Source organism: Accipiter gentilis, chromosome 14 (genome assembly GCF_929443795.1).
Source record: "Accipiter gentilis chromosome 14, bAccGen1.1, whole genome shotgun sequence".
In the NCBI taxonomy this organism is placed as follows: Eukaryota; Metazoa; Chordata; class Aves; order Accipitriformes; family Accipitridae; genus Astur; species Astur gentilis.
This window is the reverse complement of record NC_064893.1, coordinates 12,577,673-12,866,030: the sequence shown is the minus strand read 5'-3', so window position 1 is coordinate 12,866,030 and position 288,358 is coordinate 12,577,673. Positions and strand designations below refer to the sequence as shown.

The 288,358-nt window shown below is 41.1% G+C and overlaps 1 protein-coding gene across 12 annotated transcripts; it reads right to left on the bottom strand.

The window, feature by feature from the left end:
- Positions 1–62,996: 62,996 nt before the first annotated feature.
- Positions 62,997–209,194, bottom strand: ARPP21 (cAMP regulated phosphoprotein 21). 12 transcript variants are annotated; one of them, XM_049817070.1, is made up of 22 exons: positions 208,550–209,194; positions 172,023–172,191; positions 170,125–170,330; positions 169,676–169,717; positions 169,228–169,269; positions 168,219–168,308; positions 163,817–163,961; positions 162,477–162,555; positions 161,091–161,150; positions 160,052–160,192; positions 143,458–143,566; positions 141,520–141,621; positions 134,997–135,034; positions 132,817–132,876; positions 130,096–130,328; positions 118,633–118,863; positions 113,932–114,101; positions 112,245–112,349; positions 109,551–109,817; positions 102,195–102,321; positions 64,901–65,052; positions 62,997–63,735 (listed from the first exon to the last, which is right to left on the bottom strand). In XM_049817070.1, the coding sequence occupies exons 3-22, from the start codon at positions 170,290–170,292 to the stop codon at positions 63,478–63,480; spliced, it is 2,619 nt and encodes an 872-aa protein (XP_049673027.1). In that variant the 5' UTR covers positions 170,293–170,330; positions 172,023–172,191; positions 208,550–209,194; the 3' UTR covers positions 62,997–63,477. The 12 variants fall into 12 exon arrangements, 11 of the variants coding, with proteins under 11 accessions (XP_049673027.1, XP_049673029.1, XP_049673026.1 ...); XM_049817072.1 differs by lacking the exon at positions 208,550–209,194 and adding an exon at positions 208,014–208,116; XM_049817069.1 differs by lacking the exon at positions 208,550–209,194 and adding an exon at positions 207,826–208,115.
- Between the last annotated feature and the right edge of the window lie 79,164 nt (positions 209,195–288,358).

The window sequence follows — 288,358 nt, the reverse complement described above, 5'->3', positions numbered from 1 at the left end:
ACCGCAAGTATTTGGGCTACACAAATGTCACAGCTATACCAATGATCCCTGGTAGAGTAGCCCTGTTGGGAGGGGTGTAGGGGAGAAGTCAAACCTCTGAACAATAAAACTGCAACTCTGGAACTCTTTTTTTGCTAACTATCATGCTTTGCTTAAGATGATGGTGGACAGAGATCATTATTCCGCATGTGAATGCTAGGATTCTTATCCACGTGGCACTTGCACACACTCAAGAAATTCCACTACACAAACTGTCTCTGCTTATCACCTGAAATATTGGGCGGGGGGGGGGGGGGGGGGAGGGGGGGAGGTGTGTGTGTGCATTATTTTTGTGTGAAATGCATAGTCACAGTCGGACCCTCACCCTTATGCATCCCTGACCAGGATCTGGAGTATGCTGCTTCCCAGAGCACCATTAGCTTTCAGGCAGTCCAGGGGTCAGGTTTGTTTCATGAACAGCTCTGAGAGAAAACATTAGCTGTCTCTCCACCAGGATTACCTCTCAGATGTAAACATGTTCTCTATAGCTGTAAGAAGCTGACCAAAGAAATAGATTTTCTCTCATACTGTTAGCAAAGGCATATCAGGAATCACAAAAAGGAAAGGAGATGCTGTTCAACCCCCAATATATCATCTGCTACATGGTGCCCACATGATGCAGCTGTGTCATTATCATTGCCTACTTCAAATATGAGACTGACAGCAATGCAAGGAATACTCCGGGAGCTTACTTTCAAACCTTTACTAATTGGCACTCTCAGTGTAACCTAATTAAGGATCTTTTTATGGCAAAAGCATTAAAATTTTAATTCAAGCCTTAAGAACATGGGAAAACAGAGAAAGCAACACTAATATGTCCTTTTAACATAAATACGTACTAATTAGCAACTTAATGAGACAGCCAATCTGCCATTAGGATAACTCCAGTTAGAATGATCGTGACAGAGAGATGTCTGATGACAGTGCAAGTTCTTTAAGACATAACGTGATACAGTTGTGTTCGTTACCAAAGCAGTTAAGGTTTGTTTCTTCGCACGTAATTAGAGATAGGCTGGGTCTTTATTAGCAATAGCTCAAACATGAGGAAACAACAATTTACAACCTGAAAGTGTTACAAACTTGCTTTTCTGCAGGACAAATCCTATAGTATTTCCCTTTGCTCTGTGTCAGCAAGAAGAACATGAAGTCAACTACATGTCTGGCGCTTTATGGGAGAACTGGACAGAGACCAATGCGTAGTAGAAAAAAAACTAGCCAGCTGACTATAGCCCATTTGCTTTCTGGAGGCACATTTCTGAAGAAATCTTTCAAATATCAGATGGGTTCATCTTTTGCTCCTTGAAAGACTGCCTCCTGACTCAGCTACCTCCAAATTAGACACCAAATAAGCCCTCACATTGTGAAAAACCTCTCCTTCTCATTTCTCAACATATGCTAAGACAAAGGATGCACATAGCCTTTTCTGCATCCTCCCAGAGCCTTTTTTGTGGACTTTGAACTTCCTTTAAGTCACAGAGCCACAAAGCCTCTCCCCGCAAAAGCCACTCATTAAATCATAGCACCAGGCAGTAAATCATCCTACAGTGAAAAGCCCTCTCAGGCTAGACACAAGAATAAAATTCAGGCTTGAGAACATTAGATAGTGTTTGGTTTTTTAACAGTACTAGATTTAGATGAGGAAATTATAGTGCTGAATTATATGAGAAGGCAGTGCGGATTTCCTGCAGCGCTTATTTGCTGTGTGACTGACAGTTCCTATGTAATTGGGGGGGGGGGGGGGGGGGGAAGGCGGGGGGGACGTAACCACTAACAAATGAAATATTTGTGGCTGTGACAGATAGCAGGAAAAGCCATAAAGATAACTATCAGCTGGAATAGTGCTACCTATACCAACCACCTATTTCACTACCAAATGAGACAGTAATTGTAAAACAAGCATTATGAAAAATTTGGGGGATAGAAACCCAGACATGATAATATGCATAAAAGACAGTTCATCTGAAAAGGGAGGATGTTTAATTAATAACAAGAGGAAGCACAGCCTAATTTAGTTTGTGAGTAGGTGGAAGTAGTACAGAAATCTGCTAAGGAAGTAGTTTGATTCAAGTGACAGAGACCTGGAAGATGTATGCCATATTTGAATACAGAGTTATTAACTGGAAACAAACAGTAGCCTCTTCCGTCGCTGGGACACTTCAGGAAAAAATAGTCTGAAATGTTGTATCAGAAGACATGAAAATAGATATTAGCTCAAGCTTATACACTGCTTGACAGAACTAACTACTACTCTACTAGTGCGTCTAGCAAATACAATGAAATAGCAAAAATTGCTATAATAAACTATGAATCTGTTTAAAACATGCAGTAAAAACCTCTGTTGATCTCTCTCTGAGGAAAGAAACATCAACTCAAAGTACATGTTTTTGAAATAGGGATTAAGCAACACAACATTTCTTTTAAGAATCAGAATCCACAGATTGTTGTTCCTCCTTCTTTGCTGCATCTTTGCACTGACCTCTTTTTGAGGAACACATTCATCCAGTGAGTTTCGTTTTCATATAGCTTGTTTTTTAAACAGAACATTTATTCCAAATAGCATGTCTCAAATATACAAACTGAAATCCAATACCATATTCTGATATCTTATTTTATCTCACACTGTCATAAAAGGAAGTGGGTTGGCTTCTGTACACAGCACTAGATTAGTTTGGTTTGGTGTCCACACTGGAGAAGACCGTAGAAATGTGACAGAGATAAAAAGACGACTGCAGAAGTGCTACTTCATTGATTAAGAACCTTAATCTATTCAGTTTATCAAAGTGAAGACTGAGAAGTAATTTGATCACTGTGTGCCAGTGCTTTCATGTGGTGAAAATGTTTAGTGGCAGGGGACTTGCTGACCTTGTTGATGAGAAGGTAAGAAAATTAAATTTGCTGTACGCTAGAGCTAGGTACATTGAAGCTTGAAAGACCATGCAGTCCCCCAGCAGCCAAGGCAATTGAACATTTCAGTCAGGGAGGCAATCTCATGCATTGAGTTCAGTTACAGCACAGCTGTGAAGTTTTAATATTTTGGTCCCATTTGAGTTCAAAACTTGAAATATCAGTTTGATTTCAGAAATTACTCAAACCAATTTTCATTCTGGGCTGTGGTCAGGTCACTGATTAGAGGCTACATGTTTGGCATGGTGGCAGATTTAACCATCACACTGGAAGACAAGTTAATTCTGCTTTAAGAAATCAAGAAAACACCCAGAACCAAGCTTTTGTGGGAAACTAGGCTCAGAGCATGAGGCAAGGGAATCTGCATCATCTCACTCATACTCTTGTGTCCACATTAAGACCATAACTCTAATAAAACAAACTCCTGTGCTTCAGCCAAACTTCTCTAAGATTCAGGGGAAAAAATTACCTCAGGGAAGACAGGCAGCCTCAGAGCAATGATCTCTCTTATTTTAGGCAGAGCCTATTACTTCCTTAGCACAAGTAGACCTCTGTCTATCATCAATCACTGTGTCATACAGTTCAGCTGTCTTGAGAAATACAGTATTTGCCCAAACAAAAATCTCTGACCAAAGAGAGGAGCCAGCTAAGAAAAAACTGTATTAAGACAGAATAGCCCAAGTTTGACAGTTTCCACATCTGCCAGCTTTCAGGACTTCCTTCCACAGATACAATAACCCTGGCAGCATTTTCTGTCCTCTGCCTCCAGAACACATGAACATCTGCCCCCTCCTTCTTTCCTGTACCCATCGTAGGAGTTCAGAATGTTTCTAATCTATATCTGCTCTTGCGCAGTATGGTAGCAGCAGGAAAGAGCTCTGTTCTTAAGACATTTTCTTACATTCACAGAACAGGCAGGAAATTTGGAGACCCGCACTCCTAGTAACATAGATGATCAACAAAGTCTTAGCTATTCTAACTAGCTAAGATATTCTTTCCCCCTAACAATCTGGAAATAGGAACAGGTGACCTCAAAATATCCTGAAAGTATATACTCTATCTCTTACTGTATGATATCACTTGTGAAGATTTCATGTGTCAGAGTATGTCAAAATACCTGGTGACTATTTCCCCAAAAAAGTGCATTTGTCAGCATCTTTACTGGTGGAAGCAAGGACTGAAAATATTTCTCTGGGAGAAAAGTACAGTTTGTATTCTCTTTGCTGTTTGCTCTTATTATGTAATATCCACTGAGTTTGCAAGAAAACATGTATTCATCATCTCTTTGAAAATTCTTCACAGTTAACTGAACTAACTCTAATGAATAATGCTGAAACTGTGCATGCTCTGCTACTCCAATAGATTTCGGGTGGCTTTTTTTTTTTTAAGTGACCCACACTTTGAGGACTGCTTCCCAAGTTAATGCCTCATTAACTCAAGGCATAAAACCCTTAATAAAAAAACCACCCCCCAACAACTTGGTAAACACAAGATCCATAGCTGCACAGATTTCATATGCTACATTTAGCTGATCTGTGAGAAAATACAGCCTTAAAAGTGCCTTGAATCTGGAGCTAGTAGTGATCTCAGGCAGTAAGCCTGCACCATACTCATCAGCTCAGATGAGCCCTGTCACAGCCAGGCCAGCTGGGGCTCAGTGCAAGCTCAGCACCAGGAGCAGTCTTTTCCAGGCAAAAATGGGTTGAGAGCCCAGGCTGATGGTGACAGAGGCAGGGCAATATCCCCACATTTGCATCAAAAGTGAGCATGGAAGGAAGGAGCTAATTCAGGTCCAGCCACACTGCCTTGCATTGCAGTAACATGTAAGGGTGGGTCAGCAACCTTCACACTCCCTGTTTGAACAGCAAATTCCTGTAAGCAAGCACAACTCCATAATAATTCACCTGAAACGTGGTAGCACTTACAGCTTTGAAACAGGACAGCAAGTAAGGCCAGCTCCTTTATAAAACAGACAATTTAGACACAGTCCCTCCACAAGAAAATTCGCCATATAAATATACAATATCAGCAAGAGCGGAAATCAGTGAAAAGACCTCCCAAAATCTGATGGTGATGTGGACTACAACCCAAACCAAGATTTCTTCCAGCCCAGCAATGTTTTTCCTGGACTATCCTTTCCCTCTAGCTCTTCTCCATGCATATGGTGCATTTTTGGTTAAATTCATTTAGACTAGATATGAACCAGACATTTGAAAAGGTAGTTATTTGGGCTCAGGATAAACAAACATTGGTCTAGTTATATTATATCAGTATTTTAGAAAAAGCCTGCATAGTGCCAAACTCCATACAAAAATATCCCATTTGTCCCCGCCACAAATTGAATAAGAAAGCATCTAGTAATATTTGTAGACTGGTCTTTAATTTAATGACACTGAAGTTTATAGGATATGAAAAGACTGCTTCTTATTACACTAGATGAGATGTGAACTACTTTTGCTGCATTTGTCAAATGTTTGGAGTATTGCAGCCAGGATCAGTTAATTGCAGAAAGTAGATTAGATAATGGTGCTGAACAGACACAATGGTGGGTCAGGCAGCCTGTGTGAAATATCAAGGGCTGGGACATGGCTCTGTGTTAGTAAGCAAGGAGGAAAGATGCATCCAAAGAAACACAACAATTGCTAACCTCACAGATGAGCTGACCACATAAAAAGAGCAAAAAAGAGCAACCAAATGGTATATTTCACAAGGGGAAAAAAAATTAATTACATTGAACTGCCTAGCATTTTCTGCTTTCTCTTCTACCACACACCCATATGAAGTACACCAATAATTCCTTTCTTCTCTCCTAGCTCAGCTCTCCAGGGAGGGGAGGGGAAGGGAAGCAGGATTCTTCCTTGCCTAACAAGGCTGATCTTTCCTAGCGGATGGAGAAATCTGCCTACCTGGAGCACTTCTTTTGGCCGTATCTCAGAGTCCACAAGCCTACAGGTCTTTGCATTACTGAGCAAAAGCATGCTTGGGGCAGGCATCAGTATCACGCTACTTGTGGCATAACTTGGGATAGCAGTTACAATGACAGTGGTGATGCCAAGAGACACCTCCATGTCTGAAAAGAAGAATGTGTACCCTGCAGTACAGCATGACAATACTGAAAAAAGGAAAATAAACCTGTGCTAGACATCGCTGTTCTTTTGTTCACAGATCAGGTCACCCACAGGTGCTTTGGAAGAAGGGAGAGACAGAACCTGCAAAATCATTTCAGGGTTTGTACACCTGTTCCCAGGCATTACAGAGATGAGATAGGATAGCTATACGTTGACAGATGCTCTTACCTCTTCGGTATTCCTGCTTCTAGGCAGTCTGGAAATGACATTTTTTTCCTTTATCCTATTCTGTTTCTAATTCCTGCCAGAATCAGGAAGTAGAAGGCATGATTTCTTTCCTTGGCACATCTTCCAAGCAAACAAACAAAAAAAACCCACCCAAACTAACCAGTGATTACGTTTCAGCTTTTCCTCCCTGAACAGCATTACAACTCTTAGCATAAAAATAAAACATATTTACTTCACTATTTTTTTAACACCCCTTGAGTGAAAACAAACAAACAAGAAGCATTCCAGGAGCAGCAAAACTAATGAAGTCAGTATTCCAAATGATGTGTATTTTTAAGTGGATTTTCTCATGTTCTGTAACAGATGAACGCTGACAGCTTCCCCCCCTATAAGAGTGTTAACATGGTTTTTCTCCATAACTCAGATGTCAATTTCTGTGCCATTTGCAGGAATGTAATTGTTTTTAAAACCTCTGCCCCTCTGCCAAATGTCACTGGAATTGACCAGTGGTTCAGAAGTTAATTGCAATAGCCTGACAGGCACACAAACACACACAGAACATGACTCCAAAAGCCTCATTTCTTTCGGAAACTAAACAAAGAAATAGTTACATTTAATTTAGATACCTGAGAATAAATACATGACCTCATAGAAGAGGAGACTAGAAACAAAACAGAAAAGGATTGCAAGAGTAATTCATGTTTTGCCTGGTGGCTGAAATAGCCACACAACTGTGAGCCTTACAAATAACCTTTCTTTCAGCTCAAAACAAGCAGCTGTCACCTCTGAGAGCTGCTTACCCCAGCGACATAAGCAAGGGATTGCTGCTTATTGATTCCATTAATCACAAACCCAGATTGTGAATAAAATGTCATCCTGATGTGCTGACAACCACTATTGAGCTAAAAAAAAGAGGCTATTTTCAGGGGTAGAGAGGGATTAGAGGGGGACTGCAATCATGGTAACATAAGAACGGAATCAAAGACAGCAAGCAACTATTGCTAGTGCATAACTAAATTGCAAAATATGTTTCATGCTAGGAAATAGCTCCATCTCCTGTTCTGCACAGAGAAGTTCTCAAAATCCTCATCTAAAAAAATAAAGAAGAAACCTAGTCCACAGCTGCTGTTTTAGAGTCTCTGCAAAGAGAAAATAAAATTCAAGCTTATGTCTACAAAATTAAATCCTTTTATGTACACATTTAAATACCCTTTTTATATTGCTGGGATGAAGCATTAGGAAAAAAATTCAAGTAGGTGCTAAAAGAAAGATGTTCCTATTTGCCAAACCATCATCTGAAATGATGGTGCAGGATGTTCTCAGCTCCCCCTGAAAACCTCTCATATGGTTGGAACATAAATCTGTCCTCTGTCCTGTGGTGCATGGCTTTGCTCACCATTTTAGACAGTGCTTTAAAGCTGCTTTTGCTCCATAAACTGGCCAAGCTTGGGTGCTTTTCCAGTCTCTCTGGTGACAGAGTTATCCCACTGAATACTTAGATGAAGTCAATAGAAGTTTGGCCATGAATTTTATGACAAATTTTCCCTTGCAGTCAAGCAAAAAGAGTTAGGAAACTAGGGTGCAATACTCCTACTCTTCCCAACAAAAAGACATATTCTCATTCCATCTTCTGCTGAGCTGCATGCCCAAAAACAAACTGAAAAAAACTGAATGGGACATGTCTTCGAAAGGATGTACCTTCTGCAGAGAGACACAACAACTTCATGTGAATCATTACTTGGAAGACTGCAACCACCTGGGAGACTACCAAGGGGCAAAACCAGGGTAAAATCAGCTATGACATCTGATTCAACCAGATTGCAGGACAAGTCCTTTCAAAGTAGCAAGTAGGGGCAGCTCTGTTGCCCATCAAGGAGCCTGTATTGTATCACTTAGTAATAAAACAGATAAAGCAGCCATGCAGGACAGCATCATTTCATTCTTCTACCAATTCACCTGCATGGGAGGACTTGTCCTATCAGGTAGAAGAGTGGAAACGTCCTCCTCCTGCCCGTTCAGGATGGCAGAAAGGAGCCTTTATGCACAGCTCTGGCAAGGAAGATAAAGTAAGCATTTGCAAGCAAGGCTATTGGACAGTCTATGTCCGTGAACGGGAAGGTGAGAGCTAAACCACATGCAGGATTCAAGACACTGATCAGAAAGTGAGGTTGTGCTAAAGGAACAAAGAGATTCAAGTGTGTATTACAGAATGGCACATCAACTGAGCAATAAAAGAAGGATTCAGGTAATCCCTTTCAAACCTGTCAAGAAATTTTAAAGCTGCACCCTTCCACCTGATCAGGGCAGTTTGTTGGTCTGTAAGGCTGTGATAGAAATGCAAAGAGATAGAAATTCCAGCTTCCCCATGTTCCCACCCATGCTGTAAAGCCATCAGATTCCTCATGCTTTGTAATGCAGGGGCTTGCATGGAATTGTGACTCCCGTTCCCATTCAGTATGACCTTTGCACTCCCCTGTTGCCTGTGAATCGTCTGTACTTCCAGAGCATTAGTAACAAGCAAGACCTATGTTTCAAACATTGACAGCAGTAAATTTACACAAATAGGATTTCATTAAAGTCTATTCATAAGAAATAGCTATTTTGTGTCTGCACCTCACCACTTTTTTGTCTGGTTATTGAACAAATGTAAGAGTAAATACAACTTCCTCTAATTGTGTGAGACCAAGCCTAGCGCTTCCTCCAGTTCACACCTACCCTCACAGGAGCACAAACCCCAACAGATATTTGACTTGCAGGATCACAGTGAAAGGTTTCATAGCCATTGAGTAGCTCCCTTTGCTACATAATGTACCAACTACCTTTACCATTTGCCTTTTACAGCCTCTCTGGATGCCTTTATATTGGCATTTAACCCATGCCAAAATAGCATCTGTCACATAGCATTCAAATAGAAGGTATCTGACTTATGAATGGGAGAAGTTTGAGTACTATAGAGGTTGGTAGAAAGAAAAAGGCTCCTAAAGGCTTAATTTATTTGTCCATAAATTGCAATGGAGATGGACGTATGCCAGTCATTGTGTAATACTTGTTCAGCCTGCTGGCAAAGGCAAGATAACTTATGCTGAGCATGTTAAATCTTTCAAGAGGAGCAAGTGGTTTACTACTTGCACTTGCATGCTGGAAACAAAGTACTACCCTGCTGCAAGATCATACCCTCTTGAGGAAGTGTATCTGCTTGCTGGACAAGAGCCAGACTTTCCAACTGCTCCTGGGAGTAAAGTGGGCTGAAATCCTCTTCATATCCTTACAGCACTCATAGTGAAGTTCTGTATGTAGCATGGGCTCATGTATATATTGGATGCAACGTGAACCTGCTTGTTACAACAACTGGAGTTCAGTGTGGTTGCCAGGTGATTATTTCACATGGAGGAGTTAGCATGATAAAAATTAATCTCTGCAAAGCTGGGGGGTTTGTAATTATTATTTGTCACATAGCGCATTCAGACTTTGACACTGAAAATAGTTATGCTATTTATTACATAGCCTGGGAAGGTAAAGAACACCATCATCTACTTCTAAATGCCCAGCAGAGAGCATGAGGCTGGTGGATCTCTAGGGAGCATTTGTCAAGTAGGTGCCCTCTGAAAAAGTATGAAAACCCAGCAGTTTTGACCACCCACCTGTACAACTGCAGTATTGGTTGATCGTATTCCACTGCAGAAAGTAACATCACTTCTCTCTTTCTTTTTAAGTATCAGTCTTCTCAGCTAAGAGCTCCTCAGCAAGGAAATAAAGCAGTACAACAGCAATTTATGAGCAATTACCGCTTCATAGAGGCCTGTGAAGTAAGATCTTGATATGTGTTGCCTACCTTCTCCTGGCCATTTCAGATGCTACAGGGCTAGCAGGATGGCTTCACAATGGGATCCAGTCTTAATCCAAATATCACTGCCCAAGGTCTTTGGGAACAAATCAGCTTCAAGGGCTGGCTTTAGAGTGGATTAAAAGAGAAGGAAAATTTTTTTGCAGCCCCTGACAGCTTCCTCTAAGAGTAAGTGCTACAATAAAACAAACAGCTGTATGAGAATTCCCTTAAAGCAAAAATTACTGCAGCACATAAAGCAAAAGAAGATATAAAATTAATCCTGTTTACAACAGAAGTATGGTCCGTCTGGACACCTTTCTGTCGAGGCATTGGGTTTTCACAGAATTTTCGTGTACCTCTTTGAAGACAGCAAGGCCGTACAAAGGCCAGCCAGGCATAAATCTAGGGAGATGGAAAAGAAAGGGGCTGCAGTTGCACTGCTTATTAGCGTTTCCCAGAGCAGCAGACAGAGCTGCATTGTCAACCTATGTCATGCAGGAGAAGGGGTCTGTGTCCTGTGCAGTACAGCCTATGACAAGGCAGAATAGGCAGATGCCAAGCTGAGCGCCTCACTCTGACATCACTGTGCTTGAGGTCAAACTAGCTTTTCTCTAGCATCTCCAGAGCGTGCTGGACTCCAGGTCTGGTCCGAGGGACTCATACCACATCTCCTATGTTGACCCTACTGCAATGTATTTTGCTGTTTCCAGAGGAAAGATGAGGGTTTGCCCAAGACACTGACCTAAGATTCAACAGCTTGAGCTATAATTCCTAGCTCACACGCTCCCTGTGAGATTTTTGGGAAAATCACTTTGTGGATTTGGTTTAATCCTCTATTGTGATTATTAGCACTTTCTTTCTCTACCCAAAAGCTGGTCAAGCAGCATGCAGACCTGATCTCTGTGACTATTGCTGCCTTGGAGCATGCACAGCACCAAACTGACAGTCCACAGACAAAAGTGACAGTGTGCTCCTTAGATCAATCCTGTAACAAACTCATATAATACCCTTGTTGATTATCTGTGCTTCTTCCTGGGTAGAAGATAGATCATTCGATTCCACCAGCTGAATCTACAATATCTAAAGGTTATTCTTCTGCAGGTGAGATTTTGAAAGAGCTGCTATTAAGAGAAGGTGTATGCAACGCAGCAAGAGAGCATCACTTTGAATGACAGACTGGAATACACAGGGGTATAGCCCTCTCCTGTAAGTGTGGTGAAAATGTTCTCACCTACAGGAATAACAATTCTTGCAGCTTCAGGTTTTTAAATATTAAAAAAAAAATTAAAAAAATCTTAGAAATAGAGTTGGTTAAGTAGTTCAAATAGCTAAACTCTCCAGTGTACAAGGCTATCATTTTAGATAATGAGACGTTTCTCCATTTTCTAAAAGGTTAAAGACAGACTCTATAAATTCTGCATCTAGCAGCCCAGGGAGGCTTCTCCTAATAGCCCCAACAGCCATCATTTCATTGTCTGGGATGCTACAGGATCGGTTAATGCTGATGAAGTGCAAGGCTTTGTGTTCAGAATAAAAGCAGGAACAGGTGAGGCTTCTTGACTCGAAGCTGCAAAAGACCTCTCTGCAAATAAGCTGCAGGAAGGGAAAAGAAAAAGAAATTAACTGCCACCAACTACAGTGAAACCAGTAAATAACTACTACAAAACATTTGCTGAGAGAGAAATGTACAAGGTCGTTATCATACTATACATTGCATAAAGGGTAATCTCTGCAGACCAGACTTCATGGGCCAACCTGTGTTTCACAGAGCAGGTGGCAATGCTGCCCTTTAGGTACTGGCAAGCCAAAGGACATGTGCCTCAGCCATCTGGAACTCCGTCAGCACACACTCACGCTGGAAATAAAATGCACAAAGATTTGCATGGCTGATTTTCTGCTTCATGCTTTGGCGAGGACAGCAGAGACGAGAAGCCTTGCCCTGCTGACCACTTGTGACAAGAATTTACTTGGCAACAGAGCCCCTCAGGTGGCCAGATGAAACCAGCCATCTGTTAGTTGTGAGGCTGCCACTGCATGAAAAGGTAAAAATTAAAACGGGGGGGGGGGGGGGGGGGGGCGGTGTATAAAAATCAAAGAAAGGACCAAGAAAGAACACTATTGCTGTGCTGCAATTTTTTTTTTTCCTTCCTAACAACAGAGGGCGTCAATCCTCCATTCTGTACCCAGCCCTGGCTCCCTGCAAGCCAGCGTGACATTCTGGAGGTTCTCAGCTCTTCCCTCAGCAAGAAGCAGCAATTTTATTTCTAGGGAGCAACACATTTTATGTCTACTACTTTACCAGAAGCAAAAGAGGCAAGAGGACTAATGGTGGCTTCAGGCAGTTAAATAGACACTACTTCCTTTGTTAAAGGATGAAGATTTTTTTCAGGTTGAAATGCAGAACTGCTTTTATAATAGGCATGCATTCACAGAAGAGCCATTTAAAAAAAGTATACCAGCCCTCTAAGCAGACTTTGAGCTCTTCCAGAGTAGCAATCTTCCATCGTGGGACACAGAGACTCTTTCTTCTCCCCACCCTCTAGGCTTTGAGCCCTCTAAGATAGCTCTGCATGCTACGTGGCCTGAAGTAAGACAACCGCTCAGCGCACCAGGCAGATTGTCATCTGTGGACTATGGTAAACATCCATTGCTCTAGCTGATCACCTCTATCTTGAATCCAGTTGGGCCCCCTATGGGGAACACAAGCATTGGGCTCCAAATTTCATCAGGATGGAATCAGGGAAAAGACACTCTGCATCCTGAAAGTCTTTAGGGCTTATGAAGAAAGGAGGAGATAGGACTTGGCCATTCATGCCATAGTTTTTGACACATAGCCCACCTGGAAGAAAGCCTCTCAAGCATTCAGTGTCCTGGTCCGGAGACAACAGCAGCATCAGGTCATGTGCTAAAGGTTGTGTCTGGTGTTGATGCAAAAACCCCCCCCAAAAACAAAAAACAAACAAACAAAAAACAACAGAGGAAGGGTGATAAAGCCAGGCAGGTCTCTGGCAGCCCCTCTGTTTTGAGGCACTCTGACACCAGTGTCACTACCTGCTGCACTGCAGATCAGGCTACCACCTGTAAGATGCACCTGGGACCAGAGAGCAGGAAAGCACAACCCTATGAATGCAGAAGGGGAACGTGTACTCCCACATCCACCATGGAAAGGTAAACCAGAGTCAACCTAACAGTTCAGTGCATGAAAATGGGAGTATTGGACAGGCCCTATTTGAGACGGGAGTCTTTATCTTGATTACATAAATGATCCCTCAGCTATGGAGATGACATGCCTTGTCCAAGGCCACAAAGTCAGCCCAGGACCACACTAGAAACAAAACCTGCATCTCCAGAGCCTCCGGCACCAATGCCATAATGCCACATCCCCAGGGACTCCATCCAAGATCTTCATCTCTGAGTCCTGACAGGGTAATCAAACATTTCCTCCTCAAAGCATAGGCTGTATTTCAGAGAATTTGTGTGGCCCAAGTCTCCACGTGGCAATTTCTGACCCAAAGCGACTGAATCTGAGCAGCAGATCTTTCCAAAAATCTTTCATATTAGTTCATGTTAGCCCCCCAGCACTGATGTTCGGGAAAACCTTAAGTGACACAGTCTGGGTCTCAGTTTCAGTAACATTAACATTTTTCCTGTGAGTTCCAGAAAGTAGTCACAAACGCAGTCAAGCCCTGTCACTGTCAGGTGCTCAATTTCTAGCTCAAGGGAAGCAGGTAAACCACATACTTCTTGGCAAAGAAGAAATTTTGAGTCAAAGTGGCAGAGCGACGGAGGCTCACAGTGAGCTCGGAGCAGGAAAACACAATTCATGATCCCATGTTGCATAAAGAGATCAGTAGCTGCTACATATATAATTTATGCTGCTGAGTCAGACATGTCCCACATTTGCAGTGTTAACTATTAATGCAAATTAAAAAAAAATGCATGAAAACAAAACACCCATCTCTAGAAACAACACCAGTCACTGAGTAAACAGATCATTTGGGTAAAGCTTTGAAGTGGTCAAAATTATTAGGTCCTATTTTTCTACTGACAAGAATTGTATTTGAAATCAGCCAAAGCTTTGTTGAACTAACTAGCATAGCTGTTTTCATTTTTCAGTTGGCATGCTAGTTATGAATAAATAATGAAGGTGCCATTTATTTAAAAACATATTCAACATCTCTCCCTTGAAAGCCCCACAGGGTGAATACACAGCTCTACTTGTCTGTTTGCCTCACACTAAAAAAACTTGTATCAAAGTACAAAGATTTGAGCAGGTGACCGAAGTACATCTATTCCCTCCCTGCCCCATTTTCCCCCACCAAAGAATTACCACACCAATAGAAATTGTCATTTATTTGTTTTCTTCAGAAGATTAATTGTGCTGAAAACTTTCAATGTCAAAACCAAGCATCTACATAGAAAGCATGATTCTGCCCCCCAGTCAAGTCTACACTTTCAGATTTTGTAGAATCTAGGTTTTCAATAAAAGCCCAATATATGCTTTTGTAAGGAAAGAGTATGTATTTTCTATGGAATTTTATTTTTATTGAACAAGTGTCTGACAAGAAAAATTCTGACTATCTCTTCCAGACCAAGGGTACTCACTCGCCCAGCACAGTGTGTTCACAGTTGAAGCCAGACAGGTCAGTTGCGTAGAATGGCAGCCATGCCCAAACTGCTTGCTTTCTTGCTATTTCAAGACATTAAAAGAAACCCATCATTATGGTTTTTTATAAGCAGTGGTTGATCTGAGCACTGTGTACTCAGTATATAGTGGGAGGGAAACAGACAGGAGCCGGAGAGTACCAGCTGTTTTACTGTAACCCATACAAGGGCCTATGCAAGTAGTCTACACATCTGCAGAATCAGATATAGGATTTTTTTTTCCATTTCCTGTATCAGCTGGTGCTAAACCTTAATTTGACCATTGTATCAATACAGAAATGCAAAATCTAGAGTTTTCATGTTCAACTTCACTTTCTACCATGAGTTACCATTCAGTGTGGATGAGAACAGAAAACTACTACTTCCAAGAATTGTGCCCACATTTAAAATAGAAAAATATTTTTTTAAGGGAATATGTTCTCATCTAGAGGACATTAACAACCTGACAATTAAGGTTGAGATTTCCCCCTATAATCAGAGTTTAAAACCAGCTATTGGAAGATGTTCCACTGTTTAGTTCTGGAGACCAGTGTCTGGCCCTCCTACTGCAAAGTCCAGAGCAGTTTTTCAAGCTGGCTGGCTGCTTCCATGCACTACACAAGCCAGAGTAGTTAGGACCACAGCATTCACTTTCCACAAACCACAGGGTCTGCAAGAGCTTTTTGTGGGAGTCTGGTGACACTAAATAGCACCTGGGAATATATTCTGATGAGAAGGTAAACTGAGACTGACTGAACACAACATTCAAATACAGGCCCAGCTCTTTGTGTCAAGGGAAGATACTCCCATACTACAAAAGCAATAGCAGGTGCCATGAAAGGCCACCTAGTGAAGTCACCGGACAGAAGGACTCAAAGCTTAACTAAAGGAAGTGCTATTATTATTATCATCACAATACCAAATTAATTTGTGGCCTTGCCACATACTATGGAGAGTGCAAAAACAGGCTGGGGCACAAAATAAATCCATAAGGAACAGGCCCATCCATGGCTTCTAAAATACAACCAATAGAAGTGAATGAGGAAAAACCCTCAGTGCATTAGTGGCAGGATATCTCCAACAGCAGAAGGATCACTAGAGTTGCCCTGTGTACAATGCACAGGGGTTGCTGTCAGAACAAGGCGGGCAGGTAGGATGCGTCCTGACCCCAAACAGCAGCACTAAGAGCTTTGTGCTCCACGTTATCATATGCAGGAGCTGCTCAGGCTGTGGCTGAGGTCTTTGCACTGGATGCCATCCCTCACCTTTTCACAACCATCATTCCTGAAGCACTTGTCCGCTGAGGATCAACAGTGGAGGAGGAGATGGCTGTTAGCCAGGGACACAGCAAAGCCATGCCCTGCCCATGTGCCTGTTACTGCAGGAACAGGGAGAGATGACCAAAAGCCTTGACCCATCCTAGTTACGAGAAATGTTCATTCTTCTAACCAAACAATGTGAAGAAGATAGATGAAAGTCTCTTTTTAAGAGGGAAAGGATGAGCCATATTTCATTTCCAGGATACAATACCAAATGTATCTTTACAGACGGACATCTTTGCTTCCACAGGATTTTTCTAATGGCTTTTCACTTATTTATTTTAAATTTGAGACAGATTTTGTTTCTTAAGGTCAAAAGCACTCAGTTTACCCAGCTATTTTTAGCCATGCTGGATAGATCCACTGAATTATTCCATGAATTATTCATAGCACCAAGAAACAGCCTGGGCATTCCTATATTTGAAGGCAATGACAGCTTCTCACATTTTTGCCATGCAACTGCAAATCCAGGCTCTAGCAAGAGTCTCATAGGCTTGTCAAGGGAGGCCAGAAATGAGCATGTCTGTTTTCCTCTGGACAACTATCTGTGCTCAAGTGCTGGAAACATAGTGAAAATCAGTAAGGCCTATTACAGTGAAGACAGAATATCCTGTTGCAGGGGTGTTTTAATTTTAGTATTATTTATTGTGTCACTCTTATATGACATAAGTTTTTGTATTTGTGTTTTCCAAGCTTAAAAGCCACACCTACAAAAGCAGACAAAAGGTCCTCAAGAGCAGAGAAAGGAACAGCAGGGAGGAAATTGCTGCTGATTGTTCTGGAAATATCCTTCACCCAACTTACTAATTACACACTCCGTTGATCACCTATAATTATGATCTGAAAGGAAATTCTACACCCTAGCAATTTAGCTAGTGTTTCTTTTTTAAAGTCAACCATTTCCACTCTAATGAACCTCAGTATGAAGCAGCAAAACCTTGGAGGGAAAGGCTACAGACACAAAAATGAATGCTTGCTGTCTCATTAACATTTTACTTGCTTGGCTAGGAGTCCTTTTGTTACAGGAAGCTAAGTGTTTTTATGGCCAACTCTCCTGAATCTGTAATAATATCCAATATGAATGTAAGTGATTTCTGCTTTTAAGCTACTGAGCCTCTAAGTAATCTCCACTAAAGCTAATGTATCCACAGTCAGTGTGCAGCACTAGCTAAAATACAGGTAATTGCTGCCTTGGCCAGCTCCACAGCACAACTCTAAACCTGACTTTTGGCAGCTGTTAATATTTATAGCTGGATGGATCCAACCTGTCAGATATGGACTTACTGAAAGCAAGAGTATGTCTGGAGCTAAAGTTTTCTTTGAGTTGGTAAAAAGTTAATGCCAGGCTGAGATGCCCCAACACAGTGCTGAGCCCACAGCAACCATGGAAGAGAGTTTCCCTGCACAGGTAGAGTTAAACATACCCATGACACATAGGATTCCTGGTCTTTTCTCGGAGAAATCTACAGCCTAGATTTAACACAACCTTTAAAAGAAGAATCTTAGGGAACCACAAGGAATACAAAGCAGTAAAACTTACACTTCAGATATTTCTGCGAAATTAACATAGCAGGTATTTAAGTGAAATTTAACAGTAAATAAAACACTGTTAAGAGTCCTATTGTAGTGGGATCCTTCATGAATGTAACCAGCTGAAACAGCTGCATCACGGCTCCAGAAAAAAAACCATTATCTAAAACCAGGTCAAATATGAAAATAAGAAAGCTACCTCTCAGTGAATTAATTTGGGTGACAAATGTGCTTCTCCTGAGGCCTGCTCTCACCTTCTTAGTGGGCAATTGGTTCTAAACAAGAACCAATCAGATGAGGGTGAAGAGGGTCAAAGAGAAGATGGGGCTGCCAGTTCTCTTTCACAGGCAGGAATGTGTAGCAAAAACAGTCCAGACATGCTCCTTCCAGCCACCTTCCCACTGCAGTGATGAAGGCTGTAAAGAAGGTGGATGAAGAAAAGAGATCAGCAGCGACCTCAAAAGGGAGAGGACTAGGAGGCAAAAACAAGCACAGAGGCTGAAACTATACAAGCTGGTAATTAATATTTCTAAATAGGACTGTTACCCGTTCTCTCCATCCTTCCGCAGAAACCAAGGCCATTTTGGTTTTTAAAAGCTGTCTCAGACATGCATTATTTGAATTCAGAGACAAAAGCAACATGTGACACAGGCCATGTGATTCAAGAAGCCAGTAGCCTAACACAGGTGAGGCATCAGTGCTCTTCAAACACCTAAGGACCAAGAAGACAACTCTCCTCTACCCAAGAGAGATTACTCTCTGCCCAGAAAGCTGCTCTCAGGGAAATGTGCCTCCTGCTCAGGACTTTATTTAACCCATCTCTACAATGGATGCCTTTGGGCCACCTCCTCAGGGGACAGGGCCAACCATGCCCAGAGCTCCTAATGCGGTCAGTGCAAGAACCTCTTAAAAACTTTCCTACCACCTTCAATGATATTGGAAGTCAACTTTTCCTTAGAGGATTTCATTTCTGCAAGCTGACTTTAAGACACGAGAGAAACACAGTGGAGATTATTTTCTGCTCACACTAGCGTACATTAATTTATCTAATTTTCACCATTTCTTATATTGCAATACTGCTTTGAGATCTTATCTCTTCAGCTGTGTTTATACTTTGTGGTTTCAAGGCTCTTCTGTTTGAGAGTGTGAAGTTTTGTGGAGAAACAGCAGAAGACTGCCTGTCATCATGGATACTTAACATCTCAACTGAAACTCATCTTATGAGCTTTGGGTTGAAGTGAATATTGATAGGCTACTAGCATGAAAATATTGTCACTGTGAAAACTTGTCTTAAAAAAATCATTATTCAAAGAACAGAGACTAGGTGCCAGCTTGGTCCCATGTACCTTTCGTATCAATCACACAGGCTGGGCATTTGAAACATTGAGTGACCTCGTGTGTGTTAGTTCAAACAACAGCTAGGAAAATAAATAATCTCACAGAGACCAAAGAAAAGTCTAACTAGTAGCCTAGGATTGTTTCCAGCAGTGGCAAGTAGCAGAAGCTGGGAGAAAAGGTAAAAGGCTGGCATGCTTCTTTCTCAGATTGGTTCTGTTTCATCAATCTGTGGTAGGATTTTGTGAGCATAGGATGCTCAGAAGGGTTGAAAGATTTGGTATGGAAAGCAAATTTAATTTTTACTGTTTGAAAATTGTGTGTCAGAGTGTAAGTTTCATTAATTATCAAATTTGCACTTTACCTTGTTTTATAAAAACAGAAAATTAATGAAAAACATTTTTTCAAAAATCCTTGACATAACAAGCAGCACCACGTGAATAGGACCTTATACAACACTGCATGAGAATACAATTCTGATTCATCCTTTGTCTATTGAGGGCGAGGAACCTCAATTTCAAAAGCCTGACAGCATAAAATTGTGCAGAAACCAATAAACACATCCATAGCAGTTTTGATATGAGGTTTTACCAGAGGCCAAGAACTTGTCACCCACAGCATATAATTTCAGATAGATAGATCATCTAGGAAGACTCCCAATGCTTAATTTAAAGACCTTCCATCACACACATCCCACTACAGCATCACAAATTGTTCCAGCAGTTATGTTCTTATAGAAACCATTGTGCCATTATTTGCTACTGATAATTGACTAACTTCAGGTTTCAGTCTTTGGCCTATCTTTCAAAAAACTCTTCCTTATTTAATCTGTTGTGGGTCAAACCACAAAAAGGTTGCAAAACTTGATCCTTCCCAGAGTGAAATCCATAACTGGGAGTAAGATCCATTAGCCTCCCTACCCAATAGCTAGGGGTAGACTCTTGTCCCAAAACAATACGAACTGTTGGTATGCAGTAGAAAGCTAGCCAGGAGGAAATATCTAGGCCAGAGGCACATCTGCATCTCTGATAGCTGGGAACTAGTCACCTCTGGCTTTTGAGGATCCATCACCCCATATGTACCAGGCCAGAATCATTCCCCCAAAGGTAAAAGTCAGTGTCTCTTCTATGGAAGAGCTATGGAGGATTCAGCCTTCTTTCAAAATGTATGCAAGAGTGGTGGTGACTGCCTTTGAAATCCGCTCATTGACAGAGCACTCACATGGGAATCTGAAAACTCAAGTTTAAATCCATCCTCAGAGCAGAGAACAGAGGAAGTTCACATTCACATCACCATTTTCTTTTTCAAAAAATGTGCCCAACACTGGTATATATGAGGACCTGTATTCCATTTTAGTTTGGCACTCCCTGGCCCTTCAGTTCTTGAATGGTTGCCTGCTGAGTGGCACAATTTCAAGAACTGGGTAAAGACTGCTACCCACAACCAGAAACCTCTCGCTATAGCCTTGTAATTATGGCACTGTCCTAGGAAATGAGATCACAGTGAACTTCAGCCCTGTACTTCCCAGGCAGGTGCACAACCTAGTTGCCCATTCCACTAACACAAATCTCCCTGCATTTAACATGGAGCCCAACGCCAGGTACATTCATCAGTCATTGTTATGGCTCTTGTCGATGACATCCCTAGGGCACAGATACAGAGGAGATCAGATGTTGAGGATGTTAGTCAAGTCAAGACACAGGCTAGGCACCATTCTCTTGCCAAGAGAGACAATTCTAGTCTGCAGCCCTGTGGAGAGCTTCAAAGCCAAACAGGGAAAGTACCTGTGAAATACAGGCATCTCCAGGAACTATAGCACCTAAGAGGAGGTTTTATAAGAGTGCAGGTTTAGATGTAGAGATCTGAATTCCACATGTCCTGTATCAGGCATTTTAGTAGCTGGAGACTTTATAGGCTCCGTGATCAAGTAATTCTTTAACTTTCCTCCTGGACTACATAAACAGGCTGATTTCAGGTTTAGTCTTCTTTCCTATGCCCCATTCTTGAAGCTGTCTTTGAAAATTTAAAATATATGGATTTACTGGGAAAAGAGAGACACACTACTGCCCCTGTAAAATACATAGCAACAAAATCCTTAGTGGACACAGTAACATCCCCTAGTGCCTTTTTTTTTTTTTTTTTTTTTAATTAAGAGATTAGAAATGCTTCTTATGATAGGATTTTCAGGAGGCTAGAAGGGGAGATTGCATGTATTTTTTGGTGACTTTTCCCTCCCTCCACAGATGCCCTTTTTTTTTTTTTTGTCAGAAACAAAGAAACTATGAAGGAATAGATATCACTTCCTCTAGAAGTGTGTGAAAGGACATATCTGGAGTTTTACAGCTAAAAACCAAATGGGAGCTCTTAAATACATCTAGTGGCAAGAAATTCATTAAGTGCATTATGTCCTCTGAAGTATTTTAGCATTAACTTCAGTAGGCTTTGCTATTTCTACCTTTTTTGTGGCGTATGCAAATAAAATGTGATGATCCACAAGAGAAGCCAAGCCTACTTTTCTGCTAAGACAATCAACCTAATGAATAATTAGTGTAAGAATATTAGTAACATTAATGCTTAATGAGTTGAATCTTCTTTGCATCATATCCTCTAGTTTCCCCAGCTTGCTAAATAAGTTTATTTATTGTCTTAAATTAAAGGACATTTCTGAAATGAGATATAATAAAATTGCAAAGAAGGAAAAGCTAATCAAGATAATTAAAATGAAAAATTGTTAGAATAATTCACTTTCACCTGCAGTTGCAGTATAGTTGAACTAAGAGTTTCTAATTAAACAAGAAAGTACGTGAAGTGCAGTTCAGCTGATTTGCATTTATGGAACTGGAAGAAAATATTACCTTATTAAAGTGAGTTTCAGAGGAAATGTCACAGCACAGAGGTTGGCCTGACATGACTTTCTAGTAGATTATGCAGTCATTTATAAATTTGACTGCTTCACAGAGCCAGCTCCTCTGTGGCTCTAAATCAGCATGGTCTCACTGAAGTTAATGAAGCCACATCAATTTATACCAGGTAAGCATCTGCCTGCTAACCCTTTCAATGTATATATTGCTGCACAGAGCAAAATTCAGCTACATCTGCCACTGTGTACACCTGAGAAAGATGCCAGTGAAAAGACAGCTTAATGCTGCTGTGCCCAGATAATCAATTTAACCAAATTCTGCTGCTTGAACAAGGGCTGTAGCACACTGTCTGCCTCCAGTGATTTATTCCTGCAGCTATATACACGAAAATGTGCTAGGTGATATTTGCTGGCCATGTTCTTGGTGAAGTCCAGCCCATTAATACCACTGCTCTCAGTGCTGTACGCTTGTTAAAACTTCCACATTTACCCCAATCCATGACAGCCCTGAATTTGAACTGACCTCACACGTTCACAGCTGGGAAGGAGGAGAGGGAGCTTTGGTTAGCACTGCCTGGTGTGATGCACAATCCCCTTCGTGGTTGGGTCTCTATGCTTTCCTACCTGCACTCTCAGCAGTGAGGTTAAACACAACAACATGGTTGCAGTAAAAACAAGGAAACCAAGCCCTCTCTCACTGAGAGGAAGCGGCCTGTTACTACTTTATGGACATGGAGTAGCTGATGGCTAATCCTGCATTGCCCTACTGCCTGGGTACACATTCTTGATACAATATAATTGTGAGGGTATTCAAGGTATTTCATTCTGATTAGGTTAATCTAAGACAATTCTTGGATTTTAAACTCCTGCAGCAGGCAGAAACGATCTTCTGAGATTCAAGTAACATACTCCATCTCACAGATGGAGTCAAGCAGAACTCTAACTATGGGCATCTGCGGTAACATCACAACTACATCTAGATTATAAAAATGTAATACTTGATATTGGCAGAGTATTTACTGTGTCTCTTAAAAAAAACCAGGATTCTATGCAGCTATTTTATACTTATATGTTGTACAAAAGAAAATGACCTTTTCTATTATGCCTTTGCTAGAAAAGCCACAGCTGGTTTGAGGAGGCATTCTGTGGTCAAGGATTCAGCTGTCAAAGTTGTGTTACATTAGAGACAACAACGACCTGCTGGCAGAGATAATAAAACAACCCAACAGAAGAGAAGCTTCAGAAAGAGAAGGCTCATTTCCAGCACTGCTTCATTCATTGCAGCTACAGGCCTAAATTAACCTTGCAAAACTGTCAGGAAAACTTATCAGGCCAAGCATAAAATTTACTCTACAACTCTCTATCATAACAGTGATGACAAAAAATATTAATGACATTCAGTTCACCTGTCAAGATGATTGCTCAGCCCAGATAAAGAGCAACAGTTTTGTGGAGCTGTTTCAGCTGACAAGCCCCAATCACAGCCATGTCATAGCCCAATATCCAGCAATGTAGTCACACTAATTAAGGGGCTGTTCAGCCTGGTCTTTTCCTCAGCTGCCAGGGGCAAGCAGATAGCTAAATGGCCCAGACCAGCCTTGCTGTTAAACACAGCTGTGTCACTAGGTCAAATGACTTTTTGGCCCCATTTGATTTAAAGTGCATTAGGCTGGCTTCTTTTTATTTATGTTTTAAATCCTTTCAGTTTAACGTTAACTATGGAATTATATATGCGCTTGGAAAATCCATTTCACAAAAACTAAGTTGCCTTAATACTGAGTATGCAAGAACCTATATTTATATTGATTTTCTATGCCACAGGAGCTCTTCTACATGCTTCGAGCAACCTTTGTTAAGATTAAAAATAATATTCAGTGCTACCAAACAGACAAATTACAAATAAGCTACAGCTACTAACACAACAATGTTTTATCAAAGTGAGGAAGGCAAAGAAACTCATGAGGCAAGTCACTTAGAAGCCATACCCCCGCCCAAAAAAAGGAGGTGGTGGTGCAGGTCCTCCTCCTTTTACTTTTTTCTGGCCAGTTGTGTCACTGCCATTCAGCAACACTGCCAGGGCATGGAGAGGAGAAGAGGTAGAGAAACAAAAACAAGGGAGAAAAGGAGGACAAGGAAGAGACAGAGCAGGCTTCTCACCTGGGCTGGGAACACGCCTTTTGCTATTTTCTTTACTCTCTTGTGGTATCATACAGGTTGCAGCTGACACGGGCCAGTGTACCAGCACAAAGAAACTGTTAGAAGAGAAGATCAGTGCAGGACATTTTTGGACTCCTGTATTGGATGTCGGTGGTGAGGTGCTGGCGGTGAGGGCTGCGGGGGCCTCTGTGAGGAGAGGCCAGGGCCGCCCTGTGCTGGACACGGCTGGTTCCAGCCGGCTGCAGTGGCCCCCTCCGCAAGGGCACCCCTCGGCCACGATGGTGGTGCCTCTGAGAAAGGGTCTTTTAAAAAGGGGCAAAACCCTCCCTGGCAGAATGGGGCGGGGGGGGGGGGGAAGTGAGAGAAACAGCCCTGTGAGCCTGGAGGAGGTGCTCCAGGCCTGGAGCTTGCTGATGACTTGTCAGCCATCCAACACAGCTTGAATATACTGGGGATGCCAGAGGCGCTCCACAGAAGTCTCCAGACACTGCAGTGGGTGCCTGAAGATAAAGGTCACACAAAAGACTTGTGGTCTGGTCTGAGAAGTTTTTAATCAAGGGCCAGATTTTTTAAGTGTGTAGGTTTTCACAGGTGGCCATTAAATCTGTGATGCCAGTAGTTTGACAGCCTCTTTACATTCATCTGCAGTATCTATCAAAGCCACATGGAATGACTGATACTATCATCTCGGGGAAAAACAAACCACCACCACACCCACACCCCCCCAAAAAAACCCCAAAACCAAACACCACACCACCAAAAAACCCAAACTTCCCAAAGCTCCCAGTACCTGAGGTACTCAAACTTCTTGGTACTCTTGAAAAACAGACACCATCTCAAAACCATTTGAAACCTAGAAAGCACACTGGAAGTTGCTATTACTGTAAATGCATACGTGTACACTGAAATGAAATTGGACCAACAGGAAGATGTTGAAGGAAGAGGTTGCCTACAGGGGAAAAGAAGAGGAAAAATAAGGAAATCCGGTATACAGAGAAAGAAGTACAGCTAGCAAAAGGATATTATGCTTTCCCCGAGATTGAGGCCACCCATTTAAAAAACAATGCATCGTCCTTCTCTAGTCTCAAATGAGATGTTAGAAGAAAAGACCTCTTGAGGCCCTTTCCAGCATTGTTCTCTATGAAGCAAAGAGCTATTCTCTAAAAATCCACATTATTTGGGATCCATGTTCAGTCTGCAGAGCTGTTAGGAGGGTTAGTAGGCTTGCTTTGGACACAAGATGATTGTGTGTCACCTTGAAAAGTAGGAAGGCATACAGAGAAAAGTTGCCTAACTTCAGCCTGTACTGTTTCAGTGTACAACCTGCCAGAGTTAACCTCCCTCCACCCTTTTCTTTTAATTCGCATGTTATCGCCAGACTTGCAAGTTTGTCCCATACCTTCCCTTTATTATTTTTGGATATACAGGAGGAACCACGCATTGCTTCAAGAAGTTTTAGCATCTTTCTAGATCTGTAAGCCTGCGAACTCTGCAGTGGAAGGAAACTTCCATGAGCTAGACCACCAAAGGGTACAAGACCTCCTCTTGATGACAGCAACAATGTTAGTGCTGAAGCCACCGTTAACACATGTATTAAGTGACAAATTCACAGAACCTTTAATTCAATAACCTTTTCTTTTTTTTTTGTCTGGATGACACACACACTTCCAATTTGAAGATATTCAAAGTTATTTAACAAGTTGTTTATATGAGCATATTCCAACCTGCTAGGCATTTCTGCTACTGCATTTGCAGCAAGATTTTCATGGTGAGCAAGAGGTCACGTACTGATTCAATTTCCTGATCACAGCACTCAAGCCAACACAATCAGTATATTATGGCTGCTTCAGTATAATCCCACTTTTGCCTGGACAGTTATGATACTTTATCCATGGACATACCTAAGGATGAAATTCACCAGGAAGAAGGAGATACCAAGTCCATGGAGACGGAAGTTTTAAACAGTGCTTTTCCCACCAGTAAGTGGTCACAAATATTAGACTTGGCAGAATTTCCTAGAAGTGTTGATAGATTTGATATATAGCAAGAATGCCTTTCCTAAAATAGTTGGATATGAAAACCTTAAAGCCACAAGTCAGAACTTCACAGATGACCACATCAAATGAAGAGGATTTAGCAGTATGAGTGGGATTTAATGCTGAGACTTGGAGCAGAACAAAGAACAGATAGTCTCAAAGAGCTAATCAGAACAGAAAGAGGGATTCAGAATATCCTCCGCAAATCTAGCCTTTGGTAACAGAGGCACCAGTTAAGAGGAAAAAAGGACACTAGTAGTACATGTACTAGTGCATGAATATAATGTATAACTTACTCCAACCACTTCCAGAATCCCTTTCGTAATTTGATTTTGCTGTTCCATTTCAGCTCTGACCAGCATTCTTGTAGGTCCACGGACATTCTTTTATCCATTCATCTCCTTACACCCACTCACTGTGGTCTTCTCAAATTCCTTTTTAAAAAAATTCTTTCAGGTTATCTTCCTAGCTTTGTCATCTGTTATGGGTTTGTGTGGCACGTTTTTTTGGTAGCAGAGGAGGGGGCCACAGGGGTGGCTCCTGTGAGAAGCTGCTGGAAGCTTCCCCGGCTCCAAGTCAGACCCGCCGCTGGCCCAGGCTGAGCCCATCAGGGACGGTGGTAGCGCCTCTGGGAGAACAGACTTAGGAAGGGGAACCGGCAGTGAGTGGGGGGATTGGAATGTGAGAGGAACACCGATGCAGGTACCGAGGTCAGTGAAGAAGGAGAGGGAGGACGGAGCAGGCTGATGCCCCCGCAGCCCGTGGTGAGACGGCAGGCTGTGCCCCCCCAGCCCATGGAGGGGAGCGGGGGAGCAGAAGCCCACCTGCAGCCCGGGGAGAGAGGAGCCCACGCCGGAGCAGGGGGATGCCCCCCAAGATGGCCGGGACGCCATGGGAAAGCCCGCGCTGGAGCAGTCTGTGACTGAAGGTCGGCTCGCGGAAAGGACCCACGCCAGGGAAGTTTGTGAGGAACTGCAAGGACTCACGTCGGAGATGTTTGTGAAGGTCTGTCTCCTGCGGGAGGGACCCCACGGTGGAGCAGGGGACGGGTGAGGAGTCCTCCCCCTGAGGAGGAAGGAGCGGCAGAGACAAGGTGTGTCGAGCTGACCCCGACCCCCGTCCCCTGTTCCCCTGGGCCACCAGGGGAGGAGGTGGAGAGAACCGGGAGTGGGGTTGAGGCGGGAAGGAGGGAGGGCTGGGGGGAAGGTGTTCTAAGGTTGGGGTTCACTTCCGAATATCCTTGGTTTGTTTTGACTTGTAGTAAATTAAACTGATTTTGTTTTCTTCACCAAGCTGAGCCTGCCTTTTGCCCGCGACCATAAGTGGGGAGTGATCCCTCCCAGTCCTTGTCTCAACCCACGAGCATTTCTTTATATTTTCTCCTCATCCCACTGGGGCCAGGGGGGAGGAGTGAGCGAGCGGCTGCGTGGTGCTTTGTTACCGGCTGGGCTGAAGCCATGACACTACCTCGCCATTGCAATTTTTTGCCCTGCAGTTGCGTCTATCACTGCTGTAGCAACTGGACAGCCAAACTGATGCAGGCAAGATGTAGTTTTTCTTTCTTCCCTCTCCAGGAATAGTTTAGTTTCCTCACCTGATTCACAGTGCTATCAGCAGAGCTGAGTGGGCAGGGAACTGCCATGCAAAGGTTTGGACTTTGCAATTGCCAACATTACATTGCACCCTGAGTTTTGCTCTCTCTCCCCCACCCTTATCTTCCAGGGTCAGCCACCCTTACCCACATGCAAGACATCACTGCAGGTTCTCCTGTTTCTTTTAGTTAATACTAGAGTACAAAACCTTTTATATAAAGGCAGAAAATGCCTAACCCTCTAGCTACCTCCACGATCCATCTGGCCAAATCAGTGCAGCATTACTCCAGGCAAGGCTTTTAAAACCAGATTTTGATAATGTGTTTGTATCTAGACATCCCATTATCATGATATTTTTTTAACCACCTCCCTATTTTATATGCACATCTCTTTCTGACAGGAAGCTATTTCTGATACACACCCTGGAAGTTCTCTTAATAGCATTTCCCTTGTGTATGCAATTAATTCACCCTCCTTGCTTTCTCATCCCTTGTATTTGTAGATTTAAAAAAAAAAAAAAAAAAAAAAAATAAAAATCACATCTGTCTCTTTGTCCTGCTGAAACTGAACCTGAACAGACAATGCTCAAAAAAGAGCAGAAATACCACCCTGTCAACAAAACTTTTCCCTGACAGGTACATATAAGAGTTTGTTCAAAGGAGTCATACTAAAACTTCAGATGCTGCAAGGAGAGTGAGGTATTTCCTATTTGAATTCAAACTTTACCTTCACTGCTGTTGTGCTTAGAAGACAGGACAGAAAAAGAAAAAAAAGTCAAGAGGACACATAATGCTGAACAACTGAAAAGGCATAGGAATGAGAATGAACATCTGATGTCCCTGGAAAAAGGAAATTCAGTGTACTCCATGCACATTTGGATACATTTCCTGAGAAACCAAAGCAGAGTCTGGCTGGGAGAAGAAAAAAACAAGAGCACAACTAAGTGCAGTTACTTAAGTGCTGCAGTGTTCTATTGATTTATGTAGTCCTGACACCAAGTAATTCACTGCAGATTTCCTTAATCTTGCATTTAGGATTAAATTACGTAGTAATAATTTCCAGTACAAATTTAGAAGTTCACTAAATCTGTTCTAGTATACAGTTTGCTTGATGTTTTCAGAGAATTTAAAAAAAACAACATGAGCTCAAAGCTGTGAATATAACCCCTGTTTTAACATGATGGTATTTCAGTAGTAAAACTGGTTTAGAGATTGCTGTAATATGTTGTGATAATTGTATATCATAGATGCACACAAAAGTCCAAGAGGCTATGTTTGTAACTCCTCCCTCTTCCACCTTCTCAATTTCACAGCAGGCTACACAGGAACGCAATGTAAGTTTTAAAGATTCATGCTGCTGTGTGAAGCAATGAATTTTTCTCCTGAAAACCAGTAGAAGTGCAGCTAGAAGGATAAGCAGATATGATCAAATGATTGGAGCAGTACGCCTTGTCAGGTGATGACAGATGTTTTCATCTTGCACTGACATAGAGCTTAGGCATAGAGCACCAGGTTTCTGTTGCACTAGAACAAATAACTTCTTAAAACTGTTCATTTCACTTTGCACCTCCTTCAGCCTTTCAAGGGTTTCTTGGAAAGGAGAGCAATTCTCACTGAACACTAGGTGATGGGAAGATACAGCACAAAGGGAGTAACACATTCAAAGCCAAACATCTACGTTCAAAGACAAACATCTACGCACTACAGCATGTATTCCAGATGCATCAGCTCATTTCCTGAGGCCATTATAATTCTGCTGAAAATCTTCACCAATCATTTAAATCATACAATCACTTAAAAAAATTCCTGTAACATATCCAGAAACAAACCAACAGGCACCAGGGCAAAGAAACAAGAAAATTGTACTACTGGGAAAAGGAGAGAGAGTCATTATAATCAGTTCATAAAATCAATAAAACTATAGTCTGTTCTATAAAACTATATGGTCTCTTTTGTCAGGTGGCTGGACATAGGATGAGAGGAAATTGCCTTAATATTAGGAAAAATTTCTTTACTGAGAGGGTTGTCAGACATTGGAACAGGCTGCCCAGGGAAGTGGTTGAGTCACCATCCCTGGAGGTATTCAAAAAGTGCATAGACAAGGCACTTTAGAACATGGTTTAGTGGGCATAGTTGATGGTTGGACTTGATGATTTTGAAGGTCTTTTACAACCTAAATGATTCTGTGATTCTATAGGTTGTTGGTTGAAAGCACCAGGAAGTGAATAAGTAAACAAATAAGTAAACAAAGGGAAGAGAAAGTGAGCTATCTTGAAGAAGTATAGAGTTCAGAAGGTTTCTGCGCTGATTAGCCAGGGGTGCTAGATATTCAGTTAGTTTAGGGTTGGCTTCTGGGAAGTGTCAGACAGATAGTGGCTAAAAAGTAAGGGAAGTCTTACTTAACAGGTTAATTATTTCTTCAGAATCCCAAGTGAGAAAGTTAGGATGCTGTCACAGCTGAGAATCACTACTGTTAACTATTGTCATAGAACATTGAGATGTCATAGAATATTTAGAATTTTTGTGTCTGCCTTTTTTTTTTTATAAATTTCTTTCATAACTTTGTTTCCAGCTCTGTACTCAGGAGTACGCTAGCTTTAATAAAAAGAACTTGCAGTGTTCTCAAGAACTACAAGAATTTAGGTGAAGCTGACCGATACTTTCTCAGAGATAAGGAGTCTAGTAGAAATAGCATGTGGGTGCACTACTCCTGCAAGTTCAGGTGAGTTTGAAAGTGTCAGGAATGAGGACATGCATCTTGATAAGCTGCAAATGTGCAGGGAAGTTTGATACTGCAAATGCCAAGTTCTGAGGAAAAGGCCCTTGCAGACCCCAAGTAGGAGGGAACAGGCAGCTAAGATGCAGTTCACAACTTATCTCCCAGATCTCTGCCCCAGTTGCTTTGGTTGTGGAAAGAAACCTACCACTTTGAATTATACTACAAGCATCTAGAATAAAAGATCACTTGTCCTAAAATCAAACCTTACTACTAGTACACAGTCTAGGATCACAGGTAGGGATGCACTTATGGAAGCTTGACAGCTAAGGTAGTGATTTACCTGGTTCACCTTTTTAATTAAAAATGTTGTCAAATTGAGCAAGAGCATTTACATTCATCTAAGGAAACCCCTTCTACATTGGCCGACACTCCATGTGACAGCAGACCTTACCCAAAATTAATACAAGCCCTACATGACCTCATGACCTAGTAAATTCTGTTGACTTCATCTCCCTTGCCCAAATTACCTTAATAATTCTGAAGTCTAATACCTACTGAGGTGGTGTTGTCAACTGAAATTGCAAGGAAACATAATTAGCCAGGCTTTTCATGGCAGTGTTTTATTGCCTTTGCAGATAGTGTTTCATTCTATTTATGACTACTAACACAACAAATCTTATGGGACTGCCCTATTTTGGTAATTGTGTGAGAACATTGATTTCCTACTAGCAATATTGCTCAAATTATATAGTTCTGAAGGACACTAAACAACAACGAAACAAATCAAGACAGTTATTACGGCAGCAGTGTAATTTATTTACTATTCTCCCCAACCCCCAGTAAAAATAGCACATTCTTTTTGTTACAGACCAGTATGACTGCAGATGTTAACTGATTTTCTATACCCATGGATTAATTCTATTTCTTCATACCAATGTAAATTCAGAATAAAGGTGTTTTGTTATAAATACAGACCATGAACAGAATGTGGTTCACAGTATTAAGATGGGTCATACATGATAAAAGGTGCCAGATAACTGATATTTAACTTAAGTTCCAGTTTCCTGAACAAGCAAAAAGCTGTTGGCGTATTCCACGATAAACAGCAAGTGAAAGTACAGGACATCTAAATTGAAAAATAAGGTCACACTTGAGGTGAAAGAACTTGGTTAATTCTGTTTTTTAAATATCTAGATGATTCCCTAAGATCTTTCAATTGGATAATAAGTTGGCTTCATGATGCCTAAAACACACACCCTTGCACACCAGCTCTAGTATAAGTCTCCAAATATATCTAGTGAATGATTTCAAAAACCATTTCCGAGAATGAGTGCATTTCTTCATCACTGAGTTGATGGAAATACATTGGGGGAGTCTGGACAGCATCTTAAATGTTTCATAATCTGTATTTTTTCCCAAAGAAAAAGTTCCTAGGCAGTCACTCAGGGACTTAAAAATGTACCAGCAGATGAGCCATATAAATCAAGGAAAGTTTAAGATCTAAAACCATAGGAATAAAATACAGTTCAACTCATAAGAAGTGGCAGGACATCTTTCAAGTACCATACATTGTGTCTCAATTGTACTGAAGGATGATAACACATAATGGTGCAGAAATAACATAATTCATTAGCAGCAATAGACAGTAGTAAGTAATAAAATTATTCAGAGCTGCAGTGTCATTAATCTATGCCAAGTGACATAAATGAAACCTAACGTCTGAAGACAACATTGCAGGAAAAAATCTAAATGGAGAATGTGTCAAAGAATCTGAGCTGCATGCAAAGCACATTGTTGTTAGTCTTTTCAACCAAGTAGAACTGTCATTTTAATCATGGCATAACATGGGTTTGTAGAGTCAATCTTATGCAAGACAGGCTATAATCCCACTGTAGCTGCAGCTTAACCTCCTTCCACTTGAATTCCCCAAGAGGCAGGAAGGCACAAGCATGGCCAGATGAGCAGAAGGCCACATTTCTCAGATACACTGATGCAATATTTGGAGCTGCAGTTGGTCCTGGGCAAAATGTGCTTAGGGCATGTCTGCTGGTGATCAGCATGGGACAAGAGCTGGGACATGGCATAGATTTTGCCATAGAAAAGTAGGACCCTACAGAAATAGGGGCAGGTGTAAACAAGGAAACAAACTGGGAGGCGGCAAGCTGAGGTGGATCCATAGCAATTTGCCATGTGAAAGAGAGCAGGGGAGCAAAGGTGACAGAAAAAGCAGCACAGAAAGCAAAAAACATGGTAAGATTCAGCTTAAGGTACCCAGAGAGGGAAAAGAGCAACCAGAACCTATGTTCTAATTGTATAGTGTTGGGACCTGAAAGGGTGAAAGAGCTTTTATTTCAACATATTGAAAACTAATCTCCTGGCAGCAGAAGAGATTAGCAACACAAAAGATAAATGTTAGACTGTCATTAGACTTTCAGAACTCATTGCACACATTCCTGCTGTCATATTTCAGCATCCCATTAGAAATCACTGGTATTAAAGGCCATTTCAAAGCGGGACCTTCCTGAAAGTGTTTTAAAGCAGTACTGATCTTTCATGATGACAGGGGAAAAACCTCAGTTCACTCATGAGACTGCTCCTGCTTCAGCTTCTAAATTAATCTGGGACCAAATGCCCAGACAGACACACAGTGCTAATGACAGAAGCCTTTTGCTTGTAAGAAACAGCATCTTTTTCTAATTAAAAAAAGAAACCCAGCACATGATATAAGGGAGAGGCTGATTACCTAAGAGACTCGTTCAACAGCTGGAGTTGTTGTAGCAGCCATGGGATTCCCAGAAATGATGCTGCAAAGAACACCAGTTCAGCATTGATTACTGTATACAGAAACACTGGATCCTACCATCCATCCCAGAAATAGGAGCCTGGTTTCTTAGTCGAGATAAAGATGATCATCATTCCTATTTTTAGTAAAAGGTGAAATGCTGAACCATGGCTGGCTATCTTTAAAGAGAGGGTTTTGCTTTAGTAGGAGAGAAAAGGTGATTAAAGACTTCCTGCTTCTTGACTATCTATGAACTCAAAAGCGATGGTACAAAATCTGGGTGTTACAGGCTTTTCTTCAGTGTTTTAAAAATATCATACGCCACCATCGCTATGAAAATTAGAAGAAAGCTTTGCTCTGACACAGAGTATGATCCAGTGGGTTGAAGAGTCAGACTGGTTTGGTCTTCTGCGCCTGACCATCCAAAGGTCCTGACCCTTAAGTGACTGTAGATCTGCCTTTTGAGGGTGTTTAGCCCATAGCAAATGCAACATAAGGAGGCATAGTAAAGAAGCCTCTATGCCTATGAAGAGTGCATAAAGTCACATCTGAACCTCAGTGTGCTTCCACAGAGATGCAGAAATCCAGCAAGCATGGAGCCTGCCAGAGAAGAAACATTAGTTTGATTCCATAGCTGTGTCCAGACATTAAAAGCATTTTTTTTTCTTTTCTTTAAAGTGTGCTCCAAGTAGCAATATCCTTCAAAGTTTTTATTGTGATGGGGTAATCCCAGTTTCACCTTCCTGTAAGCCTTCCCAGTGTGGAGCAGGGGCAGGGGGGGAAATCACTGTTCTGGCCACCTAGTCTCCCTAGATTCCCACTATCATGAGTGGAGACTGAGAGACTTCTCCAAGTGTTGATTCAGAGCTGGACCCTAATTTAGCTAAACCATGTGACTGACTTTGTTAGTTTTGTTGGATGTTATCCCACTAAACCTTTTATTTTATTTTATTTTCAAGAATGTTGTCATTGCTCACTCCCACACGTTTTATATGCCTCTTTGGGCACTGCTCTTGGTAGGAATTTTGCATTGTTCCTTAAATTCCAGCCTGTGCACAGAGCCAGCACCCAGCCCATGCACAGCACAAGTTTTACTTTATAGGCAACCCAGGAGACTTGCTTGCAGGAAGCCCTCTGTACCTCCCAAGTTGAACTGTTCTCTTCTTCCTCTTTGGCAGCATGAGGCTATTTTTTTTTTATTTTTTTTATTTTTTTTTTTACATTTACTTTAACCTTTTAAATCCATTCATTGAGGTACTAGCACACTTTCTGTGAAAGCACACTGGCCTCGGTCCTACATGGAATGCTTTACTGAAGTATTTAACTACATAATCAGTCTTGCTTAATAAAAACTGACATATTAAATACTGTTTCTGCTGAAGTACACTACGTTGATTCTCCTTGTGATTATTTGATTGTAATGTCAATAAATCAGTCACCAGGTTAAAAAAGCAAAACAAAAAACAGTTAATGTAGTCAAGTGCAGGAATCCTAACATGGGGAGGAAAGAGGCACATCAAAAGCTCTGGAAGGGAAGGTGTTGGGCCTTGTTTAGTAATGATGGCATTCTTACCCTCATTTGCTCAGCAGTAACAAAGCAAGCCAACCTCTCCCACTGCCAATCAAGACAAATACGTGGGAACAAGGATTTCTTCCCTGGGAATAACTGCAAGACAAAAAATGCCAAAGAGTTTCAGCCAGTGTAAAATTGGAAGTGGCAGACGATTATAGCCAAGAAAGAGGCAGCCCTCTTTCCCCCTGTGTTAGTAACTTGCTGAGCTGCACTTACTATCTCTATGTATCACGGTGAAGATAGATGAGACCCAGTCTTTGAAAAGCAAACAGAAAGTGTATGAAGGATGTTGCCCCTTTAAACAGAAAACAGTTAACTATCTATCATTTCACAGCAGAACAATGAAGTAACCAGACAACTCCAGACTTTCTTCATTGCGGTCAGTATTGAGAGGAAGAACTTGGCTTTCCCAAGCTTGCAGCAGACTGCTCATTTTTTCTGGAGTGCAGTGGGAAATCCTAATGTTGTAATCATAGTCAATGCAAAACAAAGATGTTGATAATAAGAATTATAGATCAGATCTCTGATCTTGCATCTTCCTAATGAGAAAAAGAAGGAAACAGATATGGGTAATCTACCCCATCCACATGCTTCTTTGTGGCTTGAAGAAAAAAAAAAAAATCTCAAAAAAATCCAAGAAAAGGAAAAGGCTTTCACAGAACTTACCTCTTATTCAGTTTCTTTTCAAATGGAAAGTTGCAGCTTTCAGTTTAGGAAAGATTCATTATACTTTTGATAAGCTGCAAGAAAAGGCTTTTCATGAAGAACCACTTAAAAAAAATTACTTGGCACCCCAGCAGAGTCTGATTCCCACCCACCAAGGTTGCAGCACAGCACCTAAAGTGCATGAGCAAACATCTGGACTACAGTGGGCCACACGTCTCCATAAGGCCAAGCTGGGCACTCAACGATGGCAGTGAAAGACTGCAGAAAGCCTCCTCTATCACCTGCGAGTGGTTTTTCTGTGGTGGGCTACAGACATCAACCGTGCTCACCAAGCACTGCCAGTCATACTAAATCCCCTGCAAAGAAGGGAGCTGCCTCAGCTATATTTCCTCTGGTCTAGCACTTCACATCCTCCCTGGTGTTTCCAGGTGGAAATGCCACCATAGTGCTTCTCCACTCTGAGCTTGAAGCCCAACTGGCACCACCTTGCAGCATCTCACCCTGCCTCTTCATTGATGGCATGATCTAATTCTTATACTAAGGCTTAATGACACTAAGTCAAGAGGACAGCCATTCTAGGGGACTTTCCCACAGCAGCCACCTTGTTACCCTGAGCCAAGTGGGACAATTGTCTGAGGCCCTACAGCACCATTTCCCAAAATATTTGCTATTTTCAAGTTTGTACTTGTCCGTCAAGAAAGGTTGCTTTGCGCTACCAGGGCTTAACAGCGATTTTCTTAGCACCCTTAAGGCTTCCTCTAGGAACAGTCCTGGAGCAGATGCCAGAGTCCAGCTCACTCCTTTCTTTAATGCTGTACTTCCAGTTCCCCTTTTCTGACAAATTCCGTTTGTGTAGTTTCTCCTCTCAAACATATACAACCAAGTGTATCCACTGTGTCACTCCCCTATCAACTGACCTTTCTCAGCTAGAGGAATTTCTTCAAGAAGCATTGTCTTACTAAACACTTTATCTAATGAACTCCTGCAGAAATATTGCCTTGACTTCCAGTTGACACCTCATAAAAAGTGGTTCCTGCATTACCTCTACAATACCTTATCCACCCATTTCCTTTGCAGTAGACAACAAGATGATGTTTCTGACAAAGTAAAAAAAAAGAGTCCCCTCTCCTATATGTCCATTTAAACATGGAGTACTTAACAGCATATGGAGTAGTCACTTAATGGTACTTCAGGACACCTTTTATATACCTACAGAAATGGCAATTACCACACTTTGCAATGAGATTTGCAATCAGTTGGCCCCTTTTCCTATGTCATTATGATTAACATTCACCAGTACTATATGTCAATAGCTTTAATCCTGCTGGGTACCTCACTGAAACGTGGGACTCATTGCGACATCCATTACACTTACAGCACAGACCTAAGGTTCTGCTGCCTTGGCTCTGAGCCCCTCCTGCAATAACTCACTGCTGACCATTCAGAGCTTGTTTCCAAGGACATATTTCAAGAACTACACGAGCCTAATATACAGAGACCACAAGTAAACCCACAGCTTGAGAAGGTTTTGCTTCATCAGTACTCCTTATGCAGTCATCCTAAAGGAAAACAGAGCCATTTTAGCAAGGTATGGCGACACACAACGACTAAGTGTTACGCCAAATTTATGGGGAAGTAACTTCTGGTACAACCCCAATTTGCAGCACTAATATTTCTTCAGATTTAACTTTTGTCCAGCAATTTGTTCCTCTGATGGAGATTTGGAACTGCCTTTACAGATAGGTCTGTAACATGCCACAAAAGCTCTCCAGGCTGGCTCTCACAAGCCTGACCGCTGCTTTGCATGCAGTCATATGCATCTCAGAAGCACAGCAGACTATTTCTGTGCTGTAGACAATTAAGTGCCTGTTAGGGGTGTATTTACCCCAGTTTTGGTTTCAGATCCATCCCTTTTAGTACAAGGGCAAGAATCTCTAAACTGTTTTCCACTGCATAAGCAGGCCCTGAAGAGATTTTTCTTCAGGACTTTTTCCAGTTACAGACAGGAGTTTAATGACAAAGCCTTAATAATTGGCAAGACGGGAGCTAGAAACGCAGATAGGCCAACACTTTTTCTGAAGAAGTTTAAAGAGGAGATTGAGACTAATGAAGCATCAGGTTGGTTATAACCAAGTAATAGCTGTCTTCACACTGTCGGTCCAGTTGCTTGCCCACATGACAAAAATGAGCTGGCAGTTCATATGACTAGTCTACAATAGCATGCCCATTGCTCCAGAGCTGGGCCCCTTTCTGTGCAAGGCTCAGTGAGAGAGACAGCAGCACATACAGAGAGCCTCATTTGACATGGCAATAACATGCAGCAAAAGACTTGCCTGCCCAAAACTCCTTGTGGAGGAAAAGCCTAAGAGCATCTGTCAGACCTGGTAAGCCTGTTCTTTTACCCCAGGGGGAGTTTGTATCATTATTTAACTACCTGTAAAACCACAATCAGATAACAAGGTGCTCTAAGACCTGTGAGGAGGACAAGAAAATCTCAAGACACATTTTTTATGTTTTGCATTAAAAAGGGCCTGGATAATTCTTCAGTGAAAAAAAAGTTTCTTACCAAGATCTGATAAGCTACTTTAGCCCTATTAGCCCACAAGAGAAGCAAGGTAATACAGCTCAACTATATACTTTCCTAGCCCTATTAGCCCACAAGAGAAGCAAGGTAATACAGCTCAACTATATACTTTCCCTTTGCAAGTTAGGCAACCGTAAACTAACTCATATTTCCTGGTGACCAGGAGTGCATATACAGAAAGTTGCAGCCCAGTTATAACTCATTCTGTACTCATGGAATGTTTAGTCAGAGCCCAGATGTCATCTGGTATCTTGAGGTGTTACAGACAGTGTGATGTGCCCGTGAGCAGGGCCAGTCCCACATCACACAGGGCAGCTCCTCCATTCCTTAGAACTTGCTCCATCTCCACGCAGTTAGGTTGAAAAAATAGCTTTCTGTCTTCAGGAACAGATTTTGTGGCTTGCTCACCATTATAAGCCTTACCTAAATCCTTTGCAAGCAGAAAATAAAATTCTCAAGCCAGTTATGCTGATGCTATCAGTAATATTGGCCAATAAGTACATCATCACAAGCTAGCTTAAACTATAGCGCTGACATTTGGAAACATAAGCAGGTAGATGCATTACCAAGTACTTTTAACATTTAGATTTTGCATGGAAGAGAATGTTAATATATTTCTAAATCTGGGAGGAAAAAAGAAACAGTGTCATGTTTTTTCAGTGGTTTTAAGGAAAAAAAAAAATAAATCCTTTCTTCAACATTTTTCCTTACTTTGAGTCCTCTAAGTTTTTGTCTAGGAATTAGATTTGGTTCTAAACTACCTCTAGTCTTATTTACCTAAGAGTGGAATAAGTGAGTATTTCTATCTTGTGAACACTCAAGATAAACATATTATATCAATTCATCATATTGTAGCAAGTGTTCCATAAACTCCAGGAAATACCATCATCTTAAATGCATGTTTCATTCAGGATCCCAGCTCATTTCCAACATCACAAAAAAAAATCGTAAGAACTAATAATCAAAGACACTTTTATGAGTCTCAGCGCTCCTGACTCTCCAAGTTCTGTAACAACAACAGAAACTCAGTTAGAGAACAATGACGTTCTCAATACTTTTCTGCTGTTGCTGCCATTTACACGGTCCTAAGGGTGCTGTCTGGGAAAATAACAAGAGCTACTACAGAACAGCTTGTTGTCAGCATTGAACATCAGCCTAAGTGAAACAGAGATCAACATGAAGTGCACTTTACAAAGCCTATCTTCAGACCTCAGGTATATGCTTGATGGCAGGAATTCTTCAAACAGCTGGAGACATTGCATCCTTCCCGCTCCCAGCTGCTCCTCCCTGCTCCCACACCACCCCCTGCTCTCTGCAAATTGAATTGTGGCAGCAACCTTTTAAGCAGGTGCTGCATGTGAACAGTTAACAGTTTCTCTACCTCTTTCTTTGTGCAATATGGAAGGACCAGAAGTAATTTTAGGGATACCAGAGCTAGAATAAGTGGGTAGCATACCTATTGTCTACCAACAGGCTTCCCAAGTGAATGGCAGATGATCAATGCTATCTTACAATAGATGAGTCAGACAACTTCAAGTTGAATGAAATATCTACTGCATAGAAAGTTCTTTTGTTGAGCATGTCACGAAACATCCACCATGTGGCACATGCCATTAGTGGCATTGGCTTGCTACGCCTCTTAAGAGAAATCAGTTAAGTTTATGCAGATAGTAAAATTGCACCACTGTAAAACTGATATAGCTGGGAAAAGAAAGACTCATATGCTGTCATTGACCTGTTAACCACATATAGTTAACAGCTATTATTTCACATGTGGTGTGCTTTTTTCTTCCATGTTCACCGAATGATGTATTTCCCTGTAAAGAGTATCACTCCTCAGGTTTCAGATCTATGGCTCTTTGGAGAATAGGTGAGAGAAGCTGCTTACCACCACCAGGTGTATATTTTGGAGCACAAGCTATTCTGTTATTCAGGAAGTACTGGAAAAACAAAGTTGTCATTCCACTGAACCCCACCCCACAGCCATCTCTGCAAGGAGGCAATTAAGTTGTTGCACATGCCCTAGTCACTCTGATACTGCTTGCCCTCCTTCATTACTCTGGCACTTTCAGAAACTCTACATTAACCTTCAGGGGTCAGTTCACTTAATGAGTTGGATAAACTGTTTCATCAATTTGCTTTCAATTGATGAAATTACAGAAATAATCTTTGTGAGTTCATGAGTCCTTCTGTGCTCCTCCTTATATAAGCTGTAAAATAGATAATTTATGCTGCACTGAAAGTTACATAATTGTTTAGGTGTTGGGTTGCTGAAACCCTAAGGGAGGTAGATAAGCATAGGGGAGTGGAGGTGAGTTTATGGACATAAAAGATGCAGCATCTCCCAGGTCATCTTTCACTATCTGTTAAGAGACTGCAATAAGTACTAGCATTTTTTTCATTTGCAGCTCCACATAGAAAAACAATCATTCCAAAGCTATGCACACCAACAATTGGCTACTGACCTCAAAACCCTTTAATTTGAAGACAGGATCACTTCTAGTCAGCATGAACTTCCAGGCTTCACCATACACCACACCCCTCACTGACATGCCTCTTGCAAAAGACTGAGTTGCTCTCCTTGCCTCTTCGCTCCATGAGATGGATTCCTTCCCTGCACAGCTGTGTGTTAAACTCTGATGCAGCCATCTTGTGCCACATAGCACTTACATAGTTAGAATACAAGTAGCATGAGACTTAAAAGGTCTGGCTGGAATTTAGGCAGCACATAATTCCTGGTGAATAGTCTTGTTAAAAGGGTCACAGTTGGACACGTGAATTTCAGATAGTGCGTTTTCCTCATAAAGATCAAGAGAGACTAAAAAAACATCGTCTCTGAAGGGCAATACAGCTAACTCCTACTGATTTGTCTCCAAGGAAACCAATATCTCTATTGACTGCAATATTTCCTCCTAAAATTTGAGATTTCACTTTTCATCATCCAAGTGTTAGACGTTTCCTCAGAGTTGTAAACAATTTTGTTTGCATCTCATCTCTTCAATTCTGTCTTAAACTGTTGTTCTTTCCTGTTTAATAGCACATGGCTTTAAAGTGTTCTGCTTGTGTGCCAAATGTACCCACCGGCATCAGATAAACTAAAAACTTGAATATACCTAATAAAAAAAATAATCAACTTCTCTGTCATTTCCACTTGGCCAGAGCTAGTCCACATAGCCTTTCCTTCAGTACTCAATTATGACAAAATTAAGAAGTTTCCAGACAATTCTTCTGCTTCACCATTAGCAGTACAGTGTAAATTCAGATAAAACTGTTTATCTTTCCTCCAAGTCTGTTGTGCTTAACTGTCTCAAGTAGACTGAATAAATTGCAGTTGAGTACTCCCAGTATGCGCATCTCATGCTTTTCTCAAAAAATTGGAATGAAAAATGCATTTTAAAAATACTACCCTGGACATCGCTTAAAGTATATGTGAATAGGATCTTAAGAAGAGAGTAGCATTTTAAAAATATACAACAAAGTGAACAGAATATGATCTTGGTCAACACTGGCTTAAAATTATTGGTTCTAATGGCCCTTCAAATATCCAAGACTCAAGAGTTTTCACTAGTGCTGTGGTTTTTCTGTATGGCCTGGATTATTTGATATCCAGACAGGTCTGCCTCCAAAATTTCAGAACTGCCGTGTCTCTGAAAATCATCCCCCTAGAGGATTTTCCCATGCAGAACTTGTCACCTCCAAGCTGTTGGACCACCATCATATGTGTCGTCTCATTGAGAGGAACACAGAGCATGCAGTGGTATAATTTATTTATCTGTATAAAATAGTGTTTACTGTGAAGTTACTGCCCAGCCAGTCATAAGGCTGCATTAACGCTCAGTAAAAGAGTTTTATTTATTGCCTGACCAGAAGATGGCCCTCTACAGCCACATCCAGAGGAATATAGCATTTTTCTTCTTTCAAAATTAAGCAGCGACAATAAGAACACCTGGGGACAAAAAGTGCAAGAAACAAGAAGTTCCCTCACTTACCTCCTCCCGATGCCTTAATTAAATAGTCTTTATGAATTACAAACTCTGAAAGCTGAAGGCCTCTCCAAGGAGAAAACAGCAGAGACTTCTCCCCAAACCTGGTTGATGAAAACAATATCCAAAACAATATCTGAAGTTTTGTAAGAGACATGGATCCCAGCCACAGAGGTTTTTAGATAGGTGAAACTAAAGATAACTTGCAGAATATGTTGCTATAAAGCCTGCTTTTGTCTTGCTTGTTTCTGCCTGTAGACCTAAGTTTTGTCAATTTTGCCTTACAATAAATTACATATATTCTTCTCTAGAACCATGATGTTGATCTGTTAAAATGATGTTTCAAATGGGCTAGTACTAACCACAGGATCCAGAGGTCCTTGTTCCCTAGAAGGGCAGTCCATAGAGAGACAGAAGTCGCCGTTCACAGGTGTTTCAGAGGCATCAAGGGCACCCCATGGCTCATTCACCCATCAGTTGCTGACCACTAAGCATTAATTTGTGCACTGAGATGTCTAGAAACTGGTATGGGAGGATGCTATCAGCCGGGCCATTATTGGTAGCAGCAGGTTATCACTAGAGTCCTTTAAGAAACTCCATTGAATTTAGCACACTTTGAAAATCAGCTTCAGAAGTGGACTCTGCAAAGTCAGGAACCTCCAAGAGAAGCACATCTGCAATAAGATCTGGCTATTTTTTTTTTCACCGAAAGCATGTCCCTTACCATTACACACACACACAAAGTATTTGGGTGGAGCAAACCTCAAAACTGGGGCACAGGTGCTACACACCACCTAGATGGACAAACTCACTGATTCAGTATAACCTTGAGGCAGTTCTTCCTTTTTGCTTTCTTATGCCACGATGTCCCAAACACAAACTTTCTTCTCCCCACCGCATTGCTTTTTCAGGTTGATGCATTATGTGTATGGCCTCATTTCTGACATGCTTCCTGGGAGAAGTGAATGGTAAGAAGTATTGCACTCTCATGGGTCTCAGACAGAAAGACAACCTGCATATTTCACCCTGTGCAGAACATGGGGTGTGTAAATCATTTAATTAACATGATCACTTTTTGGAAAAACACAAAACAGGTAAAGCATTGCCAGCAGCCTTTGGGCCAAGTGTCTTTAGCATCCCTGTCCAAATTCCTTTACGGACAGCAGTTTCTTAGTTCTTCCCAGATGTGGAGGAAAGCTAGGAAAGTGGACTGTGATCCAATTTCCAATGCATACAGTTTAATCCATCTCCATTAGGTAAGGCACTGTCATGGTTTAACCCCAGCCAGCAACTAAGCCCCACCCAGCTGCTCCTTCACCTCCCTCACAGTGGGATGGGGCAGAGAATCAGAAGGGTGAAAGTGAGAAAACTCATGGGCTGAGATAAAGACAGTTTAAGAGGTAAAGTAAAAGCCACACATGCAAACAAAGCAAAACAAGGAATTCATTCACTCCTTGCTATGGGCAGGCAGGCGTTCAGCCATCTCCAGGAAAGCAGGGCTCCATCACACAAAACAGTTACTTGGGAAGACAAACACCATCACTCTGAACATCCCACCTTCCTCCTCCTTCCCCCAGCTTTATATGCTGAGCATGATGTCATATGGTCTGGGATATCCGTTGTGTCAGCTGGGGTCAGCTGTCCCAGCTGCATCCCCTCCCAACTTCTTGTGCTTCCCCAGCCTCCTCGCTGGTGGGGTGGGGCGAGAAGCAGAAAAGGCCTTGGCTCTGTGCAAGCACTGCTCGGCAGTAATGAAAACATCCCTGTGTTACCAACACTGTTTCCAGTACAAATCCAAAACATCGCCCCATACTAGCTACTGTGAAGAAAATTAACTCTATCCCAGCCAAAAGCAGCACAGGCACACAAGACCAGATGAAGTAACATTGGTTTCCCAGGGTAAGCCCTAGAGCTTTGTTAAATCAAAACCTAAATACCAGTTGCTGCAAAGAAAACTAATTCACATTGGGGAGGTTATGATCAGCACTCCCTTTACTCATGAGCTTTGCTGCCAAGGAGAGTGAGCATGTAACAGAGCAGAGACTGGCAGACAGTTCTTGAAGCACAAGGAGGAGCCGAGCAAGCACCAGAAGGCCCTCAGTCAAAGCACATTAGCGCATCTGAATCCTTTCACCAATTCCCTAAGAGTACTAAGTTGAAATTCACTTGACAGAAAATGTGGAAGATTTGGGGAAACGCAGGTTTAAACACAAATCTATTGCCATGCCCAATTTTGCTGTATTCCCTTCTGTCAGAGTGGCTTAACATTAAGGTAGTCACTAGCACTTTAAGGGGGGAGGGGAAAAAAAAAAAAAAAAAAAAAAAAGGACTTATATTGAGGAAAGAGTCATGCCTGTGTTTTTAATAACAAAATACTGATGAAACTACAGTCACCAATGGGTTCCTAAAATTTACATTTGCTAAACACACATGAACACACCATGTCTAGAGGGATTCTATTTCCATCATTTTCCCATACTTTGCAAACTGCTAGAAAAAGTACTTTTCAAATTTAAAGGCAACATTGCTTATAACAACCAGAAAGAGATAGGAGGCAGGAGAGCTCACATATATTTCTTAAAAGACTGTAACAAGGGGAATAAAAAAAAAAAATCCTTCGGCTACATTAAATACATAGCATATAAAAAATTAGCCAAGTTGGAAATATCTGCCAATTACATGGCCAAATTAAATACACAGATAATTGGTACAAGATAATTGGTACTAAGTCAAACTCCCATCTAAAGGGTTGTGAAATCACAGATGGGAGAAGTGAAATGAGGAGGAGGTGTAAAGCTAGCCCTGATTATGTCTTGTTTGACTTGACCATTTGAACAGCTAATCCTTTGCCAACATATCTGTTTTCAGAGATACCTCATTTTTATAAGGCTGAATCAGTTTTTGCCTAATCTTATATGCAGGATGGTTTTGATCTGATCTCAGGTTTGGGGGCGGTGGCAGGTTGTTTTACTCTGCTTCAGATTAATGAATCTTTAATCACATTGATGGGGAAAGTTAATAGAAAAATTAATGAAAACACAACATCAGTGGCTGTGATATGTATTGAATAATAATAAGGAGAACAACAGATGCAGTCTGTTTGATGGCCCAATTTAAAATACTTCATGCCCAATTACAGACACACTCATTTTCTATAAAGCAGACAGTTGGATAAGAAATAGATTATAATTTTCTGCTTTATGACTACTATATAGAACACCTAAGGTCATAACATGGATGATTTACAGAAAACAATAGTTCTCATAGGACAGATGTATGACAAGGAGCCCCAGTTCTCACCTGGCATGCAAAGGTACAAGCAGGAGGACCCCAGCTAGCCTTGTGAAGGAAAAACACCAAAGGCGAATCTTGTTTTACAAAAAAAAAAAAAAAAAAAAAAAAAAGAAAGAAAAAAAAAAAATCACCACAACCAGAAGAGTTTGTCCTTGAATTGCATCACCCAGATGCGGATTTCCTCGTTAAGAAAGGAGGTTGGGGTACCATTGTGTCCTGCATAGCTACATACTCCCCCTTCTCCATAATTTCTTCCTTCCCACAGGGACTATGTTTGTGCCTACTTCACCTTCACTGCTTCTCTTGCACAAGGGAAACTTCCCTCTAGAGGAGAGCCAGCAGAAGGCCCTTCATTTTGGTGACATCCTCTTTTGGATGTCCTAGACAGCTATCCCTCTTACCCGGGCAGAAATACAGTTCTACTTTACACAAGAAACTCCAGGATCTCCATATTGTCTGTGCTCCACAAACCCTGTCTGATTTAAATTATAAAAAAAGAAAAAAGCCCAACACAAGTAGCAAAACCAAAAAGCCATAAAAGGAAGAATGACCCCAAACCCAACACCACCCCCCCCCCCCCAAAAGGCCCAGACCAAGTGATTCAGTTCAAAATAGCAAAGTACAACATTGCAATTTCAACTTCCTCTATTATAACCAACAATTTGAAAATTCTAGGCCTAATGTCTCTGAAGACAAAATGCAAAGTGTGTTCTTTACTACCCTGTTTTCACAGGGCTCTGTTCAGGTGAGGGGGTGGGTGCATGTGTTTATTTTGGCAGGTTTATTGGTTCTGGTTTCTTCAAACTAGAACTTAGTTCAACCGCTGTGAATTGGCACTTTTGAATGAGACACCATTCTATTGGGAAATCTCTGACTGGATATACTTCAGGCCCTCACACAGCAGAAGTTCAATATTAGTTTAAATAACCTGATATAAACCACTTTGAGTGCTTTAAAACAAGTCTGCAAAATGACAAAATTCCTGCATATTAGTTTCATCCAGTACAAATTCATATAAAGGTGACTCCTCAGATTGCTACTGTTATCTGTCAGAAAAGTCTTTGAACCCAATGCTAACTGCATCTGCCTGTTGTCTGCACAGGGGAAAAACACCTCAGCAAAACAATTGTTTGACTTATTAAACTCACCTGAATAGCACTGAAGTGTAAGGTCACTGTTTTAACAGGATCTTGTTTAGAGACTCTCCCTCTTATTGATTTGGGTAGAACATAAGAGCTAGGAGTGAAGTTGAGAAAAAGCAATATGATTTAAACTAAATTACTTTTGCTTGCTACCCAGGGCAAAAATACAATGAGGTCTGAAATAGGTCAAGTCCTGTTTTATCAGCTGCCACCTTAATCAGTCTGGATGTGTGAAGCTATTAACCATCCATATGGTTGTTTTGTCTAAACAAGATATTCTGTATTATTGGGACAATCATTTTCAGATTCATGAACTTGTAAATAATAATTTTTGAAAGGGCCTAGTCAGAAATAGGTATCCATATCATTTTTCACTAGGCATCCTACAGGCACAGAAGATTACATTAATAAAGTCTTAAAAACTATACATTAGTAAAAAGGGGAACATACCAAGATTCATATCACGTTATCTCACCTAGAACACAGATCTTACTGCTAGTTAAACAATAACCTGGTACCTGCAGAGACCAAAGGAGAAAACAGGCTGTATTGAATCAGAGCAAAGTCAATCTAGCACTTAGTTCTGTCTCTGACTAAGCCCAACAGAAAACACTTTAGGAGAGTGTAAGACTGGGAAAACAAATCCTTCCCCATGATACTCTTCCCATCTCTCAGGACCTAAGGCTCAAGGGACTTTTCAGACCAGAGACAATGCCTTTGTCTAAATATTATCAAATTTTTCTTCCAGAATTTTGTCTATAAATTGTGGTCATCAACAGCAGTGTGTGGCAAAGAATCCCACAGTCTCACTTCATATAATTTTAAAAAATTCTTCTGGACTAAACCAGAAATAAACAAGGAAAGAACCTCCAAAAATTATTCCTAGACAGGAAACTGCATACTATCAACCTCCCACCGGAGCTACAGAATTTTCTGCTGTGTAAAGACATTACTAGCTGCAACATTAGAAAGCAAAGACAATATTAACTGAAACATTGCCAGAATACCTCCTATTTATTGTTTCTTGATAGTTCAGGTTGCCTGCAAGTTACAGTGAAACGTGCAGGACTTGCATAAAGCATAAATACATGGCAGCAGAACGTACAAACCTATGCCACAACAGTACACATGCAAGAAATAAGTGAATGTAGATTTTCAGTCTCAATTCTGTAATCATTCGTGCAACCTAATGCACACAGGAAGCTGCCAGTTTTCTCGAGCAACACCACTTCTGCTGTTTCTGGGTGAGTTGTCATCTTTGACATTAGCTTTGTGCTGCTTCAGTACAGAAGTTTTTACCCATCAGAAAAAGCTGAGGTTCTCCAACAGCAAAGGCACAAGAGATAGCAAGGCATAGGTGACAGGATGGTACTTAGTACACCAAAGAGCGTAATTACTGTGAAGTCTTTATCAGTGACAGAGGATGGGGCTGATGAAGATGGTCCTACTCTCTAGTGGAAGCAAAGTGTTTGGTCATGGACAACACTGAAGATAGAAAACCAGCCTACAAGGATTACTTGACCCTGACAATCTTTCCAATGTTCTCCTATCAGACTGTCACATGCGGGTTGTACTTGCATACAGCCACTGTGGCACTCACAAAGCATCACAAGCACCAGCACCTTCCCAGCCATCTCTAGCAACAGAGCAAAAGCACCACAGAAATACTTTCCTACACCTCAAGGAAAGTATTGCTTCTTTCCCATGCTGCTCTTAAGGGAAGCAATGCAACTTCTCAGAAATCTTACACCCACTTTGTCCTTTCTAGAAAACAAGCAAGCTGTAATATTGCCACCTTCCACCTTAGCCTCCAACACCTGTCGATTAGCTCTAGTTCTCCTAAACTATGGGACTTACTACTCTTTTTTGATGGGATAATTGGGCACCCTCTAGTACTTGTATGATATGGGAATAGGATACCGCACCTTCCTAAATCCAAAAAAAAAGAAGCAAGTTTGGAAAATACTGCCTGAGACTGATAACCGGGAGGATGGTTCTGCTACTAGGTGGTGGCATTTTTGAGCCCCTTTTGTTTTCAGTACAGTCTGACACATCCTAATGAAGAACTAAAATCATGCAGCTTTGACAGACCGTAGTCATATCTACTGTTATGGGGTTTTAACAAAAAAGCCATATTTAAAGTTCTTTTTGTATTCTTTGCTAATCTCTCTGGTAGCAGGAAGTGAAAAAAGAAATAAAATCACAGGAAGAGTCAAAACTATATGTGCTTAAAGGTGAAAGCTCTGCTTCTGCTTTGGTCATTCCTATAGTGAAAAGCTTAAGGTACCAAGCATTCAGAAGGCGAAAATCAAAAAATAATAAAAAAGAGAGACACACAAACAAACAAGAATCCCTGGTAGCTATGTGGGGAGCCAGCAAGCAGGGAGGAACTTCAGAGCATTACTAGGAAGCAGTAAATATTGGTCACAAAAGAGATCGTACCAGTTTTTTTACTGGTCACTATTGCAAGAACATTTCTAGAAATGGCAACGTGCACGTTCACGTTAAGCATGTATATTGCTGATATAGTCGTGGGTTCTATTTAGCACCCATCCTGCAGAAATACCTGCACAGACACTTTTCTGTGGCCAAGCCACTGGTCCATCACAGCTGCAGCATATTTACCATCTATGCAGACATCACCAACCCTTCAGCCACTGGACTGAGGCAAAATAAATGGGAGCAAGCAGGTAGGGTGTGTGTGAGGCAGGAACTTCAGTGTGTAATAGCTCAAGGACTAAGGAAATGGAGTTGACTTGAGAGTCAGGCTAGGATTAGAGCCATACTCTGTGTTGAGGTCTCGTAAGAGCTGTAGTAGGAGGACCAGGGATCTAGGAGAAAAAGGCAGGGACCCAGCTTTGGGAAGTGTAGGGAAGAGCTTTGGAACATGCAGGAACTTTGTACCACTGCTCACAGTTTGAAGTCCCCAGCGCAGACATTATCCCCTTCAAAGCATTTCACAATATTAACCAATCGATTGATGTAGTATGCCTGTTCACTACAGCAGGAAAAAATTATCTCTAGTGTACCAACATGGAAACTGATCCAAACCAACCACAACTTCTCAGATACCAGAATTACAGGGTACAATAGCAACTAGAATTAGTACTCACCAGAACTGACACCCAGCACCTCACTCAGGCCACCATTCCCGTGGAAGAAACATAGGCCCTGAGGAAGATCAATTATACACAGCTGCCCCATCACCACCACCAATGGCTGTAAGCAATCCGCAACTGCTGCCTAACAAACCCAACACTTAATCAGAGAGTAGCAAGCCCAACTCCCCTTGAAATAATAGTAAAACTCTTAAGGATGTTTGTGGAATAGAGACTTTGTGCTTCTTAGAGTTCATCTGTGAGGTATATCTGATCAAAGTTTTAGTTCATGAGCAAAAGCATGACAATAGAATAAGATGTTTGTCCATGTCTTTCTGATTTTGGAGCATTCCTGTAAGACTGGAGTGGCAGTGTGTAGGGACACTGGGACATTTGCTGCTCGTTAAATCTTTGTTCCCTTCCTCAGCCCCTGTAGAAATGTTTGTGGAGCAGGAACCACCCATGAAACAACAGGGTGCTGCATACAGGTTGACCCTCAGTTTGGGAAAGTGGTTGTGGACAAAAAAAAAAAAAAAAGCATTAAATGGGTACAGGCTCCTGACATAGCTTTTCAAGCCTCAAACTGCCCAGCTCAGTTACTTAGAATGGTATCTTCAAGGTAGCTGAACACCAGCTATGAAACACAGTCAGGAAAACAGAGATTTGGATCAACCCCTGTTGCTAGAGGACCCACTACCCGTGTTTAATACCAACTCAAATCTCTCTATGCTACAGTAACCTCGAAAAATCTTGCCAGATGTTTGGAGATCAGGAGGTCTCAAGGTAATGGATGGGCATGGCTCCAAACCATGCACACAGGGGCAGGGGAACAAAATATCTACATGGTTTTATAGTCATCCATGGATGAAAGCAACAGGGTGACACAGGGCTTTGGACAGGTTTCCTTGACACATAAAGTCCCTTTCAGGCTATATATCCTCTGTTTTCATGCTTAGGTTAGTATTTACCAAAAAATACACTGACCTTCATGATGCTTTTATTTCTGCTTATTCCGCATGCTTCAAATGTACCCATGAGGACACTGACTTTGGTCACAATCCCCACAGAGACCCCTGATCTACATGTCCATGTGGGAGCATCATAGAAAGGTAAGATGAATGAACTATCAAAGATTGACATTAGTGTACAGGAAATCCCAATGAGCCCACTCTCATGCTGTTAAACTACAGCAAACTGAGGACACAATTTTCAAATACAGCCTCCCCAGGAGACTTCATGTGCTTTATGTTCTTCAAACCTTGCCTTGTTGGGGAAATTTAATTTCACAGTAGGCCTGCCAAGACGGGGGTGGGGAGGGAACCTGACATTTTTCAGCCCTTCTTCAGGAATGTACATTCATGTCACATCTTTATTGGTCCTTCTTTACAGAGAACCTAGGAGTGCAGTACATTTGGGCTCACAAGACACAGCCTTATTTTGCTCTGTCTTGCAAGAACCCAGCCAAAACTCCGCCAGCCCTTCTCCTCCTGTTCCCCAGCAGCCATACAAGGGGCAGCAAGCCCAGCTTTGGAAATCTGTCTTACCCCTTTACCTTCTCTTGTCCACACTCAACCTTTTCCTTTAGCAAGCAAACTCTGGATCTGACCTCGCTTCCATCCTACATCTTGACTTACACTGTGAGGGAGCTTGCAGCGGAGCCTGAGCAAAGTTTAGCATTTGGGTAGATGGGACAGCTGCACTGGCTTTAAATGGAGCTGCATGCTCACCTAGACCAGATTAGCTCCTCTGCTAGCATGAGTACCTCTCACCTCATTGCCGAGGATATCGCCTGTGCTCTAACCATACCTCTCCGAAATGCCCAGTCCTGCCACTCAAAAAATTATCACCAGCTGACATGTAATACAGTTACATTTCCCTCCAGGGACATATCTTTCTCTGGCTCTCTTCTGTCCTATGTGAAGGAAAAGGAGAAGGAAAAGAGCCCACAACATGTACCGTGCTGCATTTAAGCAGAAACATAAGCACAAACCCTCAGGAGGAGAGTCCCTTTCCAATTAAAGGCACTTCCATTCTGCTTTCTACGTGCTGTATTTTAATTTGCCTGTAAAGCCATGTGCACCTCAAAGATATTTCAGAATTGGGCATGATTTCATGGGAGTCAGGAGACCTGAAATCTGTTCCCATCCCTGCCACTGAACTGTGGCCTTAGTTGGGTCATTTCCCTTCTCTTTCATCTCCTCTTCCCACTTTTTTGAGATTAAAATTCTTTCAGGGGATAATTTCACAAACCAGCTCTGCTGCTGAATGGAGCCGTCATTCCCGCTGCCTTACCCATGAAGTCTGCATAGCCGCGAGCAAGCCATGGCATTGACCTGGTTAAAACAACGTGGGTTTTTCTTCTGTTTTGGGGACTGCTAAGGGCTTGTGCTGGTGAAAGGACAAGAAGGCAAAGGTGGAAAGCTTGTCCTGCCCCTTGTCTGGCAGCAGCTTGTGAAAAGACTGCTCGCACACATGGTCTGCAGCAAGAAGCAGCCTCCTAATCTGCCTGCTCTGAGCTGCTCTTAAACCGGAGCTCACAGCCAACAGGCCTGGACTCTGCCTGGTTCTGAGTTTTCTGCTTTATACTATGCATCCATGATGCACTCTTGGAAAAAATAAGGGGTTCAGGTTCATATAACCACATTCAGGCACCGTGAAAACGTAGTCAGATCCAATACTTTCTGGTGCCTTACAGAAGGCTCACAAGCTGTTGAGGTGCAGAACCCCCTCCCCATCCTCTCTGTTCACTGAAGCACTGTTGAAGAGGGAAGAAAAGGAACAAGCACAGGGGAAACATGCTTGAAATTGGACAAACCCAAGATGTACTTCAGAAGCTTCACCGTACCAGAGAGAAACAGTAGAGTTCAGATGTATTTAACATCATGTTAATAATCAGCCTCATACCCTAATGAGCAGCAGTGTGACATTATTTATTCATTCTAAAATAATTTACTTCTGTGATGGTGAGACTGAACTATGGCTCCAGCAGAATCTTATTTTTCTTACCAGCTGTAATGAAGTTGGTTTCACAGAAGCGCTCTCCCCGTTGTAATGAGCTGCCTGTCTCCTGCCACTACAATCCAGTGAGAGAAATAAGACCAGCTGAGAAATACTTTATACTTTGATCTGTCTCAACAAATCAGTTCAAGAGCTCTAAAACAGAAACCCCAGGGAGAGGGAAGGGGAAGAGGAGAAGTTCAAGCAGGGAAGTTTTAAAGCTGTATTTGATTTGTTTCACTAGAACTGTGGTAGCTAAGGAAAAAAAAAAAAAATCAATCACATCTGTCCAACTTTTTTGAGATTTCTCAGCTCTCTCAGGCCCTACTACACTCCAAACTTTGGACAACTGTATTTCAGTGATAACCAAAAGAACAAGTATATATGTTTATCTCTCTCTCTCTCAAAAAAACTGACATCAGAAAAGTCAGGTTCTATAAGCTGGCTGAGTTGGATTTCTCCCATTTTTTGCCAATATATCAACAACCCTGTTATCCACCTCTTAGGAGAAAAAATGAATCAATCAAGACAGTACAATAAGAGAAGGCAGGGGTGGAACCAGACAGGTTTTGCTCTTTGCCTTTGAAGTTAAGCTGCTCTGAATGAGCAAGGCATGAATCCTACTTCTGGGATTGATCCTGCACCTTCCTTTGAAACACTGAGGACGAGGAATTGATTACAGCCTTGAGCATTACCATGCTGTTGTCTCTTAGTTTTAACATCAGCTACATGGAGGAACTTTGTATTTCTCTTGCACTCTTGCACTCTTGTTTTCTGGGGTTTTTTTTGTTGCCTGCTAACTTGCTGCACGATCTTGGTCAAAACGTGTCACCCAAGTGGCTCCATCTGCTAAGAAATGATGAGGCTAGCCTCCTTACACAGGGAGTATACAATGAAACATCTAGGAAACTTTATTATCAAGAGTTTAGTGCTATTGGAGAAGGTTACCTATATGATCAGCAGTACCCCTGAAAGAGGGTAGAAATTTTAAGCCTTTTAGTAAAAGAGAACAGGAATTAGCAGGAAAAAAAGCATATTTCAGTCATGAAGCTCCACATTATCAACATCCAAAATGATCCTCATTTTCCTGCTGCTATTTCTAGATACCAGCACACACTAGGAGTTGATTCTGTGCATGAAGATAGCCATAGATGTGCAAACCAGTGATGCCTTAATGCAAGCTCATGACTCTACCTGATGCTACTATTACATTGTATAAAACAAGGAATTGTAAGGACTTTGTAAATCTAGTCCCTGAGATGGCGGTTTTCCTGCCCATCTATCTTTTGTAATGGACAGCTCTACTGCACACATTCAACCAGCATGCTCTTTCAAAGAGACATGCCAATTAAATTCACATTTGGTATCTCGTGTATTTTAGCCAAAAGCATATTAGCTAGCCTGAGTGCCAACAGCATGTAAGATAAATTATGTGGGGGAAAATGTATTTTCCAGTGTATTGGCTGTTTTTATAATTTTAATACCACATTCGGTTTCCAAGAGCATTTTGTGGCTATGAAGATTGTTTTAAAGAAAAGAAAAACCCCCACTTTTTTAAGTTTAGGAAATTGTGAATTTAAAATCTACAAAATTCAGCAGGAAATTCAGAGATGGTGGCAGTGCTTGAAAAATAACTCTTCCCTTATCTTCTAATTGTTGTTCAATGGTCAATGGCATTTTAAGAAAAATGCACAGCTGAGAAAGCACACATAAGAAGGAGGAAAAAAACCATGAGTGAATAAATAAAAAGTGTTCAAGTACAACACTAAATTAGCTAATTTTTTACACTTGTCCTTGATGGTTTTGGTGTTTGCCACTGTCTTAGTGCACTGATAGCAGAGACGTAACAAAACTGAAACACAACAGAATTTTAATTAGCTACGTTTTCAGAAGGACTTAATATCAGTGTAAAACAACTTCCAGACGTATTCTACCTCTTTCCGTAGAATCATGATGGAAATGACAAGGGTCAAAAAAATGCTGCTACCTTATTAGCAGCCAATGCATTAAATTCAAGTGTGTCCCTGTGCCGCTTTCACCTCCCTAGCGTGCAGTCCAACATTTCTGAGGGGAGCTAGAGTTAGTGCTTTCCAAACGGTGGAGTGAGCTTACGTTTAAAAGCAAAGAGAGGCATGGCTGGAGCCCAGCAGCATGCCTGTCAAGGAGCCTCTCAAGCCTGCCTTGCCACCAACAGGAGACCACACTGGTTTGCAGGAGAGCACACATCTTTGGGGAGAACCTGTCTACTCTGACTGAGGCTGGAAAAATAATGCTGGCAAAGTTGTTCTGTCCATTCCCTAGAGGGCTCTGCTTCTTCTAAAAGCTGAGTGCATGCAATTATTTATACTGGTCATATCAGCTTACTTCAGCGCTGGACTTTGCCCAGCAGTTATCAGTGCTGGCTGGGGGGAGGCAATGCCGCCCGCTGAAGCGCAGCTCCAGATTCCAGTGCCACAGGCACGATGGGCTCTTAATGCCCACTTCGACTGCTGTAAGTAAGCAAGAAACAAATGCAGGATTAAGTGTCGCAGCAGATTACTGAGCGGGACGCCTGCTTTATCGTGACTCTGAGCTTCACAGATGCCAGGATGGCTCGGTCCACAGAAGTGACCAGAAGGTCACATAGCTGCGTGTCTAGGGCCATCGGCATTAGGCACTATTTGCAAGCTAAGTGTGGATGTGAACCAAAGCTGACTGACAGGAATGTGCATCTGTTGAGGCAGTTGGGCCCACAGATGACACTTGTTGCTATCTGAAAGCCACCAGCAACATGGGTCTCTGCTGTTGGGGTCTTAGCTCCTGCATAGGCTGGCTTGGGACCCAGATTCTCTTACAAGCCGCCAGCCACCATTTCACTCTGAAATGGACCAGCGGAGAAGCCAGACACAGATAAATGACTGTTGAGAAGAAATACAGTGGGTAATAGGCTGAAAACCAGAACAGTTGTGACCCTTGGTTTTCTGGGATTCGTAGACACAGTGCACTGAATTGAAAGCCCTTGCTCTCTTATCTGTCAGTGGCAAAGATCACATCCCAGCACTTCCCCTTGGTCTTCCCACAGCTCAGAATAACTGAGGATAATAGCTCCTTCTTCTAATGAAAGCAGCAGCAGCAAAGGGAAATATTCTTTGTCGGTAGCACAGGTTGAGAATCTCTAATGGTGCCTTTTCCACCTGTGTTTCTGCGTGAGCTCAGAAGATCGGTCCTCTTCCACAACACCCCTCCCACAGTGTGGTTGTTAGCATCTGTTTCATCTCCCTCCTGAATCTCAAGGGTGCCAGGGCGTTAGGCATCCTTTTTCTACTGATCATATACATATTGCTGATATTAGAAATGCCCTCCCTGGCAACTTGTGTATGGCCACAGCTGGCTTCTTCATGCTTCTGCTGTACAGAGCAGTACAACACCATCCATAATAGGCACAGAGAACAGGCAGCCAGGGTATGACTTCATTTGCGAGCCACGCTGGCATCAGGTCACACATGTCTCTCACGCTGGTGCTGGCACGCCTTCACAAACAAGCACGAGTGCAGGCTCCTCGCTTTAGCCAGCAGCTTCAGAGACTTTGCCATGCTAATCTCCAGGGGCTCAGCACACATGCCTGAAGCATACAGCAGCATTTTAGCTGCTCTGAACCTCCTCACGTGCTCCCCAAAACTAGCTGCCACCACACCTCTCTCCATGAATCTGCAAGCCATTAGTTTTCTGTGTATGACGTTTCAGAACCCCTTTAACCCCGGCTCCCAGCAGTACAGGCTTTTTTACTTGGAACAAAACTGGGCAGCACAAAGAGGAAGGGAAAAGGGGAAAAAAAAGAAATGCAGTAAAATTTCTGGTTTAGCCACTTGTACCTGTCTAGCAGCATCCACAGACCTCATCCCAGCAGAGCTGAGCAAAAAGCCCTTGCCGCTGCAGCTTGCTCTCAGGTATTTCTGCTGCTTTTGAATGCAGAGGAAATTTTCAGTTCTCACAAAAAAGGGCATATTTCTTTGCACGAAAATGTTTTAAAAGAGCCACTGGTACCTTTGTAGTTAAACCTCACTCCCTGTTTTTAAAAAAACCCCATGCTCTACTGATGAGAAGAATGGTCATAACCTACAGTTATACCAGAAGGGTCCTGTGTTGTTTTTCAAACCTGTGTTGGTTTGAAAAAACGCAGCTTCCCTTTACATACTTTTACTTGGACAATGTTAGTTACTCTCACTAACAGACATTTTTGCTAAACAGATCCATACATCTGTTTAGACAATTAGCCTTTCCCTTAAAAAAAAAAAAAAAAAAATTATCTCAAACCCAATTATTTCTTAGGCAAGGAGGGGCAATACTTCTAGTTCTGTACCACAGAACATCTGCTGAGGAGCAAAGCAGCTTTCTAAAAAATACAGCCCCAGTCCAGGGGACCATAGAAGCACATGAATAAATAATAGAACAACTCTCAGAAAAAAAATTTTTCCTATGCTGTATGAATGCTTCCTGTCCAGAGCTCATTCCCCTGCTGTGTGACAGCTCCAACGTCTGCAACATCTTTATTCACACATCAGCAGTAACTCCTTCTACTGCATGCCAACTACATATAATCTTCAAGTCCCAGTGGACTGGGAAGATAAAATCTGTTCAAGAAATACTTAAACCAGACCTTTTTCTCCCCCTCTCTCTATCCCCAGGACCGCAGGAAGGATCCAGATTTATCCAAGCATCCAGATTCACCCAAGTGTCATCCATATAATGTGGACCCCTTTGTAGTTTCTGAAACACTCCCTGATAATTTCAGTCTAGTGGAAGATGGCAGTGAGCCCCACAACATGTGGTTTTCTGGTCTCTGTGCCAATAAAAGAAGTATCACGCTGTGCGCAGCCCACAGCCATGGGAATATGTTGCCCAACAGGCTTATGCACCCAGTAGGAAGCAGGACAGTGGATGCCTGGAGCAGTTCTGAATTACAGCATGCTGTATGTCTCAACGTTTCATCTGTACGGATGAAACAAAATGAAAGAGTGGCCATTAACGCACACAGGAGCTTGGTTCAAGTGCCACGTGTCAGCTTCACGTACATGCATTCCTGCTTGCTCTGCATCAGAGAAACCTCACCTCAAGCTTAAGTGTAGTCAAGACTTGAACCTCACTGAAAATTTGGGAGATTCTGAATGCTAGCTGGCCTCCATTTTGCTTACTGCTAATGTGATTAACTGAGAGTGTATGCGTGAATTGCTCTACACTGTTATTTATAGGAAGCCTACAAATATCCAGCACTTTGCTTTAAGGTCTGATCTCCTGGCCTTTACAATGGGTGGCACAGTCTGAGGCATTGGAGGTAATTTCTTTTTTTTTTCCTGCTGTGGAAATATCCTCTAATGTATTTCTAACGATCCTTTTATCTCAAAGGCAGAATTTGTCCTGATTTACCATTTAAGTTTTGATCTCAATGTCAATTTTTTCCCTCCTTGGTTCTTAGATAAGATAATCTGTTGTGCAAATAACTGCCTGGAATTTTGCACATCAAAGGATTGTACTGTGACCACCCACCTCCTGACATCATGTCCCATGACTAAATCGTGCCCTCAATGAATCAGCAACACTTGGCTTAGAAAACAGGAGTATGGGCCACAAGAAATTTTGTAAAACTTTTGTTTTTAATTGAAAGGCTTTAGAAAAAACCCAAACAATCCTTTTTTCTCCATCACGAAAATTTTAACTCGCATACACACGCTTTTCCCCAACAAGCTCCACCCGGCATAAGATTTGATACTAGTGAGATCAAAGTTAATGGGAGGTAAGTAGAAAATGTCCAGTCTTGTCTAGTATCGATTTACTTGGTCTTCCTATCACACTCAGTGGCCCAGTGGCTACTACCTACCAAAAAAAAAAAAAATTACCAAAGGATTTCATGTGCATCTGTTTTCCATGCAGATAAAAGCAGTTTTTCATGCTGGTGGAGATGATCTAGCATAGATTTGCAAGCAAAACCTGGGTATGGCAAGTGCCTTGATTCACACCCATGTGATGCACCCTTAGGGTTAAAAAAACCCCATGTAACCTTGGGAACTGTGAATTCTGCTTTTTATCTTAAGGTACACAGCACTCTGTGAGGGGACTCTTTTAAAACATTCCTCTAGGGATATATTTAGCAGAGTTCAATGGACGTAACTTCTGTAGTGGGGAGCATATATCTTTGCTATAACATTATCTTCTACTTACATTTTCTTTCTACAACTGTCTTTTGTAAAACTGCACCCGCAACATAAAAGGTAAAGATATTTTGACAGATTTTCCTAAGTCTGCAGCCTCCAAAATTATTCCTTAAAAACACAAGGATGAACTGAGATGCAATGCTTCATTGAGCATGGGCAGGTTTGCAGCGTATCTCTCGAAATGAAAACCAGGAAAGAATTCAATACTGCTTTTCAACAAGCCACCCGTAAGTTTACCCAGAACACCTGTTAGTCTTCAGCTTGAAAGCTAATCTCAGGTGCTCTCTTACAGTTTATTCCTCTAATTCCTACATCAATTAACCTCTGTTAGGTCACTGACAAAACACTGTAAAAACCACTCTTAGTAGCAATTACATCTGATGCTCAGAAAAGCCAGGACTTTGGACATGAAATAATGGATTATATACAAAATGCCACCTGAAAAAAAGGCTTTTTCCCTGCCAAAACACTCAAGGCATTTCTATTGCCTGCCACACAGCTTTGAGTAGCGCTTGCGGCTCACAGGAAGCACTAGTCAGAGCTTGGCTCAATGTTTGCCCTAAGCTGGCCACTGCCCAAGACTAGATGGTGATGCCCTACACCAGAAATGTGGGTTTAGACAACATGAGCCGAGCAGATGTTGAAGCTGTGCGCCTTTCTAAAGCATAGTCTCTGGGCTAAGAATGAGTGGCATATTCCAGAAGACTAAAGGAACTCGTCTACCTCTTCCTTGCCAGTCAAGGGAGAGAGCCAGCAAACCGAAGCTCGCAGCCCTAAGCAGGTATCGCCCTCCACCAGAGCCTCTCCACGGAGCGGGAAGGGAGGAAACCGGTTTCTCTGCGGCTAGCCCAAAGGGGCAACGCGTGCCGCAGCTCAACAGCCTTGTGAACGGGAGGGCTGAAGGATGCCGACCAGCGCACGTTTTGCATGGCTTTTGGGAACGCCAGTGAAACAACCGCGTTGAAGAGCTCAGTGGCCGTGCCGGGGCGGGTCGCGACGCTACAGAGCAGCTAACGGGGCAGAGAGCGAGGTGCTCTGGGCGTGCTACAGCCTCCCTGCGCATTTCCATCCCTTGCTGCTGGGATAATTTATGCAGCCTTCCTTCAGTACAGGAAGCTGCTCACACAGAGTTAAACAGAAACATAAGGGAATCCAGTTTTAGAAGGAAATCATTGGCTTCTGGGGCAGCACAAAGGGCAAAACAATAGCAAATGGCATCTGGCTTCTGTTAGGATGCATGGCCTCTGCGAATTACAGGCCAAACGAATTAGACCCATCCAAAAGGCTGATCAGTGTCATCTGATGCAGTCAGCTTAATTCAGGATATGCCTCTTTGGTTTCTCAGTGCAATATAAATTAAAGAAGCAGCGGCAAATTAAATATGTAGAGGGCCTTGGGAGAACTTTCCATCAGCTTCAGAATATAAAAAAGGAAGAAAGCAATATGCAGCCAGCAAGCAAGGTAAAGGGAACGAAGGGTCCCCAGCACCACAGCAGGACTGCCACAGAGTAGCTGCCTGAGCCTGCCAAATTCCAAGAAAAACAAGCCGACTGTGACAGAGCAACCCCGCAGCAGAGGAGCATGTCCTGTAAATCATTTCACTACTACGAGATGGACTCTGAATTCAAAGTGACAAATTGCTGAGTTGCCTGAAATAAGTTTGGCCAGGTGAGTCTAACAGCACTCCTCTTATGGGGAGTGCCTACAAAATTATTTCAAAGGACTGAGAAAAACACACTGAGCTTCACCCACCCATTTTTGTTACGTGTATTTACAGGTCGCTTCTTTTTTCCTCCTCCTCCTCACCTTCTGACAAAGCTGAAACATCTCTGGTTTAATAGCAGAAGGCTGCTAAGCAATCCAGCTCAAAATATTTTTATTAGGAACAAAAAGTTTAGGAGAAAGACTTTAAAATATTGTATGCTTAAAAAAAAAAAATAATTAGATAATAATTTTTGTGCTTCACTTGATATAGAAACAGAATTACTGAATTGTCCTCAAATATAAATTCTTCCAGCATAAAGCAAATATGTGCACCACCACGTGAGATGTCTCCCCCATGTATATGGTACCTTAATAATTAGCACATTCTCCACAGCTGAGGGAGATCAAATTCAGTTTCCTCATATGCCTAAGGAGATTCAAACTCTTGGGAGAGTGAGACAATCAGAGGATGTAGGCCATTTTGGGGTGGATGGCTGTGACCTCCTCCTGAAACTGCTCAATTTTACATAGAAAGTTAAAAGTCTCATTTCATTAACGTGCAGGTGGGTGCTACTGCCACAAGGCTGAGAGAAGTCAGTCATTGGGAACCCTGCTCCCACAGCTACGGACGTGTTTTACACAAGCTGGTTATTGAACGGGCAGAGACAGGTAAACCATGGGAACTCCTGGTCAGTCTCGGTCATGGGATGTGCTGTTTGCCAAGAGGACATCACCAAGAGTAGCGTAAGCACGTGAGGAGAGATTTTCTCTTTACAGAAGCAAGATTCCTAGGCTTTGCTTTTTGACTCCCTTCCCCATTGCAACTGAGAGCACCCCCAGCCCAGCTTGCCATTGATCTCTGACGCCGAGAGCAGATGGTTTTTTTTTGTTTTTTTACCAGGCAATTCGTTCATCGTTCTCTGACAAGAAGGAAGATCAATAAGGTAACAGTAGTGCCTCGGGGAAGAGAAGAAACAGGACTTAAATATAGTGATTACCAAAGGATCTCTTCACTCCAGACACAGCATGCACAGAGATTCACCCTCCCTCCCCTCTTGTTCAGCCTGGCTACATGCAATGTGTCCCACTCAAGGTCACCTGTGGGTCCTTCCTGCTGGACTGTGGAGCCCTGACAAAGAAGGACAGCCATTCATTCAGCCGTCAGTCATTCAACAGCAGCAAACCCAATTATGTGTAATTATCGTAATGCTAGGAGAAAAACCTCCATAGTATATGAAACATTAAAAGGAAATAAGCCATAGAATGCAGGGCATCTGAAATGAGAGCTCAGAGTCACAGACAAAATTCAAATGCAGTATCTTGACTTAAAAAAAGAAAAAAAGAATAAAAAATCAATCAGTACGGTTTCCCAAGGCATTTCACCTCTAATTGAAGAGTGAATTGTGTTTACTTACCTGCTCATGTTCTTGACTGTCTCTCAGCAAATGAATCGTGATTACACTACATAAAATTCAGTGTTTGGTCCCATAGGACTGGATTCAGTAGAAATGCCACACTTTAAGACACATATGTAAAAAAAGAAGACTGAACCCTGAAAGATATCTATATTGTATAGAAAAGAAAAATATTTGTTTTAAATATAGGTTGTAGCCCTTCCAGTTCCTGCTTCCACAGCTGAAGTCTGCAAAGGAAATGGTACCCATCTTGAAAGGAAAATAAAAGCTGTTTCACATTCAGATTAACAATAGTCAAGGGCATTGTAGGCTACTGTCATCCTGAGCATACCTAAATCATACTATGACACGTGTAGATTTTACGCACAGAAGGATCTCAGGCGTTTTCATGATGCATATGCGTAACACTGGGGGGCTCAACTCCTACCTATTTTAACGGTGTTCAAAACTGATCAAAAATGCAGCTTAAGTGTTGTCATCACTGAAGCAGAATGAGGAAGTCCATGCAGCATTTATGAATGAAGAATAATTTATCAGAACAAGCTGGGAATTTAAGTGAACATGAACGTAATAGCGATAAACACCACAGGAATTCAAAAAAAGGTTTTAAAAATTTCTGGCAAACCACTGTGCTGCCTGTTTTAAGAACCAAAAACCCAAAGATATTGTTCATCCCCTCTACTTGAACACGATGGACAAGATTCTTGGGTTGTCATCTTTTTGTTGCAAAATAGCTTTATAGCTGAAGTAGCAATAATTGGGTAGAGTATCTCTACAGAGGAGAATAATTGCTGGGTACTGTGGCTGCTACCTCAGTGGCAATTGATCTTCCAGCCAGTAGATGGGATATCACCGGACATCTATGTCTTCTTACATTCAGCTGTTGGTTGGCCTCTTGAAGAGACATAAGTTGGTAAGTAGATGGAGGCTTGTAGCTGTGGCAAATTGTGTTTGTGACATTACTGGTCCTAGGGATTGGAAAAGCACAAACTTAGTTTAAGATGATCTGGTACATCATTCATTGAACACTGTCTGGGTGTCTATGCTACAATTTCTAAGTGGTCTTAGCTGTTCTGGAACTGCATGCTAAGACACAGGTACACTGCCTTGTCACCAAACTCCTATAAGCCCATTAAGCATCATTAGCTTCACCTTAGCTTCACCTTAGCTTCACCTAAATAAGAAAATGCACGAAGGGGAGTTCAATCACTCAGAAACAGAGAGGAGACCAAGCAGGTGGTAAAAACATGACCTTTCTCCATGAGGTCAAATAGCTTTATTGTGATTAAGCACTACAATACAGTATATATCCATAAAAAAACTCTATAGTGTATATAAATTATTCCTTCCATTCAGTAACTCTTTTTTCATTTTTGTTTTTTTCATTTCCATTACAGCTTTGGTACAATGTGATTTTATTATATTTTTAAATACTTTTAGCTTCACAAACTCAACACAAAGTACAAAACTAATCCGAATCGGGGATATTACAATCTACACAGTGGTGTTCAGTGGTAGGAAAAAATCTTACCTCAATGAATTCATGTCACTAGCTAAGCTATAAAGGCATACCTAGCAGACATGACAAAAATATGCACCATTAACCAGCAAACATTTTTTTTTCAAAATTTATTTTATTTTTTTACAGATTTTTCCAGCAGCAAATCACTTGAGCATAGTCAGTACTTATGTCCTCAACTGATTATCCTGTTGTGTTCCTCTTCATTTGAAGGCCATGAGTTATTTTGTCAAATAATGCACCGCTATCCTCGTATATCCACACTAAGCCACAGTGTCAGTACTTGACCTGCCACCCTGCATTGTTAATGCTCGCACAGTTTGTCCTGCAGCTGGCGGAAATAACTGGAACGTTATTGGAGGGGCAGTGTGGGGCAATCAACCGTAGGTTGTTCTGTGGGGCAGGAGGTATGACATTACAGTAGACAGGCATTCCAGTGGCTGTAAGTGTTCCTTGACCTGATTGATTAGGTAGCATGATTGGTTGTTGATATGATTGTTGTGGCAATCCTTGAGAACCCTGGGTCATTGGCACCTAGGTAGGAATATGGAGAGACATAGGGAAAAAAAAAACGGTAATTACTAAACAAATTAAAGTACGTCCTGAGTATCCCCATCTTTCTTCTAGCTGAATTTGAGTATATTACACGTTCTGCCAAAATGTGTTGTTTTGTGCTGCTCAGAACTGTTCTCGTCCCTGAGGATTTTCTTTGTTAGAGAAGGCTTAAAGAGAAAGCTCTCTGCTCCTGAGTCTAGTAAGTGGCTCTGTCATGATCGAGCTGTATATGAATTTCTGGGATCAGTGCAAACAGAAGACTCGGCCCTGGTGTATCTAGGCCATCTAAAAGGTCTAAACCTTTAACTCATTCATTAACCTTTAAAAAGCATTTTCAATACAGCAATTCTGAAGATGTAAGGGGAAAATTTTACCCACAAGCAATTCCCACATTTCCATCTGGGTTGCTGTAGTGTTTTCAGAGAAGCCAAGGGAAAAGGTGAATGGCTGCTCAATCAGTGCAATCTATTAAAACGAATTAGATGTCATTTAGTTCCTTAACTTTCCAGAGGGACCAGCAGGAAACAAGCACAGGCCACCTCTCACAGGCTCTTGGCATATCTCCCAGAAACCAGGTATAAAGTTGGGGAAATAAGTCTGGGTAACTTACAGACTTGGTAAAAATCAAGCCACTGCCTTCCCTCTCCCCAAAATCCAATAAACAAAAATCTGTCTAGCTACAGCTTGTTACAGAAGACATGGTGAGATCCTTGGCAGGAGTCTCCACAGATGAGTAATTTTTAACTGGATCAGGCAAAGCTCTCAACTTCATTACAGGAAACAATACTGCACTGGTGAAGAAAACCCCAAAACAACCCCAGTGTTTTGTCTTTTATCTTTAAAAATTCATTTTCTTCACAGGAAGAAGTATAATTCCTTCATCCTTTGTGACATTTTACCCACACTGCAGGCTGTAATAAATAGTTCATCTGAAGCCTTCCCAATTCAGAATGAAAATGAAGAGTACTAAGAATACGTAAACAGGAAGCAAAGAAACCAATCTGACGCAGAAGCATGTTTATCAGGCGGCCTCCTGCCACACAGTGTCCTGACAAAGTTAATAAAGACCATTCTGTGATACGAAAACTTAGTTCAATTATGCAGTCTCTGACAAAAGCAGTCTTTCTTTACGGCTCCCAAGTACCTGATAAGACGACATGGCTGGATACTGCACCATCATGCCTTGCACCTGATTTCCCTGTTGATTATTCATCAGGTTCTGGCTTTGAGGCGGCTGCTGCATTCCCATGAGACCCTGGAACCCCTGCTGCTGGTTCGGCAGGACAGGCTGGTAACCTGAAAGAAGAAAGACGTCTTCAAATACCCTGTCGCTTGTAGGGGCAAAATTAAAACTGTTCTAAGGAACAGCAAATGATCCCATCATTTCCCCCCACACTTGTCAAAAGTTGCTCTATTTCTACAGAAGCATTACTGGAAGTGAAAACTGAAGGGGAACAAACAAATGCTGTGAATTGACAGCACACACACATTGAGCGGGCAGCACATCTTCCTCACGCTCTTCAGCCCTGCGGCAGAGACCACCTCGAGGGATGCCTGACTGCAGCGTGGAACAGTAAAGCCCTGAACAGACACAGGGTGCTACTAGCTTCTGGCTACTTCCTCAGAGGCAAAGCTGCCACTGGCTTCAAGGACAGCGGTATCTGGCCTTCAAAGTCTAATCTGGTAGTTTTCTTTCAGGTCACGTTTCTTATCTTACCCTCTTACCTTTCCTGTAATGCAGCTCCCTAGCACGATGTAAACAGAGAAGCTTTATTTAATCAAGAAGAACATCTGCATACACACGTGCTCCTACTTGCAGGGCTTTTTATACGATTAGAGCATATTAAGGGTCATATTCTACCCTACTAGTTTCATGTTTGGCAAAAGAGGAAAACCATAAATTAGGGAGTGCCTGGTCCTCCTGGTTGCTCGGTGGGAGCACGGCTGGCACACGAATGACTGCACAGGGATGAGAAGTTGATGCTTCTGTTTCCACCTGCGATTGGCTCTGTCTTCAAAGTCACCATGACGTTGCAGGTTTTCTGCTGGGACCACTCCTCTAGGACTAACTGAGAAATGGGCAAAGTCTGGATGCTGCGGAGGGCAAAGCTGCTAATGAGGCAGAAGCGCTGATGGGAAGTGAAGCGCGAGCCCTGCGCTGCTTGGCAAGCAACATGATCCAGCCTGAGAATGAGCCTACCTGGATGGAAGTGGGCTGGCTGGGGGATGCTGCCATTTAGAGATGAAGGATTTGGCAGAAAAAGTGGGAAAGGAAAGGAAGATGCAGAAAGATCCCGTCCTTGCATAATGCTGCCAGCCACAGTCATTATAAACCTATGAATAATTTCTCCTTAAGACATTCTGTGTCCTTTAGCACTCGTATTTTTTAACATGCGGTTGTGCAGTGCACTATTAACTCCGTAGTGATGCTCTCAGAATAAGCATATTTCAGGCAAAGAAGAATTATCAGAAGGAGCAACGCTGCGTTATTTTTATATGAAAAATGCATGTCACGTCAGCTCAATTTATATTCATGAATACAGTACACGGTTCAATATACTTCACGAATTGGAAATCATCACCTGGGTATTTCTTCATTATGTAAGAAAAATAAAGCAACGAATGTCTCTGTTTCTGCCGGTGTATTGTCAACTGATAGCTTTCCTTCAAAATCTTTTCTGACGCCAGAGAAATGCCAAGTATCTCTGATCAATTTTTTGCCATTAAAGATGCTTTTCCACAGATATAAGATTAATGTCTCCAGTCAACCGAGCAAAATAAAAAAAATTAATTCCATGAGTGGTTAACTTGGCTGGGATATAGCATCAAATATCTCCCAAATGCACCAGATTATTATACATTCAAATTTGCTCTTTTCCTATGCACAAACACAGTGTCAGCGTATTTTTTAGTCACAAAAATTACCAACATCAGAAGTGCGTAACTGAGTTTACAGAAGGCTTATACAGCAATAATAAAATTGCAAGTCCTCTTCTGCTCCCTTATGCCAATTATGCGGGGGAAGGGAAGAAAGGACAGAAATAAAAAAATTTAGCGCTACTATTCTGATATTTGCAAGACTGGAAGTTTAAGCAGAGAGGAGTCAACTGACAGCAGAAGCAGCAACAGATAATTCATCTTGCATCACTTGCAGTTGTCAAAGTAAGTCCCAAATGTTGTCATGAATGGAAGATTGATGGTGGACCAGGGATCAAGTGACCCTATGTTGGGGAATGCAATCAAACATTGGATTTGGGCTTACAGAGTTGCGCCGTGATGCACTGGCACAGGATGGTGGGCTGGTGCTCTGCAGAGACAGACGGACACCACTGGAGTCAAGTACAGAGAAGCCCTTTTATTCTCTCTAGTAAGTATAATTGCATTACCATTACTTTAGTCAGACTACTGCTGATACTCTGCTGTATGTTGGAACATACAGCTGTCTCTTCGCCTTAGCTTTGTGTTCCATATTCTCCAAATACAACAGATTTTTTACCCTATACAGATGTGACTATCAAACTGAAACAAAGGGTTACAGAAATAACTAAGTGTCTACACTTATGCTGAACATGTAGGCATCATCTCATGGAGGTATTACAATAACACGTACCTCTGCCCTGAAAATCTCCTCTGTTAGCAAACACTGCTTAGTACGTGGCACAACCACTCCACATTTTAGGTGCAGGAATACAAAAAGGGGACGGGTTAAGAGCTGAGGTCCACTAGGCTGTGGACTACTATTTTAACAATCTTATTACTCTTCAGGGACTCCAGCAATTTCTCCTGCCCATAGGGCATGTGCACCCCTCACCTCTGCCCTAACATGCAGAGTCCTGCTTACACCCCTGAGAGTCAGAAGACCTCTTTCCTACTCCCTCTGCAAGCCCTTTACAACACTCTGACCACACAGAGGGGCCTCAATCCAAGCAGAATAATACTTCACATGCACTCTGACACACTTCCAATGTGATTAGATGGGAGCAAAGAGGTATTAACGTAAGAATCTGATCACATTGTCTCCTGAACCTTCTTTGCCATTAAGGGAAATGGCCCAGAAGGAGGTACTGTAGTCTCTTGACCATTTGCTCCCTTAACTTGTGGGTGGAAACAGGGATGTTTAAGAAGGTTACTGGTCTGCTTGTATCCTTGCAAGATGCTGGCTGTCATCTCTTCATCACTTAATATTCATGGACTTCTTTTTTATGACCAGTACCTTTTGGAATATGCAACAAAGTTATGGATGTCAGACCTTGCCGCAGAACCCCAGTACAGCATTTGGTCAAAATCCAGCATCCTCTTCAAGGCTCTGCAACTCAAGTGAATCCACTTCATTTTACCTGATAGCAAAGTCTGACCCTTCACTAGTTAAATATATGAAGAAAGATGCAAGTTCATCCATTCCATTGAACAGAAAAACCTGACAAGGTACAAAAATGTACTCCAACAGTGCAGAGGGGGTAGAGAGTATTAAAAGGTGAATTAATTTCCTTATCTACAACAAGCTTTATAAGCAAGAGGAAAATGCTGTGAAAAAACAAAGCAGCCCAAGTCCATTCTGCTAGATGGCTTCTGTTTCAGCACAAATGCAAGGGGAAGGAATTGGCACTCTACGTGGCAATCCATTTGAACAGAAGTTGTTAATATCAGAAACCAGCTGCTCTGAATTTCCTACCTCCACAGCCCAAATGCTGCAACTCTGACTCTGCATACTTCGTAACATTTGAAACAGATCCTTCAGTGTTTACTGTGTGTTGATGTCTTCATATGTTTTTGCGCGCTGGCCAGGAAAAGAATGGAGATGGGAGAATTGAGGCTCTGCATAACTGATAGTCTTAATATATCAGCCTTTCAGCAATGTTCATCAAACTATATCATTCTAGCAAATCTTTCGTTTTTCTTTTATTTTGAGGGCACAGCCTATCAGAGATTGCTATTCCCCCAAAATTCTTTATTTTGTACACACAAAGCAGTTTCGATCCTCAGTTTGGCTCTGCCATGCTTCTGACATGCTCGTTATTTTTCAGTGAAATGAAAATAATACAATGTTCTCAAAAGTCTTGGGAACCAACTGCAGTGTATGAGAAGCCATGCATTGCTGGGCAGAGGTGGATGTTTTGGAGCCACACAGGTGTCAGGAAACCAGTGAGAAAAGGAAGCGGCATCATGCTTTCTGTAGCAATAAGTTTTCTTCATACTTGCTCTTTTGCTCATTAGCTTTCATACTACATAAAGTGTAATCCTTAAAAGCCTCTTTACTGTCCCCTGAGAACATACATGCGTGGGTTATTTTCTAATGGCAGTACACATCAGATGAACCATCCTATTACTGCAAGCTCCAGGGCCTCTTTACTGCAATTATATCATCCTGCTCTATGTTATCTCGGCTACAAAGGAGGATTTTTTAAATCAGGGCAAACATGAGAGACATTGTTAAACAACCAGAGGAACAAATCGTGCACAGAATTTCAATGAATGCCTCAGAGGAAAAAATGAGCCTTGGATTGCAGTCAAAATGGAAGAGGCCATCATACCATCAAGGTAATTCTCTGAACCTTTACAGCCTGCATCACCATGCTGACAGTCAGCTACCTTAAACATCCCAGAGGGGAGAAAGACTGCATGAAAGACCCACAGATGTTTTAATTTCTTAATGAGGCTACACAGCTCAAAAGACAAAACGCAGTGGTCTTACACGTCTGCCAGTAACATCATCCAGAGCTGCAATTAAAGCATGCTTGGTGCTTTGCTGGTCCAGCATACAATCCTTCATGATCAGCACATCCATGCTTGGAGGGACTGTTTCATTGCTTATTTTAGATTTGAAGCATATATTAGCAAGATACCTTTGTAATGTGTGCATCAGCACTCTGGGTAAAGAGTAATCAGCGCTTCAGCTGATGAGCACAGTGGTCTGGCACGAGTCCCTGAACTGCAAATCTTATTGTACTCTTGCCACTTCAACAGAGTCCTTGCATCTAAGCCCACCCAATGCAAATGCATAAATTCACAGTGGTTTTGAAAAGAAGTGATTTAAAAGCTCATCTGCTCCCTTCTCATTTCACTCGGTGTAGCACTGGGAGAAGCCGAGACGCTGCCACCAGCAAACCGAAAATGCATGTACCTTGGCAACACACTGCAGCAGCCTAGGCAAGCAAAGCCCAAAAGAAATTCAAAAGGGAAAACTCAGCAGGGCTAATTGGGCTAGGTGCAATGCTACACCCATCTGGTCATGCTCCTGCCCACTCTGCAACTACAGCAGTGCCTTTCTGGTGCCCTATGCGCCCCCCCCCGGTACAGACCAGCTCAGCCTCTGCTGCAACTGCCACCAGAAGCACTGCGAAGAGATTGAATATAAGCTCCCATGGAAAAGTCAAGGGGAGCAAGCACCACCTCTGGATGCAGACACAAGGGAATACTCTGTGATGTATTAAAGACAGTGTTACAGCAGATTCTGCACCCAGTCCCAAGTGCTGTGCTCGCTGCACATTTGCAGAAGACTCCCCGAAACTGGTAAGGGCTGAGAAGAGAGCTACAAAAATGATCTGAGGTCAGAAAGTGTACCTCTTCCTCGGAGACCTAGTGAGCTCACTCTGCTCAACTTATTCAAAAGATGAAGAGGTATCTGCTGGTAGATAGCTCTCGAACAGAATAGAAAACGGTATAATAAAATTACATGGTTGGAAGACAAACCTAGAACTGTTCAGATTAGAAATAAAATTCAAAGTTTCAACAGACCCTTTAATTAACAAGGGGACAATTTACCCAGAGAGGAAGCACATTTGCTATCACCTCTAAAATGAGGATGGACAGCTTGCTAGAAGATATTCATCAGCTTAATAAGAAGTTCTGCGAACAAAAATATGATTAGAGTGTGCTCTGTGCCCAGTATTATTCAGAGCATTAAATTACATGTTCCAGACTTGAAATATTTAGGAAAAATGTTAGCCAGTTAGCTGTTAACACTTCTCCTATCTTCCAAGGAAAAGGACTAATCTTTTGCAAGCGAGACAGGTTCCTCTTCCCAGTCTCTTCTCCCTGTGATCACATACTGGCAATGCCACCCAATTCACTCCACAAGCAGGCAGTTCACTTGTGTACGGTGGATATTCTAAGGGCTGTTTCTGGCCTATTTGAGTTTACTTTTCCCTGGCTGGAGTAGTGCTCAGTAGGTTTTGTAGGCTGAAGAGTATGATTGGTCTCTATTCACACAGTTTTGCTAGGCTACCTTTTCCTTTACTTTTTAAAATAAGATGTAGGTAAAGTATTAAAGTGGCTGGATGTATCTTTTATTCCATAATCACAGAAACTTACAATGCCTATGATAAGTTACTAATCATAGAAGAAAAAATGTCATTGTAAAACTACAATTAAGTCACACACACATCAATAAGTTTGGTAAAGGTTTTGGCAACTCACTTATTTGCCAAAAGCTCTGAAATGATCCATCCCAAAGCACTTGCAGAACTGGAAGGAATAAAAAAGTGAAGCAAGCAGTTTGGCAAGATCAAACACTGTATCTTGACACAAAGAACCTTTTGGTTCTCAAACAGATCCTAAACATTATCTATAAAATACGAGGAAAGGAAGCCAGGTTGGGGAACCTTGCGTTTAGGACACTCGGCCAAGCTGTGGGAGGTGCATGCCGAAATCCCTTCCCAGCATGACTGAGAGCAGGAATTTGAGGCAAGGGGTTTCTACCAGCCAGAAAAAAGCCCTCCCTGCTACAGGGGTCTGTCAGTCCCTCCTGCCAACGATCCTCTCCTCGCGTGAGATACTCAAGTACTGGACTGCAACCAGATATGTCACCTCCTACATGAACATTGTAATTACCAGCTACAAAATCTCCCATATACTGCTCACTCTAGAGGAGCACTGCTCCAAGGCATTGTGCTCAGGCTGGCTTCTCATGTCCAGGTGTTAAGATTTCAGTGGCTGCTGGGGAAGTTTTGGGCTTTTTTTTCATTATGCAGCTAGTCATTACCTGGCCAGTTGCGCCACAAATGACGGACTAAAAGTCTCATGGAAAACATAAAATTAAGCTATAAATTTAAGCTGATTTTGATTTTAGCCTCACCCCAAAGTGCCTGCAGTTTGGAAGACTTCCACAGAAGACACACTAATTAACGTCTCCCTGCTGGTGCGTCATTTTCTGTGCGAGTCTGAAGATTTAAACTGCATCTTGTGCAGCTGGAATCCAAAACACTTCGTAAAGAATTTTGTAGTTTAAGCTTGGATCTAAAATCCAAGGCATGCTGCAAACCAAATCTGCTGCAGTTGATCAGTCCAATCCTACTGTGTCTACTTTCTCTTTGCAATACACATAAAAATGTCTTGACCTAGTAAGATATTCGGCCTTCATGTTCCACAGATAATCACAGATAATTTATGGGTGTGAACTGGATGCTACGTGAGCTAGAAGGACAAAGACGTAATAGCTTAATGCTAAAAAATCCATCCCTTTCCCCTCAAAACATAAGACCATGCCATTATTTTATTTAGTTTTCACACACATACAAAAGAAAAAACAATAATACCTGTGCCTGAAATAAAGGAGTCTTAAGAAGCAACAGGTAACTTGGAGGTATGAGGTGGCTTAGAACACACTCAAAACAGTATGTGCCAAAAACCACAGCAGCACATGGACTCCTTTCCCCATGGCACTCCGCAGGCTCAGACCCTCAAAACCAAGAGAAGCCTTTTCACCTTGTGACTTAGAGTTTGGCATCTTTCATTTCAGGTAAAAGCACTTCCCATTCCAGCAGTACAGCAGTACAGCTTGCAGGGGAAAGCATGGGGTATTACGCTAGTTTTGTTTTCAAAATTTAATGACATCAAGTCTTTCAAGTTGTGGGAGATCAAAACCATTTTTAGCTAATGACATTCCAGTTACATTCACTGAAAGCACATAACACAGTAAATATATTCCTAAACTGATTACAATGACAGTGACTCAAATAATTCTCTGCAGAGCTGGGCTTATAAAACTGCAGGATTTTGAACTTAAGAGTCTTGACAAATAATTGCTGCCAGAATCGTAGCTCCCCGGTCCCTAAATTGGCCATAGCTTTGCTAAGAGCACATTCATGCTCCCCAAACCTGGTGACAGATCAACAGCCACATTTTTTGGCAGACCCACAGAGAAAGAGCCATATTCAGCTGCAAGGTGTATATGTATCAAAGATAGGAGCCAGTAAGATTTATGGTCCGAAGAGAAAGAAGAAAAACTCTAGTTAGAAGACAGCTTGTCTGTCTTCCCCACCCCTCTTTCTCTCTCTGGTTTATGAAGCTACAAATCCCACAAAATCAGTAGTGCAAAAATATCTTCACCCAGCTGCAGAAGAAGAAGAAATCAAATTTGGAAATTCGCTGCAATTTTGCATTATTTCAGAGCGACCTATTTGCTGGATTTGGTAAGAACTGCTGATTAAAATACTCTGATACACGAGAAATTTTTTTTGTGGGTAACAGCTCTGAAATCCCCCACCTGGCTAGTTCTGTCCAACTGCCAGAGCAGGAACTGTCTTATCCAGCTGAAGTGCCCCTCCTTGTCTTCTCTTCATTTATCCTTCCTCACAAAGCTACGTAAAAGCCTGTTTTTACTTGTTTTGCAACCCCGAGGGCTGGAAGAAACCCAAAGCACAGAGCATCTGAAGTGTGGATGGTTTCATGTGCTGCTCGAGACAACACGGCCAACTAGGGCCACTTCTCAGCAGCTAACAAACTGGGGGAAAAAAAATTAGGGGAATAACACAACTCCCCTAGCAATGCAAACCCTCCCAGTTCAAATGATGTGCAGGATCAGGGCCTCACAAATCTACTTTTTAATTCTGGTTGTCCTATATAAACCGGAAGAAGGTACATCTTTACAAAAGCCAAGAGAGAGTGCTTTGCGCACAGGCTTTTCCTCAAGAATAGTCACTGCATAAAACATATGGCCTCATCCAGGTGGTAGAAAGCCTCCTGTTAGGGTGGTTTAGACTATGCCAATAAGAAATGATGAAAGTAACACTGCATATCCCACGTGAGATTTAGAGCTTCTTACATGTCAAAGAAATATCTGTTACATTTTCTTCTACCCTTTTCCTATGATGCCAGCTTCCAACTGCTGGAGACAAGGAATAGCATTAGCTTTTAAAAACCATTTATATGCATGCTTGCTGTCTCGTGGGGGAAAAATGTTTTCGCAAAGAGCAATGAACTGTTATTTAGAGCCTTCTACTTCATCATCCAAGCAACTACCTTCAGGGCAACCACACAAAATTATGGATACAATGAATTTAGGAATCACTTAAAGATGCATACCCATCCCTCGGTTACTTTTCCACACCTTAAAAGAGTTGTTTTAAAACTCAGTGACCTCACTACCAAGTAAAAAGGCCCAGACAAATAAGAGGTATGATTAAATACTTTCATTATATACCTAATGAAATCACATACTGTAACATCTTCTGAGACTAAAATTTTAATTAAGGCAGACTGGCATTTTGGCTTTTTTTCCCCCCTCTGTGTTCCAGGGGAACAGCAGGTAAGGTCAAACAAAAAGCTTATGTGATAAAATTGCATGAGAGTGCTCCTGGGAGACCTGGCATTATTAACAAGAACATGAAGAAGGGCACAGTTGAGCAGTTCAAAGATAAATGATTGCATTCAGTTTACTTTTCACTATCAACTGCAGAACCTGAAAGAACTGTTATTTGACAAGAAATGTATATAAATAGGCATCAAAAAGAGCCTGCATGGATACAAATACAGGAGATTCAAGGTTAGGGAAATGTTTTTCTTCAGTTTAAAATCTGGATCTATTCTTTTACTTGTCTACACAAAGGATTTCCAAATTACAGGGACAGCTTTAAGAACAACTTGCTTGATGCTGAAAATAAACCTGTTCTTGCTGAGCACCTAAAACCATGTTATTACATGACACGTTAATCACTTATTTTATACCCTTTTCAATATACTTTTATTTTATGTTTTGAGACCATTTAGCACTGTTCCTATTCTTCAAAAACTATTACAAAAAATATTTGCTCTTCTCCTTGAAGATAAATCTGAAGATAAATGGGGGGGCACCTCTTACAGACACGGTATGTAACTCAAAGCTTCTGTAATATTCAGAAAAGAAAATTCTATTTTTAAGACAAAATCCTTTTATCTCACTTCAGTAAAACTATAGAGGGAACAGCCAGCTGCAAGCCAAAATAATTGCAATACAATAATGCAGGGCTCCATTACAGCAGCATAATTCTGGTAAAGCAGCTGATCCAGGATCTTGGCACTTACCCAGACCCTGGAGCCTGACTTAAATGCATTAGTCCAGACAAAGTATGTGCAGCTGTTTTGGTAATCTGACGCTTCTGCATTTTATTGGAGACCAAAAAAAAAAAAAAAAAAAAAAAAAAAAAAGAGTCACTCAGCCAGCAAATGACACAGGTGATAGAGAAAGAGAGGAGGAAAGTATTTTATGCTTTTGAACTAAGTTAATCCATGGAGTCACGTGAGCAGGTTCGACAGCTTTGGGAAGTGGTTCCCTTTGGCCAGTATGACGAGCAAGGGTTTACACTGGAGCAATGTAGATGCCCAAATCCTCATCCCTACGGAGCTAAGCCACTGAAGGCACATATTGCAAGCTGGTGGGCGGTTCTTGTGACATCTGGGAGGTCCCTAATAGCGCCAGGGAAAAAACAAGTATAATAAAATAAATAAAAAACCAAGTATATATCCTTCTGCTCTCAGACCCTGCCCGCCCATCCCGCTGGCGTTAACAAGAGTTAATGCAGAGCCATGGGCAGGCCAATAGATTGTTCTGGAGAATTTGTGGTTTGCTCTTAAGATAGCTTCACTGCTTAAAGACCAAACTAGGTGCAAGTCTAGTCCTAGCTCTTAGTATGGCCATAGATGGTTATACTGCTGTAGTCTGCCGCAATTCCTCTTCATAGGATTTTTGAATGGCTAATATACAACTAAAACACCGATGTAAAAACTCACTAGTGTTGACAGGAAGATTCCTTTGGCATATGACATGCTGTAGGTATTGCCTCACATTGAAAAGTGGCAGCTGGAGAGATGCCCTTGCCAGCAAAACATTATAGAGAGTTTTCATTTAGAATGACTACATAACATTATGTTCAGAGTTCTGCTGAATTCAGAGACAAAGTGTCCATACGTTCTTGCAGAAAAACTGAATTTTCTTTAAAGCTAAGACTTACAGTGAACTGTGAAGAAATTAAGCTTATGATTAACAATCTTATTACTATTACTTTCAGAAAAAAACCCCAAACCAATAGCTTTAGCTGAAGACTGCAAGAACAAACTGCTCTTTTCTCATCTCTCTACCCAGAAAACTGTACTTTGCAGAATTGCAAAATGTAACCTTTGTTACAAAGGTATTAATTTTCACATGGGAATATTTTCCATGCAAAATGGTAACTTCTTGTAGTTCAGGGCAGGAATATCAATACTGTAGCTGGTACAAACTTACACTTGGTATGAATTCAAACCCTTAGTAAAAAATATTGGCAATAACTTAACTCTTGGTATGCATACACATACACACACGCACAAACACATGTATCTGTATCAGTGGAAGCAAATATCAAATAAAACGGAGAGCTAAAAAAGTTAAATAGCAGCCTGTCCGTTGCAACCACTGAGCTCTAACCTACCCACCCGCTTTAATGGTGGGACGCAGGGCACGTGACAGCTCCAGATTGCGCGATGCAGCGGTCCAGCACAGGGCTTGCCCAGGAGAGTTCATATAAATAATGAAAGCAGTCAAGTAACATCAACTCAAGATAGTCCACTGGAGAGACTTTTCTTTGTGATTGCATGGGAATGATTTCTTCACCTGAGCCAGGTGGCAATAGGATCATTTTCCTCACTGACTATAACGAGCCTGGCCTTTCCAAGGACAGCAGACTTACAGCTGTTATTTCCAGCCAAAAGTACCTGCAGACACGAGTGACAGGGCTCAAGATATAGGAAGGTAGTAATAAATGTCCACGTTACTGATCATCAGCTAGGCTACGTGAATTGACTGTGCCCAACTGGTATGTGCTGAATGCAAAGCAAAGCAGGAGGTGGACTAAGCCTTCATGCATAGAACAGGTTGGAAGAAAATACAGTCAAGTCGATGCAGTTCACAAGATGAACAGTACCCTGTCTAATACTCCCTATATCTACCTGTGTCTGCGTTTGCATTCTGTTATATAAAATGGTTCCTGGCCACAGTATAACAATTATTTGCAATGTCCACTGTTTTTATTAGCAAAGCCGTAAGAACTGTGTGCAGTGGGACAGCTAGCCACCCAAGCAAAATTAACTGTGATCCAAAACCAGAACAAATACAAAACCCACAGGATCAGATTTTCCACGCAAGCTGTGAACCCACAGATTCACTGAATTCCAGCAGGTCCATCTCTACATTACCCTAGTTTGATTTTCTGGATTGCCCCTAAATAAATAACAGCAGGTCTGAGCAAACAACTTGTTGATCCCCCATGTATTGATCTCTAACTTAGCTCTTGGTATTGCTGAAAAATCTACAAGCACAAGCCCAGGGTGAACCTCCACCATGCCAGCTACCGTGCAAACTTCAAAAAATAGCTGCAGTCTGAATAGACAAGACAGCTGGAGATGGAAAAATAAGCACCCAGGAGAAATAACTTGCCCGGAGAAAAACAGCAGAACTGCACAAAACTTTTCTGGACAATACACCAAAATCTCTGTGCGCTGCCTCAGAGAGCACTAGTGCTTAGAGCCCCATTCTGAGCAAGGAGTGCTCGGCCAGATTGCTGCTCACCAGCACAGTCACAGAGATGATGGTCCATGTGCTCTTGCTGTTTCTGCCACACCGTTTGCTTCCATGCAGCTTCAGGTACAGGCTCCTGCCCACACCCTATGTATTGGAGGAAGGCTGCAGTGTGCACTGGTGCTGCCCGGTTCACTGTACTGTGTTGCGTTTTACTGAGGGCAGAATGGGGTAAATTACTGCTAGCAGCATAAATTCTCATTAATCATCTATGCTTTTCACCCCTGCAAGCTGGGCTTTGTTTTGTGGCTCAGCCTCAAGGCGAGTTTTCATAAGCGCGACACCAACTGTAAATAACATCTGCAACAAAGGCACGCGCCACTGCCTGATGGCACTCTTCCTCCTCACTGCTTCTGCATGTACCTATAGGTTAACGTATCAAATCACTGAGCAAAAGGACTTGTGCTTGTTTATTTACCTATAACATAAGGGCACAGCAAGTTATGGGCTACATCCCCCAGCCAGATGCAAACAGACACAAGGATGATACTAAAGCCAACAGGACTATGATGAAGCATATGTCTGCCCATATGGGTCCAACTGCAAAAATCACATCTTTTCCAAGTGCACCCATGCAGAATGTAATCCAAAGACTATTGGGGTTAGCAATCAACTTTAACCAGCTTCACACCATACTAGGAGCACTCGACTGCAACATAGTGATTACTCTGGCCCCTATACAGCAGAGCACTTAAGCATTTGCTTAACTTTTAAGCATGTGAGCCAATTTCTTGATTTCAGAGCAATGATTTACAGGCTTGAGTACTCTTCTGGACTGAGGCCAGGAAACTCAGCCCCTCGAAGGAAGGGGTCTCCAACGGGTGAGATACTGACACATTTATTCTTATCATCCTTTAAAAGTCTTCTGAGAAACTTGACCAGGCAGGTAGCCATCAACCTAAGGAAAAAGAGGCTCCATTCCAATAAAATTCAGTTCTACAATATATTACATGAAATCATTTCTCAACTTTCCTTTTCCACAGCCACTGCTTAATCCACAAGCTGGAAAGTGGGGCAAGATGGGACTGAGCCTGCATTCACACATGGCCCAATGCACACACATGTACATACATAAAAGTGCCATTAGACTACGTATTGGCTATGTGCCAACAGATACTGGCAAATAATAAACCAAATGACAACCAGGGATGAGTCTAACCTACTTCACTTCTGTGGCACAGGCACAAAGTGCTCCCAGTCATGTTGATTTTGCAATTAAACCCTCTAGTTTACTAGTAGATCCTAGTTTACTTCTCTTGTCTTTCTTAATTAAAAAGACGTGTTAAGGAAATTGGGTTAGGCCTTTTCTGCTACTAAAGCAATCATCATCATTAAGACCCTCCACTCCCATTACCCCTTGAAGTACCAGGCAAAAGAGGTACAACATACCTACATGTACTTTGTATCAGTCTCTGTTCTAGGCATCCACTTTATTCTGTATCACTGCAGAAATGCAAACCCTGATTGCAATTCTGCCATAGGTACAAAAGCAATACATCAGATTACTGCACTAAAACTGGGCTGTATCTTCCAGCTAAGCCTTTTTCTTGGAAGGAGATGAACAGCAAATTCTACAGAGGTAATCACTCCAGTGCCTGGTTAGCTTCACCTGTGGCCAAATTCATCTTACAAAGGAGGGAACAAGTGAGTAAAAGCCAAAAATGTCTGAAAAAGTAAAAACATTCCCTTTTGACACTCCAAATAGAACACTACTAATTTCTAAGACTTCAAAGATTTTGTTCCATTTACATTTTAAAAATACTTTAAATGAAATGAAACACTTTAATTGTCCATAGGCAATTTAAAGCTTTTATTTCATCTTCTGGGTTTCTGGGGGGGGGAGGGGGGGGGGGGGGATCATCTCATTTCAAAGGAATTTGAGATGGGTTTTTTTGTTTTAATTGGCCAAGGAATCTGAAAAATACCTCATTCGTACAGTTTTATAAACTTTTTTGATAAATCAGACAGCTAAATCTGCAAAGCATGCCTATCTCCATATTACAGGCAAACGTATTTTCAACTCTTGCATTGGGTGGGCAGAATAATAAGAACTACATTTTTTTAAAAAAGAAAAAAAGGGGAATTCATGGTGGAGGTAAACTTTCACCTTTGCCTTTTCTAAGAAGGGTTTAGTGGCACTTTTGAAAACAAGAATATTAACACCTGAACACAAGTTCCCTGTGTATTCACAAAACAAATAGATACAACACTGTTGGCAGCAAGCTTTTCTGCACAGCTTTGTCAAGACATCTTGGCCCAAAGACAGCGTGAGAAAGAGAAGAGGGAGAGAGAGGATGGACGTGGCTTCAGAAGACACTGTTTAGTTTCTACATTGATTCCCAAGTCCCTCTGCCGAGTTGGCCAACAGGCTGACAGAGGTGCTTGGGACATGGGCAGACGTCACTTTGCCAGTCCCTGCCTCGCTCACGCGAGCGGCATTTTTCCTCTGGGCTCGAGCAAGCCTGGAATCAGGCCTGCGGTCAACAGATGTCAAAGTGTTCAGCCAGAGCATGGTTTAATTCAGCTGCATGGAAATAAACCTCTTTGCCCTTGCTCATGGCCAGCTTTCACTGTAGAGCACGTTAGTCAGTTGGAAAACTCCCGCTATAGCTGGTCCAGTGTTATTGCTGCATGAGGATATTTTGGTTAACCCAACCAGTGCAACAGCCTGAGAAAGCTGATCTGTTAAGCAAAAGCATTGTATGCAGATTTGCACTGCGAAACCCATAGGATCAGTCCTGATCCCTTTACCTCCCCTCAAGGCATCTGCAACTGTGCAACTCTAAATGATACAAAATTTACTTTCCTTAGTGAAAAAACCCAAAGCATAGCACAAATTTAAACGGAGAGTCTCCTTGTGCCTGCTGTGGGTCTCTCCAGGGTGATGTCTGCTCTCAGAAACCACTGGGGTAGAGCTGCCACGGAGCATTTGCTGCCACACGGCACAGTTTTAATAGTTTGCTACCCCAGCAAAGCTGTGTTTACGGTCTTCATGGCCAAAGGTATTTGCAGAGTCTGAACTCGTGAGCAATGCTAGCTAAGCATTCCGAGCTATGGAAAATGCACAATAAAGACCATAAACATACGGAGTCTTCCACTCAGCGTAAATACTGAAGATCAGCCTGGGCGTGTGGTCAAGGTAGATTTGAGAGCCAGCAGCAGAACTTTTCCCTTGCATACATCATAAATATTGATAGCTTTTTGCTTGCCTGGGACATAGCACACCCTGAGTGCATTACTACTTTCTGCATATTAGTTTTCTCATCTGTAAAATAAGGTTTTGAGGGGTGACTTCTTCATGAGACATTTTGAAATCCAGCAGTGCTGAGAAGTGCTATATACTCAATTAATAAAGTCAGTGGAAAAACAGCTGATCTCCAACATAATATGTAATATGAAGAGACCTTTGAGTGCTGAATTTGCTAAGAGTTACGTACAGAGCTTTGCAAAATTTTCAGTTGGATGAAGAACCCTACTTTGATCCAAAAATGATGGGTGTTTTTTTCTGTCAGCACCTGCAAGGGTAAGGCCAAACTCCCAGAGCCCAAAGTCTGCCAATACAGGCAGGGAAGTGAGGAAGAGGGCATAGTAAGAGTCATTTGCCAGAGCACGAGTCATTTGCCAGAGCACAATTCTTAACTAGAGGTGTTTGCAAATCAGAGATTTGCCAGCAAACCAATACGAATGGACATTTCAAAATTAATATCGAAGGGTTTGCAAAGGCTTTGCAATGCTTGCTAAAATTAGGCAACTGCCAGCTCCCCAGGCTTAGCTGAGGTGGGAGATGTCTTCTGTGGGAAGAGGAGGTTTCTTAGTGGTTTCTCACAGAATCACAAGTATCCTCCATCCTTAGCTCCTCTGAGCCTATGAAATGATCTATGCACATGGGCAGGAGTATATATGAATTCCTACACACGCAATCATTGAATTTAATGCAGCACCAGCAATCATCCAAGTTGACCTTAGGCTAAAATACTTGTTTCTTGCTTACACAGTCTGGATGAGGTAACTGATTACATATACTTCTTCTGGAGCTGCTCAAAGTCAAACCGCAAAGCAGCTGCCAGAAACGTCTCTCCATGTAAAATTTACAACATGCCTTTCTGAAGTGGTAGCTGATGTGCCTAGCCAATCCACCAAAAATGTCTGTGTAGCTAAAATTTTTGAAAAGAGAAAATCACAGGATCTGCAAACACATCTGCAGAATGTTCTTTAGCAACTACTGCTCATTCCAAGTGCAAACCTTGAGAATAAACACTAACTTCTGTAATTGAAAAAGGACAAATGTAAGTCATACCTTTAGCCTACTCCTCATGACAAAGATACTCAGTCTACACCTATACATTTTCCTTACAGTAGAGCCATTGTTCAATTTTAAACGATTAGCATAACTTCTTCAAACTAAAAAACCCCAGATGAATATAATCTTCACATTTTAGCAAATATATCTGCTGGGAATAAATAATTTTATAATTATAAAGTCAGCCTTCTTTATAGACCTTGTTCTCATATTATGAGCTATTGCATCAATTAAAAGGAAAACACTTTTTTTCCATCATAGAAAAAAACATGGCAAATTGGTTCATAAATATTCACTGGTATTTTAGGCATGGCCGTAAAAAGAAGGCATTTTACTGGCTGTCCTGGAAACAGCGCATTTAATGCATCCCCAAGAAAGGAGAGCTGAGGAGAGGCTCGTGTTGCAAGGAGTAACAGTGAGGTCCTGAAGCAGCCATGGGTCACACTGATAAACACATCTACCACCGTGGCAGGAGAAGAAAAGTATGATGGATGCGCTTGTCCAGAGTTGTCCGTCCAGAGCTTACAGTGAAGTTTCCAGGAACCTGCCTGGCAGGGAGACTGAGCTGGCGGATGGGAGCAGTCCCACCCAACGGGGCAGGGACAAGGACAGGGCAAGCAGACGGCATGAGCACAGTTGGTCCTTGCCCAGGAGAGTGGGTCTGGCTGCTGAAACACAACTTTCCCCCTCCTCAGCCCATGCCTGAGCCAGGGCACCACATCACAGCTCTGAGTCCTTGTGGCGCTCATGCTCCCGGCAGCTTTCTGATTCAGGGGAAGGACTCCCAGATGAAGGAACTAATTATGACTTAGGCACTACTCATGACTTCCCTGTTACACTGTCCTGCAGATCTCAGGTAGGAAGGCTTGCCTGCAAATGCTTTCCAGATTTGAGAAGGTTTTTTTTTTTATTTTAAATCCACACAATTGATTAGTTTGGTGGATATTCTGCACAGATAGCAAATAAACTCTGTGAGGTCGGGAGGTTCCTGCATCTTGCTGCTGTCCTACTCGCTGTGGAGACTCCACGGCCCTGGATCGCTGTGTGGCTGCTCTTCCTTCCCCCCGCGACACTGCTACACAGCAGAGGGGGAGAGGAAATGAGCTACAAAACAAAGCTACCCCAGCTGCATGAACTGCTTAAAAGAATGAAAATTAACAAGTTGAAAACAAACTGCAAGTGTTCTTAGAGTTAATTAAGAATAAAAAATATTAATTAAAACTATAAAATATATCCCATAAAAATGCCATCCTCTTTACAGAGCAAAGCAAAGTCTCCATTTAAAAAAAAAAATTAAAAAAAATCAGGGCTGCTCAAATTTGTTTGATAAAATAAGTTATGATGCATTACGATTTACACAAATAACAGTCCAGAATACTATCAAGACTATAAAGCATGAAGATAACATATTGTTCTGGCAAGTGATAAAACTGCTCACAGTGACAGCTGTGATTTATTGGAGCAATTCAAACATATTTTGAAAGTATATTAGCTTCGCCTCTGCCCACAAAGGGCGCATTTTAGCAGGGTAGGCCACGCCAGTGATAAATTACATACCAGCAAGAAGTGAAGGCAATTGGCAACATCAGATGCCCGAAGGCCCTGAATTACTGCGATAATGTGGTTTTCATGATAATACCTCACATGCAACGGCATCTGAGCACCTAAAGAAACACATCAAAGCTGTATTTTCGTTGGCTTTTTGGAAGATAACGTTACGATGGTGAGAGTGGCTGGGACTTCCCAGCTAAAGTTGACATACAAAGCATTTACAAATTGGCTCTGCAACGAAGTTTGGCACAGAAGGTCACAGTTTAGATGCTACCTTTTACGCGGAAGCTGGAAAATAACTGCCGCTTGCTTCCAGGTTGTAGACACTGAAGCAAACCACAGGCTGTCAACCCTCAGTAGACCCTGCCTGCGCCTGCCTGCTGCACGGCTTCGACAGGACTCATAAAGTGACCCAAGTGTTGCAGTGGTTTAGCTGTGCTAATACCCAGAATGGGATGGGGACTTGGCCGTACTGCAGTCACCATGGCCATGCTGGCACCTGCATCACCGCTTCTGTGAAGGAAGCAAGTTACTGGGCACACTTGTTCACTGGTCACACCAGTTCAAACCTGCTATAAGAGCCACGCTCTTCCCATGGCTCAGAGTAGTGCTGGAAAAGGAGCACAGAAAAAGCACGATGCCAGAGTCTCCTCCCACGGCAAGGTTTTACTACTGTAAAAGCATTGAAAAATTATTTTAAGACACAAGGGCTAAATTCTACCCTCTGACGTACGAGCATAGGCCACGATTGACTTCACAGTCAACCTGGACTTCGGAGGATGTCCTCTGAAGAGAACGTGTCCCTGGGCAGTGCCACAGGGAGCCACACGGCAGACTCTTCTCCTTGTATTATCAGGGAAAGTTTAACAAACTGTATCTGCCTCCAGTTATTACAGTCCTCCCCCCATTTTGACACACTAGCAAGCACGTCTTTGAGTCTTTACTGCTTCTAAATTAAGGGCAACAAGAGAAATTAATGACTTGGCTGAAGCAGCTACATTTTGCTGTGGATCGAAAGAGGTTTATCAGCAATCATACTGTAATTGGCTCATCTCCAAAAGATAAAGCACATTTAACAAAGAGTTTGTTTCTGGTAAGGATTTTTAACTTTTATTTAATCCAAAACACTGCCTTGGGAAGTGATAATGAATATCTATCTATTTCTGTGCTACCCCTTACCGTATAACCTGAGGACCTCAGACATATTGCATACTTACAGAATGAGTTCGTGTAACTTTTTAGAGGAAGTTGGCCATTTCTTGAGTTTATGCCAGTAAATGCCTGAGAGAATTGTGTTTCTGTATTTACAGTCTCTGTATGAAAAATGTGCCAGTGACACTGTAACTGAAATGGTAAAAAACACCTTTATACAGATTGATACTTTAAAAGTAAGCTAGCTAAACACCTTCTCTACTTGGAGAAGATGCAAAAGTGACAAAAGTTAGTAGTTATTTTCCTAATTTCCCTAAAGCATATGGGAAAGAAGAGCTCAGCACCTTTTTGAACCTGACTCTTTTTTTTTTTTTTTTTTTTTGTAGCTCTAATCTAATGATTGAAAGAACATTTTTTCCTTGAACTGAAATTCTGGGTAGTACAGATATTACAGCACAGTGCAGTGCATTTATTTATGGCTCTGCAGCACTATTCTTCTTTAGAAACGTTTGCAGGAATTAAATTCATTGTGTGTTAAGTGTTATTCTTAATAGTTATTTCATTGCTACCTAATGGAAATATGGATTCACCATTATTTAAGCTTAATACAGTGTAAAAGAATTAGTTTAATACAGTGTAATTATGATTTTTTTTTAACAGCACTTAATAGAAATACAAGGCAGAAATAGATTTCTTCAAGCAAGGGAGAAGAACAGGAGCATTTTTTGTTTCTTCAGTAACAACAACTAGAATATCAAAGCTGTAACAAGGAAGTGACTCCTCCCCTTTCTTTTTCTTGTCCATGCCCTTCAGATTTACATTTACCACTTACATAAAGAAACATGTTTGCAGCATCCCCCAAATTCTACCTTACCAAAAGACTGGAAATATCCTGCTAAGCTTTACCTCTGAGCAGGGGAGGGGTTCTCCCCTCTCTACTGCAAATTGGGTAGGAGGCAGTAGTAATTGCCACAGCCCCTGACTTGATTTCAATGACAGAAGAAATAAGAATACCCTTCTCTGCCCCATCACCTGCCCGCACTTGTCCTGAAGTGATGAAATAACCCCTCACAAAATTCCAGCAACCAGGGCAGTAAAAGTGACCAGAAAATGCTTATTTCTATTCCTCCCACACTCTCTAACCCAGAAAACATTCACTTTATCCCCTGTTCCCTGGAAAATTTCACTCTTAAATGCGTTCCAAATAGTTCTCCTTCCCAAACACCCAGTCTTCAAAATGTCTTTCGGGACATTTCCCCTGGAAGGCTAACTTCTCCATGTGGGCACAAACGTTACTTTGTCTCAAGAAGCGCCCAATTCACTGGAAAACTATTGCTCCGTCTCCACCTCCTCTGATAGCTTCCCAGGTTTTCCCTGCTGCACAGCCCCTCTGGCCACAGCAGCCTGCCGAGCTGCTGCTGCAGCAGCAGTTCATTTTTCTCCCAAAGGGAAAAGAAGGATGGTCTCCTGGGCCTCCGAGATCTCATTACAGAACAACACCCAGCATCTTGTAACACAGTGAGCGTGATGGACTTAGGATTTCACAACTCTCTTTGCAAGACGACGACTAAACAGAGAGCACCATGAAAAGGAAAGGAGGGAAGGTGATGTTTCCTCTTGCCATCTGCTCCTTGCTGTCTCCCTTTCCCCATTTTTTCCATACTGCTCAGAAACTTGCTGAGGCACACACTTCCCCCCCAACCCCCTTCCTTTTTACTAGGTGTTCAATAATACCCAGGCATGGCTCTACTCGAGGGCTCTAGCAACTATAGCAACACAAACAAGTTAACACGAAAACTGGAAATGCTCCGTGCATGTCAGGTTCCTTAGGTCTCCGAGGAAAGTAGTAGCAGGATTCCCAGGCCTAAGACAATGATTCTGGAAAGCTGCCATAAAAGGTAAATACTGTATAGAAGCTGAGAGTATTTTACCACCTGCTTTTACAGCTTAGTAACTGTAAAGTGTCTTTTTGCAGTGTTGCCCTTCAAATGAAAGGAAAATCCCCCCCCCATATTATGTTCAATTTTTCAGTTTCTGTTATGTCAATATAACAATCTTTTGTAACAAGAAGACAAAAGCTTCTCCATCTTCTTGGGATCAATATTATTGCTCAAGCAAGGACAACTGGCATCTCTTTGTTAAGGCTCTATTTTAATGTACTGCCAAAATACAACTACAATTCTAACTCAGTAGATAATAAGCTGCTTTTCAGACCGAAGACTGAAGTAGCGAGGATGGTAAACCTACATACACTTCAGTCATGCAGCACCATTCTCTCCCAAGCCCTGCACACAAATAAGAAATCTGATGGCGCAGGATGGTCTGTGCAGATGCATCTCTCCCAAATGTCAGCTCACACCAGCACAAGGCTAAGGTCTGAAGTAAAGAGAAGTCCCATAATCCCCAAGGCTCCCTTTGCGCCAGCCCTGCTCTTTCACAGTGTGATCACAGCAGTTTCGCTACTAAAGGACACTTTAGCAGGGAGCTGCAGTTATTCCTAAAGCTAGGGATGCATGAACTGTAAGAAAAAGCTTGAGAAATAAATCTGGAGCAAGCCATACACAGACATCTGTACAGAGACAAGCAGATCCCTGAAATGAAAGTCAAGCACTGGGAACTGTGAGAAATTTGTCATTGCTTGGCTACAGCTGTATTGCCTTAAGGGGTCACATAAAATGGGAACACAGGTCAATGCACTTGTGTCTGTACAGCCTCAGAGAGCACCGGGGTGGCATGGTTAAATATTCAGAAATCAGGAAAAGGCAATGCGAAAGAAGCCCCTACAACCTTAATTCCAGCAACTTAGGCATATATGATTGAGATGCAGTATTTAATTACCTAATAATCATATATACTGCAACAGAATTTGCCCTACACATGGCTGAAGTGCCCCCCAGCAGAATTTCTAATCTTATTTCCTATGTTGCAAACCACAGCACGACTTCAAAATGGTTTTGAGCATGACAGCTTATAAAGACTTTACATCAGCCCTTACACAAGTCTAGACATTCAAGCACACAGATGAATTGGTATACATTGCTAGCAATTTTCTCCAGATGGATCCTTTGTGAGCCGTGGGAAGAAGCCTGTGAGAAGTACGCTGAGGAGGCAAAGTGAATTTCAAAATATCAAGCCTTGACAAAATCTGCATCTGCTTTTGCTGGGATACCTCGAAAGGGCAGTCATCTTGTCAAATGTTAACCTCTTGCAGTGGGGAGAGTTGGCGCTTGAAGCCACAAGTTTTCTTTCCTCTTTGTTTAGCCATAGAAGGAAGAATGTACCTGTCTATGCATGTTCTCATACTCGGAAGTCACACGTGGGGCTTTTCTTAATTGTATAAAGGATGTTCATCTTTGGAAAGAAACAGATTGGCACAAAGCATACTGAAAAATAAATGGGCAAAAGAGCTCCACGCAAACTTATCTGGTCTTGGGGTCATCACAAAGCATGGGTACAGAAGATGTTAAGAAATCAGCTGGAATCAGAACAGAATCTGCTGTGCCTTAGGAAGCAGTATTGCTCAGTTCTGCTTATGCTCTTGCCTCAGATATGGGGAAAATAATCCTTATACAGGAAAGCATTTAAAACATGTAAGCAAGTCCTATTGAGCAAGATGGGGCTCATATCCCTGAAATGATTACCTGAACAGGAATGGATGTAAGTAAGCACTTCAGTGGCCCACAGCTCCACTGCAGGGAGAAAAAAGGACAAGACAAAGGAGGCAACTGGTTTTCACATGAAAGCAACCAATTTGGGGGAATGATTTCAATAAGCGTTGCCTGTTTCACCTTTGCTTCTGTCATACAGTGACTGCTCTTAACCTCACAAAATTGTTTCCAAGAAAAAAAATAATAATCTTAAGTACTTTTTAAACAAGACTGAGCTGCTGGTACTAGGAAGTCCCCAACATTCATGCAACAAAGGGCAGCTCTCAGGGCCAACACAATTCTTCCCAAGAACACCAGCGGCCCACAGGCTGTGTTTCTATTATGACAGATACAGTCAGTTGTAGAAATTGCAGGTGTTTAAAGAAACAAGGTTTTAAAAAGGACAGATTCAGTATCTTCTTCTTAGTTCTGTCCTTCTTTAGACACTAGGAAGCAACAGAAAATGCTTGGATAGCCACTTTTTGAGCAAAGGTAAAAATTCAGCTGGTATACTGAATCCTGAAAGAATGCTTTTAATACCCTCACTGTGCAGCAAGACTAAGGCAGTTTCTTAAGCAACTCATGGATGTTCTCAGAAAATGACTATACAATTATGCCTAGTTTCAAAACCACTGGAAAGACACGACGCATGACCTTGACCTAAGGAATTGAACAACAATTTGGAACATTATGGCTTTTGCTCATTTACAGCACAACCCAGCTATGAAATTATACACGACTCCACCTAACTGTTGGACTTCTGGGTTTCACTGCAACCAGCTAGTTTTTAGGATTTTTGAAGAGAAGTCAACTCTTGCAAATTAAGCAGGTGGTTTTCTGAGAGCTGACTCCTGTAATGCACACCCAAACATTCTCCTCTTTTCCACACCAAGGAAGTGTGCCTTCCCTGCAAGTATCCTTCTCCAACCAGTAAGCTCTATGGACCTTGCACTAAACAATGGATAGCTGGGAGTCCTTTGACTTTCAGGTATTAAAAAATAAATCTCATTCCCAGATTGCAGAACAAGAAGATAAATGAGATATTCTTGAATCTACTAAAGCGGGGTCTGAAATCAACCACCTGCACAGCAGATCCACCAACATCTACCCCTGTTCCATCACCAGCATAGCATGCACAGTGAAGTCCTACCTCTCAGCGTGACAGGTCTGTCACCAACACAATACATATAAAAGTCAAGCTAGATCACATTTCTGCTTACCAAAACTTACTGAGATTTTCAAATTACTACAATATATTATAACAAGTGGGTTATCTCTTGTTTCATCTCCAGATTAAACATGTCCAGACCTAAAGATTTTGAAAGCACTGTAACAATGCTGCTGTAAAACAGATATTCAACACAAGTTTTTGACATTCACTTTTGTGCTTAGTGAGCTCAGCATGACGAGAGCTATTACAGCGACTACCAATGTATTTGCACACCACAATGTAATGAAAAGAAGATGAGAGAAAATGTGAGACACTTCTTAAGAGAGTATCAGAGAAAGGTTTGGGTTTATCAGCCCATTTTTTAGGCCATCGCTCTTGGCATGAGTAGCCACCATAAGTGTATTAAAACTTTAACAAACCTACGAGAAATGAGAAATTCAGGATTTCTTTTCAAAGCCAATGTTGGGATCACTCAGCAAAGCACCCTGCTGGGATTGCTTCACAGAAATACAACCACTTTGCTCATTGGAGACTCAGGCTTTTTCCCCTCTCATTTTCTCAGTTTTGACTTGATAGATGTGCTGAGTCTGTTCATTTACAGGAGGAAACTCAGGAAAAGAGCTCTGGCTGACTAATTATGGCCTACTCGGAAACAGCGTTTTACTAGTCAATTAGAAACAACTCTCTAAGGCAAATTGTATTTCCACATGCCCACACCTGTTTCTCCAATAAATCGTATCATTCTATATTTACACAATGGGCCATATAATAGCACAAATGAGCTGCCTAATGCATTTCAAACACCACTGTAAACTCATGTAACATATTCATCAGGACTGAGTAGAATGAGCAGACAGAAATTGAACTAACTGTGCCCTCCTTCAGGCTTCAAATTGGTCAGAAATCTCATTTATTTGAGGACTAAAAAGACTTGGTCCTACCTCACACTGCTCACCTGACTACAACTCTTAATAAAAATGAATAGCTCTGCACTTCCACTTTCTTCCTTATAATGTAACAAATACATCAAAGGGCGGGGGGGAAAGGGAAAAAATGTCCAAGCAACACTTCCTTAACTTCTGTCAAATTGAAGCATACCACATCAGCCTTTGTAGCCATTTGGTTAGTCTCAAATTTGCACAGAAGAAGTGAAGAGTGTGTGCACAATTACACGTTACATTTATTTTTCACATTTTATAAAACTAAGAAATCTCTTCCATTTAGTTTGTAAACACTCCATAGCTCACTATCAACACATAGACAAAATGGATAAAAGCAAATGAGTCTTTATCACGGCGGAGTTTCCACCATGGAAATATAAATATGGTTCATTGCAGACATATGGTACTGCTATGAAATTAGTGGCACCGGTGTGCAGACTCAACAATACCCTACAAATGCACTGCTATTGCTAGTGATGTTTCCTAGGAACAAGTTTCTTGCTCCTTATATTGCAAGGCCACATTTCTGGGAGACAGAGATGAGCAATTCAAAGAAAAGTAGAATAATATTTGGTTTATTTTACTTTGGAGTGTTTTCTTCCTTAGCATGACCCTGACATAACAAACTCATGGCTTCCCATTTTTATGGAGCTAGCCAGGGGCTTGAATGGCTCCTGCCTATTGCTCCAGTGGGCCAGTATGCTGAGGCATGGATCTGCAGCAGAAAAATACAGCTCTTTTCACTCCTGCTCCCCACCCCCCCATCCTTTGCCTCTCCTTATCAGAGCATCCTGTACACTGCTCCATGATATCAAGTGATGACCCATGTCATATCTGCTTCACTGACCCTTTCACTGACTGGCTTCTATGGAGTTGGCTGAAAAGCCCCAAGGTGAAGTGAGGTTAGCAACACCGCTTTGGGATCTGCAAGGCATGCACGGAAGCTGTAAGGAACAGCAGTGTGGCAGTGAGGGGAAAGGCATCCCCTGAAGCTGCACGGGCAGGGAAGAGAGACTCAGGCTGAAGCAACTCTGACTTGTATCTTTAGTCTCCTCATAGGCTCACCACAATGGAGCAGAAACTTTATATGATGTGGTACCACCAAAAATTTCGCGGAAGGCAGCACTGATGATGTGGTGCCATGAGTGAAGAGCAGGAAATTATTTGAAAGATGTTAATACACCCACACACCTTGGACACCACCTTCTCCCACCATAAAACAAGTCCTATCATCAGAGGCTTTATGTGAGTTTTAGCTGAGAGAGCGCAAGAGCATTTGCCTATACCAGGAATGCAATACAAATCATTTAGCGATAGCTTGGGTATAAAAGGTGCTTGGTAAAACCCAGCTCCACATTTTTACACACAAAACACAGGCAAATTCACACTTTTCTGCAACAAAGAACATCAGGAAACCTAATTCAGATTTCTAGTTCCTGCATTAGATGATAATTCTATTCCACCAAATTACTTTTGCTTTGCAATGTAGCTGCATTTATAATTATTTATTGCCCAGCTCAAGGTTAAGTGAAGGAACGGCCTCACTGAGATCCTGTTTAAGCCCTTATTTTTCACAATGTGCTACAAAAGATTAATTGCTTTCTATTTCTCTGATAGAGACAGAATTAAAATTGCCATTTGATACAAACTATTAACGCAGCAATCATTTTGAAGGAGCACATTCCTTCTTATAATTTAACGCATTTCCCTTCTTTTGCTTATTCTATAAAGTGGCACTTGGCAACCTTAAAATTTTAATTTCTGGAGGTTCCTTTGTAGGTCCTGTAAAAATCCAGTCTTTTGCACCCCTGCAGACTCAGCACCTGATGAAAGGTAGTTCCCAACAAAGCACAAACTGGAAATGCAGCATTGTTGAGCAGATGCTATTGAAGATGTTCTGTTTTACCAGCATGGTACTTGGAAGCCCTGAGGACAGTGCTGAAGCATATAATAAATTGTTTTGATAACACGAGCTGACAAAAAGAGCAAGGATACTTATATATCTATATAGCCTAAATATTTGCTTGCTCAGAAATGTCTGCACTTTTTTTTTCCCTTAAGTAATGCCACAAGGCTAAGGTCTCAAAAATAAATGATTCACAACATGCAAAAGACTGCTGTTATTACAGGCAAAATCCACTAGTCACTTCTCATGATGGCTGTGGCTTCTCATTGTATGAGCAAATATAAAGAACACCAAGACTGAAGATGAAGAGAAATTCAAACACTTGCAAACACATGAATTATTCCAAACAGTAATATTTAGAAAAGCACACGTATGTTCCCAAAAGCTACTTACTGTTTTCAGCACTCAGTAGGAACTTTGGGTGCCCAATGTTTTACAGGTAGCAAATGAATGAACAGCTGCCACAGTAAAAGCTTTTTCTTTCTTTTTCTGATTTACCTAAGCCATCTAAGGAACTTTTTAGAGATGGACAACAGCCCTGAATTGGATGGCCACCATGTTGCCTACCTTAATATTCTTTTAGGCCTGGATGCAAGCTCTGTGCTGGGTCCCAGGAGTGAAAAAGAAAATCTCTTCACATTTATATATACAGTTCTTAGCACAGAGAGCTCTCAAGGCTAGCTGTAGCTCCTTGGTATGATTACGGTACAAAAATCAGTATTGCACAGATTGGCCTCTTTTCCTTTCCTTGTTCTTAAGTGCTTGTATGACAGTAGTCAAAAGACTGTATTTATCACTAAGACATTAGGATCCTGGGAACTGCACTGAAAACAAAAATTAAATTACATATGTAAAAATACAGAAGGAAAATCTGTGTTAAAATGCTTCTAATATCAGCTTCTTCCAGATAAACTGGGGTAGAAGCTTATCTAACTTCCCGTTATTCAGGTACGGTTGTGTTAGGGATTCAAACTCCAAAAAAAAGCATTGTGTAAAAAGGAATTTCAGTTCAACATATTGAGTAGTGTGCTTATTTGTCTCTCCATCCTGAAAATAACATTCCTGATGAGGATATAGTCATGTCTTGCCACCAGCACATAAACAGAAGCAGAAACAGTAAGTTAATGTAAGTGAAGTTCTGGAGTGAATTAATGTAAAATGACTCCTATTTACAGCTAGGTCTTTAGACTGGCAGCAAAGGCTGAGTAAAGAATCACCTCTTTCCCTTCTCAATCTACATCCTATTAGCCATGAAGGAACCCTCACCAGAGTCTGCAGCAAGAAAACCTGCGTTTATCCTTATCGTTCATAATGATAAATGCCAGTGATACCCACTGGAAGTGAAACCTCAGCAGGGGCTATGTATCACTAGTAATAACAGAAATAATCAAGCTGTTGTTAGAACCAGACACTCAGACAGCAAATTCAATTTTTTTTAATTTTCTGTCCAATACAAATGACAGCTACCAGCCATCACACATTACAATTAGCTCATGCTGCAGGAATGCTCTCTGCTCTGGTGCATAAAGAGCAAGCTGCAACAGACAGCAGGACCTGGGGAAGAGGTGAAGAACTCTTTGGAGAGGTATCAGGCATCCTTGCCTGTTGTTGAAGAAACCAGCTCTTCTCTTTGAAAAGACTCAAGGGCTGCCTCCTTCACAAACCCACACTATCAGCCTTATTTCACTTGCAAACAAACAAAAGAGAAATTAAGACAATTGCTCACTTACTATATAAATGCATACATTCTATGTATCCAACATTGCTGAGTCAAAATAAAAATGTCCTTGCAATTGCAGAGGGATGCTGTTCTTGCAGACAGTTTAGGCAAACAGCGACTGACTGTAACAAAGTTTGAACAAAATTCAGGTAAAGGCACTGGGACCTTTTTACCTATCGGGGCTGGTCAGCAGAACAGTGCTTCAGTTACTGGGACATCGTTCTTGAGTTCCTCTGCCCTAACACTGAACACACGCTGTGGCCTTTCTTCCAGGCAACTCATACTCAACATGCATTTCTTCTGCTGCATCCCACTCTAAATAAATGTCCTGTTCTATTAAGTTTTACAACTGCAAAGTGTGCTTTGATTCTTAAATCCTCAATCAATAGCAACTGTAAGGCAACCCCCCCCCCCCCCCCCCCCCGCTCTGCAGCACAGATGTCTGGTGTACTTTTTGAGTATTTCTTCAATTACTAGCTTAGACCCAAAAGCCCTCCTGCACTTCTCCATCCCACTGCATGCTTTCATCTGCAGGAAAGTTACAGAAAACCAAGCCCCAAAGCCTAGAGACCTCCTGTGAGCAGCATGCCTGAAGCAGAGCTAGAGATGGCCTCTACCCCTCCAGAGAGGCCTTCTAGCATTTCTGTCGATGGTGGGACTCCACCAGTTCTAGCGATGGCAGGATGGTATCGGGAAAACAAACAAACAAACAACTCAACCCAAAAGAAAAAAAAAGAAAAGATGAAATCTGTCTTTGCTCTCAAGGACTACAATATAAACCTCTCAATTATTCACTGCTGGAAAATCCCATTGCAAGAAGTGGAAGCGCTGTGCATGGATTCAACACAGAATTAGCAATAGAGATGATGTATGACTCTTTTTTGGCAAAGAAAAGATAGAAATACAAAGATTCTTTGTAGACATTGTTGAAAACCTTAGAGCGCTCCCTCCATCTTAGTGTGGCCTCTGCAATTTTTACACAGGCTATTTTGATGTCCTGTCCACTGCACAATGCTGCTAGAAATCTTTTCTCTCTCTGCTTGCTCCTGTACATTAACTGACATGAGATTAAACATATACTAATTCTCAAAAAAAAAAAAAAAAATTTTTTTTTTTTAAATTTAAATTTGCATTTTAGTGTGAAACTGTAGGAACTCTGTCAGAAATAGCTTAGATTTTAATTAGTGCTAGAGAAGTTGAACAAAAGTTGAGAAGCCTTGAAAGAAAACCACAAATCAATGCCTGTCGAGCTTACCAGTGTTCTCTTCCCTCAATATTTGTTCTCTCTTGGTGTGAATGCTGAATAATTAAACAAGTCATCTGAGGAAGAACAAAGCTTTTTGACAAAAGTGATATTGCCTTTCAATTTTCAGAATCAAGTATGCTGCAGTGAGTGTGAAAGTATTAATTCTGCTATTAATTTAAATTACAGACATTCTGTAAAGCTGAATGCTGGTTCAGTACTGGTGCAGCACTATTGCTTAATGTCAGAAGGACAACAGGATTTAGTGTTTCTAAGACTAGAAATTTAAAAACTGTTAAGGTCTAGTCCTGGCTCTCCCAGCAAGCTTCTGAAAAGCATCAAATGCAGTATTCAGTCACAGAATCCTCCTCCAGCAGTAGGGGAATGAAATCCAGGGTGCAAAACTCTAGGTAGGAAACTCCCTATGGGTGGCTAATAGGAAACACTGAGGAGGTGGATGGGTCTTAGAGCTAATCTTAATCACACACTGTATACAATAGCGAAATACTATAAAAGCAAGACGTTAAACTTGCAAAAAGAACATAAAATATGTAATCAGAACTAAGCAGGTTTCTTGCTTTATGCCCTTCTTTTTCATGCACTTAATTCTCTGTTCCTTCACACCTTTAAAGAACGCACTGCAAGAAAGATGGAGAACGTCCCTGAACAGCAGAGATCCCGGCGAGCATTTCCCCTGCAGTGCACAGCATGGGTTGACACCCTCTCGGGCCAAGGCATCCAGGTTCCTCATACCATGGGAATGCCTAATGTTAGAACCAGATTATAAAATTAAATTAAAAAAAAAGAAAAAAACCAACCAAAACCCAAGAAGGCCTCCATCTTTTCCAGATGAGATGGGGGGGGGGGAGGTGGGCAGGCAGGGAGAAGAACAAGCCTGACAAGCAGTCCTCTAGGTTTGCTACAGGCATCTCCATGGCACATCCATCAGAAGTCTCTAAGGCAGCTGGCAGGAGGAGCGCTGAGCTCTGCCTTGCAGATGCTCATGGTCTGAGACACTCAGTACTGTCCAAATGGAAGCGTTTGTAGGTAAAGCTTAAAGTTTCTGGGCAACTGAAACATAAAATACTTGCAAAGAAACTAATAATATTGATGCGGATCACTTCAAGATCACGATTTTGAACTTAGTCCTCCTACTGCAATTGCTGCAAACTCCTTCTTGACCTGGCCCTACTGTTTCATAAAATGCTTTTAAATTTCAAAGCCTTGCATCAACATTAATGAACGTAGCACTACACTTAAGTATATAAAACAGTAGGGCTCTGTCCCTCCCATTCCTGTTAAGCCCCTGTAAAAATGAGACACACAACCCTTGCAGTGTTTTTCAGGAGCAGCAGTATCCGCAGGAAAAAAATAGCATTAAACACAGATGGACACCTTCCGTACAAATCTGTTTCAATGGTGCAGTAAGCAATTACTGTTGGAGAAATAGTTTCCTCAGATAATTAGATACTTAAAAATTTAAGTTGTTTATGTTTATATAAGCACAGAAATTATAGAGGGAATTATGCAAACAAATCTATCATAGACCATGAGCTCCTGTCAGGTTGCTAATGAAGGTAGAAAGTGGCAATCTTTCTTTATAAGGTTCTCTAATGACCATGATAACAAACCAATTTTTTTTTAGTGCTGCACATTTCCCTTCCCCCATTTTTTTTTTCCTCTCAGTATCAGTTTATAGTGACAAATGCTTTCAGGAGACAAAGACGATGAAAGAGACTTGAAGATAACACTCTTCAATTATGCCAACACCCAAATGATTAAATTAAGCAAAAATTCAGTATTTCATTGTCAATTTGACTCTGAATTCTACCTAAACAAATTTATGGACTCTGTTAAGGTACATGGTATCTTCACTTAAAATTTGTTTCAGAGATGCATTAAAGTGACAATTGCCTCTTCTTCCTTACTGGAAGCTGTAAAGGCTAATAATACAGTACTCCATCACAAATATTACCTTTCCTTCAAGGCGAACATTTGCTGTTTACAGAAGATCCATGTATACTTATTAAGAAAGGATTCTAGATCAACGCAGTGTTCAGATATATACTTCCTTCACACGACAACTTCCTTTGCCTACTGTACACAACCAACAATACTGCTTTTAGGAAAGGCAGAGATTTCCTGTGCAATCTGTGCCTTCTCATGCTATCTGGGCGCTGAAACGGGTTATAATGGCAACATTTGTTTATTCTCAAATGTATGAGAAATCCTAAAATCATTACATTAATTGCAGGAATTACAGACCATCCAATTATGCCAAATACCATCTTATTTACTCTGGAAATATTATAGTGTAAACCGTTGGCTGGAAGATTTGTTTTTTAATCAAATACTATAGGTCTTAGTTGTATTCCCCTCAAAAGGTGATCTTCATTAGTGAAGCAAAACACATGCCACAGATTTTTACCTTACGACTGTGTGAAAAACCATGCTAACTGCCTTTTAGAGCTAGGCCCAAACAAGAATCTAGATATTATTTTACCCATAAAATTTCTGTTGTGCTCTGAAATTACCTGGAACACGAGGCAGACATACAACAATGAACCAGCAGGAAAAAATAATGTTATTTGTTGCAGCTTGTTCATTTGTGAAGAGCAATAAGAACAGGTGCATATACCAAAGTAATACTCATGTACTTATCCAGCTCTTGCTTGTAAAGCACACTAAAGACGAAAAATCCTCAAAGTGCACAGCACTTGCTATAATGAAAGAAAATACAGAGACACGGATATAAAATAACGCATTGCTGATTTCTTCTGTCATGATAAAATACAAATCATTACTGATTTATCATCAATATATCTCTGTTTTTCTATTCAAACACAATAACTAGGATTGAAAGCCTTCAAAACTATCAATATAGAGAGAATTACTGAAGAATGAAATACCGATGATGCTAGATGTGCAATTTATAGAGTACTGCTAGATGAGAACACAGAAATAATATTTTCTTTTGTGTAGTTACAGAACTGGGCATTTCACAGTATCTTAAGTATCATCTGTTATAGAGTGCAGAAATGAGTAATAGCAACATACCCAAAGAGTCTGAAGAATGAGCATACTGGTTTTGAGAACAGCTGCCTGAACGCACCCTAAGAATCCACCTATGATGTCACACGCATGTCACAGTGTGACAGACACCGCCTTGACCCTGGCCCCACTCATTGGCAACACTTTGAAAAACTCTTTACTGCGCAGGACTGGACACAAGAATGGTGCAGAAGAAGCATAATGAAGAAGAGCAACGATGGTATGTATCTGAGTGAAATAAAAGTATTTCTGTTCACAGACCATGCTACCATGCCGTCACATACCATATTTTGGCTTGAACAGAAGCACACGTAATTCAAATGGCAGAGGATTTTATAAAATCTTCGTGGACAATGCTCTTTGTACCAGGCTTCTGACAGAAATGGGTCACTTATGTTCCCATACAAGCCAGCACTTAAGGAAAAAAAATAAAAATAAAAATCTAAATAAACGCACAAAAAAGTTCTCATCCTTCTCTCCAAATGATTTATTGCTGCCAGAGCTCTAATCTAATTTTAGGTGAGCTCATCTTTTTTTTCTACCCTGGAGCCATTTTAACTTAATATTGCTCTCCTTCCAGAGCCACGAGAGAGTACAGGCTCCCTTAGCCACCACAGATGTTGTGCTGACATTTTACTTTAGCTGTTTGCTGAAAAAGTCATCAATATTGCTCTGCTCCTGACGAGACCTTTTCTAAGAAAAATGAAACAAATTGCTGGCATTAGATCAAACTTCGACCTCTGCAGCCCAAAATGGGGAATGTAAGATCTGAACTCCTTGGTGCTGCCTCAAAAGCTTCCAAAAGCTCCTCCAAGCAGACAAACTTCTTTATTTCAATAAAAGATTTTCTGAGCTGCCAGGCTGAGGCTGCTTCCCTGTTCATGCTGCCATACGACCCAGCTGGCAGGTTCAGGCAGACAGCCTGGGCTCCCAAGGGCCTGCCTGCACTGCAGCTGTCCTCCCTCCGAAGTAGCAGCAAGTGTTGGGAGGTCGTTGGGAAAACCAGTTCAGAAATCAACTTTTCATCTGCCTCTTTCCCATCTGCTCCCCCCCTTCCCATCCCCAATATTCCTGACCTGAGTTCTGTTTCACCAGCGTTATTCTCCTTCACATCTTCATTTTCCCGCCCCTAGTTATTCCCAGATCCCGCACAACCTGCTCATGTGCTGATCTGAAGCTAAGGCTGCATGGAAAGGGAAACCACGGTCTGAAACACTCGCTCATTGATTGCTATTTTCCAGTCATGTACAAGTTTCTAGAAAGATTTAAAAGGTTTTTTGGCGGTTGTGTGTTTTGCTTTTTTAAAACTGGTTTCTGAAGGAAAAAATGAGTGTGATTACTCTGCCAGTTTTCCTCAAATAACCCGCAGAGGTACGTTTTGAGTTCATCGTCTAATTTCTATCACATTCGACAGAGAGATGAAAGCTGCAAAGATAGGACATTTCTGAAGTTTCATAAAAATCTGTGGCTTGAAAGAGCAGAGGGACGCTCCAGCTCCCTTGCTCTCCTGTCATAAGGCTGCAGTACGAGCAAGCAGTTATTCGCTCTGTTTAGGTGCTGCCAGTAAATCTGCTGTGGTGGCAAAACACCGTCTCCTGCCCAGTGAGCAGCTATGGGGCATCAAAGAGGAGCCAAAAGCGATGAGGGTTTTGCAGGTGGCCTGAAGCCACAGGGCACATGAGGAGCAAAATGTATGTGTGTGGGGAGGCTGATGGTAAGGAAAGCAAATGCAGTGACACTGGACACAAAGCCACCCGAAACCATCATTGAATCATTTGGGGTTTTGGTGTCTCGGTGCTTACAGTGAACCTTCCTTCAAGAAATCTGTAGCATAAATAATATGCTTTCCTATACTTTCATTTCTCTTTTATTTTAGTAAAATTATGCGACATTTTGGAGAACTAGTTATTTTCCAAATACCAAGGGATGCAGTGGAACGTAAATTCAAATGATCCTTACGCCACCTCCAAGAAAAGACCTGTAGGGAACTGCAAGCTGCTTCCTGGCACACCTATCACACGCTCGGACGACCGCTATGGGAAAGGATGTATCTGAGCCCAACGGGATGAATCAACTTGAGGAATCTGTTCTGAGCCAAGTCTCAAGATCTGAGAACAACTAAACGCTTCAAATCATTGCCACAGCAGGGAGTCCAAACTGTAGTCACAATGTTTTCATTTTTAAACAAGAGAGAAGAATAATGTTTCCAACTGAGCAGGCAGCTGAAAGAGGGAATTGCGGGAAAAGACTGACGCGCTAGAGATTTTACACAAACTCCTTGACTCATGTTTTCCAAACATGTAAGGAAAACGATGCAGTAAACACAGAAACAAAGTTAGCATTTGCATCTGTGCATTGTCTGTACTTAAGACATAACAGCTCCTGTGCTACAATATATCTTTAAAACCGGGATTTCCTCAAGATCAAATAGATGGATCTTCTCCAGAACATCACTCAAGTACTTCAGACCATCTCTTGTGCACTTCATTTACCATAATCTCCACTATGCTATGGATGTAGCATTAAACTGGTAAATATGATTTTATAACAACACAGTAGACCCATATAATGTCATCTAAGTTGATTTGCACTTAGGTTCAAAGACCCACTATATAGAGATAATAAATATGGTACCAGACTGTCAGGCAGGAGAAGCTAGAAGAGACAGATGACCTTTGTGCAATGTTTCACCCTCCTCTCTCTCAAGAATGTATAATTATGAAGGTATGAAAGCAGACACAGTCAGCCACCACTGACAATGACCAAAATGCCACCAATTTTATTAGAACACAGAACAGCTTAAAAAAAAAAAAAAAAAAAAAAAAAAAAAGTAATGAATTGCTTAGTTATAGCTGTGTTTGCTGTGTCTTTGTTTCCCTGATCGCCTCAGACAGCGTGAACAAAATTGCCAGCAGTCACATTACAGAGACAGGTTGATGGGTTGGATGACCCCATAAATCTTGTTCACATCTCATATCTAGACTCTTGACTTGCATCTTAAAAAACTTTTGTATCTATGTCTTTGCAGGCAATCTGCTTTGCCATTCAGAAGGGTTTCTGCCAAACCCAGACAGAACAATGAATGCTTTGTCCTACCTGGCATGTCTATAATCGCAAGCCCTACCGGGAAACAACATATACCTTGGAGTTACTCTTTGAGACACCCTACGAGGGGAGATGTGCACTAAAGAAACAGACAATCAACAACTTAATAAAAAAATCTCCAAACTCAGAAGAACCGTTTATTCCCTTGAAATGTGAGCACCCCTTCACAAGCACCACACCTGCCCTCCCCTGACACGTACCAGCCCAATTCTGCCTACGTCCCTCTTACTCCGGTGTCATCAGGAGGGGCATGACACAGCAGGAAAAGAGACCGGTTCACTGTGAGACCTGCTACTCACTCTCTTACAGTGTAACGGCCCCCCTTCCAGCCGCACGTCGCTGCAGGGAGCTGGTGCCGATGGGCACCAACCACACGGACCACCTCACCGCTCCTCGGGCTCAGGGAGAGCAGAAGGTAGTGGAGCACGACCAGCCCTTTCTGCATCACTGCAAATCTATCCACCTTGTAGAGTCTTCCAAATGTCTGGGGAGTTTGCGTGATGAAGGACAAACTGCAACAGTTGGCCTGAACATGCAATGTGACTGCTCACACCAGTTCTCTCCTGGATCTCTCTGTGTCCTGTCACATGGAGCACGGACACTGAGGACATAGCACTGCATGCAGAACAGCAGTGGCGGAGAACGCAACCTCTGCTCTTCCATTGCTTGGTATCTCCAAGCAAAGGGTTTCTCGATTTGTAATTTTCACCATATTTTCAAACAGAACAGCAACCAGCTTTCTCCTCTGCTGTTCGAATTCAAAATTAAAACACAACCAATAGGTTTCACCTATTGGTGAAAGGCACTGCAAGCAGCTGAAGAAATGAGTAACAGATGTAAATACCTGCTTGCTGTGCAGTCTGTGGGATCTGTTGACTCCGCTGTGCATTGTACTGAACTGAGGCAATGGGTCTGTACTGCTGAGTTGTTGAGGTAGGGTACTGACCAGATGGGTAATAATACACTGGCATCTGCAAAGAAAGAGAACAGCAGCTAACTATGGACTCTAAAGCTCAAAGATTCACGAAATAAAACAAAACTGGAAGGGGAGCAAGAGTTCAAGTGAAGCATGTTAGTGGTAACAGTAATCAAGGGGAGAGGTTTGCATTATGTCTCTTCAAGAACTGCTGCTTGCTTTCAGCTTTGCTAGGAAAAGAGCTATCAGTGCCCACATTTCTTCTCAGATACTTTAGGAAACAGAAGAAGAATAATTTTAAATTAAAGAGACAAAAACATATAGGGTGCATAAAAAGCTACATGCATATACCAAAGAAATCACAGTAAAATATCAAATGCTGCAGAAAAATGGATGCAAACACCACCTTCCATATCAACATAATCTATATAGACAGCATGTTGAGCCATTAGTGAACTCTGGAGAAAATGGTCAATTCGAAGCAAAGAATGGCCTGGAGTAAAAATATATAGGAGCAAGATAGAGGGAAAGATGGAGTGCGCATGCCCTTAACACTTTTCAGAAACTATTATTAAATTCACACTTTTGTTTAACTGGTACAACCTTCCTTACATGAACGTTTTCCTGTAAAGCCTCTCTTGCACTCGGTGTGAACACAACTACAGTTCAAAAAACAATTATAGTTGTTTTCTTGCAGGAGCTGAGGGTAGGCACTGAGTCAGCAAGTTCTGCTAGGTGGGCTTCTTTTTTCTATTATTATTGTCATTACAGAGTAACATGTACTACATCACCTTATCACATAGGTGAACATGGAGGTTTGAGGGTGACCGGAGCGAAAGATTTTCCCCATACATGCTATACCACCATTACCGAGACATTTGAGCTAAACAGTTTTCAACTGACCTGTAGCAAGTTCAAAGCACTCAAATTTTTCATTTTCAGTTGCAGTGGCTGCTGTAGGTACCTGACAGAGTTCGGCAGCATATGGTATCAGCAAACTACAGAAGGACACCAGCTTGTGAGAACGTTGCGTCTCTCGTGACTTCTGCCACATCTGTCAGCGTTTCTTTATAAATCATACTTTTTTTTTTTTTCCCTTTGTGCATAGCATTTATCCTACTCAGACATATACACAGAGTCATACCAAATGCTTTTGGGTTTTTTCATACAAAAATAAGAACTATTTTTGCCACTTTTATTTGAATGGAGGAAATGTTCCTGGAACAGCTTATTCAACTTGATCACCCACAAAGTATTAGCAGAGCAAAGGTAACTTTTGTATACTGCTAGGACATCGTAAGAGAGATCAGAAATTCACCTAGAGACGATGTCAGATGAGAAAGAACAGGCATAGACAGAAAAGACTAGGCAAGAAGAGGGTATGGACAGCTAATTGGGCAAGTAGAAGACTACTGAATAGGTAACTGGTGGGAAAAGTATCAGGATCAACAAAGCTGGACTTGGTGGTATTGGTGAAGTGAAACCCCCAGACTGACAGTCAATATCACCTGTCAATCAAGAGGCTGAATACACATTCATTCTTCAAGGTCTATGCATCTTCTCGTCAATCAAAGGAAATAGCAGAGAAACAAGAAGGTTTCGATTAGAAAATGTTGTAAGCTATCCTCCCTCCAGACAATACCGAGTGAGCCTAATGGCTACGGTCTGCCCTCAAGTCATTTGTTTTGTCAGAGACTAAACTCACAAAAGCAAAATGCCTTTGTAAAATGGACAAAACCATGATGAATTTGTTTCTCTGCAAAGAAAAGCCACAAGGTATAGGAAAGTTGACCCAGGCATTTAAGATGCAAAATCATTCTTTAAACATCGTAGCATTCTAAATTGTGGATCAGGCAAGTTTAGTGTGATAAACTCATCGTGTGGAAACCTGGTTGTTCTCAGCAAGACTCTGCAATAGGAGACTTGAAAGGACCGAGAAGACTCAGTCTAAGTCAAGTCAATGCAAATAGTTAATCCTGCCTTGGAGCAGGGGAACAGAGTAGACATCCTCTCAAATATTCTTTATTTTCTATTACCATATTCTACAAATTAAAGAATATTAAATCCCTGTGGAAATACTCTCACTTCTCCTGGCAGCAGCTTAATCTCACTTAAAGGATTTAAATTTATTTGATTTACCCTCAACTTCCTCATTTTCCTTGTGCAGACAAGCCCCTAGATATTTGAAAATACACAAGCATATGAGAACAATGTGAATTATCTCTTGTGGAAAGATTCTGTAGGTATTAACTTTAAAACTTACCCTAAAGAATATGGGTTTTGAAGTGAGGTTTATAGTTGAACATGCTTAGCACAAAAACATATACGTACACTCAAGCATTCAGAGTAATTTGGAACCACGTATTTATTTTTACTATACAGATAACACCTCAGAGTTAGTCAAAGGGTTTTCTCCCTTTCTCTCATTTTCTCAGTTCATTGGAATACATTTGTTATATACCCCATTTAGAAGCTTATAAGAGTGCAATCTATCAGCCTGAAAAATGTTAGTAGTAGGAGTATTGGGGAAAAAAAAATCATTTCACTTAGAAAGATTAATGAATGAATTTGCCAGTAATCACGTACACATGACTGCAAAGAAGAGGTTTGGGGTTTGGTGGGGTTTTTTTGTTGGTTTGTTTTTTTTTTAAGAGATCAGACATTAAAAGAAAGGCTTGGTGTAAAATATAGACATGGATAAAATATGTCTTTCGAGGTTGAGGGGTTTGGAAGGATCTATTTTCATTTATCTTGAGTATATCTCTGCATCGGTAGTTGAAATATGTTATTTGTCCTTTCTGATATTACTTCAGTGAACAGCAGAATTAGAGGGATCAGAGATAACAAGTATCACTTACATCATCTACCCTGACCCTCTTGAATTTTTTAGTTTCTCATTACATCAGTGTTACTAATACTTTTGCTTATGTGCTCTTCAACAAAAAACATTACATTTCTGTAGCAGCCTACCGATACGCCAAATTATACTTGAATTGCTTTCCCATGTGAATGCACAATCTAACCTCAGACCTTTTGCTTGTATGACATATTTCATGTACAAAACCAGGAAGCTTCCACTACGCTAACAAGCATGCCAACACAGCTATATGGTTATTCTAAAAGAAAAAAAAAAACAACAAAAAAACAACATCACCCCCCCCAAAACCCCAAACCCCAAAATTTAAAACATGCTCCTCTAAGACCATAACCTAAATAAATGCTGCCTTCTTTAGTCTAAAAGCATAGTTTCTTGATCTTAATCCTTGACACTGTGAAAAATGCCCCCTCTCTTTAATAATTACCATGGAAATAGTTGACAGATAATCCTTACCCCCGTGGATATTCTTATTTTGAAGGTGAATACCTTCCTTGTTTGTAGGCTGACCATTCCAATGCATTTTTTTCTCTCATGTACAGCATTTTCTTTATTTAACTTAAACTGCAAGAGGACTGGGCACATCGCTTCAGAGACGCTCATGAAACGGCACAAAAAGGCATTACTTTTTCCTCCTCCTAATGTGCTTTGTCTCTAGACGATGGGCAGAGACTCAACACAGCATTGCCTTTCAGCTTTGTTCTGTCCACAGACAGTGTGAAACCCATTACCAGGCTGGGTCTCCCTTGGACTGCTCTCTAGCAGCATCCCTTACATTCACAGGTATGGTTTTTCTTCCTCGTGGTAGGAATAAGATTCCACACATCTCTCAGGCTGATTTTACTTTCCTAAACTATCTCCCTACTGACTTACAGCTTGATTCTGCCATCAGACAGGTATTCTACCTTCGCTTAACATTGCTGATATCCAGTTAGCTTTGGATTAACACCTTCATCCAGATGATAACTGATGCTAACGCTACTGCTAATGGCAGCTACAGTTGCATAAATGGGAGTGAAGACAACAGAAACCAGAGTGATGCATGGACACATGAAGGTACCATTTCTTCCCAATATCTGACTGGGATCAGTCGTTCTTCAAGGAGTTTTCTGTTCCCTCTCCCAATAGTTATAATAATGGAAACAAAGAATAATGGCTTGTGTACAACAACTGTAGGATGTCCTCAAATATAATCTTCTGAGATCATCAAGGAAAGATCCATTCCTCAACGTTCCTCATAGCAAGTTTACTAGGGGACACATGCTATGAATAAAGATTTTGTCTTAGGGTAGCTATGGTCTCTCTATGAGGGGGCTTCTGCAAAGAGACATCTAAAATTAATGATGACACAAAATTAATTCAGGTGAAAAATCCCTCAACATGTGTATTACTTCTCCAAGCCTCTCCAAGAATTCATGCCATCTCATTTTTGGACATCATTTTGCCAGTATACCCTCCAGAAAGAATGAGTCAGAGGTGAAAACACCTTTTAAGGGAGGATATCCTTTCCCATTGGCATAGGACTTGCAGTTTTCCCATTTCTTCATTTGCAGAGGCAGAGCAATGACAAGCACCATTGAGAGAGTGTTGCAAAAACTGAACGTGGACCCTTGTTGAAGTGCCTGGGCCCATAAGTGCTATAGAAGAACCATTGGAAAGAGAAGAAAATTGAAAATAGAAGAATATAGAGAAAGTCAAGAAGGAACATATCAGCAGTGCATTTACAGGAACTAATTAGCCATTAGAGTCAAGCCTCTTTTTTACTGGTAGAAATTCAATAGCAACATTTAAGATATAAAAGTGCTTTTACATTGATTGTGTTGATTAATGCATCACATAATGTTTCGCATGCAGTACTGTCTTTACTGCCTTTTTTTTTTTTTTTTTTTTTTTAAGCCTGTCTCAGACCACCTGCTTTGGCATCTGAGAGCAGCATTACTATTGCATCTAAGCCCAAAAGAGTAAGAGGTGATTCAGATTGCCGAGAGCCACAGTGAAGTTTTTCCATGGGCAGAACAGGGAGTCGGGGTCTAGCTGACCTGTGCATAAAGCTGACCTGTTAGGAACTACAGTGGAACTACTATTTCCCAAGGCTTCGCTCATCTTTTTATAAGAGGGATCCCCTATTTGCCATACATGTGCTCCAAGTAGTATCCAAACCGCTGTACCACGTTCTGGGGCTGAAGAGAATGAATTCAAACTTGAAAAGTCAATCATAAGTTCCCATCTGCATATGTGGATGCAGAGAGCTGCTGCCTCCTCTTCCCTCCCTGCAGACCAAGGCCACTGTGCTTTCACGGTATGGGGACGTGAGCAGCAGGGACTGATCCCCCCACACCCTCTTCCACACAGGTATCTGACACGGATTTTTTTGGAATAGCGACAAGCTGGAGACGAATGGTGTGCATGGTGCAGCAGATGCAGAGGAAGCTGACAGCGCTGAATTTCTCACCTTTCTACACCCCCTGAGGACAAACCATTCCCCAGTGAAATAACTGAAGTTGCTGCAAACCCAAAAGATACTGTTCTGCCCTCGGCAACTTTCCACTTTGTTACAACATAGAAGGAAAGCGCCTGTACATCCCGTATTTGGGGTACGGACAGAGACGTGGTGGCCATTAGACACACCAGTATGGTACTGGTCCTATAGCAACCTATATATGAAAAGGCACCTCCACATCACTTGCCCTCTGAAGAAGTTAATCTGCCTCTCCAGTAGCACCAGAGCAAGCATCAACGAGGGAAAACAGCTTCACAAGGTAACACTGTATGCCAGACGGAATGAAAACCCTGCACCCTGCTGCCACACAGAAGGGTGAAATCCAATGCCCCCGCCCCAGGCGATGAAGGCTCAGCCACACGTTCGTTCGCCAGAGCTGCGGGCAAACCCACAGAACCAGCCTCTACAAAGTCAACGGAGGCAGGGGTCTAGCAGAGAGCCCAGGGTGGGCTGCAATACTGGGCTCACCCGATGTGGGGGAGAAGAGGCCCCGTGGGGTCCCCCCACCATGGCAGGCAGCACGGTGCTGCAGCCCCCTTAGCTTCCTCAGCAAACCCCGGACGGCAGGGCTGGGAAACGCATCGCTTCGGTGACAGCTTGTAAAATGGAGGTGCTCGCATTTATCTGGTTCACTGGAAGTGTCGTGAGGTTTGATTAAATGATGCTTGAAAACATTGAGGGCACCGGGGCGTTGTACATGAGGAGAGAAGCCTGGACAGCCTCTACTTACTTGCTTAGGAGACAATCTAGATGGGGAGACAGATTCATCAGGGGATTCTGCTCATTCTGCTCTTCAGGTCCTTTTTTTTCCTCCCCCTGCCCCCCCCTTTTTTTTTAAAAGCTACGTTTGGCAAACAGTGAAATCTTTTTCTAGGAATATTTTCAATTTACAAAAAAAAAAAAATCACATTATATTGAACTCCAGCTCCTTAAAAATTATTTTTTGCAAGCCTTTTCTCTCAGAAAAAATGGCTGCATAGTTTCTCACTACAGAAACTATGGATGTCACAGTCCTCTATGGGATGTGAGCATCCAGTAGTCTTTGGATTTCTTTTATTGTTAATTAGTGATCTAATTAACTAGATCTCTGCCCCACTTAAAACATTATAACAGTATAAATTCTTCATTACTGTGGCAATAAAGAACTCCATTAACAAACACAACTGGAAATTTTCAGTAAGAAGTGGCAAACAAAAAAAACCAGTAAGGTTTATACTACTTTTATGATAAAAGAAACAGTGAAGTTTTTTTATGTTATTTTGTATGCATTTTCTTCCAAAGGATAAAATGGAAACAGGAGAAATACTATTAATACCATTTTAAAGTAGAGTTTAAATGAAGTTATCTATAATTGGATAACAAAATTTGGCTTTTTAAAGTGTATGCCTTGAAAATGGGCCAGAAAGTCATCTGTGCATTTTACTTCTTGACAGTAATCACTTTCAATATTCTGTAAAGGTACCCAGGAGACAAGTAGAGATGTTTGGTAGTGAACAGTAAAACATAATCAGTCTTCAGGAAGACAGTTAAAATTACTGATCTGTGACTTCTCACATGTTCGAGTCAATTAAATATGATTAACGACTACCTGGGCTGATGTGCATGTTGCTCTTTTGGTATATATATGGCGAAAAAAGACTACGGATATTTAGTCACCCTCCTCCTTCATAGTCATGTGCAGATGTGTCCTAGAGTATGAACATATGTTCAGAAAATGGTTTGAGGATAGGGAAGGAATTGCTGAAGCCCAGGCCTTGCAAGTATCCTGCTGCCTAAAAATCTGCTAAGCTTTTACTAGGGCAGGGGGAAAAAAAAAAAAAAATATCTAGAATCTGGATCATTTGTTTATATTGTCTTTCTGATGTCATAATGAGCACCATGCCAAACCAGTAGCAAAGGTTTTGCCTACCTGAGCAGGTGGCGGTGGTTGCTGCACAAAGCCCTGGGGCGGTGGTGGTGGTGGCTGCAGCACTTGCTGGGATACTGGTGGACCTGAACCTGTAAAGCCTCCTGGGGGAAGCTGCTGAGTTGGGGAAGCCATAATGTAATTTGTCTGCTGGGCAGGCTGCTGCAAGATAGGCGATGGGTAGACAGGACCAGAAGGTGATTCGGGGTTGTCTCCTGATGATTGACGACTTAAGCTCATCTGGTTAAACTGTGTAGTGATGTCATCTCGCTGCAGGGCAAAAGGCAGTAGAAAATGATATAGACATGCAAATTAGCAAAACAAAACCGGTTCAAATGGAGCATGAGGGGGAAAGGAATCATTCAGCTCAAATATGTGCCAAACTTTGCACGGATATCTACAAAAACTGAGGCAATTAAAATGAAAATCACTATAAATGCTTTGACAAAGACTTCCAGACTGCAAGGTGAATGGCGTCGCTTGGCAGAAAAGCCAATTATTTTGGCTTTTACCCTGCCTCCCCCCTCTTTATTCCAAAATGACAAGTGAACTTTACAGTGTTCAAAATAAGACATTTTAAATATAAAGGGCATGAAAATAACGTTATGAGTACCTCTTCCCCCCCCAGCAGAATTCCTCGGCCAAACACAAACTGGTAATTTCACCTGTGTTTCAAAATGATCCCAAGAGGAATTCAGTAGGATTCAGGTGCAGAACTTTTCCTTTTTGGACTGTTTTGAAAATCCGAGGTTGTAGAGAAGGCAAAAAAAGCTAAGCCTTCAGTTGCTATTTCAAGGCCTTTTATCCAGTGTTGGAAAGAAACAAGTACTTTATTTGACTGGAGGGGAAAAAAATAAACCTATGGTAGGAAGAATGTACCCAATAAAGTCAATGAACCTAAGTCTCATTACATGCTGGTAAGGATACAAAGATTCTAGACAGTATCTGTTCAGTCTTGCAGAAAGATCCATACTAATCAATGCTCTCAAGTTTATTCTGTTATGGTTGAAGATTTACAAATGTGGTTCTATGCATCTTCATTTGTGCCCGTATCATAAAACTTTTAAATACTCAACATGAAAACATACTCCATACGGCAATAAATCCATCATAAAACTCCGTCATGTGCTAATATGCAGATTACGGTCCCTTCCTTATACCCCCTCACGGGTAGGGAATAAGCACTATAAAAATGCTTTTCACTTAGAACATCCATGCTATTTTTTAAAAGAAGCCTCTTCGATTTTGCTTGTATCCCTGTGGTGTTCATTCTCCAAAACCATCCTGCACAATGTATTTACTGGCAGGAAACTTCAAAATAGAAAAAAAAAAAAGAAAGTTTGTTTATAAAAAGCACTGCCAGAGACTGCACAGAGACTCACCCTCCCACTCTGAGAGCAGATACCATGGGCCAACATTTTAAACACTCCTGAAAGATCTTCGGGTGGTGTAAGAAAGTAATGCTATTAACTTTATCATCATCCCACATCCACATTCAGGCACATAAGTCGTCTGTCTGAAGTTGTTTCTTTAAAAAGCTAGGATATTCATTACCTGGATGGCAAATGACTGCAAAGAGATTCTACGAGAAACTTCACTGAGCCTGGAATGTCTCTGGATTTGCACAACAGAGACCAAGAGCTTCAAAACCCTATAAGTCACACATTGTGCGTATAATGTAATGTACATTGAAGACATTAATTTAGGTGAAGTTTCACTATTAAATTAGCCACTAAAAACATCAGCCTCCCTATGACTATCAGTAGAACAACCTGACATGCCTGCAAGACACTTTTCAAGGGAATTAGCACAGAGATATGCAACTTCTGTTCAGCATAGAACATTTTTAATTGTCCTTTAAATGGTACTGCTTATCTACCAGGCATTAATAACATTATTTTAGCTGCAAGGACCTGTTCAGCTTTGTTCCCATCTCTTACTATAACTATGTGACATCTCTACCTTGGGAAAAAAAAAATCAGTCATAAACAAGATTACCAGAGCAAGAGAGAAAAATAACAGAAAAAAATCTTGTAGTGCCTCTTAAAATGTCAGCTTCATTTTACAACAACATAATCTTAGCCCTGGAAGCACCAAGCCAGACTCAAGACTCTGGAAGAGCACTCTATTTATTTTTATTATAGATGTCCATCGATGCTCTGCAATGATGCATAGCGTACCACACCTTCTGCAGCTGGTTAACTGCTACTCTGTTTTCCAAGTGCTCTGGTATCATCAGGGAATAAATCCAGGCAGTGGATTTATTATACTGATCAAATAATATAAAATAAAAAATAATGATTTCTAGAGGTCTTTTCCTCAGTCTTTGTGGACATAAAAGGGGGACAACCCAAATCTCAAATGCCTAAGTTAGCAATTTAAGCTCCCTCGACATAAAGTAGGGAGACAAAAGGTCCTATCACAGGCACAACAAAACATTTTTCTGGAGGCTCTGCTAACCAGGTAGAGAGCCCTGCTCCTAACATCATCCTTCAGGTTAGATAACCAGAATCAGTGGGAATGCTCTTACAAAATGCTTGTCAGTACCAAAAGCGTTAAGGCAAATGGGGATTTAGAAGGGGCTTTTACATGGGACACCCCTCGCAGTGCTCCCCAGAGGCTCTCGGGCATACTCATGCTCACACCCCCAACTTCAACTTCAAAGAAAGAAAAAAAAAAAATAAAAATCTTTAGTACCACAGAAAACTGCTGCGTTGGAGAGACTGGCAGGAGATGCTGGGGAGGGTAAGAAACTGCTGGATATTGGACTGACTGAGAAGATGGCTGCATTGCCTGAACAGGCTGCAAAATAAACACAGTGAAAGACAATAAATACAACCTACTTAGCGAGAGATAACAACAACAACCACCACCATCTCTGTTGCTGAGAACAAAGGTCTCAAACAGAGCTCTGAAAATGCAGGTGACTCATCACCAGCCCAAGTACAAGAGGTCAGGTACTGATCTTAGTCTTCATTTTAGCCTTAAACCAAACAATTCTTTATTACAGATTTTTCTGCCTAGTTTCATATGTTTGATGGCTGTTAGATTAAATAAAGCCACAGCTACACCTTCTTATTACTGATGTGAGGCAAAGACAAATTATGATTCTACATTTAATTTACTTAGATAAAATGGAAGAACAGCACAGTATGAGTACATATTTGAATTTTGCTGATAATGACTGATTTAACTCCGAGCGTGTCATAGGCAAAGGAATAATGACTGCAAAGCTGCTTTGGCAGAACACAATAGCTAAAAAAAAAATTGACAAAGAACAGGCTGTGAATTATCAACAGGCCTGTCAGCTTGGAGGAGATGTTTATCTAAGTGAAAGAACAATTTTCTACAGCACTATTACTTTAGAATAGCTTTACTATTCCTTTTGTTTTAATCTCTCATTTAACTTGAGACTTACACAGGTTTGGTACTACCTCCATCCTCTAAAACTGCTAAGACCAAATCAAGAAATAAGAGCCACAAACACATAAGTCCAAACCCAGTAAAATCAAACCAACTTCACTGAATTTAAACACTGTATTTCTGGGTGACCTGGGATGAAACTGTGCCAAATTATAAAGCCACACAAGAACCACAGTAGACCTTGGCTGCTCTGCGAGTAAGCAGGATGTAGGATTCTTGCTTGAATTCTTCCCTCAGCCTGCTCTGGGAAAGCAGGCACATAATCCACAGAATTAAGTCTGAACCAGACCCAAACCCTGCTGCCCATGCTCAGTCATGGCTGGCCACGCACCATGGCTGGCCCAGCGGCCAGAGAGCTGACATACCGTGGCACCGTGCCCAAACTACGCTGCTCTTCCCTTCTGCTATAGCTCCAGAGCTTCTAGCTCAGAGCAGGGTCATGGCCAGAACATGGGACATGGGCAGAAGACCCACGGTCTGGGGCAAGGGTGCTCAGAGAACGGGCTACCCACAGCTCAGGTCTGATATAGCCAGACATGGAAGAGTTTGTAGAGCTCTGTGTTGTACTTGATTCTTTGACTCAATCCCACTGCTGTTGAAACGGACAGGGAAAGGTCCCTGTCTCTTTGGGAAGAATTACAGACTGCATTAGTTTGCGAATGAATGCTTCAGCTTTCACTTAGGGGCAATTTTTGCAAAATAAATTTATGTAGACATACACCAACTCACTTAACAGTCCTTTTAAAAATGAAACCATCCTTTAGATGGACGTGAAAAAGGAATCTTCCCTCTCCATCTGTTTCATCCACATTGAAAATACAGATCATGGGCCCCATTTCTTTCAAAAGAAAAGAAAAACATCCTGATATTTTGCCTAGCTGCATCCTTCCCTCCTACCCTTTAGGTCATCCTTCGTATCCCTGAGAGCTTCTTCTCTTTTTCCAATGGCCACCACACCTACCTGCGTAACAAGGTGACTTGCCATTTGCTGCTGTGGCTGTTGAACCTGCTGAGGCTGCTGGGATGAAGGCTGCTGCTGAGACTGTCCCACCATCTGGCTCCTCATCGTCTGCTGGCCACTGGGAGGATTGTATATTGCCGGTGTCCCATCAGGATTTACAAATGGTTGACCTGAAAGAAAACACCCTGCCTTTGCTGAACGCTTTGAAGAACGTACTGTTTTCTGTATGAAATCATACAACCTTGCTTTAACTGATCAGTCTTTAGCTGACCTGCTACAACTGTAAAGTGCTCAGCACTCTCAATGCCTCACTAAGGCATCAGCTATGGGTTTTTTTGGTTTTTGTTTTGTTGTTTTGGGTTTTTTTTCAGGCAAGGCAGATAGGAGATACTTGTTTTGGCAGTATGACTTTCCAAGGAATGGGTGGAAGGTTACCATAGCTCTAAGATGATTCAGATGCTGTGGTTACTTGAAGTCATTCAATGATGAATCAGTTACTACTAGAATTGAACACTGGAGCAAACACTGGAGGTAGAGAATATTCACATATATTTTATTGCCACGCAATAGCGGTCAAGCATACACAACTACTCCTGACACACTGTAGTTTGTATGGAAAGGAAAAAAACCAAACCCACTCTTGTTACTGATTTATTTACACATTCTTGTAACATAGTGCTGTACTTTTGAGAGCTGTGCCCCATGTAATTAGAGGAGGCAGCACTGGAAATTATCAAGGAAGAAACACTTAAGATGTCTTTGAAGATCTCTTAAATACAGGACAAATTCTGTCCAAAGTTCTACTAAGTTGCTGAACTATTTTTGCTACAGATATTTTAGCTGGGGGAAGTAACCTTGCAAAAGCAATGTTGTTGGTTTTTTTTTGTTTGGCTGGGTTTGTTTGGTTTTTTGTTTGTTTGTTTTTTTAAAGTTTACCCAAGTAATTGTCTTACAAACAAAAAAGTGGTATTTCTTTGTAGGGAAAATGTTTTTCATGACCTCAGTTCTCTCTTCACTTCCATCATAAATTCATAAATCAAAGCAACTACAGATGTTTCCATGAGAAAAAAGGAATTTTAGCAATGAAGTGATAACATTTAAAGTAGGTAACTAAAGTATGAATATCTGAGATACAGTGGGAGATCTGGAGGAATTCAGTGACTGAGAGCAACAGTGAAATAATGAACTTCTGATTTGTATACCACAAGCATCTCAACCTGTTCCATCTACTCCTCAGCCTTTCAGTTCCTCCCTCTTATTAATCATGGTCAGAAATGTATGAGGACCACTGGCTAAAGAAACCTTGCCTTCTCTTTCTAAAGCATCAAGACTTTCTGGATGAAGTTGCCATATTATACTGGGCATGTCTCACACTCACAGTGAGAAAGGTCATGATTAGAGTGAGTGGAAGAGAAGCGCGGGGCAGTTCCGTCCACTAGCTGATTTCCTGCTTCTTGCTGTGAACACACTGGGTGACAATGGCATGGATGCCCTAGATTTGGGAGTCTCGGGCTCCAGTAGCACTTTAGGAGACTGGGGAAGTCAGACTGGGTGAACAGGGTAACAGGGTCCTGAAGCCTGCACCAGACACTCAAGGGAAGCCGTAAAGAGCACTTCCTATGGCTCAGGGAAGGATAAGAGAACTGAAAGAGAAAAGGTCCAGCAATGCTTTTGAAGATGAAAAAAACCCAAGACCTTTCTTGAAGAAATCTTGAAATAAGAAATGAAAAGGAGAGATCAGATGGTAACAGGGAAGACATTTGTAAGCTACGAACTGTGGCCCTGATAGAAGGGCAAAGATTGCAATGTCATTTAAAGGAGTAAGATTGAAATGTAAATGCTTTTAAATTGTCAAAGGGGGTTAAGCCAGAGAACATGTCAAGAGAAATGCTTTAAAGGGTAAAACAGACTGGTGAAGTGGGTGAAATGGAGAGTAAAACAGCATAGCCACATAAATGGTGTTTTCCCAAAGCAAGCAAGAAGCTTCTCTATCTGGGGAAGGAGAAGGGTAAAGCAGAGGAGAGGAAACAATGGAAACTGCAGATATGGAAGAGAAAGTGTGGATTGCCAACACCTGAGAAGGAGCTGAAAGGTATAATCAGAGCAGGGAGATACTGACAGCATCTGTGGATGCCATTAGAGGCTTGCACAGTCAGTGACTATGTAGTGCAAAAGGAAGCAAAGATCTTTAAAGGACATGGCACTATGATCAAAAGAGAGAAAAAGATTGGAAGTAGCCACTCTGCAAGAGGAGAAGAGCTAAAGAATGGTGTTACATAGGGAAAGAAAATCTATTCATTACAGGAAACAAAGCTCCTTTCTCCTCTTCTTTAAACTGTCTTCTCTTCATCTCTGTTTCTGACAGCATCCATCACTTTGATAGTCGATCACAGCATCCAGCAATCTAAGCCTCCTCCCTATGGAGCTTCTTTTGTAATGTTACTCTAATAAGATGCAGATATTCTGAGCCCAAAGAGTGGCAAATTTGCAGCATGCCTTTTGTTGCATGTTAAAAAAACGGTAGACACTGCAGTATAGCCTGACTTCCAGCACAGGTAGCAGCGTGAAGCTATACATCTGAGACAAGAATTTTAGCTGCTAAAAGAATCTGCTCCCTCCATTTTCTTTACTATGTATGTATTTACAAGGGAGCTACAGAAACAATACACAAGGTTTGAAAGAAACACAAAATTATATATACACAAAACCACTTGCTCCCTGAATGTTAAACATACTAACACACATGGAGCTCTCAGTGATGTCTCTGCAGACAATGAGGCACGGTAGGAGGGAAGACGAGGCACTCTGGTCTAGTGACAGTATTGAAAGGCATTATACCTATAGCAGAAAAAGACTCCCTAGGTACAGGGAAAAATATGAGCTAGCTGCTGCAAATTGCTAAACTGACAAAACAGATGTAGGAGATGTTCCTCTTAAACAGCTCTTCTGGCTTGCAAGTGTGGTGAGCTCCAGCCTCCATCTTTGCCACGGCCAGGAACAAGCATAACCTCTCAGCTGCTGGTGGGCTCAAAGCAGCAGTGATTCCTTTCATTTGTTTCTCTCAGTCCTATCACCTGAATTATGGATGACTTCTGCCTACACCTGCTGAGTTCTGTATGGAAGCAGACCACAGAGCACACAAAATGCCTTCTTCAGTATTGACCAAGAAATTCCAGTGTTACAGATGAACTGTCAACTACCAGAATGACAGAAATAAGTAAATTAGTAATGATGGGTTTTGTCCTATGCCCACCTTGCATTCTGTCCTCTCCCTTAACTGAGTTTTTAAGAAATGTCCAAAATCCCCATTTACACTGACGGTATTAGGCTCTCATGTCAATAATGTAATCACTTGAAAAAAGTACACATAAATAGTAAAGAGTTTAGAAAAGTATAAGTTTTTGCAAGCTACTAAGTCACCTCTCTGGAAAGAACTTAGCACATTTGAATCTAAACAAACAAGAACTCCTCCCTAACTTCATATACGCTGATATATAATGATCAGCCCCAGGTACTACTATCTCCAAATATCTGTGGAAAGCTTGGTTTAATAGTCTGTCAAGGCTGTATTTTCTTACATGCTGCAACTTTCAGGTTTTCTTGACTGAATTCTGACCAGAAAAAAAAAAAAAAAAGTACTTTTAGCTGTGGACTCACAAATAAGCTTTACAGATTTGCACCAAAATATTGGAACACGGGGGTGTAATATACATAAAATACCGGTTAGAAACAAAAATCCACAAATAAAAAGCTCCTGAATGTTCTATTAAGGATTCTGAAAAAATATTTTTGAGTTCAACTCTCAGCTCCCAGTATAATGGAAAATACGTTTCACTGTAGGTTTTGTTATTTTAAACCCAGCATAACTCAGCAAAGGTTGACAGCACAGCTAGTCACGATCATTGAAATAGTCCAAATCACTGAAGAAGCATCACAGGCTCAACTTCCCTGAACGTTTTTAATGCTGTCAGTACAGTACTGTGGGGAGTAATAGTGTAACATGATCTGGACTTTGTCTGGACCAAGGAGGTAAGAAATTGCCTTAAACTTTCAGCAAACACAGAAGTTCAAGCTGAGTGGTTTCTGAAGTGTCCACAGTGCTTGGGTGACTGCAAGCGCCTCATTTGTGCACTGCAGTGCTGCTAACTACCAGGAATTGAAGAGATTACAACTTGCTCTTATCACAAAACTTCCAATTTAAATAAAATTGCTAATCACACAGCTCACATAACAAAATTAACTCTGAAGTGCTAATTCAAATGCAGCCTTTAAGCCTTTTGAAATTCTGCTGTTAAGCACAATATCTAAGACTTTGACATCGTATTTTGGTTGCACTGTTATCTTGGCATGCTTGATATGGAAGAGTATCTGTCCTTACTGAAGCTAATGGGATCTCAGAGGATTCATCATAGCCAAGGAGTGCCAGGACTTTACAAGATGAATATCCTGTCTGGGACTGTGGGAGTGTGATCTGTATCACTTCCCACCGGCTATACCACGACAGCCTCAGAAAGCCAATCCAGCTTTGCCTGCAGATTTGAAAAAACAACCTGCCACATGTCATTTCTATGTATATTTGCTACTTGCTTCCTCATAAAATGCCTCAAGGAAAACATCTCTAGAAACAAGAAATTTGCTGATTCCCCAGGTGACATGGGAAACACTGAAGGGCAGTACCAGGTGGGAAAGCATTGTACCGACCTGTGTGCGGGTTGAGAAGGATACTGCCAGGTGGTATCCCTGCAGCTTCAAGTGGAAGAATGATATAGCTGGTGTTGCTGGGGGCCACCTGGCCACTCATCCCGTTCTCAGGGTAGGAGACGCTGCCTGAAGAGCTGGCTGTCACCCCGGGGACAAGAGATGCACTTTGGAGAGGCTGATGTATTCGTGACAGTGATCCTGAGGAGCCAGCGCTGCTGGAAGACTCTGAGCCTAATAGAGAGACAACCGTAGCGGAGGGGGGTTACAAGGGACCCCAATCCCCATCAGACACAGCACATACGCGAGGACAGCCTTCACAGCCTGTAAAGGCAAGCACTAGTCCACGCTCAGCTGGTAGGAGTGGGATTTTCACTCCCTACTGAGCTCAGTATCCAGTGACATTTTTACAATTCAAAAGACTGCTTTCCTCCCGCAACATCTGCTTCCTCCCAGCCAGTAAATAGCTTTATCGAACAGAACACACATCAGCATGTATTTATAATGCCAGAGTATTGGTTCATAAAGTATAAAAACTAAACACGGGGTAGGTAAACAAAAAAGAAAAAAAACAACAAACCACAACACAAAACCCCACCAAACGTTTTCTGTAAGGAAAAAAACAAACCCTAAAACCCAGCAACTGTTGTCAGTCAAGTAAGAAGGTAGCTGTACCATACATGTATTAACTTAAAGCTACCTAAGACACTACCTAAGACTTTTGCCACTTTGTTTTTTCAGCACCTAGCCTATTAAAATTGATCAGTCAAGATAAATCAAATGTGCTAAACCACATTTGTGCCTGGATGGAGGGGGGGACATATTATTTTAAAACCCAAATATAATTTCCAAACTTAAGAGATTTTACTTGATTAGATTTCAGTTTGCTTCACGTAAAAATGACAAGAATCTCTGTGAGCGTAAGGCTCAGATGAATGGCTTCCTTAAAGTAGGATGTTAAGACAAATACAAGGGAGGAGTGGAAGCAAATGTCTGTATGAATGCTTCCTCCCAAAAGTAAAGTATGTTTTAATTGCAACTTCTTTTACTTTACTTCTGTGCACTATCTATGCATCTTACATTAATTACTAACTTCCTTAGTGCCCTCCTGCAGGTGGAGACTAAAAGAAAAGACAGAACTTAGACTTAAGTTTTAGCAAACTTCTTTCTTAGAGGGCAAATTACATCCCTTCATATTTGGGATACTAGAGGAGGACCCTGCAGTAGACTGCTTGGAGCCTCAGATTTGTTTTCAGCCAAACCCATATTGAAATTCATTTATTTCCTCATAATTAGAGCAAAACAGTTTTCCCCTGAAGAAATAACACCAGTATCCTGTTACTTAACAGAGGGTCTTTCCACATATTACTGTGGATTGTTGTGTAAAACACATTTTTATCCATCTTCTCCAAACTTCATATTCATACGGCAGCTACTACAGAGACAGTCCTTTTTATGAGCTGTGCACGATTTGCCATCACCAGGACCTTAAACCTGCTTCTTCTGTATCTAATCAAGAAAGTAATAGAGATTTCAGAAGTTGTTTTTGATTTCTATAAATACATTTCAAAGTTGTATTAGTTGCTATATTCCTCCCCCCCGTCCCGTAGACTGAGGTTGGAAACCTGGAAAGATTATTCCTGCAGGGACAGTTTTATTTATTGGACCATTTCAGAGTTTCTACAAATTGCAGGGATATTCCTGGAGGTCATCCTCATCAAGCTGCAAGCAGTATTTGGCATCTTCCTCGCAAATGAAAATGCAACCGCTGGAGTTTAATTTTCCTTCTACAGCAGTTACCAGGCCCTTCCCTGCATTTCCCTTCTACATGCGCTTCATGTTGCTTCTTTGAGAGTTCTTGCTTTACTTTCTCCTCTTTTCCATCACCCACCTATCAAATTCAACAGGTTGGAAAGTTACCTGAAAATGCAGGAGTGGTGATGAGATTTCATAAACCTCCCATCATTTGTAAGCATGTAAGTAGCATCAAGCCTGAGTTTAGACTTCTCTCTCCCCATTTTGTGCTATTCTGAAGAAATGCTGCTAGCATAAAAAAAGATTGCAGCTCTGACATTCAATTGTTTTTTCTCTTCCCCCTTTCAGCTGTTTTTTATGGCAGAATCACGGATTGATCTTTACCAGCTCCTGAATGCTAAAAGCTAAAGGACTGCAATGAATTCAGATGTACTCATCAAATGGTAGGCAGAAGCACTAGAAAAACCTCTGCAGCTATCACCCTACATTGGCCAAGATGATAGCTTTGAAATGTCTGCCTTAAAAGATCCGAGATCCACTCTCCTATGTCAGTAGATCAAGTTGGTGATATTGAAAGAACATAAGACACAAAACCATTTCAGCAATTTTCTGAATATTAAAAAAAAAAAAATCCCAGAAATTATTACTTAACCAATTTTTCCCCCATTTATCCTGTGTAAGAATGATCTATTTTAATTTTTTTCCATCACTACAACTTATGTCCTATCATTTTAAATCTAGACATATTAAGCCAAGTAAATTCCAACACTAATGTTTGGAAATTAACACCAATTAATCTTGTCTTTGTAGCTCTGATTAGCTGTGTTCATGGTGTCTAAATTTGGAATAAGAAATCACCACATAATGAATTCAGTACTGTAGCAAATGAAAAAAAAAAAAAGAACTATCTGACTTTTTCAGATTCACATTTAGAGATGTCTTGTTAAAGACTTCTGAAAGGAATTTTGACTAAATGAGATTTTTGCCCCCATTACACAATTCAACCTTTTTTCTTCCAGTATGTAACGATGGTTACTTCTTCTAGATTCTTCTATAATCTTCTTGCTGCTTCACAGCTGGCACGATAATAACCTTCATATTCTCATCACTTTCCATTAATATATTTTTAAAGTATTCTGAGAGATACAGCAGTTCAAAGAGTGGTAAAAAAAAAAAAAAAAGAGAAAAATCACCACAAATGCCTAATAGCTTAGAGGGTTTGCGGAGGGAGAGCATGGAGGTATCATTAGCTTTCCAATATTCTGAGCATTAGTGAGCGATGCAACATGTTTTGCTGTATTTTCTTTGGGTCAGCATTCAGTATCTGATGACTTTGAACATCTCTGCTCATCCCACCTTCCAAGCCTGAGGTAAATTTTTCCTTTCTTATCAACTGGACTCTCAAGATCGACCCACTACTTGCTCCAGATGGTCAATTTTTCAGGAACAGTAGAGCGCTGATCAACTCTGGACATATTTTTGGTTTGGATATAGTTTCTTGGCTCAGGAATATTTATTTGCTACTTTTGCAGTATACAGAAATGCAAGTGACTTACAAAGTATTTAGGTGGTTTTTATGATAATGGTACGTGCTCACGTGAACACAATTATTTCTCTGCAAGCTGCACTTTTAAAAATAAGATTGATGTTTCAGCAGTTGGTTGGCAGGAAGAATATGACTGGAAGCAGTTGGCTCGTGATTTATTGCCCATACACTGACATTCCTACAGTTTCTCTGGGACTCACAAGATCCATCAGGCTAATGCCTGATTAAAGTTAATCATAAAGAAGCAGAAATCCAGTTCCAAAAACTCAGAGAAAAATTTATATTTTACTGGACACTTAATAAAAACTTTTTAAAAAAAAAAGTAAAAAAAAAAAAAAGTAAAAGAAAAAAAAGTTAATGTATTGAAATGCCTGCAGTATAATCATCTTTCCCCAACAGAAGTAGCAATGAACACCTAACAGGAGCGATTAGACTGTGGCTCCAATTACTTGGAGCCCCGCCAAGGAAGTTAACGATCCCTACAGATCTGTATCAACACAGCCGATATGCCAATGCAGCCACCTTTTCGTAAATGGTGGGGAAAGAAATACACTCCAACAGATGCGCATTCCACTGAATGGAAAATGCATTAAGAGAAGCTAAAAATGCAATAGTTACATCTTCTAAGTCTCCCAACAATTATTTAAATAGGTATGTAGATATACAGAGGACATTTCTTTGAAACGCATCTTGTCCTCCCTCCTAATAATGGATATTAAAACCTGTTGTAAGGTGTCAGCGAAAATAAAGTGGTAGTTGATGAACTAGATTTTCTCTTCATGGGTGTGTTAGAGACTGAACAGGTACATCTTTGATGCCCACAGGGACATCTATTTCACTTACCACTCTATATGCTTAGTCAATCCTGGAAAGCCCACCCTATTATTGGAAATCTAAACTAACCAACCCTTTGTATGATGTCCTAAATTGTAGGAATGCAATCTGATTACAATTTATTAAATTATTAACTCCTCACTCAGTATTGAACTATAGCTTAATACATCTCTATATATCTACTAAGCTTCAGAAAAACAGAGAAGAAAGGTTTTTTTGCAATATACAATCTGTGCTTTTCAGTGGAACAGGGCTTTCTAAACAATCAACAGGTGCATGAAAATAACTATCAGAACCATGAAGATAACCGTGTAATGGGTTTCTAACAGCCCCTTTTGTGAAGTTTGCAAGAATGAAGTAACAGAATTCCTTTGCTAAGTTCTAATTCCTGTGCAGCTGAATGCAATAAAGTCTAAAACTAATTGACAAAACTGGACTCTGCTGCAGAGAACAGCACATTCTATGATCTGTCTTTGCCTAAGGGGAGGCTAACATCTTTCTGTGCTTCAGTTTCTGTTTGTCTGCTATGTACCATTAATTATGGATTTATCAGAAGTGAAGGCTGAGGGCAGAACATTTAATTTTGGTGACGATATTAAAAATGATCCAGAAAGGCTACAATGCTAATATTGCATCACTGTATACACTCCCAAAGGCAGCTGTGAGCCATCTCTGAAAATCCTGCAAGTTTTAATATTCTTATGCTCAAGAAGGGTGTTTGACAATGCTTCTGGGTGACCATCACATATGTAGAATAATTTTCACATTTAAAATGGTCACAAACATTTTGCCATCGTTTAGCCAATGTAGAACATTTTGAGCAACTAATAACTTCAGACTGATTTCATACATACTACATGCAAGACAAAAATGTTTCAAATTTATTACGGTGAATCATAGACCACTTCAGACAACATAGTACTTCCTGCAGAGCAGAACCAGGGCAGAATTAGTGCCTATCAGGCTCTGCCACACTACCAGGGCAGCTTGCCTAACATTTGTAACTACACCTCTGCAATCCCATTTCAATCACTGTAGTAAAGACAACAGAAAATAAACAAAATCCCCCCAAATAAAAACATGATCAAGCTTTAAACATGTCCTGAGCTACAGAACACCCAGCACTGCCTATGACCAGAGTACAAAGTAACAGAGACCTAATGTAAAACATGCACAATGAAGTGTTGCTTAGTACCTAATCCACCTTAGAAAACATATGCAAATAGCACATGGGGGCTCTGACAGCTGTATGAATAGCCTCAGCATTTTTTGGTGAAGGGAGAACAATTTATCAAGACATATTTCCCCATTATTTTTTGAACAGTCATTCTTTTCTGCTTTACTGCCATTCAATAACATTTTAGAGAGAAGGAAAGAAATAGTGAGTCAGATATTATTTCCTATGACTTTCCTCAGGCTGACTGACAGTTTCACTCTGTGTCCTGGCTTTGAAGGTGTAAGGTTTTTTTGACATTTAGCCTTGCTCTTTTTCCCCACTTCTTCCCCTTATTTTGTTTCTTTTTTACTCTTTCTGTGCCTCAACTAGGTTTTAGATTTAAACACTTTGCTTAAAAAAAAAGTCAAAGCACTTACAATGTGTAATTGCTCTGCAAAGAACATGGAATTTTAATATTACTAATGTTTTAAAAATGTATTGTAAGAGCTTCCATTAGAAAGCAATTTTGGGTTTGGTGCATACGGAGTGCAGATGCATTTACAACTATTGTCATACTTCAGAGATCTCTCCTTTAATACATTTTCTAAGTGTACCCTTTAATATGCTTGATCTTAACACAAAAATGGCTACTTAAAAGTATTACTCTTTTGCAATTAAGTGTCTCAACCCTCCAAACTGGATTTCCCTGATACCATCTTAAATGCTCTGCACCTCTGCAATACAATGCTGCAGAGAAATACATTTATTTACCTGCACTCTGCTGAAGGTGAATGATATTTAAAAAGTATACCAGGAACCTGTGCCTCCTCCCCATTTCATGCATATCAAATTGAATTCTGATGCAACAGAAAGATTCATGGGAGGCAAAGAAATCTGGAGGTAAAATCACAGTCTACTGCATACTTCAGGCCCCAATGTATAGCCCCTTCAGCCTTTATACAAATAAAAAATACAGGGAAGTGTAGTTTCAAAACTACATAGCAAAACCAGTGTGTATGCTGTATATGCTTATGCTCAGGAAGAAGCCAGAGGTAAACAACCATACTGTACTGATTTTTCAAGTCAAATTCATGTCTTAATTCCATAGGATTTCACAGACATGAGGATGGAGTAAAACTGAATGAGAAGATTATCTTAGGAAGCGATCCTTACAGGTCCCTTCCAACTTGAGATATTCTGCGATGCTATGAATCTTAATAATAAACACAATATTTGTCTAGGGCCTCAAAAGAAACATGAAGAAGAAGCATTAAGAAGAGGAGGCAGGATATTCCAAAAGCTCCCAGCAGCTTTATGACCAGCAGAGTTTGAAAGAGCAGCTTTCCAACCAGCCAGGTTCCTTTACAGCTGTGAAATATAACGAATGCACAGGGGGCAGTTCCTGAACTGGGAGAACCTCAGGGGGAGGTCAGAGAGCTGCTGGGAGCCCACAGCTCTCCCAACAGCGGCTGACAGGACCTGGGCCAGGCCAGGAGCAACGCTGGCCATGCCCCCTGCCACGTCTAAAAGAAGCCCTTAGGCAGTACTAGCGACCAGGGCATGGCGCGGCCGTTGGCGCGCAGGAAGGGTGCCGAAGCTCTGCCAGCTCGACCAGGGAGCAACGGTACCCACCCGGCAGAAGGCCATGGCCTCTGTAAGCCCTGCACCCACCACGAGTGACCCAGCTGCCCAGAGCGAGCTCCAGTGGGAAGATGCCGCCGCCGCCGCCCCAGTGCCGGGCTGCAGGCTGTGCCCCGCTCTTACCCCGGGACGGGAGGACAGCAGTGGGAGGTGTGCCCGGGAGAGGAACTCCTCCGCTTAGTGACGGGGCTTGGGGAGGAGCCAAGTGGGTTGAGGAGTATCAGGGAGTGCGAGAGAGAGGAGACTACCAGAATCGCCCCCTGCCTTCCCTGGGACAGGCATGACGGGCAGGCAGGACGTGTGATGCAGAGGATTCCCCATCCTCTCTCCGCCTGGCTGAACGCGGTGACTCAAGGGATAGGAGACAATGGCGACAAGTTCCTGCCTGGAGCCGCAAGCGCGTCTCCTCTGTGACTGCCCACCTTCCCAGCTGCCCTGGCATAATAGGTTCGAGGCTCTGCAAGTGGAACCGAACAATGACGGGGACGACGGCTCATCCAGCTTGCATGTGTCGCTGAGGTGAAGTCGGCCTACGCCCTGTCTCAAAACTGCTTCCATAAAGAAAAAAATGGGTCATTGTCATAGGAGACTCCTTCTGAAGGGACCAGAAGGCCCCATATGCAGATTGGACCCACTTCTTAGGGAAGTCTGATGCCTCCCTGGGGCCCAGGTTGAAGATGTGAAGAGAAAGCTTCCTACCCTGATACAGCCCTCAGATTATTATCCATTATTGATTTTTCAGGGAGGCAGCGGTGAAGTCGCGACAAGAAGTCCAAGGGCAGTCAAGAGAGACTTCGGGGCTTTGGGATGACTGGTTAAGGGATCAGCAGCACAGGTAGTGTTCTCCTCTAGCCTTCCAGTTGCAGGGAATGATGAGGGAAGAAACAGGAAGAGCCAGCAGATCAATACCTGGCTCCGAGCCTGGTGTCACCAGCAGAATTTGGGTTTTTTGGATCATGGGTTGGTTTACGTGACACCAGGGCTGCTGGCAACAGTTGGGGTGCACCTGTCTCCAAGGGGGGAAAGGATCTCTGCACAGGAGTTAGCAGGGCTCATTGAAAGAGCTTTAGACTAGATGTGAAGGGGGAAAGGAAGAAAACCAGGCTTGCCAGAGATAAGCCTGGGGTTGGCATGCTAATGTTTGAGGGACGGTGTGCCAGCAAGGTCCTTTGCTCTGCCATCTCAGTGGAGGTAGGGGATGGAGATCCATGAGGCAGCAAAGATGCAAGGGTTATTGTGTCGCAAACCGTGGAAGCACCTCAGAATGCTCACACAGGAATTAGGGCTTCTCCCCCCAAAAAGCTGGTGGGATCAATAGCCCAACTGAAGTGCATCTACGCCAATGCATGCAGCATGAGCCACACACAGGAGGAGCTGGAAGCCATTGTGCAGCAGGAAAACTATGAAATACTTGCTGTCACAGAAACATGGTGGGATGACTCGCACAACTGGAGTGTTGCAATGAATAGGTATAAACTCTTCAGAAGGGATAGGCAAGGAAGGAGAGGTGGTGGGGTAGCCCTGTATGTTAGGGAGTGTTTTGATTGTCTAGAGCTTGATGATGGTGAGTGTTTATGGGCAAGAATCAGGGGACAGGCCAACAAGGCAGATATCGTGGTGGGAGTCTGTTATAGATCACCCAACCAGGATGAAGAGGCAGATGAAATATTCTATAAGCAGCTGAGAGAAGTCTCACAATCGCTAGCCCTTGATCTTGTGGGGGACTTCAACTTACCAGATGTCTGCTGGAAATACATCAGAAAGGAAACGGTCTAGGAGGTTCCTGGAGTGTGTGGAAGATAACTTCCTCACACAGCTGGTGATGGAGCCAAGTAGGGAAGGCGTCCCACTGGACCTGCTGTTTGCAAACAGAATGAGTGGTGGGTGATGTGATGGTTGGAGGCTGTCTTGGAAATAGCAATCACGAAACGATAAGAGTTTTTGATTCTTAGAGATGTAAAGAGGGGGGGTCAGCAGAACTGCCACCTTGGACTTCTGGAGGGCAGACTGTGGCCTGCTCAGGAGCTTGGTTCACAGAGTCCCTTGGGAGGCAGTCCTGAAGGGCAAAGGAGTCCAGGAAGGCTGGGCATTCTTCAAGAAGGAAATCTTAAAGGTGCAGGAGCAGGCAGTCCCCATGTGCCAAAAGATGAGCCAGTGGGGAAGAAGTCTGGCCTGGCTGAACAGAGAGCTTTGTCTGGAACTCAGGTAAAAAAAAGGAGAGTTTATGACCTTTGGAAGAAGGGGCAGGCCACTCAGGAGGACTATAAGGATGTCGTGAGGTTACGCAGGGAGAAAATTAGAAGGGCCAAATCCTAGCTAGAACTTAATCTGGCTACTGCTATAAAAGACAATTAAAAATGTTTCCATAAATACGTTGGCAACGAAAGGAGGGCTAAGGAGAATCTCCATCCTTGACTGGATACGGGGGGAAACATAGTGACAAAGGCTGAAGAAAAGGCTGAGGTACTTAATGCTTTCTTTGCCTCAGTCTTTAACGGTAAGACCAGTTGTTCTCCGGGTACCCAGCCCCCTGAGCTGGAAGATAGGGACAGGGAGCAGAATGAAGCCCCCATAATCCAAGGGGAAATGGTTAGCAACCTACTAGACCAATTGTATGGCCAACTGTATGAGGTTCAACAAGGCTAAGTGCCAGGTCCTGCACTTGGGTCAATACAACCCTATGCAATGCTACAGGCTCGGGGAAGAGTGGCTGGAAAGCTGCCTGGCAGAAAAGGACCTGGGGGTGCTGGTTGATAGCCAGCTGAATATGAGCCAGCAGTGTGACCAAGTGGCCAAGAAGGCCAGTAGCATTCTGGCTTGTATCAGAAACAGTGTGGCCAGCAGGACTAGGGCAGCGATCTTCCCCCGTACTCAGCACTGGTGAGGCTGCACTTCAAATACGGCGTTTATTTTTGGGCCCCTCACTACATGAAAGACGTTGGGGTGTTGGAGCGTGTCCAGAGAAGGGCAACAAAGCTGGTGAAGGGTCTGGAGCACAAGTCTTATGAGGAGCGGCTGAGGGAACTGGGGTTGTTTAGCCTGGAAAAAAGGAGGCTGAAGGGAGACCTTATGGCTCTCTACAACTACCTGGAGGGAGGTTGTAGCGAGGTGGGGGTTGGTCTTTTCTCCCAAGTAACAAGCAACAGGACGAGAGGAAATGGCCTCAGAAATGACCTCAAGTTGTGCCAGGGGAGGTTTAGATTGTATATTAGGAAGAATTTCTTCACTGAAAGGCTTGTCAAGCATTGGAACGGGCTGCCCAAGGAAGTGGTTGAGTCACCATCCCTGGAGGTATTTAAAAGATATGTAGATGTGGCACATAGGGACATGGTTTAGGGGTGGACTTGGCAGTGCTACATTAATGGTTGGACTCGATGATCTTAAAGGTCTTTTCCAACCTAAACAATTATATAATTCTATAAAATTTTAAACTATGTTCAAGATCCAGAGGTCCAGAATGTAGTTACAAAGTCAAAGGTTTTCTTGATTTATTCTGAAAACTCCATTCCTAAGCATCCTGAATCACAGCAAATGCTACTGTACAATTTTGGGAATAGGAGTGAAATCTGACCAACCCAGGTTTCATAAACTGGGTTTAAATTAAGTACTGTCCATAAAACACTCTCGAGCTGAAAGAGCACTAAGTGCTAAGTATTGATTACCACTTGTCCTGTACTATATTTATCAAATGAACCAAACTGATGCAATCATCTGATGGGCTCATTATTTATTATGCACTTTTACACAAAAATATAATAGTGAAGCTTAATGGCATGGTTTGAAATTACTTAGATCTAGACCCTGTGACTCACTCATATGTTAATGTACCCATGAAGTTAATGCAAATAAATGCAGAATTCCCACCAGGTTTGTAGTGTCCTTAAATGGTGCTTTCACTTAATAGGAACTAAACAAGAAAATGGTGAGATTGTGGGACCTCTGTGAATCCAGTGCTTCTGCCTGCTCAGACCACAGCACGCTGCCTCATCTGCCAGCAGCAAGGGAGAGGCTGTACTCCCAAGACACAGATGGTCTGCATTTCAGCAATGACAACAAAACATTCTTCGATTTCTCATCAGATATATGACATTTAATTCTTCATGATTCAAAAAGATTAATTAAAAGGTAAAATCTGTGCTTTGTCTGAAAGGGGTACCACCTTTTCATGCTACAAGTGCAGAGAGCATTCAAATAGGACGTGCACATACTCTACTCCAGGAAAAGCCCACCATACCTATTGATTTGCAAACCTCAGGCACCAGGTTTTCTTCTTGATTCCAAAAAACTCAATAGCAGGAACCCAGATCCTAGCATACATAGATGGAAATACGCATCTGCTATGGACAGGAAATACAACTGTTCATGTAATTCACCATCTAGTGCAACCCCTGGGGGTTGGACTAGATGATTTCTGAAGGTCCCTTCCAACACAAACCATTCTGTGATTCTGTGCTATACCATGCTCTGGCAAGTACCAGTACAGCCATTTATCAAGGCACAACGAGAAGTCCTGTGAACCCAATACAGTACTAGCTACCTGTTTTAGACAGTTTGCCGGTACTTCTGTTACTTGACGAGCTATCTCCTCTTGTCAGGACGGTTATCCCACCAAAACTGGCTGTCTTTGTTATGGCTGGCTTCAAATTTCGATTTGAGCTGTCCGAGTCTGTGCTGCTCCATGGCCTCTGGTGGTCTGTCCACTTCAATTCATTCTCTGTACTGCTCTGTCGACTGCCAGATGCCTTCCCCATGCTGTCTCTGTTACCCCTATGGATATCAGGAAACAAAGATTTATACAAAAACAAAACCCTGTCAGGGCAGAGCCTATCTTTGGGTACCCTGCAGCGGGTAATAAAGAAAAAGGAAATAAGCTGCATTTATGAAAGCATGCCTGAAGTAGGGGATTTGACCCCTGTATGTATTTGCCTTCAGCAAGTAAACAGTGCTATACCCTTTTACATGCACGGCACTTAGCACTGCTCCACTTTCACATACATCCTAAGAGCACTTCACCGGACAGGGCTGATGTAGTAATATTACATAGCACTGACATAGCAGTTCTGTTGCCTGTTGATCAGTCTCTTCCCTCAGCAAACCCCTTGCTACCTCTCCCTTTGCTTTCCATCACCTGTAATGTTTTTCTCACTAACTTCACCCGCCCTCTACTTTTGCCTTCATATCCAACCTCCTTATTTCTATTGCACCTTCTCCTCACTCATCATCTGCTCTGTGAAGTCATCCAAAGCTTTCCCCTCAACATGTGTCCTCCCAGTGTGACCCCAAACTCTTCAGTGCTAATGTTCCACTTAGATATCCACCAGTTGTTTGTTGTTTTTTTTTCCCCTATGCATGCAGTAATTGGGTAGAGGCTGTCTGTCCTTGAACAGCTGCAGAGCACCCACAGTGTACTGTGAGTAACAACACAGTAAACTGTGAACAGAATTTGGCTTATTTATGGTGAACCGCTTACAATGTGCTGCTAAAATGACAAAATCAACATGCCTATCACAGCTTAGTGCACTGGATCATCATCCCAAGTGATGCTAATAACACTACCTTTTGGAAGGCTTTTAGAAGACATTTTCCACCCCTCTGCCTTATTTTACAGTGTAATACTTTGCAGGCTCAAAGCTCTTTCTACAAATCAAAAGGATAGGACTGTATCTGGTTTTTTTTTTTTTCTTTTGGTCCCCTTTCTCCTTGTGAACATGGCTCCTGCTTTTTATTCAGAGAACCTGCCGAGCTGTGTCACTCAGGATGTGAAGGAGCAGCGTGTCAAAGATGGGATCAGGCTGGTGCATTCCTTGCCTGGGAACAGAGCCTCTCACAAATGTGATCAGCAGTATTAACCTGTGGGCCTTTGCTAGACCCAGACAGTGGGAAAGCATGAAGAGAAACAGCACAAAAGCAACAACATAAAAAAGGAAAAAGGTTTTAAAAAGAAATTGTTCTTAAGATTTAATTGGAAAGAAAAAAACCCAAACAAAGTATGTTATTACAGACTCTTTTGCATTCTTGTGCTTAGAAATTAACAATTCTCTTATATTTATATTCTAGTGGAAAAGAGGGAGCTTTGGAGCTACACAAAATTCCTTTTCATTCCCCAAACCCAAACAGATATTTGTTATTAAAAGTGTATAAGATGCCTCCTTACTCCTGCATGCCCAATCCAAGACTCTTAGATCATCAAGGCTAGCCCAAAGTGTGAAGAAAAGTTTGGCTGCCTGCTGCCTGTGGCCATGGGACACAGCTCTAGATGCTTCAGCACTGCTCCTTATCTGCTACATTCTCACCATCTCCTCCGTAGCTGGTGTGCTGACGTATGTAGTCAGCAACCACACGTCAAATAACCCCACATCCTCTTCTCCTTGTAATGAAAAATTATGTAATACAGATGATATAGGTTTGAAATGACACAAACTATCACTGCCACATATGCAAACCACGATGCATACAGACATCCAGTGATCACCTTTCTTCTGCCTAGCTATCCTCATGCCTTACTAGATGAAGGACATGCTTCTGAAAGCATCCATTACTTCTGCCTGCTCTGTTTAAGACTTGTGGCAGCTGATTGACTTTAAAAGCAGTGTGGCATGCTCAATTCTGGTTGATTTGAATTGAACCTGTGGGAGCTCACAGTGCGGGGAGATAGCCTTTCTGTCTCCACCAGGTTGGATCTTCCACTGATCCAGTGTGTCAACTGATAAAAAAGTTCTCCATGAAAATATGGACTGACTCCTGATTCCCTGTGGCTTAGGACATGATTTGGGATACAACTGAATGTTCTCTGGGCAGAAGGAATTGGAGTTTGGAAGACAAAGTTCACAGAGGAAAAGGTTTCAAAACATTGTTGCTTTAGATAAGGGAACTTCAATCAGTTTCACCTTTTAAGAAACCAACAAAAGGAAAAAAGGTCAGTCTGGGCACTAGTCTGTGAAACGTGTCTTTCTTATATACTACAGCAAAATGAACTTCTACCGGTCACAGTCACCCCCAAATTGTGGCAGTCCGAGCAGCTGGGCAGCTAAAAATCTCTTATGATTCCTGAGCCAATGATCCATAAAACCAAAGAAAAGGGTCCCGTTGTGACCTCCCCATTCAGAGGGGGAGGGTGGGATGAGCAGGTTAAGAACTCTGTTCCAACCAGAAAAATGACATACCCACACCCATCGAGGTCTCCCTCAGTGAGGAGACAGACAGTAACTCTCACTCAAGATTTCAGAAAATGAATATTAAATAAATTCATACAAACCTAAACAGCTGTCTTTTCTTATGAGTATCATTGCATATACTACTGTCTTCCAACAGCCTACTGAAAAATGAAAAGAAAGATTATGTAACAGACATGGTGATTCAAATTTATCTGATCTGTAAAGCTGTATTTAATGTCTAGCAACATCTTCCAACTTGCACTAGATTCATAGTTTAAAAAAACCCCACAAGGCTAAAATTGCCTGTCCCATCTTCCCCCCCCCCCCCCCCCCCCCCCCATCCCATAACTGTGCACAGTCAACTGAATATAAGAAATGTCAGCCAGGGAGGCTGAAGGCCATTTAACATTTCCTGTTACTGAGCAAGGTAATTCTCAGAAGCCAAAGAACCACATATCTACATCCAAAAGAAAATTCATAAAAATATCACCTAATAAGAACATAAAAAACGCAAGCCAGCAAAATACTGCATATATAATTTTAAGCACTTGCTAAGTCGCTTGGAAGTCTCTGCAGCTCAGAGAAATACTCAGGTTCTCTGATGAAAAAGAAAGGCAAAGCACTTAAACACATACCTAACTTTCAACACAGCAAATCAACAAGGTTGCTCATGTGCACAGAGCTAAGTACGAGTTTAAGTGCTTCACCTGATCAAAGGCTGTAAGGCATGCAGCAGGAAAAAGCAGCATTCTGATGAACACAGCTGAAGTCTCCCTCCTGACAACAACAGTACAGGCAGTAACAGAAGCCCAGTTTCCAACCTGGCCTTTTACTGGTCTCCACTTGGGTATGCACCCTCACACCAGGAAAGCTGGTCGGCCAGCTCATGGGTTCGAACAAAGTGAACCATGTGCAAACACCAGAACTGGCCACATTCTGCTGCATGCAAGTGTGGGATTGAATGCATACACCAACAGAAGCCTGGCTATGAAGTTCGTGGTTTATCCCATCCCCACCCTACCCTCAGCAGTGCAGCGTCTGAGCACTTTCCATACTGACTTGGGAACATGAATAACTAATGTCATGTTTATTGTCCCAGTCTCTCCAGAGAGGAAAAGGTAGGTTTATAGGAGCATCTGGTTTTTGCTTTTCGGGTTCCTCTGTTGCAATTTTTATTTATTTTGATAAAACCTATCTTCGTAGTCATGATACAGAAACAGCAGCTGAGGAAATATCCTTGGCTCTCAGAATACAAGGTGGTTAGATGACAGTGGCCATTACATCCTGAGAGCCTTCCCTCATTCCACTTACAGGACTGTCCATCGGAAAAGCTGGTTTGTGCCATTACTGTGGCGTCATTTTCTACAGGAACAGCCTTACCCATAAATGCATCTGACAGATGTAAGGATGGACAGAGATAGAAATACTGTGAAAGATAACCTCCCCTTCTTCAGTTTTAAAACCTACACAGGACAGACTTGGGCTAGCACTGCTCAAATACTCACCAGTGAAATTCCCAGTGTTTTGGTTAAAATCCTTAACTGCCATAAAGGTGCACAATATCTAAGATTTTCAGCACAATTAAGCTAATTTATGGCTACTATGGAGCTAACACTTCATATTCTGTAGATCTTAAACACAGGTTCTTCTTCCCTCTGCTTTAAGTGGATTTATTACAATAAAAAGAACATCCATAAGAACTATGACACAGTAATGCAAAGAAAGTAACAGTTGGCTGAGGTATCACCATTTCATTACTACAACGCAGCAGTGAAGCAGGTCTGGTCTGGGGGACTCGGGACTCTTCACAAGCACCAAGTGAAGGCAGTGCTGCCACTCAGTCCCACAGGGGAGCAGGTTAAACAACAGAAACACAAGTGTGGTGTTTCATAAATACCATCATCCAGCCACTGCAGGAGTGCTTTTTAAAGACCAATAAGTTAAATTCTAAAAGCACTCCAGAGACAGATTGGTCATTTGAAACGAAACTTTAGGTGGGGTCCCCCCTCCCTCCCACAATCTGCTTTTTAAACTGAAATACAAGGTCTTGGGAAAGCAGCAGCAACATCTTATCTGCTCAGATACAATACTGCAAGGCAATCTCTTCCCCCCCCCCCCCCCGCCCCTTGAAGCACAAAAACACTGCAGATAATATGGATTACAAATTTGCTCAACAGTCTTCATGTTAGAATAAACAACTATAGAACTACAGATAGACAAAATAATAAGAGAAACAGCTAAGTTTAACATAAAAAAAAAAAAAAAAAAGCTATTTTTTTACCTGTTTTCCACAAAAAGGTTTTCCTGGGAGCAAACTGACTGAAAAATAAAAAAGGCATTGTATCAGACGTTCTAGATATGCTCTGCTGTTCCAATTCCTTCCTTGATTTTAGAATTACCTCCCCTGTTCAGGCTTAAGGGGATTTCAATTCATGCATCATTTGCATTTGCAGAAGACAAGAGGGAAAAAAGGTCAAGAATAAGGTCAGGCCAGTAAAATAAATTCCATGCATTACAACACATTGCCAATGAGGGGATCTCAGTTTGGAAACAAACTGAAACTTCTCAGTCCTGAGATCAGAAAAAGGTAGTATGTGCAAAATACTGGCAATTCGAAGGGGAAAAATGTTTTTCCTACATAATGTAAGGTTCCACTGGTCTGCCCTACCACCTCAAAATAAGATTGCAGAATAGGACAGAGCTGCAGGTAGGAAGGACAAACAGGAGGAAAGCATGCAGAATTGACAAAGTTCTTCAAAGGGAGAGAAGATACTGCAGTACTTAGAAATACTGTGTGATTTCACATTTTACAGTTGGAGAGGAAACAGTCATACCCGCATTAAGATGTAAAATGATGATAATCATCTTAATAATAATATTAACAACAATAATAGTCTATTGCAAAAAGGTTCTCTGCTGGAGGACTTAGATCCCAAGAAAGGTGAAGGGCTTGGAAGAAATAAATCCTATGGGCAAGTGTATAGTTCTTTTAGCGTTACTTAATTTTTTATGCAGAGAAATGAAGCTGTGCTCAATTTCCCATGAATAATTCTCCCTCTTTGATTTTTTTCATTTCCCTCTTTTTATGTTCACTACACAAAGTGCCTCATAGCTGTCACTGGATTATATCTCCATGAGGTACAGTAGAAAGGATAGTCAGTACTTGCACTGAATTTAAACAAAAGGCAGGCAAAGGGAGGAGGGCACCAGAGATCATGCCCATTACTTCTGTAACAATGGGACTCAGCTCAAAGAATAATGCAATGCCATCATTAGCTATGTCAAATTTTAATGGTATGGGATATACATGGATTTGGGATGTTTCTGTTTTGAAAAGGGTCAGCTAATGACCTACTCAAAGAGTGCTGGCCAACACCAGAAGCAACACCCTGCTCATTCCCAGTGCTCCAGCAGATGCATGGGCTAAGTTTTCCCTTGGCACTGCAGCCAGTGCCATCACATCAATTTACGCAAGGACGAAATTTAGCCCTGAGAAGGCAGTGTGGTTTCTCCTTGAAGCTGTAATTCACCCACCCAGCATTGATATTGGGGAACATCTGACAGCTCCGTGGGCTTCCCAGGCAAGCTCCCACCCTGCACTCCTACTAAACACACAAGGCTCTGGGCTGTATCGGTGGCAAGTGCGTCTCTCCTTAGCACAAAGCCTCAGGATATCAGGAGACAGTTCTCCGTTGCCAGGGACCAAATTCCCACCAGCTACAGCAGACCTAGGCGGAGAGGAGACACAAACTGTTCCACCTAAAACCAATGGGATCCTTTGTACAACCATGACACTGCCTCTTCTCTCATTTTATGTACTTTACTCACAAGGTTTCATTAACAAATGTGGCTGTGCAGACTTCAGCATAGTCTAACTACCTATAGGCATAGTGAAATCACCCCACAGGCTTGCACAACCTCAGCTGTGGGGCTGTGTCTTCACTCTGAGTTTCATGATAGGCATTTGTGCACTGACTCCACTGCAGTCACATTGCCAAAGCACCATTACAGCTACTCTTCCAGAATAAGCAAGTAAAAACCTTTGCTTAGACCAGAGTACTTGTCTGTGTCCCCACAAAGTTACAAAGCAAAAGGGCATGTACCTGTCTGGATTTTTTTATTTTATTTTTTCAAGTTTTTAAAGAGACCAGGGCATAAAGCAGAACAAATATCTGGGATTTATATTTATCAAGCAAGTAGAGACTCCTGCTCCTTTTTCAGTGTCTTGATGGGAACCACTATCAACTGTATTACAGACTTGAAGACAGAGTCTGTAATAACTCCATTTGTCTTCCTGACTGATGATGCTGGCACAGAGCCACACAATCCCTGGAAACTATTTTTCAGTACAGGTGCGAGGCTGAGAAGACAGGCACACTTTATTATGTTATTCTTACTGTTAAAAATCAGATGGCTAAGCAGCTCTGGATAGCAATTTAGCTACTACAAGGTCAGGACTCACTTTGCTGATCTATAGCATCAATAATGGTCAATTTAAAGCACCAGGAAAGCTTAAGTACACAGCACAGCTCTTGTCAAAAATATTTTTAAAACACTTGGCTCTTGTACACTCAAAGACACTGACAACAAACCTACAAAAGGAAAAAAGTTATGTAAGATTACCTACAAATTCGTCTCCTTGGAGACCTCTGCATGCAAGATTTCCATTAGGGTGCTCTGTATGATTAATTGTCATTTATGAAATGAGTATTTCATTCTTCAATTTCCCAGATCCTTTTGAAGTCTCAACTGGAAAACGTGCATCAGCTCTGCCAGTGCACTAGGTATACTGGGGGTTGCTGCTCTTGTTTTTAATTACATTAACCAACCTAGATAACTATTAACATGCAGCAATATCCTGCAGTGGATACCATCAGGTAATCATTTTCATGTCGGTTAACAAGACATGATAGATCTCAGACTTCCAACTAATGGTTACTGCTTGATCTGCAGCCACAAGCAAAGGCTCTGTACAACAGTAGGGGAGTTTTAGTACCTACAGGTTTATGGTAGCCAACACAAGGCATGTCTTTGGTTTTATTAATTTTAAACTCTCTTCTTCCTAATCTTTTCCTACTAGAAGAATAGGACAGGCTGAAGCCACCTTTTCAAATATTTCTTTCACAACTCCCTTTAAACAGAGAGTGATAAAGATCCTCAGTGTTTTCTTAAATAGAGGAACCATGATTTATTTTAGCTAAAGGATCTGGCTCTTCAGAATACACCCCTTACTCAAAAACAGCCATTACAATTAACAACAAAAAATAAAAAGCATGGTGTATCTCCTTTAATAAGTTCCATGTGTATCATGGGCAATTCTAGCATTTGTGTAAGTAATAACAACATCTACATTTTTTCAGTGAATACACAATGATTACTAGAGAATACATTTATGAACAATGGATGGTCCTTATGTGATTCTGGCTCATGAGGTTATACATTGCAGTAACCTTGAAGAATGAAATTTCTCCCACATAATTTGATTGCTAGTCTTTAGAATCAGTTTTCTGCATGCTTAAAAGCCAAACATAGTGTACCATTTACACATGTGTTTGAGATTCTCAATTATATCTACAATTCAAATTAACACACAGGGAAAGAACAACATATACTTTTTTTTTTTATTCTTTTAGATTGTTCTTTGTCTTTCTTGGACAATGACTTTTCAACCTGCTAAAAGCAACTAAAGCAGTTCAGACAAGAAACTTCTTTGCAAGACCCAAATATTCCAGGTCCTCTGCTCCAGTGCACCTGGTTGTAAAATTCATAAACTGTTTTAAAACTAAGTTTCCAATAAAAGCATGTTTTTAAAAAAAAGAAGGTTGTAGGCTTTGCAATTAAAAAAATAACCTTGAAAATAACTTTGAGCATAACAGAGCTCATACAGCACCATTTTACTGTTAGCAGCCCGAAAAGTTTGAGGTGCACTTTGTAGTTCTTATTTCAGTGAGCTGGAACAATCGCATTTATTATCTATTTATTTCTTCACCAATCCTTTTATTAAGATATCACATTAACATGCTTTTGCAATCCCTGCCACTTACTATGACTCTAACATGTGACAGGAGTCATTAAAACCTCCTGCTCCCCTTGTCAAAATTTATGATAGCCAACACAGCAGATGGAATACTTGGCAGAAAGTACAATTTAAACTGACTAATATCAGCCTAATCATCATAAGAACTATCATAATGATGGCATTATTCATGAACATATTTATTTTTTTAAAACCTTCCCACTTGGAAACGAAGATACCTGGTGCACTAGAGTGCTACAAAATCAAAGGAAGGACAAGCAAGCTTTCTGTTGGCTGGTATGTGGGGTCCAGGTTAAGACATTTTTCACAGCACTTGAAACATGCACTGAATTTTTTGCCCCTGTAATCAGACTGCCTTTTCCTCCTAAACTTTGTTCAAAGTTCTGACTTTTGGGCTGATATGTTATCCAAAGAGTTTTGGGTGCCTCACACACGTTCAGAGAGGGGGTGGTCGATGCAACAAGTTACAGCAGTACTCTTGACCTTCACGGCTGCCCTTTGGAGACCTCTCATGCAAGCTCTCTTCATGCATACTCCAATTAGAAGCGAAGTATCTATAATCCATTTGCTAAGGTTCATAAGCAAGGCACTGATAAAGGCTTGACTACAGCAGGGTAAGCAGTACAGAGATAATAAAAATACCACATGATTAATCCCTCCCTGTGTCTCTTTCTACATCTATAATTCGCAGGATGACAAGGCTTAGGTACCTACCTCAGAGAAACCTGGGGAGAATTGGATTAATTAACGACTGCAGAGGGCTTTAAAACTATAAAGTCTTACATGCAGCAAGTGGCTACTTATAATAGGAAGCCATTGCTCTCTTTCCTAAAATTGAAAAAAATAACATTGTCTACCACCACAACCACTGACATCATCCTAAAACCACCTCATGTCTGTGAGGAGTGCTCCACTCAAAGAAGCTCAGCTAAGACATATATTCCTGTGAATATTATTAGTACAGCTTGCTGAAATTCACTGCACTACGGTGCTCACTAACACCTGCAATAGCAGAGAGAGAGAGCAAATGAGTGGATATGAGAGAGAGAGGGAGAGATATCTAACATTGCCGATCTTTAAAAATGCTCACTCCCAATCCATTTAAAACGCCTGCCACAAACCACACTGTTACTTAGGTCTTGTCACTTGGAGATGCTAACCCAATGGACCACAACAACCTCCTGCTGTGGGCAATTAAAATGCTCACTGCTTGCCTGTCTTTAAAACTCAAGTATCTAAAGATAACAGCAGCAGCACATTGTGGAGCGAGTTTCAGAACACTTTTCCAGCCACCTCCACTTCCCAGCCTGGCATTTCTAGCTGCTGCTTGTGATAGGAACTGCATTATTTTGGCAACAACTTTCCACAGGGTATTTTTAAACAACATTTTGCCTCACTTGAAGTCTACTTCAAAACCCAAAGATTATTTGGTTTTGCACAAGCTCCTTTGTCATAAGCCAGAAACAGCAACTTTCATATAGCAAACAGGTTGCAAAGAGGCTTTTGCAGCCCTTGAACAACTCAGTAACTCTACCATATATACTGTGACAGTATTTACATCAGACCCACAATGCTGAAAGCAAAACATAAACCAAAGGGCCTCTGCTTTTACTGGAATTGTCTCAGTTAAGAGAGAAAAAGTGAGGCTAAAAACATTCAGGTGTGGCAAGCTACTTATGGAAAAGTAAAATTACTTAATCACAAGTTAGACAACACACACCTTAAAACTATACAATGTATTCTGCTAAAGAAAAATAACGTGGATGTGTGCAACTCCAAAACCAGAGCAAAATAAAAGGATATCTAAAATAATACTATTAGACCCACAACACATGAACAGTTTTAATTTAAAAGGACACTGCCAAATATGACTTTTAGGAATAGTTTTAATTGGGTTTATTCCCATATTTCTCTAAGTGGCAGAGCTCCCATTGAGATGTGAGATAAAACAATAAAATGGTGACTTTTTTCTTTTTTTCCTTTTAGGACCCTATCATTACAGTATTATAGCAAATGATAATTTTCTTCCTTTTTCAGGAACATGAGGTATTGCTCACAGATGTTTCCTATTTAAATGTTTTCCTCTAGCAATGTAGCTTGTCGTGCAAGTTCTGATTTTTCGGCAAAGGCAGGAATTATAATGCTTATTTCCTTTTATTCCTGTCAGAACAAAATCATCAACACTGTGACCGACTCTTTCTGAGGTCAGAAATACAGTTCCTTAATCAGTCATTTCAAAAACCCTGTGCAATGCCATGTTTAACCCCTGGCTTTTCTTTGTTCTTAGTATCTTAGTGCTACAGCACTGGCCCAAAGAAACAAGGCCACTATGAGGCTCTGCAGAAGGACGCTTACAAAGTTTGATCCAGCTTGAAACAAATATGAAATAACACAACTATTTAGAATTATTGAGAGTGTCCATTTAAATCACTGCTCTTTGGTTGGCAAAAGAGAAGGAAAAAAGAAGGAAACCTAGACCACACGAACACGAACATTCAAAGAAACAGGATAAGCACTCCCCAGACAACATGCTGGGCCTGATCTCTCCTCTACCCTTCTCCCTGCAACTCTCATCACCTTGCTCTCCAGAAGCCAGCCTCCACACCTCTCCAGCTCCTCTTGGACCCTCTGCGCCAATCGCCCTTCCCTGTCGCCTCCAGCTCCACAGAGCAAGTCCACCTGCAAGTGTTCGTGTCGGAGGGGGGCAAGACTGTCTGACTACCGGCAAAGGTATGGCACTAAAGAGGCAATTAAAACAACTACTCACATCTTGTGCAAATATTCTCTCCCTCACTCTCTGATACTCCTCTTCTCTCTCTTCAATTGATTTACTTCGTCTGTCATCTCTAAATGGAAGAATTCTGTTTTGCTGAGCAGAAAGAAAACCAGGAGGGTTATATAAGTTGAGCTGTTAAAAACTGCCATTAAGTAACTGTCAGCTGAGAATAATAAATGTTCACTTAAACAAATGAAGCATGAAAACGATAGCTGTCGTTCCTGCACGAAGCGCCCTGCAAGGCTGGGCACCTGAGGGTTTCCAGTTAGATACTGCATGTGGGTTCGTAGAGCGGGTGGCCGAAATGAGCTTTTCTGCATGGCTTTTGTGGACCCGCCGTCCTAAAACTGGGTGTTCTCACCCCAAGCCTAAGCGCCATTGCTCTCAACTGCTAAGATTTCTCGACTCTCCTACAGGCTGCGAGGAGCAGGAGGGCAGGCAGCGCTGCGCTACCTACAAAATTGAGGAAGAAAAAAGGGAAACTAGGATGCAAGAGCTAAACTGCAAACCCTAGTAGAACCCCCCCCCCCCCCCCCCCCCAGCCTACACGTACAAGGAGAAGAAGTCCCAAATATTTGGTACAACAGTTTTAACCATTTCCACACCATAAGGAACCCTCAGACTTCAGTTTTGCTGGGAAATGAAGGGCCTCTTGGTAAACCACAGCGCAGGAAATGGCTGTGCTGTGGGAGGGAGGAGAGGTGAAGAGGACCTCCAGCAAGAAACGCTTCATTGGCAATTGGGTTTCAAGTACTGCTCCTTCTCCCCCTGCACCCCAGCACCTAGTGAAATGGGTCATGCTGCTTTCCTTTGGCTGACCCCCATGTTCACCACACCCTGAAAATGCTTGGGGTTTGTTTTCGAAACCAACTCAGATGCAGCATAACTGGCAAGGCTGCTATGTACAACTGAAAGTCAAGGAAAAAAAGGAGGGGAGGCGGGGAAGGGGAAAAAAGAAAGGAAAAATCAGTCCTTTACTGAAAACATGAGGAGAGTGGCAACGAGAGACTCACTGGCAGGTCCCCCTGCAAATACAACCTAAACAAAGAAAACATACGCTGTCTTCTTACCTGTGAGAATTTTCTCATAAAAGCAATTCACATCAGAACCCTTTTTAATTTTTTTTGTTAATGTATTCCACATACACAGCTTGCACTGGATTGAAACAGCACAACACCTGCTTTTAAAGGCAGCACAAACACACACATTTCCCTGGCGTTCCCTTACTCATCGGGCTCACCTACAGTAAGGTAGTGTTATGGGCACAGGCAACACAGAGGGGGAACGTCTGCCACAGTACATGCACAACAAGCAAGTAAGTTACACAGACAGTAAAAGGTGGTAAGGGCACAGGAGGAGGAGGGAGGGAACTAAAAGATGAAACTGATTTATTTTTGGTCAAAACTTAATTGAGGATGGTTTAAAAAAAAAAAATAAAAAAAAAATCAGCCTGGCCTCACCATCACATGTTTGGGGCATTTTTTTAAAAAAAAATTTTTTTTTTCCTCTCCTTTTTGGGCTACATCAGTTTATCATCAGTCCATACTGATATTCAACTCTGAATGGGTACAACAAAAGGAGGAAGCTGTAGGGAGTGGAACAACTGCCATAGTTAGGCGAGACATTGAGAAATGCGACTGACACAGCCTTCCACGCAGCCCGGAGCCGCCGGCATTCCCCCTCCCGTGGACATGCAGCAAGTCCTGCGCCAAGCAAACCACCCATGCAAACCCACACACTGCCACGGCTGAAGCAGCCACGCCGGGGCTCGATGCTACCCACGGTGGTACGTACGCCAAAGGAGGCGGGAAGGGGGGCACGAGGGCAGGGGAGGAGGAGGAGAGCAACAACAAAAGAACAACAATAACATCAGTCAGCCCACCTTCAAAAACAGAACAAATTTCAGCAACTCTCGAACCGAGAACCAACCTGATTGTCTTCTTTATCAATACTAGAGTTATCTCGCTTCAAGATAAATCGCTTCTGGGATTCTTCACCTTTTTCATCTTTTAAATGTTCAGAAAACCTTTGCTCTGGTCTGCCAGCAAAGTAAAACATAGCAATAAAAAAATCTTTCTTTTGGTTTTGCTTTGATCTTTATTTCTCAGTGCTCTTTGTTTTCACAGAGGCATTCAGTGCAAAAGCAGTTAACATTTGTGGTCAACGCTGCCTATAGCTGTCTGAGGCTGCTGTATCGCTGCTAACTGTTATTGCTATAAATAGCTTTTGTTGTTGTTGTTGTTGTGTAGCAAGGAGCGGGAATCCAAAGTCTCAGTCACTGAAATATTTAGAGTCTCCTCACTGTGACTGAAGGACAGGGAAAACAAATCAACATACTGTATGTTAATTTGCTTCCTTCAGTAGCTGTGACCTCCGGCAACGCTGCCGCTTAGTGAAGCCTATCCACCTTTAAAAGTAAGGAAAAAAACGGATAGAAATCTTAAAAAAGCCCAACCAACCAACCAAAAAAACCCAAGAGTTTCCTCGCTCCTGATAAACGAAACTGGTAACAGGAGGGACTGATGGTGTTTTGCTTAAACAAAATATTATCTCATCACCATTAAGTGGGGAAAATACTCCAGAACAATCATAAAGCATCAATTGGTTCACCGATGTAAACCCATCCAGCCATTTATTTATTTATTTATAAAAGCCAAACCCCACTGGTTAAAAGCTCAACATTTTCAGGTGTGTAAGCTGGTAGGATGCTGTTCCACGTTTTCACCTCGTGCAAAAAGCAGCATCCCATATCACCTCACCTTGTGCAAAAAGCAAATTTTAAGAAACTTCTCACGTCACTGAGCTGGTCACTGTCAATAAATAACACTCCAGCCTGCACCACTGCCAGACCCAAACCCATAACGTTTTAAGCCCCACTGATGTTGATAGGGTGTCCAATGGCTTTGACAACTGAGCTGTGAGTCATACGCTGCTATCACCCAGCGGAGGGGCTGCTAACGCACGAGTTGTTTTTTAAAAGCAGTAATAATGCTGTGTCACACCGTGAGGTTTCTATCAGGGAACGCAAACCTTATACTCTGTGCTGAAGGAGCTGCCACCTGCAGTACTGGTAGGAGATGCTCATGTCTAGAGACCTACATAAACAAGACATGAAGTTTTCACTAACATTAACGGACCAACTGTGAAAAAAACAAAAGGTAGAATTTACAGAAGTCAGTGACTTTGTAAATAAAGGTTCTCTAAAAACTTTAAAACAGAAACCTCAGCTTCACCTTTTTTCAGAATGGAAAATGAAACCAGATGCGTAAATCGGCCACTATTTTGTTGTTATAGCACTCAGATTTGCACTTAAGTAATTAGCAATGGATTTCAAATCAAAATACAGCACATACTCCTGCCATACTTACAGCCCATTACAATTCATTGTCAGATGTGCAAGAAATATTTGTAATGAACTGTTAGAAATACAATATGAAGAAACTGCAGCTCTCCCGCCTTTCTTTTCTGTGTAAATTTGAAGGACTCCCACTTCTGCTTACAATTTGCATTTTTGTGACAAAGCGACAAAACATACCGGCCCCATTTCCACAGACTTTGAGAATTCAAGAAACCTTTGTCCATCATCCGTAGGTGCTAGCACTAATGGATATAGGGCCCAACACATGAAAGTCAGCAGACTCTCTGGATGCCCTACTAGTCTTCTTTTGGGAAAGCCCAGAGGAACATGGCTCTCCTCACAGTTTTCTAACCTAATGGTTCATTAGTGATGTTTCCTCATAAACAGAAAGGCTACAAAGCCCCATTAATGGATTGCGAGGTAGGTTGTTCTGCCTTTGCTCCCATTAATGAGCACTGTGCCTGCACAGCCGGAAACAAAGATTCATTCCCTCAAATATTCTGCTTTGACAGGACCAGCTGAGGAATGTTATTTTTCTGGTTTTACATCCTAAAGCACAAACAAAATTTATGCAATTGTACTATCAGTGTAGAATGTATAGTTGTAAACTATGTGCTGAACATCTAATAAACTATATACCAAGCATAATAAATAACTGGGATTTTAAAATGCAGAGGAAAAAAAAGTAATCAAAAATTAGAGAGAAAAAAGCTTGAAAAAGCAATTTGGGAAAGTGTCTCGTCCAAATACTAACTTGTTTAAACGACAACATGGTTTTCATGCTTCACAGCATTATTTTCATGTTTTAATCCCATTTTCACTTCATTTACTATTAAGGAAAATATTTCCAATTGTCAGAAGACAATAGGAGAAGCGTGAGATCAAGCCACGAGCCTAAACTAATGATCCGGTATGTGCCTGTTAATAAAATTAATCTACAAGCCCAGTAGGTGATTAACCTCCAGTTGTGAAAAGAAGTTTGCCTGGGTAGAGGGACTCTACAAATGTGCAGAGCATTATGGAGCACCGTGGTACTACCAGCACCATGAGAAGGTCCCTCCCTCCCAGTCATCACTGCAAATCTAGGCCACCGTTAACAGTGAGGCTGCAAACAGCACGACCAGCTCAGTTAATAAGGATGCAAAGCCTGAGGGAAGACTGTCAGGTGAGAAATAGGATACCACAACAAAAATTATCTTCAGGCACACCAACTTGCATGCCTTCCTCAAACATTAAAAAATCAGAAAAGGATATTTAGGTGAAAGATATGTAAACTACCTATTTTAAAGAAGATATCAGAGTCCAGTGATATTTACACGTTTCTGTTTTTTTCTTCAATACTGTTTACTGCATTTTTTTTTTTAACATCTGTTGCAAAATTGTATTATTAGTAGGATACAGATGGCAAACAATGTTTAAAACCAGTAAGTGGAACCAAATGCTCTAATCATAATCAATTGGGTAGAGAAGAGGTTGACTCTGCAAAGATTTGGGTCTAGTCCTCTGATGGAAGTCAGTGCAAGTTCCACATTCACAGCTTTAAAGTTCCCTGTAACCGTATAATGCATTTACTAAAAGGAAGCAGAGACCTTGTGGTTAATCTGGGGAAATCTGTTGCATTAGTTTATGAATTTGCAGGTGAATCAACTGCTTAAAAATGGAAGAAAATAGTATGCAATTTTGAGTAAGATGCAGGATACTTTCAATATACTAATACAGTATATAGTTACAGTAATACAGCAGATACAGTCGATTCATCTCATGCGAGTCCTAAATTAATAACAATCACATTTACTTCTCTTCTAAGCTTTTTTAGCCCTGATACTGCCAGTAGTAGAGTCTGCACGATATACCAAATGGTGGTTGTGCATGTAAGGGAAGGAATTTATCAAGCTTATTTTCAGTACTGGCATAAATTAAGATCTTACTCAAGTCAAAGCGTGGTTTACAATCATTATTACAAACCCATTTAAAATCAGGAACTTATGCACTATAACCACCCTGGTTACCCAATTTACACCTTCAAGTCCTAACCACACCTCAGTTTAATTTTAAGTGGTAAAAATAGGATTTACATAGCATTTTTGAAGAGACACTAAGTACTTCTGAAGACCTTAACACTAACTCAGGTACTCTAACTGTTTATGGATCTTCTGAAAAAAAAAAAAAAAAAAACCAACAAAAACCCAAAGCAACAAAAAAACTCCAAACAAAACAACCTACAATATCTATCCTATATTGGTGGGTTGATCCTGGCCGCACAGTACACCCATCTACGTGCTAACAACTACGTGCAAGAAAACAGACACGCAAACATATGTTTACAAAGCGTGCTGCCCACCTGTATGACATTCAGTATTTCATTTAGCCCCATGTCTGGAATCAGTGGATCACTTGAGAACGTCAAACCCCACGACTCCAAAAAAGCTTACTGAGGAAATAACAATTCCCTGTTAAGTCAATATGACTTTTGCAATTAGGGGACTGTACTGAGAAAAACAGAAAGTATGACCCAATTATACCTTAAAGGCTCAGAAACCAACACATGGGGAGGGGGAAATCACACAGGCTAAAAAACTGTAAAGTTTGAGGGGTGCGTTTGTTTTGTTTTTATTTAATATAACCTTTTGACCATCCGCATTTTTCTTGCTTGGCAGTATGGGTGGAAGCAAAACATCTGTGCTCTAAAAACATACCTTCACAAAAACACAATTGCATATGAACTCATTTAATATATCCTAGAAGTTGTCAGGTAGCTCAGTTAGTCATCTTCCTGGCAATGTGTTTCAGAACAAAACACACAACGCACTTGCTCCTGCCTGGTAAAGCTTTTGATCAGGTGCTCTGAGTGTTTAAGAGAAACTGTATCTCAGAATAAGTCAGTGCTCTTTGCTGCACATCCTCAGGCAGCTGCGCAGCCCCCTTCTCAACCCCAGATCTGCCAGAAAGCATAAGCCAAACTTTCAGCAGCCAAGACGGCCTCTCTTCTCCATCCTGCCTAGCAAGGCAGCACCATGCTACTCAGGTAGGTGCTGGCAGGATACCTACAGGGAACCAACTTCAGTAGGTGTCCTGCAGCACCCAAACCTTTCGCCATGAAAGGCTTCCCGAAACTCTCTGAGCATCTGCAGACTTCTGCAAAGTCTGCTCCCATTGCTCAAAATCTTTGGAAACCTTTTCCTAATCCATTTTCTTTCACAGGGAAAAGAGGGAGAGGATGGATTACAAAATAACTTTTTAGTGAGTGATTAGTTCACCCAATTGCCAGAACAGTATGTAACAGGCATCATCAAGCCTCCTATCCAGTGTTTTTCCCTGGTTCAAGAGCACTTCTACATACTTCACTGCAATATCAGGTCCAGACTGATGGAGAGTATTCAGGAAATACTGCTTTTGCCTTTCTAGCAGCTGTGCTCCTTCTCATGCAGCCAATGATCATTTCAACTCTTTCAGCCTCAGTTTTTGTGTTTGGAGATTGTTATAACGGTCACTTCGAGATATGGGTCAAGCTTCTTATTTCTGTGCTTGGAATACTTTCACTGGGAGGGTGACTAAGCACTGGCACAGGTTTCCCAGAGAGGTGGTGGAGCCTCCATCCTCAGGTTGGTCCTGGGCAACTGGCTCTAGGTGGTCCTGCTTAAGCAGGGTGGGTTGGACAAGTTGACCTCCATAGGTCCCTTCCAACCTCAACCATGCTGTTATTTTATAAAACACCGACTCAGATATATAGGAACAAACCTATAGCAGAACAAAGCTCCACCACTAACTCTTTTAGATGTTTTTTGTGCCTGCTTTTTCTTTTGCAAGTTGGCCATTATCATTTACCTCTCTCATTTTATAGTTACTTAAAAGCCATCTGCATCCCTACTTAAGCAAGGCCGCAACAAAGACACTTTTCCGGACTCATTCCTTACAATGAAGCCTGTATTTTGGAAATGGTAATGCTAGAATAAGCAGCAAAACATTTGTGTCAGAAAGCAGAAAAAACAGAAGTTAAGATTTTGATAGCAACATCCATTATAAGATTTTTTCCTATTATCATTGTGGTGATTTTAATGTGAGCTACTTCCATTCACTTTAGTAGAGTTTCTCCTAATTTATCTCTGTATGACAGAAAACAGCGTTCACCCCTCAGGCATATTTTTTACATGGACTCTTTAAGAAGAAGTCCCTATTATGTGCTTATTCAATGCTTTTGATTCCAAGTCAACTATTTTAAGTAGTAATGGAAAAAGCCCCAAAACCTAAGTACCTTAACCAGGTGTTCAATATGTAATCAAATTACAGATTTTAAAAACATGTTGCAGAGTGGTAATAGCTATCAGGATACACAGACTAAGGAAGTCACAGGGCATTTCCTTGCGTCTGCCATGTTTAGAGGTAAACTAATGCAGTTTCATACATCTCCATTTGCACGGGAGATAATAAATGAATACCAGGCGCAGGGCGGGGGGGAAATCTGCACTCATTTAAAATAAGTTAATTAGCTCTGAAATAACTGGCTAAGAAACAGGAAACACAGATACCACACCAAAAGGACAAATGGAAACAGACAAGCATGAGCTTTGAATGTTATCGTTCTGAAGACTTAAGTCACTGTATTAGCAGAGCACACAAACAGTCTGGTATTGTCAGGGCTGACTTATATTCAGCCCATAAATCTTTATTATGAGGCATATGTTTCTGACAGCACCACAGTGCACAGGCTGTTGCAAGATGCCTTTCAAAAGAAGCAACAACCTCACCATGTGTGGAAAAGATGGGTTTCCCAGTACAGCGCCTAATGTAGTTAAAAAAAACCCCACAAAACCCTAGCAAGGGCTGTAGCACAGGTCATCTGCAAAAGCCTCACAGGTAATAGAGAAGCAGCTGTCTGAAAGAATGCAATATAGGAATGTGAGTTCAAAAGTGGAGATCGCTGCGGTGTGCAAGAGTCTAAAAAAGTGAACTTTGTATTTGCAATGCAGTGTTCATTTAATGCACGTAATGGGGGACAGCAAGTTAATACTCCTCTCCTGAATGAGTGACAACATGAAGTGAAAGATAGGTAGGTAATGGGGCTAGGAACAGGCAAAACACCACCCCTGGGTACCCGCAGGATCATCATCTGGCAAACAAAATGAATACCTGACAAAGTGTTCTTACATGAGGATGCCATCAGGAGAGCAACAGGATGGTGAAAGAGGGGAAGAAGCGCAGCTGTCGACAAGATTCAGAGAATTTGTGAAGATTTAGGGCACTCTTACGCAGGTGTTCTGATGGTTTAATGGTGTTTTCCTGGTTTAATGGTGTTTTCCTGTTATTTGCACTTGTCTTTAATTAAACCGACTGCTCAGTCCAACATCATGTGGGCCTCTATTTTGAAGGCACGCTGTGACACAGTATGGTGGCCTTTCTTGCTTTGCTAGTTTGTGAATATCTACTACATCTGCCTGCTGTGCTTTTTTTTGGTTTTATGCTGGAGGCTCTCCTAGGGCTCTGCATTACCGCCACAGTAAAACTGCATAAGCATTACTATTTCTTTGCTTTACCTTGCGGGCCAAAACTGTATTATCTGCAGTACAAATGACTGTTTTGATCATGGAGACATGGGAATGTATTCTGAGAGTTCGAGAACTTACAGAACTTGGAAGCAAATATCATCATTGTCAAAAGGCCCCAACTTAAAGGCGAAAGGCAGAATTCCAGCCCTATAGGTTATATTTAATTAAATTATCTCAGAACAATGTTTTCCAAGAATAAGGGCCTGGAATTACAGCCTTCAAATAGGTTTTCCGTATTTAGGGGCTAATAACACAGTTTCAAAAAGACAGAGTGGGAATTTAAATACAGATAATTGTTAAAGTACAGTGCAGTTATATTATCACAACTTAAAACCACTCAAGATGGCATTTCAAGCATTTGAAGGTAAATGCCTCATTAACAGATTGCTGCTTTTATAGTATGAGTCACTAAGAACTTCTGTTATGATGATAAAAGCACATTAAAAGCCATCAAAAAAAATCAACCCTGTACAAGACAGTTCCTTCAAGGTGCTGCCTTTTCTGTAGCACAGGGGGGAAAAAACCCTCTCAAATACCAAATGCTGCATTTTTCCTGGTACATTCTCTAACATTTTTTTCAGAACAGCATCTGGACTCTAAACACATTCTGTATTTATTAGTAAACAAGGATGTGAAAAGTCACAAGTTATTTTTGCAGGCATTCTCCCCCTCTAACTGGGGTTGCAGATAAGTCTGGCAGGACTGAAAGAAAGAGCCAGTAATGCCACATGGAAGCGACGTCTCCCTGCGTTTTTCGTTCAACGAGTGTGAGGTTTATTCTGTCACTCTTGCCCACCCTTCAAGATGCTCAGTTCTAGTACCCCAGCAGCACGATTGCAGTGAGGCTGGCACGAGGAGCGTTTTCCATTATGAAAACCATGATGAAGCTGAATGTTGCAGGATGGATAGAGTCAATGTACACCAGATCTCTTCCGTGCCAAGTTATTCTGTGTGTGGACCAAGCACAGGGCCAGATCTTGAAGGCTTCCAAAGTAGACAGTATTTAAAGAACCTGATCTAATGTTGCGGTATCCTCATACAAGTCATGACCCTCACAAGCTTTCCTAAAGCTTAATTCCAGAAAGTCATCCTGTTTTAATGTATGGATGAAAACCCCCAGTACATCTTGACTCCCCAAGAGTCTGCCTGAGTACAGGCTTCAATATTTGGCCCACTATTTTGGGCCCAGAACATGGGAATCTAGTTCTGAACACGGGAGAAGCTGGCAGGCCAAGGCCACATGGAAACACCAGCTCTTTTGCTAGATGGGGCTGAAGTGCAACATGCACTCTCAGACAGGGACCACTTTAGGAGCTTCAAAATACTCTGCTGTCCTCCTATGATCAAACTAAGATTATTTCTGTACCCGAGGAACCTGCTTCTCCTGCTCCCACTCTCCCGGATTGCATTTAGTTCTTGATATTCAGGATCTCTATTGGGACTGAACATCTTGCAGAGCACCAATTTATTTCCAGCTAGTAGAGGCTTGTAAGTGGTAGCATAGTTTATTATGCAATTCATTAATATTTGATTTTAAGGATGTGGCATACTCTGTAAGTGGCTGAAAATTACAGTGTTGCATAACTGCTGTGATCTATTTAAAATTACATTTTTCTATCTTAGAAGTTCAAAAATTAACAAGGAAGAGAGAGACAAAAAGGAAGCAAATTCAAGATTTGAAGACTACCAAAGAAGGCAAGATGGTTCCCCAAAAGCCAAGAGGCTAATGAAGAAACTATTAATCCTCTTGAAATGCCCCATGCATACTAATTAATACCATAAAAAATTCTTGTGCTTACTTCTACTTCAGGCCATGAACATTTTCCCCATCTCCAGCAGGAAGACTTGTGGATCAGAAGTCATCCCCTGAACAATCACTGGCCTGAAGAACAGTACCCGTTTTTAATAAACTGTCAGAGACAGCCTCACAAGGCTACCTTGGAAACAGGGAGCAGAAACAATTGAAATGACAGAGGTTTCTCAAAACTCACGATACTTTTTTCATTTCTAGTGATCATATCATATTTCCTACATTGAACAAGGAGCAGGCAACAGAAGTGTAAAAGGCAATTACTAAAAACAATTTGGACCAATTCTAAAATTCACTTGCTCATATATCAGCACCTCATTTCTGAAATGCCCAGATTTGAAGATGTTATTTCAGCTACTACTAACGTACAGTTACCTCTGAAGAAAGCATAGGGGCCATTTCAGATTTCCAGATCTCCATCCAGTGATTTGAATGTATAAATGACCAAACAGCATCTTGATTAACAGGCACTTTCCTGCTACAGCTTGGATGAGCACATAAAGACATGGGTTAATTACTCATGCAAGGAAGAGCTTCCCTCAACCGAATTACCTACTTGCTATTCCATAGCACTGCCTTCCTGTGTAACCTCCCATCTCCCCGCACAGAGCACGTGACAATAACCTTCTAGGTTTATCAAAGCTTATACTATTAAGTGGTGTGATTGTAAGGATTACGAAAAAAAGAAAAAAGAAACAAGAGAAATACCATAGATGTCTTCTGATTAATGCTTAACTAGTATTTCATTACAGTATGGAACAGCTGTAAAGTACATGTCCACCTTAATTACAAACAATTTAGTTTTGATACATTAGATGAAAATTTAATATTGGCGCTATTAGAACTGGTTCATTAACGCTAACATCTCATTTACAGAGTAAGCCATTTCCATGGGTCCAGTATATGGCTTACACTGATTGAAGTAAGAATGAAGCCAGTATTTAAGGGTCAAATTCAGCTCAACTTCAAGCGTAGCAAGTTGGTTTTTTCTTTTGTATCTTTCTTATAAAACAGGCATGTGACTAAAATGAGAGAATGCTTGCTCAGAAAAAAGGTTCTCCTAATTCAGTATCATTAAAATAGAGAAAATAAACATTTTAAAAAAAAAAAAAAAAAAAAGAGACTACTGGGAAAAAAAGAAGCTCAATCTCTTCCAGATGAGCATCAAGCAGTGAAATGATGAACACGCACAACCTCAAATAATGCATTTAGCAGAACAGTGGCAACTTTATGTCTGAAACAAATGCCTGTAGCATAATAGTAAGATTTTGCTAAAATCCCTACCGGTTATTAACATATGTACGCCCTGAATTGCTTCTCCAATCACCACGTGACTGGATAAAAAAAGGCAATTAGTCCATGTGAGATGGCTCTCTCCCGCAGTAAGAAGCTGAGGCATTGTAGTGCACGAGAAAGCTCAGGCCACTGCCAGAGGCAGACACTTCCTGAACCTCAATGCAAAATGTCTAATTCCCCTTAATGCTTTTCTGTTTCTCGGGAAGTTCCCCACTCCTTCTCGGATGTGAAAGCCTTCCCCTGCTTGGCATGCAGGGATGCGCTGCCCAGCTCTGGGCTGCAGCTCCGACCACAGCAGGAAAGGCCAGAAAGGAGGGAAAGGCCAGAAAGGAGGGAAAGGCCAGAAAGGAGGGAAAGGCCAAAACCTAAGCATCACAGCAATGACTACTGGGACACCGGGCTCTTGAATCCTAAACACAATTACTATTGCATGGAAAAAAGTTTTTTTCTGATCATGTTCCTAATTTAACTCCAGACTGAAGTAAACAGATTATTCTTGTATGAAAAAGTCAAGAAATAAAATCCATGAAGACTTTGGTACTCAAATGCTACATATGTTACTATATAGCTACATAAGCTCAGAGTTATTATTATATATTATTGTTTTATTGATATTCTTACTAAATTCTTAGTTGCACAATGTATTATTTCATCTTAAACTGGAACAAAATGTCTCAGCCAATTACAGTGTTATTTCTCAATTACACGTTTTTTCCATTGTAGTTGCATACATCTACTATGCACCCTTATATTTCTCTACACATTTATAACATATGATGTTGGTATACTGATCAGGCAACAGCAATTGTAAACCAGAGGAAAAGCAGATATCTCCAGTTTCTGCTTACTTCTTAGTAGTCAAGGAGCAACTATTCTGAACTGAAGATGGGAAAGACATAACTACAATAGGAAATGTGAATGGAGCTGATTCCATAGTCCTTGGAATAAACGGAATACTCCAATGAAAAAAAATAAAACCAGAAATAATGGTGTTCACATATGTTTTCCTGCATCACGTCCCTCATAAAAGCAATTCTGCTCTCATGAGATCATTACTGTGTGTACATATATGATAATCAAGGATAGCATAATGTGCTTAAATGCAGATGCAATACCATACAGCAAACCTTTGCCAGGTAACTCTTCTATAGTACAACGCAGAGGGGGGCAAGGGGACAAAACTGTGCTTCAAAGGCTCTAGCAAACTTTGAATTGCTTTGACTGAGATTTTACAAAGCAGATATGCATGTTCAGGTACACAGTTGTAACTACTACCACATACCTAACTGAAAAAGAGTCGTTATGAATTGTGTGTGGAAAACAGCCCATCTTTCCCATCAGCAAACAACTGCTTAAAGAAACTAAAGTCATTTACACTGAATACCTTATGCAGTCAAGGGGGAAGGCATACTTTTCTGCATGCTCCAAAGGTGGTAACATTTGGCACTTCAAGGAATTATTCTTGGCACTTCAGCCTAGGGTAAAAAAAAAATTCTAGAAACTATTCCCCATTGAAATTGCCAATGTTCAGTGAATGCCATTTTTCTGATATGTCTGTAGGATCCTGTACCAAAGTTCAGATTCTTATCTTAAGATGGTGAAACTGGCACAGTGCACCTCTACTAGCATAGATGTTATCAACAGCAAGATCACTCAGTGTATACACAATAGAAACCTAAAGGGAACTTTTCTTCTTTGCCTGCAATTCAAACCAGCCCTACACAGAGGAGACAGAATAACAGACTGTATATGTCATAACTATGAAGGTCTTGTTGGTTACTCAAAGCACATACTGTACACGGTCTCCTTCTGCTGATACAGTTCAACCCTAGATTACAAGGAACCCCTGTAAAACACGTAGCATCTAAGTACTGCCCAAAGTTTTTGACATATCTCAAAGGCACCAAAAACCACTTCCGACTCGGCCAATATTATATTAACAATTACATATTAACAGAGTAGGAAGAAAACCAAATATCACAAGGATCATAACTCATGATGCTCTTGGAAAAAAATTAGTCATAACTGCAGATGTGAATATTGGTATAAAGTTCATAATAGGTATGTTACACCCTCAGAATGTATGAAAATGTCTAAATACAACCATTATATATCATAAGCACTCCACCTTCTCCATTCTGGTGAGTCCTGCCACTCACACTTATATAAAAATGTACATGAATGCATGCGTGGGCTATGGTATAGACATACTTGTCACACGGGTGACTATCTCAACCAAGTGAAAACCCTTTTCATTTACCAAGCGCACCAGACACACTTCACCTACATTTCTCCACCTATATACAGATTATCAAATGAATGAATCTAATTGAACTGATATGTATAATAATACAAACAGTTCTGCAAAAAGCTCTGAAGTACTTCCAGTTGTTTGACAGGAATTATGAGGAATATACAGAATGGAAGGTGGCGCACATTTTTTTGGCTCCAATTTGGGATGCCGTGTCTAATATATTGCCTCCATTCCAAACTTCTGTTTATATCATATTTCACTGTCTTAAGTTCCCCGTACATTTCTCTATATCTTTACATAGATGACAGGTGGACACAGATAACAGACAAATATACATTTGACACAATGGTGACATGAGCAGTTTCATACTGAACAAAACAGACTTCCCATGTTAACTAGTATTTGAGCTCTTTGACTATACACCTAAAACAACAAAAAATCCTTCCTCGTTTTCTGATCAACTTTTCTCACGTATACTGCTGAAAATAAGACTTCAAAAGTTGGACAATTAGTTAGGCAGGACGTTTTAAGATATGAGACCATGAAAAATGGTATTTATTTTTTCAAAGTTATTCTCCTTTTTTAACTTCATTTCAAAAATCATATGGAAATATAATTTGTTTTTAAAATCCACTATTCTGTAATGAGAGCTAGCGTACAGAGACTTAACTTTATGAAGGTTAACAAACATTTGGGTAGTTGAGGTCATCTCTGTGTTTTAAAATTTCATTTCATAAAAAAGCTTCAAAACCAGTATGACTTGGGCACAATTCCAATTAAAAAAAAAAAAAAAAAAAAGGGCACCTTAGATTAAGCTCCTCACCATAAATACACTTCAAACTGCAAAATTGTCATTATGGTCTGACTGTATTTTTAAGATACTTCAGTGAGGGTTCACAAAAGCTGTGGTACTGTGATCCCAGAGAGATTCAAGTCCTAATGCATTTTTACCATCATTTTCCCCTCTCTGTAAAGCAGCATGGACGACAAGCCACAGCCCTCCTTCCAGCTGCGACCTCTTCAATAAGTACTTTCTCAAATTCCAGACCCCTGAAAAGTAGGTACTTTATAGGCACGGGGATGTATAAGTGGATATACGTTGCCCTAAGACGGCCAATCGATGAATGAAATGAAATGCTCCCATCCACCCCATGCATACCCTAGTCCCTTCTTGGACAGACCCTACTCTGTACCACAGCACCCCTAAGGTACTGTTGTTTCCAGATTTTCTCAAACAGCCTCTTCATCTCAAAGCCATTAACTCTTCTGACACTTGTGCCTCCAAACACCTGTGGGCAGTGAGCACGGGAGGTCTCTGCTGAACAGAATAAATGCACCTCACTACCTGGAGCCAAGGAACGACTCATCGCCTGCAAGTGTGAGCAGAGATGTGACACAAACCCTCACTCAGCCATGAGGTGCTTATTCAAGCCCATACAGCGACTCTGCAGAGTCACATGCTCTTCCCAAACAGACAGACAGACACACACACAGAAGTCACAGCCAGTGCAGAATTTATGAATTCTTGAGCACACAAGAATATTCTTCCCTCTCCACAGTATGCAGCTAAAGTACTTTGGAAACCAAATGCCATAAAGAGATAATTTATTGTCAAACTGTGAGTCTTCAGAATATCTGTCTATTGGCCCCCTCCATAAATTTGCATAAAACTGTCAAGGCTCAGGCTCACAGCACAGCATAACCACGTTGAACAGCATTTCAGCTGCTTTCCAGATTCTCCGGTATTCTGGATACTGTCCAAGTAGTAATTAATAGAGTCAACACATTCCCAGTATTTGGTGTTGATTCTGAACCGCGCAAAATTGTCTCCTCTGAGAGTACTGAAATGCAGAACACATGAAATCACATCAGATGCTTTCAGATGTGGAACTTCCACAATATTTGCCATGGATAATAAAAATCTCATCAGCCCTTATTCAAGCTGGATAATAACAATCTATTTTCTGTCAGAGCCAGGGATGTTTTAAAAAAACATGCCATCTCCTCCAGTCATGAAAAGAAAGAGCTACTTCCACAAAGCTTTATTTCACAGTAGTATCAAAATAAGGTAAATAACACACTGGAAGCACCATCATGCAATACGAGCTTCATATAATCCAGTTACCTACCACCAAATCGCTGCAGAAGGGAAACAATCTGCAGTTTGCGTGGTGCTTACAAATCAGCTGTACTCACAGTCAACAGAGGGGCAAAGCCCTGTGTTTATTTCCGGAAGATCTACACAGGAATGGTGTCGGAACCAGTTTGTCTGGCTCCGTGCCTCACCTCCAGCTTGCAAGACCACAGCTGAAAGGGTCACCCACCCGTGACAGCCCTGCGACAGCCTGCCTGTCAAGCTTGCCCACAGGGATGCCAGTTCCTGCCTGGTAAACAGCCTTGTTTGCTCATTCCCACCACAGGAGAAGCCACAGCTTCACCACCGCCCTCGGATAAAGTTTTTACTATCGAAGAAGACTTCGGTGTCCTCTCCAGAAGCGCTGTGCGAGCATTTCCAACAGCACTCCCAGTGCAACCCATCTCTGTGACCCACAGCCACGCAACCCAACAAGGCATTATCAGATATTAACGTGGTATGATCACTTTATCAAGTCAACCAGGAGAAGGCAATGCTGTGAGGAAAGATCTGTAGCAGTTGCACTACAGAGGTGACACAGAGGTGAAGGGAAAAGGGAGAACTGTAAAGAGAAAAGGAATGCCTAAAAAGCATTCAGATATGACTGATTGTGTTTTGTTTAAGAGGAGACTCATTTTTTTTTCTCATCTGCAGCTCAAAAATGAACACTGGTTTGCTGCATACCCAGCTTTTTCTTATTTATAGCCAAAACACAGCCCTTGGACAGGGGCAGGTATTACCAGACCCTGAGGCTAAGTCTTAGCAGCCTGAGCGTTAGTTTTATTGAGCTACTGTAATTCTCTTGACTTCTGAAAAATCAGAGGTTAGTGCACGCTTTATTCAAACTTTTAAAAACATTCACGTCTAAGTGTCTTTTTGCAGATGTCCGAGTACCTCAGGAATTGCCCATGAAAAGCATCTAAAATAAACTGTCCATGATCTTAAATCTACTTCACACACATGAAAGATTTGTAGGGTTCAGTGAAATAACAAATACCAATGTGTCTGGCTCAGGTTTCGATCTTGCAAAGTCAGGTAGTCCCTGCAGCCTTCTACAGGAAGAGCTAATAACATTAAAAAAAAAAGAAAAAAAAAGGTGGGGGGGGGGGGGGGCAACAAATTCTCTTCAACTGCATCTATGTAAATTACCTCACTACTGGGTATGTAAATGAAATAAATGTTTTTATTTCTGCTACTAATTGAATACAGGAAGCACACAATTTTCAAATGGGGCTTTCCTGTTCCAAAACCAGATACCAAAACTTCGTTACCCAGTTGTAATTACTTCCTCTTCATTATGTAGTTTATAGGTAAAGAGGCAGAGGAAGGCCACAGTTCCCAGATGGTTAATACACACATGGCACTCGGCAGAACAAGTGATGCTGATTAGGCAAGGACACATGACTGCATCTTTGTTGAGTTAGCCAAGGAACTTCATATCGAGCTTTTGCCAGCTTTATACAGGTTCATGGAGGAGAGCATAAAGCATGCCAGCACAAGTTTAACCTGCCAGAAATTTTGCAATGCATTTGAACCATCAGAAGGAATTTATATCCCACAAAACTCTGTGGTCAAAAGATGAGATTTGAAGAGAAAATAAAGTGGAACCAGGAGGGTAGAAGAGGAGGAAAAGGGAATGAATGGTAGCAGGTGGTGGAGGGGAACCAAATCCTAAACAATCAGGTTGGGCAGAAAAATGACTCTTGAAGCAGGGAGAGCCAGAATAAGGGAAGAGGCAATCTGCCAAATACATTTGGGTTATTTAGGAATGTAGCCATATGGTATCAGGTGACATGTAAAGCAACGAGCTCATTTCTGTAGCAAAGTGGTGGCACTAAGGAGCCAGGGAAAGTAACATTCCAAGACACTGTGTTAAGTTTCTCGCAAGAGATAAATTGGGTTGATTTCTCCTTATGCATCTTTATATCCTTAAATAACCTCACAGTGTGAGCCCTGTCCTTCTCTCCCATCCTGGAAAGCGATAAACAGCACTCACTCTTGCTACAAAAATAATTAAAAAAAAATAAAATTATATATATATTAAAAAAAAAATACACCATGCAGTCATGGTACAAAACCAGCTCTTGTGAAAGGAAACAAGGAAAAAGACAGCAGTGTTGCTACTTACATTCTTGTATTGCTGGTCTTGTTGATAATTACAGATTTTCCAGTCTGATCCACATTGTGATCCATTCCAAAGTAAGCTGCCACTCTGTGCACTAACATCCTCTGATACGATGACATCTGAGGGAACTTTTTATAGTGATTACTGGAAGAAAAAGAAAACAAATCGCATTGATAATTATATTTCCCTCTAAGCTATAATTAAATGAACATAGCAATACATTTGATAATTCAGTGGACAGAAATCTAAACTGAAAACTTCTCCTTTGTGCGTTTACAATTAAATGTTTGCTACAAGGTAGAAAAAAGAAAAGCATTATTTTTGGAGTTTCCAATAAGCACATTTCCATGCACTACAATGGGACAAACAAAGCTCCCGCTTACATGGTATCTACTGCTTATTTTGTATATTGGGAAGAACCTGTCCCCTGACCCCGCACACACACTCACGCTCTCTGCACAAACTGTCCTGCAGATTTGCCAAGACACCAGCAACAGCTTTCTGCCTTTCTCCCAAAGGTCAGGTGCAGGGTGGTGCTGGAAAGATCTAGTTTGATCCTCCTTTCTTCTCTCTTACTGACAAAATGCTTATTTCCCATCAGCATAATTTCTTCCTCTGCTGCTATTCTGACTCTATTTCTTAAAGCTGCAGAAACAGTTTAGTATAAAGAGCACGTGGTAGCAAGAATCCCTCCACCCAAGTTCAGCTCTATTTTCCAATGCATTACAACAACGTAGCACACAGGGAAGCCCATGAGGTAGCATATTTGATCATCCTCTGCACTGAAAGCTTTCATTATATTTTTGGACCTAAATGAGTGGAGCCAGTGCAATTATGATGCAATGAAAAGCAAAAGGTTTTAATTTACATCTACTGTACTTTAAGCAGTACCACCACGTGTCAGGAAATAAAAGCCTGATCTTGCAGCGTGCCAGTAACAGTGCTCAGGAGCACTGTGGTCCATATGAGCTTATCCCTAGTGCAGCTCTCATTGCTACACACACACACGTGACTTAATAACCAAGGGTGGAACTTGACTTACTTGTTGTCACTAATAAAATCAATAATTTCCTGTTCCATTTTCAAGAGTATCATTCTGTCCCTGTCAAAAAGAAACGCAAGGATTTGTAGCACCAACTACCAATAGACATTTTAGATGAAAAAATGAACATATCAATGTTTGTAAGGCAATTTTGCAAGTGTTGTCAGCCATCTTGATTAAAAATCAAACGTGCTTTGCCCTGGCGCATCTGGAGAAGATTGCAGCCTGTTTTCCTGCACCTTCGCTGACATACGTGACAGATCTAGCTCTTCCTTGAGCTCAGCTATGGTCTGAGAGTGCTTCCAGCCACACCAGGCTGTGATCAGTGCATTGCATAGAAAGCCTCCGACTGCTATGGATAGCTTTGGTCCTTTTTCACCCTGTTTTTTGATGGAAAATGAGATTTCCAGCTAACCTAGCTCTTTCATGAGAAGAGCTGCTACCCACAGCAATTTTCAACATTTTGTCTGAGACATATCTTCCACAAAGCATTGATCTGCAGGCAAGAAGACTGTGCATGTGTAATCTAGTTAGAGAGCACAATAGAGAACAACGCCTTTGAACTCTGGCTCCCAGCAGGCAATGCCGCAGCATTTCTCAGTGCAAATGCTCTGTTTTCAACTGGACAGTCTCAGATGTTCCTCTTTCCCCGCCTCTCCTGCCAAAAAACGTTCAAAAACTTCCCCAGCGTATTTCCACGCATACTTTTTTCCTAAGCTTGCCAGAGTCCGTCACTCCTTAGTTCTTTTGAACTTTCTCATTTTGTGCAGATAAAACCATTCAAGGACCTTCCGTCATCTATACAAGAGGTTCTGCAAGCTGTTAGGTACCCAGTTATTCCTAGTTCTCCTATAATTGCAAAATTATGTGATACCTATTTAACACATTCAGTTGAAATGAACGTGGAAAATCACAACGTATAAAAATGTTACAGATCCTTCCTTAGACGTTTAGAAGCAAATTTGACAAATGAGATGAGCTTGTTGCTCCAAATGAAAACCACGGGAATACCGAGAGCAGAATTTGGCACCATGCACAGGGTTTTAAGTGTGTACAGCATTGCCAAAAGAAAGCTACTTTATGTTCATATACAAACCTCCAACTGCAATGGTTATAATATATTACTGCTAACATCGTGCAGAGCTTTATGCAAGAAGGTAAGGACAAAGACCAGATGTTGCTGAAAGTGATAATAAGCAATGGATGACTGGGCAGGGGAGTAGAAGCTGATTTTTATAGCTTTTTGTTCAGATAACAGCCTACCTCTTTTACATTTTCCCTCATAACCATCTCCAGAACTAGTAAAACACAGTACACAGTTACAGGAACTCAAAGACCGCCCGCTATAATTTCAGGAGTGCCAGCTCCAATGCAAAAAATACCTACCTGGGATTATTCTTTAATGTGTTAATGAGAAACTCATGCAAATCTATGCCTGTTGAGTCTGTATACTCTTGACTGCAATCTGAAAAATAGAAACAAACACACACACACACACACCCCTCATTTATTTCATTTCAACAGTTATGATTAAGCTACAGTATAAATCAAAATCCATTTTGCAGCAACAATCTGAATGCTCTGAAAGAAAACGTTCATTTGGAGTTCAGGCAAGAAAGATCTATGCTCAGAAGCATCGGGTGGACATTCACAGTTCCTCTGTACCCTTCTACTGAGAACGCAGCACCAAAACAGCTAGACACCGACAGAAACTGCTGGTCACTTGAAAATCACAGGAAACCTTCAATGCCACTCATGACCCTGCCAAGTTCTTCCTTTAAACTACTAAATAAAATCTTAAAAAATAAATTAAAAAAAAAGTTTTCTTTATCAATGTCTCTTTGCATCACTTAATAAACGCTGTACACATGGCAAATGAGGCATCATGCCAGTGGGAATTCTATTTGCATTAACAGACTGAAATCCAGTGACACCCAAGAGTGGGTGGGTAATAGGGATGCGTGACAGTAGTCAGAATTAATTTTTCAGTATTGCTGTATCGCCTGACTCAAAAGCACACACAGATCCTCAAGCTGGCGTGAACTGTGAGAGCTCCATTAAAGCCAACTGACAATTCACACCAGCTGCGGATCCACACCCAGGTAGGCAATGATTATTTTTTGAGAAATTACAATGCAACTTTATACCATAGATTAATAAAAAAAATTTTTAAAATATACCAGATTTAGATCGAGATCTTTTCTGAAGAAGTCTTAGTAGGTGATAATAGTAGATTGCAATGCAGGTTAAAGGTCATAGATGGAGTTACTTACAGCATTTAAGAAAAATTCTCCAAAAGACAGGAGCAACAGTGAAGAGAATTACTCTTTACTGCCTACATTGCACAAGTGACATGCCAATATATTATCATTAATGGGGAAAAAAGTGTATGAGAGTCTTACACTTATATAATCACACATACATTTGCATATATATGTGTTTATACCAACATGGCTAAATATTTCACAGAAGGATGATTTTACATTAAAGGAAATTAATAACCTCTAATACCAAACCTCAGACTGGAAGGTTTCTTCACTTTCAAAGCCCAATGTTTGTATAAAAAAAACCCAACACTCTCATGCATACACATTTCAGGTTCTGAATTTTCTTACTGTATGAAAACACTTCTACTGTGTATTTATACACAAGAATTATATACTTATAAAAACATACAATCCTTTTTATAACAGTAATTATAACAATTTAAATATTTTTAAGTTCACCTTTTGATAACATTCTGATCTTGTTTTTTTCACTGTTTTTATCTTTATTTTTATCCTTCTCTTTTTCTTTCTCGGAGTCATCTTTACTACATTTATCTTCTTCTTGCAAGCTAGGAAAACTGGAAAGCTGTAGTTGGATTGATTCCTGTTAGGGAAAAAAGAAAGATAAATTTAGGGCCAGATTCAGTAAGCTGCCCATGGCTTCCAACCTGTAGAAATTTGCATTAAACTATGTGTAGCTAGAAAACCTGAAGCCAGATACATTTCTTTCCTATTTGAAAAATGATCTTTTTTTCCAGGAGAATGACATCTTAGAGGCCAAATTCTAGTGGTAAGTGTATTTCTTCCCTATTTGAAAAATGATCTTTTTTTTCCCCAGGAGAATGACATCTTAGAGGCCAAATTCTAGTGGTAAGTGTATTTCTTCCCTAGTATTTGAATACTATAACCTTTTAATCTGCCTATATTAAAGGCACTATATTATTCTACACTTTAGTAATTCTCACTCAAGACTTTGTAGAACAATGAAATACATTTTATATGGGCTTTCTTAAGTAATTCTAAAATTTAATTAATACTACACATTAAATAATGATCAATGGATAGATGTCTGAAAAATATAGCTTTTTTTTCTCCCCCTCACTAAAAATCCTGCAGGTTCATATGAACTCGTTTGCACATGTAAGAGCATATCAGCTAGACTGAGCTTTCAGGCTCTGACAGAAGAGTGCCAGCAAATTATAAACTCAGTTGTATGCAAGAGGGCTTACTAACTTATGAAGTACTTTATATTTAAAGATATAGGCAAACATGCCTTTAGCAAAAGGGGTGAAATGCACACTGCGATTTTCAAACAATTTGTGGTAAGTGAACTTCTCCAAGGCATTGCAAGTCTTATCCTCAAAAATTCAGTATTTCAGAGACTATGAAAGCCTTTTGAAATCATCCTTCAGCTTTAAAAAGTTAATTACACCCGAGAATTCAAGCTGGTTTGCATTTTCTGATTTGCTTTAAAGAACTTGCTATTCCCCACTTACATTACTTTATACTGGCTTTGTTTTAGCAAAACACAAATTGTTTTCTTTTGAAGTTACCATGGCATAATTTACGTATTTCAAGAAATACCAATCTGGTTGGACAAAACCGAAAAAAGCATACTTTTGTGTTCATATTCTTTTTTGGGGGGAAAAAAAAAAAAAAACCAAACAAGGCCCAAATAATACTATATGCTTAAGTATTGTACAAATGCACATTTGACTTAAGCTGTCACAAAACTCCCTGGCAACAGAGTTTTCTTTAATAGAAGAGAATCCTGCTCACCTGATAATTTTTTGGCATCATGTTAATGAAAACCAAATTCACCAATACCAGAGAAAATCAGAGTTTCTTGAATGCTAGTAAATTCCCTTCCTTCACCATTTTTCAAAGAATTCTAGCATACCAAAAGATCAATACAAAACTTTAAAGGGTGGTTTTATTAAGCAACCAGACCATTATGAATTTATAAGATGCCCTCAATAATTCTTACAAATTTTAGGTTTCTGAATTTTTAAAAAAACTACAAATCAGCCACCACAGCACATGTAAGACAAGATCCTAACAGAACAAGATATCAGCGTAAACATGCCACAGTAAGACAGAAATTGGCAATTTCTCAGCTTAATCATTATTACTTTATGTTAAGTTCAAATGTGGCACAAAAGACTTGAGATGAAAAGCACTGTAAAAAAGAAACAAAGCCCTGGAGCCAAAATTTAACCCGACCTACCACCCTTAATCCCTACTTCTGTTAGTTTTGGCTGACAGTATTAGCCAAAAACTGAGTATGCAGAAGGAAAGAGTGGGAACTCCTGGTCATTTGAGGTAAGGACACATAGAAAAATGTTTGCTAACCTGCTCAGTTGCACTCAGAGGACTAATGTTATGCCTGCTTTCTTTCAGTTCAAATGGCAGTTTGATTTCTCATCCAAACAAGCAAACTTTGGATCAAACACTGCCAAAAGACCCCAAAGGGTAACTGTGATTCCCTGTGCTGCCCTTAGCAGAGTGACTGTGCCACTAACTTTTCAAAACAGGAGAAAAATGTAACTGGCCATGCCGTTCCCAGGATATTAATCCTAGCCTTCACAGTGGTTGTTAAAATGCACTTATGAAAAGAAAAATGACAGACTTCACACATAAGCACACATATGAACATTCAGTAGATACTGTCTTACGGGTAACATAATACCTAGATATCTGCACTAGAAAAAACACACAAAAGGGCTATAGAGTCGTGAAAGGAAGCTACTGTATATTTTCTTCGATTTTTATTGATTTTTCTCAATAATAAAATACAATGTTAATAAATACATTGATACAAGGTAAGTATAGTGAACAACAAAATAAATGTTCAATTTGCAGTGATACACTTCTTGGTCAATAGTATAACATTAAAGGCAACATTCCTTTTCAGTAAGGACATAGTGAACCATCAGGTAAGCGTTCAAGATCAAGTACTACAGGTAAACAAGTTTTTTCCCTATACAGGAAAATGAAGGCAATTATTCAAATATAAATACAAACATCAAGTCTGCAGTACAATCCATACTCAGTAGTTTTGGCGATGTACCATACATTCTCTGGTAATTAATTCCCTGTGCTTTGTAAACCATTAAGGTAAAATAATAAATTTAAAAAAAAAAAAAAAAAAGAAAATTCCAAGCTGAAAACAAACTTTTTCTCCTCTAAAGTGAAAGCAAAGCAGTTCGGTTGGCACAAAGCTTCCTGTATCCTTCAAGCCAGTCCAAGGAGGAACCCGCAGGTCCAGCTTTCCATGGCAAAGCTGAGCCGCATTCATTAGTCAAAGGTCAGTGAGAGCAAAAGTCCAATTCTTATCTAATGTAATTACCTCAAGCCAATCAATTGTGACCTTAGGAAATGGATGCTGGGGTCCAGGGAGGCATTTTATCTCCCACACATGTTTCGATAGGTTCAGAGAAGTCTTTGCCGCAGCTGGTCAGAGTCAGGTAAGACCAGAGGCTGTGTGTAACAGGAAACCCTCCTCTGCCTGGCGTCAGGGTGCAATCCAGACAGGGGTTTTGCCTCAAAACCTGCCAGTCTCTCTGATGTTTAATACAGGTCCTGCGCAGTACATTATACACGACTACGTGATGCTTAATACAATCTCTTTGTATTATTCTCCCTTTCATTCGCCATTAAACGATAGAAAATACAAATGAAAGCAGAACAAAAGCCACGCATCTTGAGTAACGCAAGTTAAGCGGAAAGCGTATACCTACAACAGAACAACTGATAAAATGACCTGCCCATCTACTGCATAAGCGTCATTGTAGAGCAGTAGAACATGTAGACATCCCCCTGCTAAACAACCTGGGTTTTGGTCTTTCAAAAAAATAAATAATAATTAAAAAAAAATTTAAAAAAAAAAATAAAAAAAAGAAGAAAAAAAGAAAAAAGAAAAAGAAAAAGAAAAGAAAAAAAGAAGAAGAAAAAAAGAAAAGCATCTCCACACTTATGAGCTAAGAGGAGAGCTGGATTTGTTTTGTTTCAAGTCAATAGAGGAAACAGTGAGGAAGTACACTTAAATGTGATTTTTTGTTTTTGTGCTAAGCTCACAAGAAGTCACTTGGTCAAGCTCTCTCAATGCCTGATCTCATTTGCACATAAACACCTCATAAATTATAGGCAGTGCTCATGATATTTTGGTTTGAGGTCTTTACTTTTGCTTTTCAGGGTATTTTTTGAAGTTAGTCTACAAAGACTACCACCAGTGTAATTGTCCTAGGGGAGGGGTGCAGGGGACAGAACTCTACCAGCTGCTGGGAATACAACACTACCAGTACAGATAAAGTCAAATACACGCTTTTTGATGCCCAAAAATCTACAACAAGAGCTTAGAAAATGAATGCCACTCAGCAGGAGGCATCCTTGGCTCTAACAGGGTATTTTAGAGAGCGAAGGACCTGTGAATTTTATATGCAGGGGGACACTGATATGAACTGGAGTCTCAGAGGAACCAGAAACCAGAGCATATTCATAACTGTATCTGGTGCAGCCTCGAAAGAGATAGCCTTAGAGAAAAGAACATATTAATATTCTTTTTGATTGTTACTATTTTTTTTATTTTAAAATCTGAATTCTTTTGAATTCTTTTCCATTTGCTGAAATTTTCAGGGGGTCTGGAAAAAAAAGCAAACAACACCCTGTGATACAGTATAAAACTAATATTTCAAAATAAATTTCACGCTAAACCAGATAACTTCGTAAAAATGTGTTCATTGTCGGATGTAATTTTTCCCCCAGGAAAGACATTGTTAAATGCCCAATTAAGTAACATAATCATGCAACTGAACATGGAGGTCAACCATGCAGCAGCTAACAGCAATGATTGCAAGTGTACCTGATTATCATGAAGATTTTCCGCTCCCGGGCGAGGGGATGACTCTTCACACACAGCAAGACTCCGGACAAGTTTTCCCTTAGCTCCTGACTGAATGAATAAGAGAGAAAGAAAACAAAACAGAGGACACTACTACTGACCCCAAGTCACATAAGCTGCACACATCAGCTGTCCCTATTTATCGCAAATAACTACTAGCCACCAGCCAGCAAAATTCTATCTGTCTTCAATGCAGATAGAAAAGGATTCTAAGCAACGAGCCACTGGCCACACATGGGGAGGTGGTAGGTTTCTTTTTGCTTTTAATCATTTCTGCTACAGTTCACTTACTTACACCAAAAATCGTAACAGCAAAGAATAGATAATTCAATACTGAAGGTAATTTAACATAAAATTAAACTCAAAGGTTCCTTCTGTCATTTGGTTTTGGGTTTTTTTGGTTGTTTGTCATCCCCCCAGAAGAGTACTATATCCAAGGAACATGGACAATAAAATGTGCAAGTTTTACAGATCTGCACATGGAAAATTAAAAGGTTTGGTTGGGGGTTTTTTTGTTCCTAGAAGCTCCTTCCCCCCCTAGAGCTAGTCAGTCTCTGCTTCTTTATGTCAAGATTAGTCCATTAAAATAGAATTTAAACAAAACCATTAATTACTAAAGCAAAAGGAATGAGCTTTTTTTTTTTTCCTTACCTACTGGTGCAAAGAAGCACACATGCTGTGTAACACAAGCACACAGCGAGCCCAGCAGCACAGGAGTATGATAGATAAATAAAGGGGAGCCTGACACATTTTATCTAGAGGAAGTCCTCTGCCTTTGTGCAACAAGATTATGGGGTAAGGGGGAAAAAAACAACACAAACCAAAAAAAAAAAAACCAAACCAGAAACAAAAAACAACCCCAACCGCCACACAAGTGATGAAAGGCCATCATTTCAATTGCTGACAGACATTTGATTGAAATTCTTTATCCTGGGATGGCATGCAATTCCAAACAGAGATGGACCCTTACCTTGGATCTCTTTTTCTGCTGGTTCTGATTTGCACCTCGTTTCTGGGTATAGCAAAAAAAAAGAGAAGTGGTTATCACTTCAGTGGAAAACGTGCATGACAAGAGCATTACCAATAACTTAAAGAGACAAAATCACTCCTAAATGATATTTTATTCAGTTGCTGACTGCAAAAACAACTTCCCCAAACCCAGTCTGGAAAGCAGGGAAAACCAAGAATCATGTCTGCTCAGTTTATTCATTTTAAGAACAGGTATAAACAACAAAAATCACACTGCACAGTGTTCTGTAATTTGGCATATAATAAAAATGTAAGAAAAGGCATACTTAAGTAAATGCTCCCCCTCTCCAAATTCCTCTTAAATTGTAGTCTCCCCCTTTATTTTTATATTCGATTGAGCAAAAAGGATTAAAACCCCCTCATCCGATAAAGTCTTCTTATCAAATTACCTTCTTAGGCTTTGCATAACAACTTTTTGTTGGCAGTAACACCTACAAACCAAACCACACATTAAGTAATTATTCATTAGCATTACCTGTAAATTCATGAGATCAAGGTAGTTTTCTAAATCCCCAAATAGGGAAAACAGTCAAATATTTCACCAAGCTTTAACACAGATGCCTAGAAATTAACTTCTCAGAAAAATTAATAACATGGACAGCAGCCTAAAGAGTTTGAACGGTCTAACAAATAACAGAATTTATTTTACAGGGAGATAAAAGGAAGCCCCTCCCCAAAATATAAAATTAAATTTAAAAAAAAAAAAAAAAAGGGCAACAGTCTCAAAACTATGAGAGAAAAAATAGGGGACGCGTAGGCAATGAAAGAGATCATGGAAGCGGAAAGGCAATAGTAACACATTGATATTCAACATGCCCATTCACTATTCCTGTCTTACCTGCAGCTCTGTCTTGGCATCGCTCAGCTTCTCCTCCTTCTCCTCTACTTCCGAGCTTTCAGATTTATTAAGGATACAGTTGTCTGGGTTCACTTCGGAGATGGCAGTCTCCTGCTCTTTTGCAGCTTCCTCTCCTGTCTCCTGGTTCAATTTACCTTGCTCAGACATTCTTCCAGACAGAAATTAAAATAACAAGATTTGGTGACCTGAAAGGTCAAGAGATCACGACACAAACACACACACAAAAAAACACTGGGGGTGAATTTCTATTTATTTATTTTTTTTTAATTCCCAAGTAAGTAATTTCATTTCCTTTGATAAACAAACCAAAATGTGCAGCTCAGGAGCTGAAAGCTACATATGTCCCAGCTGAAGAGATCTACTGAATTGACAATATTGGATAACAGCAGAACGTGTCCGGTTAAACAAGCAGAGCTCCAATCCAAATAGTCTCGGTGGAGAGCAGGTTTAAGGTAAGGTGCTGTGACTCCCCAGCCCTGCCTTTCCCAGCCCAGCCCCGGGACTGCCAAGGCGCAGGCAGGAACGGTGAGGGACTCTCCGCTGCGCAGCTCAGCAGCACCAGGCAGGAAGGACCCATTCAGACTTCCAGGTCTCTGGTGTCTCTGTGTTCTCCAACTCTATATTTTTTTCCTCTTTTTTTCCCCCCTTTTCTTTTTAAATAAAAAAGAATAGCCAAACAAACAACAGAAACAAAAACCAAGCGTGAGCAATAACACTGTTTTCAGCACTCAACCATGGTTTCTGTACCTAGCAGAAGCCCATGGTGCTCACTACCAGTTTAAAAAAAAAATAAAATAAATATATATATTTGAAGAGGTAATCATTCAATATAAATATGAAATCTAAATTTGGCAATAAAGCTCTCAGGGTCAACACTTCCAGGCATCAAACTGACAGTTCCATTATTAAAATCCTAAGCCTCTTCCCAAACCCCATGTTACTCTCCAGCACTATGAAAATCCTACAGGAAGCCCTTGGCAGGTATTTCTAATGAAGATGTCTTAACTGAACCACATTTACTCTCAGCTCACAATGGGTTGTTGTACAGAAGCTTTAAAGGCTTTTCAAAGGTAAAGCCTATTATTATTTTCTCTCTCTTTCTCTCTCTCTACCCCTAGCTCCCTCTTGAAGCCTCCCCCACTGATCGATTGTCAAATGAGACTCATGAATAATTTAACTTTTCTTTCTGCATCCATTTAGCTTAAGAAGCATCTTCAGGAAAAACAACTGTGGTTGAGAAAGAGAGTTATTTCAGAAAGGGTCTTCTGCAATACCTTGCCACTTCTCAACAGTGAAACAGTGGCTATTAAGCAAAACCACACTTTGCCATATTTCTTTTTACAGCTTGTAATTAACATTCAACAGATCTGATATCACTTACCTTCATTTTTTAAAAAAAATTTTTTTTTTGCTTTTGTTTTGACACTATAAGCAAATAAAATAATAAAACCTTTCCTATGTGATCTTCCTGTTTGAGAAAGATTGTGCATTTCACAAGGAATGAAGCTACATCGTTCATAAATAAACCGACTGGAATACGAAGCTCACAAATTAGCTCACAGTAAGCCAAGTCAAGCTTCGAGTTGTTCTCCTTCCTCCCACCACCTTCCCCAGGAAGTCCCATGGTATTGGCTATTCTGCGGTTACAACTGAAACTTGAACTGCTTTGCTAAGATTTCAAAACACGATGAATGGCAAGATCTGAAACTAGTCTGTTAAATAACCCTTAATTTGTTATGGATTTTCATCCAGAAATGAACACGCATGCACAAGTTCTCCACGGGCACATTACCCCACAGCTCATCTACATGCTTACACAGTATTCACAAAAACAATTACGTTCATAATTTACCAGCTGCACCAAAGAAGCCATTTACCTGAAAAACTGCTATAATTCCCACTGTCTTTCTAGTGTCTTCTGTTGCTCTTCGCTGGTTAAGTCCACACAAATGATCAATGACAACGTGAGTCCCATGTCCCCATTAACAGTTCAGAGTGCCAATCTCCATGCTGGTCCTTCAGAGGGTTTGACGGATCATAGTCAACCTGGAAAAAGATGAAAAGTAAATAACAACAACGGTAACAATCATGGTACAAGGTAAGGATGCGATAGATAGGACCAGATTTCTAACACTAATGACCAGCTTCAAGCAAATCACTTTCACAGCTTGATCCAGCTCCACCTGTCTGAAAACTGCCTGCTTCTTCTCTAATGAAGGCTCGAGCCGGCTGTTCAAGTCATAACAGCTCCTACGCAAGGAGCTAAAATTAACAATTGCATTATGCACTGAAGATTACTCACTTCAGTTTTAACCTTTTTTAGTGAATTCCAGCACTTTTCATTAAAAAAAGCATATATACATATTTATATATAAGCTCATCTGTTTGCTTCAACAGAAATCAATGAGGGTATGAGGAAAAAGGACTTGCCTGCTCTTTAACTAGGGCTTCTGCTCCAATTAAAATGTCAATAGTCAAACACTATGGAAAAAGAAGCTAGGTGGGTGCTTTTAGAAAGTGACCTGCTTTGCCAGGGTAGCAAATTGAGATGTTCATTTAGTAAGCCAAATAAAAGTCAAAATGATTGAGAACAGGAGGAGGAGAAGGAAGAAATCCTATTGCCTGAACAACGGCCACCAGAAAAAACTTCCCTTTGAGGCACCATGTGAGGAGAAGAAAGAAGATCTCCAGGTTATAGTTTGGAAAATAAACCTGAAGAAAGAGTTGCTCAGTAATGCAATTTATGCTGTTCATCAGGATGGTGTTTGCCAGCTGAAGAGCTAATCTGACAGAAAAGGAGCATTTTGGAATGAGTCGGACTGATTCACAAGCCACGGTCTTGTGCCAAACTGTCTTGATACAACAGGCACTTCTTCTCAAGGCTTACACGTGAATCACAGTTGAATCAATTAGGGCAAACACACAAAACCAGCAAATAGGAGGAAACATGTATCATTCTGCTTGGGGAGAAAAAAAAACCCAAAACCACAAAACCAACCCAAAACTGAAAATCATCTCACTCTAATGGTGGACTCCTTGTTTCTGAGGCACATTTTAAATTGTGCACAGTTGCAACTGCTGTACAGAATGTGGCAGCGCACTGGAGCTCACCACATTAAAAGAGCTGAATTTCATGTGCCAGGAATGGAATTCAGCCTTTCACAAAAATCAAGTCCTGCTCTCTCCAGGAGCTCAGGTGCACAGAGGAGACCAGCAGGCGTTCTGTAAACTACCACTTCCACCTGGCAAATGTATATACATAAAAACATTTCTTTTCCTCAAACCACTTAATAATTTGTACAGAGTAATACAAAGTAAGTCTTCCCACTCACTTTTTGGTACTTGTCACAGGACATTTTCAGAAATTTTCTCTCATTGACAAACATACTTATAGGATCACAATGGGAGTAGAGGAACGATATGGAAAATTAAGCCTAAGCACCCAAGCACATGCAGATGTATTTCACGGAGCCAATAGTCAGAAAGAAAGGGGTGAAAAAACCACTGATTGAAAAACCTTTTCTCATAACTATTTTCCATTAACCCTTCCCCTCACACTTCTGAAAGAGAGAGAAAAAAAAATCAACTAAAACCAACCACGAACCAAAAAACCCAAGGAAATACAGTGCATTACAGTTTCATCTGGAAAACAGCCAGCCAGAGGATAGACCGCTGCAATCAAAACCCTCCAAAACTAACTGAGAAATAGGTCTCTGTACAAAAATCAGAACACAAAAATATTATTTCAGGATTCTTCAGTGTTACCATGTGTTGTGTATTAACTATTCATAAGACAAACAAACAGAGGAAAACAAAAACCAGACCAACAAACCAACCAAACAAAGGGTATCATATTCAGCAAGTGAAGAGATCTGCCAAGACTCCAATAATCAGCGTTTCTGGTCTTGAGCCACAGATGCTCAACATAATCTTATCATGCTTTACCAAAGACATACTTCTTCATAAACCGAGTTCCCCATATTGTTACACTTAAGATCTCTGATGCCAACATCATTTTTCATTGGCAATGTACAAGACGACTATAAATCTTAAATTAAAACAACAAAAACCCCCAGAAATTTCCCCAAGAAAACATAAGCAAGTGGAAAATAAGCTTACAGCATGCAGCTACCATTTTTCAAACCTGCAATGACAATGTTTCTTAGGATGATTTTTTTTAAAAAAAAATCCTTCATAATTATCTTCGGGGAGGAGGGGGAAGGGGGAGAAGGCAGATGAACTGAGACACATAGCAGTCACAGTCGAGCTCTTCACCTTCCCTCAATATAAATTTCCTCCTCCTCCTCCATTAGGCAATTTACAAGTGATGACTAATCATTTACATACTACAATACGCAAAATACACTTCTGGTTGTTTGGGTGAGTTTACAAAGGGACTTGGGTTTCTATAAAATACTTCAGGGAGAGTATAAATAGCAAAAAGGAATCAGTCAGAAAATAGCCATTAAAAGTGAGACATTTTGATTGAAAATACGTCTCTGTTTCTCACGCGTTTCCAGGATATCTGGTTATTCAGCGATGAATGCACTTTTTACTATTGTCAGTCCTGCAGCGACAGCACTGCTATGGAAAAACATACTGGATTATTCTCTTTTTTGCGCATCAACAGAAATGTCAGCGATGACTTGACTGTCAAAACCTTCAGTACTGAAGTGACGCAAAAGGCTGAACAAATGCACTCGTGTTTTTGATCCTCAGGTAGAAACCGCAAAGCTTGTTGCTAGGCAAAAACGACCTCCTTTATTTGCAAGTGAGCAAAAATTTCATAGCGATGTTGGGATCTTAGAAGTAGTCTACAGGAGCTTGCAGCAAAATTTCAGCCTCTAATTCCTTAAAGCAACTTGAGTGTTGCACACTGCAATTCAAAAGAAAATACAGGTGCCCACCAAGCCATTTGTGGAACCACTTTAATGAAAATATGATCTCTTTGTACAGAATTTATAAGCACCAGCTGATCAGCATATACTGTCAGATAGAAATGTTGGGGTTTTTTTTCTTAAATTGCTTGCTTTATTAATGGGATTTTCACTTTGGAAGCTGAAGGTATTACCGAGCTTGAGCAGCTACTGCCATAGCTCAAAGAGAAAGGGATGGAAGAAGGCGCATATGGTCGCATATGTTCATACAACACGTACCACACAGATTCCAAGAAAAGTCTGTGGGAAGGAATACACTTAATTTAATGCAAGAGTTTAAAAACTATACCCAGAAGAAGAGCTGTCAAAAAAGCCCAGAACAGAAAAACAAGCAAAGACATTAGAAAGCCATCCTCCATGAACATCTGAGAGCTGACCATCAACCGAACAGAGACATCTGACAAAAACCCAAAAGCTCACCCCAGCAGAGTAAGCCCTTTCTGTACGACATATCAGGAAATGTTTTGGTGGTCTCAAAGCTACCGTATACTGAAGCAAGAATTTTGAGATCCTTATGCTCCCAGTATCAACATGTCCTCTTTCTGAGGAGAAGATGAGCAGGCTTTAAGGCCAAACAGCATAGTCTCGACCAAGAGCAGGCAGCAGCAGCCGGCAGGATTGAACCCTGCCAGAGTGAAAACCAAGGGGGTTTTTTTCCAAATAAAGCTGCTAAGCATAGAGGTAAAACCATTTGAGCCTGAACGGCTCCTGTAACTGAAAACCAGCTGATGTCGGCAGTACCTACGTCAGGATCCTTCTTAGCCCACAGCGATTCTCCACTCCCATGAACGGCTCGCACATACAAGCCCATGAGCTGGAAGAAGATATGTCAGTCATGATTCCACTATGGGATATATACCTCATCCATATGGTGTCAAGATAGCTCTGACTCATTATTGCTAACTCACTGATCAGATTCCTGGAAACAGACTATGGCATCATCTTAAGGTTATCAGTACACACAGCCCCCAGTGTTGCCAAACTCTCATGGCTTAAAGAATGAACTTCCTGTTATTTGACATTTACTTAAATATTCCAGTTCCTACCATCAAGCAAATCTATGTAAGTCTCAGGTTTCACACTGAAAACAAAAGCTTCAACTTTCTGTAGTGGCTTCAAAGAAAATCTTCAGCATATAAAACTTATTGTTCAAAAAAAAACCCCAAAACACCAAAAAAACCAACCCCACCACCAAACCCCCAAAAGGCAAGTAAAACAAATCCTAGTTTTAGTTTGAACACACTACTACTCAGTTGTCAGTCCTAGTCTTCAGGACTGACATCATTAGACAGGTGGTACTGTGTGCTTCTTCTCACTGTTTTCCCATATTTCCCACAGAAATACATATATGCACTTGGAAGTCAAGTTTGCTGCTGCGTATTAGCATAGCAGGATAATAATCCATGCCAGCTCTCACACTTAAATGCTTTAGTATGAAAAAAATAAAATTTAAAAATGAAGTAAAAATTAAGGCTGTGAAATAAGTGGAAAACTACAAGTTCACTGTTTGTTAAAAGACTGAAGACTAAACCTTAAGAAACAAGGGAAAAAAAAAATATTTTTAAAGGAAAAGTTTGAAGCCTTATTTTATTTCCCACCTCCTCTTGTCTTCACTTTGTCCCCTCTTCATCATCACTACAAAAAAAGATACAGTGATTGCCTACATTTTCTGCTCCAACATGCCACAGACCTTTGCAGGTACTTAGACTCATTTACTGCCGGCACTTTAACAGACTGTCAGCAGAGGCAATTTTTTTTCCAGGAGTTACAGAAACATCTGTGTACAAGCAACAGCACAGAGGCCACTGACCCACCCTAAGCAGGCCAGCAAATAACTATCAGTGGCAATGGTGGTCAAATTTGATGAAAACAGGGTGGACTGAAATATATTGCATCAGCTTTCAGATCCTATGCAAGAACCAGTTGTCTTTTAAAAGAGGCAACTAGATGAAATGAGAAGCAGCAATCCAGCTGAAGCCTCTATCTTGGAATAGCACTGTCTTTCCTCCCAACCTGCAATTGAAATCCAGTATTTTCAAATTACAGCAGGGATGAGATCAGTCTGACAACTCAAAAAAAAACCCCAAAACAAACAGAAACAAAGCAATTTTTTGTGGTTTACACCTGATTCCTTATTTCAAAGGGATCTTCTTGTTCCTAATGGATTGCCACTACTATTTTCCACTTGAATTCCCTGTCAGAAGATCTCATGGCAGTGTCATCATCTTCAGCCAAGTAATAATGATGTTCCCTCTAGCTTGTTGTATTCCTGCAAAGCTAAAAGCTTTACCCAGGAAAATAAATTTAAGTGGCCTATAGGGAAAGCCTGTTTTGGTTTAATACTTAAGAAAAGGCTCAAAAAAAAATCCTCTTTTATCTGTCACGATGACCATTTGAAGTCTTCCAGGATCTGCACAGAAAGGTATGAGGCTTTGCGTGATCTGGCTAATAAATGTCAATCATGCAAGTTTACCAGGAACCGAGTAACACCCAAACTTTTAACAAGCTAATCAGATGTACAAATCGGCACCCTTGGAATGTGTCATTTGCTTTGGCCCAGCCTTCAGCACCGCCTCATGCATTTCAAACACGTATGCCAAATTGTATCTCATTCCTAGACATAAACCTGATAATTTTCCCTAAAATCAAAGTCGTTAAACTAACTGGTCTCACTGTTAGGTGGTGGAAAACAGCACGGCTTCTGTGACTCCAAACAGAGACACAGTGGTTCCCAGCCATCCTTTCAAGGCACATAAGTCTCCTTGTGATACACAAAAGTCATTTTCCTCAAATCCTGTAATGAAAACAATAGCCAACAATTCAAAGGGAAAGGGGGGCCAAAACTTGTCTTCCCAGATAATCAGGTCTATTTCTCAGCTATCAAAGAAAATTGTATCACAATTTAGAGACCGATAGCTTTACTTTAAGATTAGAAGTGGTCTAGGGAGGATGTTCTAGTAATCTTACTGGAAGGATGTTCGAGAACCTCACTGCGTTGCCAGGACACCTTCTCCATTACACCGTTGTACACATCAAATACTTTGTACATTTTTCTTCTTGTGCCAATAGTTGTTCTTTATTTTAAAATAGCTTTCCTGATTTCTCAATAGTTCTCTCTTCCCGTGGGAAATAACTGTACATGGGAAATAACTGCACATCACCTCATTATTTGCTGTTAGGTTTAAAGAAGCCAATTCCTTTTAATCAGCAGTTAAACAGGTATTCACTATTTCCATTACTATCTACATCTGGCCTAACTTTTATCAACTGACAGTCCGCCTCAGCATTTCCTTACATCTCTCTCATGCTTCTCTTCCACCAGGACTCACTCTGTGGAGACAGACATTCCTCCACCCATTGATGCACAGCGGTGAATGCACTAGAACAGCTCTATTTTCACAAACACATAAAACCAGTTTAAAGACAGTGAATATCATAAGGCTATCCCAGAAGGAATACTATTGTTTCACTGTGAAACACTAATCAACATCATAGCATAAGTGAGCCTGGGTTCCCCATAAAGGGGTCTCGGCAGTGCTAGGGGCAATCAGGGCTACTGCAGAGTCTGGAAGCCGTAACAGACTGAAGTGGTAGGACTGTAGATATCCAGCACAGCCTAGGTGAGATAATTAATGCTGTTTGTGGTATGCCATGATATGCTGTTATACATAATGAAATCTGGAAGAATATATAGCTTACATTAATTTGAACAAAATATACATGTATATTTTAGTTTAATGCAGAAGTTATTGAAACAGTTTTTGTTTCTCTAAGTCAAGCTATCCCTACTCTTTCTTCCTTTGCTATCTTCTCTTTGACATTTCTATTCTGTCAGGTAATCACAGATTAAGTCCATTTTGCTTTACACACAGGAACTATAAGATCAACTTAACCTATTTCTTTACTCAGTTCCTCCTAAAGCTTAAGGACTTTAGCAGAAAACCAAGCACCATGCATCTACATTTTGAGCATACGTGCCTTTGAAGAATTCAGTCTACGCAGACCGCAGGTAATAAACGCGTGACCAGCTAAGCCATTGTGCCTCATTCATCAATAACCAATTGTGCCAAACACAAACCAGTTGAGTCCAAGGACGCGGGGGAGGGGGGGAGAACAAAAAACAACCCACCTAAACAAAACAAAGAAAATAATTGTGTACACTACTAACATAGTCTTTGCACAAAACTTTCTTGGCAGGTTCCCCCAAAGCAAAATTCAAAAAACCGTAATACTTAGGACATGGATGGCCCATAACTTATGACCAAGCACTTTACACTTCTTCCAACATCACCAGTGGATGGAAGCATAACCAGAACAAAAATGCCGCAGGAACGGACCAAGTATCACTGAATCTTGCATATGATTTCCTGATTTTTTTTTTCTCTCCCAATTTATATAATGGCCCCTATATTTCATCCTGCCATTTCTTGACAAATTAGGTGCATTTTCACTACCACTAGCTTAATTGGCAAACCCTGAAAGAAAATAATTGCTAACAGCAAAGCAGCATTATGCTGATGAAACAGACCTGCACTTAATTGCCTTAGCAGACAAACACCAACTGCAAAACAGCAAAAAATCTTTCACATAAGAACTGAAAGAAAAAATAAATACATTCTTTCCCTCCAAAAGTCTCTTTTGATTACTGGAATTAATCATCGCAGCTATTCCTGTTTGTCCTAATACCATTTTCTGAAATAAAACTAGCCTGCAGCTAAAGAAAAATTCTTCCTTCCAGAAAAAAAAAACCAAACAACAAACCTATAAGTCTATATAAAGGTAAAAAAACAAAACAAAACCCAACACCTCACTCCCCCCCCTCCCCCCCCCCCGAAATATTTTCCTCCCCATTTAACTTTGCTGCTCGGAAACTGTGCAATTATACTTTTCATATTCAAAGACAATTGGTATCAAACTTGTTTTAATGCAGAGTTAGCTTCCCAAGCTCATATTCCAACCAGTTTGTATAGTTATAGTTCAAGTCTCCTCTACCAAAGGCAACAAACGCTAGACCCTTTGAGAGTTCCAACTACAAGATTATTTTATGGTTTTAAATATTTTATTAATTTATCTTTATCAACATAGGAACACTCATAAAATTTCTTCTTGATTGTATTTATCAGATAATACATTGAAATATAAATGCTTAGTTGATGGCTTCTTTCAGATACTAGTAGACTTAAGAGAAAAACATCCAGCAAGAACAGTTCACAGATAAAAATCTCATCAAGTAGGTGTATTTTGCCAGACGCCATTATTCTGTCCAAAGTCTTGCAAGAGGTATAGACAAGATTTTGGCAATTTTCAATCAAATCCAGAGATGCCCCCTGTTTTTAACTTTGCATCTCCTAAGAATGACTACTTTTTCTTGTCAGATCCATGTCCCCTTGTTGTCCCATTGTTTGAAGCCCTTCTGAAGAAAGAAGAAAATTAAGGCAGAGATGTTACCTTACTGTCCTAATATTATAGGGAAATTAGAAACACATATAATAGATTTAAATATCTATGTATTTATATTTAAAATGTATATTTTACATATAGAACTTATAAGTCTTTACATTTAAACACATGCATATTTGTATTTTATGTAAATGCATTAATCCCATTTTGTTGGCCCCATTTTGGCTGGTCTTAGGCAATGCATTTAAGTCCTAAATACCACACATTAAAAAAAGAAGCCTTAAGCGTGCTATGAATTGCATTCAATGCTTTATATTGCCATGGTTTCCAAAGAAAAAGAGCCAATTATAAGTATAAACTAGAAGTTTAAATGCCTAATGATTAAATGCACATTACAAAAGCCAATGAAACCATTACATATTTCTGCACAATGCTCCAAGCGCTTAAGTGCCAAATATCCTCAGCTTATGCTCGCTTGTAGAAATAACAAAGAAATCAACGCTTACATCTTTTGTCAATTCCCTTGCCATCTCTAAAAATATTGTGAGTTTATTGCACTATGTTAAAACCCATCTTAAGGTGTATACTGATATACATCCCATTTCCTCATTAGCAGCATCAGTACAATACACTACACGCAATCAATTCCTGAAGAAACAAAAAATCCAACTACAGAATACCAGTCAGGGGTTTTATACTGTCACCCTTATGGCTAGCAAGAGGAAGAAATCCTCTTCAAAAGCAGTTACAATAGTCAAGAGAGAAAAGGCAGGAACCCAGGTTTACAGAATGGGCAGTGCCAGTTCATAGATTTGCAGCTTTGGCTTCTGAAAATATCTTGCCAGAAACCCTGTGGTTTCAGCATTATGTTTGCCTTTTCCAGTGGGTAATTCCAGGCTCCATGTGATACTGTTAACAAAACAAAAGGCAGAAAAAGTGTTTCGATGTCTGTTTGTGATTTTCAGGGAAGAAATTATGACATATGTATAAGAGAGAGCTAAGCAGTTTTGTTAAAAATGCAATTGGCCACTCCACATATGTCTAGCCAGAAAGCTTCATGACACACTAACTAATAAAAGAGTGCAATGAATACTTACCAGAAACCAAATATTCAAGCCAATGCCTCCAAGGAATATGTCCTATTAAATTTGAACTAGAAGAATATATATATATTTAATCAAAAAGGACATTCAAAAAACAGTCAGAAAAACAGTGAGGGGGTTTTGGGGTTGTAGTGGGGTTTTTTGGGTGTCAGGTTTTTGGGTTTTTTTGGTTGCGTTTTTGGGTTTGGGTTTTTGGGGGGTTTTTTGAGTACTTTAAATCTTGTTTTACAGATTGAAGTCTTCACAAGTTCAAATATGATTTTAAGAAAACTTCTGTAATATCCAAAATTCTGTTTACATGCTGTGAAACAATCTGTCTTACTTGGCACTAGAAACTACTAACTACATCAATGATCTAAAAATACCGAGCTTCAAATTACAGGAGCAAAGTGCGGGACTGAAGTTCTATAGCTTGTAGTACATTTGATTTCCATTGCAGAATCATCACAATTTTTTCATTGCTGCACTCAATATCAGAGAGTAAACAAAAATATGATTACAAAGCGCAACACTGAAATGGTAGAGAATTTATTTTATGAAATTTGAAGAAGGAAAATGGAGGAGGTGGGACTTTACTGAGTATGACAAATTGATATATATCAGAGACAGCTCTTTAAAGTAAAGATGTATTTCCAGGCTTGGGTCCCAGCCTGGACCTTGAACAAGACTGTTAAATGGGACAGTCATTTAACATTCTTTGGAAAAACAAAGGGCTTTCATAAAAATTCAAGAAGGTAACTCTAAGATTTCAGAATTTAACAACTACACTGGAACTTCAGTTACCCTAAATTCTTTAACTAAAATTTCATATTGGCTGATTATGAATATCTTAGTTGGTATTCAACCATGTAATCAAGTGATGGGGGTTTTTTTCCCCTCTAAACATCTTTAAAAGTCCACCTGTGAATGAAGTATTTTTCACCTATTCAATCATATCTTGAGTCTAGGCTGACCCTCCCCTTCCAAGAACTGAAACCATCATTTTGTGTAAAACACAAAGTCTGTTTGGTCAATACTTATTAATATGTAATGCTATGCTGCTTGAGCCTCAGGATTTATTTTGATACCTTCAAGATTTTCAAAGGCTGATGAAACATGACACAACTACGAGAAAGAGCAAGTCAATAACCACTCCTGTCACTGTAAGTCCAGTTCTGAGGAACTGCAGTCCTTCTTGCAAATCACCCTTCCTAATAAAAAAGACTTTATCCTTTGCATGTTTTATTGTAACATGTCAAATTGCAATGGCAAGAATTTATGCCCTTGCCTTTTCTTGTGACATTAAAAATTATCTGCCTGAGAATTTTCTGCAAAAGACAATAAAAGATGTAAAACTAGCTAAGTTTTGCTTAATTTGTGACACACTCTATAGCAAAACACATCTTCTGATCGAGTACTGATTAAAAGCCTGTATCTACTGTACAATTTGAAACCCTGAGAAGAGGGAAAGAGGGGAGAATTGCAGTTTCATACAGAAGAATAAAGCAAAGGAACTATGCCACAAATGGTATTATAAGTGCCACATTATCTCAAAATATCATAAAACAATTATGAAATTTCATTTATAAGTATTAAAACAAACAAACAAAACCACCACAAAATCCCTAATAAATATGCTCCATTTCAAAATGTGGTTAAAAACACCTGGGGACTTCTTTATATAAATGCTGACTATAAGCAAGCTTACAGATATTCCAAGTTTTAGCAGATACCAGCAGGAACAAGTGTAAATAATCACACACTAGCAACTCTGTTGGAGAATCACTGGACTTTCAATAATGCATAACTTTTAAACAAATCTGTATGATCAAATGAAATTTTTCACCCCGTTATAGGAATGAAAAAATCCCAGTCTAAAATACCAAAACTTTTCTTACCATAAGAAATTTCTGTTTGTGACTAAAGGAGTTATCACCCAACAGTATAAAAGTTATGGTAATATCTTAAAAGAAACTTAAGGGAGTACTTGAAAAAATAATTTTATAAGATAATATATTTGAAATTAGCTTCAGCTGCCTTAGAGAGTTTACTTATTTTCCAAAATGCTTCAGTTAAAATAGTTATATCTCTGAGCAATGTTCTCCTCGAAATTCAGACTTCCAGAATGTCAGCTGGATTTCTTTTTGCTGAACAGGATTAACTGGGCTCAAGTTTTTTCCTTTTACTGTTGCCTAGGCTTCTGTGTTGCATAGGTGATTTTTCACAGTTCTTAACAGATGAGCGTTGGCTTTTATATGCATATACAATATATGCTGAATAACCTGGCAAGTTTCATTTTCTTCCCCTAAATGTGCAACAGAAAAGAAAGTTAATAAATCTGTTGCATACTTAAAAAAATAAAGTAAGTTCAGTGCTGTAATTTACTTTTCAGTAGGTCCCTAGCTGTCATGAATCAGAAAACTTGTGGGCATAGTATAGGTTGTCCTCTAAATAGCTAAGTAACTTAGCTTCAGGAAATTTCCGTAATTTAGGAAGGACCAAGAACAGGCCCACCAGCAACTCATGTAAATGCAGTACGCAGTCCAATATATTAAAGGCTCAACTAACCACCATCAGCAAAGCTAGGTTTGTTTCAAGCTGAGAATTGTGCCAGAAAAGCCCTGATCCTCAAGAACTCCTGCATGCGTGGAGATCTGAACCCACCTCAAGCCTACGATCTCAGTAAGTGTTACAGCTAAGGGATACTCTTTGCATCAGAGAACTAAACAGACAAAACCCCAAAGAACAATAATAGTTCTCTCTTCTTTCTACCCCTCTTCTGAATCTTGGTTCTCCTGAAGAGCTGTTGAATTAGACAGCCACCTCATGGAAAAACACATAAAAGTTAGGACCCCTCCTGCCAGTATATGACCATAAAAATATTGGTTTTATTAACAGTCAATCTCATCTTGACCTATAAGTAAGGAATCTTGAAGTTGTGGGTGTCAGAGCTACTGTCTCACAGTACATCTTCCAACACCAATGCAAGATTATCAGCAGCTGCAAAGATAGCACCTGTGAAACCATGAAAAACTGTAGCTGCTTTTCAAATATTTTGGATAACGCCATGCTTTTAAAGTCTAATTTGTCTTTTTAACTAGAATTACAAAATGTAATGGATTGCATCCTGTTTGATGAGGAAAATACTTTTTAATCTGTGTTTATCCAGCATCCTCCACATTTTGACAGGAGCTACTTGGAGCTATCATAATACAGGAAAGAAGTCCAGCAGCCAAAACGAGACAAGAATGCGATATGTATGTTTAGGGACAAAACCAAATCTCTGTTAAAACTGTAGAAGTCCTATCAGCATTCTGTTAATCAATGTTAAATTGCAGTTGCTCAAAATGTAGAACAATAAAGACTCTTAAAGATTCATTAACTTCCAAGGAAAGTTGGACACCAAAATATCACAGACCCTTACGAAAATTCTAGCTTCTTACCATAATAAGATACAACTAAACAGGATTTCTGCACTTCAACTCCAATTATAGCAACTTAAACAAAATCATTGTAAATGCAATACCCTGCTGTTGATTACAAACTATCCTGCTGCTCCATACAAACTCGTCTTGATTTCTATGGGAGTCATAAAAAGAGCATGATGGTAGAAAGCCTGAAGCACGACAGTAACGCTGACACTGGAAATGGAGCTATCTTCTTCAACTGAGCAGAAATAATCAGACCCTTGCATGAGCAGTTTCAGGTCAATCTTCCTGGCCCTGTAAGTTACATATGTAAGTCTTCATCTGTCTGTGCTGCGGTTTAACCCCAGCCAGCAATTAAGCACCATGCAGCCGCTCGCTCACTCCCCCCACGCCTAGCAGGATGGGGAGGGGAATCAGAAAAAAGTAGTAAAACTTGTGGGTTGAGATAAGAACGGATTAATGACTAAATAAAATTTAATAATAACAACAACAATAATAAATAATAATTGTAATGAAAAGGAATATACAAAAAAGAGAGAGAATTTAGACCCAAGAAAAGACAAGTGATGCACACTGCAGTTGCTTACCACCTGCTGACCAATGCCTGAGAAGTGATCCACCCCTCCCAGCCAACATGCACACACACACACACACACACCCCCGTTTATATACCAAGCATGATGTTCTATGATATGGAATATCCCTTTGGCTAGTTCAGCTCAGTTGTCCTGGCCATGCTCCCTCCCAGCTTCGTGTACACCTGCTTGCCGGCAAAGCATGGGAAACTGAAAAATCCTTAACTCAGTATAAGCGCTACTTAGGAACAACCAAAACATCAGTGTGTTATCAACATTATTCTCACACTAAATCCAAAACACAGCACTGTACCAGCTACTAAGAAAAAAAATAACTCTATCCCAGCCGAAAGCAGGACAGACTGACAGGTAAAACATTCGGACAATCAGAACCAAATTGAACAGGATAAAGGAAGGATGAGACTGGAAGCAGGCTAAAAGGAGATGACGACAACCCAGTAAGCTAGTGAACAGAGCAAGGCTTGCTATGCTGCCATAGCAGCTTGGCGATGTCAGCTTCAGCAATCGCCGTGAGTTTACTTCTGCCCACTTCAGGGCTTTAGTAACCCCCTGACATATACACGGTGTAGCCTTGGCACAGGAATTCTTAATTGTACGGCGGTACAAGAACCAAAGGCTGGCTAGACTGCAAAATGGCATGACACTTTCCAGTCAGCACAATAGAAATGTAATTTAAGTATCCCTTTATGTGTGTCTGTAATCCAAGAAAGTAATATGTCAATCTCTTTTTCTAAAAACTTTTATCAGACATCAGTTGGAACTTACTGAGATGTAATGTGGCTGTAATGGGAGCCCACTGTTTCACACTTTTCATTTCACTTATGTGAAATGTTATTTATTTCTTCTTGTATCATTTTTCATTGCAAAAACATTAAATGAAGGAGAAGGACTGGTTGCTATGCAGAGTTCACAGGGATACCAAGATGGCATTCATGACCTGATTTTTATCACCAGTGGGCACAGAAAAAAAATTACATGCAATAGGAAAAAATACATTAATGTTACATTTCAAAAGAGATTTTAAAAACACAGAAGTCAAGATTTTCAAAGTGATGGCTCCCACAGCATGCATAATGTGTTATAAGGAATATTCCATATTGCTATATTCTATTTTTTATGTCTTAATACATATGTGCAATTTAGCCTAGTTATGATTGTTGTGGGAACCATAAGCAGCCATCCTGACAATTTCATTCTCAACTGCAATGCTGTACTAATGGAGTTTTGGTACTTAATCTCCTTGTTTGTTTCAAAAATGAGAAAGGAAAAAAAGGAAAAGATACAGGAAAATAGGGCAAGAAAAAGGAGGAGGAGTATTCTCATTTCTGTGTGTCCTAATTATTTAAGTCCATGGTGAATTTTTGTATTTAAAAAGAGCTGGGAGTGCCAAGTATCAGGAAAACCAGTACTTACACTAATACACTTTTAAAACACCATGCAGGCAAATCCACTATCCCTGCTATATATTACTTGGCTACGGCAAGTCCAACGTCCATTAACACCAACACAGTTAGATCCCTTTTATCATGTCCCCAGTTATGATGCAGCCAGCCAAAACAAGACCAACGTGTCTCAGTCAACTGAAAGACCTTACAACTTCCACTAACAGGCCATAGTAAGACCTTCTCTGTTGAAGGGAAATTCTTCGGTCTACAGTATGATACCAAAAATAACACTAAGTGACAATGAGTTCTGAAGATGGACAAATTCAATCTAAATGGAAGCAATGTTCTCTCTTTCCTTATCCACAGGAGAGAGATACGAGGTCTACGGCTTAACCTATCTTCATAAGCCATATGAAAAGACATTATTTGTAACACTTGCTGCTATATGTTGTTTACTCAGTTGGCACATTTATTACTTTCCCATCCCCTCTTCACGGTCTCAGTACACACAAAGCCTGTGAGACTGCACAATAGTTAAATCAGTGGGACCTGACCAACCATTTAAGTACTACTACAATTCTGAATACTAACCGTTATCATTTGTAGCTTTGGAGGTCGTTCTCAGAAAAAAAACCCAAAACCTCAAAGCCAAAACCACAAATAAACCCTGCCCCCCAACCCCCACCATCTCTTGCTCAAAGACCTTTGTGTTTATCTGTAAGTTTTGCAGATCCCCCCCCCCACACACACACACAAGTTTCCCACCTACTTACAGACAGAGCAATTATTAGAAGAGCGGAAAATTCTAGCCCCTGGAAGACTCTTTCCTTGTCTGTTTTCTCCTACAAAAATATCCAAACACACTATTACTTCCTGGAACTTCAAATTTCAAAGCCACAAAAGGCTAAGACCGACCTGATTTTCTTTCAGAAGTCTCTCTGAATAACAAGGAATAGAGAGGGAGTTTACCACTCTTTTTCATTTTTTTTCTTCATCTGACTTTTCCCAATCCTTATCCGCATCATTACCATCTTAAATCCAGACAAGTTTTAGCCTGGCTCTAGTCTAACTGGAGATCTAAGAATAAAAGGTCTGAGGCTCTTTACATTTGTATATGACTGTGGCCAAAGACAGGTGCAAAAGCTGCCAAACTTAACTGCTGGCATGCTACCTTATCCCTAATGTTGCATTTTTTGTTACACAACCAAAGGTTAGAATTTGAAAGATTAATGGTCTCCTAAAAGATATTATCTGATAGAACTACCCAAATTTCAACTGTGATGTTCAACAAAGGGTCTTTCTCCTTTCTTGGAAACCTTTGTTCTGGGAGAGATTTAGACCTCACAAAATCAAAATACCAAGGCACTGACAGAGTAGAAAAATACTGAGACAGACTAACCAGACTCCAGCATCCATACCAGTTGCTTGACAACTCCAATTGAAACGACGAGGCAGGAGTGCCAACTGAATGAAACCTGTTCTAGTCATACTAGTCTACCAAAACCAACATCTCTTTTAAACATACTTGCTTTGACAATAAAACTTCTACTTTTAGAAAACCAACACGTCCCAAAATATTACCTACCTATCCACAAACTTGTACAGAATCAAGCGTCTTTCACTGCAAGTGGCTTGTCATCAGTTTTATGAAATCAAAGAAAGGATAGCCATGGCAGAAGAAAGGCAATGATGGATCTTATCAACGATGGTTTTAAAACCAACAGTGAAGAAGCCCAACACTTGTAAATATTCTGTCTACCATGGGTGATTCTGATCCGTGCTCCTTGAAGCTGGTGAGATCAGAATGCTATGATGAGAAGTTTTCATACTTATCAGAATTGGCCTGATTCTTGGCTATCTTGTCTTCTACCCAAAAATCCTGTGTGTCTCATGTTCTAGCTACAATCAGAGCACGACAAGAATATTATTGTTCCAAAGGCTCTGGTGTATAGTCATTTTCATACTTAGGACAGCCCAAGAAATGAAGTATCCGACATTTCAGTACATTGCAGATGCATAAATGGGACACATTAGTTTGCAATTTACATGGCTGCCTAAAAATACTCTTGTCATCGTATGATATACAGAGTTAAGATTATTGACAAGAATACTGGGCAGTATTTAAAAAAACAAACCAGGAAAGAAAACACAAAGTAAAACAAAAGTTTCAAAATGTCTTCTTACTCCTGTAACTTTCCACAAATCAACTAACTAAGTTTAGGTTCATCAATATCATGATAAAGGTATCAATTTGAAGACATACATTCATTGGGAAATGCTTTCTCTCTCACCATTAGGAAGAATACGACTTACCTTCATGAAAAAAAAAAAAACACTGATGCTACAAATGTATCTGCCTCCCATGCTCTGTTTGGCTGCATGAACATGGATCTCTGCCTCTGTTTTTCCCTCTGCCTCCCACCTATGCCTGTTCAATGTAAAGGACCCTTTTTTCAGTGTGTGGGACTAAAAAGGAAAGAGTTTAATAAGCCTTTGATCTTGGCTTTAAACTCTAGGCACAACTGCAAAATAAATCTCTTACGGATACTCAGTTAGGGAGGCTAGAATCGGTCTTCTAAAACAGTTTCTAAGACTTTTTCTCAAAGGGCTTCTCAGTACAAAAACTTCTGAAGCATGAAGTCTCAGACAGAGCAGGGGTAATTAAGAGAGGCAGTTCCCATATTTTTGGTTGGTACCACCACTGGCATCGTAACAGCTAATAGGCTACTCCCTGGAGAAGGGCAAAACACTTGGCTGTCCAAGCATCATTCATACAGCACTGTAAGGTGGCTTGCATACTGCTGTGGTACACAAACTACTAGAAGACCTCCTCTAGAGGATATTCTTTCCCTTCCTTTCCTTATCAGATGCCTTACTATTATCCTCTGTACTGTAAGAAAGATATCTCAAGTGTTTAACTTGTGGATAGCCACTTTTTGGAGGTTGCCAAGGGTTCAAATGTAATAGCAGAAACCTGCTTCAATTTCAGTGGAAATAATTTTCTCAATATGTGAACATTAGTATCTTGTAACAGTTGATTCAAATATCAGACTGCACTGACTCCTTGCCACAGCAGAATTAGCAGTATTTCAGCTGAAGTTGTGATTGGCAAAGCTACTGTTCCAACCCTCCCACACCACAGTCCTGTGCGGCTGCTGGCTCTAATTCCACCCATGTATTATACAAACTATTAGGGGCCTCGAGATCAGCTTACTTTCTTCTATACCGAAAATACTCTGCCGCCTTTTACTTAAATCAAAGCTCTTCTCATTTAAGTCCAAACACAAAACAGTTTGTGAGACACCTGACAAAACTAACCAAAACCTGACAAAGCATTTAAACAACTTTTTCAAATTATCTGACACTAAAAATGCCCACGTAATTTTCTTTTATATCCACTTCTTCAGTTTTTATAATCTCTTATGAAAAAAGCTTGTTGACTTAATATGTTCAATATTTATATCAATCCAAGTACATGAACCAGTACTGTACAGGAATGAATTTCATATACCTAGTTGGGATCCCTGGTAATTCAGACAAGGAAAAAAAAAAAAAAAAAAAAAAAAAAAAAAGGAGAGAAAACAAAAAAGGAAAGAATTACATAGTAATACAGAGCCTGAGGTCTGAAGGGATAATTTAAGTACATTAAATTTATTTCTGTTTCAAGAGACACAACATAAAACTTCTTTCAATGGTCTTTAGTTCCTCTGCCAAGCACTTCTCTGAGTATGTTTCAAACTCAAAATTACCTCCCAGGAGAGTATCTCAGGTTGGAGCTTTCTTTCAGTGTTTCTGGGTTTGCTCCTATATTATATTAGATCCAGATGTGAACTGGGGATGGTAAAAAGCCTTACAACTACCACATTTTTGTTTTCTTGGTCCTTTAGGAGATTCTATAGGAACTGAAGGGAGTCAATTTGCTTTTCATCTATGTACTGTCTCTTGGGGAAGTCTGATCTCAGGGATGTACCATAAAAACTTACAGACCTCTTTCTCTACTGAAACACATGTTTGTGGACACTTCTTACTGCCCCAGTTTGGTGAAATTGCCAAATATTTATGTGATACTTCGGAGCCCTTGACTGACTATCTTCAGAAAATAAACAAAAGAACCTGACTAGGGCCCTTCTTTTTTTAAATGGAAAGTGATATTACAATACTGATTTTTTTGTTTTCTTTTTCTGGCAAACACCATATTACACATGTATGTAACTGGTGTGTACATGTGATTTTTAAGAACAAGAAATGCCATTAGTTTACCTGGTTAAATTTAACCTAATCATTTTTATTCCTTCCTTCTGTCTTCGCTCTATTTTACTGCTCATGTCCACAGCAAATACAAAAATTCAGTTGCAGCGAAGTACAGCTGAGCATCATATATACATACAAGAAATCTGGGCATGAGTAAAATAAGGCAAAACAAGACAATGGACAATGACGGCAGTCGTATCTATTTTCACATGGTTCTGTAGAAGCTAATGTCAGCTGAGTATCATCCTACTGGGGACAAATGGGTAGTGATGTCCCATAGCCACTGACACACATGCATAATTTAACACTAAAACATTCACAACTGTTTTAGCAGATCAGACATAAGTTTTTTGCAGCATTAAGTCCTAAAGAAACACACCTGCAGACTAAATAGTGATACACATGGAAGACAATTTATGCTTCTCACTCACTCTATGTGTAAGTTTACTGAATGCAAGTGTACTTTTAATTGCTTAGACAATGGATATATGTTCTTATCAGACAATCAGAAAACCAACACAACAGTCCATAATGCAATCCATACTATATTCCATAGTAGGAAAACATTGTCTTTCGGCTCTACTGCCTGATATAAAAAGTTTTATCAGGCAATCATACCTTTCAAAGAGCAAATTAATACTAAATACATTAATGTTTTACTGCTGCCACAGGCTTATTTTATTACCAAATCTGGCTTTAGACTTTATGCCTCTAGCCATCTGGTTTTTTGCAAAATTTAAAAGGCATTACACATTTTCGACAACATAAGAAACTATTAAAGAAGCGAACAAAGAACTCTCTATAATAGGGAGGCTGTTCTTGCACAGACAGGGAAGACGGAACAGGCACAGGGGTGTTCTGTGGTTCACAGAGGCTTGGGAAATGGGTAATCTCATGACATCAGAAATATCAGAAAATTCAAAGGAACTCAAAGGCAGAGAAACAGGGTGTTACTAAAAACAAAAAGAGAAATACTGGCTACAGCTAGCTTCAGCAAACAGAAAACTGCAAAATTTCCAGTAGTAAGAGAAAACTTGGAGACCAGGAAAGGCACAATGCTCTACGGCAGCTGGAAAAGAAAAAGGGTAACACCCGTTTTAAATTAAACCCTTCTTTTATGTTGGGAACAAAATTGGAAAGGCAATTAACACACTTGTCCCAGCTGCTCATCCATGGCTGGTACCTCCTTGGATAACCAGGGAAGCAATCTCTGGCACAAAGGAAGGTACCTGCTGTACAGCAGTCAAAATTACTCCTCCAAATGAACCTACAGCAGCATGGAGAAAGACTGTAAAAAAGCCTAAAACTAATGGCATGGAACAGTTATATGAGGACTAGTAAATGCTTTAATGAGAAAAAAGCAAAATTATATTTTTATCCAAAAGCTACTGATTCAAGTAGCACCCATGTGTACAATCCAGTGACACGGAGAATGGGTTATGTCAGTACACAAACTTCAGTGATTTCCAGGACACATCCAAGGGTGAAACTGTGATGCCACAGAAGTCAATGGAAGCTTTAAAGGTAAAAGCCAGGACCTCTCACACATACAGAGCCCAGCAAACCAGACAGTGTCTGCTTTTAAGCCCCTTCTGTATGCCAGCCTCCAGAAAAACCCTGTCAAGTGAGAAATAACAGATTCTAATGTAAAGCGTCTCAAGATAAAAGTTACTAAGTCCAGAGATGTAAAAGGTGATTAAATTCCTATGTATACCTACACAATCATTACAATATCATACATTTTCATGATACACTTAAGAAGCTGTTTAAAAAAATATTTATAGTCTAACAATGAAACACAAATAAAGGATTCATTTTAAATAGTAATTATTTTAGAATCAGAGCTGTATCAGGAAAACTAGTATTTTTGAAACATCAAATGGAACTTAGCATAGAGAATTATAAATAATTATTGTTTATTAAAGGAGGATGACCTTTTATAAACATTCTACACAAAGGGAAGATAAAGGCACAAGAGGGGAATTCACATGCCTATAACAAAACCGGTCATGTCTACTTTGTAACTCTTTCAAAAGCTTCCCCCTCAAACTGTTTTGTCTATTAAACTGAGTCCTGCAAAACAAAAATCTACCTATTAAGTGAAAGCTGTGTGCAACACTTGTATCCACAGATGCCAGAATGTATCCACAGATGCCAGATTTACTTGTACACATCATCAGTGTTTAAAAAAACAACATTGTTTGAACAACTATCCTGGCCAGGCCTAACCCTGAATATGTGGTATATGTAAGCACATATTTCTAGATATAGAATGTAAAATAAACCAGCTGAAAGAAACTTATCAATTCTTTCAAGCTTTGCCTCAGGTACTAAAATTCTTAAATTTTAACACAGTTGTGACTTTTTTTTTAACATATGGTTACTTTATTTTTCAAATTCTGTTTATCTTGTACCTGTTCAAATTCTTCAACATTATCACCCACTAAAACTCCCAGAAACATGTTATTGCATGATTTGTCTGGAAAAGAATCACTAAAAAAAGACAGCAATACCCAACACTGACAGCAGAGTAACAGCAGCAACAGGAAAGTGAGTGGCTTCATATTTGCTGTGGATTGAAGGACTACACACAAATAATAACTGTGACTGAGCTAACTTGTGAAGGTACCAAACTTGATTGTATCTGCCAATATTAGCACAACAGTGTGTGCTCCTAGAGAGCCTCTTTATTATAAAAGACTCTAGAATGCCATAACCTCTAATTAAGGAGAAAAAACACATTTGGGGAACGTACATACAAAAAGTATTTTCTTCCAGATGAGGACACTGAGGAATACAGAGGTTAAGCGAGTCATTAATTTGGTCAAAACAAGAGCCAGAAGAGTAGCCAGCATCCCCTTCCCCAGGTACATGGCCATCATTCTCCAGCATCTTCCATTCTCCAATGCTCCCTTTAACCCCAGACAACTTTTGTGGCGGGTAGTGAGAACATGCGTGTATGAAAAGGAGCCACAAATGAAACTGTAAGCATATTTTAAAATATTTTTTTGTCTATACATGAAGATATAGGGCATGTAACAAGAAACCTAGAAGTTCAGCATTTTTAACAATAGTAATAATCATCAGGAAAAACCCTCCACGCTTCTTTTGTATGACCTCCTGAAGCACTTTACAATTAAATGTAGCCTCTGGATCAAACTGGTTTAGGAATTATTACTACTACTACAAGATAGTAGGTAGGAAAGCAAAAGAGCAAGATAAATGCTTTTATTTATGCAAAATTCTGTCTACAGGATCCATTTTGTTACAAATCTAATTAGACTGAAATAGTACTTACAAGTAATTTATAATAATGGCTCAGATTATTTCCTAAGAGAAATGAACTGAGAAATAAGCAGCACGCAAGCCTCCATCATAACACTGACAATAAACACAGGGAAAAACAGGTAGTCATATCAGCATCTAAATACTAAAGTGATGGCATTTTGGTTATTTACAACAAACACAATATTGAAAGTGGACTACTATTCTTCCTATTTCTTCCACTAGCCTGATTAGCAGTGCCTACACTTCTCAAACCACCTATTCATATTTCACTTACACAGGAGTATTTCTCTGGGGTATCTTGAGGCTGAAGTGCATCAGCTGCATACCCATTAAAGTATGCGATAGAGCATCAAAGCAAACTGAACAAGGCAATCAGTAAGGACAATCAGCTCCATTTCACTTCAAGTCTGCTTTCATTACCCAAGTTACAATTCACTGCCAGCACTTTTCAAAGCCTTGCTAGGAATATTCATTTATACCATGGGTTTTATCTTCACCGTCTACCACGTAGTACAACTGCCAACATATTGTACAGACACAGTTTGGATCGCCACAGTTAGTGGTTGGACAGCTTACTTTTCGTTGGGGAGCGCCAATGATGCCCAAAGTGCATTTTTTCGCTTAAAACCAATTCCTTTCATTTTGTTTTCTTCCTCTATTCGCTCCCCAAATGAATGTTTGTTAAAAAGTTTTGCACTGACAAGAGATGGCTGGCTGCCTATTCTCCTTCCCAAGGGCCATCCACACTTCGTACAGCTGAGCATGAGGAAGGGAAATTCAGTGCTGGAGAATGTTAAGAAGAAATAAAAATAAAAAATGGAACAATAGGGATTTCTATTGCTCTAATAGCTTTCTCCGAGTTACTGTCTCATGGTAGACCATTCCCCTCTTAAAACTGTTTCATGTTACTCACTCACAACATGCCCATTTATCTGTCTTTGCTTTTTGGAAAACGCATTTTTTGGGAAAGAGGGTTTTTGTGAGGATATTGGTATGGCATACAACTCGCCAGCTAGTACTATCTGTAGCATTTGAATTTGTAGCTATTCCCACTGTCAGAAAGGCCCATTTTTAAGACAGAAATATTTTTAAGAGCTTTCACTGGAAACGAATAACCCCAAATTATCCAAATAACCTCAGACAGGCACTTGGAAGGACTGAAAACCTGTCCACTTCCTGAAAAAAACCTGTAACGGTATTCACTGTCTGTACCACGAAATACTTTAAAAGACCCTGTTTTTCTGCTAGTGACTCAGCAAATGCATCCTCTCTCACCGCAGATCAGTTAGCCATTTATAAAAGGATCTCCTTTTGTTTCTTGAAGTAAACAGGCATTTTACAACTACCACAGCCTATAGCCTATAGCCTGTGCAGGGCAGAGAGGTCTCCACTGGCCCATTATCACGCCAGCCTTTTCCCCATACACACACTTCACAACTAGGCATCAGTGAAGGAAGCTCTCCTGCACAGCCAGGTACTCTTACTCACAGTATTAGCCCAGGGTTGTCATCCTCCTCATCTTAAGCCTAGGGGTTTTCTTGTTTGTTTGTTTTTCCCACACCTTGTCTTTACTGGAATGCCAGCAAAAAATAAGTTTTCAACAATACAGTTTCTTTTCATTTAGCTGACACTAGTGAGCACAAGAGCAGGGATCAAGACCGCATTTTGCATCCACAGTCATTCTGGTGGGCTGAAGAACACAATGCAACATTACTTTTATAGCAGTTTCCCTTACCACATAACAGGAGTTCACCTGTTCCAATGTCTGAATTCAGCAGAAAACAAGCATTTTGCCTGTCTGTCTTCCAAATGCAATCTAGTTCTCCTATACACTGCATGAGAAAGGCAGTTTAGCAGCAGACCGGTAATACAGTCATTTGGGAAACACGCCAACTTAGTCTTACTCAGAAATACAAATGTTGTATCTTAAACTTCAGAGACCACAAAATATGTGGATGCGTTTTGGAAGGATCTTCTAGCGATACCAGCTTTCTGCTACAGAAAGAGAATCCAGTTGCATATTTCTCTGAGTTGCAGCAATAGGGTTATATGGACTAACATTTTCACACCTTTATTTGCAAGGATTAACACTAGAGAATCAAGTCAATAAAAGCAAGAGCTTTCCTTCAGTTGCCTTAAACCTAGGCTAAGTGAAAAAAAAAAAAAAAAAGACAAACCAAGCCCATCTCACTGCATTCCAAGTCTGTGCTACTACAGACATTTACACAGATGCTTTTAAAAAATCACAAATCACCTCCTCAGCAAACAACTGAACTCAAGAATTCAATTATCACCGAGTACATTGAAGACAGTATTGGCACCATGATTTGTGGAATAAATGACTTGTTAGTATGGCATCCCTCTAAAACATGGAATGACTCCACACAACACAGAATTTTGCTTTAACTGGTAGAGATTTCTTCAACTCCATGCTGCTTGAGAGGTAACTGAGATGACTGTCCACCAGTCTGGATACTAACCCATTAAAAAAAAATAATCAGTTCATAACTACTATACATCATCTGTTCAGACTGCTGCCATCATTTCTTTATTAGGTTTCAAAATACTCAGAATGTTCCTTTCATAATAAGCTGACAGTACAGTGGGCAATTAGAGAACTACATACTAATGGCAATGAGATTACTGAAAACAAATAACTGAATTAAATCTGTAATTAGCAGCTGAATACAAGCGCTTCTCCTGCTATCGCTGAGCAACAAAACCCATGCACGCGCACGCACACACACACAAAAGAAACAAAATGTAGAAAAAAAAGATTAGATTTCCAGGAAAAAAATAAGTTTCAACTTTCAGATGATGGCAGCAAACCATGCTCCTTCAAACACATCAGTCTTCCACTTCAGTGAGAAATTTCAGCCAACAGTTCCTTTACTTCCCAGTCTTTACAAGGAGCTTGTATATATGTATTTCACGAAAATGGATTATGTATTTAGTATAGGTCCTCAAATGTAGACAGCTAGATGTCTTAGTAAATATCTCTACAATCAGTGTCCTCCACTTTTGACCAGGATCTGTGGATACGCAATCATTATAATCAAAGCTATGGCAAGAATATGTAACCTTCAGCTTTTGGTGCAGTTTCCAAGCTGATTCAACAAATGTACAGACATGAAATACGAAATAATTCTCTGTATGAGAACTCCACCTATTTTTTTCCTCTTTTCATTGTACAACCCAGTAATACAGTAAACTGCATCCAGTGTAATGCATTAGGTGTTACGCTAGCTGTTAGGATCTCCTGCTCGCACCGCAGACAGCAGTCCATCTGAAAGGTCAGAGAGCCAATGTGTAAAAAGCCTTTGACAACAACCACACTGTCAAAGGCATTTAATTTTGTGTCATTTCCATTACGGTCTGTTTTCTAAGCAACTGACAAATATGAAATTTATTGAAAATATTACTAATCCAAGAAAAAAAAATGATCTACATAAATAGACAGAGAGTTCAGGACACAACATTTTCCAGGAGCAGCAAACATACGCACAATTCTATGGAGCTGTTGAATTTGACTGAAGGCCCAAAGGGACCCAGGTACACTGATATGAGCTGCATACAGAAAGAAATTCAAAAGCACAAGGTCTTCTAGATTCCACCACAACACCTTTTGTTTCAGGGATGGCATCTGAGCTGTTTTGGCATTCCCTCCTTAAGAGATACCAAAACAAAGTCCAAGAGATCTGGGAGCTGGCATATTTTGACTAATGATAATATGCTTTATATAACACATTTTACTATAAACTCACTATCCAAATATCTACAGAATTAAGTTGTTTTTAAAAGTGCAGTACTATGTGATGAATAAATCAAAGTTTTCAGCCATTTCAAACAGGGGCAAGCAACTGATGTAGACAGAGGCAAGAAAAAAAGCTGTGAAATGCGAGCAAATGTTGAAAAAACACGAAAAGTCAAAAGGGTGAATATAACAAAGGGAAGTTCACACAAGGGGCACAACATACAAAAGCGAAGGCCCTGTATGAAGAATGCTCAGACGGTGTAAGGAGCAGAACAGAGACAACAGATGCATGCATGGACACAGCCAGGAAAGGGGCAGAGACATTCATGCTAGAGACTGCTTGAAATACATACATAGAGAAACAAAACAAGAAAAGAATGTATATTAGGACTGCAATGAATTCTTCTAATATTTAACTTCCTGTGCTTTCAGCAACCTTTAAGTCAGGGCTACGGACTGGCTTTAAGGAAGATCCCTTGTTTGTCTATATCACCTAAGGATGCAGTAAGTCTCCTAACTTCCATGTGCTTTACTTCACACACGCTACTGTTGCCAGAAGAATGTAACACTAGCTCCCTTCCATATTTTTTAATTTTCTCTGCTGAGATTGTAAGGCTACTTGAAATTATCCCATTTTTCCAATTTTACAGTGCTTAATAACAATGGCACTTCAAGTTACTAGCCCTAAAATAAACCATCAGAAGTAAAAAATGGAGCCTCTGAATTCCTTTTATTAAAATAATCTGTCTGGCAGTGAATAGCCATTGAAATTGCTTGTAGATGCAGCTCATGTTCTGAGGCACACTGGTATGTTAGACCATCATCTGCCAGCCTCATTCCAACTACCGAGTATAGGTAATAAATGATACATTCCAGGGGAACATATAACTATGCATCAGAAGTACTTGGGTCACTTATGCTCCTCCTTTGTTATGATCTTGAGTCAATGCAAATTTAGCAAACATGTTCCCATGCCATGGAATTCGCTTGTAATACACAACCGAATTGCTCAGTCTGATGGCGTTTTTTTAGGCAAGTCAAAGACTCGGGTATCACTGCAGTTGCTCTCAAAGTACTGAAGTAATCAGAACTGATCTCATTTTTCTATTATGCTGTTTAATCAATAAAATGTTTTGTTAAGAAGTGCCGATATTTTACTGCCTTGTTTTCTGACATGCTCCTATACTGATGCAGTTTTATTACAGATGGCTTTGAAGTGCCTGACAGCATTAATAGAGACATGACACCAGTGTATGTCATTAAACAAACACAAACAGGAATAGGTGCCAACAGAATCTACATTTTGACTTTTATTGCCTGGATGTTGAACAGTAACTGTAATATAGAAAAGAGTTAGTTAGCAGCAATTCTTTGAACATGCAGCTCTTTAAGAAATTATCTGTAGAGGAAAAACTATAATTAGCCTTTGTGAGTACAAACTGTGTTCTCTGTTCCCCTTCCTGAAAAAAACCCTGAGGAGTAACAAACACATCAAAGAAATATGTGGGCTTTGAAAGAGGTAGGTGCTTGCCGCATCTTCCTCCTGCATTGCGGAAATGATCACAATGAATGAATGAGTGGACAAATGTCTGCAGAAACCACAGCCCCACGCCTATAGCTATATGGTTACCGGTAGCATAACCACAAGCAGCCAAAATGCTGCATCAAGATTTGTGTCTCAGTCTGCTCTTTTCTACCAGTCCTTCCCCATTAATACAAAGCCCTTTACAGAAAGGTGTGAATTTATGTAGTCACAGGGCACGTTATGCTATTTCAGTAAATACCTGACTAATTTCTGAGGTTACTGGCATGCCAAGACAAGAGCTATTAAGGATAGAAACCAGTTTATTCTCATAGAAGAACCGGCTACATACTACAGAGCCCACAGTCTTGCATGCCTCCCCAGGACTCACCCACCAGCTTCATGCCCTGACTGTAAGCCAGGCTAAGAAGTAGTGCATGCTGCTGTGTAGCTGCCCTCAGACCTTGGCAACAATTTTGTTATCTTCCTTTCTCTTCTGCCAGGTAGGTGGCAGAGAGGAGCAATTCCGCAACAGCAAAATTCAGAAGACGTAGATCATTTACAATTCCTCAAATCTGAGGTTACAGGAGATCAAGTGCAACCGCAGAGGAGTAGTCACTTTGTCCTGATCCTCCATGCAAAGAGAGGGATCACATTGCATGCATAACGATTTTTTTATTATTTTTTTTAAAATCACAAAACAAATTATACTGAAAAGAGGCTACACATCTATATATTTCCTCTGGGCGACCCAAAACTGCAGTTATTTAATCTTCGGGGAATATCTCCTGAAAGTCCTCCCTCCCTTTGCTGTCCTCCTACTTCTGATGCCACATAACCTGATTTCACGTTACAAGCAGTCCTACAGCTGCTAACCCTCCATTACACCCCTTACCCCACCACTCCCTTATCTCAGTGTCTGATTTTGAGATGGTTACTTCACAAAGCAGGTCATTCAAGGACTTCTTTCAAACGCTGTCGTTTTCATCAATACACAGATTAAACAAAAGTTACATTATCCATCAGTTACAATTCATTGTCTTCGGCATCTAAAAGGATTCTTATGCTGCTTGCCACAGTTCTTGTCACTAGCGACCACTCCATTTTGCTGCTCAGATGCAGAACAAGTTGCTATACCATAGTGGAAGAGCATATTGAGATACATAAAGCTGGCAAATACAATGCATTTTCCAATTTAGACTTGTTTTCTATGAATTAAAGCTTCCCCAAAAATCATACCCAAATCAAATGTGGTCTCATTATCATTTTCCTCACAGTAGTATGTGTTAGAAGTACAGCACTTTAAGATGCCCTAAGTTATCTCATTATGCTTTCTTTTTAGATCTCTGTTCACAATTCTCCTTTTTTTTCTTTTTGGTGGTAGGAGAAAGCTCTGAATTTTTCTTAAAGGAATAAAAACCAAAAGCATGAAAGTCAGACCTCCTCACTTCAGATTTCATGGCTTATAAAGTACACAAATTATAAAGCTATCAGACGTTTCCTGGGCTTACATTAAAATCCATAGCGAGCCTTTAGAGTGGACCAATTTATTTGATGTGTTTCTCCTAAAGCTTTTATGACACCATAAACATTTCTGACTCCATGACAAATACTTCATAATACATTAAGCAAGCTCATTCAAACCATTCTAAATGTTATGCCAATGGCAATGTATTTAGAAATGAAATAGTCACTTGAAAATGGAAAAACCTTAAAGTTCAGTTTGAACCACCACAAGTTACTATTTACTTTTGTGCAACCGAAGGCAAAGCATTTCAAATTAAGTTCAATGGCACAAACACCCAAAAAGCACAAAGTAGGCTTATTCTCCAAAAGCGCATCACGCTATGCCTATTTCACATGAGAGCATCAACACCAAAGTCTGCTCCCCAATAAAACTTCCCATTGAGCCCAATATTGACTAGCATGGAGCATTTAACTATATAACAGCTTAACTGTATTTATAACATGCTTCTAATCACTGCAGTTTATCTGCATTAGCATCATTCAACTGAAAAGCCTTGCCATCCCTCTTTACTCAGGAACGAATTGTGATAGCTTTCTTCACAGTAAATAAAGCATCACACCATAAGAAGCTCTGCAAGTCGCCAAAACCAAGACGCATGCACTCCCTTGCGAAGAAAAGCATCACAATCTCACTCTCATATTTAATAATGAAAATTTACAAAATCCTTTCTATATTGAAGGCACAGGGAGACTTCAACTCATGAGGTGATAAAAATAAAAATACTGCAACAGGATTAATTAATGGCAAGGTTATTAGCTGTTCAGACATGCTTTTGATGACAGAATTCTAATTCCTAGAACATAAAACTGGCTCTGATGATTTTATGAATCCAGTAAAAATCACTGCTGTGTGGCCATAAAAATTGGGATGAAACAGAAGCCTGAAAGTAGTTCATTCATATATATTTGATTTTTATGTTTTAGCACAGATCACAAACAGAAGACAAAAACTTTGAGAAACAAAAAGCAGAGTATTTAACAGTGGGGAAAGAGGGGGGGGTTGTTCATGATTTTTAATTGCTTATTATTTTTTAACACCATCCTGCTGACCATTTAAGCTTTCCTTTGACTCAAAAGCTTGAAGGCATCCAATTTAGTAAAAAAGACAGTTTTATCGGTTGGAAGATGTTACTAAGCTTCTATAATTTTCACACAGGTGCTGTATAAACAGCTCATAAATAAATCACAGTATTGCTTAAGACTAAATGAGAAATATACTAGAAAGCATTAAATTACAAGAATACTTTTCATAGGACTTTGCTTTCTCATGGTACTCTTCTTGTTAACTGTGACTCTTGGCCTGAAAAGATTGAAGAGCAGACATCCCATTTGGAGAAAGATGCATAAAAGTATCCCAATTTTGCTGTGAACAAATTTTTTTTCACTTATAAAAATGCACTTCTCACCTTACATGCTTTAACATATGCTATATGAACATGTCTGCCCTGAGAACAGTCTTACATGGTTACTGCCGCCATATATTGCCAGTGACTAGAAAATACTCTAAACCCCCTGCTTCAGAAAGTCATTGGATATCCAAATCATAAATTTCAAATTCCCAGCTGTCACTGCCTAACTACGCCTTCTGCATTTCAGCTAAGTCATGCTGTATGACATTATCACTCTCTCACACTTCATAGCTTCTTCAACATTAACAGAAAAACCTGTGGGCTGTCTAGGATTTTTCACCATGTTTATCACAGTAGCAGTCACTTCATCTAAATAACCCTTATAAACTCACTCCTGTAAAATATGTTATTTTGTTTACTCCTTGTTTCTCTGTATTTCTTCCCACATATAGCCCACTTCTTCCTCTCAGTAACAGGAAATTTGGGGGGGGGGGGGGGAGCGATGTAACATTTTCATATACCAGCTTATTACTTATTTAGGAATCTGGAATTATCTAACATGGTTTAAAGATCTCGCCATATGATTAAAACCTGATACATCTGAATGAAAGGAAACCTTTTCTGCAACTCCTTTTTCCAAGGAACCATAAAGAAGTGTACTGATGATGCATTACCTGAAAGCCTAGAAACCACAACAGTGAAAAAGGAAGCAGCACTAAATATTGGCAACATTATTAACAGGTGGAAGAGGGACATTGCTGTAGGACATTATGGAAGTGTTTGCTCAGGGTTTTTCCCTAAAGGAGACACAGAGCTCCAATACTCTTCCCCTGGAAATAACGCAATTCGTAACTTTGGATTGCATAGGACATACGTTAAGTATTAATATAGATTATTTGTGTATTCTTACAAATGAAGATAAGCTAAAGAAAAACATAAGAGACCTCCATATAGGGAGCACTCTTACATAGGGTCATTGGCAATGCATCATCAAGTTTACCTACTGTAAAAGCACCACATGAGATGAGGGGGAGTCTAAAACTGAAGTTACTTCAAACATCTTAGAAAATGATGAGCAGTTTAGCTCTTAAGTCCTATAACTAAGCGGTTTGGACCTTCACCAACAGATGAGGACTTACTTGGCAAGAACCCATCATATATGCTATTTATAAAAAAATACATCTTAATTAAAACAGAAAGTATTGTAGTTTTATAGTGTAACGTCCTTTTTATTCTTTTAATAAATTGTTTGCGTGCACACTGGGATACTCACGCAAACCACAGTGGCTGTTATTGTGACTCAGATTTAAGTTTCCTTCTTAAACAAGAACCCAAGAAGAACATATCCTGTCCACGAACAGTAACCAGTATGTCTATCTGAATTTATAAGCATGATAATATATTTAAAAAAAAAAACACAGAAAAAAAACTACAAAAAAGCAAACCAAAAGCCAGGACCAGACATGAGTCATTCTTTGCACTTGTTCTGAAGGTATTTCCTTGCTAGAGGCTTATCATTAAATTATTATGTAAAAATATTTGTAATTGTTATAAACAAACATGTAAATTTATTTATACCTACATGTTTCTGAAAGCCACCATTTCACACATGAAGTGAAAAAATTAGAAAACAACAAAACCCAGCCATTAAGCAGGGAGTCTTATCATCCAGGGGTGACCCGCATTAAGGCTGGAGACTGGAATAGGTCTCATTTGATGACTGTCAAAAACTAGATGCGTGATCTCACATGGTTTGCATAATTTATCTGCAATTCAATTTACCCAGCCTTAAAGTGGGGAAAATCCTACTTACCTGGATTGCAGTTTGTCATCAGAACAGAACGCGCCCTAGAAATGTGTGTTACCATACAGATACAAAAATGTTCATACACAGTACTTTTAAGTCTTCAGAATCAAGTGCTTTCCACTGGAACGTACAGAGCCTTTGCCATGTATTACTTGTTTGATGAATGTTTCAATCTTCTAGAAGAAAAAGTGACCCATTTGCTTGACTTACTACCTGCTGAGAACATTAATACAGAACTTCAAATCTAATAAATGAATGAGCAGGGGACAAACGGATTTTGCAAGTTTATTGCACGGTAGTTACATTAATTCTCAACTGGCCAATCTTTAATGGTATTTTTGAAAATAGATTACTTAACACCAATAGCATTTCCTTTAAATAATCACGTAAGTTACAAATTCTCTTTACAACTGAGCAAATGAATTGAGCTGGGAGCACTCACTGGATCAAGCCACTCATTTGTGAGTAGTCCCTATAAACAAGGATTTGCCAATCTGCCAAAACCATCTTCCTACTCTGAAATTAATGCCATCAAAATTGATAATACCACTCAGTGCAAGTTACAGATCCTATATGTTACAAGAAGAGGGGTGTATCATCAGCTGGTGTAAATCTATACTGTTCTTAAAACCAATGGAACTACATCAATTTACAGCTGCTGAAGATTTGTCCCTGTGTCTGTCTTTAGCACTGATAAAGGCATTGAACCAAACCCTGGACACACTTCCATATTAAAGCTCCCATTGACAGTAGTGAGAGCGATGCCTACAGGAAGAAAGACTATAAGTAAGCCATCCTAGAATTAGTGCACTTTTTTCCCCCTTATTCATTCCAAGCATAAAATTAGTTGTTAAATTCATAACCTGGGAAGAAGACAAGAGCGCATCAGATTTTAAAAGTTCTAAGGTTTCTTTTATGTACTCCCAGGAATTCTGTTTAATAACAGTGATTTATCAGGCCAAGTCCTGTTTTCTGTAATTGTGCAAATAACCCCAGGAAAGCCCCCAGGAAAAGCAGCACTATCAGGAAAACATGATTTCACCCACAGTTTTACTCCAGCAGGATAAGGTCTCAAAGTGACCGTTGCACTGTTCTTCTCTCTCTGAGATCTATCATTACACCTGTCTTAAAAATATCATTGTGTTTCCTCTATCATCTTTATGTAATTTTTCCTTCATGGATATGATGCAGTGCAACACTCGTCTGAGCAACCCTCACTTGCACACTTAGTCCTGGGGCAGTCAAAAGGACTAGCATATAGCAGAAAGAAATAATTGCCTGAAAAAGGATTTTGCAGGATGGGGTACTCGGCCATTTCTTAGACCACTGTCCTGTAAAACTGTAGACAGTAGAGAGAAAATACAGTTGTTTTACAGAAGACATCTTTAATCAAGGCAAGTTTCTCTACATGATTCTGAGTGCATGGATGGTTGCAAATAGCTAATAAATGTATTTCTGACTACAGATACATGGAACTAAGGAAGGCAGTTTTTCAAAAGTATCTACACATATCTTGCGTAACGGCATACACTGTAGTTATCTATAGGTATTTTCCTTTACACACATATCACAAGAGGTTTACAGCTGCTTGCATTCTGTGAGCATCACATGCAACATTGATTTTTAATATCAACTGAATTAACTTTTAACTGCAAGGAATAAAAACTCAAAACTCCTGCTTCAGGAGGCTACCAATAAGAACATAAATAGTTAATCATTAAAACTGGTAAGCACAAGAAAAAAAAGAAGTATTTTTAAGATGTTCCCTAGCGCTACACCATTGTAAGACATTTCAACATTAAAAAAAAAAAAGGAATTAAAATGGAATATCCTTCTTCAACTTAAGCATACCCGCATACAATCAATTTATCAACAGCACAAAATCATTTCCTATCTACAGTTTGTTTCATACAACTTTCTATAAGATTTTTTTTATATCATTTTAGACACCACAAAACAGTTTGACTTAAAGCCAGCTAATTGATCACCTTTCCGCACAGCTGCATTTTCTTTCATTAATGTAATAGAAATATTTGAGGGATTTCCATTTTTACCTTTGCATTTTTCCTTTTCCAGTATCCATAACCAATCATCGCTCTGCTCTTCCATTATGCTTCGTATATTGCAGAGTGAGAAGCATCTTCATTAAATAGTATTAAAAATAGAACACACCCGATCTCCCCACCGGAGCATGCTCTGACAGTGCTGATACCACAGCTCTCAAGGTAACCATGCCCAGCTGGGAACTGAGAGGCAAAGTCAGTGCGAGATTAGCAATTTGCAAGCCTAATTGTGCACACAAACTTGCCTCGATCCGTGACGAAGACTGCTAAAACAAAAATCAGCGTGCAGTTAAATTATGCGACTGAAAAGTTGCAGGTCAGTTTACAGTATTCGCCCCCCCCCCCCCCCCCCCCCCCATCACCCTCAGCTTCAATTGCTTTGTACTTGCCTAAAATTTACATATGCCATTTAGAAGAATGCATACTGGGCATGCATCTAGCTCAGCGGAATGGTAGAGAAGTCAAACAGGTGATCGACAAACACTCTTTAATGCCTTTTGTTTCCCCTCTCGGCACATTTACAGCAATGTCACACGGCAGCGGGATGAACTGAAGCAAAACCACACACACCTGGAAGCGCAAAGACAGGAGGGAGAGCGGAGCCGCAAAGACACACCTAGCACGGAAAAATGCACCCGAAATTTGAGTGTGTGTGTGGGTCCCGCTGGCTCAAACGGTAAATGAATGCCAAAAAATAACAACAGTTAAACAAGACTGCGCAATGGCTGCGCTGGATGAGCACGTCTTGGTTCGATCTACAAGCGCTGCCGTTGAAACGCACATCCAAGTAGGCAGAATTACACTAAGCGGAGTAACATTAACTAATTTTTAATGCAAACAGATTGCTAGGATACCTAACAATAGGACTGTAACTCCTGGATTCTGATCCTCCTTCACCGCATGCAAAAAAAAAAAAAAAAAAAGATGCTAAGGAAGCATCAAGTAAATCCCTTACTCTCAAATCGCCACCCTTAAGAACAATGCCAGTCAAGCAACCCCAGGCTTTCCCTCCAGCAAAGCACGGCTTTTTAAAGTGTATCCCTCGATGTTGTTCACAAACCAGCGAGTAAAAGTTGTTTTGTTTGTTTTTTTTTTTTACAGTTTGATACATTTTAGGTAAAACGACCGCTGGGCGGAGGGCGATCTCTCTCCCCCCCCCTCACACCCCCCCCCCCCCCCCCCCGCTCCCCTCCTCGGCCCTCGCCTCCCCAGCCTCAGCCCCGTTCCCGGACAACCGGCTCCGAGGCGAGACCACCGCCGCCACCCGCGAACCGCGCTCCGCTCACCTCACCTCCGCCTCCGCCTCCGCGCCCGGCCCTCCGCTGCCGAGAACCGGGGGCCGCGCCGCCGCCTCTCCCGCCAAAACCGCCTCTGGTAATTCCCGGCTGGCGGCGGAGGAAACTTTGCGAAGGGGCCACCGCCGCCCTCCGCGGGGGCAGCCGGCCCCGCCGACCGCCGCGCAAGCCCTTCGCGCCCTACCTGGCTCTCACCGCCGCTACCCTGCCGCTCCCAGATCCCGGGCGAGGCTCCGGCTTCAGCACCGCTACCATCCTGCCCAGCTAGACTATGAGCGGTATCCTTTCCCACCCCACCTTTTTTTTTTTTTTTTTTTTTCCTTCCCTCCCCCTCTGGTAAATACCACATCTTAGAGTCGGAATCCTGCAGTTGCTATAAATAATTGCACATCGCGTGTAATAAAACGCAAGCCCCAGCGCCATGCACAGCTCCTATTTCCCTCTCCCTCCTCTTCACATGCTCAAGCCGCCCTGACCTCAAAAATTAAAAGATCACGGGGGGGGGGGGGGGGGGAACGGGACGGGGGCGAATGACTCCCAACGAAATGACAGAACACACATGCTGGAAAGAAAAAAAGAAAAAAAAGGAAAACCAAAGAAATCGCAACAACAAAGAACATCACGCCACACAAATGTCTACAGATTCTGCTTTTGGCTTTTTTGGTTTTTGGTTTGGCTTTTTTTTTTTCCTTTTTTTTTTTCCTTTTTTTTTTTTTTTACCTTGCCTGAAAACGGGATCTGCCCCCAGCGTCTTGGTGGCTTGGGTTATTTTTTTGTTTGTTTGGTATTTTTGGTTGGCTGGTTTGTTTATTTTGCTGCTGTTACAGTACAGTGCCTGTCTTCCTGAAAGACATGGTCTCTTCCTCCGCCTCCGCCTCCTCCGCGGGAGGAGATCCGCCGCGGCGCGGTGGTGGCCGGGGCGCGGTGGCCGAGCCGGCGCCGCCCGGCCCGCCGGCCGCCTGCCGCCTCGGGCCGGCTCGCCTCGCCTGCTCGCCTCTCCCCGCTCCGCTCGCGTCGCCCTGGTCCACCGCCGGGCTGCCGTCGCCTGCCCTGCCTCTGCCGCTGCCTGGGTCTCCCTCGGTGCCTGACTGGATCCCCGCTCGCTCGCTCGCTCCTCTCTCTCTCTCTGCCTGTCCTCTGTCCTTTATCTGCCGCGCTCCCCGGCTGCACTGTCTGTCTGCGAGTCTCTCCCTCTCCCTTTCTCTCTCTCTCTCCCCGCCCACGCAGCGTGGTGCGCCTCGGACCGGAGACGGCGGCGCGTTTCGTGTCGCTCCTCGCCGGCTCCGCGCTCGCTGCGCTCAGCGCCGCCGCTCCGGCTCGTGCTGACTCGGCCGCGCCAACGGCCGCCTCACAGGAGCCGTTGGCTCCGCCGCCATTGCCCGCGCCCAATGTCCGCCCCCCCGCGCCCGTCCTTACCCCACCCCACACAGACACACGCCGCCCGCTGACTGCGCGGCCGGGCCGGGCCGGGGCGAGGAGCTGCCCGGCCGGGCTCCGTGTCCTGTCTGTATGTGGGGTGGGTACGTCTGTCTGTCCGTCCGTCCGCGTGTGTGTGTGTGTGGCTGCCCGCAGGCCGGCCACTCCAGTCACACTGCTCCCCCCACCCCACCCCACCTCCCCCCCAAGCCCTCCCCGTCAGCCCACCCCCGGCCAGGAGCAGAGACAAAGCGCCGGAGCAGGACTGGTAAGGAGAAAGCTCGTTAATCTCCTCCGATTCCTTGTTATTTGCTCCCACTCACTCCCCGTCGCCCCCAACCCCCCCAAAAAAGAGGGAAGAAAATAGGCCCTTGACTCCAGACAACAGCTTTAGTGAAGGTCTGGGGGAGGGTGGTTTTAATTATTATTTTTGCTGGTGAAACCCGACAGCATCCATGCTGCTCAGCCGAGCTGCTGAAAGGGGTAAAAAAAAAAAAAAAAGACTGCAGCAGATTTTGGGTGGTAGCGGATGAGCCACTTAAAATGGGGCACATGATCCCCTTCCCCCTCCTTTCCCCTTTCCCAGCATGTCTCCATCTAGGATCTGGCTTAGTATTTCTCCAGGAGCCTCGCTGCACACCATCAAGGCAGAGGGAAACAGACATTTCACCAGAACACGCATTTCCAATACATAAAACCCCTGCTATCCATTTAAAAACCGAGCCTTGTTTTACCCAATTGAATACAGCCAGGCATTCATTCTGCACCCAGCCGAGAAAAGGGCATTTAGCTCTTTGCTAGGTGGCTATTAATATGCAGTAAAATTATAGCCGTACAACGCCAAATGTAATTGCCATAGATCATTTAGAGCAGATCCAGCAATTCAGCTGCTGGAAATGCATGCTCTGTGAATAACCATGCATCTGGTACAATGCCCTCTACTACAATAACCTGAAAGGAGACAGAAGCGTCTGGTACTAGCTGCAATTAGTAATCCTATAGATGAAAAATAAACAGTCAATAAGTACAAAGCAGCAAGGTCCTATGAAATATAGTGATCATTTCTGTCTACAGCGATACAAATAACCCAACTCCCGCAGACAGACAATTCTTATTTAAAATACACAGTTAAAAATGCACTCCTTTCATTACGTACTTGCAGAAAGTCCTTGTTAAAAAAGACAGTTTGCCACAATTAACAAATGTAGAAGAACTCATGTACCAGTCAAACAGACAAGTATACAGAAGGTTGGGGGGTGAACATTTGCTTTAGTAGGTATTATCCTGGCACCCCTGGAATCCGTCTTTCCTCTCAGAAGCAAACACCTGCTTTTACCAGGGAATGCTGACTGGAATCAGACTGGAAGAATACAGCGAAAAATGAACCACAACAGGGTGTGCATTACCAGGCTCCTGGTGCATGCCTCGAGTGATGAGAGGCATTCAGCCAGGCACACCAAACCTGTTCTGCTAACGCAGCTCCTGATGTGGCTTACTCCTAGGATGGTTGTGCATGGCTCCATCTACTTTTAATTTCATTATTTAATGTATCCCCACACTGTGTGCTACAAGTTGCATCTGAAAGCAAAAAGACTGGCAGAAAGGCACTATGCTGAAGTGTGCTATAGCTGGCAACTGGGGAAGGACCAGTTCTTTGCTTCTGAAGTGTGTTTCCTTCAGCCATCTCCACTGTGGACCAAAGTTCATTTTCCAAAATGGCTATCAAAACTATTTTGAACAGGCACTGAAATACAGAGGACCTCAGCTGGCTGCTGCACATCATCATCCCTTCCCTCCCACACAGGGTACCCAGCTAAGGGAGAGAACACAGGCTGCACCAGGACATTAAAGCAGCACTCACTCACGCCTTCGCTAGCCGACTCGCAACCCACCTGCCTGAGTAGGAAAGGGGGTGAGGGAAGCGAATGTTTCATAAACCTTACTCCAGTCACTAGACACAATGAATGTGTGAAACAGCCACGTGTCCACAGCTTGTCTCCCACTGTTAGGATACTGGAGTGTCTTCAGAGTGGGCAGCACTGAAGCTATACATCAGATCTGTAAGTAGATAAAAATTCATCCAAGCTGTAGTCCTGGCAGTTCACTCCACTCCATCCTGTGTGGCAGGATGTGCCTTGGTGCAAGTTACCAAATGCTAAAAGATGCCAGCTACAGCAACACCAAAGGGAATACTCAGGAAAAAACCCTAGTTATCACCCCAGTATCATGCAAGCTAGAATTTCAACTCAGAATGGTGAGCAGCATCAACACACAGCATGTGCAAAGAGGTGAAATTGCCTCCCTTTGTTGAGAAGTCACCTCAGACCTTCTCGGAGTCAGATACGAATCTAACAGAATATGCATCCTATATGCCCTCTTCAGGACTTTTCTTAGCAGACAGAAAAATCACAATCATTCCACAATCGTAATATCTAAGAGGTGAGGAACCATGGCAATGGTTTGCTGCTGCCTGTGCCAATTTGTGAACATGCACAGGGATAACTGTCCATTTAAACCTCATGGAAGTCAGCAGAAGCTGTGTGTTTAAGCACAGGTGGAATTTGATAACCTTTTCAGACCTCTGACACCTTTTCCTGTGTGTTTCATAGCCAGACTTCGGGAGTAAGCAGAAAAAAAAAAAAAAAAAAGGCACAAGACCTACTTCTCCAAATACTTTTTTTAATAAAGCATTTAATTAGCCCCCAAGCGCATGCTTTCCAGGTCTCTGGTCTTGGAAAGTGCCTTTGCGCAACAGGACCATCCTACAGCAGTGAAGCATTCATCCGCTACACATACACAAAATTCCAACGCTTCGGCTCAAGATATTTTCAAAGCATGACAACAGATTATATTACTTGTTCAGTGCGAGCACACTTTCTAACTATGTTCTCTCAATTTCACTTAGAAATCAAGAAAACCTTAGTGGGCTCTCAAAAACTGACATCAGATTCGACGGATGTGATGTCAGACAAACATGCAGAGCTTCATGCAGTTCTGCAATCACAGGGGATTACTGTAAAAGAAGGCATGCAATTTAATACAGTAATAAAAGCTTGCATGTCTGGTTGCACATTTCTTCTGCCTCTAGTCATTTTTCAGTGAAACAAAGCTAACGTAAAGTCTACTGTGTTTTGGAGTTATGGAATGATTCAGATTGAGGCACAACAGCATGATAAGCTAACTGTTAATGTATTTTATCACAATCTCCTGTACAAGAGATCAGTCTTTAGGGTTTTTTTATTTTTAAACTTTTTTCCATTTTTATGTCTTACATGTTACAAACAATTTAATCATGCATAATTTGCAGATGGACTTAAAAATACTGCACTTCTATTTAAAATGGCACTTAACAATACATAAGTATAGCCAAATTGCTCTAGTTTCAAACACTTCTCAGGAAGAGCTGAAATATTTATTCCAGCTACATCACACGTAAAGGAAAATTAATCAAGTGATTTGTGTACAGCTTATAGTGGTAGCTCAGATTTGATAAAAAAATGAAGCTTTATGCTATTCCCACTGAAGTTAGGGAGAATTTTGCAATGGACTTCATTAGGATTAAGATCAGGTACCTAAATCTACAACTCCCTCTTTGGAGGAGGATCAATGAACAACCCTTTAAAAATATAATCTGTTGCTAGAGGGGCTGAGGAAGGTATTTTTTTCCCACTAAAAGCAAAGCATACTTTGTGTTTGACATTTCAAATCCCCTCTTAGTTTCTTTTAGAAATCCCAAAGTGTTTGATGTGCCATATCTGTGTATCTTGAAAAGGATATTCCAGTGTGGAGTTCCTCACCCCACAGAAAAAAAGTTGTCTGATCCCCCCTAAGACCAGAAACTGTAGCTCCTGCTCAGCTGTGACTCTCAAAAGAAGATGAGCAGGAATTTGAACTCTAGCTTTGACAGCTAGCATTGATGCAAAAGGTCTCTCCTCTTCTAGCCTTTTCCTTGGTTTATGTTTATAGGCAGGAGGACTCGGGGACTTTCAGGTCACAGTGTTGGAGGGACAGTGGACTGTTTCATGGGCTAAAAGGGTGGCTGGCAGCTCAGAAAAGGATGTTCCAAAGTAAGCCAGAAGCCACACAGAGGGCTTGGCCTGGTATCCTTCTGACTCGGTCATATTGCAGACAACATTCAAAGACCTATGACAGGTTGAGAAATTCAGGCAGCAGTTGCTCTGGACAGAAGCTCATCTCTGATGTAGGTACTTAGCATCGTGGTATTTTTTGTAATAGATATGTGCGGCATGCACGTTAGGGCGAAGAGACAAAACAAGCAGTGGTGAGTAAGAGAAAGAACAGTAGGAAAAGAGTCAGCAAGAATGTTGTGAGCTGTGGTGTTAGGATGGGCCAGGGAGAAAATGGTGAGAAAACGAGGAGGAGGGAGAGTCCCAGGCAGGGAATGCAGTGAGTTAGTTATCTTGGGATCTGTGATTCATTGTGGGTAATGTGCACTACCTACACATATTAAGAGTCCTGTAGGGAAGAAATCAAGCTGAGGAAATTCTGAAATCTTTCAATAGGATTTATGAGCTTTAATAATCCAACGGCTCAGGGTCACCTAAGAGCCCAGGAACTGCTTGGCTCACAAGTACGAGTGGCTCTAAGGAGACATATGACAAACATAGCATCTGCAGGAGGGTAGTTACAGTCCTCAGCATAGGAGCTGTAAGAATCACAAACAACTTCACTAGCACAAAGCAGTTTCCCGTCAAGATCTTACCAAGAAAAGTCTTTATTGCAGCCCTTTATCTAAAGCAAAGTATAAAAGCATACCTTTTCTCCCAGCACACCTAGAGAGCAGACAAGCTTTAGTGACAATTTTCAGCTACCACAATACGAAGCGCGTAATACAGGCTTTCAAAAGTGCCTCTCTCACTGCTAAACCATCACTAGACCTATATCTGCCCTTAAGGTGTCCTGGCAGAACTGAAGCCAGGGGACTAGAGAACTTCATGGGTGAGCAAGTGGATCCAGGAAATGAAAGAGAGGGGAAAGAAGAAAAAAGCAATCTTGAGAGGAATCCCCATTTACTTTCCAGAAATCCTGCCAGAGCAATATTATGAATAGCAGTAAGACATGATTATGGAGTTCTGGCCTTGGTTTAACACTCAAAAGCAACACCAGTATATTTTAGAGAAGACCATCACCCCAGCTGTAAGTAGACAGAGAACAATCATACAGACTGTGAGGTGTATTTCAGTTCAGCTATTTATTTCATGTAGTGAGGAGCCTGGGTCTCAGTAATGTTCAGCACACCTCTGTTCTGTGTTTCAGTCAGGGCACATAGATGTAACCCAATACAGTGTCTGTTCAATAAGCAGTGCCACTATGTAGATCGGATACCATATAAGAACCCAGAGAATGAAGTTGGGAAATGATTTGGAGGTGAAGAAAAGAAGACTTGCTGTGCCAATCGGCACCTGTAACCCAGAACATTCACCAACTACCAACTTCTCCCTTTGAAATTCCCCTGAACGTGTTGCCCTCTTAATTTTCGCTTCTAGAATATCTAGTCTTCTCTGAATTGCGTATTTTGAATCTAACAGTTTAAGAGAAGGCTCCCGTTGACATCAGGCCCAGACCTACCTTGCAGGTCTTTTTCACAAATAAATTGATACTACACTAGTACGTAGATAATCTTCAACCAGATACCATTTTTCAGTTTTCCTTTAAAACATTTTAAGAATAATGTTTAACTTCTCGCATCAGAATCTCTGGAAAGGATCCTGACCACAGCATCTGTGTAAGCTGGAGGTGTTGCTTTCCTGCTGCCCACCCAACCTCACAGCAGTATGCTCTGAGGCTCACACTGGCCAGGAAGCCACAACACTAACCTCCAGTGAGCAGAATACAGACATATATTAACCCTGGGATTTCAAGCTTTGCTGCTACCCACAATGCCTACATGTTGACTCACATTTGAACTGTAAAATAGAGGAAGCCAACTGGGGACCTCCCAGAGAGAGTGGCACTGGCCTTGGCTTCTATACGGCTGCTCCCACCTCACACCTCCTGTGGATGCAACTGCAAGGCTGGGTTGCTAACTCAGGACCATAAACATGAAGTGATGGAGTTCAGTACATCACTATAAAGATGCTCAGAAATTATTGCTGTTTTCAGATCCCCAATCCAAAGTCTACTTGTAGGAGAAGGTTGGGCTTTATCTTTGCTCAGGTCACTCCCACTCAAGTTAACAGAGATACTGGCTGAGTCTAAAGAGGGTAAAACCAGTATAATGGCTTCAAGGTGTGGCCACTAGTATTGTGGATAGTCACACCTTAAACACTGTTGTACCAGGAATAATTAAAAGAGAAATCTGCAAAAAATATGTGTTACCTAAACAAGGATGAACCTGCCAGATCACAGACTAATTCTCAAAATCTGTAAGCTATACACAAATTGATATAAAGGTTGGAGTTCCACTAAAGGTAAATAAAAGAAAGGCTAGTTCTTATTCTGTAAAATGGTGACCACCTGTGCTTACCCCTCTTCCCCCAGCTTTATTAACCTGTTCAGTTAGAGAAGCAGCAAACAACAAACATCAGTCATGAATGCTGCTTGAGAGGAGATAAGAAGACCTTCCACAATAGAGGGAGTTAAGAGCATAACATCATTTGCTGGCAGATCAGTTCCCCTCACAATCCACATGAGATGAAGAAGTTGCCCCCTTTACAGCCACATTGTGCTGTATGTGCAAAACAGTGTGCACATGTGCCAAAGAACAGGAGCAACCTGAAAAAGACCAAACCAAACAAAACCAAACCAAAGACCCCAACCTGTGCTAAATCATGCTTTCCAAAACCAGCCCTTTACAAACTACTGGATGCAATGTATCTGACAGCTTCTTTTTACAGCTTATGTACCATCATGTTAGTTTTGTTTGTGCTCAGTGGAAATGACCAGAAAAGGCACAGATGTAACCATAATCTAGCACAGTCAGTGGGACTCTACTTTGGACTGTCCTACCCACAGATCCCAACAGTAGCAGCAGCCCTACAGTAATCAGAGAATAAATAATTCTTGCTATGTGTCATTTGAAAACCCTTTCAAGTTTTGTCAGTGCTGATAAAACTAGCAAAAATGTGGCCTTTGTCATGCAATTGGGGAGTCTTAGAGGTTTTTCAAGGAGGTATGGGTTAAAATCCTACTGAGGTTATAATTTGATAAGGTGTGGGGATTGCTACATTGCACTGGCTCATTGGGCTTTATTCCCCCATCTGACTGCCATTACAGCCTTAGCATGTGCCCCTTACCTGTGAGCAGAGCATACTGCACAGCACAGCCTCACCTCTCCACTTTCACACCTTTGGGACCACTGTTCATTTCCCAAGACTCTTAGCAGAATACGAGTTTGATAAGCATCAATTTAGCAATTTGCAGTGTTTTTCTTGAACACTTTGGAATCAACTTTTGTGTTGGCTAGTGGGCTGCAGAAAAGAGACAGTAAAGAATGGATGGATGACTGCTTATGTAAAAATTAGGTCCATTCAACACAAAGTGGTGGGGGCTGTATAAAATCCCACAATGCTGTACTTCATGGACAGAATGCAAAGAGAGATACTTAAGCTTCCAGCACTTTGAGGTCTTGGAGTCTTAAGCATAGTTATTTCTCAGTCACTGCCCTTAAAATAATACAGTTCCCCCAAATTTTCTCCAGCTGCCTTCTTTTTGTTTCACCTTGCCTTATCCACTAGACATATTTAAATTTTCCTTTGTTTGGAATCTACATTTTTTCACGCCCTAAAATTATAGCCTTTGCAATATGCAATACTGTAGAAAGTCCCTTCATTGAAAGAGCAGAACATGGTACAATTTTAGCATCATATAATTTCCCACATAATTGTTAAATCATTTTCTTCCCTTTCTCCCTCCCCCTCTCTTCTTCTTCTTCTTTTTTTTTTTTTTTAAAGGAAAGAAAGATTCAAAGTGCATATCCAGAGAGAGAGAGACAGACAGAAAACTTAACAGCTTCGTAATACCGTGCTACACTGCACCTCACCTTTATTGCAACAACAATCTCGCATCAGTGACAAGACTTTCCCTATCTACTGCTTTGGTTGCTCAGCATTGGACTCTGTGCTCTGCAAGGCATTACTGGTTCACAAATGCAAACCTCCTTGTGTGTTTGTGACATTGTATTCCCAAATATCACATCACAGAAATATTAAAATAAAACTGTTCATAACATTTTCCTGTGCACCATCTGGGCCTTGCAAGAAAGCTGACATTATCTGTCAAACTAAAGATAACCACATTTTCTCTCTTTTGTATCGTTAATGTTTGTCATCGCAAATTTCACTTTAATGCTCCAATTACATTATGACATTCTTACAAACTGAATGGCACTAATGACTTTCATTATTATTTACACACTTCCTTAATTATAAGGCTCTCCCTCTCATTCACAACATGTTCTCCCTCATAACACTCACTCTGATATAAAGCTAATGAATTTTAAACTTTCTATTACATAAAAGCTCATGATTAATTACCCAGCTTCCCAATCTCTTTATGATGCACAATACAGGGCGCTCCTGCAGTGATGCTGCAAAGGGGGAGAAGTATGAAACTTTTATTCCCTCCTCAGTGAAACCAAATAGAGAGATAAATAAGAGTCTCTTTCTCTTTAAAGCGGCGTATGCAAATTTAACTGAAAACAAATATACATCAAACCGTTCCTCAGGAGAAATCTAAATCTCTCTATATTAGCAGCATGTAGTAAACAGGATAATAATGCCTATTATTATCACCTTTAATTTTTCATGACAACAATTTTTTTAATCTAGTTCAAGCCAAAAACAGTAGAAGTAAAAATACATGGCTTTTACATAAGACTTCTTAGTGTTGTATGCTGTATCACCAAGATCAACTATTTATGTGGTTTTAATTATTCAAAATACTGGACTCCTCCACTGATAAAAAAGACAAGACAAAAACCCCAAGGTTGCACCACACCAGATGAAGGGCAGTCGTGACAAATATAAATTACTGCACTTCAGACTGACAAAGGTAACACAATAAAACAGAGCCTAGAAGACTTTGAAAGACATTGTGAGGGCACTGAACAGCCTAGCAATGAAATTCAGAGCTCAGTATTTAAGCACAGATACAGGCTGCAATCTGCACAAGCTGTACATGTCTCAGTGCCTGTGCTGCCAACAGAAATTGGATTCCCGCAGCCAAATGCAAATTTACTGACAGCCATGGGGGGAAAAAAATGGGTTCATTAAAAAGTGTGGCTACTTTTACCCCATTTTCTGGCTAGAAAACTTGACCTTAAGATTTCAAGGAACCTGTGCATATAAAAAATTTATTTCCTGCCATTCCAAGGGAAGTTCCCTTTTATGCCTCTCCCCTGTTAGTAAAGCAGGAGCCAATATCTATGCAAATATATACATAATCCAAATAGGGATATAGTCCCAAATAGGACGAAAGCACATTCTGCCATGACTGAATCGATGGATAGCCAGCTACGAATGACATATTCGCTTAAACCAAGCATGGCACACCTAGAAAGATGATTCATTTGCCAGAGCCATTTACCTATGTGTTGCCTTTATATTAACTCCTACTGCTGATCTGCTGCTGGACCAGATAAGAAAATTGGCTCTGTTGTGAGAAAAGCCTGTTTTCTTTCAAATGCGGGGTTTGTTTTCTTTCAAATGCGGGGTTTTTTTTCTTTTTAATACTATATGCTTTAAGTTTCTAATCAGTTTCCAGTCCCACGGAAAACCCTGGAGGCATATTAAATTAAATAAATTCCCTGGAAGTTCAGTACAACACAACGATACAGTGTAGCTTCAGCCTTGTGAAAATTCTGAGAGATGATAACCATATTTTGGTCTGCTTTTGAACACTTCTTCATGAGTATGGCAACTATGTGGTCCTACAGACCAAACAACTTAAAAAAACAATTTTCTCAGGGCGTGATCCAAGGCCCACAGAGTAAACTATATGATCATCCTAGTACTTTCAGTTAGGATCTCATTCCAAGGCTGCTACTCATCAGCATTTCAGTTATCTGAATTATGAAACTCCCCAACATCAGAGAATGTTCTGTAGTTTAAAAAAACCCAAAACCTTGAAGGAATCAAAAAAATCGGTCCTTCCAATCTCTTTAATGTTGTCTTGCATGCTGTGCGTCTTACAAAAAGTTATTGGGAATACATTATGAAGCAAGAAGTATAAACCACTTCTATTATTTCTTCAAATCTGTAGCTAGAAGCCAGGCTTTAGAGGGCAGGCAGGCTCTTGGCAGGAATTTAACAAATAGCAGAGATGTAAGAAAGAGAGACAGATGCAAAAAGAGAGTAGGTCTCAGAATAACATTACTTTTCTGATTCTAATAAAGTTCCTTTGCTCAGCATTCAAAAAACCTGGCAACTTATGTGTTATTCCAGCTTTAATCAACATGTGATTCAAGGATTCATCATTTGCCCTTAGATATTGTATAAGTGCTCCGTGTAAATAGACAGAGTGCTCCTGAAATCCATTTTTCTCAAGATTCATCTGCTTTCTGTGGCTATTGCCGTTGTTCATCTTTTGTTGCTGACTCTAGAGTCGAGAGCACCAGACTAACATACCTATATAGGATATGCAAGTTTACATTCAAAACCTCCTGACATTTTGGGCAGAGAGTGTCAGGCTTTCACAAGGCGCCAGAATATGCTCCTCAGTCACATTTACATGCCCATCAGGAAATTTCAGAACAATCCTGTTGAGAGTCAATTGAATGCATGCACACAAAAAGTCCTTTGAGCAGTGTAAGAGGCATCCTATATGCTCTTGAATGATTTGACCATGACTCTAACACCTGTTTTATTTGTTGATAGTTTATGTTGCAGATAATCTTCCTTAAAATACAGTGAAAAATGAACCACAGTAGCCATTAATCTTGATGATTGTTTCCATGTAAAACAGTTTCTATGTTTAGACACGTTCATTATTTTCCAATGTTATTCAGGAGTAATTGTACTCTAAAGAAAATGTTGTAGTCCTTGGACTTCTTCATGTACTTGACTATTAGTAATAGCACTTACACAAAAGAAACGAGACATCACAGAGTGAGACACAAACATAATAAAACAGTCGAGCTAATCTTTATATGAAGATATTAAAACAACTGGAGAAGGTTGATAATAATGTCAGAATAGGTAAAATTAGTCACAGTTTAGTAAGTGGTGTGAGAGTTTGCAGTTACAATTTTATGTCCCATTCCTAAAGCAGACCAAACTCGTGAAAAGTTTACAACCCACAGGATCAAGTGATTAATAACAATTAAAAGATAAATGTGTTTTAATGACATATGGCGTTACCCTTACGCTATGTAGCTTTCAACAATATTTTTGTTTATTGTGATATTTATGTCATTAAATTCTAGTTGTTTAAGATAAGTAAATGTGTTTATATCACCACATTCCCTGAAAGAGGAGTGAGACACAGGCCCTCCAAGATTCCTTATAAAGAAGAAAAGATGTATTAAACAACTTGAAAGTGAGCTAGGCATGGCAAACAGGAGCCTTGTTTCAAATCTGTAACTCCATTACACGGCCCTACGATCCACTGCTTATATGAGCACATGAAGCATGAAGCCTTCTCCCTACCTTGCCTTTCCTGTCGATGTCAGGAGAGCTTCATGGCTCACAGAAGTAAATGACGGCAATGGGAAGTGCTTCATAAGCCTGGGGATAGGGCAGAGAGAAAAGCAAGATGCCACTATGAAAAGTAATTAGTGGCAGTGGGGAGTAATCTGCTGAAGCTTGTTCTACAATTGATTTTGTTGTTACACGCTATATGAGATCTTCACAGCCCAAGAAAGATGAGCCATGCATCACCTGAGAAAGCTGCATGTGAAGCAGTATCATTAAGCGGGAGCCCGGCCTTGACTTCACATATCAGGACTCTGATCCTGATTCTACCTTTTATTTAATGGATAATTTTAAGCAATTCAACCCATCTCTTGGTACCTTTGTTTATTCACACCTGTTTCTTCTGATCTTTCTTATGGCTATTGTAATTCTGAAGAAAGGACTATCCATCATTATGAGTTTACATAATGGCAGCCCGCAAAAATGTAACATCCTACATCGCAGTCTGAAAATAATATCATTGAAGACGATGGGAATTTTACACTGATCTCAGCAGCAATTTCATTTGCCAATAATATCATCTGCATGTATTCTTTTGAAATGTTTGGTATTGATTAACACAGTTTTTAAAAGCACAAACAATAAATTATTCATTTTGATTTATAGCTATAGTAAGTGTTTATCACAGGCAGAGTATTTTCATACAAATCAGAATACTTAGAAAATAAGCCAAAAAAACCCCAACAGATCTGCTTTTCCCTGTATTATAACTGTAATCACTTTCCTATAAACATAAACAAGACTGGGAACCTCTTTCCTGAAATGCCTCAGAAAAGAGATGAGCCTTGCAAACCAAGAAAGCCAGTTAACACCATAAAAGACAGTGCCTTCATGGAGAACATCTTACTAACAGCTCCCCTGCTCTAAAAGCACAAGAACCCCTGACTATTTATAATACAAGTATATCAGACAAATGGTACTAAATCTGCAGGAGTAAAATGACAAAGCTCACCAATTTTTGGTAGAACTGTACGTGACTTGAGGACCTAGATGAATTTGATTCAGGACAAATCAAAATAGACCCAGCCATTTGGAAATACTGCAAATAAGGTCCTTAAGTCATCACACCCCGCTATGGAGAAAAGCACACATTAGGAAGATGAATTTTGAAAAAAATAGGTGCTGCAGTAAAATCTTGGCTGCATAAGTGTTTTCTTCTTGTGCCTATCATTCTTACTGTTTGTACAATACTTGTACTTTCTGAGTTCTGCCTTCCTCCTACCAGGAGCTGGCAGCTTTTAAGATTGACCACAGGGATGGGGCAGGCACCCAGCCTTGCATACCTGAGCATCACAGCCAAAAGTGGTGTGCTTATTTCCAAAACAGCAGCAGGGGATTCATAGCACGACCACCAGTAAAAGCATCACAAACCCCTAAATAGCAGAGCTCTTTCCTTTTAATTGCAGTGCCCAGCATTTTTTCCAAGGGTGAACATTTCTCCCAAGTCCCCTGTAGGCCTTTTGTCAGCTTTTGTGCACTCTTGGTTGTTTTGCTGATACTCTCAGCAAACGTGGTGATAGCTGGTAAAGCCATACATATCCACACATCCATTTGAGCAAATGGGCAGAATTAAAAACAGATAGTGTTTCAATGCCAGTCTTTTCAATGCCACGACTTTTATTGGACACTGGTAAGGAAGGTAGCTGACAGCTGCCTCACATCTAGAGCAAGATGCCATGCTAAGAGTGCAAGAAAAATCAGATTTTTCCAGTGATGTTGGACTCCACTCACAAAGTGCGAGGGTAGCACACCTTGTAGATCCTCAGGCTTTGTGATTTATGCTGCCTGCCTCTTCTCCATTACCTCGATTACTGTTCACCTCAAAAATAAGCTCTTTCAGACTTTCTTTGCCCTGCTACTCCTCCATGTTCCTGTCCCCTGTCCCATGCACTCTCTCCTTTCTCCTTTTCCTTTTCCCTCTCTCCATATTCATGCCGGAGGGTATATCATGATGAAGTTCTCTAATCAATTGTCTGACTCATTGCCTTATGGCAGAATATTGCCATGGCTAATGACTAATATGACTGCAGGATTTCCAAATGTCATCTTACAAGATCTTACAGACTGCCTATTAACTATCTTTTAGCCTTACCAGGATTAGCTGGGTAGCAAAATAAAACAGTATGGTTTAGCCCAGTAAACTCATTTCTTAGCAGCTGATTTCTATTTATAGGTATCGCCTAAATAAAACCATATAGGACAAAGTATTTCCAAACTGAGAAATGCTCTGTTCATGAACAGCTTTTCCTATGATACTGAAAGTGTTCATTTGCACAGTGAATGACAAAAAACAGTGTTTGAAACTTTCTAATTCTTGAAAGACGGCAGCTGATACTTACATTCATATTACGATTCATTATAAAAGAAGAAATGTGTGAAACTGCCAAGACAAATAGCTAGATGCATTGGATTTGTTGATTTTTATTTATGCACACTGCTTTTCCCTCCACATTACAATTTTGTGATGAGCAAAGGAGTAGCACAGCACGTTTTCACTCTGCAACTCCTGTGTTCCTGCAACTGAAGCTAATATTTGCCCTTTCAGTTAAATGCAGTTATTCTCTGATAGCAACTTAGTTTTATTTTAGATTGACATGAAAGCAACATACTTACTTTCAGTAATAAGAATGTTTCGCACTGATAAGGAATTATCACAAAAAAGCAGTAAGAATAATCACAGGGAGAATTGTAGATGATTTTAAAATCTGACAATATACAGAGGATGCTAGCTGCAATCCTAATGATGCCTAACCATGTCCAGTATTATTTAGAGACATGTGCATTAGCTCTGTTATTCTTTTTTGCAATGCTCCTGTATATAGCATGGAACTGCACATGTTCTCACCCTTTTGCCTTTTTCAAATTCCTGCGCTGGCATGAACAAAGAACTTGCTAATCGTAGGATTTTGATGCTTCCTCTGGGCAATCAACTGTTACACTCCTGCAATTTGACCATTCCTGAAAATACAGTAATATTTGACTAGTTCTCTTGCACAAAACTGATTTCAGCACTGACAAATTTCCAAGATACCCATTTATAAATACTTACTGATGCCTTCTTGATCAACTCACCTGGTCACCTTGCCACTGACAGTAAAATGACATCAATGTGAAACGAACACCCTCAGAGGTATTGTGAGAAGGGTGAAGTGCCAGGGAGTGCTATTTTTTGCTGCTGATCGTCAATGAATTAACAAAAGCATTATCCTGGGAATAAAAGAACAGAGCCTATAGCTAGATGAGGAGATACAACATCAAATTGGGAAGTGTACTGTAAAGATCAGTGTGTTAGAAAGCTAATGAGTAATGTCACAAGACCTTAAACTAGCTAATCTCATTGAGACAGCTTGTTAGATGACCAGACTGCCTAGCTGAGAAACCTGCTTCCATTACTGCTGTGTTTGTGGTGTCAAGCCCAATTAGTGTTTCTCCAGATGAATTTTCATTCATTAGAGTTGGAAAGCCAAGTAGAAAAAAATGCAGTGGAATTGAATTTGTTTCCCTTTCACTAGCAGAGTTTTCTCTGTACTTGGGTATCACAAATGCAAGAAACACACACCGAGACCGGCTCTAGTAACTGTCACAGTTCTGCTCCTTCCCCACAGCCCTGCAGGCTTCAGCTTCTCTAGCCCCTAGCCTCTAGCACAGGAGCTCCACCATATTAACCTGAAAAATCCAACACAGCAGGAAAATTTCTACCTCTTTACTCAACCTGCACGAATTTGCTGTCAGCCCTCATCTCAGCCAAAATAGGGTATGCCCTCCTTCCATCTGCCAGTGTTTCTAGTTTGTTCTGTGTATGCGGGTTTTTTTTCTTTTCCCCAAAGCTGCATACGCAAAGGTAACCACTGCTGACTCCATCCCGTGGTTCCACTTTAGCGTGCTCACATCACGTTACCCTATCTTACCATACAATAAGTCAGTTCACTACCAATATCTCCTCTAAAGCCAGCATCTGGTAGGAGAAAGTAGAATTTTGGCAGCTGGGGTGAAATCAAAGCCCTGCTGAATTCATGCCACTGATTTCACCTGAGCCTAATTTTTACCACCCATCTTTACAGGATTGTTATACAACATTGGATAAGTTTTAAAAATTGCTTATTTCCTGTTATGTAATGAAAAACTTCAATCTTAACCTCATGCAGTGCACCTAATAAACTGCCATAGAAAACTGCTGAAATATTAAGGCTATTAGGTTGTCTCAGTTTTTAAGAGTAAATACTGCAGGCATTTTTATTTTTTTAATTCAAATGCAAAACTTTCCAGGTGTTGAGTTTGTAGTGACATTTTCAATGTTCCTGAAGAATTAGGAGGGGAACCTGTGAATTTTAAGTAGTGACAATCAATAAGGTTTGAGAAATATTATATTAATACTTGAATCTCAAGCCCATGATCCTGACAGAGCTGACACTTAGTATGTACTCAGTCATCATCATTTTTATCATTTTTCCTAGTCTGTGAAAACACTGCTTGTTTTGGCTGTCAACTATCCAAGCATACTATTAAACTCCTCATTTTATAAGATAAGCAGTTTCTAATGGGATTTAAAACTCTAGGTGCAATGCAGTCAATATCAAATACCGGCATAAATCTCTTGCACTAAAATTTATATCTGTCATCAGAAGCAGGGGGAGGAAGGGGGTTTTGTTTTTTAAAGCATCTGTAGCTCATGATAGCAAAGATTCTATATTCAGGAACATACTTTAAATTAACTTGGGGTGCTGTTAAAGAAGCCTACTCCCTCCGGCTGAACTGAAATTAGGCTGATTTCTTCCAGTTTTTTTAACAGCCAGATAATGTGAATGTTCGGGTTTGCATCTGTTATACAATTGCTTCTTTATTCTGAGTCGTTTGGTAACCTCTAAAAATAGTTCACTCTTCCTGAATTAGCAGCACAGTGTTATAGATCATGTAGACAGAAAAGCCTATCTCCTTGCTTCTGCATAGCCATATGCTACAGGGCTCCAGTATCAGAAAAGTCACTGCAGTGTATCTTAACTCTAACAGATGTTACTGCTGGCCTCTTCGAGAGCTGGGAAAAATAAAAGAAAGAAAAGCAATGGATTACAGGCCAAAACAATTGCTTGATTCCAACAGTAAAACACTATGTCCATGGAGGTGGACGGCAACGTAAAAATGTTTGTTTTGAGCAGCTTGCTTTGGAGGCACAATAACTAATTTTTTCAGGTCAGTACTCAACTGCTTTTATTGCACCTGGAATAGAAGGTGATACTATTTTTGCAATAGAGGAACTACCTGTTTTGCAAACAAACCCCAGTTTCTGATGGAATCAGAAACTTGAAGTTCCAGCTCTCCCAGTGATGTCCTGCACACAGAAGTCCCAGAAACAGGGGAATACATTTCATTTGTTGTTCTGGAGTACTACTAGCCTATTATCTGATACTCAGCGGTAGGTGTTCTTCTAGGATTACTCCCTCAGGTAAATTAGATTCTCTTTTGTTTGGCTTTTTAGCTATGTGATATGTCTGGAGAGAATTATTTTCCAGTAAAAACATGTGAAATAGCCTCAGCAAGCTGGTGAGATGAGAAACATCAGCTGGAAAAATTGCTAAAGCCCAAGTGAAAGTATGTTTTAAAATATAATTTAATCAAAGGCAGACAAGATCAGTCATGAAGTTAGAAAGGACTTTCAGATGAATGACAAGGCACTATTAACAAGCCAAGTTTTGCTGAGAAAACAAACCAATTTGAGAACAAAAAAGAACAATGTGCTTGAATGTCATGCATACAATATAAATACAGTCCATGCAATAAATGCATGAAAGAAAAAAAAAAAGATATTTTTCGTTGTTGCAGCTTGTGGGAAATCCTAGCATTTTCCTTGTAATTCCACAGAAAAAGAAACATTTAGTTACATGTGTCTCACCTTCCCCTTTCTCATATTCTAAGAGGGTCATATTATTCATGGGATATAATACAGACTATACATTTTCATTGAGAAGGCAAACGGATTCATGTCCCCTGTGCATCTTGGGCCTTTCTGAAAGTGTTTGTTGTTGTTATTTGATATCAGTTGCCATGAGAAATGTTTCCCCCCATCCGTTCATTTTTCCAAAGGGCCTGCTAGGAACTTACATCTCCTTTTTTTTCTCTCTATTGTTCTGTCCAAAGGGACTGTGAAATAGAAGGAAACATACTCCATTTCTACCACTAAAACCAGAACAGCCTTCTCTGCTGGGCTGGGCTGGAAGAACGGATGGCTTTATCCTGAGGTGAATTAACTGCTTCCCTCCAGGACAAAACCCAGCTATGGGTTCCCTTCAGGGGATCCATGTCAGAGCCGGTGCCTGCTCCAGGCAGAGAACGTGAACCTATGCTGCACTGAATTTGAGTGGTGAAAAGCTCCAAAACTATCTCAGCTGTTTGTTCTTGTGCTCCACAGATTCATCGTACTGTCATGCCACACACCAGGGCACACTGTGCACAAACAACATCAAGCCATAAAATCACCTCTCTGGTTAGCTGTAATTTTGCCTTCTTGTTACTGAAGTAATTTCAGGTGATCCATTCTACCTCAAAAAAAAAAAAAAAAAAAAAGAAAGAAAAAAAGAAAGAGAGAGACAAGGAAAAGGAAAAGAAAGAAAAAGAAGAAGAAAAGAAAAAAGAAAAGAAAAAGAAAAAGAGAAAAAGAAAAAGAAAGAAAAAGAAAAAGAAGAAGAAAAAGAAAAAAGATAAAAAGAAAAAGAAAAAAAGGAAAAAGAAAGAAAAAGAAGAATGTGCATCTCTGCCAGAGAGGTGCCGTAGAAGGTCTGTGAAGATTCAAACCAAGTTCTGTGTGTTATGCAGATGCAATCAGTCACACTCCCAAGGTCTACCAGCTCAGGAGGATTAAAGAATTTCATAAGTGAAATAGGTTACGCTGGTCGTCTTGTCCAGCCTCTTCTACAGCCAACAAATAACTTCAGTCCCTATAGCATGCTATATTCTAGCTTCAGAAACAATTTCAACTGAGAAATTTCTTCTCCCTCTAGGTAAGAGCCTACAAAAATAGGGTGTATGCTGGGGTCTACTGTGCTAGGGTTGGCGGGGGGGGGAGGGAGGAAATTGTTTTGGTTTTACTGCACTTGTATTTTCTGTAAAGGAAGGGGCATTTGTGAGATGTGCACAGATACACATGCACATAGAAATCACATAGTGGATCTGATCCTACCAGAATCCTACCTCTGATCCTGAAGTGAACTAAAAGAAGCACTTAAATAACTCTTCCCAAGCTCTTTCCTAGCACTAAACTTAAGATATTTTTCTTTATCCATACAAATGACCAAGATTCAAGTGTATGAATTTTGCTAACAATACCCCATAGAACTTCAAGGTCATGGCAAAGAGTATTTCTTTTCTAATGTTAAACATCCCCATTTATAAATTCCACCAGCATTGCAGTACAGAGGCTCATCTACCTGTTTGCGACCATTCACTGCTTTAGGTACTTTTATGTCACCTCTGAGTCTTCTTATTTCTAAGGTAATCTAGTTTTTCACTTCAAATCAGAACTTTCCTATGCCTTTATTAATTGTTGTCATTCTTTTCTGAAATACCCTCTAACCCCACAGAATCCTCTCTAAGATAAAGTGACCTGTTCTATAGGGGTTACTCCAGGTGAAAATGTATTTATGAGTCACGTAACAACATGTCAATATTTATTTTACTGTTCCCAACCACATTCCTAATGACTCCTAATTCATCACATTCCTAATTAATATTTTTAGCCACAAACGCACATTGCCAATAAGCCTGCATTTTGATGTCCATTTTCCCATCTTACTACTGTTAATGCAAAAATCCTGTAAGGGCTGGCTGGTAAACAAGAGGCATTTTTTGAAAGACTGCCAAGATTTCAACATTCCACTTCAAAATAAGGCTCTCAAATATTTCAAGGAATAAACGTGAGAGAAAGTGTGCACAAACCACACACAAAAGCTTGCTCTCCCTAGGCTCTTCATGGTCTCCCAGTGATGGTGAAGCCACCAGTAGCGCAACTGTAGAGGATCATAACCTGAATCAAACAAAGCCATTGAGATGAAATTTTCTTTTTCAAGAACAGTTGTTTAGATCCTTTTGCAGACCTCTTACTATTTTATTATGTGGCATATATTGTAATTTCAACCCAAATATTTGAAACAAAAGTTTTCTTTGTCTATATACTTATGTATATAGATTAATATTGAATACAGGGAAGTTGATAATGCAGTAAGAGTTGAGTTTAACCTTCACACAAAACACAATTTTAAGTGAAATAATCAAAGTACCTTTTCTTAAAACAGTTTGGGTAATTAGAAATCAGCGACGTTCTTAACATAAAGCCGATACCCCTTCATCTAATCTGACTGTATGCTGAACGTTCTTCACTTCGTAACTTTTTCACATTAGTTTTCTATATTTTTCAATTTTTTTGCTTCATTTTGTGAAGCAAAAGATGAAAGGAAAATGAACTCACAGCAAGGACTGAGCTCTAGTGAAGCAGTTGATTGTCTCCGGAGAGAGTTATTGTGAAAACTCTGCTAGCTTTCAATTGTTTCATGGAAACTAATTATTGCTAAATGACACTTTAAAATCTTGTGTGTATAATCATGGTGTATGTATTAGGTAACCTTCATTTAAGGCTGGAGGAATATGTGAAACAACTTAGGAAAAAAACTGGCGTGAACCTATACTAATTTATTTTATCCTTTTTATGATTTACTGAAACATATTCTTCACCAAAGGCAGTTAGTAATACGAGTAGCAACTCAGCAGAGTGCTTATGGATATGTCTGAAGGCAGCAGCCACCTAAAGAGATGTTCAGAGCTCCAAAATGAGAGTATTTCAAACAACCTCATTATATTTTAGGTAAAGGAATGCAGCTTTGTTTACTTACTGATTTTCAAACTTTTTGGCACAGGAGCGCATTTACAGGCTTATATATACATATGTGCATGAATACGTACCCACAAACACATGCACAAACACAAGTTAGAAACTCCCCCTCCTTTTCTTGCTTAATCATATAATCCCAGGCATCACACATACATTTGGCACCCACCACAGCACAGCTGCCTCCCTACATTATCTTTTCCATCCAGAAAGAAGCCCCAATTCTGTGGATCCCAGAGCACAGTAAGCACAGAACTGGGATTACTCTTCACGGCTGGTGCTTCCAACACCCGTCTGTGCAATGTCGTCTCTGAGACAAGAAACATGTTGTGCTTAGTGGTGCTAACAGGCAAGGCAGTAGTCCTAAACTCTCTGTAAATCTTTGCTAACACTATCAGCTGGAGGTCTTGCCATACGTGTTGCAAAACTCTGGCCTCCCATCTCCCCCTTTAAAAGTCTTATTTCCTCTTTCAAGAGAAAGCAAGACACAGGCTTACGTAGGGTAGCAAATGTTGGGGTATAGGGCACAGAATGAGTTTTAGGAGCATGAGTCACGCTGTTGGGATGTATCTCTGGACCCGCTTTTTAATAGCCACTGCTTCTATTATTTATCTTTTAAAGAAAAAAAATCACAATTTGTAAAAACTTTGTAAGAGTTTTAGCTTTCATCAGTCTTAAAAAGTCCAACGCATCAGAAATGTTAAAAATAATTATAACAGGGTTTCATATCTTTTAAATTAACTGCTTTGTCTTTGAACAATCTTTGCTCAAAAATATTTCTTGCACTTTTCAGAATTAAAATGTGTTCAGATTTCTGAATTCAAAACATGCAATCTGACTTGACACTGCTATTTTTCCATAATCTGTCCAACACAGTGATATATAATAGATAGCTGTATGCATGCATTTTCAGTTAAAAGTATTTTTTTATTTTTTAATTTTTTTTCAGGATTGCAAGAAGCTCGAAAATGCACTTGATACCCAAATCTGCCACAAACATTGGCAGATCCAAGAGCGTGAGCTGACAAGATTTTCTATCGTTTAACTTTATAGCACACTTCTCTGGGATATTTCCTGGAAAATGCAGAAGAGCTATCTGGAGCTGTGCATCTCAGCCAGGTTTTTCTCCTCCCATTTTGCTTCATGAGAACAAGACAATATAAAGGACCTATATTCAAGAAGGCTACTGAGTTATTGAATTGTCAGTTAGCTTCTGTAACACATAACCTTAGAAAATAAATCGTATCAGTATTTTGGCCTGCAGTAGTCAGAATGGCTGAAGTACATCCAGTGTTGTGTCATAATGACTGATTGATGATTTCTTGAACAGCAAAACTGTAGATGTCCGTACATGCTTGGCCCCAGAGATTCACAAAGAATAGACTTCTACAAGAAAGTGCTGCTGTGTTCTTCAGATTCTGTTATTGTCTGGTTTAAAAATGATATAAAATAAAGGCTTAATTGTAAACACAATATATAATCAGACACCTGTCCTAATCATCTCCATTATCTTACAAATGACATATTATAATGTGTAATTGCTGCTGATACCAGGATTTCTCTTCAGGCATTTTATTTAGTACTTATTCTGTCCAACATTTAGTTTTATTATTTACCTAAGTCTCCTCAGAAAGTTAGCTCCTTTTTTTTTTTTTTTTTTTTTTTTTGTCTTTTTCCAGCAAGACAAATTTCCTTCCTGGTGTTTACAATCCACTGCTTTCAATTGCTCATTGTTACTGATGTTTTCTTAGTCACAGCTTTTTTTTTTTTTCAGTTCACACCAAATTCCTTTTATTTGCCTAAGTGGGATCATTACAATGGCCAAATGCTAAAATATCAACCCCCTCCATTAGGAACACCTACATATGTTTTATGTTGTAAATCACTATCCTGGCACAGTGAAACACAAGTTTAGGGCTCAAAAGCATACACACACAAAAGATGCATGCAAACAAATGTGGTGAGATGGTAACTGCACATTAAACGGTAATTAAGTATTTTAAAGATTTCATGGTATTTTTCCATCACAGATATGCTTCTTCATCTAACCACAACCATTCCAGAAAATAGATGTTGCATCTAGAAGAGACCTGTGAAGGAAGACCCCAGGAAGAGGGGAGCAGTTGTGTGAGCCCTGCTGTTATGTAGGTGCCACATGTCGGGGGAGTCACTGGAAAGAGGAATCTCAGCACAGAGAGGCTGAGGTTGGCATCCATGGCCATGCGGTTGGGATGGCAACGCGCGAAACACACCGGCAATGAACAAGGCGATAAAGATCTGCACGAGGGAGGCTTCACTGAGAATCCCAAACTTGCTGTGCCGAACGAGGAGCCCCACTGTGGGCTTCAGCGTTTGTATCTGTGGAGTGAGGGGGAAAGGGCCAGCCAACTTTTCTTGGCATCTTCATTGCATATGAAATGGAGGAGGGACAGCTTGATTGCCAGAGACACGGAGAGGCAATTAACAACAGAAGGAGAGAGCAAGATGCACGTATACCTCATGTTCTTCCTCAACTGTTTTAGTGCTGCATTTTTCTAATGCCACTTGCCAAAATACCCAAATTCTTCATTTGGTAGTAAAAGCATGCTTTTCACCTTTTTATTGTATCACATAAATAAAATCTTATTTTTCAGAAAATGACCACTTTCTTATTTATTTCTATCTTTCTGTGGTGAAATGACACTTCCCACACACACATACACACAGTCTCCTGCTATTTAGATATAGCATGCCCTCAAATGTTAATTAATACTGTAAAACTGGTTTGCCTCCCTGAGCAACTGAAAAGCATCTTAAGCTGTGATCCATTTTTTCACTTTCTTGTTTTTACTTTTAAGCATGTGTATCTACATTTGTGGCTAACTTAAGCTTGTAACTCCATTACATGATCCTTCCAGTTCCAGTTAAATTTCTAATTGATGGAGGTGACCCTCAAAGCATGGTACACAGGAAGAATAAAGCAGAGAGAACACCATGAATGGCAGTAGTAGCATACAACTGCAGCATTTCATTTCCAGTTTACCTACTAAGAATATCCACATATTTTGACTTCCCACCATGGCCTCTTCATTTCCAGTGTGGGTTTTTTTCATTTATTGATTACTACTAGACACCATATTGTAGTACAATGATGACAAGAAATTGCACCTGCTGCATGAATTATGTATGCTGTTTTCAAAACCCCAAAGAAAAAGACAGAAACAGCAAACAACGTGTCTTGAATGGTGATCTAAAGGTTACTTGATGTAGCTCACCAGCCTTGCCAAGAAAAGTAAGCCCCAAGGGAAAGGAGTATTGATACCAGTGGACAGGAAGCCTTAGAGATGCTCTGGGAGAGAAGAACAGCCTCCCTGAATGCTGCTGCAGCAGAAAAGAAGAGGGGGAAAAAAACTTGCTACACATGAATTTCACTGCCAAGTGTCAGAAGGCGTCCAAGACAGTTACAAATTACCTGAATTGTGACAAAGTAAAGGGTGAAAGGTGGTTTCAAATAAGTTCTGGGTCAAAAATGGCCCCATGCATTGCAGAACACCATTGACTGCCAAAATACTATCTGCAGTTTCCAAGGAAGCCCTACAGAAACTCAGTGATAGATCGTAATTGCTCGCTCTGTCTCACACTACTAGGGAAGCCAAAGCTGTTTTGCATGTAGGCTAGATTTCTCCGGTGGAGTCTCTACATACTGCCATAAAGAAGTCTAAGCTGGGGCTGACTGAGAAGAGATGGTGAACTCAAAAGGAGCAGGAAGGAGCCAAATTTTGTGATCTGCTATTGACAGCAACCTCTAGAGCTGTGAAGTCAGAGAAATGAGAGATCCTACAGCATCCTGAGGTGGTGGTGAAGACTCATTGTTAAAGTCCAGTTTTCCAGGAACTTTAACAGAAAATCCAAATACTATTACATTCTTTGCATCACTTGATTCCCATCATTAAACCACTTCTTCCATCACATGTGGAGTCTCTCCTAAAAGGGGTGAAAGACCACAGTCAAACTAGGCTTGCCTACAAAAGTATACAATCCCCTGATGAGAAAAGCTGGATCCTGTTATGATGTTGAACAATTCACGTTAACTGAAACTAGGTCTCGTTGTCTAAACTGTTCAGAGATTTAACTGTAACAGAAAAATAACTGTGGTTTGTTTGGTTGGGTTTTTTTACTTTATTGATTTTAATATCATTAAGATAAAAAAAATTCCCTAGAAAGAAATTGAGAAGATTCAGTGTATCTTGTAAACTGGTCCCTTCTAATCTTTTGCATGTGTTCTTCCTTAGTCCGAAGGTAAATATGTACTACAGAGTTCAAGGAGCATCTGGACGATGCTCTTAGTCATATGGTTTAGTTTTAGTAGTCCTGCGAGGAGCCAGGAGGTGGACTCGATGATCCTTATGGGTCCCTTCCAACTGAATATATTCTACGATACTATGATCCTATGACTACAATGAGCTCTTAAAACATAATTATAATGCAACTATATTAATGAACAATTGTACTGTGGGCAATACTAGAGCGTCAGAGAGTATGTCAGATACCTAAGCCTTCTATACTATCAGGTCTTATCAAAAGAAATAGTTTCTCAGAAGAGGTGCTAACTGAAAATAAAACAATTTAATTAAAGTAATTTTAAAATATATTCCTTGTCTTTTCTTAAGTGTTTTCTCTTAGGTGTTTTCAGTTGTCAACAAATTTCATGGTAAAACCCTGGCTCTGCTTTTCTTTGACTTGGCTTCTCAAACATTCTTCTTATGACCAGAGATGGCTTTCTGTATCATGAGAAAAGACAGTTATAAGGGTGAAAAAACCCACCTAGAGGAAGCTTTGGCTTACCAATGATACCCATATAGTTGCTGCTGTTTCTTGTCGCCTTGTTTATTTTTCCCTGTTATCACTAGACCCAGTGGCAGAAAATACTCAGGCGATCCTGCCTGGGAATTAAAACAAACTTATATCCCACTTGAAGAACAGTATTACTCAAGGCTCTTTCACTAAAAGGGACAGGCCATTATCACGCCTGGCATATCAACCCCCGCTTTGCTTGTCTCCCTAGATTGCAGACAAAATTGTAATGCTCCTAGCCTTTTTTAAGTTCTGACACATTCCCACAAAAGAAATTAGAGCTATGTAAAAGGAAGAGAGGATTCAGAACCTCCAGTAAAAATGCAGAATAACTTTGTTTGTTGTTTTGTGTTGTATTTGGATTACTGTTTCCCTGAAAAAACCAAAAACTTTAGATTACTCAATAAATTGAGTAATCTGGACACATCTGGTTATAAGAACCCAACATTATGAGTAGCAATATACTTTCTGTTGTTTAATAAAAGTAGAAGGCCCTTCATAGTTCAAAGGAGCTGAACAACATTTTGAATTTAGGCTGGGAGGCAATTTTAAGCACTTCATAAATTTATTAACCTTTTCTGCTGAGCTCCAGCCAGTAACAGACCACTCAAGACTGTGTCCTTAACTCTGACTTGACACAGGAGGTAAAGGAGAACCTCCACTTTTGCACATCTGCTTCTTTTTATGCTTTCATTTGATGTCATGAAATTTTCTTTCCCCTCGTGTACCTTGCATTCCTCTGTGTTACCCACAAACTGAACTCCAAAATCACATGAACAAACCCACTCACTGGATAAACTACTTCACTATTTCTAATCATTAGCACCAGCTGCTCAGCACATCCAAGTGACTACATGGAAGTATGTGATGTTTGCCAAAAGTGCAGTTTGGGGAAGGAAAAAGTCAGGGAAAGAAAGAGACCGAGCTATCAGTCACAGGTCCCAATGCAGCACGATTATGCAATTTTATCACGGACAGCAAGACTACTTGTAATTAAAACAGTTTATTACAAAACAACCTATGGCAGAGATGGAGCATGTTCTAGTATTCATGCTTAGAATAAAGGGTAAATTTGTACTACTTTTTTTCTTTTCCAAATACAACAGTGAGTTTCATTTAGAAAAATTATTTTGAGTGACACCAAGAAGCAGCACATATTCAAAACTCTCCATGAAGAGTCACCATTAGCAAAACCCAATAAACAAGACAAATCACGGTCATTCTTGTAAGGAAAGAAACTTGATCTTCCAGAAAAGTTTTCTGCAATTACAGGTAAGTCTGCATGCGTAGTGACGACAGCCATGTGATAAACTGCAGAATATTGTAAATAGCATGCTCAACTCCACCCTACTGATTACTCCACTCTCAAGGCTACTCCTAACCTTCTACTTTCTTGAGCAGCTTCAAACAGCCTGTGCAACTTCAGTTTACTCCCTTTATGAGAATGCATTAGCAAAGCGTTTTTAATCGCATGGTCACAGACTACTGCTTTGCAGATTCCTTGCACCATACAACACACTGGATGGATGGTATGCACTTTATGAGAAGCTGTTCAGTATTTCATTCCTCATCAGCGTTAACAGTTCAGCTTTCTACTTTACTCCTTGCTCTGAATATAACAATTTGCTTACAGACGACTCTTTGGCACATACCACTATAGCATTCAAGCAGTTTTGGAAATACTACTTTTTCTTTTCAAAAATCTGTGGGATTAAAAGGTGGTGCTAACTCCATTTTAAATTACAGGAATTGAGGCTCATATTTGAAAAACAAAGGCTAGAGAGGCATTCAACTTCTTTAGAAAGTTTAAATGTACTTACCATTCAAAAGCATCTTTTATGTCCAAAGCACATCTCCCACTGATTTAATTTGATGCTGTGAGTCCTCAAATGCTCAATAGAGATGAGACCCTTGGGTTTCTGTTAAAATGAAGACCTTGCACTCCCAGTTGAAAGACTGGTTTCAGTGAGGTGCTGCTGCAGTTGAATTTGAAAGTCTTTCTGATGTTACTGCCTCTCAGCTCCCAGTTACTGCAGTTTACATGGAGGTTACTATGCCTTCAGCTGAGAAGGAGTAGGTGACCACATGAGCACTATGGCTATTCAGTGTAATGTAGGAAAAAACTCATTGGATCCATTACAGAAGCAACCAGCAAAACAGTACTGCAGCTTTCACATGGTCAGTGACTGAATCTCAGTTAAGGGGACAACATTTTCTGTTTTAAGGGAACAGTTTGTGGAATTATTCAAACAGGACTTGTAAAAACTTCTCTGCCTTTGTCTTACTTTAACAAATATTGCATCAGAACAACATGGCAGAAGCAAGAAAAAAAACCTTCAGGAAGCATTTCACTATGATACTTTTCTTCCTCCATTTTCAGCTCCCTAATTTCAATTCCTAATTTCTGCAACAGGTGACGCAGGGGATCTGCAGATAAACAGAATCCTTTGCTGCACAGTATGTGTTTGTTGCTGTATCAGAGCTATTCTTTGCAATGAAAGAAGGATGAGACCAGAGGGAAAAATTTGATCATGCAGTTAAAGTCTATTTGGCACAGGGTAAATCATTTACGTGCAAAGCAGGGAGGGGCTAATTAAAGTGACACTGGCAAAACTAATTCTGTCATTTCCTAGTGGAGATCTAGTAGGTTAGTGTTGTTCAGATGCAACAACACTAAAAGGGAATTAAACACATACTTTGCTGGGGCGGGGGGGATTTCACAGAAGTTTCTAGAAGCAAAGCTTGCATCCGAGGTCCTTGAAAAACCACTTCAGGTTCTGGAGATAGCACATTTGCATGGATTCAAGTGTGATACTTTGTTGAAAGCTCCTGATTATGACCTTGAGTTGCTACTCGTCCAGCTGGACTCCTCATCCCATGATCATTCTCCTTGCATAGCTAATCACAGCCTCCAAACCTAAGACTTATCACAGATCCATTCCTTTTCCTTAGTATCCTAATCTTCATCAAATCCCAAGTGTAGTGAGCTTATCCTGACATCCCTTAAAGTACACAGACCAATGCCATTTATTCAGTTATTCCTGTTCTTTTCCCTTTCTCTCCAGATCTTTTTCAGCTTTTCCTGCAGACTGATTTCTAGTCACCCAGACTGTACCCCCACTGGCTCCCCTTCTGTCACTGCCAGTGATCCAGAGAGTCCCACTCAGCTCCCGTAACACCTTTTTGAGTGGGATGGGGACTGAGACCCACCTTCCTCACCATTTTAAATATGCCTGGAAGACAGAGCTCTAGTTAGGATAGAAGCCTGCATACACCAAACTCAATTTTTCTGAGCCAAAACCAGAATCAAAATGGCTTTTTCTTTGTTACAGGGATCAAAGCAAATTGGTCAAACAAAGTACCAACAGAAGTAAACACAGCTGTTCGGTTGTCAGTGACTTGACTGATCAACCATTTCAAGGAAATGAAGACCAACTGAAAATCTGTGCAGATAATTAAGCATGTTATAGGCAGCAACACATGCTAAAGAGCTGATAAAACACACATATCATGTTCTTTAGAAAGCCGTGACTTGTAAAAGACCCTCATGAGAAATGTGGCATATATGATCTGTGCATGTCAGTTTCAGATATTAACAGTGTGAGCCAAAACTCTGTGCAGCATATTATGACCCAAAAAAGACTGAGAGGGGCAGAAAATCAACAGTCCATTGGTATATCCTTAACAGATCCACAGCAGTGCCAAGACTGCCTGCTTAAACTCACTGTGTAGCTGCAGCTTTGGACAGCTAAATTATTTAGAGGATTTCATTTACAAAATGTTGCGAAAGCATGAGGAAAATTAGCTACTAGAATGAAAAGAAATCTCTGTTGCACATGTCTGAGCAGTAGTTACAAAACTTGTAATTTTAGTGGATGCTCATGGGAAGAGCAAAAATGCACATCTCCAAAACAACTGCTATTTTGAAAGATCTGATTCAGGTCTTTGGGGAAATGGGGCTTTTCAGGAAAATCTGTCAGATTGGTTCTTTTGTTTGCTTGGGTTTAGTATGGGAAAAACAGCTGGGTTTTTGCCTAGCTTTGTTCTTAGAAATGGATGGCACTGGATGAAATTTCAGTGAAATTTAGCCCAAAACATATACTTTGGAAGGTTTCTATCCAGAGAATGGCAGAGGGTTAGGCAGATCTATTAATCACTGAAATAAAAGAGGGTTATATTTAGGTGGTGTTGTTTTTTAAAGGGTAGTGTCTGGCTATGCTACCTGCTCCACCTACAGCAGTATCTGAGTGGATGACAGTGGCCGCGCATTGATCTTCAGGGTCGTCTTCCTTGTGGTACAAGGAATATAGTTTCTGAAGACATGCTGTGGCAGTTTTAGGCTGGTGTTTTGTGGGTTGCAGAAGGTGTTGCAGATATTAAAAGTTTGATTTCTGCTTTCTTTTTCTGTTAGTCATCAGATAAAGACGATGCAAATAAAAGCACGTGCACCCTTCCACGAGTATGTGTAAAGACAACAATCTAGCATAGGCATCTAGAGGTTTTTCTACAAGCCTTGCTTCCATCCTGCCATATTCATGATCTGCATCTATACACAGATTCATCTCAAGCACTGCCTAAAGATATATTTTTTTCAAAAAGCCAGTTAGGTCTAAAGCCTCATAATTCTGCAAACTTCCTGAATTTGCTGAATTAGGAGGCAATTGCTCCTTAATACTTTATATTATATTTAATATTTAATAATCCAGCCTTGCTCTTCAGCCTTGAAGGTTGTAACCAGGTGCTTCTAACCTTAGCTGAATGAAGAAACTTTGGCAGCCTTTGTGCTACATGATCGGGCATCCCTCCTTCCTCCCCAGGCTGGAAGGTGAAGCTGTTGGTCACTGAATCAGGGTGGCATGCTGGCTCCAGTCAAACTAACTGGTTTTCTCCCCAAAATAGTCACCGGAGCAAGAGTTTCCCCTGCAGCTTTCCTGTCTGACTGAAGTGCAGAACTGGGATCTAGCTTATTTGAGAATTTAGCCTGAACATCAAATATTTTTGAAAATTTGGCTCAGTGTCTTGGCACTCTAATATGTCAGCACTGGGTATTTATAGTGCTCTTAAATCCCTTATTTTTGTTCCTGTTTGAAATAACGGCAGTAAAGCATACAAGGTCTGACCATTACGTATTAATGAACAACAACTGTAAAATAACTGCAAAGACCTATCAGGAACTCCATTTAACTTCAGAAGCCGTAACAATGCCGGGTTAGCACTTTACCTTGAATGGTGCAGTGATAGCATAAAACCTTCCTAACCAGTTATCTAGGGTCAGCCTTAATGGTACCATAAAATTTCTTCAACATGAGGCAATTTTTGCTTCCTGAGAGCTATGTAAGTTTGCTGTAAGTGCATTTATACATCTGAGTATCTAATGAAAATAAATTAGCAAGAAGTATATATTTGCCCAAATGTAATACAAAGTCTTAAATTACTAGTCTGATAAAACCCTCTTATTTCAAAGAAATATTTTAGAATAGAGGAACAAATACATATAAAACACCAGAATATCCATTTGTATATACTCCGCAAATATATATTTATATGTATAGATCATGTGTATGTCCCCTTGATAAGTCTGAACTGACTGTTGCACTTTCAGCTACATTTAACTACGTTGCCGTGTATGAAGAATACTCCTCAGGCTCCTAATATTGATGCACTTACGCTTTCAGACCATAATCGATATTTCCATGTGTTTACAAGTAAATTTGCTAATTAGTTTCTAAATTAAAATATAATTTGAAATGGCTCCTTCAGTAAATTTACCATCTCACAATCACCTGTTGCCTTGTCCCAAGCAATTCTGGTAACATAACAATGAATATAGACTTTATATTTCCTATACAATTAACACTCAGATGCCTTCTGCTATGTCTACCTGGCTAGAATGAAATGGTCATTTTCTTTCCATTACTCTCAATTTCTAAAGGTTTATTTTTCACTGTGAGACTACTAAAAATCAGACTAACAATAATTTCAGTCTCTTTAGATTGACACAGAAAGCAATGGTCATTTTGTAATGGGTCTCTTAGGAGAGGAAAATGATTGCATGTTAGCTAAGGATAATCTGATTAAAAACAAAGGCAGAAAGATGCTGTTATGAAAACAGGAGCTTCTCTCAAGTTTCCAGAAGGGGGGGTGGGGGGTGGGAGCATCAGCCTCTGCAGAAAAATATTCAGCTACATGTGAAAAAGAGTATTATATATTTTATTGTTAAGTCTTCATCTTTGTCATAAAAAGAAAACTACTGACAGCAAGATTTAGTGTAGAAATTATGTACAAAGACACCATTACACTGTATGGCAGTCTAGTGTCCACGAATATAGGAGTCTTTAATTTCTTACCTATCTCCCTTTCAGCACATCCTTAAATGAACATGTCTTTTATCAAATGCACAGATGGTGCAATGAGGCTGTGACTAGAGTTCTGCTATGATACAATTGCTGGCAGTCACAATTTAAAAACTAACTAGTGCATCAAGTGATCCTAAAATCTGGAAAAGCTCTTTTTCTCTCCAGGACAGTGGCCTTTGCTAGTTGCACAAAGAAAAGATCTCAGCAAGAAGAGTGGTAGGCTTTCACTTTTGAAAAAAATACACTGAAGACCAGATTAAATGATCCCTCTGTCAGTTGTCCCTGTAAACAAATGGACATTAGGAAGTTCATTACACCTTAATGGCTGAACACTGAAGAGATGACAATGTCATATGCTGTAAAAGATAACAAGTGCCTTCCCAACAGCAGGTAGCTTTTATTTCTGTCACCAGGACAGAGGTATTTCAGCCACCATATTTGTTACTGAGGATGTTTTCTCACTTTAATTTCCATAAAGCTGGGGCACTGGGATGTAGCAAAAGCAGGATTTATTGTTATTATTTTAGAAATCTATGGTGGAAGATGTCTTTGTATTTACACAGGGAGCACTGGAGATGCTAACAAGGTCTAACATGAAGGATTTTCCAGGTGTTTGACTATTAGCTCTGTTTCTTTCTTTTTAAAAAAAGTTAGGAGAAATTAAATGTTAAATTCTTCCTTTTCTCCCTCCACTGAAAACAAAATTAAGAAATTAAACACTAATTCCCATCACTTATAATTCAGAAAAAGAAGGTTAAGAAGAACAGAAGTAGAGTTACGAGCTTACATGAGCAGTTAGGACTCATGGGCTTTCCAGCTGACATTTAATCCACCTAAATACCCCCAAATACTAAGTAGATCTGTTCAAGCTTTGGAGGAGTCAGGTTTGAGCTAAAAGCTCACAACATTTAAGCCACAAAGCTGTCTCTGGGACCACAGGTCCACTTGACTCTCTCCAGCACGCTGCAAATTCCATCAAATGAAGTTTCCAACTTGAATTTCTGAGGTTGGATTCGGATAATTCAGAGAGGCCAAGTTCACCATTCTGTGGATGCTCTTTGTAGCTCTAATCCCTCCAAACCAATCTGAGCTCATTTTCAATTTCATGGGTCCAACTGGCTCATGCAGCTGAGCTTTAGGAAGGTCTGTGAAGTTGAAAATTGCCATTCTGCTGAATGCCTGCAAGTATAATGATATATGTATATTTCTATCTTTCTGCAGAGAGATGTTACACATATTCTTTGCATATCAGCCAACCTTGTAAACCATAAACAATGACTTTTTTGTGCAAAGAAATTCATGCTAGTATTTTTTTTAAATATATATTTTATATTTAGATATAACTCCAACATTTATGCCCCACAATAAATAAAGCCAATATTCAGTAAGCATAAAGTCAAATATGAGGCTGAAATGAAAACAATACCATTAATTTTTTATTGCCTATTCATATTCCTCTATCCCTCAGTTACTACATCGGTAACTTTTCCTTATCAGCTGATAAGTCTCCAAGGAAAAGTTGAACAACTTTTTTTAAATTCATACAAAAGTCCGCTGTCTAGCAAAGATACTTCCCTCTGCTTACCATTTAGAGAGTCCTATAAATATTCTGTTATATGAGACACTAACATTTTGTTAATCATTAAGTTTTTAAAGTTAAGAGACATTAAGTTTTTAAAGTTTTCTTTTAAAACTGAAGGCCAAATTTATCTTTCAGTGCACTTTTGAGACCAATCTGATCATGCGGTTGTGTTGCCTGCACGCTGCCTAGTGTCATTCCCTTTCTTCCCCCCGCTCCCCCCAGAACTGACAAATTCCTCCTGACCGCTGGGACAGAGCTCTCATACTTTCAGGATCCTACAAGTTTCAGAGACAAAGGCAAGTAGGTAGAGCCCAAGCCATTGCTCGTATTGAGGAAAACGTGAGTAAAAGTCAGCTGTTGTCTGTTCCTTTGGGGAGCATGCAGTGCTCTCAGCTTGCCCCAAACACATCTCTTCCTCACCTGCTGGGAGCACCAGAGAGGACAGTGAGGGCACTTTGGGGATGAGGCAAGCAGACGGAGGATAAAAGACGAAATCCTGAGCAAAGCCCTTCTGCTCTTCAGGCCCTAATGAATTTGCTATAATACCAAACGCTTTAGGCTCAATCTTTCTATTTTGAGTTAGTACAGGTGCTGTTGGAAAGCATAGAGTATTTCTAAATTAAAAAAAAATAATTAGAAATTAGTCCATATTTTGCAAGGGTGGGGCATGCTATATAGTTTAACCCCGATCTCTTCTCGGGAAGGAGATCAGAGTACTGGCTGTAAGCACTTCTGCCTTTCCCCTTTGCTGTTCCACCATGTCTGCCGTCACCAGTCGTGGGTCTCAGCCCCGGAACTAGACCTCTTGGACATCTGTCACCTACAGCCCACACCCCTCATGTGCTTTCTCTGGGTGGATCCTCTTGGCTGCAGCAGACACGTCCTGGGCATTTTCTGCACCTCATCTTGCTCACATCCAGCATCCAGAAACCACCTGGCTGAAGGACTTAGGGTTTCTCAGGCTAATCTTCCTATGATGATATGTCAGAAAAGTATGGATGACAGTCCTTCAGACACATCACAGTCGCAAAGCAACCAGACAGTTACAGATATCTGGAAAATATGCAATCTGTCTTCAGGTACACAGTGGTCTTACTTCAGTGCCTCCTCCTGCCCTGTGATAGCCCAGGCAAGCCTATACTAGTTGGATCCAGCGATCACAGTTTCAGCCTAGTCTCCAAACTACCAGTTCTTGACACAATCCCTTCCACAACCCTGCTAGGATTACTTTATTATTCGTGAATGTGACATTCTTGGTTTTAATTTTCAAATTAGTTTGCCTGCAGACAGGCATAGACACTTCAGCGCTAACAAATTGGATGCTATCTACACATCTATTGAGGAGCGACTTATCCTGAGACGCAGTCTTCCTTACTTTCTGTTTTTCCTGACAGCTCCCAAATTAAACTAAATATTCTGGGAACTAGGTCAACGTACAATTCATGAACTAGAATACAACAACTCCCAATTTGGTCAAAAACCAGGAGCTTAAAATTTAGTTGCAAGTGAGTATCTTTAAAAATCAGTCTTATTACAAGCAAGGCAAAAAATGCATGATAGTTTAAAAAAGGAAGTAAAAGCCCGACTAACAAAGACAACACATAGAAGTAAATTCATGTTAATATTCTTCTTGAATTTCAAAGAAGGAGCTCCTTTCCAAATTAGGTCTGAACAGAAGAGAAGACTAATGCCATATGGTTGTATTTCTAACATTTTTAGTGGACCTTTATAACTTAGGCTATTATAATTGTTTTTGAAAAAGAGCCTTTTCACCCTGACAGACAAGTTGTTGAAACATGAAGGGAAGCCAATAACTTCAACATCAGCTTCTTATCGTAGGGATATTGCTCATATCATACTGCCAATACTATTATTTCATACAAACTGTCACAGAAGTGGAAGAAGGAGGTGTTATGGTAGAAGATTCTGAGTTCAAATATTAACAAATAAATTCTTGTATTTGTAAAAAGTTTGAATAAAGGAATGCTGAGGGGAATCTTCCATGTGCTGACAGGAAAATCAAACTTCCTATGAGACAAGTACAGCTTCTTTATAGTCATCATCTATAAAGGTTCTACTCCCACTCCCAGGGGAGTGTATTTTCAAGTTTACACCCAGTTTTCAGACATCCTGAGCAGACCGGGTTGACACTCTGACTCTTTGGTTGACAAGAAATTCTCAATATCTTTGTTTCAGTCTTCTCAAGAGAGACAGTTTTATGTTAAAAGAAAATTCTACAGAATAGGAGCTTGTAAAATTTTCATTTTTGAAATTCTGAATTTGTTACGAGTTCCCACGGTTTTGTTCAGAAACGGATTCTAATTATTACTGTGTTGTAATATTACATTGTGAGACGGTAACTGAAATTTTCCTATTTTTATTTCTTTAAAGCCAGCCACTACTTAGTGCTAATCATAATACTTTACACTATTTTTCTGCTTCAAAGTATTTTCTGTCTGTATAGTAATGAAACATATTAATATAAGACAAGACAACCAACTTGGAACTGCAAAGTAAATGTCTGAAATCCTTAAAGAGGACTTAACCATGCCATCAGGCTTGGACACATCATTAACAAAAATATTATCACAATATAATGAAAACTAAAAATATTATCAAATTGTGTTTTAAATAACAGCATTATGATGGATAGAGTTCATTAAACATCAAAATAGTGTGGTTTAAATCTACAAATTGCCATAGTAGCTGCTGTCCCTGTATTTTCAAGAGATGTTAGACAGTGATTCATTTATCCTGGATTTACTGTCCACACCTCAAACATTTTCCTGCAAGAGCCCCAGCTTTGCTGCTTGTAAGGAGAGACATCAGGGACAATATGTTGCGATCGGTATGGGCCAACCTGCCTGTATATATGGTGCAGCTGGGAGGAGCCCAGCGGGCACTTGGCTCCGTGCCGGCGACTGCCATTGACTTGATTGTACCAGGCGACAGACAAACATATCAGTGACTTTACCACTGGAGCTCCCTGTGTTTCGTTGGACTCCTGCTTTGTGCTTGTTTCAGTGTGGTTTGACAAACGTTTTTGCTCTGTAAGAATTCTCTCATTGCAAGGTAGAGGCAGGCTCCTCTCTCCTAATTCACTGCCAATGGTGGGAAGTTGAGGCTCTCTCATCGTAAACCACCTAGTAACAGTAATTCGTTAACAGCTGACCAGATCTCCTCTTCCTGTGCTCCACCTCTAAAACATAAACTCTCTTGATGGATTTTATTATGGGCTGTAAATTTGCCCAATTTTCATTCCCCCCCCCCCCCCCCCCCCCCCCGTGTTTGGTGTTCTGCAGCATTTCACCTTTCCAGGGGAGGGGGAAAACGGAAGCACAGTATAATGCAGTTTGATTTAAATTATTACCCTGTCGCATGGTTTTTTTGAGATGCTATTTTCCCTGCCTGTTCTAACTGCTGAGCACAATTGCTACAGCTCAATTATTGAAGAGATTCTAAAAATAGTGCCATGCAAAGCTGTCTACAAAGAAAAATCATTCAAACACAGCAAGAGACATAGCCTGGGCAGTGAGCTTTCACCGTTATTAGCTTCTTAATTCTTTCTTTTTTTTTTCTTTTTCCTTTCTATCTGTTGCTCTCTTCCCTCTACCTTTCCATTCTTTCCTTCAGCAACAGTAAGTAAGAGGGACCTCCAGGACCTTCTCTCTGCTACCCTAGAAATCTGCATTAGCTTAGGCACACATTGATGCAATAAAGCATTTTCTTTTTAGTAAATGCCAACATTCACTAACTCTGATTTCGAGAGAATCAGGAACCTGTGTGCACAGGATTCTAGCCAAAATAAATTAAATAAATAAATGCAAGCGCTAGTATTTCTAGCTGTGAGTCTTTTCATGCACTCTTCAGCGAAGCTCAAAACAAGGGCACGGTTAACCATCTGGATGCCTCAGAACTAACATTTCCCTGCCAGGGATTTTCACAAGGCTGTGATTCACTTGATGATTCCTATTTGGGAAAGCATTTGAGGCTACAGTTAAATCTCTAATTAAGCACAGGTAAGCACTCCCCTCAAGGAAGCTCTCTCTTATTTTGAATCACTAGGTAGGAGGGGAGGTAGGAGGGAAGGTGACTAGGATATCTAAAAGGTTCAGCTTACAGTCAATGTGGGCATCCCAAAGCCTGGCTACCTTTCCAAAAGATACCTTTAAGGATAAATTAGGAAATTAGGGCAGATACAAATAGCGATACACTAACCACTTTTTTGTTTTAAAAGTTTCCCAAATGATTTCAAAACAAATAATAGCAATTACATACAGATGTAGAATTGTGGGAGGAAGGAAAGGCAGAAGCGGAGGGAGAGACAGGAGAAAAAAGCTAAAGGCTTTTTGGCCCCCACAGCAAAGCCTGGATGGATACACAGCGTGTATACGTGTGCCTCTCGCTCCAAGGCAGAGGCCACGTCACTGTTTCTGTCAGCCCCAGACGGACCCTTTTGAGCAGGAGACTGGTACGATCACACCAATTTCACCCGGCTAGAGGCATCTCTGGTTGGAAAGAAAATATCTTCCTCCCCCTTCCCATCTCCATCAGTTCCACATCCCATAAACGTTCAGCCTCAATCTGCAGTTACAACCTCTCCATCAGGCTACACTTTGCAGGAACAGCTCTACCACCAAAGCTGTGAGAACTGCAAAAGTGTCGAGGGATTTAGCCTGAAAATTAAAATCTGGGGGCTATCAGCTTAAAGGTTGCACGGTGCATGCAGGACATAACAGCAAAGAACAAATATAAATCTTGTAGTACTGACAGCTCTGAACCATTTTACTCTGCTTTTCACAGTGAGCTTAGGTGGCCATACACCTCTTTCACATGCTCTGTCATATACAAGAAGGGTGTTAACTGCAAATGCCAACAGTGTGAGGCTGTTCAGGATTTTTTTCTGCCAGCTTTTGCAGCAAAGCAACCTATTTAAGGAGCATATGATCCTCAGGACCATGTCTCTTGCTGTCTATAAAGTACATAGAAGAAACAGATGAATGGTCACACACAATCTTGCAGGAAATTAATGTCCATGGCCATTCTGAGCTAGACACTTGCAGTTGAATACATATGTCTCTAAAGCAAAATATAGAGAAATACAGGCTCTTTGAAACGTGCTCAGGTATCATCACTGCGTCCTTACCAGGTTTAGTACCAATTTCAGCTATCCAGACTAAGATAAAACCACATGAAGAACAACCATTTACTAGAACTAAATGTATTTCACATTCAAACTGGTCATTTAGGATATACAGTTGCCGTCATGAAGAATATCTGAGTTCACCACAAAACTAAATTTTAGGTGAATTCTTTTTTTTTTTTTTAATCAGAAAAGAAATAAAAAGAACAAGTGAAAAATATTTTGTCTGTGGTCAATTACACATGAGATATTTTGATCAGACTAATTATTCCACAATGATGTCTAAACACTCAGTTAATAGAAATGACCACTGAGGAAAAGAAATTGGATAGTAAACTAAATTTCTATATCGCATATATGCTTTAAGTTCAGCAAGTGACATGCACCATAGAAGAAGAAAAGCATTGAAACTTAAAGCACAAGAACTGAAATTTACTTCCCCTCAAAAGCATCCGAAGTAACTTGTACAACGCTGCCACAAGCACCAGTATGACATGAACAGAGTCTCCCCGTCAGGCTGACTGCGTCTTAAAACACAATAAAAATATTTCACTCAATTACTCCACCCTGATGTGGAAAAAAAATACACAAAAGAGCATTACAAGTAACTGAAAATATAACATCTGTGAAGTACTGCTGATTAATAAGAATCATAAAAATCAGACATAAAATACAGCATCCCTTTGTTAATCACAGATCGCTCTCTCTAATTAAAACACCATAACCAATTATTGGCACTTCCTTTAAAGAGGCAGAGTTTGCCAGAGGCACTATAAATACTGATAATTCACTCTACAAATACTAATAATTCCTTTCTATTGAGGTTTCCGTCCGTCTGATCCACACACAAATGGAAACAAGCCTTGGGAGTGCCATTTGGCGTGTGGCTGCAAGCAGAGGAGGGAGCTGGTTGGACCAAGGCTGCACCAAGAGCCGGTGGCGGAGCGGGGAGGGGAAGCAGGCAGCAGGGGCAGGGGTGGCCGGCTGCTAATCAACTGCTAATGCCGACCGCAAAGAGAAGAGACATCGTCGCTGGTTGTCGCACTGCTACACAAAGAGCAAAACACATTTTCAGCCTGAATGGCTTCAATGAGACCAGGGAAAAGGAAATCGCTCAACGTGTCTCCACAAAGAGGGAGCGCGGTGAGCAGCACAATGTGCCGCAGCTACCGTGAGTCTGCTCCAGCACTTGCTGCCAACCTCCTCGGAGAAGCACTGAAGCTCCCTTACATTTCAAAGGTGCAGGGCACGCAGCAGCAGAATCGGGTTCACGACATCTCCCCTGTATTTACATAGCTAATACGTTGCTGAATGCCACCAGCTTCCCTCTTCTTGCCTGCCATTCAAGACTGGCCATTAAGCACTGAATGAACTAAAGTAGCTAATCTGCAATACTTTTCACATGCCATAATTTAGTATGATTTGCTGAAAGTGGCCTTCTTTGACAGCCTTATTTACTGTAGAGATGTAATGCCTTTCAAATGTTTGTTGTGAGCGATGTATCCACGCGGTAGCATCGGCCTTTGCTGATTTTATTATCGCACTGCTGGAGGAACACAGATGTATCCTTCAGGTTTTATGAAACTCACAATGTTTTTATCAATTTAAGGATGAAAAGACCCAAACCAGCAACACTCTGCCTGGGTATTTTATATATGTGATCTATTCTATTTCTCATGCTTCCTTTGGAGAGTAAGTCTGAAAATAAGAAAACAAAGCCAGGAATCACTCTGGCAGGGAAAAGCTGTCCTACCAAACCCACGCACATGATATGGAGCCTGATGTTCCGCCCCCCTCCCTGCCCACAGCCATGCCAAACTACACGCCAAATTCCCAGTGGTGCTTAGGATGGGGGGTTGGGGGGCATCTTTGTTGGTGGGGTTTTTTTTACAACTGTCATTAATTCTAAAAGAAAACGAGCAGTGGAAAATGGACAGCTTTTTTTTTTTTTTTTTTTTTTTAACGGGGTTTTTTTTTTGGCAGTGTTGCCACAGCTGCTGCAGGCTGCTCTGGGGAAGGTGGAGCACAGGGAGCCAAACGTGGAGGAGTTCGTTGCCTGCACCTGGAAACAGTTTAGCCACAAAGAGCTGGATTCTTGTTCTGCTCAAGTATGATACACCTGCATGGGACCCCCGACAGGAGAGCAGATGAACTGCTCCAGTAAAGAAACTTCAGGTTGCTGGGAGCCACGCTTCGCTTGCCAAACCTTCTGGGGAGTTGTGCGTGCTCTCCAGGCAGCGCGGAGGTGGGAGCATCAGCCTCCACGCCTGCCTCTTCTCCTGCACTCCGCTGTGGTTCTTCGCTCACAGGCTGCTTTCCGTCCGGGTTGAGTAATGCTGCATTACCCCTTTAATAAGCTATATAGAGGAAAAGACCCCAGAAAGATTTCTTTTTTTCTGTAGCTCAGCTTCCAATTTAGAGACATCCACCCCATTCTCACAACATGGTTACCAGGGGAATTTCACATTGCAGCATCACAGGCTAAGGGAGTACAAAACCCCCCCAAACAAATGGAAAAAAAATAGCCCAAAGCTTGTCACCATTAGCTAATGGCTATGAAATTTTAGGCTTAATGAACTTTGTTGGCTGCTCATGCATACAATATCATAGAAAATACTTGACAACAGTGAGGTCACTGAGGGCTCTTCAGGCACAAAGTAACCACAGCCTACAATGCTTGGCACATCTTACACAACCTGGCTGTTTGCCAGTCTTTGTCACACCAGGGAATTAAAGGTTTCTGTATAGAACTTGGAATAAATTCATCCCGGCTGCAACAGCAGGAATGAATTACATCTGGATTTTGCACATATTTGGTAAACTGGCACTCCAAAGTCTCTACTTGCATTTAACATAATGTGGATGTTTTCAATTTCCCAGGCTCTTTATTTTAAAAGGAAAAATAAAATTTTAAAAGCATTCAGGCACCTTACAGTGTGACTTTTCCTCTGGTTTCCCCCTCTTCTTTTTTTTTTTTTTTTTTTTTTTTTTTTTAATAGATAACATCTATTTTAAAATATTCAGGCCAGAACTATGATCAGTAAACACAATTAAACACTGACTCAGACTGAGGCTTGCGCCAAATGGCAAACTGCCCCATATAAAGGTACTTTTAGCCTCTTTCTATTTATCTCTCTGCCTTGAAGTCTTCAGTATTGAAGAGCAATGAGATTTTGGGAGAGCTGGGTAGCATGCTGGGAAAAAGGAGCAAAAGGACCATTTTTTTTTTCTTGGCATATCCTAGCTACAAACAGGTTTCCTACAATAGAAGAAGAACAAATGAGCAACTTCAGAAGAAAATGGACAGCGAAAGTCTTATGTAAGGGACTATTTATGTCTGAAAAAAATCAAACTGATGTAAAACCAGCATCTGAAATAAAAAGTGTGAGGGAAATTTAAGACAGAAAATGATTTCCCAATGTTAATAATACTTATCATGTCAGTCAGAGCAACTTGCTTTTTGGTGGTATTTTACTGCAATATTCCAAGCTATAGAAAAACCCAAGTTTCATTATAATGATGATTGGAGATTTTTTTCTTTATAGCACTACACCTGCCAGCTGAGTGCTGGGTAAGCTCGGGTGAGGACTCCGAGCTTGTAAAACAAAATGAGTTTTTTACCAGAAGATCTTTCTCCAAGAGGTGAAGACTGCCTTGCACCTCCTGACAATGGGCATGTGGGCAGTGTTCCCACCACTTATGTCCTTTCCTCCAGACTCCAGGCACTACTTCTGTCTTCAGCGGTTGTTGCTTGGTCTCTCATGCAGCCATGGGCTGACTTGCAGGGTCAGAGGTTACCAGAGCATTATTTGCCTTGGGGAAATGGGTTTTATCACTGTCAGGTCATCTGATGCTTCTTTTTCACTGTAGCCTGCATGCCTGCACGTGGGACTCCTCCTTGCCAAGCATGTTCTCACTTATGCCCTCTCGAGTCAGGTCAACTGATGGAGACTGCTGTAAATCCACAGTTGCTTTTGGTACCATATCCTTTGCTGTCCCTGAAACCATGGCTTTTCCAAATGACCAGTATCCTGCTAACACTGGGACCACTGCCTTTAATTGCTGAGCTTGAGCAAATATGGTGACAGCTCACGACCACAGCCCTGCCAGTTTCAGTGCCTCTTACAGGGGTCCAAGTGCCACATTCGTTACAGTCTCATAAATCCCATACGGCTCTTTTTCTAACCATATTTTCATCAATGCCTACTAGAAATGTCCCTTATTCTGTTAGGCTGAGAAGGATCCCAACAATTGGTCTCTTTCCTCCTCTGACAGAGAGATTTGGGGGTTTATGCTGAGTTTAGTCCCATTGCTACCCAGCAGTGAACAGTACTCTTGCCTTTCAGCTGTGATAATCTCCAAATAATCCAAACTACCCTGTGGTTTTATCATCTGTCTGCATATGCCCATTTGCCTCAAAGTGATTCTCTTGGCCATTACAAGCGTCTGGTGGCCCAAGCTCTTCCACGTTACCCAGACCTGCTCCAGGCAGTGTTTGGTTTGCCCATTAGTCATGCTCCCCTCTTTCCTCGGGGTCTCACCTGCCAGCCCACAATCCTACACCTCGTCTACCCCATGGTGAACTAGAGCATGACTAGACTCAACATCTCTCAAACTTCAGGGAGAAAAAGCTTTCTAAAGTTCCTAAACTGCAGGTGACACTACATCCAGATGGTTTCCCAGAGCCTCTGTCAAACTCTGAGATCCTTTTACCGAGCTCCACATACACTATCCTCGCCTCCCCAGCTGTAAACACGTTTTTTGGGAATCTGTCATGCTCTTAACACTTTGCCAGTCTCCAGACTGGCAGATGCCGATGCTCACAGATTAGCACAAAAAGAGCAGAGACCTGCAGGCTGGAAGGTTCTTGGGTTTCATCCTAACATGCTGTGTACCTCTAATAGGGAAAATACGTCACACGTATACTGGGAAAATGCACTCTTCCTCACATAGCATATGCTACTTAAATAAAATAAATAGATAACAGCCCCCGTGTTGCATACCAACAACGCACAGTATACGAACGTGACTCAGGGAGCCAAATGTTTAAAGCAAATATGCCAGTAAGGGAGAACATCAATATGAGCTGAAGGGAAGCTGCTGGCTGGGTGATAAAACCAGGCACAGCCCTTTTCTTCAAACTCAGCATAGCCCTTGAATGTTACAGTGAACTCTCGCCTTCACACGATGAAATCCTGAGCCTGGGTGGGCAAGGAAGGGGGGAAGGGAGCGGGAAGAACCGCAGTGCCTCCGAGTACTGCTAAAGTATAAAGACATTAAAGGGCCATCAGCAGCTCACCAGCAGAACCCTGCATTTATTACAGCATAGCAAATTTTCAGAGATGAGCTCCTTTCATTTAGGTCTGCAGCTGCTTCTGACATCTCCCAGCTGAAAAGGGCTAAGCATTCTCACAATATTAAAAACTCAGCTTCTTTTCCTCTTGAAACTGCAGAGAGGAAGAGCAATAAAAAAATGAAATAAAATAAACAGTCTGCTGTATGCTGCCTGTTTACTCCCAGGCATAGGAAGACTGCATCAAATTTAACACGATGGAAAAAACTGGAGTAAAAAGATTTGTTTCTAGAATCCCTGCTCTCGCCAAGAGTATGTAAGCCTTATAAAATTGAATATGTGACTCTGATCTTTACGGTAATGCTGTGAGTCATCCACTAATGGTCAGTCTCCCCCAGTTGGAACTCATTATGGGGCAAGACTCATTATAAATAAATCCTTTTATCAGAAGAATTTAAATTCCCACTGCTTGTTCCAGGTGCCTAAACAGCCAGGGTCTAATTAACTAATGATGCTGGCCAAACTACAAAAACAATTTGTTTACCAGATGATGATACCATACATATATGCAACATCCTCTGGCAGCAAACTGGGCAGTATATGTACAAACTCATGGCTTTAAAAGCTCATTTTCCATAGGCATGGGTCAGAGATGACACAGGCACTGCATTTGTTATACAGCCAGCTAGTAAATGAGACTGCACTACACCAGCAACCTATAAGTAGACACAACATATATATTAATGGGTCAAAAGATGACTCTTGTCTCTATAGCATGTCATTCCGCTTTCACCAATGGGGGTTTGCTGTTTGGCTCTGCAAGCACCTCATTCATCAACACTTGTTGCGTTTACAATCTTAATGCCATAGAAAGAAGAAACTGAAGAAAACAACAGCATTTTATCACACAGAAACATTAATATCTCTCGACTGGAAACAAATTGCCCAAGGGGTCTGCCTGATGCCTCCAAGCAGAGGAATGCTTTGAATGAAACTAGGCAAGGCATGTGTCTAAAGAAATGTTTGATGCTGGATTACACGGTCTAACAGAATAATGCCACGCAAATTACAATAGAGAGCCTGCTTCTTTTTCTTTTATAAATCCAAATGAATGGTATCTAAATAGATGCCTATAGAAAGGGTTAAGCTAAGTAGAAAACACAGTCATAATGTAAAAAAAACCTCTGTGATCTACAAGCAATGTTAAGATGTGCTAGTCAACACCAAGTAACAGCTGCTCTTAAGGTTTAAAAAAGGAATCAATTAAAATAAGTATTTCAGCTATTGCAAAAAAGACCAAATGAAAGACGAAAACCAGCACTGTGTGCTATTGACATACCAGAGGAGAATACAGAGAATAAATTCAGAACTGAAAAGCCAGTAAAATAGGATGTTAAGTGAATTTTTAGAATTCTGTGCCTTGAGAAAGTCAAGAGCATTTTTGTTGCCAGTTCAGAATGAAAACAACACTTCAGCTTTTTTCTCTGAAATAAATCTGGAGCTTTTTTCCCCCAAATCTGGTACCTGTGTTAACAAAAGCGAAAAGACCAGAATGAACCTGAAGAACCAAATCACTGTCTGTCTTCTCTCCCAGACCTAGTGGAGACAGAGTGGGAAAACCCCAAATGTTATGGTCCCTGCGTCACCTGACCTGTGCCTGGGGACAGTGAGGGGACAGGGTGAAGGCTGGGAGAAAGAGATGAGGATGAATAAGAGGTTATGGAAACCACGGCAGTCGCACTCCCTGTCACAAACCTGTTGTCCTCTGCTCTGGCAATGCACTCACTGTAAGGAGGTTTGTGGATGAAGAGAAAGAACATCTTAGCCTTTGACATTACCCTCTCCTTCAGCACGAGAACCGCATGGTGTGTAGGTACCAGGTGTGGCCGACCCTGACATCTGCATCTTAAAAGCCACCCTTCTTCTGAAGGCCAACTCAAAATGCATGTTATATATATACACACGCACGCAAGGGTTAGGAGGGAGGTATGACAGGAAGAGAAACGTGCCGTAATATTCCTTGCCCAGCTCTCACCAAAAGAAACAGACTCCCGATTCAAAGAGGTGGATGCACAGACGCATCCCTCTAAAGCTACATTGCAGATACAAGTGTTTTTGCAGAGAAGCAACAGAAGGCTTGGTTATTCTGGGCCATCTTCATATACTGCTGTTGAGGAGTAGTTTACATTTTTTGAAGAAATGAAACAGCTTTTTAATTTTTTTTTTTTAATGAAACTGTTGAACTTTGTAACTGCAGCTTCTCCTTCCCTCTCCTCCTTAGCTGATTAAAAGAGAAAATCAGAGAAAGAACCCTAAACTTCTTTCCAAAATAAAATTAACTTTTTTTCATGGGTTTGTGAAAACCTACACTGCTTGCTTTTGATTTTTATTTCCCAGACCCTAGAAGAGGAAGCTTACATTCACCCATCTTTGCTGATATCTTAGGCTCCGGAATGACAGTAAAACATTAGTGGTTAATTAATCTGCCATTCTTCTTTGTTTAAAACTCTTCATTACTGGCATATTATTCAATGTCTGAAATGTTAAAACCAGAATAAAACATAGGTTTTCTTGTTAAAACAATGAATACATGAATTTTTATTGCCAAAGCCTTTGGCCACTTAACTGTAGCACAATCACAGCTGCCATTTTTCCTCTCCTACCACATACTGATTTTCAGTATCATTTATCATGTCAAACAACTATCCTTAATATTTATGAATTATCTGACTGAAACAACAGTTTTTCATGATATGCACTTTCTGTTTTAACAGCAGAACTCCTACTGCTATAGATAATGTCTATGTGCTGAGAAGAGCTGGCTGAAAGTACTCGATGAAGCATTTTTTGAGACGATTTGGCATTGGTTTTAAGTCATTTGCAGTGAACGTGCCACATCATTTAAAATGTCCCACTGAAATTCACTTTTAATTACAAAGGTTCATTTTTCAAATCAAAAGGGCTTTTCATTTCAAAATGGATGCTAATGGACAGCAAAAAGAAACCTTCCTGGAGTAGAATGAAAACAAGAAGAATCCCTGACTTGACCTCACGCAGGTTTTTTCCCCTCTAGCTTTTGTGGATTTTTGGTCCACAAAATTTTTCAAGTTATGCAATGTTTGTAAAAAATTATAGCGGAAACATTTGAATTATAAATATCAACATTGCCTTAATTAATTTACAATTCTTATACATGTGAAACCAGTTCCCCTGCCTGCTCCACAGACCAGCACAGCCACCCTCTCCCAAGCAGAAGAGGATCTGATCGGACATTTGGAAACGTCTTGCTTGTTTGCACCACCAAAAAGAATCAAAGCCCCAGTACTCCTACTTCTTTTTTCATTGCAGGGGCAGATCAAAACCATTCAGATTTTCTAAACAGATGGCTTCGTTTTAAATTGTGACCGCATCGTTTGCATGCATCCCATATACTGTACAGATTATTCCACACAAGCGCTTGCTGGTGGTGGACCCAGCGGCACATTGTGCCTTTGTTCTGCTCCTTGGCACTTCCATAAACATCTCCCCTTCAGAGCAGCGTGGGCTTTCTGTTGCATCTATGTCAGTGGCATGTGTGAAGCCCTGCCGTGTTTTAGTGGTATAAATATGAAGGAAAGGCAAAGCAAATAGAATAATAAATATGGGCATGCTCTCCCCCTCTTGCTATTGCTAAGGTACTATTTATTTTAAGCTAGGAGCACTTGCTACAAAGGTGATCTGGGGGGGGGGGGGGGGGGTGGTGTTTAAAATGATGAATTTTTAGTTTTTTAAAAGCATCGCTTACACCTGGCATCTGTTCTGTCAGGTTTGCCAAGCAGATGTGTTCGCACCGTGGGATCCCTGCCCACCCCCTGGACTACGCGGCTGGAATTCACATCAAGGCACCACCACGAACCAGGTCCTCCACAATGTCTGAGTGGGCACAGCCTCCAGTAGCTAAACTGAAAGGATGTAGTTAGTCCAAAATAATACTCTTGGTGTGTATTTTTTGAGCTCTAAACGTGACTTAGGCTAATTGCAAATAGCAGTTTTGCTTCAATTGCGATCTGCTTTTCCTTTCCTGAACGCTCATGCAAGTACATTGTGGGGACCCTGTCCAATGCCCATGTGTCTCTGAATAAGCAAAGGAATTTGCCTGGAGGTAGGAGGTTGTCCTGCTTCCTCAGAAGTGGCCTCTTTCTGCTTGTATGGTGACAGTCATCAGGCAACAGGGACAACATTGCATCTTGAGTAACCAAATTTACCTACCTATTTTAAAAGCCACTGACACAAAATGAAGAATAAATGCCTTATAAACCCCAAAACTTCTTGGATCAGTATTTTGCAAGCAGAAAACACATGGCAGAAATTGTCAGATATATTGTTTGAGTAGTTCAGCCAGCGCCTTTCCTTGGCTACATAGCTCTTTTTGAAGGCAAATGCTGAGATTAAGTTATTGAGGGTAGATTACCATCAACTTTATCGACTGTGTCTGAATCATATGATCACCCCCACAGTACTAAACTCAGGGCACACAAATCAATGGAGGTAGGCTGCTTTACACCAGCAGAGAAGAAGTTTTCCTATGCTTGCACCAATAATAGCGACAAAAAAAGCTTAAGTGGGTTTACTCATGGGTGAGGGAATGGGGGTGGAAACAGTTTCTCGGTAAGTCCAAAATCCTGGCCAAGGATCCAGAAGGGGATTATTATTACAGTATCCCTCTTACAAGCTGCACTGTGCTGAGCTTGTTAGAAAGGTGTTAAACTTTCCTCTGCCAAGAGCACTTTGCAATAATCAGTTTATGAAAAATTCAATTTGGCAGCAAACTGTTGGCAGTCTCAAATCAACTGTACCTATTATACCCCAGTCACAAGTGGATGGGCAAAGGTGGCTCAGTGCATCAGACTCTCCTCCCCCTCCTCCATGGCCTTGAAATTTGCTCAGCAATGCTGGAGGAGGGAAAAAACAGTGTTGTGTAACAAGTCTCCAAAACCCAGAGAGCCATTAAGGACAAGAAGGAATAAAAAAGAAGTCAGAAACAAAAGACAGCCAGCTGAAAAGCTTCTGGCAGGAGCTTCCAGGTAGAAAGTCCATTTGCACAGGCTTCCCAGGGCAAAGGAAAGAGCCTGCACCCTGTCACGACAAAATATTCACCCTGACTGGGAAAAATGTAAATGATGCTGAAGTGATAATGAGCACTCAAGTGAATTTCTTCCTGAAATGAGTCACAGCTGCTGTCAAAGCTCCATCAATTTGATTGCTGTAGCAGGGTGAGGAGAAAGCTCTCAGGAATGCCACCTGAAAGCCTTTGCCATGGAAATGGAGTCCCACCAAGTCCAGGCAGGGGCCCAGTGGCACAGGGCAGCGTGAACATCTTTCCCCATCCAGCTGGGAACAGGGCTTCCACCTGCCTCCTCTGGGGAGAAGCAGGGGTCCCTCTGCACACACAAACCATTGTGGTATGATGCATTGCTCTTTGTCATGTTAGTAGCTTCATGACTGTTTTTCCACTAGAAGGCATTACTGGGACCAGGGAGAGTAGGCTGGAGAGGAGACAGATGGTATTTTCTCTCTAATTTTGGTGTTTGAGAACAGAATTTGCACAGTTTGTTCCTCAGTCAACCCTTACTTTCAGGATAAAAAACTGTTACCTGCCAGAACACGAATGGTTTTGAAACATGCAATCAAAAAAAAAATTTTTTTTTTTAAAAAGCGTGCGGAGGGGGAGCTTTCATCTTAAAGAGCTACCACATTTGCATTCCTGAGGTCTGATGCTATGGTTATTAATCAGATGCTTTGCGGATATTAAAGACTCTCTCTCACTAATATAAAATGCGAATGTCCTTTCTTCCTCAAGATTTCCCAACAGATCTTTAAAGTCTTGGAGTTCCTTTCATTCTTAATACACACCGTGATTATCTTGTATCTGCAGAGGTCTTATTTACACCTAGAGTTTAATAGCTTCCCCTCCCCAGCAGATCTCCTCTGCTTTTAGCTAGGGCTCCATTTCAGGTAACTGCTATTCTAAAACCTAATTTGCCCATTTATATTAATACGTGCCCTCAGAAGAACAGAATTTGGAAGCTCAGCCTGACATCTGCTGTGCCCATGCTCTGCTAACTTACATGGCATTATCCTGTCACAGGAATCTGCAGCCTAAGTAAAAGCCCCAGCTGCAATTAAGTGAAATCTCCTGCCCCATTTGATGTGGCCAAATGACTTTTATGTTGCTTGTTCCCATCTTCCCGGCTGTACTAAGAGATGGGCAAGGAGCAGGCGACAGTTGTAAGGTGCACGGGCAGCCCTTGTGCAGAATGAGACTCCTCTCCGTTCCTTCCTCGGGAGGGCAAGCTGATTGCCACATACAGGAGCCTTTTCAGGGATGAACGCTGCAAAGACAGCAGGAAGGAGATTGCTGTCAAAGTGACAGGACAACGAATTCCCCTAAGACCTGAGAAAAGCCATGGACAAACCTTTGGAAATGGCGGGAGAGAAGGTAAATGTTATTTTACGTATGCAAAACCCAGGCTCCGGGCAAATCACGTTTGCTCAAGGAGCACCTGATGCCGCAGCTGTGCTGATGCAGGAACTCCGGCCTGCTTGGGCCCTGTTCCCCTGACTCTCCCACACAAGCACACACAGACACTCATTCATGTACATCATCTTAATTAAAAGACTCTAAAATCCAGATTCAAAGCATTCCCCCTTTTCCCACCTCGCTTCCACCAATCGCCACTCACTCTGCTGAAGGTGTAAATAGGTCAGGTGTTTCCATGGCCACAGTGAACCAAATAAGCAGTTGGGGTTCAGCGAGCAATGTGGGTTTTTTAATTGTTCCAGTGCCAGGTAGCACGAGGTGTGCGGCACCACGCTGACGGTACCTAACTATCTCCTCTTGCTCGTTGGCGATGTGATGGCTGGCACTGGCCCCTTCCCCCCCTCAAAACCGTTATCTCCTGCGAGCTTCAACAGGCAGCTCCCCTCATGGGGTAGCGCTGATGAAAAGTACATTTCACACAGAAAACGTCTCTTTGCATCGCCACTGCAAGTACTAATTGCCAGTTCCAGTGCAGCACTGAACCTATTCGCACAAGGTGTAATTAAGTTGTGACTCACTGCCACAGGATGCTGCGGAGGCCAAAAAGTATAAAATAAGCCTACAAGGGGACTAGACAAATTCATGAGAGGCATGTCTAACAAATGGGATGGTTGGGATGCCACACCATTCAGGAAGCCCCTCCTAAACCTCTCAATGCCTGAAGGCGAGGAGCTGTAGAAGGGAGAGGAGTTTTTGGTACTTATGCCCTGTTTCTTTCCCAGAATCCTTGCTCTACCCCAGGATCCCAAGCTAGACGAGCATGTAGCCTCCCACCTCCTCACTCTGCATAATAAACAGAAAAATTGTGATGAACTGGGCAGCTAGTGGCTGCAAATCTGAGCCGTGAAGAGATGCCTCTGACCTTAGTTAATGATCTGGAGGGGACACCGGACACCAATGGGATCAGCCCTGTGCTGTATTTGACCATTTGTCACAAGGCATTTTCTGATTTCTAACTTTTTCTGTGTGGTGAATCATCTGGCTACTGTGGCACAGATCAGTTTTCACTCAGTGAAAAGCACCGAATCTTTCACACATCACAGGCTGAGTTATTTGTCAGTAAAATTGCTCATTTGAGACTGGTTTATTTCCCTTTCCAGGAGCCAGATACGAGGATGTCTACTCTGGCTAGTGTTGCTCATGAAAGCTCTGGCTGGAAGATTTTGTCCCATAATCTGCCACCCAAAACCATCCCCATCTCAGCTGTGATGTTCACTGAAGCCTCCTTGCAATGCAGAAGAAGGTTTTATGAGGAGGAGTCGGACCAAGACTTTAAGCAGGCTGCCTCGGTGACCAGCCTGCCTGGGGAAGCAGGAGTCCTCCCCATTTCTCCATCCTGTAAAACAGACATACCAATATCTTCCGCAAATTGTCAAGTGTATGAACCCCCTGATATAAATACTGCTACAAAGGTAAATATAGTAGTAGAAATATTAATAATCCAAATATGCTGTATGTTCCTGAGATTTCAGTTCAGGCTCTAACGGCACATGGTTGAAATATTGCAGTTTCTCGGGTCCCTTGTTTATCCCCCAGGCTAGCAAAGGAGAAGGAGGCTCCACACCAAGAGCTCCTCTCTCCTGTAACCGAACACAGCTCAAACCTCCACAGAGGGAGCCTGAGCAGCTTTCCTGACAGATGTTTTCTAGTATAAGCTTACTCGGATACATTCTTCCCTAAAAAGTATCTTGGCTACGCTTTCCACCTTTTGGCAGTCTGGTTTACCGAAGGACATTGGGACTAGGATTGTATTGCCCGGGCCACACTGAAGTCAATGATGCTCTTCACGTCTGTTCACTCATCTCAGCAAGATGGGGCCTGAAACTCTCGGCGTTGTCTCCTGCCCACACCACCATCACAAACAACTGGTGCCAACCGAAGTGACAGCTCTTACTCTTGCCCCTCCGTGCGTCATCTTCTCGCACAACCAATGGGGTTTTAAATTCAGGGTGTTGTTGAGGGCTTGACAAACCGTTGGGAAGGTAATAACCAGCTCAGCTCCCTGCCCTTCTCCAGCTTATTGGCTTGATACTGCTCTTACACTCCTGGTGTCTAAAAAAGTGTAAAAAGGGAAAGGATTTTAATTTCAAGGCAAAATGCCTCAAACTTAATTGTTATGTGAGGCTTTGTATTTGGCCTCCAGTCTCTCTCAGAAACCTGATGAACATACATTCCCAGTTTGAAAATATTGATTTTTTCCTCCTCAGTATTTTTTTTTCTTAAATGAAATGAGAATCAGTAGAGATTTTCTTGTTTAACAGCATAAGATCTGGCATAATATACAAGTATCACCTTATCATGACAAAAAAAGCTTTACTTATTCATTGGCATTAGCAATATCCATGCAGCCCTGGGAATAGCATGTTGTTGTTTCAGCTCACTACTGCACTGTCAGCAAAAGGAGAGCAGTAGGGCTGAAATTCAACCCCCAGATACATGTGCACTGCTTGGAGCCTGCAATGGGGAGCAGAGTTATGGGTGGCTGTAAAAATGTTCTCAGAAAGTCAAAGAGGACATAGCGTGGGTGGCAGCAGACCTGGTACTCCCCTCTAACTTTTTCTCTGATCTTCAAGACCCCTTGTCTGTAAAGTGGTTATAACCATATTCACAACCACTCTGTAAAGCATATAAAATCTACAAATAAAAAGTACAGTAGCAAACCAGATAAAACCACTGCTATTAGTTAGCTGTCTTCTAGGGAAACTTTCTTTATCTCTCAAACAGATTCTTATAATTAAGATAAATATGATGTTAGAACCAATATGTGCTGCATATAATTATCTACTCCCCCCTACAGACTTTCTCCACCCCTATTTTTCTCCTATGTAAAACGAGGTAGTCTAGCTTACCAACTAGCTTTAGCCCTATTAGGATTATCTGTAACAGAACAATTATTTGATCATTAAAAATACAGGGGTTAGGGAACAATGGATTAATGAGGAGGGAATATAATGCAATACTATGGAAACTATATTGCAGGATTTAATATTGTACACTCCAGTGGTTGGAAAGTCCTGCATTATAATCTTGCAATGCCAATGCTGTACTGAACAGCAAGTAATCCTAAAATCCAGTTAGCTTTGGCTTAGCGCGCTGCAGAAGCCCAGGAAATAGCAAGAATCTATCCTGTCACATTGAGCTTCCATAGTTATGGGACATGTTCAGGAAAAAATGCTTTGTTTTCTTTTGCAGACCTCACTTCCCAAATGCTGGTACTTAGTAAGTCTATATAGCAACTGTTGGGCCATTGCCTAATAATGTAAGTCAAATCATAGGTCACTACATGCCTATTCCAAAATAGTCCTCCCTCCCTGCCAAGTCTTAAGTCCCAGAAACCCTTATCATGGATGAGAAAAGGGGAGACACACAACCAGGTGCACAAGAAGGCATTGAAATGACAAAGCTTCTATAATTACAAATGTATGAAAACACACATACTATGCCATTTAAGTTCAATGCTGATTTTATAAACAGTAACTCTCTTGGACAGACCTTCTAGTCCCACTGTAGGTAAATGCTCTTCTGGCCCCTCCCTTACTCAATAACACCACCCATCCTAACCACCAGCAACCCACAAAAGCTCGCCGTTTTAGCAGTGTCATCTTTGGAAACTAGAGCTCTACTGTGTTAAGAGGGAACCGGGGGGTGGGGGGGCTTGTTTTTCCTGCAGGACAGTTATCCTTTAAACACGGACAGCAGGATAGCTATCATTACATGCAGAAGGATTCTTGAAGGGGGGAAAAGCCGCCAAAAGAAACCCCTGAAATGCATTGTACGAGACCTTACACATTGAGGCTAGGCAGATAATTTTAGAACTCTCATTCCCTGGCTGCTCACTAACCCTCAGACACATACTGGGGGGGGGTGGGGAAATCTGTATGAAATTTCTTCTGCATTTCTTAGGTGTTTATAAGGAAAATAAAAAGGAGAGGACATTGTTTCACTGATTTCAGGGGGTCGTGGGTAAGACTTCTGAAGCTACCTCAAAATGTTAAAAATATAGCCAGTGTATTCTCCCCACTCCTTTTTTTAAAAAAAAAACAAAACAAAACAAGAGATGCTAACCTCTTTCTTGAACGATCCCTTCCAGATTGCTAAATCAATTAATAGATTTCTTAATCAAGCCTTTATTAGTTTTGTAATGCTGTATCCAGTAACATTACCTACCCAGCAAAAACTAGCATGGAAAGCTTACCTAATTGACCACTGCAGCAGCAGCGATGGAGGTCTGTTTTCTGGTATTCAACTACAAATGAGCAAGAGAGGAAAATTCATACAAAAATGGGGGGAAAACCAAAGTAAAATACTATAGAAAATTATAAACAGGAACACTGGAAAACTCCTGGGCAGAAGTTGAGTCTGTGACCTTCTATGTATTACCATGTATCACATATAATGAGTCAATGCCTGGGGCAAACTGTCTGATTGTCCCCATCTTCGTGGCAGCCCTGATAACAAATGCAAGAAAAGACGGTGTTTTAACCATGGATACAGCGGTGGGGCCTCAGCTCCAGACAGTGACATTAGACAAGCCGCAAGGGAAGTTGTTTTGTAACCTTAGCTATGACAACTGAGAACCTACAGTTGCAGCAGTACTTGACTTGGATCTGGATCAGCCTTAGATTATACGGACTGTATGCAGCAAACAGTTTTATTCATGCCTGGCTATTACGAGTCCCTACCTCCCGACCTTCTTCCCTTAAAGAAAGAAAATCAGGAAGTATTTTTGCTCCAGCACTGCCTGGATGATCTACAGCAACACGATCTTATTTATTACCCGATGCTTCTACACAAACATTTCCTACTGTGTCAGACCAACCATTTATTATATCATTTCCCTCTGAGGTCTCAACATCATCCATCACCGGTAGTCACCTACCCTGCTCCTGCTCCGGGCCTTTGCGCTGCTCAGGGATGCGCCAGTGCAGATGCCAAGGGCCTGGGCTGCTGCTATTTTCCATTTCGTCACTCTTCCATTACCTCTTGGCCTGCCTGGAGCTGCCAACACGTTGCTAAGGGTTCAGTGGGGCACCCTGTTTATGAGCCTTCCCTACCACCATCCCCTTAATATAGGAGATGTCAACCTGTCTGTTTTGTGAATGCCTCGCCTCCTTCTTCCTTTATGAAGAAATGGATGGAGGTTTCCTTCCCTGTGAATAATTGTGCTGCCTTCCCGCTCTCCCTTCCACGCATGCATACGAACACCTTTAGCCTGAAGACTGGGGTACATAGATTTTTACCTAACCTTTCTTAACCACTTCAGGGAAGAGGTGGGATTGTAGGCAAAAGTGCAGTTGCCATCGTAGCAGCAAGGGAGAGATGGCTGAACTTACCAGGAAAATAACAAGGGAAACCCAGCATTAGACAGATCTAAGACAGATCTAGATTCAAGACAAAGACATCTAAATGTAATCTCTTACAGTGATAACATGTCAACATTACCCTAGTTTGCCAGTGAAGCTTGACTCTAACAAGTGAGAAGAGAACAGGAGGCACCTAGACAGCAACAGGCTCAGCTCCGCGTGGGTACGTCCTCAGACCTCCCACAAAGGATGGGTCACATAGTACACTTAAGTACCTCTATAGCCTCTGGTAAGATTATTCATACATTCTTTCTCCACGTTTCCAATAATTTCCCCTCCCCCTTTGGTTTTCAGAAGGTGAGAGTTTGTAGACAATACGCAACTGTAGCTGTAAACAAACTTGTCTGGAAATTGCCTTTGCTCTAGGGAGCATCCAGTAGAAAATCTGTTCCAGTCTTCTCTTCCCAGTCGCTCTGCCAAACAGCCTTTCTCCCTCACTTTTTGTCTCTAGACCTTGGTGAGGAGGCCACAGGCCATCATCAGTCTTTCTGTGCCGGAAAGGGAAAGAAGCGTTCCTTTACAAATTCACAGAAGTGCAGGATTGTCAACATATGAATGAAGGATACCTTGCTTGATGCTTGGTTATCACAAGCTTCACTGGCAGTGGTGTCAGGATCCTAACACGGCTGATTTTATGACTAGCTAGCCCATGCTTTCGTATCTTATAGAAATCATATTCCCAAATACATACATGTATATATGCTCCTAGGGCATAAGAAAAGGCAGATGTTTGTAACGGTTGAAGAAGCAAAAGGGATCATCTTCCTCACTAGCTAGATGTGTACATCATTAGAGGATATTCTTCTATTTCCTTAACACCAAATTAAAATAGCTGACCAGGTAATGCATTTACAGTAACAGCAGGGATTCCCATACTGCTTAGAAATTTAACTGGATTTTCTTATAATATGTTGCAGCGACATTACAAGCTAAATGCCCAAGAAATGACTAGAATGATGGGAGGGTAAGTTATGAGTATGATGTACTACATAATGTAATACAGGAGGCCATAAACCCATAATGTCAGTTTCCTGATCCTGAGATCAGTGATTTGTGTACAAAGCAGGAGAAACATTTTATTCTTCTCAAACTTTTGTAACTCTGAGCATTTTCTCATAACAATTAAAAAAATACATAAAACTTGTTATTAAAGTGCTGTCCTGTCCCCAGCACCGCTGGAGAGCCACATGCTCATTTATGCTTTCCTACCTGGACACAAGATCCTTTGAAAGGTGACAGATCTGGCTGTCCAGGGCCGCTGCACCTCTCCTGAGGGACTCCTTGCTGCCGAGTTTAGGGGCAGTGAAATCCACTTTCCCCTTATATTTAAAAAATGGCATCAAATTTGCAAATGGCTTCCCTGTGAGCTGCTTAGGGAGGCACTTTCAAAGTCACAATAAATGACTTTCAAAGGGAGATGGCCATATATTTCCCCTGTGCCTTGGCACGTGTCCCTTCAGCAAAACACCAGCCCTTGCTGCTGGCCCAGCCCCACGTGGAGCTCCTGCTCAGGCATGGCTGAAGCGTTTGTTTGAGGTGCAGCAAATTCTGCTTCGTGTATCAAAATAAGAGGAATGGAAACCGAGGTGGGTGGGTGGTGGGAAGCAGAGAGGGAGCTGAAGAAAGGTCTGGCTGGAAGCGTGAGTCAGGACATTAAGAGATGGATGGGATTATCATAGTTTACATAGCGTCCTCATTGCCAAACAACTACGTCAAGTCCCCAGCGCTGTGCTGGCTGCGGAGAGGTCACGAGCAGCAGGACAGTAATAGTGTTACAGTAGGACAGTGTCCTCAGTCAGACATACCGGACCAGGAAGGATCTCACAACTCCCCAAGATGTTACAGTTCCTGCAGCAAAGAGCCTCCAGTGAGCTTTGAGGCACGACCCCACATGCAATGGTCACTCATAGCACCGAGAAAAGGTATTTTCTCTCTTTCTTGTCAAGACCATGTTCAAATTTTAATAGCCTCAACCAAAAACCTTGCCTGGAAGAAACAGACCTAGACTGTGCCTAGAGACACCTGACACTTGTGACCTTTCTCATCAGTTCTGTATCGTATTTATTTGGCCCGGAGACTGCTTATTTATTCCACAACTCCCAAAAAATTGTTTCACTGCTACCTGTAGATGGAAATAGTGAGGACGGTGTTGATCCAAAGCCTACCACAGTCCAGGGAGAGATTTCCACTGATATCAGTGTCTTTTGCATCAATCTAACTCTCCAGGAGCACTGCTGGGGCTGACCTGCCCTATTCAGGGTAGAAATGGCTGACTTTCAGAGAAGAGTCTCTTTTTTTCATTTTGGCTTCCCCCTCCCCCCCCCCCCCCGCCCCCCTCAATTTAGAAGCAGAAGCAGTATCTGGCTTCCAGCACACAGGAGACAGAGCCTGCTCGACTCCCTGAGCAAACCTGCCTCACTGCGTCCATGAGCATCCACATAGGCACTGCACGGCACACACGTGCGTCGCTCAGAAGTCACACTGCAGTACACACATCTCTTCTGATCTGCCTGACAGCCCTGCCTCTCCTCACATAGCCAGCAGAGAGGGGGTCACATAAAGGGAACAGGACACTAGAAATGATCCTGTGAAGTTTTACAAGCCTTTCGTCTCCCCCTTCCTCTCTCTAGCCTTCACAATAAGTAAACACCACCTAGACATTTTGTTGTTCTTACCAAAAGAAGCTGTTATGGTTAAGAAAAAAGAAAGAAAAAAGAAAGAAAAAAGATGGGAGACCTTACAATATTCCCCCAGAGCAGACAGATTAGATACTTTCAGAGCAGAGCAATAGCACTTCTTCCCCTCCCCACAACTGCAGTCAGCACATTTGATTTCCTTTTCTATATCTCTCCCATGTTTATTATTAAGACACGTCATCACCACCTAATCACCACTGGAATTGAAAGTAACTTTGCACAGGAGCATTCTAAAATTAGAGAACACTGATTAAAATTAATGCAAACCCAAAGTGCTGTGCTGTAAAGAAACTATGGCCAACAGATAAGCAAATGCAACCCATATCTGCTAATTTCACAGTGCTGATAGCCAATTTTGGCGGAGGTGTGGGGGGTGTGGGGTGTGCATCTTTCCCTTCTCTAAGAGCACTGCCACAAACCCGCCAGCCCAGGGCTCTGCTGAGACCTTCTCCTTACCCCGTCCACACAGCGGGAGTAGTCCCATCCAGAAGTCTCCCAGTTTTCTGCTCCAGAGAAGTCACGCTTTGCTTCTCCCCGCAGCAGACTCCCTGGGCGCCCACTGCCCTGCTCCACGTCCCACAGACAGCTGGGGCCAGCCTGGGGGGCCGGGGCATCGCAGCGACAGGACACAGCCCTTCCTGATATAATGGGAAGGCCGATGCCAGCGCCGGCATCGGTCCGGGCGGGATTCCAGCCCGGCGGCCCTCCCGCACCTGTCGCAGGGCACCAACCGGGACAATCAGCTGTGCGGCTAATATTAACCACCCGCGCCGCCGGCACCGGGGAAGCACAGTGGGGACAGGAGCGTGATCCAGGCACAGAGCAGCTTGTAGGGAAATAACTCTCCAGCTCAGCCTTTAGTGAAAAGAAAAACAAACAAACAAACGAGTGAATATCCCACCAGAGGGATAACCCGCACAGAAGTCCCAGAGCCCGGCGTGGTCCTTTCCTGTTTGTTGCATTATCCTGCTGTTCTCTCCAGCAGTGGTTTGGGTCCTTCCAAAATTGCTGGCCGCAAATAGGAAAGGATGTATTTGTATTTACTGTCTCTCCTACCTCGGCACTGACAACCTCAGGTCCTTCAACAGCCGGAAGAGAAACGCCAGGCTGAGCCTCAGCCGTGGCGAGGGTGATGGTCACACAATCGCGCTACTTAGTGGCATGCTTTGATTTGTGGCTACCGGGAGAGCACTGTGACGGACAGTGCTGTTGCATACAGCAAGAAGGTAAAATAAGCTAGTGCTATAAGTGACTTATAAAAACCAAAATCAAGAAAACCTTCCCGCCCAACATAACCTGCAATGATAACATAGCATGTTAACGTCCTGCTTAAAATAAAACACCCACAGAATTGGGCCACTTTTTTTTTTTTTTTTTTTTTTTAAGGAATTTTTGCAGCGTTTGATTTCCTCTGCTCCCTTGCTATTGCCAGGGTCCCCAGGCACCTCAGGACGCAATGAAGGCATGCACTGCAGCAGCAATAAGCACCAGAGGGCAGCTTAAATACGAACGTGAGCTCCAACTCTAAATTCTCCGATCGAGCAGTTTACAGCAGATCTCCCACAGTCCTAGTTGTAAGCTTCTTTGATGCATCCATTTTGTTTCCATAAAACGACTACGTTCAAGATGAAAGGGATGGAATGCAAGAGCTGCAAGACCCTGCTTTCTGCAAGACCTATCTGGAGGGAATGGGACCCTATGGCGGCAGTGTTAGTGGAGAAATATAGGTGGAGGAACTCATACTGTGTTGTGAAAGGTGTAATGTCTTGCTGCTGGCTTCATGCTGGCTGGATTGTTATTTTAAACCATGTCAGGGACCAGATGGTGCCTTTTTAAAAAAAAGGGGGATTATAAGATAAAATTTAAAAATACACCAGAAGCATTTGTGAAACTGTAGGAGTATTAAAGGGACAAACACCAAAAGTAAACGTAGAGAGACCTTGGCTTCTGAAGAAGAAAGACGCTGCAGTCTGAGAAAGATAAAATGAAATGGAATGCTTCCACTTCTGCAAACCGTGGGAGGCTCCCTAGACAGCTAAATTAGAGAGAAAATGTGACACAGCTGAATCCCTACATTCCCCTTGCATCCTCTGAGTAACCTCTTTCATCCCTGGGGAGAAGAAACTCGATTAATTTCCACAGCCAGAGTCTCTTTTTTGATAGTGATATATAGATCAGGACAAGATCTGGGCAGATTCACTCCTTCCCCACTAGCTGTATTGTTTGTTTACCCGACCAAATCAAGATGGGCTTGCCAGACTGCAATAGCCAAATATTCTCTACTCATTCCCTGACTAACCATTTGAGTCATTCAGTTCAAAAAGAAAGTTTCAGTTTAGCCAGAACATCTGTCTTCAGACTAAATCTTTAAAACAAATATTTAACATCTAAATCTTTCAAATAGCATTATTGGTAGATTTGGAAAATTCTCTTTGCATTTTACAGCCTTTCAGAGAAAAGATGTCAGGTGATGAAAGCTATGTAATCTGGCCCATTAGAGAAAGGAATATTTCTCTTTAGGAATGTGGTTTCAGATCCATTTCTTCCAACTTTTATAATGCATACCAAACTGGAATATGGGAAGCCTGCTTTGTCCTGATGTGACACAATCTATTAAGCGACCACGTGCAGCCACCTATATAAATAAATAACTTTAATTGTTCTTTGCTTTGCTCGGTTTCTGTCAAAGGCATTAAGCTTACTGAGGAAAAAAACTGTAGCTTTCCTTAAAAGAGGAAAGCACCAGACATGAGATTAGTGAGGGATGTTTCTGCCTGAGGCATGGGCTGCATATCCATTTCAGGAAACGTATGTCCTTAGCTAGACTTCTCATCGGAAATAATTCCAGATCAAGTGAAGACCAAATCTAGCTGCAAAGCTTGAGTGCAGGTAACAGACTATCTCACCTCTGAGCGTATTGGGATTTAGCTGTCTGCTTTAAGCTTGTATTATATATAGGACAATATGCCAGCATATGCCATTAGAAGGTAAGCATATCAGAACAAAAAGTTGACATGCAAAGCCATATTCTCCAAAAGGGTTCTAATAAACAACAGAGACATTCAGGAAACTACCTATTTCTTTTTCAGTCTCAGTTTCCAGCCCTCTGCTTTTTGCAGGAAGCCAACCATTCCTGCAGGCATAGTCCCCTTATGGCCACCATCTAGCTGTAATTCAAGAACTTGAGCACAGCTGGTATCATCACTCAATATTGCACAAGCCCTTACAACACGAAACAAGCTGCTCAGACTCTGGCATGAGGCTAGTGTTGGACCTAGATGTGTGTCGTGGTTTAACTCCAGCCAGCAACTAAGTACCACGCAGCCGCTCACTCACTTCCCCCATCCAGTGGGATGGGGGAGGAAATCGGGAAAAAAGGTAAAACTTCTGGGTTGAGATAAGAACGGTTTAATAGAGCAGAAAAGAAGAAACTATAATGATAATGATAACACTAATAAAATGACAACAGTAGTAATAAAAGGATTGGAATGTACAAATGATGCACAGGGCAATAGCTCACCACCCGCCGCCCGACACCCCGCCAGTCCCCGAGCAGCGATTCCCTGCCCCCCCACTTCCCAGTTCCTAAACTAGATGGGACGTCCCATGGTATGGAATACACCATTGGCCAGTTTGGGTCAGTGGCCCTGGCTGTGTCCTGTGCCAACTTCTTGTGCCCTGGCTGGCCATGAGAAGCTGAAAAATCCTTGACTATAGTCTAAACAATGCTGAGCAACAACTGAAAACATCAGCGTTATCAACATTCTTCGCATGCTGAACTCAAAACATAGCACTGTACCAGCTACTAGGAAGACAGTTAGCTCTATCCCAGCTGAAACCAGGACAATGTGCTTGCATGCAATTCCCACAAGAGAATTTACCCTACTATTGAGTTTTCTCACATATATGTTGGGTTTTTTTATGGTATCACAGATTTTTGAGTGAGTGTATGGTCTGCCATGATGTTGTCGACCTAGCTTGCTATGCACTAGCCCAAGAATCAATATTACAATAATGAGAGGAAAAGCATTTTTTTTTTTAGTTCAGCTCCTCCAACCCCTGTACTTTGAAACGTACACCCAAGGTTACGAGACTACAAAAATAGGTATGATCAGATCCACAAGAGTTGGATGCTCAAAAGCCACACTTGGCTTCTGCCTTCTGTGGAGGTGCCTCCAGTTTTCACTGGAACTGTTCCAAATATCTATAACTGGGTGTGCTCGGTTGTACTTCATTGCAGCAGTACTAAACAGCTGGGACTGTAGCTTATATTGAAGATTAGGCCAATCAAGGTCACAGCTTATGTCTCTCCCCCCCTCCCCCCCCCCCCCCCCCCCCCGAAAAATACCTGGTGGTTAGATCTGTGACCCAGTATATGAAAAAAATAAGTGAGGTTCCCTTCTCTGTCTAAAGGGAACTGAACCGAACCCAACAAAAGGCTTTACCCACTAAGCCACAGTTACAAAGCACTCTGAGGGAGATGTCTGCAATTTCAAACTGTTGCTGTAGAATAGGTGGAATAAATTCTTATGAATACAACAAAAGCAATACGCAAGTTTCCAGCCAGTCTGTATATATAAGGAAATACTCACATATTTCTGCAACAGGACTTTAACTTGGCAGAATGCCTTACTCACCAGACTAGAGGCTTATTTTTGAATGGTCAACCACCCTTTAATTACCCAAACAAAAATTTGAATGGATCTATTCTCATCTTTGGTTACTAATAATCATCAAGTCTTTGTTCTGTTTCAGGGTTTTTTTAAAGTATATCAGTTCATCTGAAAAATAGCAATAGACACAGCTCTCCAGCTGGTGTGCAGAATGGTGTGTGTGATGTGCAGGCCTGCATTGGGGGAGATAAGGCTGAGCTCCTCTGAACTGCTCGAGTCCTGAAGCAAGATATCCAGAATGCCCTAGCTCCATTCCTACAGAAGTCTGTAATTACGCCATCTCTACCACTCTGGGGAAGGCTGGATTGATCACCAGGTTAGCACAAAATTAATTCCAGGCCAAGCCTTATGTGACAGATTGGCTTAATGGTTTCTAAAATAACTCCGCAGGACTTCGCTACACCTAGTCTCAGAGAAGCAGCCCCTCGCTGTACCAGAGTGCAGCGCTGCAGCAGGCGCAGGAGCTGTGAACACACAAAAGCAGGGATCTGTCAGCATCCTCATGCTCCCTGCATTAGGATTCAACATCTCCCACAACAGCAGAGGTCAAGGCAAGAACCTAATCACACAGTTACACAGGCCTGTTACTGAGGTATCTTGAAGAAATTTATATAGCATGAATTGAAGCAACTGACAGTCACGGAAGGAAGACAAGCATATTCAAAGCTACACTGTATATTTTACCTGCAGATGAAAGCATATCTCCCAAATGGCACAGAAGTAAAAAGCTCCAATGCTTTTTGCTTGCAAGGCCAAATAGAAAAGGTGTCTCAGAGTCATGCAAAAATACAGTGAAAAAAAATACTTTAAGTCAGAAAAGGAGCTTAGGAAAGTATAAGGCATCTCATCAGAGGAAATTCATATCATGCCACGCAGAGTATGTTCAGATCCTAGACCAGGAATGCCAGGCACTTTTAATTTTCATATACTTTTTGACAGGTCATCAACACTGCCTTGATTGCAGCAGCATTACTGGCAACAGCAACTCCTGGTTCAGCCCTGTATTGGATACTGCTTCGCAGCAGCTCATCTAACTCCCGTGGCACACGTATCACCTTTTGGAAATCCCCGTGCTTGACAAAAACTTTCCCAGGCACAACCTTGTGCTGACCGCAATACGGTCTCCAAAATTTCCTAGCAATTAATATCACAGAGTCACGATTAACAGACTTGCTGATACGTGAGGGCAGGGAAATGAAGATACACAGGTGGAGAACAGATACTAAAACTGACATAAAATTTGGGGCACAGAAGACAAGAAAGAGAATGGGTGTTGAGGAGGTAACACTGGATTGCAACTCGATTTGTAAGTTGTGATGCAGCATGGGGGGATAAATGATCCTGTGGCCTCACATCTTTGCTTTTCCAGACCAACACAGCTTCACCAATTGCATCTCAGCCACCAGGGACTTGTGCAACTTCTGCTGTTTGACAAGAACCTAGCTGTGCCGATGAGCTGACAAATCCAAAATGCCTCCCGCCCCCAGCCCCTGCTGTGTGCCAAATTACTATGTGTGCACTTGTGCACCACTTAGGATCCATCTTCGGTAGTTGCCAAGAATGCCCCCCTCCCAGTCTCTCTAGCAGAAGGAAGCAAGCAGAGTGGGAAGCCAGGGGAGACAGAAAGGCAGAAAGAGAGCCAGTGTGCTGTGCGCTTAGAAAGCCAACTTTTCTTTTTAAAGATGTGAAGCAGTACTCGAGCACAGCTTGTTTTCACCCCAAACAGAACAGATTGCTCCCCAAAAGAATAAATAAATAAATAAATCACACGGCAGCTCGGCATTAGACAGGTACCGGCATTAGGCAGGTACCTAAAAATGCTCTTGAATGATGCATGAGCATAGCTGAAGCAAGAGGGAGAATTAAGATGTCCTAACGAGCAGAGATCAGGGCACACACAGCCTGCTTGCAGGTCCCTAAGCGGCCATTCCCATGCCCCCCCCCGCAGCCCAAGGAGCGCTCCCATCCAGCCTGCCTGCTCTCCACTGGCCCGTTCACAAAGCGGCTCATCCAGAAAACAGGCAGGCAGGCTGCTGCGGCAGAGGTTTGGGGAAAGACCACTTAGTTAAACTCACTACAGGCGCCGTGATGCTAGCCCAAATTGTGGTTTTGATCCGGATTTAGTGAGCCCTGCGGTCCTGCCAGGAGGAGGAAGAAGTGTGTTGAATTGCACCAGCTGAAGAGAAGAAGAGGCAGCAGAGATGAGCAGAGGGAGTGGGAAGCACAAGTGTGGTACAGGAGCTCAACGCGAGCTGCTCTCCTCAACACTTGACCGATACAAGCTGCCAGCAAAGCCGAAGGGTCAAAGGATGAGGCACTAATGATTAGAGATTAACAAGAAAAGGTACATCTGAAATATGCCTGGTAGGAAACAGGATTGTACCATTGTTATATACAAGTACGTTTAGCTGTGTTCTGGTTGCTTTTACGTATACGTTGCTCTGCTTGACACAAGGGAACACATGCGAAAAGAAGCTATTCTGATCAAGTTAAAAAAAACTCCAAGCCAAACCTAATTCAATCCTAGTTAATTCTCAGTCTCTCAGATAAACATGTTTGAATGGTTTCAAGGATGATTTGGGGGGACCCTGAGAGTTTTCTGTCTCCTCTTAAAAGAATACGGACTTGAAAACAACACTAAAAAAAGGAATACATCTCCCTCCAATTGCTCTTCAGACGTCCATATACTGCAATAGTCTCCTTCATTCCTCTTTTGGTAACACAGAATGAGTTTCCAGAAGTCATGAGGGGAGAGGTGACACTGAAGACTAGCAGGATAGCAAGAAGTCAGTTCCTCTGCAGAGGTGGGCCCCTGCACAGCACGATCGCTTGGCAGAACATGCAGGTGAAATGCCAGTCATCAGAGGTCCAGCTTTGAAGGGCAACTTTGATTTCCAATGCCTGTGTTGGGCTGCCGTCTGGCACAAATGAAGCAGAGTGTCAGGAGCTTATTAAGAATGCTTGACTAGATGCATCATTATGGCTAATACAGCAATTCCTCTACCTATAAGCACAATGTATTTTCCTGAAATATAACCACTTTCAATTAATTTCTTTTTCTCCTCATTCCTAACCAGCCGACAAGGAAGATCTGCAATAAAATGAGCAAATCCGTCTTTGGATGGCAAGGCAGGCTGGGCTAGAACTCCTCACTGCCAGGAACCTTAAAAACACCCTGGGTTCATGTTTGGAGGAATCCTTTGGAATTTTTAACCTCTCATTTGTGAAATGATCCTACCCACAAGTTTATCACTGTCAGAAGCTATTAGCAAGTATAAATATCTTCTAGATGAAGAGCCTTTACATTTTCTCTTTAAAAATGCCAGTGGTTTTATATTCTTACTGTTCACATTCATGTGTTGGTTAGCAACAGCATTTCCAGCTGCACTGAAAATGAATTCACAATACAGGGAGGACAGCAACTTCAAGGCAGTATTACCAGCCAGGCAAGCTATAATTATATTTCATTCACAGCTCCCCTTCCACCCCCAAATTACGTGTGAGGCTCATCCCATGCTGCTGCCAGATCCACCCTTAGCATCACTTACCAGGGCCAACTCACATTTTACCCCTGAGTTCCCCTCTTGGAAAGCTTCCTACTTGCAAGCAAGAAACAGAGCAAACAAAGATTATTACTAACTCTAATCCCTGTTTCTGATCTAACACAATCATCTCCCACTCATTAGCATGACTGCCTCCAGTTTTGGATAGAATAAGACATCCTTGTCTCTCTAAAATTATCAGTTCCCCCAACTCATGGCGCTTACTCTGTCATGTTTATTTATAGATTGATTTGTTATAGTGGATAACAAATCATTGCCCTACCCCCATCTATGTCTGTCACTAGGCAGCTTAACTAGCAAGACTAACACTGAAGTGGACAAACACATATTAATCTCCTGATTAGTCTCCAGCCTGGGATACATCACTGCTGTCATTCTGGTATTCGTATCTCATGGCCAGTGATTCTTTACTTGGAATCAGAGCGTCTATTTAAATAGTCCTGTATTCTCCTGGAAGATGGCAGCACAAATATAATCAAGTTTATTGTCATCTTCCTGCTGAAGCTGGTTTTATTAGTGACTATGTCTGTGAAAGTCACTTCTGAAGGCTGTGATTTAACCACTGAAATCATAAGAAAAAGGAGAAACATGAAGAGTGTCATGCTGCCCAACTGATCACTCTCTCTCTCAGATGTTATTAGTTTCCAGAGCAGCAGCACTGTATTACAGCTTTCTTTCTCAACCGCTCTGTATCATTTTTTGAGATTGGCACTGCACAAAAAGCACGGAATGAAAGATATCCTGAAAGCTTGGCTCAAGTATGTAGAAACAGATTTTTTTTTTTTCTTTTTTTTTTTCATTCTCAAGTTTGCATAACAAAATATTTATGCAAAAATGCTCACTGTCAAAAACACAGTTCCAAAGATTTTCAGAAGAGTGAAAAGGGGAGAGAAGTTGACCGATGCCCGACTACTTTCAATGACAGCACTTTTGGTCTCCCACCCCCAGAGTTCCAAAAATCAGACACAACAAGTGTTGCATTGTCTGCTCTCAACAGTAGAAACCCATATGGCAAGTCAGCCCGATTTGTTAAAACAAGATCACGGACCATATTGTGTCATCGCTTTTTATTTGAGCCACCCTCCTCCATCTAAATTTCAGTGGCAATGGGAGGGGAGTTGAGCTCTAAAACTGATAACAGGATACGCTCTGTGGGGTTCTGCAAAATGCCTGAAGGTTATCCAAAATGGGAAACATTCAGACAAATCTATGAGGAAACTGGCAGCACAAATACGAAGTTTTTGTTTCCTAATCCATGACTAGACATATTAGAAGCTGCTGGTGATTAAAGAAAAACCAAACAACAACAAAAACCCCCAAACTCCACCAAGCTTTCCCCACAAGCTGGCTCACCTATGCATTTGCTGTGTCAGGGAAAGGGACCATTTAGGGCAAACAGTGGATAGTCAATGGCAGGTTCTGACCCCCTTTTTGTCTTCTTACACTTATTGAGACATGAATGAAAGATGCCAGTCATAGCCTGAATGGTAAAAGTGTGGAAAGTTTTCTGACAGGAGTAGATGTTGTTCTGTCTCTTTCTTTCAAGAAGTCTGTGAGTTGCACTAAAGCATACACCTTTGCATTTTTTAGTAAAGATGAAACTTCGGGTTGGTGTGAGGAATTGGGATTGTCTTTTTTATGTGCATGTGGCAGCCTGGCACAATGTGGGGAGCAGCACCGCTGGGAGGTCACACTCGCCTCACAGCCCCAGGGTAGGGAACAAGATCTAGGTATGAGTGTGAACACATTTCTGCAACTCAGACCTAATCCATGTACATTACATGACAGCAAAGCCGTGTTTAAGAAAGTAACTGCAATGCAAACCAGGTTACGCTTGTCCTAGTGCTTCTGGAAATACAGCAAAGTGCTGGCCAAGGGAAAGTGGAATAGAGTGAGGCAGTCTGAAATGCCATGATAAAAATCAGAGAGGGAGCACAAACCCAAAAGCAAGATGGGACCAGCCAAGGACGCTGCCCCTGCCAGCCGTCTCGACTGCCTGGCAAATACTGTGCCATGTGTTTCTGGCTGAGCATTTAGGAAAGCAAGAGGGCCATATCCCATTACAATTCCTGCCTGCAACTGTTTAGTAGAACTACCATGAAGACCCGGGATGGATGGTTCACTGATGTTCTAGAAGTAAATAGCAAGCTCTTCATTAGGGGAAGACCTAGTGTATAAGGGAAACAGAGGGTTAATAGATCATGGGCCAGTATGGCAAGTGAAACCGGCACTCACCTTTTTAAATGAGAAACTATGAGTCATAATCACTCTTCCCCATATTATACTTCACTCCCTTTGGTCTTTAAATGACAGTAATAAAGCACTACTGTCCAGTTAGTAGTAGGTTTTTCGGTTGCTGAGCATTATCAATGTATTGGTATATATTTGTATTCTTTAATACCTTTTAAACACTGCATTATCAATTTATTTGACATCCTCTCATGGCAGAGCCACAAATGGATGAACTTTTAGTTTAAAATGGATGATAGCGGGGAAAGAGAACAGAATGCAGAACATGAGGCAATTGTGTAGCCTGACAATTTATAACACTACCTGCCTTCTGCTTCCTGGTTATTTATGGCTGGGTGGGGAGATAAAGGAAAGAAGGATAGTTGCAGGGAGGACAGCTTAATTTAAAACATTGTCACTTGCTCCTGCTAAAGTCAGGAGTCAGGTTCTCAATATATGTTACAGGTGCACTGCCTCTGAGCAGATCCACTAATAACAAAATCAATTTAAAATAAAGTGTTCCTAAAAGAAAGATGAATGAAGAGGGAACAAAACAATCAAAATGCTCTTTAAGTGTGGACTGTGACATTTCAGCTGGGTACTACTGGCCACCAAGACAGAAATTAAAAGCACTCCTAGTTTCCAGCTCCATGGCCAAGCAGGGGTTATGTATCTGGACTCTCCTAAGTGTCCCCTCACAGTAAACATGTCTTCTAACTTCCCACATTAAAAGTCCATGCCCAGCATTATGGGTTCATATTCCATACTCGGACTCAGATCAAGGCTTCAGCCTGCCTGATCTGCCTCAAAATCTGTTCAGCAGCACAAGCGGGAATGGCCAGAGGCAGCAGGACGCTGCTAGGATCACCCAGCAGACAGGCAACATGGTCAGTTACAGACCACCTCTCCATCGGGTTTACAACACACCAAGCCAAAATGCCTCCAATGACAGAAAGCAATTATACCTTAAACCTGGCGGTCAGTGAGAATAAAGGCATGCCATTGTTTGCATCCAGTTATGCAAAATACAGATTGCCCAGGTGTGGGGTTTTTATCTTTTTCTGTCCTTTTCCTCTCCACACTCACTCACCAATTCTTACGCTAGCTGGGTAGGCGTAGCTATACCCTCAGCTACAATAGTTTGCAAAGCGTTTTAATGCTTAAGTATGAATGTTTAAGTATTGTCCACCCCCAAATGCACACAAACAGATCAAAACTGACATTCATTATGAATCTCACATGGGCAAATATCACCACTTTCATTTCAGAAAAAAAATGCGGTATATTCCCTGGCTACGTGCTGGTTTTATGGATGGTAAGAATTCATAAAATCTGCTTATATTAACACAGAAAAATTAGGATGTAAAAGAAATATGTAAAACAGCCACTGAATGCTGGCAGATTTTGCTCAATTCTTCACTGACATTAATATCAGTCAAGTTCATCTGGGCTGAAGTCAGCTGAGTTATGCTAATGTAAAAAGAAAAGCAGTCCCATCACTTTTAACTTGGGCCCTGGTCGCACAGCCATCCATCTATTGGAAAGGAAAAGGAATGGGCACTCAGTCATGGTCCAGGCTGTTACAAAGGTAATAAAAGCGCTGCAAGGTCAAAACTAGAATTCATAAATCCACCACACGTGTACATTTGGAGCCTTCAGTTTCACATCAGATCTCAACAAAAATGGAAAATGCCAGAGCATCAGTACTATTTGCCATGAGAACAGAAAGCTTCTAAAAAAAATAAGTGTTCCTACCAAGCACATTGTCATGACAATAAGCAGTGACAACACAGCAAGAATCCACTGTCACCAAAAGTGTACTCAAAATAAAGCATACCACAAATTAATTTGCAGGTCGAAGACTATCATGAAATCAGATACTACTGCATGACTCTGTCCTGATGACAAGGATTATAACCAGAACAGAAAATAATGTTGATGATACCCACATGAACAGCATCAATAGCTGAAGAAAGAATTATTTCTGCAACTGGTGAAAGCCAGCAAAGCAGCACTCTGCTGATTTATTAGTCCAGAGCAATAATGGGATTGTATCCTTATCTTATGCTACCCTTATTCTAATAGAAACAGCTCTTATGCTGACCAAATAACATGTGGATAGGACATGACAACTTTCAACATTCTGGGAATGTTGTTTTTTTGTTTTGTTTTGTTTTCCAAATCATCACACTCAAAAAAGAAGAGCAAGCATAAATACAATTGAAATATTTTCACTTTTACCCTGTGTTTTTGGACTTTGTTTCCATTGCTTATTTAAACACTTGCTTCCTATGTTTTCTCTTGAATTTTATTAGGATTATTTTCCAAAGATCTCACAGAGGAATACTTACTCTTCTACCTGCGACTGGAGTTACTAACACCCAGTCCACTGGCACTAACTCAGCCGTAGGAACACAGCCCTTTTCAGAGGGCTCTGGTGCCGATTCATTTTGGTATCAGTTACCATCCCTGCCTTACTACACACATGCAGCCAAAAGAGGCTGCAGGCAAGCTGTATCTGCTACAGGACCCCAAAACTCTTCTTCCTATACTGATTACAATTTTGAAATATGCAGCACTGCCTCTCTTCTTTAAATCCAAGCCGTCTTTTGCTTCTGCCATCCTCACCTCCCTGTCTCTCCCCCACTCCTCTCTGGGTTTTATTGAGTAATTTTATTTCTTACTAAATGCCCCCTCCACCTCTCTGTTCAACAGTATCACTCACTGCATTTGTGGGATCTCACTACAATTTTACAACAGTATACTTGACAGGATAGTCCCAAATTACATTGTTAGCTAGTAATTCAAACACCTTGGAAATGTGGCCAATCCATCCATCAGCAAGAGCAGGGACCCAGGACCCAAAATGCCCTCAGTAACATTTAAGCATGAAAACTGCTATAGGTACAGCAGAATAGCATGTCAGGCTGGAGTCCAAGGGGTTAGAAGAAGAAAATCACAACTATTTAAATATATCTTGCTATAAACTGCATGAACACCTTTTTTTTTTTTTTTTTTTTTGACGCTTGTGTTTTTAAAAATATATTTCTGTTTTGACGTCCCAGTTCTGAGCATATTTCACTCCTGCCAACCCACTGTTTGTGTTTTGAATAACTGAGAACAGATGAAGCGCTGGTCCAGAGACAAGAAATCCTCCAAACATCTGTCAACCACTTCAGCCCCGAGAGCTGAAAGCAAACTCCGCCAGTAGCTTCGCCCATCCTGCTGCACTCAGAGGTTGCAGGAATTGTTAATAGGCCTTCGCCAACAGCCAGGCAGCGGAGGGTGAGGGAAACAGCATGACTCAAAGCTGCTGTGGTATAGCGGTGGTCTGAGGCTCCCCGGGATGTGCAGAGTGGGGCAGGGGGAAGGTTCTGGATAATAAAAAGTCCTGATGGTCCTACAGTGGCACTGAAAAGCAGAAGAGTCAAGCATCCCATATCACAGCAGGGACCAGGTAAGGAGAAAAGGAAAATTCATCCTCACACAGAAAGCACGCTTGTGATTTAGCTGTGATTTTAACGAGACCAAAGACTTTATACTGGCAATCTGCACAGATCCTTTACCATGGCCCTTCAAGCGTCTCAGTCCCTCCTAACCAACCCCTAAGCCCACATGGGATGAGAAAAGCCTAGGTGAAAACAGGGACTAGAGAACTAATAAGGAAAGGGAAAGTGTCTGGGGTTGAAAAATGGATGGAGAGGGCTCGTGTGGATGATGGTGAGGAAGGAACCCTGGCATGTCCTACATTGGTCTCCAGGGAGTTGGTGGACCCTGCCCAGTGGTGCTGTGCCTGGGGCATGGGGCAAGGAGGGAGTGAAAGCAGGGCTCATGGTGCTCAGGGTCTCCCTCTCAGGCTGCCTCCTCCTGGTGCTATGGATGGCCAGGACGGGCAGGGCCAGGAGGAGCTGGAGGAGAAGGTTCTGTGACTTGGTGGAGCCCTCAGGCAGGCTCTTCCACAGGGAACAAGCTCCTGAGCTGGGGACCTGCATGCAGGGACTCAGGTTTAGAGAACTGAACATGGCACCACAACCTACTGTGTAATCCCCATTCAACAGGGTTTTGTACCCATCTCTGCAGCCTGAGATTCTCTACAGACTTCGAGGTTGTAGTCTGAAGACAAAACCCTGGTCCAGGACTGACAAGACAGATGTCCAGCCCTGGTGGACTCTCATTCCTAGATGTGCAAAAACACCAGTAATGCCTGGAGCACATCACTTCCAAAAATCATGCTGCTCATAGATGCCAAGAAATTGTGCTCAGGGTCAACCGTCAGCTAGATAGGTCTAAAGGTTTACCATACTCTTTTTTTAAATCAGCAATGCCCTACGCAGTGGCAAGTCTGTTTAGCATCTAAAACTCATGAGTATCAGTTTAAGAGTCACAGCTAAGCTCAGTTTTTCTGGTTGACCCAATGGGTCCCACCGCTGTTCGCCTCCTTGCCCCACATGCCAAGACTTCTCAGTGACATCAACAGGGGTCCATGTCAATGTCATCCCCACAGTCTTACACACACACACACACACTCACTCAGGCTTCAAAAATTCACCCTTAAGTATTAATTTAATGTGTCCTTATATATCACTAGCCTTTTCTCATGTATACTCAATGCTGAGAAATCATGTATATAGACCAGGAGGTATATAGACATTCAGCGAAGGCATAGGTTTCTGCAAATGAGGTTAAAGACACTGTCCTATGACTCCCATGTCTGTGCCAGAGGGTTAGTGCAGCAGGCAGGAATCCTGACATGAACTCATCAAGTGGCATTTCTTACTGAAGAGGGTGGACAGCAGTCCCCTCCTTGCTCTTACGACAAAATGGGCTTTGCTTTCTTTTCCAAGCATTGTATTTCGACATCAATTCTCCATCAGAAGTAAAGCCTCCAGAAGGTTTCCTGGCCTTTCAGAAGATGCTAAGCCCTTTAGTGTTGCCTGTGAATGTGACAGATACCGTCAATACAAGCACAAAGCGACGATAAGAGAAAGAGAACCCTGAAAGAGTTACAGCCTTGAAATAAACGACACGAGCGGGACAGAGAATGTTTTCCTGAGAGGCAAAGACATTCCCAAATCCTTTAGCTACATTTGTTTGCTTGTTTGTTCACAGGAACAGCTAAGGTGTCTCACTGAACGAAACACATCACGTCCCTGAAGATGGCGGCACTATCAGATTCCTGTTGCTGTCTCAAGAAGTGGGACAGCAGAGAGCAGCAGGAGAGACAGATAAAATAATGACACTCAATATTTAAATTCACCGGCAATCTGAAATTAATGAGTAGTGCTGCAACCACATTAGGCTTGGGAAGAAGAGACAGACTTCAACTTTTACCATCTGTTACTAGCACCGTTTTATCTAGTTGCTTCTGCATCTTAGTTATGATAGAAATTTTTTTTTAAATCTGCACAGAAATGAAACAATGAAATGGTATTTCTATGTGCAAAACAGTCTGATTATTTAGGGCAATCAAAGCAATATTTTAAAGTAACTTGAAAAGGGAGCAGCACAGCTTCGTCAAGCAAAAGCCTGAACTTGGCTAAAAGTAAATAGAATATTCTGCAGTGAAATTAGACTAAGAAAAACATACACAATTGAAAACTAAAAGAGATCCTGGGATTTAATGTATATTTAAAGAGGTAATAATAGTTAGAAGACTGTTTTGCTTGGTTTCGTAAATTAAATAAGCATGTCTCAATCTTTGTGAAAATAAAAAACAAATTAAACCATAGCTGTTTCATAGTTAAAATAATTCAACAATTAACAACAAATGGAAGAAACTGGGCCAGGGTCTCAGGGTGACTCTGAACCAATTGTGTTTTGGGAAGAAGTAATAATCCAGAGTGTAAAGCATCATGATAAGGAAGGAGCTGAATTCTACTCTTGCCTCTATCACAGACTCCTCATGTGACCTTGTGTGCCTCAGTTCCCCCAGCTGTACAGTAGGAAAGATAAAACTTTGATTCTGTAAAGTGCTCAGGCTTATGAATGCATATTTTAATGTTAAGCTCAGCGCTTCCTGAAACCAAATAGCTGCTGCTTTCCAAAGTGGAAGCTGTTGGCATATGGCAAGAGTAGCACTGGGCTCTGAAAGACCAGTGTGAGCTCACGTGCAGGTTTCAAGCACCCTCTGCTCAGGTAACCAGGGTGCAAGCTACCTCTGACTTGTATTTCATAAACAGAGATTACTCTTATTTTTCATGTAATCCCCCCCCCCACCACCACCTTGAAAGAGCCAGTAACTTTCCCTTACAGGAACCAGCTCTTTGGTCCTCTTCTGCTTTGGAAATTTAGCTTGCCATGTGGGGTGCAAATTAGATGCAGTTTGCTCCTCTTAACCACAGCTTTGAACACGGCGGTGTGACTGCTGCGGCTTGTTGTGGAATCGAAATGCAGATCAGCCACGTGGCTTATCACAACTTGTAATGCTGTCTCTTCAATGTGCTACAACCATCTATAACATGTACCGCTCGCATCTGTCAAAGCTCTTATGTATATATAAATCTGTGTATGCATACATAGACATAGATGTGTGTATCTATACCTATCACCATTCATATATTGTCTAAACTAGAATTCTTAATAGTGGTATTCAGCAAAGGGTGAATGGGTCATAGAGGTCCTTTAAAACATGGCTAAGGGGGATCTGTGATGAACCTCTTTATTCATGACTACCTGAAAAACCAGGACCTGCTTGGCTGCCAGGTTCTCGCAGACCAATCTGTCCATACCAGGGCAGCAATAAAAGGCATGATAGGCACGTGGCCCTCGCAGCTGCTCCCTGACACAGGTTACAACAAACATATTCAGTCCTAAATACTGCCAGGCAAATCTCATCCCCTGAAAGAGAAAGCCAAATATCTTTCCTATTAAATACCTCCAGTATTTAAAGAGAAAACAAAAGGGTATGGGGAGCTGTTCAAAGTGGTGGTTGAGGGTACAGCTGAGTAACTCTAGCCATCCTTGCAGATGTCATTAGATATGACATTAGGCAGACAGACAAACAAGCGGAAGCTTAGTCGTCTATTTTTTTAAGACAAGAGAGATGTCTTAAAATTTTCCTAAATTCAGTGCCTCTCACAGGCACAGATCTCAATTTTGACTATGGGGCAAATAGTGGACAAAAAGCCTATCTGCAAAGTATCTTCTCTCTTTACCCTGAAAAGGAACCTATATTGAACTGGTGGTGAGCTCCTTGGATGGAGGTGATTAGGTCCTCAGAACAGCAAGACAGCCTTGGCATGAAACCTTTAAGTCAGCAAAACCCATTGACTTGAGCCGTTTGATTCCTGGACCTCTGTTGCAAAAGAGACTGCCCAGCTATCATCAGCACTCCAGAAACTCGCTCTTGCTTTTTCATCCCTTTGCATCTTGCTGGTCCCCACTGATGTTGCACGGCAACTCATGTGTGCAGGAATATTTATTATCCAAGTTCTTTTATTGTCACTGTTTTTTTCTTGCCCAGTTACTACTTTGCTTTCACCACCTGAGGTGTGTGAGACCTCGCAGAGGCTCACTGCAGCATGCGCATGTCAGCTCTCTAGCCTGTCTTTTTTTTTTTTTTAACATATTCTAAGAGAGACTTTACGTGGGCATCTGGATAAATATAATTCTTTCCTCACATCTGGGAAAGTGCGAGCCTTCTTTGGGCCGTCTCTGGGAAATGAAGGGTGCATGGGATTTCAAGCAGAAGAGAAGCTTACGGGTAAAGAACAGCACTCTAGGAAACAGGAACTCTAGAAGCCATTCATCCAGTGGCACTAGAAGCACATACATTTATGCATACAATAAGTTTGCAGGAACATTAAATTATTCGCTATATTATTTTTCACATGAAACTTCTCTATTGCACATTATGCTCTATATTACCTCAAGTAGTTTATGATAGGACAAGAATCACTTTAGGCAGACGTTCAGCAGGAAAAGCAGAAAACATACCATTGTTTCAGATCTCGATTATGCAGATTGGCTTCACTTGTAAGGAAATTAACTCTATGCCACAGCTGTGGGGACTAAAATTACAGAACAATCGATATTTTGAAAACTTTGAAAATCTGCCAAAGGAGAAAATTACATGATTGAACAGCTTCTTTTATAGAATCAAAGTAAAATATTTCACTAATGAATTTGTTTAGTGTTCTGTTTAAAGATTTAATCGGTGAGTTTATTCTGATATACCCAACAATTTGTCCAACCACACATAGTTCAGAAATTCCTGTTAAATAAAGAACAAATGAAAAAAGTCATTGCTCATTTTCTAGGACTAATACACAAAGCAACCTTTTACCAAAAGTTCTAAAATGTTCTTTTAACTTTTTTCTGATCATTTGGAGTTCTATAATACATCTGATAATACATCTGATCTGGGAAAAAAACCCCCACAAGACCCATCCCACACAGTGTTTTAACCCAGACACAAGGAGGAAATGGGGGAAGCCTTAGGAAATCAAAAGAATCAAAAGCATAAAAACTACTTTGAATATTTCTGAAGGATTTAGGATCCTTGCAGATTCCATCTATTATAAAAATAACTGTTTACTAATAGTCCCAGGACTGTGCCTTGGTATGGTAAGAAATTTCTATGCTTCAATACCCTGAAAAGGATGGCAGCAAGATAGGACCACTGATGGTAAGCAGTTAGAGAAGAGCTGCCAGATGAAAAGCAGTCCATAAGCCCATCCCCAGATGCCCTAGGGACTGAGCAATCGCCAACAACCCAGAAGCTAGAGACACAACTCGATAAGAGTTTCAGTAAACTGGCTTCCAGATATCAAATCTGCTGATACGGGTATGATTCACATTCATTATACTTGAATTATACCGAGTCCCTCCGAGATGCTGTCTCAAATGTCACTTCCGTCAGCTCAGTCACTCATTTTTAGCATTATTCCTTCACTTCCTCCAAACGGAACGACACAATGAAATAAATGTGCTGCATCCAGCATATTCAGGTTACAAAAGTAACTGATGCCAGCAAGGCTGGTCATATAAATTCACCACAAGGTTGCTTTGGAAGAGAACTGTACTAAAGGATTCAATAGCTAGGTAATTGCCTTATGCCAGCAAAGGGAAGAGAGAAGGAGATAATTGTATTATTCCTTTTTCCATCACCACTTCTTCTCTCTTATCTGTGGAAGGAAGATAGGAAGTTCTAGCTGTTCACGGAAATACAGACATTAAGCAAAAATAGTGTCATATTTTACAGAACGGAGCAGTTGTCAAGTTGTATCATTCGGTTATTCATTATTGCAGCTACCATAACCAGAAGCCAGCACTTTACAATCTAGGACAGCCATGCTTTCTTTGCTGCTTAATACTACAGGCAGTGCCTCATACCGTAAACCTACCATTCATTATAGGGAACAACTGACAGCTTCTTCCCCTAAGGAGGCCAGGATTACTTAAGCCTGAAATGCCATATTCCATCAACACAGGTGTACAGGAAAGAAGCTCATTTCCTGCCAGGCTTGGTAATACATAAAAATAGCCACTGTCCAAAGTTGATAATCAGAAAAAAGCCCCAATTAAGACCAACCAAAAAGGTTTGCTGATACAAAGTTAATAACTTTCCATTATGTTTCATTGGGGCTATACCATTCAAGACCTTCAGAAGGCAAATTGCCTCACGCATAGCTTGCAGACCATTTAGCGTGCGGGCTCTATAGCCACAGAAGAGCATTTGCAGGGTGCTCTTGCTGTGTTGTTGCCATTCTCTCCTCTCGCGTAGCCGTGATTGAAATACAGTGCATGGCACAGGGATGTAGGGATGCAAGAGGTCCAACGTACGGCAAGCATCTAAAATGACTGACTTCAGTTATACAAAGGCTTCACCTAGACCACCGAACTCAGTCTAATTACGTGCATTTATTCTTCATGCTAACAGATCCCTTTAGTATAGCCCCTTTCAAGTGCTGGTGTCAAGCACATCATTTATAAGACAGAATTTGCTGAGAGAGAGGCAGTTTTATTATATAATGCCACGCCGTACAAGGAAGAAGTGAGTCTGGAACTGAAAATCCCTGCAGTACTGTATGCCGCATTTTGTCCTGATTCAAGGGCTACTTGCTATTCTTTTGGGGTTTTTTTTACCCCTCTTTTTCCCACTCAGGGAATGCCAAAAGTTTACAGAATGCCTGTTTAGTCACCCATACTTCGTCCTTTTTAAGTCAGAGCAGGAAAACATTTGCTGAATTAGACATACAAATTACATCATTACCTAATGAACTGTTGCAGAACTCATCTGAATGTAGCTGACTTTGTGAGGAGCATGAATCTTTCAGTG

What these genes read in the sequence shown, in the direction of transcription:
- ARPP21 (XM_049817070.1), bottom strand. Translation starts at nt 170,292, where the DNA reads ATGTCTGAGCAAGGTAAATTGAACCAGGAGACAGGAGAGGAAGCTGCA. An exon ending in GATCAGAATGTTATCAAAAG is followed by an intron (nt 162,556 to 163,816) that starts GTGAACTTAAAA and finishes TCTATTTTTCAG; the next exon opens with ATTGCAGTCAAGAGTATACA. An exon ending in ACATTAAAGAATAATCCCAG is followed by an intron (nt 161,151 to 162,476) that starts GTAGGTATTTTT and finishes TCTTTTTGACAG; the next exon opens with GGACAGAATGATACTCTTGA.